This window comes from Siphateles boraxobius, unplaced genomic scaffold (assembly GCF_051911475.1).
Source record: "Siphateles boraxobius isolate OS27281-9 unplaced genomic scaffold, OSU_SipBor_1 65, whole genome shotgun sequence".
Classification (NCBI taxonomy): domain Eukaryota; kingdom Metazoa; phylum Chordata; class Actinopteri; order Cypriniformes; family Leuciscidae; genus Siphateles; species Siphateles boraxobius.
The window spans coordinates 1,797,779-2,050,000 of record NW_027509192.1 but is presented as its reverse complement, the minus strand read 5'-3'; the positions used below and the strand labels follow the sequence as shown (position 1 = coordinate 2,050,000).

At 38.9% G+C, this 252,222-nt stretch overlaps 5 protein-coding genes, 1 non-coding gene and 1 pseudogene across 14 annotated transcripts in view; 4 read left to right on the top strand and 3 right to left on the bottom strand.

Moving 5' to 3' along the window:
• The window catches only part of appl2 (adaptor protein, phosphotyrosine interaction, PH domain and leucine zipper containing 2), a 15,314-nt gene extending 14,706 nt beyond the window's left edge, over nt 1-608 (top strand). The window contains exon 21 of the mRNA XM_077210144.1: nt 1-608. This exon is cut by the window's left edge and continues 1,221 nt beyond it. The gene's annotated coding sequence lies outside the window, so the exon portion shown is untranslated.
• Nucleotides 609-727: 119 nt separating this feature from the next.
• Nucleotides 728-18,397, bottom strand: tubgcp6 (tubulin gamma complex component 6). Of its 6 annotated transcripts, none has more exons than XM_077210142.1 (26): nt 18,236-18,386; nt 17,025-17,812; nt 16,777-16,940; nt 15,013-15,229; nt 14,738-14,899; nt 14,529-14,650; nt 13,828-13,891; nt 13,568-13,677; nt 13,039-13,130; nt 12,703-12,842; nt 11,996-12,145; nt 11,633-11,714; nt 11,031-11,119; nt 10,843-10,958; nt 9,933-10,071; nt 8,845-8,931; nt 7,281-8,762; nt 6,032-7,118; nt 5,622-5,777; nt 5,356-5,524; nt 4,899-5,040; nt 4,006-4,200; nt 3,790-3,922; nt 2,770-2,983; nt 2,501-2,694; nt 728-994 (listed from the first exon to the last, which is right to left on the bottom strand). In XM_077210142.1, the coding sequence occupies exons 2-26, from the start codon at nt 17,775-17,777 to the stop codon at nt 903-905; spliced, it is 6,351 nt and encodes a 2,116-aa protein (XP_077066257.1). In that variant the 5' UTR covers nt 17,778-17,812; nt 18,236-18,386; the 3' UTR covers nt 728-902. The 6 variants fall into 6 exon arrangements, with proteins under 6 accessions (XP_077066257.1, XP_077066258.1, XP_077066254.1 ...); XM_077210143.1 differs by having other exon boundaries at nt 6,032-7,542; nt 7,714-8,762; XM_077210139.1 differs by having other exon boundaries at nt 6,032-8,762; nt 18,031-18,397.
• A 2,565-nt stretch (nt 18,398-20,962) lies between these two features.
• On the bottom strand, nt 20,963-172,918 carry plxnb2b (plexin b2b). Of its 3 annotated transcripts, none has more exons than XM_077210130.1 (37): nt 172,562-172,918; nt 105,867-106,029; nt 64,176-65,275; nt 62,871-63,059; nt 57,856-57,981; nt 57,214-57,314; nt 56,533-56,659; nt 55,771-55,927; nt 54,902-55,013; nt 54,382-54,493; nt 52,322-52,423; nt 51,423-51,515; nt 51,065-51,152; nt 50,500-50,663; nt 50,019-50,167; nt 47,935-48,046; nt 47,084-47,220; nt 46,814-46,996; nt 45,286-45,397; nt 44,570-44,770; nt 40,340-40,519; nt 39,345-39,481; nt 39,151-39,251; nt 37,350-37,579; nt 36,612-36,793; nt 35,977-36,043; nt 34,482-34,628; nt 34,192-34,348; nt 33,969-34,069; nt 33,119-33,203; nt 32,864-33,015; nt 30,553-30,713; nt 26,439-26,586; nt 26,289-26,353; nt 25,697-25,772; nt 25,547-25,621; nt 20,963-25,078 (listed from the first exon to the last, which is right to left on the bottom strand). In XM_077210130.1, exons 3-37 carry the CDS (start codon nt 65,271-65,273, stop codon nt 24,974-24,976), a joined length of 5,532 nt encoding a protein of 1,843 aa, XP_077066245.1. In that variant the 5' UTR covers nt 65,274-65,275; nt 105,867-106,029; nt 172,562-172,918; the 3' UTR covers nt 20,963-24,973. The 3 variants fall into 3 exon arrangements, with proteins under 3 accessions (XP_077066245.1, XP_077066246.1, XP_077066247.1); XM_077210131.1 differs by lacking the exon at nt 172,562-172,918 and adding an exon at nt 84,667-84,739 and having other exon boundaries at nt 105,867-105,999; XM_077210132.1 differs by lacking the exons at nt 105,867-106,029; nt 172,562-172,918 and adding an exon at nt 75,956-76,082.
• A 10,859-nt stretch (nt 172,919-183,777) lies between these two features.
• LOC143721298 (U4 spliceosomal RNA) lies at nt 183,778-183,918 on the top strand. The gene has a single exon (XR_013196704.1). It is a non-coding gene; the product is annotated as a U4 spliceosomal RNA (small nuclear RNA).
• Nucleotides 183,919-199,670: 15,752 nt separating this feature from the next.
• Nucleotides 199,671-220,562, bottom strand: LOC143720581 (beta-1,4 N-acetylgalactosaminyltransferase 2). Its single transcript, XM_077210128.1, has 13 exons — nt 220,480-220,562; nt 220,210-220,327; nt 209,539-209,595; nt 209,283-209,420; nt 208,081-208,187; nt 207,310-207,347; nt 206,917-207,097; nt 206,523-206,609; nt 205,467-205,648; nt 205,239-205,382; nt 204,745-204,970; nt 201,221-201,414; nt 199,671-200,734 (listed from the first exon to the last, which is right to left on the bottom strand). The coding sequence occupies exons 2-12, from the start codon at nt 220,317-220,319 to the stop codon at nt 201,233-201,235; spliced, it is 1,452 nt and encodes a 483-aa protein (XP_077066243.1). The 5' UTR covers nt 220,320-220,327; nt 220,480-220,562; the 3' UTR covers nt 199,671-200,734; nt 201,221-201,232.
• Nucleotides 220,563-236,510: 15,948 nt separating this feature from the next.
• On the top strand, nt 236,511-237,678 carry LOC143720580 (N-acetylneuraminate-9-phosphate synthase-like). Its single transcript, XM_077210127.1, has 2 exons — nt 236,511-236,716; nt 237,363-237,678. The coding sequence occupies exons 1-2, from the start codon at nt 236,585-236,587 to the stop codon at nt 237,588-237,590; spliced, it is 360 nt and encodes a 119-aa protein (XP_077066242.1). The 5' UTR covers nt 236,511-236,584; the 3' UTR covers nt 237,591-237,678.
• A 3,075-nt stretch (nt 237,679-240,753) lies between these two features.
• On the top strand, nt 240,754-242,779 carry LOC143720579 (N-acetylneuraminate-9-phosphate synthase-like; annotated as a pseudogene). Its single transcript, XR_013196597.1, has 3 exons — nt 240,754-240,962; nt 242,239-242,505; nt 242,591-242,779. The product of XR_013196597.1 is annotated as an N-acetylneuraminate-9-phosphate synthase-like (transcript).
• Nucleotides 242,780-252,222: the final 9,443 nt, after the last annotated feature.

Below are 252,222 nucleotides of genomic sequence, written 5' to 3'. Positions count from 1 at the left end.
TTGGGATTCAGCAGAATGCAAAACAAATTTTGTACTTTTTGTTCCTCTATATTTTTAGTTGTCATTTTTATTTGCGTGCAATTTAGGTGCTTTTAAAACACTTTAATTTAAAACACTAACTTCCTGTGGTCTGTTTACATTTAATACCTTTTACAATACTTAAATAGGAAATTCAGACAAATCCTGTAGATGAAAAAAACTGCAGCATATATTTTAACATTCATTCTGTGGAAATATTAATCTCAGGTTGAGTCTGGTAACAAAATGAAATAGTTGTTCCAAACCTTTTAGTTGTTTTTCTCCCTCAGTATTTCCTGTGTGATCAGTTTGGTCTGTGCAGGTGGAGCCGCACATCCACTGCACTTCATTAAGTACATACTCATTTATCTGTAATCGTTTGTTTGTACTGAGGTAACGTGTCGAAATAACGTTCTGAAAATGGTTTGCTAGTGATTTGAATGAAGTTGAACTGTTGTTTACATTTATCACAAACTGATCCTGAAGTGTTCCTCAAACTTTAAATATGCCTCAGTAACAATCTGACATTTAACCTGCGATGAGCTTGAGCATGAAAAATAAATGCTGAAAAATAAAATCATTCATCAACATGATATGCAGCAGTTATTGGACTGTTAGATTCTGGCCATGTATCATCTTTTCAGAATGTAAAACTCTTTAATAAAGCTCTGTGACCATTTCTAACTTAAGAGTCATGAGAAAGCTGAAATTCTGAAAATTAAATATTTTATTTTACACATCACATCGTTCAGCTTTTGTGGATTAAAGCGTCACCGCTCAACATGATTTGAGTTCATCAGACAGCTTCGGCGATAAACACACCACACATTCTGACATGGACACTGAAGCAGGAGGTCTGATTCTCACACACACACACAGGACAATCAAGAGTCTTTGTAGTAGTTGTTGAGGTTGATCCGCAGCAGGAAGTCCTCCAGGTGGGGCTGATAGCCTTTATCCACCAGTTTGGTCACCACTGTAGAAAATCATATACACTGTTATTTAACTCAGGTTAAAAGGAACAATTATCCATTGAAAAAAATTTAATTGAAAATATGATTTTTCTTCTTTTGAAAGTTTATTAAGCATTGAAACACTTTACTAGTGAGCAAAATGATCATGTAAAAGTAAGTTATGGTAATTATTCTGGCACAAGAAATCCTGACATTTAAGGAAAAATAAAACGCTACAAAAGTGTGTGATATGAACCCTAGACTAATATAGCTGTTTTATTACACGTCTGAATGTCCTGCTGGAACATTTGGCTTGTATGGATCTCTGCTCAAGAACAAGCTGTATTTGTGACGACTTTGCTGGCAATAATACAGTATTTATTTAGCCAGTTTAATTTTCTAAAGACTGTGCCATCTGGTTGATTTTACAGCGTCATCTCGTCTCGCAAACTGCGCATATGACAGCAATAATAAAGAGATATTTTTGTGGGATTTGTGGTTTAATTCTCAACAACAACAAAAAAGATGCCAACAGATTCAACATGTCTGATTAATTAACTGAGATGGTCTTCAGCATGGATGAGCTCAACATGATAAATAAATCTGTAATGTCTTGCCAATGTTTTCAAGTGAAAGTATATGAATTTATAACTGTCATGTATTATTGCAAATAATAAATGCTAATAAATTAAGCATTGCCAACAGTTACTTATTGGATAAAATAGAAACTAAGAAAATATATTTTTTTTGATTAGTTGATAAAAATGTTTCTAAAAATGTTTTATTAAAAAATAAATAAATTAAAAAACTTTTTTTAAAAATGTAACAGGTATACTATTGGTATATATATTATTGGGAAAAAATACTGGCCTATTTAAAAATTATGCATAACTTGCGACATCTGTGGCATTGTGCTGTGTGATAAATTTTAGAGTGGCTTTTCATTGTGGCCAGCCTAAGGCACACCTGTGCAATAATCATGTTGTCTAATCAGCATCTTGATATGCCACACCTGTGAGGTGGATGGATTATCTCGGCAAAGGAGAAGTGCTCACTAATACAGATTTCGACAGATTTTTGAACAATATTTGAGAGAAATAGGCCTTTTGTGTACATAAAAAAAGTCTTAGATCTTTGAGTTCAGCCCATGAAAAATGGGGGCAAAAACAAGTGTTGCGTTTATAACTTTGTTAAGTGTATCTCATGATAAAATATCCAACAATTATTTTAAAAATCCTGCATTGATTATTTTCATTTTTTTTAAATTATTTTACTTTTGTATTTTGAATGTACTTGTTTATTGTTGTCCTGTCCAAATGTTCTAAGCTATTTCAAAGCAAGTACACAAATACTGACCATATTGATGAATAGTTGTTTTCAGCTATACCTCATTATTGCATTGTTCTGATGACTGTAAGGCACACACATCTCTCTGTCTGCATCTGAGTTAGCAGGTGTTTCGCTCTAATCTTATCAGCCCATGTCACACCTGTGATCTCTCAGCGTTTACACCTGTTGCAGCAGCTCACCTTTGAACAGGAAGCGGGAGTAATACTTGAAGGTGTTGTATGACTGCTGCATGGCGATGAAGCTGGGGTGCACCGGCTCCCCCTGCTGGAGCTCCCACGGCTGTGCGATCAGCTGACCACGAAACTTCAGGATCAGGCTGAAGATGCTATGGATGATGTTCATGACGGGGGCGGCTTTCTCCGTCAGCAAACCCCTGAGGGAATAAATCACTTCTCTAGATATCTGTATATTAATCACTGGATATGTCATGTGGGACACGAGTCCTCACCTGAAGATGGCTCTGTTGAGGTATTCGGCGTGTGTGCGGTGAATGGCGTCCAGATCGTTGGCACTGCTCAGTTTGTGTGTGAACTCGCTCCAGGACACCTGAAGGATCTGGTTAGCGATGTAGCCCTGGATCACCTTCACAAAGTGCTGCATCTCGTGTCTGTAGAGCTGAAGCTGATGGAACTGAACGGAGCGACCGGCACCTTTCACCAGCGCTGAGAGACAGGAGGAAATGTTAATTTTCATTGCTATTATTAAGAGCAACACCTTGAATTCTTCATCATGTTCCTCAAACCATTCCTGAACAATGTGTGCAGTGTGACAGTGCATTATCCAGCTGAAACTGCCTCTTCTACCTGGAACGTCAGTGTCATGAAGGACTGTACTTGCACTGTAACAATGTTTAGGAGGTGACATGTCAAATTTACATCCACATGAATGACCAGATCCAGGGATTCCCATCAGAACATTGTCCAGAGCGTCACATTCCCTCCATCGGCTTGTTGTCGTCCAACAGTACTCCTGGTGCATCAGTTCGCTAAGTAAACGGTGCATACGTACACTGCAGTCCATGTGATGTAAAAGAAAACGGGACTCGCACATCAATTAGCTTTGGGTGCCCAACACCCTGTTGCCGGTTTGTGGTTTGTCCCTCGTCAGACACTGTTGGTAAACTCTCACCAATGCGGACCAGGAGCGACACAAGCCTTGCCGTTTCAGAGATACTCAGACCCAATCGCTGGCCATAAAAAATTGGCCCGTGTCAAGTCACTCAGATCTTTATTCCTGCCCATTTCTCCTGCATCCAACATTTTGATTACAAGATCTGATTGTTTGCTTACCATCTAATCTACCCAGACTTTAATATGTGGTCTTGATGGCAGCTCACTAAGTTTTGGAACAAAGCTATACAGACTCATTCTGACAGATTTAAATAACAGTAGCTTTGATGAGAACCGAATCGGATGGAAGATTACCTGTGGGAAAAGTTTTTTTAAACTAAGCGGGGCAGAAATCTTACCCGTCCTCTTGAGGTGAAACCAAACGTCTCGGAGCGACCACACCATGTGTTTGAGCTGCAGCAGGAAGGAGAAGAGTCTGTTGTATTTATTCAGACAGCTGTCTGTTATGACGATATTCACTGGCCAGTCCACCTACAGAACCAGAGAAAGATCATGAAAAAATGTCCAGCTCTTCAGAAACTTCAGACTACAGGAAGACAGTGAACGTCTCTGACCTTGTATCGGAGCTCGAGACAGTTCAGTGAGTCTGGAGCGTGAGGGTGGAATATCTCAGGAAGGTATCTCAGAGCAAACGTGAAGTGAGCCGCCAGCTCGCTGTCCCCATGAATGCTGTACTGTAACGACTTATTCAGAATGGAGTTCAACACCAGCGGGGTCAGCAGCTCGCCGGGGGTCTGACCACTGCCCAGCTAAACACACAGTGCACAATAAGAAGCATTTTAAATATCTGTATGCTACACTTATGTGACAATGTTAAATCTAATTTTAAGTAAAAATGTCTTAAAGGGGACCTATAATGCACTTTTTCAAAGTCTTGTTTTTAGGCTCTATATTAGGTTTTCATGATTGAATGTTCAAAACACATTTTTCACAAATTTGACTTTGTTGCAGCTCCTCTCTTCGCAGTCTGCCAGTAACACTTTGTTTAGTTCCTGTCTCTATGTAGCCCCTCCTTCTGAAAAGCACTATGTGCCCTGATTGGTTGGCTGGACTAGTGTGTTGTGATTGGTCAAGCACTTGGTCAAGAGAGTATTTGGGAAATGTTACCATTATCACGAGTTTTAACACACTACTAATGCAACTCAACCAGGCCCTGCCCCTTTATTGGCGTATTAGGCGGGAATTATTTTAATGAGGAATACTGTAATTTGTTCACAAACTCAAGACTACAATGGAGACGTTTCAGGGAGTTCAGAAAAAGTGTTAACTGATATAGAGAATAACTCTCACTGGAGGGACTTTGTAACTTTGCAGAACTTTTTCATGCTCAAACAGCAACATAACACACTAAAGAAAGATGAACATGCATAATAGCATAATGCATAATAGGACCCCTTTAACAAGCCCAGATTTCTGGGCTTAGTGTAAGTGAAAACTGCGCTTAAACCTTCTCGAAGAGCTGATCGCTGAGAGAGAGGGCAAACTCTCCATCCTCCATTAACAGGAAATGCCTGAGAGTCTTAAAATGCTTTTCCACACCCAACTCCACAAAAAAATAATCCACCACGGCCTTATTTACCATGGACACACTAAGAGAAAGAGAGAAAGAGAGTGTTTCAAATGTACAAATTTGGATGTTTAGTGTACAGGGATTTTTGCGTTGTTTATGGTTTACATCAGGGACAAATTTGGCACTGATTTGATTTTGATGTAACATTGATTCAATTGAAAATATATTTTTGTTACAATATAAAAGGCCAAAGTACACAACTGCCTGATTTAATTCATAGACGGATTACAGTTCATAACGTGCTTGATATTTACATATGCTAAATTGTATAGTTCAAATAAAGATTGTGATTAATCAGACAATAAATATATTAACCCAGCCCTAGTTTACATACTGTGTAATCAGTGGTGTTGTAACAGAGTGTTTCATGAGCACAGGAAGTGGCATCATCTCGCTGAGCTGAACAGCAGTGGCATCGGTGGCCCGGTACAGGGAGGGGTCGACAGGAAGGCCGTTCGGGCCCCGTGTGACCTGAAGCAGCAGCTCAGACTCTGGAGCCGCAGCTAGAGCAGGAACGACAACACAAACCTCTCTGTTTCTGATATATGAAGAAAGAAAGCTCTAGTGGTTCAGGATGAAGACAGCTGGTCCGGTACTCACTCAACAGGCCGTATGAGTCCTGGTACTGCTCGACTTGGTACTGTGAGGCCAGGCTGAGAAGATAGCGATCCTCTGGACTCTTTTTAGGGGACAATCCTAGTCCAAGAGCCCAGGCATACAGTCCCTCATCCAGGGAGAACAGCTCACTAGGGGGCGCTGCATTACAACATAACAAATACAAATAAGAAATCATTAACTACAGTGAATTTACTTTGTGTATGACCAACAGACATCAACAACAACAAAAGAAACATAAAATAAATAATTCTTAAAATTAGAAATTTGTACCTATGAGTAAAATGTCACTTCTAATGAAAATGGCAGTTACATTTTTTTTAATCATTTTAAAATTCTGAAGTTTTTCTGAAAGTAGCTGAGGGTGCTAAACATTTGTGCAGTTGTGTTCTCACCCTGGGTGTCTGTGTCAGCTGGTGTCTCTTTGTCTCCTGATGCTCGGTCAAATTTGTTTGGTAGTTTGTCACCGTACAAACTCCCTGGCACCACCCCACCAACCACGCAGCCCATGCCCAGAGTTGAGTCTGATGTGTGCGCAAGGGCTTCGCTGTATAGAGAGCTGGGTCGAACAGCCTCGATCCCACTGACCACACACCCACTACCCAAGGTTGACTGTGAGGAATGTCCGTACTCACTTCCAGGCAATGCAGAGCGCTGAGGGTCTGCGCCCGATACAACACACCCTAATGTTAGCATGGAGTCCGACGCATGTCCGAAAGCGCTGCCAGGCAGAGGGGTGGATGAAGGGGCAGTGTCTGGTATCACACAACCCACTTTAAGAGTGCTGTCAGAAGAGTGACCAAATTTGCCCAAAAGTGGGCGAGAGGCGTCGACATCTGACACAAACTCACCCACCTTTATATGGGCATCAGAGGCGTGGCCATGAATATTAGCGGTAGGGATGTGTGTATTTACCTCAGAAATGTGTTCGCCAATTCTTATATGGGCGTCAGAGGCATGGCCATGAATATTAGCGGTAGGGATGTGTTTATTTACCTCAGAAATGTGTTCACCAATTCTTATATGGGCGTCAGAGGCATGGCCATGAATATTAGCGGTAGGGATATGAGTATTTACCTCAGAAATGTGTTCGCCAACCCTTATATGGGCGTCAGAGGCATGACCATGAATATTAGCGGTAGGGATGTATGTATTCACCTCAGAAATGTGTTCGCCAATTCTTATATGGGCGTCAGAGGCATGGCCATGAATATTAGCGGTAGGGATATGAGTATTTACCTCAGAAATGTGTTCGCCAACCCTTATATGGGCGTCAGAGGCATGGCCATGAATATTAGCAGTAGGGATATGAGTATTTACCTCAGAAATGTGTTCGCCAACCCTTATATGGGCATCAGAGGCATGACCATGGATGTTAGGGGTTGGAAGCGAAGTGGTTACCTCAGAAACATGTTCGCCAACCCTTATATGGGCGTCAGAGGCGTGGCCATGGATGTTAGGGGTTGGAAGGGAAGTGTTTACCTCAGAAACATGTTCGCCAACCCTCATATCGGCGTCAGAGGCGTGGTCATGGATGTTAGGGGTTGGAAGGGAATTGTTTACCTCAGAAACATGTTCGCCAACCCTCATATCGGCGTCAGAGGCGTGGTCATGGATGTTAGGGGTTGGGAGAGAAGTGGTTACCTCAGAAACATGTTCGCCAACCCTAATATGGGCGTCATGGATGTTAGGGGTTGGAAGAGAAGTGGTTACCTCAGAAACATGTTCGTCAACCCTTATATGGGCATCAGAGGCGTGGCCATGGATGATGGGGGTTAGAAGAGAAGTGGTTACATCAGAAACATGTTCGCCAACCCTAATATGGGCGTCAGAGACGTGGCCATGGATGTTAGGGGTTGGAAGAGAAGTTGTTACCTCAGAAACATGTTCGCCAACCCTTATATGGGCGTCAGAGGCGTGGCCATGAATATTCATAGTGGGGATGAGAACGGTCACTTCAGAAACATGTTCGCCGACCCTTATATGAGCATCAGAGGCGTGGCCATAGATGTTAGGGGTTGGAAGAGAAGTGGCTATCTCAGAAACATGTTCGCCAACCCTTATATGAGCGTCAGAGGCGTGGCCATGGATGTTAGGGGTTGGAAGAGAAGTGGTTACCTCAGAAACATGTTCGCCAACCCTTATATGAGCGTCAGAGGCGTGGCCATGGATGTTAGGGGTTGGAAGAGAAGTGGTTATCTCAGAAACATGTTCGCCAACCCTTATATGAGCGTCAGAGGCGTGGCCATGGATGTTAGGGGTTGGAAGAGAAGTGGTTACCTCAGAAACATGTTCGCCAACCCTTATATGGGCGTCAGAGGCGTGGCCACGGATATCAGATGAGGGCTGGGATGAGATCAGTGCTGGATCAGGATCACGGCTGTTATTTCTCGTATCAGACTCTGACTCGTGGAAGCTTATGAGAGGAGACACAGATTGTTCTTCCTCTGGCTGAGAACAGTGAGAGGGCTGGCTGACACTCAAACAGGACTTGGCTTTCTCTGTTGGCTCCTGTGTGTCTTGCTTTGGCTCTGAACCTGTGCTGGTCGCCGAGGGCTCTGTTCCTGTCTCTTCTCCAGTTGGTTGTTTTTCTGCACACTGGCTATCGCGCTCTGCCTCACATGTTCGCTCTTGAGTGGTTTGTGTAGGGGTGTTTGACTCCGAGCGGATTGGACCCTTGTTCCGCCCCGAGGCAGTGGAGTCTCCCAGCTGCACTGAGCTCTGTGAAGGGTGTCCATAAACACTAGCCTTCGGCTGACCTACTGACACCTCTAGAGTGAACTGACCCAATTGGAAGCTGGACTTGGATGCTTGTCCATATGGACAAGGCAAAGGGACTGACTCTAGGACTTCAGAAACATTTTGTCCAAGATGTTTGTGGGAGGTTGTTGAGTGTGGCTTCTGTGGGTGGGGTTTCTGAGGAAACTGCAACAGGTCAGAACCAATGTCCTGGAGGGCCTGGGTCACAGCACCACTGTCAGGGAAGCGTGGAGGCTTGGGGAGGAAGTCAGCAATGTCAATTCCATCTGATATGAGAGCATGCATTTCATCATTGGCATCAGAGCAGAGAGAAGCAGAGGGTTCTGGGATAGGAGGATCTGCTGTTTGCTGTTCCCTAAGATTCTGCTGTAAAATGAAAACAATAACAACAGTTTAAGCTAAATTCATAACGCTATAGATGTGTATATGTAAAGAACAGCACACAGACCTCAGTGTGTAGTTGTGCAGACTGTTGTTTGTAGGCTGTTTCCGGAGGGGGGCCCTCCAGACCTAAAGGAAACTTCTCCAGAAGAGCCTGAACAGAAATCATAACACCCCAGAGATAAAGATGTCCCCTAATCTATCACTTTAAAACAGTACTTTCATGGATGATACTAACATACAGGTGAAACTCGAAAAATTTGAATATCGTGCAAAAGTTATAATTTTGATGATTATGGCTTATGGCCTATGAAAACCCCAAATTCAAAATCTCAGAAAATTAGAATATTACATGAAATCAATAAAATAAAATAAAATGATTTTAAATACAGAAATGCCGGCCCTCTGAAAAGTATAATCATGCATATGTATATAGTTACATATACTAAATATATTAGTTTTACCTTTAATTTGAATTGCTGAAATACACAAACTTTTGCACGATATACTAATTTTTCGAGTTTCACCCGTATACCCTTTGCTAACTGCTGGACATTTGATTACTAATGCAAGTGGTACAACTATCAGACAGTTAAAAGTTTAAGGAACTTAGAAAGGATGGTCCATAAACTGAGAACTGGACACTTTCACATGACACCAACAAAGGTTTGTGTTAGTATAGTTTCTAGCTACAGTACAATTGTAACTGAAAAATTTTATAAAAAATAAAATAAAAAAAATTCTCACAAAAAATAAAATAATGCATTATATACTTCTAAATATAAATTTTAGTCAAATAAGTTACTAAAAAAAATTTTTTACAAAGAAAAAAAAACACTTTTGCATTGATAAACAGGAACTAAAAATTATCTTCAAAGATGCAAAAAAAAAATATTGAACATATTTACAGATATATTTTAGTAAAAATGATTGAAAATGGATAAAATGACAAATAACAACAATATCCACATTGCAATAATCAGAGAAAGATAAAAAACATACTCTTACAATGCAATTTCTTTTTTAAAAATATGTTTAATAAAGTTACAAAATAATAATAAAACTAATACAAATGTAATATCACTAATTAAAACCATTGCAATAATAATGCAATAACACAAACACTACAATAAAAACTGATGAATGATATCAGACCTGTATGTTCTGTTGTTCTTGCTGTAGGAAGTTCATTCTGCACTCGTCGAGTTTCATCCTCTGCACCTTCCACATGGCTCTGAGCTCTCGTCTAGCAGCGGCTTCTGATAACTGACCATACTGAGCGATCAGATCCATCCTTAACACACACAGAAAATATATCATTTCATTCCGAATTTCCTTAATGCCTTTTTGATTTCTCTGGATATTTGAGTCCTCTTATAAAGTGAACCGGAGCAAAAAATACTATTATTATCTTCACAGTGAAAGGTTATCATCTACACTGAACAAAATTATAAACGCAACACTTTTATTTTTGCCCCCATTTTTTATGAGCTGAACTGAAAGATCTAAGACTTTTTCTATGTACACAAAAGGCCTATTTCTCTCAAATATTGTTCACAAATCTGTCGAAATCTGTGTTAGTGAGCACTTCTCCTTTGCCGAGATAATCCATCCACCTCACAGCCACTCTAAAATGTGCAGTTTTACTGTATTGGGGGGGGATTTGTCTTCAGTGTATTTATCTATCAGAAATAGCTTCCCACTTCTCCAGGTGTGTGTTCACGGTGTGTGTGTGTGTGTGTGTTCGATTCTCACTGCTGTGTGTGTGCATTTGGATGGGCGATGATTTATGGGTTGAGTAGTTCATTTCCTCATAAAAGAGGACAATCTTGTACCTTTGTCTTTTTTCCTAAATACTTCTTTGGATTTAATTCAATTTTGTAATGTTATGATTCATCTGAGAGCTGTTTTGGTTCATGGCACATATTACTTTACTGAATAATTTGCTCAAATGCCTGTGGAGAATATGAAAGGGAAATAAAGATCCTGTGGGATGTCACTGCTGCGCTCTACAGCCTCAGCCTCAATCGTTGTTTTTTTCTGAGTGTTACTGTATGCCGCCCACCGTGCCCGGCGCTCCAACTGCTCCTCGAGGGCCTGCAGCCTTTGCTCTCGGTCTCTGAGCTCTCGAGCGTAGCTGAAATCATCCTCCTGCTCCTTCCGTCTCGCAGCACTACGCCACTGAAACCACATCCGCACAAGTTAGAGCCGCTGAAGACGCATTTACTGACTGCTTATTAATATGCTCCTCACCCCCTGGTCGAGTTCCAGCTGCTGTTTCATCTCTTCAAATCGCTCTCTCTTCTGGGCCTCCTCTGCCAGACGCTGCGACACCTGGCGGCCTGCAGGGGGCGAGAGTGAAAACAGCAGGACGTCAGCTTGTAAACTTCATTCATATGACTCTGTGGGGAGGAAATCCCTCTCGCTGATCGTCCTGATAATTAATTCTTGACCTCCATGAGGAGAACAACCGTGTCCTCCTCGCGTAAAAAAACATTGTTTACTTTACACATCAGTGTTATTTTAATAGCATGAGTTTTTTTTATATTTAAAATAAGATTTTATCCATACACTTTGTTTTTATTTAAATTTTTAAACTTAAGCTAAACAAAAAGCTTTTAGTCATGAAAAGCAGACAAGTGTATCTGTCCCAAATGGCTTACTCAGCATGAACTTCCTGGCCCTTAGGGTGTCCCATTTCTCCTTTTATAATTCAGAAGGCTGCTATATGGGACAGGGCCTATGATGAAAGTCAAGTATGGCTACGCAAGACTAATTTTACCCAGACAGAAGCTGCTAACAGCATCAGGTGCATGTGTGTGCGTGCTTGGGTTTTGAAGGGACAGATTTCTGACCTCTGATTCTCTCCAGGGTCTTGGCCGCTGTCTCTCTGACCTGGTTAATGAGCTCCTGTCGAGCCTGTTCAGTCCGCATGGCCTAATGGGGAAAATAAAGGAAGACAGACTTCAACGCAAAACAATGAAGCTGATTTTAGCCCAGGTCACAGTGTCCTGATGAAACTGGGTTAATGGACCAGATTTAAAAATCTCATCTGTTGCCATGCCAACAGTACGGGCACCACACCGTTATTGGGTCTCTAAATTTAGTAAGCATACTTCAGACATATAAACACTTAAGCTGGATAGGCTATTTTGAAAACCTCATAATTACTTTATTATATATCAGTGGCAAGCAGAGCACCATAACAGGTGCAATACCTTCTCCTCCCTGCTGATGGCGCTGTGCCTAGCGATCGTCTCCATTCGCCCTCGGTACACGGCACAGTCTCTCTCAATCTCCTCAACTTCCTGCAGGGAAAACGTCACAGCGATCCTGGGCACTGGTATATCCGACCAGAAGATGTAGTGCTGTTTAATGGACAGATGGAGTTAAATCAGAACTTCCCAAAATCATCTCCAGTAAAAAAAAAAAAAAATTGCATTCAGTACAGAAGCTGAGCACTAAATTAATCAAAAGTGACAGTAAAGACATTTATAATGTTACAAAAGATATAGATTTCAAATAAATACCATTCTTTTGAACTTTCTCTTCATTAAAGATCTACAATCTAAATTTCTAACATTGATAATAATAATGATAATAATAATAATAAGAAGCAGAAAATTAATGTTTTTTGAGCATCAATTCAGCATATTAGAATGATTTCTGAAGGATCATGTGACACTGAAGACTGGAGTAATGATGCTAAAAATTCAGCTTTGATCACAGAAATAAATGATCTATTTTCTATTAAAAAATGTATATTAAATTGTAAAAATATTTCACAATATTACAGTTTTTACTACATTTTGGATCAAACAAATGCAGCCTCGGTGAGTAGAGACTTTTTTCAAAAACATAAAAAACTCTTCCTGACCCCAAACTTCTGAAAGGCAGTAAACATTATAAAGTGTTTGAGGGGGACCTGTGGGCAGCAGATTTTCAGAAGATTGATTGTTTTCCCGCAGACGTAAACATCGTTTGCGATGTGTTTGAGGAACACCGGGACACAGTCCTCTACATCCCGCGAAATGAGAGTGTAGCCCTGCATCCAAAAGTTCTTATCTGAGGGGACAGAGATTCATTCATTTTTGGGCGGTTCTGCATAAATGACATATTGATTTTAAGACTATTATCACTGATTTAACTACACACCATCAGCATTTTATTTTTAATCTAATAATGCAGCAGAAAATCAATGGATTTATCTAGAAATCAAAACATTCAACATAAAATTAAAGCGTGAGATTGAGAAACTCACCTCTGTAGGTCAGATAATCCTCATTGACCTCAATCATAAACTCTTTATAAACGTCACGGAAGACGCCACCGTACACCCAGTCTGAAACAAACCTACACACCAACACATACGTTAAATGTACACTATGTAACTTTTTTGTTCAAAATGAGCTAAATTTAAATTAGTCAATACATTAATTCTTCTCAAAATTCTCTCTCTCTTTTAGTTTCGAGAAAGAACCATATTCATCTGCACAAATTTTTTTCTGCAAAATGCAGCTTGACAGACAATGGCCTTTATGTGGTTGTATGGGAAGGAGCAGTATGAGGATTCATGTTGCACAAGAAAAATAACAGTTGAAGATGAGTAAATAATAGCAGAGAATCTCTGTTGTGCACTTAATGGCAGCCAGACACTACAGAAACCATTTCATAGTATCAGTCACTCGGAAAAATATAGTGTGTCAAAAACCACTCTGCTCTTAAGTGACCTTCTTGAGCTGAATAATAGATAAATAAGTAAAGAGCGATAGAGGAGATGAGTTTCTCACCGTGTGTATGGCTCACAGCTGCTCTTCAGCAGCGACAGCAGCACCGGGTGATTCTCATTACTGCAGTTACTCTGAGCTTCATTATACAGACACGACAGCAGTTTTACACCCTAAACAAAGACATCACACAGCCAATTACACAAACAGCACCGCAGACCTGCAACAGCCACCTGTCTACAACACTTCTGAGCTAAAAAATACATCTTCAAACTCAACCTCAAAGCTATTGTGTCAGTCAGAAGAATGAGAGTGTTTCTTACCATAGGGAATGTTGCTCGTCCCACACCGGCGATTCCATCAACACAACACAGTTCTGACAGATACCTGATAAACACATGGATTAACATTAGCTGAAACTGATTTTCTTCTTTCAGACTACATATTTCTTTGACTTTTTTTTCGCCTGATGTCCACTAATAATGACACTTAGGAATCAGTAATAATTTTTTTTGTGCTCAACCAGTCGGGCCGGTAGTTTAGATTTCTACTTGCCCTGCCGACACTTTCTCTGGCCCCGATAACAAAACATTACACATTTTTTATTAAATAATTTTAGATTTTCACCCCAGACCACTCGGTGAGTTTCACGTCTTTGTAAACTAAAGTTTAATGCGTTTAATGAATGATTGTTCCAGTGCCCCTATGAGACCATTGTGTAGGTGGGGGGGGTGCTACCACAGGAACCGAAAACTCTTGGGACAGCAGCATGTGTCCAAATTTCAATCTTAACCGTTCTATTTCATCAGAAACGATCTTAAAACAGGGCTTTAAGTGTAAAATATCGAACTTGTCCTTTAAAGAGTAATCTCATGGCCCATTTTTACCGCTTAGTATCCAAAAAGGCTCTGACTGGAATGAGGCAAGACGTATGTTTACACTCTTTTATTAAAAAAGAAAATCCTTTATCTGAGCCCTTTAAAACCACAGCTATGTGGATTGCATGACATAAGGGAAGATTTACCTGAGCTGACGCCCCAGTTTTCGGAAATGACAAGCGATAGTTAGAAGACTCAGAGAGGCCGGTGTGCTCAGCACACACGCTCTGTAGTAATGCAGGTAACGCCGCAGCCCACCTGTGAAGGCCTGAGACACACACACAAGCATCTGTGTAGCGTTGTTGTTATGGGGAAAAAATCCTGAAGTACTGTAAGAAACGACAGCATGCGTCACCTGGAAGACGAGTCCCTTCTGACTCCCGCTGCTCAGGGAGAAGCGGCTGAGACGCAGATAATGTGTGCCGTACTGTGCCAGCTCACCCAGCAGACGAGACACACTCTCAGGGGACGTCCCGGACACACATATATCCGGACGGACGTCAAACTGTACACTAGCCTTGAGTGGAGAACGACGCAAAGAGAAAGTCAAGAAAAAAGTTCTTATCAATAAAATGTGATCATTTTTTACATTTACAATTCAATCTATTTTTTTTATGTATATTGAATGACCTCGTTGAGAGGAAACGTGGCCGAGGAGACCCCGATCAGCACGTTGAGCACGTCTTTGACCAGCTGACTCTGGGAGTCCAGTGGCAGAGGCAGGAGTGGTGATGGTGTCTGTGTGGACAGAACGTTCCTCATTTCTCCTTCCCACAGCCGGTACAGCTGATCAAACGCCTCTCTGCCAGCCTCTGTCAGGTACGGGGAGTCCTTCTGACCCGGCGGGCTGAAGCAGAGAAAGAAAAAGGATGACAAATCTGGACCATATTTAAACTTCTTCTTTTAAAGTAGTCGGCAGGGGTGCATTATAATGCATGCATTCATTTGTCCAACTTAATGCATGATTGTGGTATTCATTAAAGGGGTGGTTGATTATCATTTCACTTATTTAACTTTAGTTAGTGTGTAATGTTGCTGTTTGAGCATAAACAACATCTGCAAAGTTACGATGCTTAAAGTTGAAAAATTTCATTTCATTTAGCTGACGCTTTTATCCAAAGTTTAATTATTTTCTTTAACAGAAATCACTTTTTGAGGACTACAACAAACGGCTGGTAGGGACTACATGAGCTTCCTCTCGGGTTAGCGACATCACAAACCACAACATTTACATAAACCCACAACAAAGGGCTCTATATGGCTCTGCTAAGAATGAGCTGTTGAAGCTCCGCCCTCTGTGCCGGGAGCAGCAGCTCGTTTGCATTTAAAGGGACACACACAAAACGACGCATTTTTGCTCATCCTCAAAAAAAGGACAATTTTAACATGCTATAAAAAATTACCTGTGGGGTATTTTGAGCTACCACTTCACATACACACTCTGGGGACATCAGAGACTTATTTTACATCTTGTAAAAAGGGGCATTATATCACCCCTTTAAAGGGATAGTTCACCCAAAACTGAAAATGTTGTCATTAATTGCTCACCCTCATGCCGTGAGACTTTCATTCATCTTCAGAACACAAATGAAGATATTTTTGATGAAATCTAAGATTTCTGTCCCTTCATTGACAGCTACACAACTACCACTTTAACGCTTCAAAAAGTTAATAAAGAGATCGTAAAACTAATCCATATGAATTGTGAGGTTTGGTCCAAATTTTCTGAAGAGACTCGATCACTTTAAATGAACAGAATTTAGTCTTTTATTCACATATTAACATTGATAAGTGAACATAAACAGAAGCTCAACCGAACCGGCTTGACGAGCGAGAACAAACCTCAATGGTTCTCATGCTTGAGCTTCTGTTTACCACAACTGATGTGTGAGTTGATGAATGTTTATATTTGAATAAAAGCCTCATTTCAATCTGTTCATCATATAAAGCGATCAAGTCTCTTCAGAAAATTTCGACTAAACCGCCAAAATTTAGTTTGACGATCTATTTATGAACTTTTTGAAGCGTCAAAGTTGTAGTTGTGTAGCTGTCAATGGAGGGAGAGAAAACTCAGATTTCATCAAAAATATCTTCATTTGTGTTCTGAAGATGAACGAAAGTCGGGTTTGGAACAACATGAGGATGAGTAATTAATTGGCAGAATATTAATTTTTGGGTGAACTATCCCTTTAAGAGTAAACATTTAGATCAGGTTTTTAAAATTACATAATTTGATTGTTCATACATAATTTAAAGTAAAAAATTATCTGAAATTTGGTCAATTAAATTTGATTGCTTTGGTGCAGATTTGAAAAGAATCCTAATCGAATCAAAGCACTGTCAGTCAGAGCAGACATTTACAGTCCGACTCTAGTCTTCTCAACTCTCTCTTACCAGCCAATGTTCTCCCAACAGCGTCGTCTGCCGGGCACGAACGTCCGAAGGGCCTCCCACACGTCGATCTCAGGGCTGGGACTCGCCTCGGACTGGGAATCAGGAGTCAGATTAGAGGAAGACTGGAAGCCTTCATCATCAGACTGATCCAGACACAGAGGAACCTGCAGAAACAACAACATATACGATACCAGGAAGGACTAGACTAAAACATAGTAAAGAAGAATAGATCAATTTAGTATCCTCACCCGTATGCTGAGTCCAGTAATGTCTGCGTTACTGGGAACGGGCGGCAGGTCCAGTCGGATGTCCATATCTGCAGTTTTGGAGTGCTGTAGGGCACCAAACAGTGACAGTCGGGTCTCTCTCTCAAACTTCTCCTCGAAATCCTGTCTGCGCCCCAGTCCGCGCAGCCCGGAGCCTGGTGGCGCGTCCATGATGCTCAGGGTCCTGCAGACACCCCCGAACACACCCCACTCCTCCCCACAGATCAAAGACCACGCCCTCTCCTCCAAGCGCTGCGTTTCCTTGCTCAGGTACCCGCCCAACTGGGGTCTGCGCTGCACGGGACGCTCCCGCCGCATGTAGTCGCGACTGAAAGAGAGAAGGGGCGGAGCCACGGACCCGGCCAGCTGCACTAGGAGCTCCAGGGCGGAATCGAGTTCGGACAGTCCCGCCCCGTCCCTTAGCTGACCCAGGAGCTCCTCCAACCTCTCGGCCTCCTCATCGTGCCCGGACACGCGCAGGTCAAAGGAGATCATTAGTATTTTATTATGGGACGGTGTTTTCGCCAGGGCGTTCGGTGCCGGTTTGAACAACCCGTCCTGGAAGAGTCCCGCGAGCAGCGCCCCGTACGCACGCTTGCGAAGGATCCGACGCGCCGACTCCCGCGACACTGCACCCGGAGCGCAACGTTTCCATGACAACCCGGAGATGCAGCAGTCGCAGAGCGCGCCCAGCAGTCCCGTGATGCTGCTGCTGTTGCCTTGGCAACCGGACATCTCAGCGAGAGCGCGGGATCATGACACAGCGAGATCTGCGCCAAAAACAAAACTACATTTATGGAATTCATTCAATACTAGAGGATATACACAGTTCTTGAAAATGTCAATTGTCACCATGTCCTTAATTACGCTTCTATTTATTTTGTATTAAATGGTAAAGTGTCTTAATACATTTTGTTTATTATTATCTTATTTGTGTAATATGAGTAACGTTACACCTTTCTGTTTCAATGAATGAAGCATAACTTACATGATCCACACCCAATAGCCACAGCAAACAGCTAAATATGTCCTTACATATAATAGTTAAGGTTTATAAGAAGACTCATTATTGTTTTTAAGCAGATAAACGCATTGTATTTGACGTATTTAATACCGAAGGCAGTAAACAAACACAACTGCAGCGTACAAACGCCTGCGCGTTCACAAATGCGTGTCTGAGATAATTTACTCACGTTGAAACTCGAGCTTAAGCTGTCCGAGCTGCAAATGTTTATTCCGCATTAGTGAATAATATTATTGGCAATAAAAAAACAAGCATTTAATGCCTATAAACACACGAGCTAGATTTCCTTAACCGCCGCGCTACACACCCAAGTCCCGCCTGCTCTGTACTCTAATTGGATGAAACGTAAGAGAGTGTACATTCATTGGCTAAACCAGAGACATGTGGGCGCCCACTACCTAATTTCATTGGATCAAACTTGATATGCACTATCTGTATTATGACGTACACACTTCCTGATAGAGCGTCCGCTAGCGGCGTCGCGTTGAATAATAATGCATTTGTTTTGTTATCAAGATGTCCATAAATGTATGAATATTTTTACATTCATACGAAGTTTTATTTTCTATATGCGATACACATTCTCTTAATTATTAATATTTTATTTTTCATCAAAAAAACATTCTTTTAAAATGACTCCAGTCAAGATGCTGCTGAAAGTGCATACTTAAGTATTTATGTGGTCCTGGTTACTGTTAGTGCATAAAACTTTGAGTACACTAAATTTTGTATTCACCCTATAGGCAACAAGTCAGGTTGTTAGTTGTTTATAAATCTTGTATTATTGTTTTGGTTAATGGCTCTGAATGCATTGGTAATAATACGGTTTAATATACAAAATTAACTTTTACATTTCCATGCAGATGTATTTGGTCTCATGTTGCTAGACGAGTCAAAGACACGCTGGTTCATTTCGCCCGAAGGGAAAACAGAGCAAAAAGTGAACTTTCTAACTTTCTAAGGAGAAGAGTAGGGGAAGATGTCCCTGAAGTGTGAGGAACCACAACTCCATTCAGGTTCAAACTCTCCCTCTGGCTCCTCTGAGATATGCAGATGCCTTGAACACGTCCACAGGCTACAGCTGTTTGTGGTCAAGCACTACATTATTAATCATGACAATTCCCTTTTCAGTTTCTGAGGTTTTCTTGGACCGCAGCCAAGGGAGAATCCTTGAGTGTGTGTGAGTTCGAGGGTCCGGGCTTCCCTTTAAGGCAAAGCCGAAGAAATCTCATTAATATCTGAGGGTTAGACACCACTGCAGGTGAATACAAACACAAACACCTGCCAGAGTGGGCTTTCCTTGAGTGATGGCTCTCACAGCGAGAATGAAAGGGCCCGAACTTCTTATTTTCCCAGCTTGTAGGAAATCTGAGCTGTTTTTTTCAAGGCTCAAGCCCAGTTGCATAGAATTGTGACTAAGTTAATTCAGTGCCCATCCAGGGGGGCCGCACGGTCTGATCGGATTAATTCGGTTATAGAATCAAGGGTAGCAGCAGAAGCTCTTATGAAACAGAAAGTCTCACACGCAGATCTGCTCTTCCCTGTGTTTAACTTAGAGACAGAGACTCATATAATGCTTATTACTGAGACTTTATGAATTTACATAAGTCAAGAGGTATAAAAGGTGAAGGTTTTATATTCAAACTGTGTCATCATCGCCTCTAAAAATCTAATAAGGAAGAGGTGTGATTAGATTTTTGTCTGCGGTGTAAATCATGAGGGGATTTCTGATAATCTGATTTGACATATTTGGGTTTGGCACCGACTCTTTAGATCCATTTGGTGGGCTCAAGACTTCAGATGTGTTGGTCCTATTCCTTCGCCGCTCCAAAAACACTTTTGAATGATGTAAAAAAATTTTTGCATATCTCATTTTTCTTCAACAGACCCACTTTCAGCCCTCATTGGGGGTTTTAAAATGACAACACAATCTCAACTGTTTGGGCCTGTCCAAATACCCATACTTGCGGCCTTGGCCACTTAAGAGAACGTGCATGTGACAGGAAGTGCGTGCGCAAGACTGTCCCATGTCTTAAAAATGCCAAAGCACAGTGGCCTGAACGCACACTAAACCCAGGCTGCATCCAAACTCGAATACTTCCCAACTATATAGTAGGTGAAAAACAGTATGTGACAAAAGTAGTATATCCGAATTCACAATTCTCATAAAAGAGTCTGCAAAAAGTACCTGGATGATGATCCTCTACCGGCGAGATTCTGAAGTGTGCATATGATGAACACTTTATCCCATGAGGCTACTGGATAGGATTTGTGAATGGCAGTGAAGCGACTTAACTGAGGCTGGTTGGTCATGTGATAATGACAACATGATGAATGTAGTCCATCCAGATTACTTCCATACTACATAGAAGAATATACTTTTATTGATGTCTCGAAGACATTACGCGTTCAAAATATATGTACGATTTCAGATGCAGCCTCACATTAATTGCTACAAGTCGTTCCCATTGGTTTCCATGAGGACTTATTTGCATAAATTTGAACTCTACTTTGTTACATTTTACAGAGAAGAAAACACTTCCCATATTTTTTGTTATTGCTTGTTAGAGTCTAATCAAACTAAGCAGATGTTCAGGTTGTGTAACACCTTAATGACCAAAACATGTGAAAATAAGATTAACACGGTTTGTGTGGTTAATATTGGCTGCTGAGGGCATGAAATCAATTTAAGATACATTTAAAAAAAAAACAACACAAAATCTGGTTCTCGAAGCTTCTTCCTGGTGCTCCACTCTCCTTTGAAGACATTGACTTCTGTGCTGACACCAAAATGTCATGTAGATCTCATCATTAAAGGTCACATTATGTTTTTACAGCACCTGATTCATTAGAGACCCTCTAGATCAGGGGCCAGAAAAGAGGCGAAACCCAACACTCGAGAAATGGACGTGTATATTTATTCACATAAGGATCAGACCTGTGGCGGCACAGTTCACACATACGAAATCAGTCCTCCGAGAGTCCGAAAGACAATTCGTTGTCCTCCGCAATCCCAGAATACTTTGCTTTCGGCACATTCACAAGAGAAGGGGGGGGGGTGTCGACAACAACAAACAAGTTTTCTCAAGAGCATAACACACAGGAGAACAGTGTAGACAGATTTGCATTTTAATACAAAGGCATATATTTTCTTTAGGACATAAAATAATGATATTAACTGCACAGCAGTAAGAAAAGGTCGTGTACAGATTGTTTGTTCATACACACCATTGAAACACAATTTCATGTCGGTACAATAATAAAAACATTTGTGCTAATCAATAAATCCTTTTGCATAAAGACCAAACGTAATGGCAGCTGTCCGGAGGGAAGGTTTTGACATTCTCCTCCGCACATTTATTCAGCTCGAGCGTTTTTCCCAATGCAGTAAAACTCCTAAAAAGCACACACACACACACTCACCACAAACACCCAAAAGATCTGCACGGTATTAAAAACGGTGCTTTTGCTCTATACATACAGCATGTTCAAATATATTGGCATATTCTGGCTACAGCACACCTCTGAATACTGCACTTACTGATGTCTAACACCACACTTCACGTACGCCACGACCTCTGACCTCTACACGCCCCACGACTGCCGAAACCCCACCCACCCTGCGTCTTCAATACCACCGCACCAGCGCATTTAAACACTTTTAAGGCACGTTTTGGCTACAGAAAGGCGTTAAAAGAAGCGTTTTACACTTGACTACGGAGACTTGCATCTGTGCTTGTGCTTCAAAGGGATAGTTCACCATTAAAAAAAAATGAAAATTCCAGAATTATTTACTCACCGATCATGCTTTTAGTTTTTCAGTGGAACACAAAAGAAGGCATTTTTTAGGTTTAGATGTCTTTTTTGTCTCTTTATGGCAGGAAATGTGTGAAGACTCTTCAGAAATTCCTTCTTTTGTGTTCCATGGAATTTGGAATGACATGCACTGCAAAAATTATTTATTTTCCTTGTATTTTTGGTCATTCTTAAATCAAGATACATTTACTTGAGAAGCAAAATGACTTGAAAATGAATGAGTTTATGCTGAAAACAAGAATATCTGCCAAATTGGGTAAAAATAAAAAAAATCGTAATTCGAAGGGAAAACAAGATTACTTTGAAAAACTCGCTCAATCTTTTCAGTGCGAGTTTACGTAAATGATTAAATTTTGCATTTTTGTGTGAACAATCCCTTTAAGATGAAAGAGAAAGGGGCGAGGGTAGATTGGAAAGCATGGAGTCAGCATCACACATGCAGTTAGGATCAAACGCAGCTCCTGCTGCTGAAGGAAAGGGAAGGGAAGAGAGAGGGAGGGCCGTGCAAAAGAGCTTCACGCCAAGCAGTGCCGCCCAACTCTCAACAGAAACGCAGGAATCTCAACACCCGACATCGCGAGCCATCTGCTATCGTGCTCTTGACAGCGATTTCAGACAGGAGGAGGCTCTGAAACTCCTTGAACCGCTCAAAAACACGAGTTCTGTGGGCCACATTCACCTGTTTAAAGACCCTGTGAAATTAATATCAGAGTTTTGTGGGTTTTTATGTCATGAGGCCTACATCTACATGCGAATGTACTCAGTAGTTTACATGTCAGGGACTATGTTTTCTGGCGGAAACATTAATAAAATAATGCTTTAATGAAAAGTACTTTTTAAATTACGTAGAAACAGTTTAATAAAATGTTATGTAACTCCTAACAATACCCTTAAGCCGTAACTAGAGCTGCGTCCCAATTCAGAAGTTGCATTCTTCGAAGGCCGATTGAGTCACAGCGGCGCAACGAAGGCTGTCCCAATTCGAATATTCTCGTACCTTATTGCTTAATTTTAGCATATACTGTACACTAGCATTCATAAGTTTGGGGTAAGATTTGTTTTTGTTAAAGGAAATGTTTTTATTTAGCAAGGATGCATTTAATTCATCAAAAGTGACAGTAAGGACATGTATAATGTTACAAATGATTTTTCAAATAAATGCTGCTCTTTGGAACTTTATTCATCAGAATTCCATCGGAATCTTGATAAAAATGGTTACACGGTATCACGGTTTCCACAAAAATATGAAGCAGCACGACTGTTTTCAACATTGATAATAATCAGAAATGTTTCTTGAGCAGCAAATCATCATATTAGAATGATTTCTGAAGGATCATGTGACACTGAAGACTGGAGTAATGATGCTGAAAATTGCTTACATTTTAAAATAGAATCAAATAGAAAACAGTTAATAATATTTCACAATTGTATTCGTTTTTACTGTATTTTGATAAAATACCGTAAATGCAGCCTTGGTGAGCAAAGAGAATTCTTTCAAAACATAAAAAAAATCTAAACAACCCCAAATTTTTGAACGGTAGTGTATATGCATGCATTTACATCACCTTTTTTTTATCTGGGCAATCAGACCAAAACTATTGATGACGCTTGTCCTTTAGTCCACAAAGCTCTCTAGAATGAGAGTGTCCCTTCCTCCTAACTTATACTCCGACGAGCATTAGCAATTAGAAGAAAAAAACCCAGCCTGTAACGTAAAACAAAAAGCTTTGAGCTTTTCTTGGTGTCTTTAAGACACAAATTAAATGCAAATGCCACAAATATGTAAAAAATAGTAAGACATTTTTTTTTCCGTACAAAGATAAAAGCGTCTCTCGGAGCAGAAATTTGGCTGAGTTCTTAAGTACCATCTTGTTTAGTGGCAAATAACAAACAAATTAGTGCGTCAATGTCATCTCTGCCAAAATAAAGACATTAACGTTCCAGATTACACTTCTAAACCATTCCAATGGTCCCACAAATAGTTAAATGAGAAGCTTTGAGTCAAACTTCTCAGCTATGCGCAAAAACATCTCGAAGGCCAGACACACTCTGTGCAAGTTGAAATGGAGTTTACGTCGGTTTCAGGCCTCAGACACGATTATATCAGACACTGCCAGAAATCTGTCCTGTGCATCGACTATTTGTGCCGTACGGAAAGAAGTCAGTCAGTAGCGCAGCTTTCACAATAAAATTACTTTCTGAAATGAAACACCTCTGAAATAAAGACCTTTCATAGCTACCATCATACATAAAAATGAAATACCTAATAACATTGTATTTTTTTATTTATTATTGCCTGTGTTGATTATCTGTGTATCTACTAGTGAGTCCATTTGGCTGAACGGAAACAGGTGGTTATGAAATGGACATTTGATCGTCTCTAAATGGATATGTTTGGAATCACATGCTAGCAAACTGCAGTATAACTGTTTATAGTATATAATTATGAAATTGTACAACCAATTTTGTCTAGTAATGTTTCTTTTGGCAGTCAAATAATGAGTTAAAAAGGAGTAATTCAGCTGAAACTTCAATTCACAATCCCATGTATTCCTATTAAAATGACTGGAGTTTGCCAGCAAAAAAATAGCAGAACAACTGTAAATGTGACCGCAGCTTTATGCTGCATGCTTTAGCTAATTTTACTGATAGAGATCATTTGCACACTATACCAATACAGTACATACTGTAGTATGAGTAGTATGCTAGTATGAATTTTCCAAACACATCCCATGCAATCCCTACTGTCACCTTCAGCTGCTTTTGATTGGACGATACCAGATATGACCTCACTGTAGGCGCACCCGCATCGCAGGGTCATGGGCAGCTCCCTTTTGGTCAAAATATAGGCATCTTTTTACACACACTCTTGCACACACACACACACAGAAGCTTTAAAAACAACTGACACAAGGGCGTCTATTTAAAAAGTTATTTTCCTCTTATAAAGCTTTCTGCATAAAGACTGCACATTAAAAAAAATATAGAATACAATTCTTAAAACCCTTTGTCTCTACACAGGAAAAAAATGAACATCTGATTATAGTGATGAGCTAAATACACACTGAGGGTGTTGGTCCAGCTGACGGGGTTAGAGGTCGGTCACTTTGTTCTCCAGCGCTGCGGCGATCTGTTGCAGTCTCAGTGTTAACTGTTTACTCTGAGCGGCAGGGTCTTCATCCAGAGACATGATGATCTGCAGACACAGTGATGGACCATCAGCCTTTAGTTCACAGGCAGTTAAAACTATTCATCCATCCATCTATCCATCCATCCATCCAATCATCACATTGGTATATTCATCCATTCATGTTAAAATATGTAGTGTGTATTTAATGAAAGTGTATACTTTCGGTTCTGTTACTTTGCCACCATTTATTTGAAGATTTCCCCACACCATTTCCAATCATCTTTTATCTATTTATTTAAATGGTCCTGCTGTGTGACAAATTAATTTGAACTGTTCAATTATTCCATATAGTCTGTCAATTCATATAAAACCACATGCATATTAATTATAGAAGAATTAGGAAATGCTGTTAAAAAAGTTTTAGATGAAATCAAGCATGTCACTGTTGTCCCACCATTTTAATATCATGTGTATACAGGTGTGTGTGTGTGTGTTTGTGTATTTGTGCGCGTGTGTATGTGTGTGTGTACTCACCCCATCGTAGTATTTACTGGCGTACCGGTAGAGCTGGTGAAGAGCCACTTGTGTGTTCAATTTATCTGTGTGTGCCTAAAAAACAAACATAAATCAACACCAGTCTCTTAATTTTCCATAAAAATCACAGAAAGCCCACCACACACTCACCCGTGACACTTCAGCCAAATGTGTGTTCATTTCCTGGTCACTGACTGACACCATCTGACGGATTCCTTTATAGTAGCTGTGGAAAAACACACCATACAATTGATGATTATTCTGGAAAAAAACACTTACTTAACGTGAAGTAAAGAAAGAGACCTTCTGACTGACATGTAAAGCCACAAACCATGTTTACTTATCTTATTTGACATTTAGGGGCTGGTAAATCATAAATAACTAAAACAACAATAACAACAAAGCAGAATATAGTGTTGTACTCAAGTATATCTTATTTACTTGCTAAAGTGTCTCAAACATAAGATAATCATGAACAACTTTCAGAGATTTGATGCCTATAGACTTTAGCAGAGCTCAGAATCACTCATCGTAGCCGCCTGGGAACATAATTACAACTTTGATTGCCGGCAGACTTATAAAAACCTGTCGCACCGAATTGCCGAGATATTGCATAAACCCAGTCAATCATCATGTTGAGAAAGTTCTCGCCATTTTTGAGCACAACACGCATCAGACAGTCTGTAAACCATATGTGGGCGTTCGGCTGGAGGCTGAGACTGTGCAATGCTGGAGTACTTACTCGTCTACCATCCTTTTGTAGGTGGAGATCTCCTTTGCATAGAGTAATTTGTTGCTGGGAGAATCCTGGAGGCAAGAGAGAGAGCGAGTGAGTCAATAAATGAAGTATTTCTGGTCTTTATGTGCCTGTAGCTGATTCTCAAACACTTACCCGACTGAGTTTGTGCTCTGTTTTCGTGCAGGCGTCCATGAAGGTCTGAGCGATGACGGACAAAGAGGCGTCCACAACCTCGCTCACGTGCACGTCGAAAATGAAGTGAGGGTTCTTCAGAATGTTCACCCAGAAACGCAGCGGCAAACTGCAGAGAGAAGCGGATTGGGGGCTGTGAAATATCTAAGAAATTCTACACCTTCAATACTCCATATATATATATAAAGATAAAGTCAAGTCAATATTTATATGTATTAAATAGGTTTAAATTATATATATACAGTACCTAGCATAAGTGAACACACCAATGCTAAAGTTGACTAAAAAGAGGAACAAAAAAATCATCTTTTGGAAATTGATCTTAATGCCTTAATTTAAAACATTAGGAAAAATCCAACCTTTAAGGACACCAATTTTCTTTGTGAATGAATAATGTATCGTAAATAAATAAATGTTCTTCCTCAAAATACAGGGTGCGTAAGTCAGGACACCCCTATGTTAAATTCATCATGAAATCAAATTTTACCATTCATATTTTATATGTAATATTGTAGTGTTTATTATAAATGATTTATCTGTGCACTTCATAATTTTTTTTTAAATTCATGTACGCTTATAATCTTTAATCAAATACGTTACCCTTCCCTCCCCCCTCGAAACGACTTCTCTTCTCTTCCGGTCAAAAACTATAACTAGAGGGCGTGGTGTGGTCTGTCTCTTTTGACTTGACTATCAGCCGCCTCATCTTGGTTCGCGAGAGGCTCATATAAATATGGGGTGATTCCTTCCGGAAAATTTGGCTGCTCGTCCTCGTTCTCATTGTCGGGTTCCTCAATTAAAAATGCTTCATGGGAGGGTATTGGTGGTGAGTCCGGTGGAAAGAAATCTGATCCACAACTGATTGTAAACTGGCATTCAAATCGGCCTCCATTTTGTTAGCAACGCCCAACCTCCAACGATCCAATCAATTCCCAAAGGACGAAATCAGGACCCGCCCTACATTTTTTTCTACTTTCAGAAGCCGTTTTACTCGGATATACGTCACAATAAGGAAAAAAAGGACAATCTCAACTTCCGTTTCATGACGACTTTAAATTCCCATAGAGGCAGGCAGATATTTATTTTTAAAGGCCAGTTATTTCATGGATCCAGGATACTATGCATCCGGATGAAGTTCCCTTGGCCTTTGGAATTAAAATATCCCACATCATCACATTCCCTTCACCACACCTAGAGATTGGCATGGGGTACTTTCCATAAGATCATCTCTCAATGCAAATCAAACCAACTATTAGGCTAACTGAAATAAAACCATGCCAATCTCTAGGTATGATGAAGGGAATGTGATGATGTGGGATATTTTAATTCCAAAGGCCAAGGGAACTTCATCAGGATGCATAGTATCCTGGATCCATGAAACAACTGGCATTTAAAAATAAATATCTGCCTGTCTCTATGGGAATTTAACACAGGGGTGTCCTGACTTACGCACCCTGTATTTTGAGGAAGAATATTTATTTAGTTACGATACATTATTCATTCACAAAGAAAATTGTTGTCCTTAAAGGTTGGATTTTTCCTCATTTTTTAAATGAAGGCATTAAAGGTATTGTAGGTAGAAATCCCCAAAAATACTTTTTTCCAATTTTTTTCAAACTGTCTTTATATATCAATGCATAATTAAAATGTAAGTACTCTGGAAAATAAATTATAAAAATCGAGTGTCTGTAGTTCTCTCAGGACTGTAATAAACACAGCTCATTATTCCATTCGGGACGAAAGAAATGATTGGCTGGGGCGACTGTCACTCTCCCTCGCTACCATGGATACCACCTCTGCTGATACAGGAGGAGCCCAAATGCGCGCACCCGTTTGAAAAGGAACGGAAGCTAGTAATAACAAACAATTATGGCAGAGAAAGAACAGTCACAATTCTCAGTAACGTTACCTGCATATAGAGGCAGCGAAGTCAAACGAGTTAAAAAAAGGAAGACAGTATTTGAAAAGGCTATGAACAAAAAGTCTTTGGATAAATAAAGAAATCATAAGAGAGTCGGCGTGGCTTTCCAGCGTCGGCTACTACTGAGTGATCTCAAGGGGCTGAAAAGTGACTCCATGATGGCTTTATTTCTGCTGGACAGGTAATCTTGGTGTTTTCATTTTGATGGCATTTATTTTTTCATGAAGCATGTATCACTAGCACACCTAACTACCTAATATTAGCTACCTAACGTTACGTAGCATAACTAACGGTACTGGCTTAGCTATGACAGTGTAACTTTGGTGTCGACTAGTATAACGTTACTGTTAGTGAGCCAGGGTTGAGACGATAAATAAGCAATAGGCCTATCTGCAGTCGAAAGCTGTTTTATTTAATTTCGCCGAATCTAACTTTAGGTTAAAAAGTTTAGGGGATCTATTTTTATACCTAGCTTTACCCTCTGCCTAAACTGTGTTCCTATTTTCACCGTGAACTCTACCTACTCCGTTTTTTCACGTTTGGTTTGTTGTTATATGCTCTACATATGTTTACATATGTCTTTATGTTGTATCTGTATGTGCTATACAATATATGTTGTGTGTGTGTGTGTTATATTATCTTGGGTCTGCAATGCAGTTGTGAGAAGGTGTTTGAGTGTATGTAATTCAGTTTATCTGTAAACAATCTTATGTTATGAATCTTACAAATTCACCTTCATCACAGTGTAACTGATAGTAACGGCAAACGTGTATCAATGAAGCTATTTATAGCTTTGCCTTATATTAAGTTTGATTCCGTTACGAGCTAGTAAAATATTTTAAACTTTACAAGTATCGTTATGCGAGCTGGATAGTGAGTACTAACAGCCATGTTAATTGTTTATATTCATACTGATAAAGTTAGTTATTTTATTACTTGTGATTCTGACATGATGTCACTACATCTGGTAAAGCTGGTAAACACGTCCGACTCTTCCAGCTGAGCGAATGGCCGGGATCGCGCGTTCATGTGTTTTGGGGGCGTGGCTTTGGAAGGAGCCGAGTAGGAAGGGAGTGGGAGTTAATGGAATAATGAGCTGTGTTTATTGTAGTCCTAAGAGAACTACAGACACTCAATTTTTATAATTTCTTTTCCAGAGTACTTACATTTTAATTATGCATTGATATATAAAGACAGTTTAAACAAATTTTGACAAAAAGTATTTTTGTGGATTTCTACCTACAATACCTTTAAGATCAATTTCCAAAAGATGATTTTTTATTCCTCTTTTTAGTCAACTTTAGCATGGTGTGTTCACTTATGCTAGGCACTGTATATATATATATATATATATATATATATATATATATATATATATAATATTTTCACCATTTTATCATCAGGCTACCTCTTAGTAAAGTAACAGCACACCTCTCTTGAACAAACTGTACGAATTGTGCAATCATTCATATCAAACATGTTTATTAATCACGGTCAGGGGTTTATTTTAAATCTCTAACCCTCAGCAAGCATGAGAAACAGTGATGCTCTCCTTAGCAAACACTACTAATTATGTATTTAATCCATTTGATACTGAGTCTTTCCTGCAATTGGAGCATAAACTCAGAACAGAGCAAATAATTCAGTCAATCCGCCCCTCAATACTCGCGCCGTTGGAGCATGAACACGGACAGACGGCTTTGGAATTTCAAACAGGTTATTAAACAGCTCTGGCTTTTGTTTCCTGAGAGTCGGTTTTAAAAAAAAGCTCATTCAGATGACTGATTTTGGAATATATATTGGCTAGTTGTATCTCCGTGGAGAATAGCAGAGGAAAAAAAACAAAAGGTGTATAATAACCGAACAATTAAATTAACCAGGGACGTAATTAAGGTGTTTGTTTGGCTGTGAGCGGTTTCGTATTTAATAGAATCACTGGTGAAACTGCTGGAGTGATGATATTACTCGTCATATTTATTCACATCTCGGCGGCAGCTGTCAATCACGCCGCATCCGCAGCAGCACATCAGGCGGAATAAATGAACGCGCCGCTGACATTAGCATATGCCGCGCGTCTCCAGAGAGAAGCGGCAATCAGAGAGCAGAGACGCCCGCTGTGACTAGCACACCGCAAACACACACACACTTTCCCACCTGTTGGTCTTCCAGATGTGTATGGTTTCCTCGTCTACGTTCTCGTGTCTCAGGGCTTGCTCATCCAGGAAGTCAAAAAAGTATTTAACCGCCGGCGGGACGGTGGAGCCAGAACAGAGCACACTGCGAAAGAAATCATCCACGAACTGCTGCAGCGTTCCCTGAAAACACACGCAGGCACAAAAACAAGCTAATTATAGTTCAGTGATTAGAAATAAGTGCTGGAAGTGTGTTTTTTAGAGGATCAAGCATAAAAAGTTTCTACTAAATGACAGATTTCACTGAAATTGCCCTTGCAATGCCGGTGGCTCTCTAAAAAGTCAAGATCTAAATTTGATGCCATGAACCATGTAAAAGATTGAACATATGTAGCCTACAGTATATTTCTTATTTATTTATTCTTAATCATTTTTATTGTTATTTCAGACAGATTTTTTTTTTTTTTAATTTAAGTACTTTTATGTATGTTGTATATATGTATAACAGTTTTTTTTAACCCTTTCAATAAGAAACAAAAGAGTTTGGAGATTGCTGCAAGTGTTTTTTTGTTGTTGTTTTTTTACGTCAAGCATAAAAGGTTTCTAAAAAACTGACAGATATCACTAAAATTGTCTCTAAAAAGTCAAAAACCTTGTTTCTATTTCTTATTTTTTTATTCGTATTATTTCCTTATTATTTAATATTTATCTAATATTCTAATTATAGTAATATTTAATAATTATTATTATTTCAGACCGATTCCATTTTTTAAAACTTTTTAAAACTTTTTTATGTACGATGTATATATGTATAAATATATTTAGTACAGGTTTTTTAACCCTTTAAATATTTTAAATATGGAAAAAAAGAGTTCTTTGACAGTCAAACATAAAATATTTCTAAAAACTGACAGATATCACAAAAAATGACTCTAAAAAGTCAAAAATCATTCAAAGATTTGATCCCATGAACCTCATAAAATGTTTAACTTTTTTTTTTATTTAGTTCTTTTTTTTCTTCATTTCACTTTTTATTATTTTATAATTATTAGTATTCCAGAAAGTTTTTGACATTTTCAATTTAAGTACTTTTTATGCACTTTGTACATATGTATAAACCTCCAGAGATATTATACATTTTGTATATTTGGTGTTTCCATGTCATTTAAATGTAAAATGACATGGAACCCCCCCCCCCACACTCTGACAGCCACACATGGCTGTTTCCAGGCTTTGATCGGCCTGACGGGTGAAGTTTCTCATCTCCACTGCGGTTTGTTCCTGTCGGCACTGACAGCTTTACGTGCCGCTGAATTACTTCTGTACAAGGTGAAAGACGTGTGCCGTAATTAGCCTCTATAATCGGCCAATTTACGACCAACGGCCTCCGACACAAGGACATGCGACCCAATCACACAGAATTAGATGAGTTAAGAGAACATGCGAGCACTCAGAATAGTTCCTGGAGGTTTATGGAGGTTATAATAACTGTATGACACGTGTCCCATATTAAATACGGCTGTAGTGTTGGACTGTTCATCACAAACATTAAATCAAAACTGATTATGCACGGTTTTCATTATCTTTACGGCAAAAATCATTTCTTAATCAGTAGATGGCTTTTTTATTGTTTTCCATTGAAAAATATGTATAAGATTAACTTTTCAGAGAATATATCTTGAATCAAGTTTATTTTTTGTCATTTTTCTTTACAAGTTTTTCAAGTTGTAAGCAAAAATCTTGAAATTTTGATGTAAGAATAATAAACGTAATAATAAACAAATTCTTGAAATCTCAGGCGATATGGAGGACTATTATCATTAAAAATACAAAATAAATTAAATCAATTATCAACATATGAATTAAAAACAAATAAATCACTATTAAACTGACAAAAATAAGTCAAGTTTAAACAAAAATTAAATCATTTGAAACAATTTGAAAAGTAATTTATTGACATTTTTCTTTTGAAATAATTTGTCTTATTTAATTAATACATTTGTAATTGATTGCTTCATTTTATTTTTAAGTGGCAGACTCAGTCATCCATGCGGTGTTGATTTTAAAGTAAATTTTCTATATATTTTATTAATTGTTATAAAAAGTTTAAATATTTTTTACCAAACAAACAAGACAAGAATTTTCTATCCAAGTCAACTAAAGCCACCTAGGTGGGATAAAAATGACCCAATAATATCATAGCCTACATTTCACAATCCGATCAGATCCCAATGGATTAAATCAAGTCCCGCCCTGCCCTACATTATTTCCTGAGAATGGAAGTTAAATGTCTTTCAACAACAATTCCTTCAGTAGCAGGAAGCGCTCAGTACCTTGACGGAGAGCAGTCGGGTGAGATATATCTCAGTGATGGCTTTGGTCATGGATTTATCCTTTATACTGCCTCTCTTAGACTTCATCTCATCCAGCTCGTCAGCCGGTCGCACCAGGTGAAACACTTTATCATCATCCAGCAGGGCGTTTCCTGGGAGTTTGGGTGAAGAGAGTGTGTAAGTGATGAACCCATCTGAGCATGTACTGAGCGTGTAGAGATGTCACAGGAAGTTAGAAAGTAGACTTCAACTCACTCTCTTCATGGTTATCGTGATTCTGGTCGTACGACTGTTGTGTGTGCTGAACCCTGGAGAGGACCACTGTTGCGTTATCACGTACCTAAAACAAACACAAACACACACACACACACAAGAAAGCGGCAGCATTTTCAGAATCAAAAAAACATTTAAAAAAAAAATTCACCAAATGAAAAGCATTTGCTTTGTCCAAAACCTAGTATGCATTTTAAATCCTTATAGATGCTTTAAAATATTTTATTTATGAATATAGTAAATAATATACATAATGCAGCATATAAATATAATATATAACAGTATGTATTCACAATATATTTACATAAATTAAGAAAATACAGAGTAAATGAATTTTGGTTGTATATGCAGTAAAAAATTATTTTCATTAAAAAATAAAAATAAATAACTTTTAAACTGACAAATAAATAAGTAAATTTAAAACACAAATTCAATCGTTTAAAAAAATTTGAAAAGTAATTTATAATTTTTATTTTTGAAATAATTTGTCGTATTTAATTAATAAATTGGTAACCGATTCCTTCATTTTATTTTAAATGTAAAATAAAATATTTTTTGTAAAAAAAAATTGTATTTTTGTAAAATATTGTTTTTACAATATTTTTGTAAAATATACTGTTTTACAGTATTTTTGTAAAATATTTTTGTCATATTTTTGTAAAATATACTGATTCAGATTGCTTCAGTTAATTAATTAATAGAGTTGCTTATTCAGATGACCTACTTAATCATGATGATTTTATATTGAATGTACCATAACATCATCATTAACAAGCACATCATCACACTTAGAAACAGGTCAAATAAAACAAAGCATCATGGGCGCGCTCACGTTATAATGCGCCAACGTATTGATGCGTCTCCACCGGCCCTCCTTCTGTGACGTCACGTCTAGATCCGACAGGGTCTGTCCCGTGGAGCCGGGCCGCCATTCTGTGGAAGACACCAGAACACACAACGATAAAGATAGGGTCATGCTAAACCTGTGTGTGAGATCACACACTCACAGGCTCACTCGCTCACACGCTCACACACTCACACACTCACTCGCTCACCCAGGGTGACGCTGTCTACTTTGGGTCTCTGAGAGTGCGGCAGGTTTTTGTAAACCTGCTCGATGATCTTCTCCTTCACCTGAGAGATCGTGTCACAGTTCAACACTTTTACCGGGGTGATGTCAGGCCCCTCGCCCTGAACCAGCACCTGTAGAGTCTGGGGTCAAAGAGCAAACAACTCATATTAGCTTACAGCCATATTAGCTCTAGTTAACAATAACAACACTGTTCAGGAAAGAATGTGTTTGTTTGATTTTCTGAAAACATAACATATGGGCTAAAACACACACCAGCACGATGTACTCCACATCATCTCCGAGAAGGCCCGTGTCGTTCAGTGTGTATTTGGCTTTCTTAACCTGTGCGTCCACCGGCCCCTTTTCAATCTGGTGCTTTATGGCCCTGAAGAGTTTGTACAGCGGTTCTCCGGCAGAGTCCTGAACAAACACAAGCACTTTAACACCGCCTGCTGGGACTGTTTTTATTCATTACCCACAGGCGACAGCGATTTATCGAAACTCGACCTGGAAATCAGCTGTGGCTTTGAAGAATTTACAGTTCAAGTGTGTCACTGACTGAAGTGCTGATTCATGCAGATGAAGAACAAAAACTGCTTCATTATCATCATTCATCATCACACTCATGAATATCAAAGCTTTACTGAAACATCCCGTGATCTGGACACATCCAAACCAGACCGTTTAAGTAATACAACCTGTAAAATAATTATTATTTTATAATAATAATATAAAAGCAATTATTTTTTAGTTTATACCTCACAATTCTGACTTTTTTTCCGCAATAGCAAGTTTATATCTGACAATCTTGACTTTTTCCTACGCAATTGCGAGTTTATCTCTCACAATTCTGATTTTTTTTTTCGTAATTGCGAGCATATATTGCAATTCTGACTTTTTTCCTCGCAGTTGCAAGTTTATATCTCACAATTCTGACTTTTTTGCAATTGTGAGTTTATATCTCACAATTCTGACTTTTTTTTTTATTGTGTGATTTAAACTCGCAATTCATCCTTTGCAGGTGACGTCACAAGTGCTGGCTGGCGGGCAAGAGAGTCGTTCTCTAGCAAGGAAACCCAGTAAACTAATCAAGGATCTTGCCAGGACGTCGCCAGTTTTAATATACAAAAGTCGGTGTTTTGAGGTGTAAACGACATGCCAGATAGTTGTTGTGCGATTGGATCCACTATTATTCAGCATAATCGGATTAAGACCGTGCATGTTTAACGCGCTCATTCCCTGAAAGTGAAAGTAGAAACACACTGAGCTTTCAGCATCTGTCGCTGCATTAACATCGCGTTCTCTCAGAGACGACGATGGATATAACAGTATAGCGAATATCTTAATTTACTGGCTTAATATTTCTCTTGTGGACCTACATTAATGACAGTAAAAAATTAGAAGAATATTTCTTTTTAAACAAGTTTTTGAAGCTGCTTTTTATTTTCACAGATGGCAGAGTTGTGGGCTAGTAGTTGTGGGCTAGGCTAGTATTGGAAATTTGCCGCTTTTTCAGCGTTTGTTGCCTGCCAGGTATCCATGCTAGTCACGTGACTGCAAAGTATGAATAGCGACTTATAAAGTCAGAATGGCAATATATAAACTTGCAATTGCAAGAAAAAAAGTCAGAATTGTGAGATATAAAGTCGTAATTACCTTTTCTACTTTTTTATTCCGTGGTGGAAACAAGGTTCCATAAAATCCTGATGTATTGTGAAATTAAATATGAGCGAATCTTTATGATTGTGCGTCCTGTTTGATATTTTACCTTGAGGTACTGATAGAGACAGATGGACATCCAGTTACTCAGCATCCTTTCCACCACAGTCTCAGACCTGCGACAACACACACACACATTATTTATAATAAAACTGACAGTTCTGGCAGTCACATTTGAAGCCGTTATTCAATCTGACCTGTCAGTTAAACACTTTAATAACAGCAATTTGCTGAACAGCCTTCAGTCAGGCTAAACTAGATTACATGACAGAAGAATTGTATTATGATTACTATGAAGAATTAACATAGTTATTTATTGAACACTTATGTGTTTTTATTATGTTGCGGTTGCTGGCTTTTAATGAAAGCAATAAGCCACTGGAGGCCATACATTACAGAGATTTTAAGTGGTTTCTGCTTCAACAACACTCCTTAACTGTGGTAAGATCACTATAACCCACGGCCTCGAGTGGCTTACTGCTTTAATGAACACTTGTACACTAATTTGAGTCAATAACAAACAACGATAATTAGCATCAGCACCCAACTATGACAATCAAACAAGGCGCTGGTGAGCGTTGCGCATGAAGCCAATCAGATTGCGGATTTGAAAAATTCTTGCCATTTTTATGCAATAAGTATCCATGCGATAAGCCAAGTATCTTGGGTCAGACGTCGTCTCACCTGCGGAGCAGCAGTTTAGGATTCTTGCTGTGAACGTAATCCTCCATGAGCTTCAGCAGAAGCGTCCTCATGATGTCTGTGTAATACTCCAGTTTACCGTGAAGCGCTACGGTCAGCAGAGACGCGAAGTACACTTTGGCCCTGGCGTTAAAATCCGGACGGCCCTCCAGCGTTCTGATAAACTACACACACAAATTATGGTTTACAAGCACTAATTAAATAAAATCAACTTTCCTGTATGATTAAAACTGTGGAGCATTCCGATTTACATCTTAAACTAGCGTCTTGTTATACTCTAATGATTATTATGTTTAATGATGTCTGGTTATGTTTTGGCTTTTGTGTGTCGTGCGTAACCATATAAACACTGGGAAGATAATTACAGGCCAGTCTTAAAACACTGCCGGTGTGGTTGTTTACGTGTATTCATGCGTTTCATTAGATGTAAAAGTTTAATTGTGTTTGGGCCATGAATATAAAAGACCTTAATGAGAGTGCAGGAGCTGATTGAGTCCTCTGGGGCCCTTTTAGTGTCATTCGGTATAATTGAGCGAATGTCTGCTAGATGTCTATAGGGCTCCATCACTGATGCATGTGTTTGTCTGAGAAAACCCCTGACATTTATCGTCAGATATTCATTTACTGACCTTTCCCGCTATTAACTGTTTAAAATGAGCAGGTGAAGTGCTGTAGATGTCTAGAAATTGATCATAATTACAGTGTGTTTGTGTTTCATACATTGATGAGGAAGGTTTTGCTGTTGAGCAGGTTGGAGAACTGGTTCAGCGCCTGGGTGACCGTAGCCCTGCGGGATTCTGGGATATCCAGTTTGCCGGTGATCATGACGTCATTGGCTCCATCTTTAGAGGGCAGGAAGAAGACGCGGTCCGTGTAGGTCTTGTAATCCAGGAACGGGATCCGGCCCTCGCTTATGTCGTTAGTGTGGTCCTCCATTTCGATCATTAGATCTACAAAGGAAATGACATGGTCTACGTCAGCATAGCTTCAAAATCAACACTTTAAATCCAGGTAAACTTATTCAATCAGTTCAAACTCAGAATTAAAGCTCCTATTTTAATTTGTGTGTCAGAATCACACTACAATCTGAAATTATCAATCATTCTGGCCAAAATTTGAGGCAGCGTTGCAAATACCATTTATGGATAAATAAATAAATTGCTGGAGGGATAGATAAACAGTTGATAAATACATAAATATAAAAATAAATAAGTAGGTGAAAGGATAGATAGTTGATTGATACAATTGACAGATAAATTAAATAACAAATAAGTTGATTTATAGATCAGGGTATATGCAGGAATCTTGAAGTTAATTTTAATACCTTTTCAAGACTTTTTCAAGACCTTCTCAATATTTTTTAATACCTCACCGCCACTTCAAGCTGTAACCATTTACATCAGTGATACTTTTAACTTAACAGTTTTAGTTTGTTATAAAGACTACTCTGATAAAAAAAAAATCAAATAGGCTGGGATAGTAAATCAAAGCAAAGTTTATTAAAAAACAAAACAAAACTTTGCTCCACCCTCAACAACAATCATGCAGACATGTGCCTCAGTTCTTCGTTTTTTTAATAAAAATTACCAAATTCACACACTTTTACGACGTTTTTGGGACTCAAACTGTTGGACAGCTAATTCAGAAAAAATACTTTCAAAATGTAAGACTTTATAAAGCCGTGATAAGACTTTTTAATACTTTTTAAGGGTCTTAATTTTCCCAAAATTGATTTATCACCTTTTAATACTTTTCAAGATCCCGCGGATACCCTGTAGATAAACGGCTGAAAGATATATAACATCAATATAAATAAATAAATATGAATGGCCAGATAAACAATTGACAAATAAATAAATAAATAAAATTAGGTGAATGGATAGATAAATAACAGATTAATTGATTCATGAATAAATAGGTGGATGAATAGAAAAACAGTTGATAGACAAATAAATAAATAAAAAATTAGATGGATGAATCAATAATGGATTAATTGAAAAATAAATAAAAGTAAATGGACAGATAAACAATAGATAGGACAAAAGAGATCAATAGATTAATTGAATAAAAAAATTAATTGGTGGACGATAGATAAACTAAATAAAGAAAGAAATAGGTGGATGAATAAATAATTGATTAATAAATAGCTGGAAGTTCAGATAAACAATCAATTATTTAATGAATCAATAAAACAGCTACTCTCTAAATACTGACTAGGAATATTGTCATCCAACAACGAACCAGATAATTAGTGAGGTCAACTAGTTTTAGATTTTTTTATTTATTTACGTTTCGATATTTTTAGCGGCCATGCTTCATTAGCGTGCTTTAGTCACGAGACAGTTTGCAATTCAAAGATGTTACAGAAGCCATTCGCATGGAAACAGATATCTTCAACATATCTTCAATGAATAGTTGATTAAGGTCAGACATATAATATTTCTGTTGCTGTTTTCTAGTTTAAATCATGCTAAAAACACCCCTGCTGCCATGGTAAGGGGATAATGTGTGCATGTGTGACCTGTGAACTCTTTTTTGCAGCGGTCACGAACACTCTCTTCCAGATTCTCCAGCTGATGCTTCACTTTCTCGTACTCTCGTTCTGCCTGCTGGCTCTTCCTCCTACACAGAGATGATCAGATGAATTCATGAATTCATTACATGAAACGTTCATACCTCAAGGGCATTGTGGGAAAAGCAGTTCTTCTTTGAAACCTGTAGCAGACGACAGAGATGGCGATAATCAGCAGCATGGGAACGACCACCGCCGGGATGATGATGGGCAACGGGAGATTGTACCTCCTCTCGTACCGAACAGAGCCGACCATCCACTCCCCATTGCCAAACTTAATCTGAGAGAGAGAGAGAGAGAGAGAGAAAGAGAGAGAAAGAGAGAGAGAGAGAGAGAGAGAGAGAGAGAGACTGTATTACAGATGGATGGATAGATGGATGAATTAACAGATAGATAAATGAATAAATTGAATAAACACCAACAAACTAATAAAATATATACATATATAAACACACAAAAATATACAAAATACAATTAATAATAAAATATAAAATATAATATAAAAATGTATTTATTTTATTTTGTTTAATAACTATTTATAAAAAGTAAAGAATATAAAGAAATGGATAAATAGATAAATAGGTGGATGGATATTTAATTATATATATATATAAACAAAATAGATGAATAAGTGGACAGAGAGATAACTGATAAATGGACTGATGGATATATAAATAAACAAAAACAAATAAATTTTTTAAAATATAAAAAGGATGGATGGATGAATATGTGCCTGGAAGGACGGATGGATGATGGATGGAATGATAGACGGATGGATGGATGAATAAGTGGCTGGAAGGAGGAATGGATGGACGAATGGATGGATGAATAGATGAAATGATAGACGGATGTATGGACGAATATGTGTCTAGAAGGATGAAAGGATGTATGGATGTGTGAATATGTGGCTTGAGGGATGGAAAGTTTGATGGATGGATGATGGAAGGAAGGATGGATGAATATGTGGATGGATGAAGGATGGTTTAAAGATGGATGGACGGATGGATGATGGATGGATAGATGGAAGGACAGATGGATGGATGAAAATCTGGCAAGAGGACAGAATGATGGATGGATGGAAGGACAGAAGGATTGATGGATGGATGGATGTATGGATGCATGGAAGTTGTTTTCTCACCAGTAGGTCCAGCGGGTCAGAGCCAGTATCTCTCCTCAGTCTCTTGGATCGAGCTCTGGGTACAGTGGAGGGCGGGTCCAGGAATAGTTTATCCTCCTGTAGTGTGTTGACGTTACACTGAACATCCCCTACAAACGCCTGCGCCTCCCTCGCTGTCATCGCGCTGGAAAACCCCCGACCCTGAGACACACCAAACACACATTTACAAGCGTGAAAAACCCAGACTCTGAGACACACCAAACACTTGTTTACAAGCGTGAAAAACCCTGACCCTGAGACACACCAAACACTCGTTTACAAGCGTGAAAAACCCCGACCCTGAGACACACCAAACACTCGTTTACAAGCATGAAAACCCAGACCCTGAGACACACCAAACACTCGTTTACAAGCGTGAAAAACCCAGACCCTGAGACACACCAAACACTCATTTACAAGCGTGAAAAACCCTGACCCTGAGACACACCAAACACTCATTTACAACTGTGAAAACCCCTGACCCTGAGACACACCAAACACTCGTTTACAACTGTGAAAACCCCTGACCCTGAGACACACCAAACACTCATTTACAAGCGTGAAAAACTCAGACCCTGAGACACACCAAACACTCGTTTACAAGCGTGAAAAACCCAGACCCTGAGACACACCAAACACTCGTTTACAAGCGTGAAAAACCCTGACCCTGAGACACACCAAACACTCATTTACAACTGTGAAAACCCCTGACCCTGAGACACACCAAACACTCATTTACAAGCGTGAAAAACCCAGACCCTGAGACACACCAAACACTCGTTTACAAGCGTGAAAAACCTAGACCCTGAGACACACCAAACACTTGTTTACAAGCGTGAAAAACCCTGACCCTGAGACACACCAAACACTCGTTTACAAGCGTGAAAAACCCAGACCCTGAGACACACCAAACACTCATTTACAAGCGTGAAAAACCCGACCCTGAGACACACCAAACACTCGTTTACAAGCGTGAAAAACCCGACCCTGAGACACACCAAACACTCATTTACAAGCGTGAAAAACCCAGACTCTGAGACACACCAAACACTCGTTTAAGAGTGTGAAAAACCCTGAGACACACCAAACACTCGTTTACAAGCGGGAAAACCCCAGACTTGGAGACACACCAAACACTCGTTTACAAGCGTGAAAAACCCTGAACCTGAGACACACCAAACCCTCGTTTACAAGTGTGAAAAACCCTGACCCTGAGACACACCAAACACTTGTTTACAAGCGTGAAAAACCCTGACCCTGAGACACACCAAACACTCGTTTACAAGCGTGAAAAACCCAGACCCTGAGACACACCAAACACTCGTTTACAAGCGTGAAAAACCCAGACCCTGAGACACACCAAACACTCGTTTACAAGCGTGAAAAACCCTGACCCTGAGACAAACCAAACACTCGTTTACAAGCGTGAAAAACCGAGACCCTGAGACACACCAAACACTCGTTTACAAGCGTGAAAAACACTGACCCTGAGACACACCAAACACTCGTTTACAAGCGTGAAAAACCCAGACCCTGAGACACACCAAACACTTGTTTACAAGCGTGAAAAACCCAGACCCTGAGACACACCAAACACACGTGTACCAGCGTGAAAAACCCTGAGACACACCAAACACACTTTTATAAGCGTGAAAACCCTGACCCTGAGACACACCAAACACTCGTTTACAAGCGTGAAAAACCCTGACCCTGAGACAAACCAAACACTCGTTTACAAGCGTGAAAAACCGAGACCCTGAGACACACCAAACACACGTTTACAAACGTGAAAACCCCTGACCCTGAGACACACCAAACGCACGTTTACAAGCGTGAAAACCCCGACCCTGAGACACACCAAACACTCGTTTACAAGCGTGAAAAACCCTGACCCTGAGACACACCAAACAATCGTTTACAAGCGTGAAAAACCCAGACCCTAAGACACACCAAACACACGTTTACAAGCGTGAAAACCCTGACCCTGAGACACACCAAACACTCGTTTACAAGCTTGAAAAACCCTGACCCTGAGACACACCAAACACTCATTTACAAGCGTGAAAAACCCTGACACACCAAACACACGTTTACAAGCGTGAAAAACCCAGACCCTGAGACACACCAAAAACACTCCTTTACAAGCGTGAAAAACCCTGACCCTGAGACACACCAAACACTCGTTTCCAAGCGTGAAAAACCCCGACCCTGAGACACACCAAACACACGTTTACAAGCGTGAAACCCTGACCCTGAGACACACCAAACACACGTTTACAAGAGTGAAAACCCTGACCCTGAGACACACCAAACACACGTTTACAAGCGTGAAAACCCTGACCCTGAGACACACCAAACACGTTTACAAGCGTGAAAACCATGACCCTGAGACACACCAAGCACACGTTTACAAGTGTGAAAACCGCTGACCCTGGGACACACCAAACACACATTTACAAGCGTGAAAACCCTGACCCTGAGACACACCAAACACACGTTTACAAGCGTGAAAACCCTGACCCTGAGACACACCAAACACACGTTTACAAGCGTGAAAACCCTGACCCTGAGACACACCAAACACATGTTTACAAGCGTGAAAACCCCGACCCTGAGACACACCAAACACTCATTTACAAGCGTGAAAACCCTGACCCTGATACACACCAAACACTCGTTTACAAGCGTGAAAAACCCTGACCCTGAGACACACCAAACACACGTTTACAAGCGTGAAAACCCTGACCCTGAGACACACCAAACACACGTTTACAAGCGTGAAAACCCTGACCCTGAGACACACCAAACACTCGTTTACAAGCGTGAAAACCCTGACCCTGAGACACACCAAACACATGTCTACAAGCGTGAAAACCCCGACCCTGAGACACACCAAACACTCATTTACAAGCGTGAAAACCCTGACCCTGAGACACACCAAACACACGTTTACAAGCGTGAAAACCCTGACCCTGAGACACACCAAACACACGTTTACAAGCGTGAAAACCCTGACCCTGAGACACACCAAACACACGTTTACAAGCGTGAAAACCCTGACCCTGAGACACACCAAACACTCATTTACAAGCGTGAAAACCCTGACCCTGAGACACACCAAACACACGTTTCCAAGCGTGAAAAACCCTGAGACACACCAAGCACACGTTTACAAGCGTGAAAACCCTGACCCTGAGACACACCAAACAATCGTTTACAAGCGTGAAAACCCTGACCCTGAGACACACCAAACACTCATTTACAAGCGTGAAAACCCTGACCCTGAGACACACCAAACACACGTTTACAAGCGTGAAAACCCTGACCCTGAGACACACCAAACACTCGTTTACAAGCGTGAAAACCCCTGACCCTGAGACACACCAAACACTCGTTTACAAGCGTGAAAACCCTGACCCTGAGACACACCAAACACACGTTTACAAGCGTGAAAACCCTGACCCTGAGACACACCAAACACTCGTTTACAAGCGTGAAAACCCTGACCCTGAGACACACCAAACACATGTCTACAAGCGTGAAAACCCCGACCCTGAGACACACCAAACACTCATTTACAAGCGTGAAAACCCTGACCCTGAGACACACCAAACACACGTTTACAAGCGTGAAAACCCTGACCCTGAGACACACCAAACACACGTTTACAAGCGTGAAAACCCTGATCCTGAGACACACCAAACACACGTTTACAAGTATGAAAATCCATGACCCTGAGACACACCAAACACTCGTTTACAAGCGTGAAAAACCTTGAGACACACCAAACACACGTTTACAAGCGTGAAAACCCTGACCCTGAGACACACCAAACACACGTTTACAAGTATGAAAATCCATGACCCTGAGACACACCAAATGCATGTTTACAAGCGTGAAAAACCCCGACCCTGGGACACACCAAACACACGTTTACAAGTATGAAAATCCCTGACCCTGAGACACACCAAACACACGTTTACAAGTATGAAAATCCCTGACCCTGAGACACACCAAATGCACGTTTACAAGCGTGAAAAAACCTGACCCTGAGACACACCAAATGCACGTTTACAAGCGTGAAAAACCCTGACCCTGAGACACACCAAATGCACGTTTACAAGCGTGAAAAAACCTGACCCTGAGACACACCAAATGCACGTTTACAAGCGTGAAAAACCGTGTCTGATTGACAGGGGAGCGGATACTCACGGTGACGATGATCATGCTGTTTTCAGTGATGACAGTCTTGCTGAGGTGATCAAACGTTGGGTCGGGATAATACTGGAATGGGGTCAGCTCCGTCTGGAGGTTATCCAGCTGCACGTACGTCCTGAACAACTGAGACTCGATCACCGCAGGGGACATGAACATGATCACGCTGTCGTTTTTGTGCGTGAAACCCTCGACAAACTGAGAAAGAGAGAAATTGAGTTTATGTCACTTCTGTAAATGTAACTCTCCTCAGGTTTCTGACTCTTTTCCCAGCAGCCTTTGTGAGCACATGGACCAAAAAGCCCTCAGAATGCAAAACCAAAGAGGAACAGATTTCACTGCTGTTGGGAAATCTATTGATATTCTGAGGGGGAGCAGCAAAAGTCTCTAAAAGTGGGGGCGGAAAAATCTGTTAGATAGACAGATGGAGAAAGAGCGATGGAAGAAGTGAGACCGCTTGAGAAAGGTCTACAGCACAAAAGCTCCTCCTCAGATAAGGGAGATGAAATGAAGCGTTCATCAAGCTTCTCGTTAGATAAACGCTCGTATAATCTCCGTTTCGTTGAGCGCTTCAAATCAGAAAAGCTCTCGTCATTTCAATCAGAACCTGAGCAATGCAAGACGGAAACCCAACAGTGAGAAGAACAGATGAAACAAAAACAAACAGCAAGTGACGTTTCCCTTGAGAGCCCCTGAAGGTTTCTGGTACTCGCCTCTTCTGGGACGCCTTGTTCAGACCATTCTCCAGCGGAAGCCACCACCCTGATAGTAGCTTTCTGGACCAGGTCAAATCCAGAACCGAACACTAGGATTTTTCTGCCACCACTGAAATATACACACAATCATAACACAACAATATATATATATATATATATATATATATATATATTTTTTAACTAAGTTTGAGGTTACACTGCTGAAGGGCAGCAAAATATATACATGTATTAAAATTTAAATAATAAATAGTCATTATTTATATAAAAAGTAATTTATATAAAAATTATTTGTATTAATTATTATTGTAAATAAGTAAATACAATTTTTGTCTTGTTTATATGATGTTGTCTCTAAATAAAATACACAAAACTGTATATAAATAATGTATAACTTATTCTATATATTTTAATACAAAATAATATATATATATAATATATATAATATATATATATTGATGTTCTCTCTATAAAATAAATACACAAAACTGTATATAAATAATGTAAATAATAATGTATAAAATAATGTATTCAATAATATATAAATAATGTATAACTTATTCTATATATATATAAATACAAAATAATATATATATTATATAGATTTAAATATGTATAAAATGATAATATAAAAAGTAATAAATAAAAAAATAAAAAAATAAATTCTTAATTGTTTATTATAAATATAATATAATAATAATAATATAAATTATATAAATGTTATAATAATAAAAAATATATTTAAAATACAATATATATATTACTTATAAACATATAAGTAATATATATAAACCAAAAAATATATAGAAACAGTTAATATATACATTTTATATATATTATTTTGTATTATTAACTTTTTCCATATATTATTATATTATGAATTAAATTTAAAAGTAAAAAATATATAGAAAGAGTTAATATAAAAAATAATAATAAACTGATAAAATATTCATAATATCAACATAATAATCATAATAATAATCTTTTTTTGGTGGTATTTACAAGACACTATATAACGGTACTTTTAATGAAAAGAAAAAAAAATACAGATTGTCCAAATTTAAACCAAGGGGAAGGAAATTAAATAAATAAATAAATACACACATTTTAATTTTAAATATACATACAAACCTATATTTAAATACTTGTAAACATTATCATTGTAAACATTATCATAATACATTTTTATCTCAATAAATAAGATATTTCTCAAAATATTAAATATCCATATCAAAATAATGTCTTAATTCTTTCCCCCTACAGCGTGCATTAGCAATGCAATTTTATCGCTTGTTTTTGCACCTCCTTCACCAGTGTTTTGATCTGGAGATTCAGTACTTTTTCAGAAGTTGCATAATAAAGTTGCCTCTAACGTATAACAGTGAAAACACGGAGAGCTGGAAAATTCCTTCAATGGCGGGGAAAAAGTTAATAATTCATAAGCGTACAAATGGGGTAATGATATAAGAATGGCTTTGTGTGGCAAGGAAAATATTGGATGGCGTATTTTCTGGCAAACAGAACTGACCAGATGAAGCTGCTCCTGGGCTGATGGTCAGACACAGAAGGGTTGCTTGAGAACTGAAAGATCGTCGCAATGCTGGTTGTGGTGTGTTTGCCGTATTGAACTCTGACGTTGAGGTGAGCTGATGGAACCGTATCTCCCAGATACTCAGACAATTTACAGGTGATCTGATCTCCAAAGCTCTCACTAACAGAGAGGAAGATGGAAAAATGAATCCAAAAATGGCAAATCTAATGAAAAAGACAGAAACTACATTTCCCATGATGCACTCACACTCTGCAGGGCACGTCGCCCACGAAGATCTGAAGGTCTTCTTTTGAAGCTGTGTTCAGGCCCATCCCAGTAATAGTCAGGACGGTTCCTCCTGCTTTAGGACCTCGATTAGGAGACACGTGTTGTGCTATGGGGTCCTACAGAAACAAAGATCATATTTAGGGGCGTTTACACTACACTGTTTTCAACTAAAAACGGGAAATGCATTTTGGTCGTTCATTTACATGACAGCGGCGTTTTGTGGGTCTGAAAACTGGTTTTAATGTGCAAGTTTTTGAAACAGTACCATTATCGTCTCTGTTTAAACTACAAAAATGTGAATTTGTACACATGTTCAGTCTATAGGTGTGTGTGTTTCTTTACAAAGTGACATCGCCATCTACTGGCCTGGCATGCATAATTTTGGAGAAACCGTTTGAACGGGGATAATAATGATGTGCACAAGAGCTGCAAATACCCAGGAATGACAGACGTGTTCTAAGCATTACCATTTCATTGTAATGATTACATAATCCCACGAAATGTATCTGCGTGCTGTCCGAGACCCATCAGTTTTCTGAACAAACACACACCCTCAGAGTTTCCCTGTGGGAGCGCCTGAGACAGCCTATCTCCCTGAAAAACTGATGCAATCATTTCTGCTAAAGCCGTCAGCCGCTGATAATTGTAACTCCTGCAGGAGCATGCGACCGGTGACCACACACACCAGCCCATCACTACACACACCAGATGCAGAGAGCTCCCGTTGACTCACGCAAACAGTTGCAGCCCTCCGGATGAGATCTCAAGTGGAGTTTCACAGAATTAGTATGTGTGTAATGCATGCTGGGTAATGGAGAATCGTGACTCACCCTGTAAGTGAAGCGGACCGTTTTTGTAGATACGCCTTTTTTTCCTCTGCCCACCTCTATTTCCACCTCTCCGGTTCTGTACAGTGTCACCGGCCCAATTTCACACACCACACTGCCAGACAAACAAACACAAACAGGCAATTATTTTTTTATAAACACCTTTTGTTATACTGGTTGAAACTCTCTTCACATCCACATCCTGATCCTAAATATTAAAACATGTAGGCCTACATATATCTTGTGTTGAAGTCTCTGGACCAAAAAATATTCGTCCAATCATTGCATTCGGTCCGTGCAATGATAGGATGTCCAACCTGCCAGTCAACATATGTATTTAAGGTAACGCAGCAGAAGGATGAAAGGACAAAAATGGATGCTGCATTAATTGCGTAAAAAAATATGAATAAATAAATAATATATATATATATATATATATATATATATACACACACACACATGTATTTTCTAAATGTATTAATTTACGGTTTTATTTATAGTATTTCTTATATATATAAATATACACACACACACACACACACACACACACACACACACACACACACACACACACACACACACACACACACACACACACACACACACACACACACACACACACATATATATATATATATATATATATATATATATATATATATATATATAAGAAATACTATAAATAAAACAGTAAATTAATACATTTAGAAAATACATGTTCTATGCTAACTAGCTTAATGTTTTTACAAACTGAAGGACGAGGTGGAATCATTTTTATTGTGGAAACCCTTGATGGATTCCAGACAAGGTCAAAATGAGCAGAAGACAAGATAACCCAAAACAACCTAAGGCAATCTAAAAACATGCCGAAAAGATGCTATTAATTAACAACAAACCCACAGATTCCAGATCCATTATGTCTGAAATGTGCCAAATCAGAAAACTTATATTCTGTTGCCCTGAAATCTGGACATCAACCTCCCCAGACAGACTCTTCTGACAGTGATCTCTGCGAGAGCTTATTTACCATTCTGAAGCCAAACTCTCCTGCTCAAAGATCCTTTTCAAACTTGTTAACAGCCAGACAAACACTCAGTCAGGCTGAACGCTCACAACAGAGTTGCTAAACCCTGATGCAGAATCACTGACTCAGCCAAGCCTGACATTGCCTCATCGTTGTCTCTGAATCTACACAACTTGTTCCGTATTTCAAAAACGTACAAATCTAATGTTGTTCTACAAGAGGGAACGCAATGGCAAACTCATGCACATTTAATATTCCATGGATAGACAAACATGATACGAAGCCTTGAGCAGAACATCTAAAAGATTATTTAGATCATACTTGAGGTCATTTTTAAATGTTCGAATTCTGGGTAATTATTGTTTTATTAAGCTTTGAATGAACCAGATTTCTCAAACAGGACGTTTGCTAACAGAAAAAAAAAAAATCAGGCCATTTGGTACCACAGAGATCTGCACACTCAAAGTCCAGCAGGGATTTCATTTTATAGGAGCTCGTTCAATACCGAACACGTTTGTGCAAGAGTTTATGTAAAAGTTTTTACGTTGGCTGGAATATAAGTTTATCAACAAAGACATAAACCAATATATGGTCCCAAACTTACTAACTTACTTTATTTATTTAAACATTACACATACTTTATATAAATTCAAATGTCTGCTCACACACACACACCTTTGCATACATCTTGGCATTTGTATAAATAGTTTGTTTAATTTTGAGGTTTTTTTTTTGGTTTGCAGCTAAAGACAAAAATCAGTGTTTTAACTGCGTTTTTTGTAACAGGATTGCAAAATTTGCAATCCTCAAATAAAAATGACCCTTTCTGCAGATTAAGCATATATATATATATATATATATAATTTTATGTATATATATATATATATAGGTGAGATATAGCTATACAGTATATATACATATATATAGGTGCCTAAACTGCAGAAAGGGTCATTTTATAGGAGGATCATAAAAAAAAAAAATTATATATACACACACACACACACACATCAACCTTTTTCTGAACACTATTCATGGAAAGTGTCTCAGCTTCTGTTGATGTTACCTGGTTGAGACGGAGTAGCGTTCCCGCAGGTGTTTGCACGGCACTCCAGCCACTGTGATGTTTTTAATGTCGTCCTTCTGAACGCCCAGGTTCGAGCCCTTAATCGTGACAGCTATTCCTCCTTTCAGCGGCCCGTATCTCGGCGTGATCTGAAATACATTACAAAAAGATCCTAATCATGGACCGCTCTGAGAAAAGACCACAGAGATGAGCTGAGATAACCAATCTCACTATAACAACAGTAAAAATGATTTCTTTCTATTCCCATCAGTAATTCACTCATATAAATAGAATGTGATCTGAGGTTTATATTGATTTTTACCCTCAACATTTTTAAAAATGGGGAAGGAGAATGAGAGAAGTTATGAATTATTGCTTGAACTTTCGGAGTTGTGTTTTGAGTATTGACGATTGTTAAAAGCACAACACCAACTTGGAAAATGTCTCGTGTGTCCCATAAAATCCATGATTGGGTACTCACGTCAGTGATCTGGGGGTCGGGACACTCCTCCAGCTCTTTAGAGGCACACAGCTGGTCGTACACACACGAGCTGGTCTGCTTGCACCACACACACTGATATTTGGGGTCGGCGTTCTTACACAAGCTGCAGTCTTTACGTCCCAGAGAGCAGTTATACAGAGTGACTGGAAGACAAACAAACACGGCAAAACACCCAAAAAAATCATTATTGTTTTACATGAGAAAATTACAGAAAGTAGCTTTAGAAGGAAATCGTTTTTTTTTTAAATTCAACATATAGTTTATTACACATGAACGTTTAGGCTTCAACTGCCATGATTTTTTGAATTGGTATTCAGATACTGTATATTTACAGACGTTTATTGCAGCTCAGAGGTGGCATGAATGCATTTCCACAGCATTTCCAACATGAAAAACAGACAATATTCTGTCTAAAATATAATACATTAACTTCTTATTTATTGAACTATTGATCAATATCACATTCTTCAAAATATCTTCTTTTGTGTTCCACAGAAGACTGAAAGTCCTATGGGTTTGGAACGAAGCGAGTGTGAGCGATTACCACTTAGACTGCTGTCGATCTTCTTTCCTGTGTGCTTGTCTTTCACATGGAACAGAACGTTGGTCTCGTGAGCTTTATCAAAGGAAAACTGGAAGAGAGATTACAGGGTGAGTCAACACCGACGGCTCTCTCCTCCACATTGAAGATTAGGGATGATTTACAGGCTGGACACTTTCCAACAGGGGGAGCTATAATCTCAAACTCCCACAAGAGCCATTGAAGAAGTGAATCGTTATGTTGGTAATTGGTTGTGTATCATTTAGCAAGAATTTTGAATACAAAAATATTTACAGTACAGGAACAACAGACTACCTTGGGCTACATGAGGAAAAATAAAGAGAGAGAAACTGAAGCTAACCTCATGTCCGCTGAAAGAGTAGAAGGGTCCCGACTCTGTCTTGACATCTTGATCTAAATTCATCAGCTCCGTTCCGATGGTGAAATCACGATCCTAATGAGTCACAGTTCAGAAAACATCAACTGAAAACCCTTTGTTTACATTTATTCACAGGTAAGAGGACAGGAAATGATGGAAGAAGCCGGACTTTGAGACCCGTTTAGAGGAAAACTTTAACCAGATATGAATAGACTGCCAAAAAAAAATTTCTCAATCAGTATTTGTCTCTTGTTGTTCAGAAAACATATAAAGACAACCTTAAAAACAAAAGACAAACTGACTTGAAGCAAAATTTAGAAGCAAAACATAATGACTTTATGACAATACATGTTGAAGTTTATTTTTTATCGCCATTTTTTCATAGTTAAAAAATAAATAAATAAATAAGTATATATAATTATACATATAATAAAAATTATAATAATTATTATTATTATTCTTGTACCTTAAAAAAAATCAAATGGACATATTATCAGAAAACAAGTCTTAATATTAGAGCTGTTAACTAAGCATTTTATTTTGGTGTGATTAATTATATAAATAAAAAGTATTTTTATTATTTCAAAAAATAAAGTCTTTGAATTATCATAATTTGGAGCCTTTTCTAAACAAATGTTAATATATGCTGATTTTATTAATTATTTAATAATACATTTTATTTCATTTATATTCTGTAAGTTTTCCGTAGATATAATGTATTTAATAATTATTTGTGATTATATATAATATTATTTGTAATTAGATTACTTATAATTTAAAATTTTTTTTTTTTTTTTTTTTATTTAATAAAAAAAATTTTATCCCTAGTGACCTTGAAGAAGACATTTACTGTTAAATGGAGGCCAGGAAGTTTACCTCACCTTGTACGGGTCCAGATTGATGCCCTCAAAACTGATCCGGGTTTTGTGTCCGACCGGGATAAGGACGGGATCTGGGTTCTCGAAGCGTGGACAGCTCTTGTTCTAGATCACACAGAAGATTGCCATAAATTAGTACTTTCCTCTACAGCAGAAGAGATTTCTCCATCTTCTGAGCAATTCTTAATTTACACCCAACATAAATTAACGAGCGTACAATGAAACTGAAAAACTCATTAACCATGATGGCGTGCATGAATGAAACCGTTTATTTACAGCTGAAATCTAATATATCCTCACTGACATTGGCGACTCGGTTTAATTGCATATAATCCATTTTTGTCCCCATCCATTTGTTTTTTTCATTTAGCTGATTCAGCTAATACGTTTCACATTAAAACTTTCTGAGTAAAGTCATTTACTTTGTGTCCACATTTCATCAGCCACATGTGACTGTTCCAGGAAACAGCAAATATCAAACAGTGTGGAGGCCATTTCTGAAATTGCTGGCACTGGATATCAATAACTCAGCTTTATGCTCCAAGAAACGGTTTAAATAAATAAATAAATAAAATGTCTGGACCAGTTGGACCCGGTGTTTGAAGATGAGAATCGCATGAATAATCAAAGCGGCCCAATCAATGGTGCTGATAGCACACATACATCACTAAGACGTTTATTCAATGTCTGCTTTTTCATACATGTCATTTTTAGCACGTTTCCTCATCTGCAATACTTTGCTAAAACACTTCCTGTCTAAAGTTAAAATGACATTCAGAAAATGTTTTTAATTTTCTAACACACATTCCTGGTCTTAAAGTTATCAAATACATTAATAAACAACTTTTCATTTGAGATGACATCTTTAAGACAACTTAGGCAGCAAAACTATCCAAACATGTCTACATAAGCGGAGGAGGTGTGCCTTCCCTGTTTTCCTCCTAAACTAACCGAATCCCAACTGATTGAATTTTTGCATTTTGCTTAAAACATTTAGTTCACTGTAAACCCTAATGCTCAAAACATTAATTGATTTGAGTAGGGTCAAACTTAAATTAAACAAATTAGTTCAATCAAATTAACGTTTATGGGTATTTAGAACTTTCTTGTTCTTTTGAGTTCACAGAACTGACACATTTCCAGTAATCTGAATTGTTAGATTGTTTTGAGTTTCATGAACTTGTTTCTTTTAATTTAGACAAACTTCATTTTAACAGGAATTGGACTGGGATTTCTTTTTCCAAGCATGCTTTGCCATGGCAATCGAAAGGGAGAGTAAATGCTAAAATGAAGTGTTACATTAAAAAAAATGTTTGTGCAAGATTAATCTTAAGTGGGAGATTCAGCAGTGTTTCATGTTTTTCTATGCTAATTTAAAAGAGTTTATGTTATGTGTTTTTTTGGGGGGAGTTACCATCGTGGTGATGAGCGGAGCACAAGCTTAGTTTGAGAACAGATATATGTTAAATTATCTAAAATGTCATACTCATTCACTGTGAAAAATTATCAGTTGACTTAACTTAAAGTGAGAAAATCAGTTGCCTCCAAATTATTAAGTAAATAAACTTCATGTGTAAAAAATTAAATTATGTGGAATTGTCAAGTTCACATAACTTAATTTTTTCAACTGTATTCACTTTTTAAATTAAGTCAACTGATCACTTTTTACAGTGTAGCCAAGTTTCCACTACTAAAAATATTTAAGTTGAGATTACATGATCATTTTAAGTTAAATGAATGCACAAGCTTACTCAAATATTTCAAGTTAAAAGTAAATAAACTGTATGAGTACAAAAGAAAAATCTGCCAGTTCTGCTTACTCAAATTTTGAATTTCTTAACTTAAAATTTTTTATTTAACTGATCACGTCAGATTTTGAGTTTTGCTAACTTGTTCGGGTTTACAATTTTTACATCCTTGCTAAATTGAAGTATTAATTTCTTTCTTTCAAAACTAACTTTTGAACGGCAGTGCACGTGTGCTAACTGGGGTAGGAATAGACAGAATTACTGATAAAAAGAAAGAAAATGGTGCATGTGAGCTCGCTTGACTCATCTCAGTACCTGTCTGGGTTTGATTATATTGGCACCGGTTTCTGTGTCGCTCAGATCCGTGCAGGTGTGAGCCGCAATGTTCCACTGACATCCCCAAGCGCTGCTCACACAGGAAGTGCATCTGCGGAGAAACACGCGCAACCATCCAGTTACATTTTTAATCAGCGTGTAAATGTTGGAGTAAAAACATATAGTCCTAGTGCACTTCAAATAATACTCATTCATCAGCAATGTCCCAGAGCTCTTAAAAAAACACAAGGAGAAGGGGAAAAAAGAGATGAGAGATCGACTTTCATGTGTGATGAATGAATGAGAAACGAAAGCAATTTCCTGCTCTTGGAGAAAAAAAAAAACGTAAGCAAGTCTCTATAGAAGCAAATTCAATTCCAGCTTCAGTGATGCATTACAATTTATGAGTAAACCTCATCGTTACAGATGCTCGTATTCATTATACACACAGTGGTGTCAGCACAAAGCGGAGAGACACACACACTCTCGCTGACAATAGAAGGCGAGACAGCAAACGTACGGTGTGTTTTCTGCTTTCCGGACTGCCGCTGCGCAGTTGTAGAACTTGTACTCGCTGGACGCGACCTCCACACTACTGTTCACAAAGATGAGGACCGGAACCGCCACAAAATCTACACAGACACCGGGGGTCAGATTAGCCAATCATAGCAAAGGTCATCTGCACATAGATGTCTTAAAGATACAGTAGCAAAAACAACCTGTGGGTCAGCGAGAGGATAAAAAATGGTCATGAAACATTAAATTATGATCTATCTTTGGTGCAAGAAACCTAAACAGACGTAAAAAAAAAACCTAAAAGGACCATAAAAGTAGTTCATATGTCTACATTAACTAAATTCCAAAGATTTGCATGAGGAACAGGCTGAATTTGAACTGATATGGAGTTCACAAATCAGACAGCTTTAATTTGAGTCCACAGTCATATGGGCTTTTTAATGGTGATTTTTGCTCTTTTTGTAGCTTGACAGATGTGTTGAAAAACAGGAGAGCAACAATATCTTTTTATTTTTCCATAATAAATAACAGAATTTGAGTTTGAAAAAACATGTAAATAATAATAATACACTTAATCATATAATATACAGTATGTAGTAATTAAAAATGCTAATAATAATAATTATATATATATATATATATACACATATATATTATAATTTATCAATTTAAACTACTACTTTAAACTCCCATTCAAACAGGATTGCTACTTTACATATAGCCAAACAATAAATAAAATACATCTTTTTAAATAATTCTTTATAAAATAACTAAATATTATATACCTGTAACTAAAATTATTTATAGAATAACATACTAAAATAAACATTTTAAAGGCCGTTCAGATTTCATGTGTTGTGACGAGTGACGTACCTTGGTGTGCAGGTGTCGAGGGTATAAGAGACTGTTCAGGTAAACGGCAACTGATTCTGCCGTCCACCATCCTGCCGGCGCTGTGATGAGAGCCAAAGACACAGTGAATCCGGTCGGAGTCTCTGAGGATCGGCAGCGATCGGACGTTTATCTCAACCTGAGGGACATTTGACAAACTTTGAACTCATGAGAGAAATAAGCAAAACAATACTTCATTTAAATCTTTGAAATCAATACATAGCATTTCCTTATTTTGCCATTTTAATTTATACATATTATAAGGAGATGACTGGTTAGGTTTGTTCCATGCAATCCGATTAAAAAATTATGGATTTATGAGGAAAATTTAGCTCTTCTCGTGTTTTAGAAAGAAGCTCAATGTGTGCAGGTGGAACTTCTAGGCTATGGCTTCATAAGATAAAATTTCCTCACTTTATTTGAATAATTCTCGCCATTCCATAAGAATTTTCTTTTACAAATAACTTCTAAACATTTCTCTCAATAAAACAGCTGGAATGGTCCAGTTAATACACACAGGCCATAATCAGAGAAAGTATTGCAATGAAGTGCAAAATACAACAGCAGCACCTTTAGAACAGAATTCTAAACGTGCCATCAGCGGCCATTGTGTTTTCACCGTCTGTTCACCAATATGGCCTCATTGTGTGGGAGTCATGCTCAGCTTTTCTCATAATCAGTGCTGAGCAGTCTGGTTTAAAAATAAGACTCTGGTAATTGTGTCCGCGACACTCAGGATAGTACCTGCTGGGATTTCAAGCAGCTGAGATTTGGCGGGTGGAAAGAGATGATTTTCACACATTGTTGGCTTGGACTCCACAGCCACCCGTTCTTTTCCTCCGCACGACTGCACTCCGATCGCCTGGTGCATCTACACAATCAATAACGCATTAAAACAAAAGCTTCTCGTGCAATTAAATACAACCATATTATAATACAACACTTCAGGGAAAACATGATTGTCTTTACAAATAATTTCGCAATCATTAAATATAAGCATTTTTTTTATTTTTGCGTTTCTATCTATCATCCATCCATCCATCCATCCATCCATCTATCTATCTATCTATCTATCTATCTATCTATCTATCTATCTATCTATCTATCTATCTATCTATCTATCTATCTATCTATCTATCTATCTATCTATCTATCTATCTACACACACACACACACACACACACACACACACACACACACACACACACACACACACACACACACACACACACACACACACACACACACACACACACACACACACACACACACTATTTGGCAAGTACAATGGGAATTGACAGGAAAACAGTGAGAGATGGAGGAATAGGAACCCATTGCTGGATTCAAACCTTTATCTTCCATATGAGCACCAGGATGCCAAAGACATAAGCACTGTTTTAAAAATGTAAAACAAAACGTAGGTACCTTCCCTCCAGGACACACCAGCCACAGTATGGATCTCTCTGAGTGATGCAGGTCTGGCAGTCGGTCTTCAGATAGCAGGCCTGTACGGGCACCTTCGTGATCTGCATAACCACAAAATCATAAAATTATTTGAATAAAGCTGGAATGCTGTACTGACCAATCAGCATCTAAGAATGCAATGCAAAACCAATCACAATTCAGTAAGCAAATTATAATGATGCCATCACTGTTTTAAAAAGTCACAGAGAAACTGTTAAAACCATAAAAAGTAAGATAGTTTCTTGAAAAGTATGAAGTTTATACTGAAATTAACGGATCTAGCCAAAGCCTTAATGTGAAGTAGTTCAAGCTGAATAAATTGCAGAAAATTACAGAGAAAACAACAAATAAGAAAGCATGAAAGATTTCAATACATCACCGCCTCATAAACACTGCAATTACATCACTGTATGGTCAGACTCAGCAAGGCGTACACTATACAAATGCCTTCAAATTGCATTAAAAACAATTATCATGTATATTTTGGTAACAATAAAAGGCACTCAAATAGGTGCAATCATGTGTTTCCTGAGGTTGAGGCGGTGATAATCAAAGAGCTACAACTGAGCACACCGTCTGTGATAAATGACTCCAGCCTCGTACCTTTTTCTCAGTGGTGATGTACAAGTGCGCCTTGGTTTTGTCAAAGAAAAGGTTCTTATTTACATAGCCGCTGGTTTTGTAGCCCGGACCGGGGTTGTACGCCTCTGGGTGGCTTGACAAATGTACCTGGGTAAAGAGAGAACAATAGACACAGAGAAACCCACGATTAAGTTGAGCACAGGAAAGAACACATCTGTCATATTTACAGACCACACAAACCCCCCTCAGCGCACCTGAGCCACACCTGACAACATGTCAACCCTCAACTAACAGCCTACAAGCCACATAATGACCATAAAACCACAGCTCCATTCACAGGGAACTCACAAAAACCTGCATCCGGACTAGTTTTTATCCATCTATCGCTCAATTTCACCTGTCTGTCCTGCAAATAATCAGCTCTAACAAAGCTGATTTAACACTCTAACACTCTTTTTATTTGAGTGTAAGAATTGGATTCAAGTTGAGCGAGCTGTTCATTATTTCTAATATAACGTCTAACAGGGTTTAGTTGTGTCTGCGGTAGCGAGGGGTTTCGTCAGTGATATCTTTTTCACTTTCATCCCTCTGTCAGAGATTCGCCATGTTCACCCACCAATTCCCTCACCTGCCAAAGCCTAAACTCCAGCTTTGTGACACGCCTGCTAATTCAGGTGTGTGACATCAGGTAGCGAGCTGCTTGTAGCGGTTCGCTAATTGGTTGTCTCAAATTTCCAGAGATGTTCGTTTCCTCAACATTTCTTTAACAATGCCTAACATTCTACTCTTGGTTCCACGTCCTCCTACGAACTGTCAATTTTTGGTTATTTTTACATTGTGGAAAAGTTAGTTTAAAGGGTTAGTTCACCAAAAAATGAGTATTGGGTCATTTAGTCATCCTCATATTCTCATGTCATTTACTCATCCTCATCTACTCGTCCTCATTGTGTCATTTACTCGTCCTCATGTTGTTCTCGTGTCATTTACTCATCCTCATGTTGTTCTCGTGTCATTTACTCGTCCTCATTGCGCCATTTACTCATCCTCATGATGTTCTTGTGTCATTTACTCATCCTCATGATGTTCTTGTGTCATTTACTCATCCTCATCTACTCATCCTCATTGTGTCATTTACTCATCCTCATGTTGTTCTCTTGTCATTTACTCATCCTCATGTTGTTCTCGTGTCATTTACTCGTCCTCATTGCGCCACTTACTCATCCTCATTATGTTCTTGTGTCATTTACTCATCCTCATGATGTTCTTGTGTCATTTACTCATCCTCATCTACTCATCCTCATTGTGTCATTTACTCATCCTCATCTACTCGTCCTCATTGTGTCATTTACTCGTCCTCATGATGTTCTTGTGTCATTTACTCGTCCTCATGTTGTTCTCGTGTCATTTACTCGTCCTCATTTTGTTCTCATGTCATTTACTCTTCCTCATGTTGTTCTCGTGTCATTTACTCGTCCTCATCTACTCATCCTCATTGTTTCATTTACTCGTCCTCACGGTGTCATTTACTCGTCCTCTATGTTTCATTTACTCGTCCTCACGGTGTCATTTACTCGTCCTCATGTACTCGTCCTCTATGTTTCATTTACTCGTCCTCACGGTCTCATTTACTCATCCTCATGTACTCAACCTCTATGTTTCATTTACTCGTCCTCACATTGTCATTTACTCGTCCTCATGTACTCGTCCTCTATGTTTCATTTACTCGTCCTCACGGTGTCATTTACTCATCCTCATGTACTCGTCCTCTATGTTTCATTTACTCGTCCTCACGGTGTCATTTACTCATCCTCATGTCTCGTCCTCTATGTTTCATTTACTCGTCCTCACGGTGTCATTTACTCGTCCTCATGTACTCGTCCTCTATGTTTCATTTACTCGTCCTCACGGTGTCATTTACTCGTCCTCATGTACTCGTCCTCTATGTTTCATTTACTCGTCCTCACGGTGTCATTTACTCATCCTCATGTACTCAACCTCTATGTTTCATTTACTCGTCCTCACGGTGTCATTTACTCGTCCTCGTGTACTCGTCCTCTATGTTTCATTTACTCGTCCTCATGATGTTCTTGTGTCATTTACTCATCCTCATCTACTCATCCTCATTGTGTCATTTACTCATACTCATGTACTCGTCCTCATGGTGTCATTTACTCGTCCTCATGTACTCGTCCTCATTGTGTCATTTACTCGTCCTCATGTTGTTCTCGTGTCATTTACTCGTCCTCATGTTGTTCTTGTGTCATTTACTCGTCCTCATGTACTCGTCCTCATTGTATCATTTACTCGTCCTCATGTTGTTCTCGTGTCATTTACTCGTCCTCATGTTGTTCTTGTGTTATTTACTCATCCTCATTGTAGGGTATGGACCAATCAGACACATACTAATTATTCATTATATACAAAGGTTTATGAAACTCCTCACACAGCCCAAATGAACAAACACAAGGGCAGAAACAGTGTCATGTTACAGGGCATGATAAGGAGATTTTACGACCTCCGAGGAATGTGGCCACATACTCAAGAGAGAGACTATGAAACAGAAACCCTCTTTAAAACAGACTTTGCTGCATTAATCATAGACTAACTGATCTATAAATGAACATGCATAAAACTGTGAAAGAAACGGTGTAAATGGTTTACTGTCTCGTGTACTATTAGGTATATATTATGGTATGTATCCTGGTATACAACCAACTAACGATCAATGTAACCTCACCTGTATCATGCCTCCTACCTAATTAATCCTCATTTAATGACTCACACTTTGATGTACATCACCTTCTTCTAGAATGCAGTGTGGATGTGTTATAGCTATCTGAGAATTAATGAAGGTATAATCATGCTAGGGACAAAGATCCGTAAATCAACTAAGAGCCACTTTCCCTCTCAGACATGTCACCTTTCTGATTGGTCGAGTTCAACCCTTAGGGGAGGATCTTTTCCAGGCCTTATTAGAGACAGTCCACATGTGACCTCCCTCTCTTAGTTCTTTCATCCAGCCGCAACACTGTTCTGGTGATTCTGGGGAACCCCCTCCCCCTCCACGGGGGCCCCAGGGCCCAGCAGGCCTCGATCCAACCAGATATGGGCTCAGACAGGAGAGAGATGACTCTCTCACAAAGAACCAAGGACAATCTCAAGAGTTTTGGAACAAAGACTCCAACCAGCAACGACTCCAATCACCCATCCTTCCGACTTCCTCACTTCTCCTGGGTGCTCGGCGTGGCCTCAACAGAGTCCCAGGCCTTGACCAAACCAGGCATGCGTTCCTGGAGAAAGAGAACGCTCAACCAACTTCCACTTGACACTGCCGGAACCATCAACGACTTCAATTTTCAACAACTTCAAGAATTGTTCCCATTACAAATGCAAGTATTCAATTCAATGAAATGTGAAAATGAAATTCTGATTGTTCTTCTCATAGACCCTCTTCCGGTTTCCAATTTCATCCTATCACTAACCTATTTATGTATTCATGTTCTCATGTCATTTACTCGTCATCAAGTACTCGTCCTTGTGTCATTTACTAATAATCATGTTGTTCTCGTGTCATTTACTCGTCCTCGTTGTGTCATTTATTCGCCCTCATAAACTCATCCTCATGTTGTTCTTTTGTCATTTACTCGTCCTCATGTACTCGTCCTCATTGTGTCATTTACTCATCCTCATTTTGTTCTCGTGTCATTTATTCATCCTCATGATGTTCTTGTGTCATTTACTTGTCCTCTTTGTTTCATTTACTCGTCCTCACGGTGTCATTTACTCGTCCTCACGGTGTCATTTACTCGTCCTCATGTACTCGTCCTCATTGTGTTATTTACTCGTCCTCATTGTGTTATTTACTCGTCCTCATGTTGTTCTTGTGTCATTTACTCATCCTCATTTACTCTTCCTCTTTGTTTCATTTACTCGTCCTCATGTACTCATCGTGTCATTTACTGGTAATCATGTTGTTCTCGTGTCATTTACCCGTCATCAAGTACTCGTCCTTGTGTCATTTACTCGTAATCATGTTCTCGTGTCATTTACTCGTCATCAGGTACTCGTCCTCATTGTGTCATTTACTCATAATAATGTTGTTCTCGTGTCATTTACTCGTCCTCATTGTGTCATTTACTAGTCCTCAAGTACTTCTCGTGCTATTTACTGTGCAATTATAATTAATGAGGACTGAGGCATTTAATATTCAACATTATTGATCTGAATCTACTGACGCTGTTGTATGAGAATTAAACTGATGAACGGATGATGAAATTTTTTGCAGAACTGCTTTATATATGAAATTAATTTAATAATTGATGATCTTTAGAACGAAACTGAATCACTGAACTGACTTCAGCTGAACAACAGCTCTTCTAGAAGAACAACAAGATCTTTTGAGCTTCAAAAACACTAAAGTGTCATAAAAAGCAAACATGACTTTTGCACCTTATTTCAAGTTTTCTGAAGTCATACAAAGTTTTTTTTTCATTTTTTTTTTCATTTACTAATAACATTCTCCTTACGTGAGCTGCTGCATTTGGTCAATTACAAGAACTGAATCAGATTTTTAATTTGTTTAGATTTCTTAAATTCATTGTGAATCTTGTATTCATTGTAAAGCACTTTGGTCAACCTTGATTGTGTTTAAATGTGGTCTAAAAATAAACACAGACTGATTGATTGATAGTTTTATGATGACTTTTTGTCATTCTAAAGCTTGGCAGCAGCAGGCCTCATTTACTTTCATTATATTGAAAATAACTGAACAGGAACATTAATCATTTGTCTTCCACAGAAAATAAAGCCATACAGGTTCAGAATGACATCAGGGTGAGTAAATGTTCATTCTTGGGTGAACTATCCCTTTAAATTAATAGTTTATAGTTCACATTCAAAAGTCATTTTGCATTGTTATTTTTACATAACAAATGAACATCAAGAGCTCAACTATATGGGTTATAGCACCTCAGATGACTATTTCAGCACCTTGTGTACTTTATGTAGTTTCCTGAATTTAACAGAACTTTCCTCACCTTGATCACCTCACCAGCATTGTGGCCCAGAAAAGCAATGGTGTGATCGTTCTCGACAGCCACAGCCACTGCGGTCAGCAGGTTCTGTCTGATGAAGACTGGATTGGCCTTCAAGGCAAACTCCTGCCGACTGGCCAACGGAGATGGAAGAAAATCAGCTCCGCACTTATACTGGTTCACTATGTCTTTCTGCAAGATAACAAAGAATAAAGGGAAACAGACACTTAAATAAACATGAAATGTACTAAATGTACTTTTTAAATATATGTTCCTGCACTTACGGTCTTGTTTTTTTTTCATCAAAATATGATTTGCTCTGAGTCCAAGATATTTTTTTACAATGTCTAAATGTTTTCTTGTATTTTCTTTCACTACATCACAGAAGTAAAACAGGTTGAAAAAGAGCACATTTTGTACATCTCTACTCTTCGGGTGCTGTATGTTAAGCACAAAAGTAGAAGCAGTTTTCTAAAACACCATTTTCACCGGGATAATTTCAGGACATAAGGAGCGGTGAAATCATTCAAAAAATGTGGGTTCTTTCAAAAGAAAGCATATAAAAAGAAAGTGTAACAAAAAAAAAAACAGATAAGCAAGTTACATATTAGTTTATTACACTAATGTGTTTGATATATTATACAAGTTAGCAAGCAAAACTTATCAAATATAAAGCAAAACACAATCTATTTTCATTCATATGTTTGAGGGAAAATTTCCATTTTCCTTTATTTCCAAATAAATGACAGATGTCGAAACAGAATGATAAAGAATTAACTTCGGACATTTCATGTCCTTTTAAAAACCATTAAAGGAGATTTAAATATTTGGTAAAGGCTCATAATACATACACTGTTGGGTCTACTAAAAAAGCTTAACATTGTAATTTGTTAAAGTGCAAAGAAATACCTATCAGCAGCCAATAAGCTGGGGCTCAACATTCAAACAAATACCGATAGTGTTGCCGAATAGCAGTCTGCAGCACACTTTCAGAAACCCTCCACCTTCCCCAGCTCCACCTGTGTAGATCTGCTACGGGTGTTATTTCATGTATGTTACATGTGCAGCAGCTGCATGTCTTACATGCTCACAGCAATGTTTGTGAATGTATTGGCAGTAGCAAGTCTCTGTACTTGCCCTGCAGCAGCAGCGTAGCAGATCTATTCAAGACCAAATACCTTAACATTGCTATATTCATTACCTATCAGAGCCTATCTCTTAGTGAGAGAGTTGTGTCATGACACAAATAACTTTTCAGCTTTAAAACAGGCATTTGTGTCATTGATGTTAAGAAAAGCTGCTACTTACATCGTGTTTGACACATGGTTCGTCTTTACTGGATGTGTAGGGACTCTCCACAACTAATCTGTCGTCAATCTTGCCGTTGTTTGTGTAGCAAGCGGTAACGATGGCCAACAGTTTCTGGTTGATGTTCTTAAGGGGGTACATACACAGAGCTGATTCAGTAGCCCCTTCCTCTGAGCTAGCCACCACAAACAGGACTTTATCCCATTCCCTGATATTCCCATCAGACATGGCCTGGGCCAGCTCTTTCCCCGGCTCGGTCAAATAAGCGGCCTGGACTTTATTGTAGCGATTCTTCTGGCCGCAACTAAGCTGAAGCTCTGTGTACGAATAGTAGTGATTGTCATTCTCGCAGAGGCGTGAAATGAAAGTAAAGTTTTTGTTGTCTGTTCCACCGAGAGTACGCGAAAAGAGGAAATAGACAAAGTTGTCATTTTTGAAGGCAAAGCGGAAGTCGTGCAGGTACTTGGGCACGAAGGGAACTGCCTGGACCGTAGACGCTTCAATGATGCTCTCGAACACGACCCAGTCGCGATAGTTCTGCACGATTCTGGTGCTGATGAGTTTTGAGCTGTCCATGCTTCCGTAGCCCTTCCCGACCAAAAAGACGTTGAATGGTTTGTCATCCAATTCTAACGTGGCCATGACGCCCACCACCGAAACGTGCTCTTCGGTGCTGGCAGCATAAGTCCGCTCCCCTTTGCTGTCGCTGTAGTAAATCTGCTCTTTGACGTTGGTGAGGTTGAGCAGAGAGCAGATTCCTCGGTGTAAACTCCCACAGACTATCAGCGATCCGTTAGCCGAATGAACCAGCAACAGTTTATTGGTGTTGTTGGTGTCTTTCAGGTCTTGGCAAGTAGACACTGGAGGTGTGCAACCCCTCGCATCTTTCTTGGGCCCCGTTTCAGATCTGGCCTCAATGTTCAATGAAGAGTCCAATTGATAAATAGCATTGACCGCACCGAGGTAAACACGCCCGGTCTGGGAGTCCCGTGCCACGTTATTGATTGGCGTGTCCGTGGAAAACTCGAGTATGGGCTTTTCGGAGGATGCAGCGGTTACTTGTAGCACCAATAGGACCGCTGGTAACCAGGTGGCCATTGCTGTAAAAAGAAAGAGTTTGAATTAGGATAAATGACAAAATGCAAAGTTAAGATGTTGGGGTGTGAGTGAGTATAAAATGTCAAATCTTTCCCCACCAGCGTTTTTGATAATTTTGACAAAAATGTAATGGCCCCCAGAATATTTCGTTGTATGAATATCTGAACATGCAATATATCAAAAGAAAGAACAGTGCCTCTGCTTTTATACCCCATTTTATTCTAGTTTCATGCATTCTTTTTTATCAATACTTGAATAAAAGTTTAATAAAAAAGCAACATTTTGAACATAAAGCTGAGAATTATTTTTTCAAAGACTACAACGCTTTATCACTTGTTTCTGCACATTTTTTGCCTGTGTTTTGATCCGGAGATTCAGTACTCTTTCAAGTCAAGTCAAGACACCTTTATTTATATAGCGCTTTTTACAATACAGATTGTTCCAAAAAGCTTTACAGAGATAACAGGAAAATAATGTTGTAATAATATTGTTAATTATAAAATTAAATATAAAACACATCTTTCAAGAAGATGCGTAATAGCACCCCCTACTATATAACAGTGAAAAAACGGAAAGCCAGAAAATGGCGTCAATGGTGGATAAACCTTGTCTTATAAAATACAGAATATTTCATCAATGGCAGGGAAATAATTAATTAGTATTGTTTGCTAAGTTAGACAGCAATAGTATAATTGTTCATACACTGTAGGAGCCTAGAAACCACCCAGAATTAGGCTTGGGCGGTATCCAAATTTTGATACCGTCAAACCTCCTCCCTATTTTACCGTGACTAATTAAAAATTATGACATAAGGCTCAGACAGCATCACCAAACTGTTGGCTTGTGCCTACACTGTTGAGAAACTGAATACCAGATCGGGCAAAAAAACAAAAACAAAACAAAAATCAAGGCCAACCCGTGCACGTTGTGTCTGATCCCGGCTTTCGGCATTAAATGTAATTATGAGCCTGAGCCCTATTTACACTTGAATATTTTTAATACGTGGGCCGTTATATTATGGTGGCGCCAAATAATTTTTTAACCCAGGTGCTGAGGGGGTGGTAGATATAAATACTATTTATAAGTGAGCAAAAATGGGACACTTAATAATATTTAATTATTTAAATTATGACAATTGTATTCATTTTATTAATTAATTTAAATTAAATTAACAAGCAACAAGCATGAAGTGCATTTGTAAATCCGGTGACACGTGTCATGTCTGTGAGACATACACTGAGTTTCGGTTAATTAATGATGAGATTTCAATGCAAATGACCGTGGCGTGCCAGCGCACGATCATGTCATGATTATGTTGTCTGCTATATTTGATTCTTATTTATTAAATCCAGGCAATTTGATAAAAGAATTATTAAAATTAAGATACAATTTATACAAAACGAAATTCACTTTAAAGAAAGCCCTTTTACAAAATGAAACTTAATTAAGTCAGTGTTTCCCCTACAATGTATTCAGCAGCGGCGCAGCGTCGCCGCTGGATTTTCAGCGCCGCTGCAAAATCTTTCCATGATCAGCAATATCACGACATTCACTTCATTCACTTACACACCTAAAAACACTGTCATGGCGACTGGCGGCGCTGCATGCGGTGGCTCTGAATCACGTTGTTAACAAGGAGGAAAGAGCCACATATGGAAATATTTTCGATTAGACTAATGTCACGTTGCCATAAGGGTCCGTTCACATAGCACGTTTTTTGCGCGTGCAAATTCATTATTTCAAATGCGGCCGGCGCGCTCGTTTTTTCAAGCGCGCCTCTGTTCATGGTTGCATAGCAACCACAGACGCCACGGGAGAGCAAGCGCTTGTGGAAAGGAGAAAGCGGTACGAACTGCGCTCTCCATGATGACGAGGAAGTATCACCTACTGCTCATAGTCCTGATAGTTAACGTTAAATCATATTTAATTTTTCAGATGAGTCTACTAAACTTGTTGGTGTCCTTCAGAAATCATTCTAATATGATGATACGTGATGCTCTTTTTTTTTTTTAAGATTCTTTGATTAATAAAAAGTTAAAAAGAACATCATGTAATAATATTTCACTATATTAGGCTACTGTTTTTTCTGTATTTTGATTAAATAAATGCAGGCTAGATGAGCATAAGACTTCTTGCAAAAACAAAAAATACCCCACAATATCATTCAATTACCAAAGAGCCTTAGAGATCTTCTATAAAAAGCCCAGAAAAATTAAGTGCTCACAGATTGGGTGTGGCCTTTCCCATTAAGATAAAATTTTCAATAAATTGTAAATAATCTTTTTCAAGCTGAAAATGAACACAAAAGAAAACATGAACAATCCTGTCTAAAATTATAAAATGAAGGTTTCTGTTTGTGACTGCAGTTCAAGGTACGTGCTGCAATAATCATGCCTTGAATCAGTTGATGGTATGTCATATTTGTTTTTCTCAAAATGTCCATTTCTATCCACAAAACTTGCCAGAAGTCATGGTTTAAGGGGTTATTTTAAAAAAAAAATCTTCCAGGGTGCATGCCCCTGGACCCCGCCACACGCGGCTTGGTAACAACCTCGGGCACATAACAGCACCGCTGCTGGAAAAATTTCTAGGGGAAACACTGTAAGTGTTCAATGTCTGACTCCCGATGCATCCCATCTTACTTGTGCTGTTCAGTTTTCATTATCAACGTAAAAAAAACAACATTATAATATTTTAACAAATATAAATTAATGCGCTTATTTAATGAACTCGGGGCAAAATGCATCCTCGCAGCAGTGAGTGGGTGGTTGTTTCAGAGATGCGACATTAGGTTAGAGGTGTTTCCATCTCTCGCGGTCACCTTTTTTATTGCAAAATTTATAAATTGCCTCGTCAGTATTTACCGCCTCTCCCTTCTCTCTCTCTCTCTCTCTTTCTCATCCACACTGTCACTTGATGACAACTACATAAGCATGTTTAGGCAATGAATAAATTATATTTATATATTATATATAAGTGCAGGTAATGACGGTATTGAAACTGATACCGTTGCTATTTTAAGACCCCGCGGTATACGATATTACCGAAATACCGCCCAACCCTACCCAGAATACCCCGAAACCCTACTAAAACATCCTAACCTTAACCTAGAACACCCTAGAAATCACCCAGAACATCATAGAAACTCCCTAGAACATCATAGCAACCTCTCAGAACATCCTAGCAACCAGCAAAATAGTCATTAACAGTGTGCACAAAGTTAAGGCACAAACACATTATGGCTACAACAGTTGGTGAAGGTCACTACAGGTTGGCTTGACCAGGGTGCTCAATCTCTCGGCTCATTCACCTCTTTGGAAAAACATTCTTCAGATTAAAAAGCCTAACGAAGCTCAAACCTGGGTGGCTGTTTTATGATGTTAACCTGCCATTCCCTGGAGTTCCATCGACGCTGCAAAGTGATAACGCACTCGCCCTGAGGGTTGAGTTAATTTCAGCTCTCACATTCATTTACATAAAAACTCCTGCCCTTCTATTGGCAGTTTTCATCTTTTTTCCCTTCTCCCTGCTGATCATGAAGCTCATTTATTACAAATTCCATTTCTTCACGTAAATGTATTTGCCCTTTTTAGTTCATACCCTTAAACAATTCTTTTTAATTTGGAATGGTGGCTTAAATTGCTTTGCGTTATTTGCTCTCTTTATGGGAAGTGGTTTGTTATTCTTTTACTTTGTCCTGAGGATGTTTTTGCTCTTGTATGATTTGTTTCAGAACTAGTTTAGGTGGAACTCAGGTGTAGATGGATGCCAAAAAGTGACCAATCACCAATAAATCACCAATGAGATCTCTGCAATGTCTCAATTAATCGTTTTTAATCGATTAATTGATTGATCGTCAATTAATCAATTAATTGTTTCTCCAAGACAGTAAAAGAGACTTTTGAATGTGAAAGCGTGATTGATCCTATAGGGAAGAGTAACACACTTTTTTTAATGTCTCCATTGTTTCAGCTAAACAGCAAAGAGATTAAATGGACTGAAACTTGAGACTTTTGCTTGGTTTGAAAGTGCGACTGACCCTATAGGAGAGAAAAATCACCAATGAGGCTAAATGGAAAGCAAATGGAGATTTTTGCTTCTGTATGAATGCATGAATGACCCTGTTTGTAAAGAAAAGACATCTCTGTAATATCTCAATTGTTTCTTCTAGATGACAAACAGATTAAATTGAGGGCAAATTGAGACTTTTGCTTCTGTTTGAAGAGTGCCTGACTCTGTAGAAGAGAAAAATAACAAATATGATCTCCAACCTCTCAACTGTTTGTCTCAGAAAGTTAAAAGATTAAATGTAGAGATAATCAAGACTATTTTACCATTGTGTCCAAAAGTGTGACTGACACTGTAGAAGAAGAAAAATATCACGAATGAGCGCAAATGGATTTTGATAAAATCTCCTGATTCTGATTATTTCCAAGAGAAAAATACCCTACAAAATCCCATGAGTATCTTCTAAAGTTTTAGACAAGATCAATAACTTCTTTAGACACTGATTTGAGTTTCCCAATCTCCTGATTCTGATTATTTCCAAGAGAAAAATACCCTAAAAAATCCCATGAGTATCTTCTAAAGTTTTAGACGAGATCAATAACTTCTTTAGACACGGATTTGAGTTTCCCAATCAAAAGTCAGCTCAATATAAACTCAAACATGTCTAAAAGTCTCCCAAAACCAAATTATCTGAGCCGTCCTACACATCTTCTCTGTCAACAATTGTTTTGTGCATGTTCGAGGATTTTGAGGAGAAACATCTAAACAAAGTTGATGTTGAAATTATATCTCTCCTTTCCTGAGAACTTTCCTGAGCTGTGAAAGAGCAATCTATGAGCAATCAAATTTTTGCTCAGAAATTTACTATGGGATTGGTTTTAGGAGCACTATAGGAGCAAAGAGCATCTCAATGCATCTGCCTGCAGGTGCTTGAAAGGAATCATATAATATTTAACCTCTAATCTAGGAAGACAAATGACAGCATTTACTGACAGCGCTAGACCTGAAAGGACATTTCAGCAGCTCTAACTCAATACTGAGCTCATGGACACAAAGGAAATGGGACGTGGACGTATAGATCAGCGACAGAGACTTCGCTTAAGAATCACACATATATCTTCAGGGATCCAATTACCCTGACATGTGTGTTCGTAATGCAGGACAGAAGGTCAAGACGCACTGGCCTGGGTCCATTAATTCTGTTATGGTCGTCAGTGCGGAGAGTAGCCTTGGAGAAAACTTAGCCGTCTGTCTCAATTAACGCAAATGACAAAACGCAGAATTCAGATCCTATTTGTTGGGGTGTTGAAGTTCATGGTTAAGCAAGAAAAGGTCAATTAGTAGCGCTTGCAAGGGCAAACACTTTTACTACTATTGCCCATACTTAAGGTGTGCTCTATGAACATGAATGATAGCTCAAGCCATGCAGTTTGTTTAGGAGAAGTTAATTTTTACAAGCAATCAGACTCCAATTTCCACTTGTTGGACAATAAAACGTAAAAAAAAAAAATGTACACTCTGAGTCTGTCCTAACCAGACTTGATGCGACGACGCAATCTTTCATTTTACCAGAGTTTTGTTCTAACCCCTACAACACCTTAACAACCACAAAGCACACACACACAAGAAACCACAAAACACAGCAGAAACCTATAGAAAAACAACATATAAACTACATAGAACATCCTAGAAAACCAATAATACACACTGGCAACCTCACAGAACACCCTAGAAACCACAGAAAGCCCGAGAAACCCCACAGAATACTATAGAAACCACATAAAAAACCTAGAAACCCCCCAGAACGAATTAGCAACCACAAAGAACACACTAGAAACCCCCAAATGAACACCCCTTAGAACACCATATAAACCATGCAGAGCACCCTAGTAGCCCCCTAGAAAACATTAGTAACCACACAGAACACACTAGAAACCACAAAAGTGTTAGACACTCGTTTGAACACCCTAGCATCCACATAGAACACCCTAGAAACCCCCCTCATTCATCATTCAAAAACACCATGTTAACTCCATAGAACAGTAGCAACCATTCAGAACACTCTAGAACCCCCCCATTTTAGACACCACATAGAATGCAATAGAATCCCCCCTATAACATCCAACCAACAATCTAGTGATGACTCAAAACACCCTAGCAATCATCTAGAACACATTGGAAACCCCCTAGAGCACCCTAACAGCCAACCAGAACTCCCTAGACTAATACAAGATACAAGACTAATGTTTTTCACTCATAACAATGCTTATTTCATTCATGCTTAGAAACCCCTTAGAACATGGTGTGAACCACATAGAACACCCTGGAAACCCAATAATACACACTGGTAAGCTCACAGAACACCCTAGAAACCACATAACTCCTTAGAAACCCCCATAATATCTTACCAACACCCTAGTGATGACCTAGAACACTTAGCAATCATAGACAAAAAACAGAACACTACATAAATCCCAGAGAACACCCTAGCAACCACTCAGAACACCATAGAACCCCCCTATAACATCCTAGCAACACCCTAGTGATGACCCGGAACACCCAGCAATCATAAACACCACATAGAACACCATAGAAATCCCAGAGAACACCCAAGCAACCACTCAGAACACCATAGACGACCCCCCCCCCCCCCAATAACATCCTAGCAACACCCTAGTATTGACCTAAAACACCTAGCAAACATAGACACAACATAGAACACCATATAAATCCCAGAGAACACCCTAGCAACCACACAGAACACTATAGAATCCCCATATAACATCCTAGCATCACCATAGTGATGACCCAGACCACACTGTAGAACACCCTGGAAACCCCCCAGAACTAGCAAGACAAGACAAGTTTTCACTAGCCGCGTTTCCACTGCCGTGCCAGGACCGAGCCGTGCAATGGCGTCCCAGGGCCAGTCGCGTTTCCACTGTCACTTCCGGGGCTTGATCGGGGCTTACTCAGGGCCAACGGCCAGGATTTCTGGCCCGTCGAATACCTTGGGCCAAAGCGGGCCAGCTCGGGCTAGAGGCGTGGGCAAGGTAAAAGGCGGATTTTATCGGTGTTAGGGAAAGTTATTGTCTGCGGCAAAGCCGTCAAGATGCACATTTCACTTTTTTATATCGCGCAAAATAATTGCTGCTAGAAATGGAGAATCGCCTGTATTGGTCTGTCGAAGATACCAAAGCTCTTCTGAGCATTTGGGCAGAAGAAAGGGTACAACGTCAATTTGACGGCGTGTGAAGAAACGAGGACGTTATAAAATACATCGTTGCTGAATTTTCTAAGCTAAGCATTCAGCGAGCAACGCTTCAAGTTAGGGAAAAAATAAAAAAGTTGCGGGCGCAGTATTGTACAAGGCTATTAAAACACACAATGGACAAAGCAGAGCTCAGAGAAGAAACTTTCCATGGTTTGACTTGATGGACGGTGTGCTGGGTCACTGTCCCTCTGTTAGTGGCGACTCGCGAGACAAGTCGGACACTATTGCAGCCACGGCCGGTGAGTTAATATACATGCTATCTTCCTAACTTAAAAAGTAAATAAATACATAATACCCGCTGAAATGGGTTGGGTTATATGACGTTTGATCCAGAAAGGCGTGTTGGGGCGGGGTTTAGGGCAGCGTTGCGGGGCTACTGGCCCGGCAGTGGAAACACAAGCCCGGTGCTTAAGGCCTGAGGCCACTGCCTCGGCTCTGCTCGGCCCGCTGTTAGCCCTGGCCCGGACCTGGCTCGACAGTGGAAACGCGGCTACTGATGACAATGCTTTTTCATCCATGCTTAACCATCTAAGGTCAAGCAAATAAATTAGTTGTTTTATCAAGTAAAAGCTGATTTTTGATACTTAGTGTTTTGTTGTAGAAGTAAATTCATGATTGAAGGACACAGGACACAACATAAATTCCCACTGACTAAAGTGCACACAGGTCTTATGAAAGACACTGCAAACGAACAGCTGATAACTGGGGCAAAGCAGTTTCTTGGCTGAAGGGCGGAAAAATAAAAGGCTCTGCGCTCCCTTGTTTAAGCACGATGAAAGACAAAAACCTTTTTATTAAAACATGTAGAGGGAAACTTTTCCCTGACACAAAACTTCGAGAGGCAGAGTCTTTATACTCTGATTAGGGTGACCGAATTCCTGCTCGGTCTCTCTCATTGTACGGCATGTAGCTTCAAAGATTCATTTGCTTATGCATGCAAATCGCTCACATCCAGCCCCAAAAACCGTCTGTTGCCATACAAATTCCCTCAGATGTGCGGTTATAGGTCATCGCGTGTGGATCCGGTCTCCTGTCCCCGTGCGGCGGACTCTTTCATCCATCACACGCGCTGTTAATCTGCCTGCTAATCCTGAAATTTGCGCAGGATCAAAGTGTTGCGGCTCGACATCACGCAATACTGGCGCAGCAGGGCTCAACACCAACCGGCTCAGCACCACTGCGGCCCACTCCATCAGGACATCGAGGCCCGCCGGATAAACTCCTTTGAATTTACCTGACGACAGATACCGAATTAGCCCAGAGCAAACATGCTCTCAAAACGCGTTAATAAATAATAACGAAACAACTAATGCACTAATGAAGCAAAAAAACATCTGGAGGAATCCAAGCGGAGAGCCAGGAGTGTTAAATTATAACTGTACTGAAGAACAGAGGGGTTTACCTCCAGGAGAGAGACAGAGAGAGAGAAAAGACGACTCATTAGCGTAGGTTTATTATTGCCTGAGAGAGATAATCCCGTTTTCTCCTCAGTCAGGCGAAGGAACAAAACCCCTTCAGCTCGGCTCTGCATTACCAAACAGGCCTCTGCAGGAAAAACGGCCTTGTTAGATCTCGCAAGCCTTCAAGGCAAGTCTACACGTGTCTTTCACCTGCGCCACTGAAGATTACAGGACACCGTCGGGTTCAAGCTGTCAAATAAACACGAAACCACGTCTCAAGCAGAAAGTGTGCGCGGACTCGAAAACAGAATGTTATTAGAAGTTATTAGAGGTCTGAACAGGACTTGTGTGTTAATAAAAGATGGATCATTTTTAGCTGTAGACTGATGGGTAGTAAACATGCACCAACATAATCTGAATGAAGGCAAAAAACTTAAAATAAAGATAATAATAAAAAAAACTACAAATGATAAAAATGTATGATAATTTCACAGTCTGATTCACAGTAATCTCCCCAACCCCCAAATAATAATAATAATAAATACATAAAAACACAACAATGATATAATGGTATTTTTCTGGTCTGAAAAAAGGTAAAAGACAACAACAATAATAATAATAATAATAATAATAACAACAATGATATAATGGTAAATACCAGGTTAATACCAAATTTACTCCATAATACTACCAAAAAAAAGAAAGAAAAGTATATTGGTAATTGATTAAAGGCAAAAGCAATTAATAAACAACTAACTAACTAAAAAAAAAAAAAATAAAACACTTTAATTTTTTAATTATTAATTTAAGTCTGAAAAAAAGAAATATATAAAAAATTATATTACATAAACTAATAATAATAATAATTAGATCAATAAGTTTGTCAAGACAAACTTTGAAGTTGGCTTGAGAAAGCCAGATAAGAAAGTTGGAATAAGACTTAAAAGTTTAAAGTTTGAAGGTTTATAAATAATGGTTTATCTAATAAATAAATAAAATAATAATGATCTTCAAAAAATATACTGAAATAATGGTAACTTTCTGTCTAAACAAAAAATGACAAAAGTGAAATTTGATATAAATGTATGCAAATGCTAGTTAGGGTTTAAAACAAGGGGATTTTAGTCAGACAGTTTTAGACAGTATAGAACTAGATAAATAATTAATATTTTATTTGATTTGGTTTTTTTTTCCATTTTCCCAGAGAACGATTGATGACAATGCTCGTTGTTAACATTTAGGATTACACATTAACATTCAGATGTTAGCTTCAAAGCCAACAGGCATGATTCCACGGTGGTTTTACAAAGAGAAAGACAGAATGAACCACAATTCTTTTCAAGAGAAAATGAAGAACACAATAACTAAATGAAATGATGGGGCTGGATGCGGTCCTCAGCACTCCTGTGAGCTGAACAGGTCTGAAAGTGCTCAGTGAAGTTCCTGTCACACTCTCCATTGAATTTCCATATGAGTGATTATCCCGACCAGCTCTTCATTTATTTTCATTTGATGAAGCGCGCAAGCGGTTGGCCATGGCGGCCGGGCCAGCGCTGAGAGCCATTAACAGTCTGGCCTGAGGACTAGAGCGCACCTCTGCTGTGTGAGCGCTGTGCCCGTACACATTTGGGCTCATCTGATGGGTTATTGTTCCTCTCAACGCTGCTGCCAGCTGTTCCCACAAACACACACACACACACACACGTCTGCATGTCAGGATTGGATCCAGCATTTACTGGTCCTCTTTGCACCTTCTGGCGGAGGCGAGTGTCCGCTGGGAACGCAGAGATTGTGTGTGGACGGCGGACACAGCTGGCCCAGGCCAAACAAGATTAAAAATGGAACGGTGGAGAGAAATTCTCCACCAATCCCATTCGATTATCCGTCCATCCTCTCCCTCTGTGCCTTTCTCTCTCCCTCTGATTCCTCATTTCATTTCCCCTCATTTTTCAGTCACACCCTTCGAACTGTTGTGATGCCACAGTGAATCTATTACACACCTTATTGTCTCTAATGAAGTAGCTCTGCATCCATTACGTCGGTTGAAGCATGAAGCTTGAATCTTCTACCACGGCTCCATTTCACAGAGAAGTTGCATTCATTCTTGGCCTTTTAGACTGATTTATTGATGGGGATAATAGTAAGACGGTTATTATGTCTGAATAAAGTCAAAAGAAAAAAGAAAAAATTAAAAAAATTAAAAATAATAATAATAAATGTAGTCTGAATAATGGCTAATAAAAGAATGAATGGATGATGGTAATTTTACAGGTTGAATAAAGGCAAAAGCACACACACAACACAACAGAACACAACACAACAGAACACAACACAACAGAACACAACACAACACAACACAACACAACACAACACAACACAACACAACACAACACAGGTAATTTCCCAGTCTGAAAAAAATTAGAGACATGAGAAAATGAAAGTTTTAAATAAAAAATGTGAAAAAATAAATAATTACATTTACTTTTAAAATAAATGAAATAATAAAACAATAAAAATAATGAAATAATAGTAATTTCCCAGTCTGAAAAAGGCAATATATACACACACACACATATATATATATATATATATATATATATATATATATATATATATATATATGAAATAATAAAATACAAATAATAAAATGCATAAAAGACAATAATGATACATCTATAAGAACAGAAAAATGAATATATAAGAACCATGTGTGTGTGTGCAAAATAACTTATTTTACATGACAAAATTAAAATTCAATGCCACTTATACTGTATAACTGTTAACACATGATTATTATGATGACAATTACACAATTTTCATTGCATATTGCATACTGTAGGCAGCACAGAGAGTGACCGAACACAGTACACACTATTCCATTCCAAATACAGCAGGAGGAGAGAGAGAGAGAGAGAGAGAGAGAGAGAGAGAGAGAGAGAGAGAGAGAGAGAGAGAGAGAGAGAGAGAGAGAGAAAGAGCAAGCGCTATTGTTTGCCTTGTGAAATCAGGGTCAAAGGTCAGAGACAAGAAGTGACTGAGCCCTGAATGTGTGTGTGTGTGTGTGTGTGTGTTTGTAGACTCTTCTGAACATCAGAGCGTGTCTGTAACACTTGTGCGCTTTGAATTGGCCATCAGCATCTTCAGGCAGAATGTCAACACGACGAGAGCAGGAGAAATCAGATTCTCCTCCCGCTGGCTGCTAAATAAATAAAGCCAATAAAAGCTTTGCAGGTCACTGACAGTGATACACAACGCTGCTCTGCTGGGACACGAGCACCATGAGTCTGTGTGTGTTTAGAACAATTACATGCCACAATAACATATCAAACATTCACCGATTTTACCAGGGACGTTCCACTTTAAAAATAATAATAATAGCAGGGGGATTTGCATTTGTATGCTGAGCATGATGCAAAACATGTTTTTCTTTAATCAGTATCTGTGTCTTTTCCATAAAAAAAATATAATTTCGAGGTGTAGAGCTGTTGTAGTGTGTTTTATGCACGTTTAGTGGTTCAGATTTTGGAGTCTCCGAAAGCACAAAACACTCAGCGCTCCTGAGCTGTCAGTCAAAGAGCCGCTGGGTAACTGCAATACAAACACAATTATCAGGCTGTGATGGTTCTGCATTACAGAGCCACCCGAACTCAGCAAATCCCTCTGGTCTCTACGCACTAATGAGAGCCCTTAACCAGCACTGAGACACACACACACACAAAGAGAGAGAGAGAGGCCAGGAAATTTCTGAGGCGTTTGAATTTAAACTACCAGGATTCAACTAAGAAGAGTGTTCAGTATTTTAAGTGTATTGTGAGTGTTTCAACTTCGTGAATGTTAGTCCAAACTACAACTATAACGATAACGGCACAGATAAATGATATCGTTGGAATCACGTTCAGAATGACTTTTCCTAGCTAATGAACGATAAAAACACTGACAGCCAGAATCAAGCCTGATTTAAAGAGTTCGAGCATTTAAAACGACAGACAACAAAACTGCAGCGCGCAGAACAGAACAATATCGTCCGCTGGTGTAAACACTAATATAGTTATCATAATAGTTATCATTCTTGATAGGAACGGGCCTCTGACACGTCTTTGGGATAATATTGTGTTCATTTAAAAAAATATTGTTTTAATAGATAGATAGATAGATAGATAGATAGATAGATAGATAGATAGATAGATAGATAGATAGATAGATAGATAGATAGATAGATAGATAGATAGATAGATAGATAGATAGATAGAGAGACAGACAGAGATAGACAGAGATAGACAGAGATAGACAGAGATAGACAGAGATAGACAGACAGACAGACGAACAGATAGATAGATAGATAGACATATACAGATAGATAGATAGATAGACAGATAGACAGATAGATAGATAGATAGATAGATAGATAGATAGATAGATAGATAGATAGATAGATAGATAGAGAGACAGACAGAGATAGACAGAGATAGACAGACAGACAGACGAACAGATAGATAGATAGATAGACATATACAGATAGATAGATAGATAGATAGATAGATAGATAGATAGATAGACATATACAGATAGATAGATAGATAGACAGATAGATAGATAGATAGATAGATAGATAGATAGATAGATAGATAGATAGATAGATAGATAGATAGATAGATAGATAGATAGATAGAGAGACAGACAGAGATAGACAGAGATAGACAGACAGACAGACGAACAGATAGATAGATAGATAGACATATACAGATAGATAGATAGATAGATAGACAGATAGACAGATAGATAGACAGATAGACAGATAGATAGATAGATCGAGACAGAGAGACAGACAGACAGATAGATAGATAGACAGACAGATAGATAGAGACAGAGAGACAGACAGACAGACAGATAGATAGACAGACAGACAGATAGATAGATAGATAGATAGACAGATAGATAGACAGACAGACAGATAGATAGAGACAGAGAGACAGACAGACAGACAGATAGATAGTAGATAGATAGATAGATACAGATAGATAGTAGATAGATAGATAGATACAGATAGATAGAAGATAGATAGACAGATACAGATAGATAGTAGATAGATAGACAGATACAGATAGATAGTAGATAGATAGACAGATACAGATAGATAGTAGATAGATAGACAGATACAGATAGATAGTAGATAGATAGATACAGACAGACAGATAGAACGACAGAGAGACAGACAAACTAGATATAGACAAACTAAGTATAACTAGATTCAACCAAATTATTTTACCTTTAAAAAATGTATCTCCATTACTGCAAAGTTTTGCAACAAATCATGGTTTGAGTTAAAAGAAAACCTTCCAGCTGCAGGACCGATACACACGACCCCCTTCAGGCCCACAATACCCTTTATCTGAACCAGCCCATGTCCTCATCCCTCACACTCTCTCGTTCTCCGTAATTAATAGCACTACAACTTTGACCAATTAAGTTCATGTGCAGCTCACACACCTAAAGCAAACCCCTCACCACACACACACACACGCATTTACAAATGCATGCAAATGAAGCTTCACGCTGTGGAGCGCGCGGGACCCACAGCGGTTTGGAGAGAGGAGCAGTTGATTAACTCCGTCGAGACAAGCCTGACCTTTCCTTAAGATCAACATACATGCGTCTGCGCTTTCACAACACCCCTCTCCACCAAATGTCACCGCTGTAAACCCTCAGACACACGCCAGTCCCCTCTCTCGCCGCCCGGGCCCTTTCTGTCCCCTCAGCACTTCTGAAAGTCTCCGGCCGAAAAGCACAAACTCCAACAAAAGCGGCTCAACACAAAGAGGTCATCAGATATAACGCGCAGAAGCTGCAACACCGCACGCTTTCCTCCTATACTTAGGTGATTCTCGTGTTTTTTTTTGCAGAGTCCAGCAATTCTCACACACGTTTATCTCTCGCACACCTGGTTCGGGCCAGAGCAGGTGTCGTAAGGACAGTGGCTACCGGTCACGCTTGACCCCTCTTGTCATCCGGTGCTCTAAAAATAGCACTTCTGCTTCCCTCGGCAGTGCTATGAGCAAACACTGACATCTGATCCTTAATTATATTTCTCTCCTGCTTTGCTGCTGGTGGGATTCATATCACATTAGTTATGCTTCAGCTCTCTCTGTCCATCTCTCTGTTGATCTAGCGGGTGATAGTGGCGAGTGACGCGCGGACGTGTCGGATAATTAGGTTCTGAAATCAGGGAGATGATCAGGGAACTGTCACTCACAGCGGGCGGTCAGGAGCGAGCCGGGCCATCCTCCATTCAGAGAGATGATTCCTTCAGTAATGCTTTACAAATGCTTTTAAAAGGGTCGTAATGTACATCAGAGGTTCTTGAATTCAAAAGAATAGATCGATGGCCCAACAGCTGCTTTTATTACTATTTCATGATTCAGGTTTTACCTCTCAAACTCTCACTTTCTTGTAGGATAAATAAAATACTGTCTCAATTTCACTTAATAATGTTATTCATATATCAAAACATTCTATTTACTACATATATAGGCTCTACAGTGGAATTAACAGTGCATATCTATGAAAACAAGATAATAACTTATTAGATTGTTTATGCTTTTTATTCTTGTCTCCTTGGAGTGGTTTTTGGGAAACAGGGCTTGACATTAACACCCACCAACCTGCCAAAAGTGTGTGTATTTCAGCAGTGGTGTGTAACACAGTCACTCCTACTAGCCACTTTGACGGGTTGCATTTTATATATATATATATACATTTTTCAATTGTAGTCTTTTAAAAATGCATTTGAAATTAAGTAAGTGCAATGCAGTGTTGTCAAAAGTGTACTTTTGAACACATAGCAAACTGAAATATCTGAAAAGCTCATTTTCCACAGAATAGATACACGATATCAGTCTCTCTCTCTCTCTCTCTCTCTCACACTCTCACACACTCTCTCTCTCTCTCTCTCTCTCTCTCTCTCTCTCTCTCTCTCACACACACAGCGAATGACACACAAACCCGCCTCTCCTCACTCACTCGTTTCATTTCCTACGGATTAATATTGTTGCTGTTACAGGGCTTGCATTTTGGCGTGGGATTGTTCATAATTTTACTCATTACCGCAGATTTTGGGATTTTCAGATTTTCCCGCCTCTCAGCACTAAATTGAGTTTATTGAAAAGAGCTTATTGCACTTAAACAGTCAAACAAACACAAAATAATGTCAAAATGCCATTGTTGGTGAGTATTCACTTAAACACAGTCCGTTATGTTTTAAGTGAAGGGAAACAGTTGAGAAAGAAAACGCATGTGTAACAGTATAATGGATCAGTGTGTCAGGTCTTAAAGTGACAGCAGCCTAATATACCTCCTCCCAAATTGAGACAATATTAAAAATATCTGTATGGCAGTTTTTCCCCATGGTATAGGTGTCAAAATTGTGGCTAGTAAAAATGCTGAGTGTTTAGTAACTTTGGAAAACCACTAGCCACATAATCAATGAAGCCATCTACACTGCATGCTGGTTATTTAGTCACGCTTTTGGTAATCTTGATTTCTCACAACTTGTGTGCTTTTTCTGGGTGAGACTCAGTGAACTGTGGTTCTAATAGAGTCAGACGAACATGCAGTCAAGCACAGAAGATCAACGGCCAAGGTCAGGATTTTAAATTATATATCGTACACCGCCAGAAAACTGAATATTGACATATCCCGTATGAGATCATTCTGTGATACTTTTGTGTTAAAAAAGTTTGAGGCTGGTCGCTATTCACTACCATTATATAGGCCAGCGAGAGCGGGACATTTTTTTTAAACTCTCCTTTTGTGGTCTATAAAAGAAAGAAGGGCATATGGCATTAGAACAACATCAGGGTGAGTAAATGATTACTTAATTTTCATTTTAACGTGAACTATCCATTTAATGCAATGTGGTTGAACTGAGGAGGTGTTTTGCATTGTAAAAGCTCAAGTTTCAATTGTCTTTCCAATCTCAACTAGCAAAAAAAGTATCCTGTCTTTCATGATTCGTCCCTTTTAAAGGAAAAGGAGACTTAGCGAAGTGATACAAAACAGTTGACTTTCACAACTGAAATAAGGCCATCTGAGACACCTGAGGACTCCCTTTATTGTGCTGGCATTGGTTTAAATAAGTGGTAGAATTTCCCACATGACTGAACAGATATGATCACACACATCCACATTATCCTTTCATATCTCGCCAATAAGGAAATGTTGTAGGGCTCAGGCGGGATTGGGCAACATCAAAGCAAGGCTTTAGCCGACACGCTACAGTTAAAATCTCTCTCGCCGGCTATCGACGCTCAAGCTCGGCTCAGATAACCACCGCCTGCCAGTCGCTTGCTCTCATTTATCTCCACAGCCTTCTGCTGATAATTACAGCCACCCTGAACACACACACACACACACACACGGCGTGATTATCACCTGTGGCATCAGCCGGCTCATCCAAGCTCGGGGTCTGTCCCCAGTCCACTTCCAAAATCATCAGACAAGCACTCTAAGCTTCGGGGTGAGCGCCACCGACGAGGCCAAGCTGCACAAACATTCATTTTCGATTCGCCGGAGAAGGTCCAAATGGAAACTGATGATTCAATCCCTAAATGGAGGTCTAGATGTAGTTGACTCGCGCTATCTGTGTGTCTTGCTCTACTAAGTAAAGCCAATTTCTCCGCTCGTCTGGAGTCGTGAGGAGACGTCTGACTGACGGAGCAAACAAAGAGCACATGCACGCGCGGCTGGCTGGTTCTTCAACTTTGGGTACAGGGGAAAGAGATTTCAGCATTCTTTATATCATGAAGGTGAAAAACTTTCATCCTTTGGTAACGAAGTACTTAGCAAATGTGTCATATGTATAAGTCTTATTATTTTATGTTTTCCAAGTCACAGATAGACAAAACAAAAAAAAACTCCGGACATATTAAATGTAATTTTGTTACAATAAATTAAATATTTTAAATGAAACATAGTAAAACATTTCGAACATTAAAATAAAAAATGATTAAATGAAACATAATATATTTGATATTAAATTAAACAGAAAATCAATATAAAATATATTAAGAGTAAATGAAACGTAATTATATAATATATATATTTAGTCATTATATATGAAAAAAATAAATGTATAAAATGCAATTTTTAAAATGATTTTATAAAATATTAGACTTAATATTTGTTTGACATATGAACAACTATATTTAATTGTTTAATTTAATATAATTAATATATTATAAAAATATTTTATTTAATATAATTAAATATTACATGTAATTATGTGCATTTAGATTACATAAAATGATAGCTATAAAATTAGTCTTAGCTAGACAATATAATCTGACATTTGTTTTAAAAATGTTTAGAATGTCATTTACACTATACATAATTGAAATGTTATAGAAAATAACACTGTTGACATTTCAGAAAATAATAATAATAATAAATGTGTGTAATACATATTGTATGATTCACAAAAGGACAGACTTCTCCTGTGATGCATGCATGTCAACTATTTGACATTGTTAGAAGACTAGTAAACCAGTGAGTATGTGTGCAATAAATGTGTTTTAAGAGAGTTTACTTTCTAAAGGTCCACGGGGACAAAAAGAGCCCATAGTTGAAGAAACACCTGTCTAAGAGTTTCCTCGGAAACTGTTCACATGAGACTCCTCACTGATGCTAAATGAAGCTCTATGCTAATGGATTCTCCCTTGGCGTCTTAGACACTTTTTTAAACGCGACCGATAAATATTCAAACTCATCTTCCCACTGCCATCAATTAAACACAGGACAGTTTTGGGAATAATTTTGGTTTGGATCCAGTGAGATCGTCCTGAAGTTTTCAAGGATGATGCATCATGTGGCAGATAGGGGGCATCGCTCTGACAATGTGATTGATGTTACAGCGACTGCTTGTAAGAGACACACCTTAAAGGAATCAGTCACACAACAATGAGAAGTCTTTCATTTTATCACCCTCTTGTCATTATAGATACATTTGTAGTTATTTTTTTGTCACTGAAAAAAAAAAAAAAATAGAATTTTTGAAGACATTAGATCATTTTTAAAAATGATAATTGAACAGCATAATTGAATGTGTTCATCATGCAAAGATATTTATGCTATATATATATATATATATATATATATATATATATATATATATATATATATATATATATATATATATATTGTTTTACATGTTCATGTACCTGTAAAAATAAAAAGGCAAAAATATTTTAGGAAAATATATAATATATCTAATATATTTTCAATATAATTTTTAAGATATTTATCATTATTTATTCATTTTCTAATATTGTTTTATTATTCATATTATTTATTTATATTATTATTCAGCCATTTTAGTATTAAGCTATTTTTAAATATTTAATAAAATAATATATTATTTATTTATTTTAATATGGGTTACGTATGTGTTTATTTATATATTTATATTTTATTATAGAAATTATATATTTTTTTACCCCACAGTTTTTAATCGTATATTATCAGTACATTTAGATACATGTTAAAATGTCTTCTGCATTGTGCCGCAGACAAGTGTGGAATAACATGAGAACAGGTGTGTAAATAATGACATGAATTTTTAATTTTGGGTGAACTGTTCCTTTAAGCAGGAAAGAAAAAAAATCAACCAAAGCTGTAGTGGAGAAATTAATAATCCCAAACAGAGTAGGAAGACATTTACTTCCAAGGAGTAAATTGCTTTAATTGATGCTTGACATAAGAGTGAGGTGTCTGTCTGTTCAACCTCCACAGCACTGAGAGAGAGAGAGAGAGAGAGAGAGAGAGAGAGAGAGAGAGAGAGAGAGAGAGAGAGAGAGAGCGTGAAAATGAGGTGTGTATAACATTCAGATAAATCACACGGCTCCTATAATCTTCTCTCTCATTCAACTCGTCATTCTCTCTTCCATAGACCTGTTTAATCTGTAATGGAGCCTGGTTAGGGAGAGAATCAATGTAAGTACCCTTTATTAGGGGATTTCACAGGCGTAAATAAGTTAGAGCCTCGCAGTGAGGGAGGGGTGGAGGACATGAAATCTTAATGTGCAGTGTGGAGACCAGACAGTCGACGAGGTTTCTCCAGCAGGGCTTAGCATTATCGAGCATCACACGAACACTTAGACTAGGGTCTTGTCGTGCGCCACAAGACCAGGGAGGGAGTTCTCTGGAAAATCACACAAATGTTCAATTGACAGACTGTAGTATATATCTGTAGTAAAAGCACACAGAGGCTGTGCTTCAAAATCGAATGAGCTGCCCTCCTTCAAACATCGACTAGATTCTGTTTATCAACGCCAATTCTTATCGATTCCTAATTTATTCTAAATCTTATTGCGAAACATAATTGTAGGTGAATACCATTAACAAAAATCAGCAGGCTAAAGAACACTATCACAAGGAAATTCTGCCTATGGTTTAAAAATACCACAGCAAAAACAACTGGCCTAACTAATATAAATGTCAAGCATTATTAAAGACAAGTAAACACAAAGTGATTAAAAAAAGCACAAAAAAAAAATTTGCAATGCTCAAATAAATACAACTGAACAAAGATACGACTGAAAGATTTTCAGGTATTCAGGTACAGAAACAGTAATCATATGTAAAATATAACTTCACTTTATAAATAAAATATACATTACAAATATAGTTACAAAAGTTATTCAGTCAAAAACAGCGAGTGAATTTTCTCTTTGTCTTTTGTTGTTTGATTAACGTTATTATAGAGACGGCAGCAGGAATTTTAGGCTGCTGTCACTTTAAGAGCTGCACAGATCCAATATACTGTTACACATGCGTTTTCTTTCTCAAGTGTTTACGTTCACTTAAGACATAACCGACTGTGATTACGAGGATATTTGTGCCATATTTATGTGTGTATTTGTCCAAGGGCAAAAGACACGGAAAGAAAGAGAGAGAGAGAGTGTGTGTGTGAGAGAGAGAGAGAGAGAGAGAGAGAGAGAGAGAGAGAGAGAGAGACATAGAGAGAGAGAGAGAGAGAGACATAGAGAGAACAGAAATATACTGCAAGTATTGAAAAAAAAATGCTTATGGCTTTTTATTAGAGCATCTCCATATTACCATAGCGAAATGCTAATGCTAACGTCAGTTGTGAGCTATTTCCCTATTTCCATGACAAAACATTTGCTCCCTAGCCTCCAAATTGGCCACTTAAAAGGTACCATTTCACTTATCAGGCATTTGCCTATGTAGCTCACTGGGGTTTGAAACTAAACTACCTAAATAACAAAAATATTAAAAAAGTATAAATGATCTTTGCAGGAACTAAATTCGCTAATTGCTTTTCTCGCTAAACGCACTTGTTAATGCACTTCTGCTGGTCATACTACACCACTTTAATTACTCACACCAAAGCCTAATTAGCAGTATTCATGCAACCAGAGGCGAACACAACCTCTATTAGAGCAAAATCATAGCTCAAAGACTTTGCTAGATGCGGGGGTTCGTCGCTATGTTGAGCAGCTAGCGTCACGCGGCGTTTGCGCGTCAACTTTGTCTGGATGTAATCAGCAGTAGCAGAAAGTTTTAGCTCAAAGCTCCGATAAAATATAAGATCTAATTAAGAAGTGAGCAGAACTGCTGATGCAGGACAAGTTATAACCTTTCATATCCTGATGAATATGGATTTCGGGGCACGGAGGAGGCCAGCGTTGGATCAGCATACTTACGGAGAAGCCTTTATAAATATCAGCCGTGACCAGTGCACACGACCTCAGAGCGAGAACCCCCGGTCCAAGGCTCAATGAAGAAAATGAGGTGCTCGAGACAGTAGAATTTAATAAATGCAAGTGATTTAGTGCACATTCAACATGTGCGCGCCATTCTGTTGCCTATGGAAACACCTGTTCTGAGAGCGCTGACACATTTGAGCCTCATGTATTGGATAACATCTACTCTGATATTCTAGAAGAGTTTGTGTATCCAAACTGATATAATATAATATAATTTAATATAATTAATTATATATGTTAAGACATTACTATTACAAAGATATATAATATATACTGTATGTATACATATATATACATATATACTGTATGTATATATATATATATACATATATACTGTATATATATATATATATATATATATATATATATATATATATACTGTATGTATATATATATATATATATATATATATATATATATACACATACAGTATATATTAGCAAGGAAAAAAAATTATATATAATTTCTAAAAAAATATATAATATTATATTATATATAATAATAGTAATAAAGATAAATCTATAATCTAAAATAGTATAATTTATTATTATTATTATATCTTATTATTATGCAAATGTAATATAACTAATATAATTGAATACATTTTGATTATATATATATATATATATATATATATATATATTCTCTGTATAATATTAATAAATGAATAAATAAATATAATAAATTATAAATTTTATTATTTCATATTATGTAAATCAATTATAACATTAATATAATTTAACACGCATACATATATATGAATCTCTCTCTATATATTTTTTTCTCTATACATTTATAATATTTTCTATACATTTATAAATGCATATACAATCGAAAGAAATTATACAATTTATAATTACACACACACACACACACACACACACACACACACACACACACACACACACACACACACACACACACACACACACACACACACACACACACACACTATATATATATATTAGTATTGCATATTATGTAAATAAAATATTATATATAATTTTACACATATACAAATACACTTTATAGTTTTTATTTTATTCACACACAAGACGCTTTTCAAAACCACAATAATATTAATATTAATCATGATAATAAAAATATATTTTATTATTTCCTATTATATAAACCAGCCACCAGCAACTCCCTGACTCTTATAAAAAATATTGCTATGAATCATGGGTATTGTTCAATCCAGATCATAAGATGCAGATGGATTTAGAGCTCTTTATGAAACTAAATGTTTATCAGGTATTATGATGAGATAAAAAAAGCCCAACAGAATATTTTTCTGTGCATCAAACTGATCTTTTCAGCACAAACCCATACAGAAGAGTAAACTAAACCGTATCTGAGTCGAACACAATGTCCTGACAAAACAAGCCTAAACTGGCACGTCCTGCTGCAAAGTTTCCAATTATGGGGATGAAAAATGGCTGGCGCTGATTGTGCCGTGATCGATCGTAACCTATAAATCTTCTGACCTACATACAGTAATGTAATAGGGTTAAAAGATCCACTTTCCCCCAACTACAATAGATTCAACGCTCAACCATCTCTCGAACCGTGATTGCTTGGGTATAATAAAAAAAGAAAAATATTAAACCTAATTTTTGCTGCAATATAAAAATGTCAAGGTATTAAGCCTTGTTTTTTCTCGTGCTAAGCCTAAACCTAACAAAATTGAATGAGGTTTATACTTGAAACAAGAATCAGGAATGTTGCCTTAAGGGCGAGAAAAGTAAATTTAATTCTAAATATATTTTCAAAAAATTGCTTTTACACCAAACAAACAAACAAAACGGTCTAATGTGAAAGAGCCCTCAGGGAATAAAAGCGTGAAGTATACAGATTTGAGACTTGATGGACGAGCGAGCGACGACACATTCAGTTGACGCACATGTCGACGGTCTCCAGAGCCAGCAAACACCGCACAAACTGAAAACACAGAGGGTGAAGGCAAACAATGTTAGATTTATTATTTATTTGTTGTTAATTCAACCCTGCCAAACCAGATAAGCATGTTCCTCTGTGATCCAGACGCTCTGAGAGCTTATCTCATTAACATTTGGAGTTACGCTTAAACCCTCTCCAGAATTAAACTTCTAAAAACACCTGTTTCTGAGCCTGTGACAAACACATTCCAGTATTTCAAGTTTTCAGGGCAACCGAGACCCCCATGTTCAATCTCTCTCTCTCTCCCTCTCTCCTGCAACAAATACAGCACAGTTCTCTCCTGCTGTGTTTCCTCACAGATAAAACATGTGTTTATACCATCTCTGAATGTCATTATAAAGCCTGCGATACAATGGCAAATGCCGAGGGATTCTGCACAAAGATGTGGAAGTTCTCTCAAAGATTTTCTATTTTCCTCCGTGCTTGGAGAAACCGTGGCATCAGGGACGGGCATCATCTCCTGAGAAACCACTGTAGTCGCGCTGCCATTCAAAATTCATGCGTGCCAAAGTGAATGAATGGCACACAGGGCTCGATTTAAAGATGTTTAACTGCGGTTTTAGCATATGGAAATCAGAAAGATTCACATAAATGCGCAGGACTCCCAAAGGAACGCACCAGTTTTTCCTGTTTACTTTTCTCTAAAGATTCCTGCCTCTGACCCAGATAAACCGGATATCTTGTTCACCTCCCTGGGACAGAGAACGCTGGGAATGGGTGCCAGTGCGGTGAACAAGGAAACGGAGCGAGAGAAGACTGAAATAACTGAAATTTTATTACTTTTTTGGGAACGCATTACAAGTAACGCTTGTAAGTTATGTAATCAGATTACTTTTTTTCCAGTAAGAAGTAACACATGACTTTTAAATTTACAACAAAATATAATAAGTAACGCAAGTTACTTTGTTTAAGTTACTGTATATTGTCTGACAGCTCTTCTGTCCCATGTTGAGAAATCGTGAGTAAGTGCAGAAGTGTTGTGTGCGCTGTGAAAACATGACGATTATTGTCGTTCTAGACTAAATGTGAGCATTTACTCATCTCACTTGCACAAAAAGACACTCAGTGTTCTTCAAAATTAATGAAAACAGTCAAATGCACACTTATTACATTGCATCAAAATTTCACATTTAATTTAATGTTACTAGCAGTAACACAGCAGTGTGTGTGCGTGTGTTTACAAACTTTCATGTTAGATGAGATTATTCGAGATTAATCGATTTGACAACACTAAAATGGTAACAATAATAATTGTAGGTCACACTTTAGTTTAGGGTCCAATTCTCACTATTAACTACAACTCAATAAACTCGTAATTACTGCTTATTAACAGTCAAGTAAGGTCGTTAAGTTTAGGTATTGGTAGGATTAAGGGATGTAGAATATTGTCATGCAGAATAAAGCATTAATATGTGCTTTTAAGTACTAATAAACAGACAATATATGCATGCTAATAACTAACTAGTTGATAGTGAAAATTGGACCCTAAACTGAAGTGTTCCCTAATTGTATATTTCAGCCATTGTAAAGGTTCCCTACAATTCAAGCCAAATCTACAGCAACCCAAAAGTAAAAGTGCGATCCTAAGACATCCACTGTAAAAGTAATGAAGTTGCTTTTTGTAAGATTACCACAACAACACAACGCCCTACTGTTAAAAGTAAAATATATTCACTCTGACAAACACTGTACTCGATCCAAACACTGTACAACATGAAGAAAGGGTCTTTCCCCAGCACTTGATTAAAATAAACCGTGATTACAGTGAAAATGGAAGTGCGTTCACAAGCAGAACACTTGTGCGGTCCACTAGAATGGGCTAAAGAAAAGCAAGCAAACGGCTTAGTGAAATTTTGTCTCAAAGATGCTTATGAAGCGTTCTGAAGGAGGCTGACTGCGGCAGATTTTAAATCCTCATCTCACAGTGAGTGAAAAGGCTACAACTGGAGGGGGGAGCGGTTTATTCCTCCACGTAAAACCCTGGCGAATGAGGAGGATGGGGGTAATCTCTACAACACTGAGTAACACTCATTAAACCAGGAGAATTAGTTCGGAAGGATAGTTTGCGGAGGAGCGGGAGGCTGAACTTTCTGAACCGTGTGTTGCGGGAAGCTCTTTATCTGGGAAAAATGACCGCAGAAACTGTGCCGCCCATCTTCGCGAAAGTTTGAGACGCACACTGTGTTTGTGAGTTCAGCGGGAGTTTTTAATGTTGGCGTGAGCTCTAGGGTTCTGAGACAAACAGAAGGGCATGCAGGAGCTTTGATCATATCACAGCTGCAAAATACACAAACACTAAACAAGAGTCACATCCCATAGAGAGCGCAATGTATTAAAACAAATCTGTGGCCAAAAATGAGAGTATCTGCGCGTTTCGTTCATTTTGAGTATACCTACGGGGGAAACTGGAACTGGGTCAAATGCAAATCCAAAAAACTAAACCAAAAAAAAAACTTGGATTAAAAGAAAGAACTTCTTACAAATATACCACGCACATAAATAATTCTCAAAAATAGAATGCAAGTCAACATGAAAGGGCTTTAACAAGCCATTTTACTTGCCTATTGTCACACATTTTAAGTAACACAGGATTGTCAATAGTTATTAAATGAAAAATAATTTCTAGTGACATCAAAAAAAAAGTCAAAGCTTACAACGACAAACTTCTTTGGAATAATGCACACTGATGAATTATTACCAATAGATCAGAATAAATATTAAGAATTATGAAAAAAGTGTTATATAAAAATATATATAGCTTAAAATAAGATTACATTTTGCTTAAATTTGCTTGATGTTTTTTTAAGTAACTATATATTTATTGAGAAAAAAATATAGCAAAATGTTAAAAATGTTTATATGTATTTTGTTGAGCAAACATGAATTGAAACATGAATTAAATATATTTTATATAGGCCTATATATATCAACAAAAAATATTTTATATATCTCAAGTGTGATATTGTTTTTTTGTAATTTTGAGCAAATATTGCATAAAACGAGAGATTGAAAATACTACAAGCATTGGAAAAAAGTAAATGAGGAAATAGATAGAGTAAAAAAAAGCTTTTACCTTTTGCTGAAATTCGAAAAGAAAGTGAACAGTCAATTTTTATTTCATGTTGACTAAAAAGAAAGCATCACATGAGTCCGTTCAGTCATTCTCATAATCATCAAATAATGTCTTGGTTCCTCTATCATGTGATTCTCATCCCCTCACATTGGCTTTTTCTTAATCCATTATTACACATGCTTTTGCTAATCATAGTTTTATCAAGGTTAGGCATTAAAATACAAACAGAAAAGCTCCTGTCCAATCACGCGCTGCGGAGGAGTGGAGCTCATGCACTTCCTGTCGTTCTGCCGCCCACTAATCTGCTGTCATGTGTGCGACTGCAAAACACGGTACGCTGAATAAATTCACATTATTTCACCAGCGGATTTAGATTTGGAAAGATGCAGTGTTGTGCTTTAATATATTAACCTCTCTTAATATCTCAATTTGTTCTCCGAGACGCCAGTGAGAAAAACAGAGAGCAAACGAGAGCTGCTTTATTTCCTGATGAGCAAATTTTGAATGAGATCATTCAGTGAAGTATTCGTCACACTGATGCAAAGAGACTTTTGAATGATTCATTAAAACGTCCAGCTCAAAAGAGTCATGTGATTCGGACTGTACTACCACGGTTAAGGAGTGCCGTAACTGTAAAATAACTTTAACGCACAGCCTTGACTGGCTTATTTATTTTTAAATGACCACAACTGCAGTATGATAAAAAAAACTCCTTGTGGAATGATTAATTACATTTATTATTAACAAGATTTGTAAGTTTTCATAAGTAGATGTCAAGTGTTTTAGAAGGCAAACTCATTGTTTACCAGCCCGAGTCAAAAGAGCTCATGCCCAGGTATATAAAGCTATTCCAGGTTGTTCATTTCATTTATGCAAAAATCAGGAGGTTTCCAAAAACAAATATGCAAATAAAGCAGCGTTTCCAAACCACATGTTTAAGAAAACAAAATTGGTGCAAAATAGAAAAATTATATTATTTTGGAGATTCAATGTGAAAGAGTTTAGTTAGTTAGTTAGTTAGTTAGTTAGTTAGTTAGTTAGTTAGTTAGTTAGTTAGTTAGTTAGTTAGTTAGTTAGTTAGTTAGTTAGTTAGTTAGTTAGTTAGTTAGTTAGTTAGTTAGTTAGTTAGTTAGTTAGTTACATGCCCTAAAGGCTACATTATTGTAATGCTCTACTGGGTGGTTGCCCTGCACGCTTAATAAACAAAGTCAAGTTGGTCCAAAATGCAGCCGCTAGAGTTCTTACCAGAACCAGGAAGTACGACCATAATAGCACGGTTCTGTCAACACTGCATTGGCTCCCTATTAAACATCGGATACATTTTTAAATATTGCCAAAGCACTAAATGGTTTAGCTCCCCAGTACTTGAGCGAGCTCTTAACGCATTATAGTCCTTCACGTCTATTGCGATCTCAACATACTGGCCAGTTGATAATATCTAGAATATCTAAATCGACTGCTGGCGGTAGATCCTTTTTTCTATTTAGCACCAAAACTTTGGAACAATCTTCCTAACATCGTCCGGGAAGCAGACACACTCTGTCAGTTTAAATGTAGACTAAAAATGCATCTCTTTTACCTGGCATTCACATAGAACATTATACATTTCTATTATTCAAATCAGTTAAATGCTTATTAGGCTGCATAGATTAGGTCAACCGGAATATAACACTCGATGTACTCGTTACATCATAAGAAGAATGGTATCTACGCTAATGTTAGTCTTTGTTTATTCCGATGTTTACTAAAGTCAGCCGGATCCGGGCCGTATCCAGATCAGATTGTGGACCTGCATCTGGACCCATCCACAACACATCCCTGAAGTGCCAGCCTCATCATCCCTGTGAAGGCCTCATCGACACGACAGCCGTCGGCACCGATCCTCAACAAACTCGTCTCCATACCAGAGTGATGACTCTGATCTTAAACCAGAATGAACTGGATAAATATTCTGAATGTTCTGATCCAATCTGACTTCTGACCTGTAATGTTGCCTGAATCATAATCATACACTGTTGGTTCATTGGCCAGAGGAGAACTGACCCCCGACTGAGCCTGGGATCTCCCAAGGTTTTTTTTCTCCATTCTGTCACTGATGGAGTTTTGGTTCCTTGCCTTGCCTTTTGGCTTGCTTAGTTGGGGACATTTAATATTCAATAATATTATTGATCTGCCTTACTTAAGGTGGACGATGACGCAAGTTTATTCTAGAAACAAACTTTGTTGTGTTATATTTTTATGTTATCACCGTGAAGCTGCTTTGATACAATCTGTATTGTAAAAAGCGCTATATAAATAAAAGGTGACTTGACTTGACTATAAAAATATTATAAATTAAAAATGATCAACTTTGACGCTAGGTGCGATTAATCAAGATTAATTACAGAAAAATGTTAGAGAATTAGGTAATTTTTAACACACACACACACACACACACACACACACACACACACACACACACACACACACACACACACACACACACACACACACACTTATTTATATTTTAATCGAGTACTTTAATCAAGGAATCGTGACAGCCCTAATATATATAAACAGTTCTGTTCAATTTAATCTAATAAAATTTATAGAAAAAATGCAACCCAACCTTCACATTATTCTGGATTTTTTTCAGTACAGTTTCAAAGTCTGTACAAAGCCCTGGTTTAGAGTTTCCAAAGATTTTATATATTTTGAGGTATATGCAGTGTAAAAATCAAACCAATCCAACAAGAAATCATTTGAAAGTGACCGAAATGTTTAGAAGAACATCTCTTTAAAGATCTCTGACCCATAAACAGCAAAACTCTCCATCCAGACTCTAAAGTCTTCATAAAACGTTTCAGTGCCTCTGCTATCTGTTCCACTACCCCTGATAAAACCACCATTTTTCCACCCGAGTGATCCGATCTCAGCCTGGTGTAAAAAGCTCTCGCCACCAACCTGCACACCTCCACAGCTTCAGCAGCAACAGAGAAACATTCCCTATTCAGATTCAGCTGGTGCTCCATCACCCTGCTAACATCTGAACTCCCTGTTTTCTCCGCGTGTGTTTCTGACAGCGCAGACGACAGCTCTGCTTCAACAGGGAGCTGAACTCATCCTTTGGAGGGAAGAGCGTGAGTCTCTGGAGGAGCGGAGCATCACTTTCCTGTCAGAGACGCCTGTGGGCCGCCGTCGTGGAGGCGTAGAGACAGATAACGCAAGACAAGCAACTTACAGCGGCCCTCGGAGTCTGCAGCGCACAAACAAGAGATGAGAAGCTGTGCTGAGGGCTCTATCCAGTACGACATCACTTCCTGTGTCTACTCACAGCGGCCACAAAACGTGTGTCCAGCCTGGTGCATGCTGGGAGCAATTCTGTTTTTTTCCACTTATAATGTCAGACAAGGGTTCACTTAATACATGAGCATTTACAGCCCTTCTGAATCAAGAGGCTTTTTTTCTTTGTCAGGGAATGTTTCATTTAACAGAATTTTACAGATAATTAATTTATTCAATGTACTGAATTTCATACCAATGTAACATATATATATATATATACTGTATACACACACACACACACACACATATAATATATACATAATATATGTATATATAGTCACACTATAGATTAGGGTCCAATTCTCACTATACAGTATATGAATAATTATTCATTCATGTTGATGTAACACACACACATATACATATATATATATATATATATATATATATATATATATATATATATATATATATATATATATATATATATATATATATATAACGAATAAAAAAGGTTTTGCTACTGTACCTTTAAGACTTCTATAGTAAATACCTTTTTATACAAGTTAAATGTTTCACCTGGAAAATGTAACTTGCCTACCATAATCCATTTTTTATCAATTAGTATGTCGCCCATTCACTTTCCTTTGAATACCAGCAGAAAATACCATGTAAATACCATGGTATATGAACATGGAAATCATTCAGTAGCACAGAAAACCAAAAGTGTTATCATGGGATACCATCACTGTACCAAGATACTTTTTTTGTAAGTGAATAATAAAATAATCTGATTACCATCACTGCAACATGGTACCACCATGAATATGTTTGTAAAAGAACGCTAACATCCAATCTGATCCGATCTTTCCACAAACAGGATGTTTGTCTGCCAGTTCTTTGGATATGCTGTCACCTATAATGATTCGTTTTCAACCTCTCATTCGGGCGTCTGTGCCTTTTACTGCCCATGTTGAGAAGAACTGTCAAAGTTAGAGAATGACAGGACCATCTCTCCAGCTGTCAATCAAACAGAAACCCATTTCCCCCGCCACGGCTTCCTGCTATTTCACAATGCTGGATTAATCGCACCAAATTGTTCTGCCAAAACAACTGTTGTTCCTCGCTCCTATATACACTCCATACATATATCATATCTTTCAAATTCATCTCCGATTGGGCCTCCTGTCAGGGTCTTTGGCATTTGTGAATTCCTGGTTTGTGCATGTACAAGCCTGCAGATGTTGAAAGACTTCAGAGATGAGATCTCACATCACATCAAACAACACTATGTCTTTCAGTTTCTTGTCTCCAGGTGACTTTATTCAGCAAATGTGAATGGAGAACCACCAAAGTCAACATTAAACGGCATTTATAACCAATTTTACTGATATAATGTGTCATTCAGAGTGAATGTTAAAGAGAATTGTATGTCATTTTTGTGCTAAATAAGAGCACAAATGTGCATTACGAAGGTAAATGGAGTCTGTTTTGATTTCACGTTGACTTTAAAGCTTTCTCAGCCATGACTAGATGAGCAAACAGCACAGAGTCGACTAGAGAGCAATATTAATCTCAGAGCAGTGCTGTCTCTATTAAAGTTAATGTACGTTTAACAGTTTCATATTTCGGTCACAGAAACAGCATCTCTAATGATCCGCGACGCACTACACAAGCAGCTAACAGCGCACAAACCTAAGAGATAGCGAGCGAGAGATGACCAAATGAAAATAAAGAGAGTTTTTTTGCAAAGTCAGAGTGGGATTTATCTAAAAGAGACAGTTCACCCAAAAACATCATCATTTACCAACCCTCATACTCCGTTTCTTTAGTTGAAAACAAAAGGATAATGTTTGAGTCATTTTAAAGGCTTCAAAATTACAATAAAAGTAGTTCATAAGACTTAAAAAGTCTTACTATAATAAAACAAGCTGAAAATTAAGTAGTTATTCAACAAAGGTCTTGACATCTGCCCCAGCTCTCCTACAGAATTTATGAACAAATAAATCCGTTCATTTTTGATCAATTGATTCAGTTCACAATTCCAATCTGAATGACTAATTCATGAACTCAATGATTCATTATCGATTCGTTGACTCACTTTGCTCAGTGGTCTTTTGATCACACATTTAAAGACTTGTTTTCTCCTTTTGTGTTTCACAGAACAGTGATACAGGTAATTGAGTAAATGACGACAGAATCCGCACTATTCAGTGAAGTAAACTCTGTTCCAGATGGCACACATACTCATCGTGTACACCAACAATCATTGCAATAATTCACCGTATCTACCCTGTCATGAGAAATCTGGCATCAGCAGCATAATGATTTTCTCTTTATCTCGCCATCCATTTGAATCATACTGTCATTCTCTCTTTCACCACCCACAGCTGATGGTTTAATCATGAGAGAGAGAGAGAGAGAGAGAGAGAGAGAGAGAGAGAGAGAGAGAGAGAGAGAGAGAGAGAGAGAGAGAGAGAGAGAGAGAGAGAGAGCGAGCTCTTTATCAGGAGCCCGTGTGGATTATGTGAGATCTTTACCTTCAAGTCCCTGGACTTTACATAACGGCTGACATTGTTTGCACAGAAGGGAAGACATCAACGGGATTATCACTAATTCAAGATGCTGAAAATCACCGATAACCCTTGACTAGAGTTGGGGACCGAGAACCGGTTCTGACAGCAGTTGTGCGGATGAATCCAAAATGGCGCTGATGAGTTGCGAGTTTGAATCAAATGTGATGGGAGAGAAATAATGAGCAGCACAAATACAATAGAAGTAAAAATAAATAAACAGGCAAGACATATTTCTATTGCATTGTTCACAACAACAAACTTACAACAAGAACGGTGTAGTCAGATTCACGAATGAACGACTCTTATGAGCCGGATCTTTTTAATTGATCAAGTCACAGACAAACTCACAAGTCAAAAGTGATTCTCTGAATCACTGAATCAGTTTCAGAGGTTATTAAATACTCATCCGACTCACACATCTATCCATTCATCTATCCATCCATCCATCCATCCATCCATCCATCCATCCATCCATCCATCCATCCGTCCATCCGTCTATCTATCTATCCATCTATCCATCTATCCATCAATCTATCTATCTATCTCTGTCTATCTATCTATATATATATATATATATCTGTCTGTCTGTCTGTCTATGAAAAAGTATTGTAATGAAATAAAAATACAAAACAAAAAAATACATGCATACATAAATGTTTATACAATAAAAATGTTTAAAAATTGTAATGAAATAAAAATACAAAACAAAAAAATACATGCATACATAAATGTTTATACAATAAAAATGTTTAAAAATAAAAAAAATTGTGCGCACACACTATATAACTATATATTGATATAGTGTGTGCATATTTTTATACATATTTTTATGCATGTTTTTATTTTTTAAATTTTATTTTATGAATAATTTTTATTTTATTTATTTTTTACTATTTTTAGATTATTCATGTGTTTTATATATATATATATAAAAAAAATCCACATCCACGCTGTAAGTCAGTGCGCTTCTTGTTGAGGGTCCTGGAGCGAGAGACCTCTGCTCTCCTCTGCATCTGTGTTCAATCCCACGGCTGAGAGCAGCAGATGTGTGGCGGCGGGGAGGAGATGCTCGGGTAGTGTTTAAACACAGAAACGTGAGACGCTCCGTCTCGCAAAATCATTGAGCAGACGTCACACACATCTGCCCGTCAGGGCGCAAACACACACGTCTCGACACCACTAAACGAAAGCGTCTCTCCACTTTTACATGCTTGTTTGGCCAACAAGACTCCGCGCCAGCCAAACAAACAGTCAAAAGAGAGTTTGGAGGGTTTCTAAGCCTTCTGGGTGAATAATTCACTACCCTTCAGGGTCACAGAGGAAATAAACTGATGTTCATACAGCTAGAACACTTATGAGGCCACATGCTCGCCGCATACATCGACTGACACGAGTCTCGAAGTAACTTCTGTTCGGTCTCCTGCCAGATGTCATGCAAGTCGATGTTATTTATGTTTTTATTTGCAGGTTTTAACCTATGCAATGCCGCTTTTGAAAGTTTTCTTCATCACCACATCAAGACTACTTGAATGTATTCAGTGTTTTTCCTAATTTAGAATAAGGTATTTTCACCAAATATCCTGTGTTGGAATTGATTTGTTAATAACGTGATGTGATCAAATATCAACCCTCTTGTCTGTCTGTCTTCTGTATTTTGCTTAATGTTTTTCATAATTTGTTTTCTTCTTTTGGGACAGTGAGAAATAAATAAATTGCTACTACAATTTAAAATATTTAATTTGACCAACCACACTGTTTGGTGAAATACATTTTCCATTAGCTCAACATATTATTTCTGACTGTTGCCACAACTGATCAAATTCAATTAACAGAAATTCAATTGGAAAATTTAGATGTGGCCAGTCACTAGAAAATTGTGGGTTGGAGAGGTCTGAAATCATGTTGTTTCAATATGTCAATGCATACTGAACCGTTTCAAATTTTAATATGACGCTGTCCATCCAAGTTTGGTGCAATGTTTTTTTTTTTGTAGTTGCAAGTAAAACAAAGTTTAATCTTGTAAAACAACCTCCATAGTAATCTATTTCAGTCTTTCCATTTCAAAATCTCACATTTAATTAAATGTGTTATACTCTTTGCAATCATGAAAGTTAATATTGTTTCAAAATAAATCCTATACCATTTTCTTCAATGTACATGCAACAAATATAAGTCACATATCTGCTACACCCTGTAAAAACAAATGTGTCATTTACACGTCCTCTGAGAACTCCGTAACATACACAACATGCAATGAAACCGGCACAGTCGCCACACTCATGACAGATGTGATGGTTTTCATGCCTGGAGTCGGTGATCATACACACACATACAGATGTGTCGTGTGAGTGAATCTGAAGTGGGTTGTCATCTCTTCCAGATGGCCGACTCAAAACACTTCATATGACGGACCGGGAAAACAGCACAGAGTCTGTGAACCGCTTAGCAACAGGGTAAATCCTTGACATTTTTAAAAAGCTTTAGTTGAAGAAGAGAGAAATAAAGTGAGAGAGAGAGAGAGACTGTCACAGTCTAATTCTGCACAATACTTGCTGCAACAGACACACGTCCCTTTCAGCCCAGATTTGGGGATAAAACCAGCGTCCTCCACTGAAGCAGCTAAATTATTTTTAGAAGGGAAAGAGGAGAGAGAGAAAGAGAAAAAGAGAGAGAGAGAGAGAGAGAGAGAAAGAAAGAGAAAAAGAAAGAGAGAGAGAGAGTGAGAGAGAGAGAGAGAGAGAGAGAGCGAGAGAGAGAGAGAGAGTGAGAGAGAGAGAGAGAGAGAGAGAGAGGGAATTGTGGGTCGCAGATTCAGCAGCGGTTACGGATTACCGCTTGCTTGTAAATCCCATCAGAATGGATTGAGAGAAAATGAGAGAAAGAGAGAGAGTAAATAAGAGAGTTCCAACCTATCCGCTCACAAATCTGTGCGTTGCTTCAGTTTATGAGTCTCGCTCTCCTGCAAAGGATCAAACTTTGACTTTCAGAGGACAATATTACACTCTCAAAAAGAAAGGTTCTTTATTGGCATCGACGGATCCATGAAAAACCTTTAACAACCATGGAATCTTTCCATTCCACAAATGGTTCTTTATAGTTGTAGGGTATGGACCAATCAACACACACTAATTATTCATTATATACAAAGGTTTATGAAACTCCAAAACTAACAGGCAAATGAACGAACACAAGGGCAGAAACAGTGTCATGTTACAGGGCATGATAAGGAGATTTCACGACCTCCACAGGAATGTGGCCACATACTCAAGAGAGAGACTATGGGGAAGACAGAAACCCTCTTTAAAACAGACTTTGCTGCATTAATCATAGACTAACTGATCTATAAATGAACATGCATTAAACTGTGAAAGAAACGGTGTAAATGGTTTACTGTCTCGTGTACTATTATGTATATATTATGGTATGTACCTTGGTATACAACCAACTAACGATCAATGTAACCTCACCTGTATCATGCCTCCTACCTAATTAATCCTCATTTAATGCCTCACACTTCGATGTACTTCACCGTCTTCTAGAATGCAGTGTGGATGTGTTATAGCTATCTGAACATTAATGAAGGTATAATCATGCTTGGGACAAAGGCTCGTAACTCAACTAAGAGCCACCTTCCCTCTCAGACATGTCACCTTTCTTATTGGTCGAGTTCAACCCTTAGGGGAGGATCTTTTCCAGGCTTTATTAGAGACAGTCCACATGTGACCTTCCTCTCTTAGTTCTTTCATCCAGCTGCAACACTGTTCTGGTGATCCTGGGGAACCCCCTCCCCCTCCACGGGGGCCCCAGGGCCCAGCAGGCCTGGATCCAACCAGATATATGTGCTCATGCAGGAGAGAGAAGACACTCTCACAATGACTCTTATGAGTCATTTCTTTTAACTAAATGGTCAAAATAAATTCAAAATGTCCCAAATGTCTCAAATAAAAAACATGAATTTTAAATATACAAATCATAGAACCTAACAAAAAAAAAAAAAAAATATATATATATATAATATAAATAACTATATAGGACAATTAATAAACATTTCAAATTATTATTATTATTTATACAAAAATATGTACAATTTTAATATTGACCATTTATACATAATAATTTAAAAGTCTTTCTAGTTATTTTCACAAAAATACAATGGGGCCAGTGTAGTTTGTTTCACACAAAAAAATGCTTTTATGAGTAATTTCTTTTAATGAATCCTTCAAAAGACTCAAACTCAGAAATGACTGGTTTGAAACAGCTTGAAATTTAGACCTGTTTAATATACAGTGTTAATTTACAGTGTATACAGTTTGTCTATACTGTATTTAATTATTATTTGAGACATTTAGTGGCATGCAAAGGAGATTTTCACAAGCAAATCGGTTCATTTGGCTCATGTACTGTAACTGAAGTAGTGGTACTTGTTGAATGTCAGTCTATTGTGGAATCATCGATTTTAGACGTACCTGCTCCTGAACAACACATAAGAAAGCAAACCGCTGTCTCTTCCGGAGTAAGTGCCTGAATAAGCTACAGTCCTCAGATGAGCTACCTGGTCTCCCAGTCACAAACTCATTCAGTGCTAATCAAACGTTCTCCTGAGGATTTTACACTGCAGAAACATTTCCAATAAAGCTCCGCCGTCTCTGACAGGCAGCCATTTCCTCTCGTTCGAGTTAGAATCTTAAAGTGACATAGCAGTGTTTTACGAGGTGTAAAGATCGGACTATATTTGATCACACACACACTGAGGCCCAGAAGGACTCTCAGTGTCTCACTCGTCTCTGTATGGGACGGGACAGCAGCATGACAGAACCTACTGAAGCTTTACTTGCTTCATTTTACCAGCACATTAAAGGTTTGTCAGTCCCGTGAACCAGAAACCAATCGCTCTACAGCAAACTGAAGTGTCTCACCGTGATGACTTTTTTCAGATGTTGGACTGTGATTCATGCGCAAGATTCAGTTATCAAACTTATTAAGATCATATCAATTAATCTCCTAGCTTGTTTGAGTACTTTCTTAAAGTTCAGAATGCAGCATCTTTAAGTGAGCCTGATTTGATTCGAACAAAACTTGTTTATTGCTAATCAATGAGGCATGTGTTCATTAACCTGTGCACAGAAGATCAGTGAAAAGAAGGAAAACATTTGTTCAAACACTCACAGCTGTCTGTTCCTCCCAAATGAGTCCATTTATACAACGTGTTCCAGTTAGTGAAGATTCATGAACTCAAAGCGAGTTTTAATGTCTGATGCTGAAGGAGGAAAACTTCTGAAGTTCCTATAGTAACACTAGAGAATGTTCTGAAGTCACTATATGATTCTATAGAAGCTTCTGAAGATGCTAAACATTCCACAGCTCTAGAACTTAAGTTTCATTGAGGTTAGGGAGAAAATACCTAGAAAATGGATTATCAATCGTCTGTCCATCCATCCATCTATCCATCATCCATTCATCAATCCATCAATCATTCATCCATCCATCCATCCATCCATCAATCCATCCATCCATCCATCTTTCATCACCCATCCATCAATCATCCATCCATCCATCAATCCATCCAACCATTCATTCATCAATCCATCATCCATCCATCTGTTCATCATCCATCAATCAATCCATCAATCCATCAAACATCTATTCATCAATCATCATCCATCCATCTATCAATTTATTCATCCATTCATAATTTATTAATCCATCCATCGCTTTTTAAACGTTTCTCCAAATGTTCAAACAAACCTATGTCAAGCCGACAACATTAATAGTTTGTCTCACTAGCTTTCAAATTGCACTTCTGCATCCTGTTTGCTGATTCAAATTCAGGAATTCAACTATAATTTAAAAGGTATTCACAGTGGAATTATATGTGTCTGTAGCACCAACTGAGTTAAATGCCGAATATAAATTGTTAATAGTGTTAGGGATTTGAACAATAACAATGAGCAACAGGGATATTGTTGCTTGGCTCAGCAAGAACCGCTATAAACAGACCAAAAGCACAAACAAGTACAGGATATTGAGAACATCCTATGTATATTTAAAACTTCACGTGAAGATGCTAAAAGCATGTTAATGCTAAATCTCAATAGGTCTGAACTCAGAGCAGGGTGAGGTGAGAGAAGAGAGCAGAAGATGAGAGGAAGGGAGTAAACAAGGACACGATGAATGAGAGGAGAGGTCTAGAATCACTCAGAAACATTGAACTATAAAAAGAAAAAGAAAAAAATCAATCGCTGATACCTGCACTGACCAAACATATTGATGGCTGACAAGATTAGCAGGGATCAAGCTAACCGTGTGTGTGTGTGTGTGTGTGTGTGTGTGTATGCTCTACACATTCAATCAGAAGCCGCGTCCTGAATGCCAGCTGAAGAACTACAGACCTGAATGCCTCCAGCACACAGATAATCATTTACCTTTTTTAAAACAAACGATGCTAATTAAATGTCTGTCCTCTCTGTAGTTGAACGCTTGGTTAAGTGAATACGATGTAAAGGACAGTGGTTTGAAGTGAGTCAGACCACCTCGTTCAAATTACTGCACACTCCGGTAATCAAGAACAAAAAAAAAAGTGTCCTCAGCTGCACTTTCAGCTCCTGAAGCCGGTGGAGAAAGTGTGCAAGATCCTTTAAAACTTTAGTTAGCCAAGCAACTCTTAATCTGAAGTGATCGTCAATTGACATTTGCAACCCATTTAACTTACATTAACAGATGTGTGACTTGATTTTATCAATCTGGATATTCTAGATTGGGTAGTGAAAATAGTGTTTTTAAATGTTTTTTTTTAAATACATACACTTATAAAAATAAAAAACATGGGCAACAAAAGGTTTCGTCTGTAGTTTCGCTGAAGAGACGACCACTGGTTCACGTCTTAAAAGTTTTACTGGCTGCAAATTCACTCCGATGAGGAACGCTCACTTTTCACCATTGAATCAATTCCTGATCAAGTTCTGTCCAACATATTGCATCTGCACATCATATTGCATTACACTGTTGGAATACAAATACATGAACCCAGAGCTCACTGCATTCACTCCAGACTAACAAGCCATCGCCTGAAGACACTGTGTTTCCTGACAGAAACCCTCACTGAGAGAATAACTCCAGACAGCCGACAGGTGCATCACCTTGAGACCCTGAAAAGAAGAGTGTCGGGAGCAAACAGACAGATTTCAGTCTCGCGAGTGTTTTGTCGAAGCTGTGCTCGCTCCTCTCGCTCAAGGTTGCTGGACTGTACCTGGGAAAACAGCTGCGGAGCCTAACCTGAGTCAGCCCTGATTTGTACAAATAAAACACAAACCCAGCACATGCAAGCTTATCAGATATAAAAAAAACAAATGATATGAGCAAGAGCGCCTGCAACGATTTCTCATTTCCTCTCCGAGACCCCAGGAGTTCATCCTGTGACCCTCGCCGAGGTTGTCAGGCGGCACACGCGATCAATAAACTGAATCCCTGCGGACATCTGTTTGGACAGGTGTGCTGATGAAGAGGGGAGCGTCGGTGGGCATCTCCGATACAACACCACGGGGCACGAGCCAGATGGAGACGGGCGCTTCCGAATAAACCAGTAAGCAACCTGAGACTGTGTGTAACTGATTTTACCATGCAAAGCTTTAAATATGCATGAAACCGAAGTTGCAATCGTCTTTTCTTCCCTATTGTGAGAGAAAAGGCTTCTCACTGAACAAATATATGGCGAGACTTTGTTCATGAGGAATTGATTGGATGTTTGTGGTTTGCTATTGGTCAATCTCATGTGAGTGACAGTTTGCCCCTCCCTCATGACAGTAAACGTATCATCAGAGAAGAGATATCTGTAAGAGTTATTTTGATTAAAGATTATGAAGGCAGGACAACCTTGTCACTCACATGACATCACAGCAATAGCATACCACAACAATCCAACAATACAAACAAAATCAAGTCCCGTCCAACATGTTTTCTTGTTCGAGAAGCCGTTTCACAGGCATATACGTCATATACATATATGGGAAAGAATAGTCTATTACAACTTCCTTTTCATGAAGACTTTGAAAATTAATGCTTTTAAAAATAATTTACAATAAATAATGCAACATTTTATATATAAAAAAAAGAATGGTCCATTTTGCCTTTCATGGTGACTTTAACTACGTGATGCACAACCGTAACTGGTTAACTGCATTTATAAGGATAGAAAGACAAAAATATTCAATAAATAATGAAATTAAGAACAGTAAATCGCAATACTAATTCTTGGAAACAGTACCTGCAGGCTGATTGCTGTGTTGTAAAGGATTGAAAGAGTTGGACCATTAATATAGAGCTCAGGTGGAGATGTGACGTGGTGAATTTGAGTCCAGCATGTGTTGTCTTCTGTTCCCGTTCTCTTGTCTTGTCTTCCTATTGTTTGGTCAGCTATCCCAAGATATCTGTGGTTCAAAAAGACAAAAATAAAAAAAAGTCAAATATATTAGAGCTATAAGCTACAGGTCATCAATACCAACCATTTTATTCAAATATACCTCACAAGATTTAAGCTTTATACATTTTTTTTAAAATATCATTTTTTTATTATTTAATTTGATAATAAATGTGCTTAAAATCAGGTTATTTCCAGTGGATCCAAGTCCCTGTTTACATGAACGCGCCCGGAGACGACAGAAAAACACACAGAGCATCAGCTTTAGCTTCTGGTCCGACAGCCGCAAGACCAGCCGAACGCTGTGAGTGTGTGTTAGAAATCAGGAATGAAGAGAGAAGATTGTGCTTGGTACGTTTTCCTCTTCAAACCAAACTTGGGTCTTCAGCAAACAAAGTTTAAATCCCGTCTGGCTAGGGCGCTTCCCATAGTGTTTATCCCTTAAGTCAGTAGGCAGAGAGTAGACGTTTTTTTTGTGGCTGTTCGAACACATTCGACCACAGGAGCGTTTACACTACAAAGCAATCCGGTGTTGTTGACTACCTCTGAAAGTGGACAAGCTCAAAACATTTTAGACCATGTTTTCGCCTGTATTACACCACAAAATCTTAATACCAGGTGTAAACAGGGCCACAAATATACAGTGTGAACAGTATAGTCAATACAAACAAATAAATCTTATGAACCAGTTCTTATAAGTGACTCTGAACCTTATAACACAGTTGTAGTGAATCAAACACAAACTGCAATCAACACAGACTAGATTATTTCCAAACAAATAACTCTTATGAGCCAATCTTTATAGTGAATCAAAATTATACAGCGTGTATTCAAACCAAATGGTTTCCCGCTTACAGCCCATGTGGGAAACAAAACGCTCATTACCATATCTCAATTTCAGCCTAAAGGCTTCCTCAACTCTATTACACACAGTGATACGAACAGTAACAATGGCGTCAGTTTTACCACATCAATCCGAGCACGAGTCCTCATCCTTTGGAAGTGCAGAAAAGTGAATTTGCAGCGACATGTCGACAACACGAACCAAACTCTTCCAGTCTCTACAGAGTATGTGTGTGGGAAAAAGTACACGTTGTTCGTGGGCAGCCAATGAAGACCATAGGCTGCCATTATGCAAATTTGTTACAAACCTACATATGTTCATGCAGGAAGTAAGACTGGAATTACTGACGACTCGTTTCAGGCAGTTCAGAATCGTTCTTTCTTTTCAGGAGACAATAACTCCATTTATCTGCACTTTTGCAGACCTTTTTCATTCACAAAGAGCCATATAACACACTACATGAAAGCTAATACCTGAAAAAGCATAGCTACTAGGGGCAATTACCTATAATAACCCTGCTGTATATAAACTACCAATAGACCAGAGTCAGAGCGAAGCGCTCCATCCGAGGCACTTTCGCAGCCCTCACAGAAGGAACAGGAAGTTGGTGCGCATTGGATCTGGTGGCGGGCCAAGCTCGAAACACCAACGGCGCGAGGAAAGCGCTCCCATGGCAACAAGATGAGATTGGTTTATTTAGCCTCGGTCCGGTCCGCTCACGTCCTAATGTAAAGAGACAACATGCTGGAATTTATCAGAGTGTCAGAGAGGAGGGAAAAGTCAGGAGAATTTCATTTGAAGACAAAAGAAATGAAAGCCATTTCTTTCCCCTCTGCCCTTCAACACAAATATACTCTCATCTCACACGACTCGTGAACGCTTTCCGTCTGGAGTTACACCAGACAGCAGACATTTCTCACTGAGACGACAGCGAGAGATGGAGAGAATGCGGGTGACAGTGAGAGAATGACAGAAGACTAAAGGTGTCTTCTCACGAGATGTTTCCTTTCAGTTCAGCCGTAAAGACGAACGTCAGAATCCATCAAAATCATTCAAACTTTAAAACGATCAAGTTTTCATAAGACAAAACACCAGCTGCCACATGAATAAGCTCTCTGAAGGTCATGAGTAAATCTTACTCTTCTTTTACACAACACAGATCTTATTCAAATCTCAAACTTCCAGGTTAAAGCTCACAAACAGACTGCAACAATTCACATTCATGCTTTTGAGAATTTGATAAAATATTTCAAGCCTGGCCTATAATATTATGCATACTGATGTATTTACAGTATATTGACTATGATGCCGACACCGCAGCAAAGACATTAAAATAACCAGTATTAGACTTCATTTTTGATTGAAATACATTCATTTTAATGTGGGAAGCACAATGAGATATTTAGCATTTGATTGAAGTTGATTTAATATTGTATTTTTGTTTAATCATTGAGGCACCCCTGCGGTACCGCTGAGGACCCCCTGTTGAAAACCCCTGCTGTACGCCAATATTACTACATATTACCAAATCATAATGCATTTTGATTCCTCAGAACCCAACGTATTGTTTGCATGTAGGAATTAGCATCTAGCTACATTCATTACATCCATGCATACCACCGAAAAAAGTCTAACCCAAACAAATGAATCTTCTTGTTAAAAAACAATTTTTGTTAGTGATAATGAACAAAGTCTCTCTTGAACAAAGTGTTGTAAATGAATTAAATGCAGAGTATAAACAGTGCAGACCAAATTGTTGCCAAACAAATTACTCTTTTGAACCAATATTTGTTAGGGTCAGTGAATCAAACACGCGCAGCACAAACAGTGCAGAACAAATAATTGCTGAACAAAAGTCTCTCTTGAACAAATTTTTGTTAATGAATCAAAACACAGCACAAATAGTGCAGACAAAATTATTCCCAAACAAATGACTTTTTAAAACCAATTTTGAACCAATTTTTGTTAGAGAATAGATCAGTTAAGATCAAAATTTTCACGAAAAAATGACTCTTTTCAACCGGTTCTTGTTAGTGAATCAAACAAATACAACACACACGGTGTGAACCAAATGATTCCCAAACAAATGACTCTTTCAAACAAATATTTGTTATTGTCAGTGAATTAAACACACACAGCACAAACAGTGCAGACCAAATGGTTCCCAAAAAAATGACTCTTTTGAACCAATATTTGTTCGTGTCAGTGGATCAGCTCACAACACACACAGGGCAGACCAAATGGTTCAAGAACAAATCACTCTTTTGAACCAGTTCTTGTTAGTGAATCAAAAAAAATAAAAAGCACAAACGGTGCCAACCAAATGAATCACAAAACACATGACTCTTTTAATCAATATTTCTTAGTGTCAGTGAATCAAACACAGCACAAATGATTCACAAACAAAAGACTCTGATTCACTGACGCTAACAAATATTGGTTCAAAAACATATAGAACACAAACAATGTAGACCAAATGATTACCGAACTTATGAACCAGCTCTTCTTAGCGAATCAAAAACATACAGCACATGCAGTGTATTTCAATTCTCAAACAAATGACTTAAAAGCCATTTCTTTTTAGTGAATCAAACACATAAATCTTGTAACTTCCTGTTTTGTAATAGTATATAAACTGGGATGGAGCTGCAGTTGTGCAACTGAGTTGGAGAAGCGTGTTAGTGTTTATGAAAGTAAGACCAGTCAGCAAGACAGACCTTTCCTTCAAACAATGTTCCTGCTCGGTTTGCTCTGAAATTGCCCACATAAAGATAGTTTCGGTCTCAGAAGGAAACACAAGACACATAATTCCAGATTCTGGACAGATATGTTCTTGTTTGTTTGGTTTTACCTGAGGAAACGCTGGCCAGCGATGATGAGGTGATGGGTTCAGACAAGGTTTGGGCACGACTGAGCAGAGAAACATGGAGCTAAAACTGCACTGGCAGAAAGTCTCTACTATATCAGATCAAAATCCCTCTATGAGCAAACTCACGAAATCTTCACCACAACAGAAAACCACACTCTGGAAACACTTCTAATGAAGCGTGTAGACAGTAAACAGTCTAAAATCTAACTTTACAAAAAAGAAAAGAAAAAGGCAGGTGAATTTACTATCCATATTAATTATTACTGATAACAGAAATATGAATCATAATAATAAAAAAATAATAAAATATTATATATGCATTTTACATATTTAAAATATATTTAATATTTCAATATTTACTACGGACCGTAAATTTTCACAGTTCAAATTACCTTGATGTTAATAGCAAGTATTGGAAATATAGCAAAAAAAAGTTTTCATTTTAAAATAAATAAATAAACTGTATTTTCATTTAATTCACTATTTATTTATTTATAAAATAAATATTATTAATACATATTAGGAATACATAAAAATATAATATATAAATATCTTTTAATAAATAAAATAAATAAATGTATATTCATTTAATAACATTTAATATTATCAATAAATATGAGTACATATAAAATATAATTTATATTAATTAATATAATTAATTTATAGATTTTTTATATTTATTCCTTATATTTATAAACAAATAAAATAAATGAATAAATAAATAACATTTAACTATTAATGTAACTAATAAAAAATATAAAGAATAAATATATAATACTAGTTTATTTTTATATGTTTTTATATTTTTGTTTGCTTAATGTGACTTCTGGAGAGAAATGCATCCTGGAATGTACTTTTTTCTTTTTCTTCTAATAAGTAAAAAATGTTACATTTACTAGTAGTTAAACTGCAAACATTATGTTGCAGCTTATAATTAAGTCACCAGCCAAGTGGCATGTAACTGTATTTAATCACCAGGATTACATCATCATAGTTTTAGATCATAGTTTTAGATTAGATCATAGTTTTTCAAATGTAATAATATGATAAACTTTCTTCATTCAAAATTGATAGTCTTGATCTGGAATAAGGGTAAAACTAAAAACAGCAAAAATAAAAGATAAAATTCTGATTAATAAGGTTCACAGACTCATTGAAAAGTTTCTCAAATGCCGTTACAGTGCAAAGATCTTCAATCGTCTTTAACCAGCGACTGCCAAATTGAACGTGGGATCTGAAAGTGCCACATTGTGTATATTTATGGAATAAATGTTCAGCCGTATGTCAGGACAGAAATCCAGCAGATGGTTCATGTTCTTTCACAGTTATACAAGCAGCAGAAAAACTCACTCGCTGCTTTGAAAGTCTGTGTGGGAATGTGTGTGTGCAAAGAAAGAAATCCAAGCGGAATGTTCAGCGAGTGTTTGTGTTTGATTCCAGCCCGTCGGACAGGATATCTCCCGCACCCGAGGAGATGGGCCGGATCTCTGGGACTCGTGAAGTTCTCCAGATGTGGGTCTGGAGGAGGTGACGATCTCCTGGCCTCTCTTACTCCACTACTGAGCAGTCTGAACACTACAGCAGCTCCAGTGCGACACACGTCTGGCTGGAAGTGAACACACTCCGTCAGCTGAGGGTCTCGCGGAGGACAAGAGTTCACTGAGAGTGCAGAGAGAGACTGCAATAATTAACACTGTTTGATACGGCTCATACAAAGAGTTAGTGATCGATCGGAACACACTCCTAACACTAAATATGCTCAGCTGGCCTGTGATTCCTTCAGAGACAATCATTAACATACAAACATTATTATTTATTATTGTTATTTTCATCAACATTAATAATAATAATAGTCATAGTCATTGTGCACATTTTGTATATTTTATGGATAGCTATTTATTATTAGTATTTTTTTATTTTATTTTATTTGTATAAACAATTTTATTATTAGTTGATTTGGGATATTTATTTATTTTTTTATTTTTTTACCATTAACAGTATTTAACAGATAAACACACACACATTTACACACACATTTATACTATTATTTTAGTAGTTACTACTACTATTATTATTATTATTATTATTAATAATAATAATAATAATAGTAACTACTGAAATTAATAAATATATTTATTATTAGTTTACTTTTGGATATTTATCAATATTTATTTGTTTACTTATTTTGTTACATTAACCATTATTTAACAGACACGTACATGCATATTTTATTGTTATAATAATAAATTCCCTGTTACGGGAAACTACAAGAAAAATGTGCCAAATTTAGTTGCATCTTAATTAAAATGCATAATCATGTGCATATATCTCAGCCACATGAGTGAAAAGTATGTTTGTGCTGAATCTGATCCCTATTTAACGGGCACAGACTGGACGCATGAGCTCTTCCTCACCTTGCGGGCGACCCCTGATGAGCGACGGGCACCAGCGCTCTGCCAAACGGGCGTGGCCTTCGTTACCCAGCATCCCTTTCACCACGAAAACAAACCATAGAGGGCAGAGCGAGAGAGATGCAACAGATGCCCACTTCACCAACATCCGTCCTGAACGCAGATGGACAAATAAACAAGCTGAACGCTCGGGCTGTAAGAGCGGGCAGAGAGAAATCATCGCTTGCTGGCACTCCACAGATCAGACAGCTGGCACTGATACCCTCCACAACCCCGAAAATACACCGCCCCCTTCTCAAGAGACCACGGCCGAGAGAGAGAGAGGAAGTAGATAACATTTCTGTGTCTCTCAGCTCCAAGTCTAATTAACACTCAAGCGCACACAAGTCAGGCTAAAAGTGTGTGTGTGTATGTGTAGGAGGTGACTGTCGGATGAGTGCAGCCTCGTCTGGAGGTGAGACAGTCTGGCGAGTGATAAAGATGGATGAGAGGACGGGCAGAGCCAAGAGAACGCAGAGTCGCCCAATCAGGTCGCAGTGCACATGGCCATTTCCATTTCTCACACGCGCTCATTTACTGTTGCACTTTCTGTTGACATATCAAATATTTGTCTTCCCGTTTCGTTTATCCGCCCTGCTAATTATTAACGAACTGCAGGATGCGCTAATTGGTTCATCACTTAAAGAAAATTAACTCTGGATTAATGAGTCTCGTCGCTTTGGGAAATTTATCGCGAAATATGAGCTAGATACAGCTTGAACTCGCAGTGCAAAACAGTTTATGAAATATTAACATGCCCTTTTAACTATCAACATTGGCTCACCTAAAAATTCCAGAATATGTAAACACATGAAAATATGTAAATAGTATAAGAGGTTTCTGGGAAATTATACGAAATATGAACAATATAGAGCTTCAACACGCAGCATTAATCAGTTTTTAAACTAATAAACTATCTGACTCAACTAAAGACTGAAAATATGTAAATACATGAAAATATGTAAATATAAAAGACTTATGGACAAATTGTATGAGAAACAAACTAGCTAGAGCTTTAATGGGCAGGTTTAATTTTTTAATTTCTAAAATATTAACAATGACTGTGTTATTCCCCATATAAAATTTAAGCAAACCAACCCAAATATAAAATGTGACTCAAATGTAAAAAAAATTACTATATAAAATCGAACAACTTTTTTTTAATTGAAATATTACAAAACATTTTAACGATTCCAACTGTGAAGAGAGTCAAATCTATTTTAAAAGCTGTGAAAAATCATTAAAAAACTACTAATTGATTTTTCTGTATACACACACATACATACACAAACAAACACACACACAGCATTTACATCAAAGGTTTTTTAAGATCATGAAAAAGAAAATGAGTCAAATGAGTCCACACATGCCATGTGCACTGAAGGACATTCTGGTCTGGGCATGACGGGACGCAGAAATCTTCCAGACCCCAACATGCCAGGCGATGAGATCACACGGCTTCTGTCATTTCTTTCAAAGCTCTTTTTTTCCCTGGAGGTTTTACACAACGTTGGTGTCTGCAGTGTGATCCGCCGCCTCTATCATTTAGACCCAGGCAGCCTGGAGATCGACCACATCACCATTAGACTGTGAGCCAATTAATTTCATCTCTTCTCCAACATTTAGATATGAAAGCGCTGCCATCAGGAGAAGGGAGCCACGGTTTTTACATCTCGCCCCATTCCAGCGTCTGCCCCCCAAAAAATGCAATTACACGGCTGCGAGCGTGCAAGGAAGTGGAGAGAGAGAGAGAGAGAGAGAGAGAGAGAGAGAGAGAGAGAGAGAGAGAGAGAGAGAGAGAGAGAGAGAGAGAGAGAGAGAGAGAGAGAGAGAGAGAGAGAGAGAGAGAGAGAGAGAGAGAGAGGGGAAGGGCGAGCCAATGGCAGCCTGGTTTCTGCTCTGTTAATGGCTAAGTTGTTTTCAGGCTCTCTCCATCATCCGAGAGGAATAGCCATGCTCTTCTGCAACTTCAAAGCAATGGACATCATCTCTCCATTTCTGCAGCTGATTGCTGAACATCCAAACACACACACACACACACACACACTGCTCTGCAACCTACAATTTTGGAGCACATATACACACAAAAAGGGGCCACATCCTTCATTTCAATTTTATTTTCTTCCCCTCCAGTCAACTTATTTTATTCGAAGTTTCTTGGACCAAACGCTGTCATGATTGAGTTAATTTAGTGGGGTTTGCCAAGTTAAGCATCAATATTGCAATTCCTTTATAGGGTTAAAATCTATATGTATTCATCTATGCCATGTTTCTCATTCTGCACTCGAATCGCATTGCTTGTTGATGAGAAGTGCTTTCACTTTTTTAAAACAGACTTCGCGGTCCATATTGACATGATAGCCATATGAGGTTAGTGAACTCACTGTTATGTTTAAGAAACCAGTGTGAGATGATTTGAGCTTTGTGACATGTGTGTTTTCCTGCTGGAAGTAGATATCCGAATATGAAAACACTGTGGTCATAAAGGGATGGACATTGTCATCAACAATACTCAGGTCGGCTGTAGTGTTTAAACGATGTTTAATTGACGCTAAGTGTGCCAAGAAAATACCATTACAGCACCAGCAGCCTGAACCGCTGATACAAGGCAGGATGGATCATTGCTTTCATATTCGGGTCAAATTCTGACCCGACTATCTGAATGTCTCAACAGACCAGGCAATGTTTCTCCAATCTTCTATTGTTCAGATTTAATGTCCTGTGTGAATTGTAGCCTCAGTTTGCTGTTCTCAGCTGACAGGAGTGTAACCGGTGTGTCTTCTGCTTCAATGTTCGAGGTGTTGTGTGTTCAGAGATGCTCTTCTGCTGTTTTAAAGTTTGAGGTGTTCTGTGTTCAGAGATCCTCTTCTGCTCCAATGTTCGAGGTGTTGTGTGTTCAGAGATGCTCTTCAGTGTTCAGAGATGCGCTTCTGTGTTCAGAGATGCTCTTCAGTGTTCAGAGATGCTCTTCAGTGTTCAGAGATGCTCTTCTGTGTTCAGAGATGCTCTTCAGTGTTCAGAGATGCTCTTCAGTGTTCAGAGATGCTCTTCTGTGTTCAGAGATGCTCTTCTGTGTTCAGAGATGCTCTTCAGTGTTCAGAGATGCTCTTCAGTGTTCAGAGATGCTCTTCTGTGTTCAGAGATGCTCTTCAGTGTTCAGATATGCTCTTCAGTGTTCAGAGATGCTCTTCAGTGTTCAGAGATGCTCTTCAGTGTTCAGAGATGCTCTTCAGTGTTCAGAGATGCTCTTCAGTGTTCAGAGATGCTCTTCTGTGTTCAGAGATGCTCTTCAGTGTTCAGAGATGCTCTTCAGTGTTCAGAGATGCTCTTCAGTGTTCAGAGATGCTCTTCTGTGTTCAGAGATGCTCTTCTGTGTTCAGAGATGCTCTTCAGTGTTCAGAGATGCTCTTCAGTGTTCAGAGATGCTCTTCTGTGTTCAGAGATGCTCTTCAGTGTTCAGAGATGCTCTTCAGTGTTCAGAGATGCTCTTCAGTGTTCAGAGATGCTCTTCAGTGTTCAGAGATGCTCTTCTGTGTTCAGAGATGCTCTTCTGTGTTCAGAGATGCTCTTCAGTGTTCAGAGATGCTCTTCAGTGTTCAGAGATGCTCTTCAGTGTTCAGAGATGCTCTTCAGTGTTCAGAGATGCTCTTCAGTGTTCAGAGATGCTCTTCAGTGTTCAGAGATGCTCTTCAGTGTTCAGAGATGCTCTTCAGTGTTCAGAGATGCTCTTCTGTGTTCAGAGATGCTCTTCTGTGTTCAGAGATGCTCCTCAGTGTTCAGAGATGCTCTTCAGTGTTCAGAGATGCTCTTCAGTGTTCAGAGATGCTCTTCTGTGTTCAGAGACGCTCTTCAGTGTTCAGAGACGCTCTTCAGTGTTCAGAGACGCTCTTCTATTTTCAGAGATGCTCTTCTGTGTTCAGAGATGCTCTTCAGTGTTCAGAGATGCTCTTCAGTGTTCAGATATGCTCTTCAGTGTTCAGAGATGCTCTTCAGTGTTTAGAGATGCTCTTCTGTGTTCAGAGATGCTCTTCAGTGTTCAGAGATGCTCTTCTGTGTTCAGAGATGCTCTTCAGTGTTTAGAGATGCTCTTCTGTGTTCAGAGATGCTCTTCAGTGTTCAGAGATGCTCTTCAGTGTTCAGAGATGCTCTTCAGTGTTCAGAGATGCTCTTCAGTGTTCAGAGATGCTCTTCTGTGTTCAGAGATGCTCTTCAGTGTTCAGAGATGCTCTTCTGTGTTCAGAGATGCTCTTCAGTGTTCAGAGATGCTCTTCAGTGTTCAGAGATGCTCTTCTGTGTTCAGAGACGCTCTTCAGTGTTCAGAGATGCTCTTCTGTGTTCAGAGATGCTCTTCTGTGTTCAGAGATGCTCTTCTGTGTTCAGAGATGCTCTTCAGTGTTCAGAGATGCTCTTCAGTGTTCAGAGATGCTCTTCTGTGTTCAGAGATGCTCTTCTGTGTTCAGAGATGCTCTTCTGTGTTCAGAGATGCTCTTCAGTGTTCAGAGATGCTCTTCAGTGTTCAGAGATGCTCTTCAGTGTTCAGAGATGCTCTTCTGCTTCAATGTTTGAGGTTTTGTGTGTTCAGAGATGCTCTTCTGCAGATCTCGCTTGTATCGAGTGCTTATTTGAGTTACTGTTGCTCAAATATGGTCATTCTCCTCATCAACAAGGCATTTTCCTCCACAGAACTGCCGCTCACTGGATATTTTCTCTTTTTCTGATCATTCTCTGTAAACCCTAGAATTGGTTGTGCGTTAAAATCCCAGACGATCAGAAGTCTCTGAAATACTCAGACCAGCATGTGACGTTAAAAGTCAATTAAATCCCCCTTTCTTCCTCATTCTGATTCTCAGTTTGAACTTCTGCAGTTCGTCTTGACCATGCATGCACTGAGTTGCTGCCATGTGATTGGGTGATCTTTGCATTAAGGAGCAGCTGAACAGGTGTACTAATAAAGTGGCCGATGTATCCATGTGTGCACATAACTGGTGAGCAGAAAACATGGAGCGAAGCGATTTTGAGTATTAATATTTTGGGCATTTTGGGGGACAGGGACATGTTTACTTACTGGAGTCTGTTTTTTCCCAATCTCTGGTAAGATAGCATTCATGATGATAAGTGTGTTTATTAATTATTAGGGGTGCAATGGATTTCAGTTGATCTGTACAGATGAGCCCCACGATTCGGCACTCATGTGATTTGCAAATTAACTGCTAAGTTTAACCATCATAGAGTGAGAGTTTAACACTTGGACGTGTTTTTTCTTGCCAATTTACATATTCAAACTATTTTAAATGCTGAAGAGGCGGAAATTAGCATTCGTACGTTATACACCCGCATACACCCAAGGCGTGTGCACAAGCAGAGAGAGAGAGAGAGAGAGAGAGAGAGAGAGAGAGAGAGAGAGAGAGAGAGAGAGAGAGAGAGAGAGAGAGAGAGAGAGAGAGAGAGAGAGAGAGAGAGAGAGAGAGAGAGAGACGTTTTAGAAAGCGCTCGAACATCGAATTAATTAATCTTTCACGTTTACTTGCGGTTGAGCGGACAGATACACACAAAATTGTGTCAAAATACCCGTCTCAGCAAGTATTCTCTCGGTTATGTAATAATTGAACAGTTGAGAAAGAAACCGGATGTGTATCAGTATATTCGGTCTGTGCATTCGGTTTTAAAGTGACAGCAGCCTAATATTCCTGATGTTGTCTGTGTCAGTTAATGCTAAAAAATAAATAAAAATACAACTCTAACAAAGATGAACCTATATTTAATTTCTACAGTAAACAAATATCGTATTTTACATCTAGGCAGCTTGCAGGATAAGTGTGAGTACCAATCTGGATCTCCAGGTTCTGCCTTGAGTACCAGACCAAAAACGTTTTGTGCAACCCTGGATACATCAATGTTTCTTGATCTAAATAGATGAATACTAAATAGATGAATAAAATGTAAATTGATGGTTTATGATGTGAAAAAAACTCTTATTTCTAGGCCCTAAAAAAACTGATTTCCATGACGCACCCTTTTAAAGCACATCTCTGCTTCATTTCTTCATCTAATCAGGACGCTTGACTGACTCTAATAGGTTTTAAGAGTGAATCTGACGGCACAGCGCACAAAGAAGACTGACCACTGCTGCCTCTTTCCATCCTAAGGAGCTTATCGAAGAAAAACACATTAAAAATGCAAGTTTTAACATGTCTGACATGGGGGTCAGCGAGGCTGAGAGTCACGAACGGTTATCAGGACATGTGTGTCAGGGTGTCAGATTATGGAGATTTTTTTATCCGCTGGCTGATAGAAACACAAACATCACAGCAGTCATCCTCAGGGACTAATCTGCTCTCAGGACAGCACAACAACTGAACAACAACCAGACACTATCAATCTGTAGGACTGGGTATCAATACAGATTTCCTGATTCGGATTCAATTTGATTCCATTCCTATTCATCTGAATACATTTCAGTTGCTTACATATGAAAGAAATCATATCTCATTTAAATGTTGTACATTATAAAGGAAACCTTGGAAATTACAAATATATTAAATAAATAGTATTTATTTGATTACGAATATTATAAATATTTAAATTATAATAATAATAATAATAATGTAAACATGAAATAACTCTGAATGAGTCTAAAGAATGATGCATTAAGGACAAGCTCAAAAGAGTCATTGCTCACGAATTGACTACATTTGTTGTCTTTTAATTAGTTAAAAAATAATCAGTTTATAAGAGTAATTTGTTAATGAATTAGACTACACACACTGTATGGTATGATTTTGATTTATTAAAAAGAAACGGTTAATTTAAGTCCTTTGTTCATTAATCAGACTACACTGGTTGCCTAGTGTTTTTTGACTCACTAAAAAGAATCTGTTCAAAGAGTCATTTGTTCATAATTTGGACAACACACTGGTTGTGTGGCATGTCTTTGATTCACCAAGAATAATCGATTCATAGGCATCAGTTGTTTGTAAATGAGACTACACTGTGTGGTATGTTTTTGATTTACTAAAAATATCTGGTTCATTAATCAGACTATACTGGGTTGTGCTCTGTTTTTGATTCACCAAACAGAACCGGTTCTTAAAGGCCCTGATATACTTCAAGCAAAATCAAAGAGGGAACTGGCATAATTTCGAACAAAATCAGGCCAAAACGAAGTTCATTTTGTGTGCGTTACAGAAGTTTGAAACAGTTTGCTGGTAAACACCATTGAACTACCATTGGTCCGTGGCGATGATGTAATATGTAGGTGTGGCTCTGAGACTCCGCCTTTGACAAGAAAATAATTTCCTCAATTGAGTCCGTTGAGCCAGAAGTCCGCGAGTGAAAAAGAAAAAATGGAGAACTACTTTATATTAGGAATTTAAGTGTAAATCTCATTTAAAAGCAACACTGACACTGTTTTACATGTTTAATATTGCAAAGCTGTTTGGTTTAAAGCAATCTATTGTATAAAGTGCCATTTAAATAAAAGTGGTGTGACTAAACTTGACTGGAGATCCGAATTGCAAACATCCACATCGCTATGATGAAATGTTTTCTTAACTGCTGTTTTCTCACCGCTGTCATTTTGGTTGCATTTATTTTGTTATTGTGAGGAAAGTGTGCAGCACATATTCATATATTCATCTAAACATCTCAACAGCGTCAGGACGACATTAATAATATACTGCTGCAAAGGTATTTCGATCTTCTTTTTACCCCTAAACAAAGAACAAAAATGTACTTCGCTGTGAGTATATCAGGACCTTAAGAGGTGCTGTATGTAACTTTTTCACTCTACTAAAGCATAAAAATACCATAATATGTTTGCAGATATTTAGGAAACATTCTAAGTTCACATACTCGTTTCTCTGAAATACACTTCCTCAGCCAGTTATTTTACTTATTATTTAACACGTTCCGTGTTGTCAGTCGGGTTTTGTTTAGATATGTGTGACTCCGCCCACTACCTGTTCACCCAATAGTATTTCGACACCCCGGGATGCCATTTAGCAGGAAACACAGCGTATCGTAGCCTTGGAAAAGGTCAAAAAACTTGGTCAGAGATTGCAGATTCTACCCAACCTAAAAAGCCTCTGTATCCATCTAAAAATCTCTATGAACAAGAACATATTAAAACGCGGATAAATTAACTCATTAACTTACAGTCAGTAAGTCTCCTCGCTTTTCGTTGACAATTGTGCTCGCTCCTGTTGCGTGTCCTCAATCTGGCAACCCGCGTGAGCGTTGAGTCTGATGAGGGGGCGGGAGAAACAACGGTCTCCGATATTTACCGTCATTCATACAGCACCTTTAAGAGTCACTTGATCGTGAATCGTACAAAAATATGGTTCTTGAGATTTTAAGAATCAATACAGCGATTGTTCAAATGAAGTTTAATCAGAAAAAAACAATATTTTTATCAAACTTTTATTGTTGTCAGCAAAGTTTGATTGCTGTCAGTCTGAATGCACCTTCAGACGGATGTTCATGAACATCTGATGCATTTTGCACACAAAAACGACGAAAGCAAAGTAGACTAGACAAGACTACCTCACTCATATCTGGCCTTCCTTCAGAAGCTGAAATTCATAGTAACCCTCAAGCGTCTCCATGGACGGGTCAGGGAGAAGTTCCGGGGGACGCCTGTGAACAGGAGCGCGTGTCTCTGGGGGGCTTAAACAGGACAGCGAGATAACCAATCCTTTCTTTTGCAGTCTGCAGACAGAATCCTCAAACTGAGATTCGCCTACGGTTCTCTGCTCGCAAAAGAAAGGACAGACGCTCACTAATAAAAGACTGAATTTAACAAACAGATGCAGGAGTTCACCTTCACAGCACTGACACCAGAGGAGACAAAATACTTCAATCAACAGCTCTCTTCCAGTGACCTCCGCGAGCCCCGGTATTATTTCACACTGCCATATCCATTACAGACACGCAGGACGCTGTGAGAGAGAATGTATTTCCCTTTGAGAGCTGACGGATAGTGTTTTTACAGGATTCATATACACAGAAGGCATTTTATGGATGAGGTCTGAGGCCAAAAGACCTTCGGAGGTGGTTTCCGCTGTGCGACCCTCCGCTGGTCCGTAAAAGATCACTTTCCACCCCGTCGCTGCACTTCAAGTTCAATTCTGCACACAGACCTATATAAAAACAGTTTTCTCTTGATTCAGTCACGTAATAAAAATGAAAACATCACAACAACTACTGGAAGAAAATGAATCTTAAAAATCTGTCGACTAAAAAGAGTCCAAAACTTGTTTTTGAAAGAAGTTTCTAATGGTCACTATCAAATTAATTAAATAGCACCTCAATGCCACCTCAAATAAAAACAGATTTTCAGATGTTTTTTTAGCCTGTTACTGCATCTGTTTACCTCTTTATTCATGTGAAAATACTGTCACAAATCATCTTTAAAAACAGACATTTTTCTTATAAATCACTCTACGTACATAGCATGACAGCTATCACCGACACACACACACAAAAAGTAATATTAAAAACCTTCCGTCTGCTCAGGAAGAGAGCAATAGGAGAATATTTGTCTAGTTAGCTTCTGGTTGTTATCTCCACATGCTGGAATCTTTAGTAAAATCTCGTGAATTTAAGCATCAAGTCATTTTTAGTGGTGCTTTCCACTGTGTGGCTCTCTGGTTGTCCGTACAATCTTTTTCAACCCTGTTACTGTGTCCATTTACTGTCATTCAAGCATTAGTCTCACGTAGCCAGAGTGACGGCAGAAGGTCTAGACTTTATGGCAGCTTTCATGTAACGCAACCAATCACAGTTCGTTTTGTTCAGTCATGTTTAGGGGCGTGAAAATATAAATCCGATGTCTCTACAATAACAGACCGGCGTGTAAAACTTGGATATATTTTAAAGAGTCTATGCCCTGAACTTTACAAACTTCACATACTTTTAAAAATCCAGTGTTTAGTTGATCCTCATCAGCGCTCATTGTCAGAGTTGTAAACACGATGGGTTTCTTATTCCATGAGGGGGTTTGGCATCACGGCGGCTTTGTTTCCAGGTGGAACGTTAAAGAACGCGACATGCACGTCTCCTGGACATCCTGTAGAATTTAGTCAATCAGATGATGACTGTGAAACTCCTGAAGTGTTTCTAATTTTGTGTGCCATATGCAATGTTTAACCAACGGTCCGTGGGTGTGATGTCTCAGGATGAGACTTTTCAAGCATATACCACCATAAAAACTAATTTTATTAAGTAACTTTCTGCGCATCAAGACAGCTATCAGCGGCACTTACAGAAAACTAAACGTAAAAAGCCATCATGTGCTTGAGGAGAAAGACTCTTGGCTCCTAGTTGCCATTCACCTCAACACACTGCCAGCTTTATTATAATCAAATGAATACAATAGCATCTCATAAATACCCCACTTAAAAAGTCATTTTCTCCAGCTGCAACGTGTTTCGCTGTCCGTTGCGGTGAGGCGTGAACGAGCAACATGTTTAATTCAGATGCAAAGCAATTTGCAGGCATCTCATTCCCTCACACACTTTGCGAGGACACAAGCGTCTTAAAGTCTTCTGCCAATGGGATTTACACACACTAACCCACACACTTGAGATTTTTTTAAGCAAGGATTCACACACACAGAGAGAGAAAAATCCTAGCAGAGGACACACACCTCCCACTTATGACCTGGAGTTTCATTTGAGTCATTTCTCCATATTTATCCCGATAAATCGTGTAGCATTTATTACCGTTACGCTCACCAGCACTCCATTACAGCAAGGTCCAGATTCAGCTCTGGCGGGAGATCGGTGTGGCGATAGAGAAAGTTATTACAAAGATTTCAGGCGTGGAGGCGGCCAACCCCCGGCGTGGATGGTTACGCCATCGGGAAAAAGTCCGGGGGATTAGAGAGAGCTGCACAAACACAAGGTCAACGATCTGGGCAGGAGACAAATAAGAGGAACTCAAAGCAAGAGGACAGCAACGCAAAAGCCATCATTCTTCACGATTAGCATTCGAGGCACACAGCGGTGCACTAATGGTTCGAAAATATACTACCGCTGCCTTCGCTTTAAAAGGTCAGCAGTTGACCCCTACATAGAGAATATTGAGAGGAGGGCAGGTTAGCATTACCAATGACATATTAACTTGACCACATCCTACATACTACATATAATAAGGGTGCTGCACCATTCAGAATTGAAATAAGAATGGCTTTTAAATCCCGAAGTTAAATCTGTTCCTGAATTTGAACTGAGGTTCCAAACAGAATTCAAAATGTCATTAAGTAGAATTAAGTCAAGACAAACTTTGAATGTCGGTTTGACAGCTTTTTTTTTTAAAGCCTTGAAATGTGAAGGTTTAGGAGATTGACAGACAGATGGATAGATAGACAGAAGGATAGAATGAAGGATAGACGGAAAGAGAGACAGACAGACAGACGGACAGAAAGACAGATGGAAGACGGAAAGACATACAGTCGAAAAGACAGACAGACAGACGGAAAGACAGACAGAAAGACAGACAGACGGAAAGACAGACAGACAGAAAGACAGACAGACGGACAAACGAAAAGACAGACAGACAGAAAGACAGAGACAGAAAGACAGACAGACAAACGGAAAGACAGACAGACAGAAAGACAGAAGGAAAGACAGATGAAAAGACAGACAGACAGACAGTCAAAAAGACAGACAGACAGACAGACAGAAAGACAGACAAACGAAAAGACAGACAGACAGAAAGACAGACAGACAGACAAACGAAAAGACAGACAGACAGAAAGACAGAGACAGAAAGACAGAAGGAAAGACAGAAGGAAAGACAGATGAAAAGACAGACAGACAGACAGTCAAAAAGACAGACAGACAGACACTCAAAAAGACAGACAGACAGACAGAAAGACAGACAGAAAGACAGACAAACGAAAAGACAGACAGACAGAAAGACAGAGACAGAAAGACAGACAGACAAACAAACGGAAAGACAGACAGACAGAAGGAAAGACAGACAGACAGAAAGAAACAAAGACAGAAACAAAGACAGAAGGAAAGACAGAAGGAAAGACAGACAGTCAAACGGAAAGATAGATAGACGTTAAGACAGACAGACAGACAGACAGACAGACAGACAGACAGGTGAATATATTGGACATACAGAATAGATAGACAGTACATTTTGTAAAAAGATTAATTTTTTTATTATTATTTAACATAAATTAAATAAGTACATCAATTCAGTTTTGATTTAGAAAGAGCATCTCCTGCACTATAACACTGGTGAATTTCCACAGAGGGGCGTCAGCGGTGTCAGGATCCTCTGTCTCTCCACAGGTCTAAAGCTCATCCTGTGGGCCTGACCAGTTAAAAGGGTTCACGGCCTCCACGTAATCCTCAGCACAAGCAGGTTCAGTTCAACACGGTCTCTGTTTCACTCCGATAGTGGAGGAGATGAGTAGGTGATCACGATGTGTGTGTGTGTGTGTGTGTGTGTGTGTGTGTGTGTGTGTGTGTGTGTGTGTGTGTGTGTGTGTGTGTGTGTGTGTGTGTGTGTGTGTGTGTGCGAGAGCTGAGGGAATTCAATCTCCCTCGCAGGCACAAGCGGACAGGCGGGCAGATAGAACAGCGGCATCCCAGAATAACCCCGGAGGTATCCATGAATGAAATGACAGGATTACACAAGCATTCGAAATCCCGCTGAGATCCAAGATAATGCTGTTTACCACCGCGTGTCACACCCGTGGCGGGGGGAGGAGTCAAACTGTTCGGCTAATGAAAATATGGAAGAGCTTTTCGGAGTCGCCAAGCAGAAAATTCAAACCTGCGGGTCAAACCCGCCAGCGCGATAGAGTCCGACACCGCGGTTATTAATGCGCTGATTTCCTGGAAACATGCTAAATGAATCCGCCCTCATGACTGCTTTACAAACACCAATAATGTGGTGTCGACAGGCCGTTTGCTGACAGTAATTTGCACTCAGGCAGTGGGACTCTTGTGCTGAGAATGAGACATCGTCAGACCATAATTACTGAAAAATGGCAGTTACAGAAACCGTTCATTTAATGCTATATTTGAACACAGGCAAAAACAAAAACATATGTGAGACAGCGAAGCCAAGAAACAACTGAAGAGAAGACAAAATCTGTGTGGGTGCTTTTACATCAGTTTGCCAACAAACCGAAGCCATTGTGGCTCTATATTTATTCTAAGATGTTTTTGTTGTTGTTTTTGACAACACACTTGTACTGACAAAAAAGAACCATGTATTATGGTAGCACTATTGGAAGTACCATATAAATACCATTCAGTACCATGGTATATAAAGTATAACCTTATCATGGAACAATAATGCATTTGATGGCAATACTACTCTGAAATTCATGGAAGTACCATGGTAAGCCATCTCCAAAATACCATAGTAGTACTTAGTATTTACATAGGCTATGTATTTAATGGTACCTCAAAATATCGTCTCACTTACAAAAAACTATGTTAATCATACAGTACCATAGTATTACCATTGGATACAGTCACTGTACCATGGTACCTCTAGAGTATTGTTTTGCAAGTGTGGATACCACAGAGTAAATCTCCACTGACACCAAGAAAGGCCCTCAAATTCCAGTTTTTCCAAAAAGGAACAAATCAGAAGTCAAACTGAACAGGAAGTTGAGGGAATGTCTTGGTATTACTTTCCCTATAAACAAACTTTTAATGACAAATACACACAGTTTGATGACTTTTGATTGGTCGACTTTTAGGAAGGGACAACTTAGCATTTTTTCTAAAAACATATTTTCCTGAAAGGTGGCAAAACACCATCACTGACCCTCAAAAAATCCCTATACTTCCTTTAGAGTTGGACAAGAGTCACAGTTGAGTTGAACACACAAAAGTTGGATCAAGAAGTGACATGCATGTTTACTTCTACAGTATTTATCAACAAGCTGAGGTCATTGAGTCTTTACTAGAAGGACAAACTGTAGAGGGAGTCTATCATGTTATAAGCAGTGTGTGAATATGTGTGCTAACATTTTCATTGTCAAACCAAGTGCTTATTTGAAACAAGCTTGTTCTGTAGGGTCAATCTCCAGAAAGATTTTCTGTTAGCAGAGATTCATCCGACAAAAAACTTTTCATATTTAGTCTCCAAAAGACTTCAGTTTGTTGACAAACGAAATGCTAACCCACATTCACACACTGCTGAAACTGTGGAAAAATGTGAATCCATCACTTCCTGCCAATGCTAAAATGTAGAAAATATGCAAAATTATCAGCAACAAACTGGAAGTCATCAAACTCAACAGGAAACAGTTGAGAAATTGTTGACATTTTTCTTCATTTTAGCATTATACAGGCATTTACATTGCATTGCCAACAAGCTGAAGTCATGCTAGTATTTATTTTATGGGTATACTTGTAGGGTATATCTCCACTGACTTCAGGAATGCCCCTCAACTTCCTGTTCAGCCTGATGACTTCCGATGGGTCCCGTCAGGAAGTGGTGATAGTATAGTATTTTTCCTGTTTGAAATGATCGTGTTTACATGTGCTAGTTACTCAAGGACTGTATTTGCATTCCCTGCCAATGCTACTGTATATATACATATATATATTGCCGAAGGAATGATTTCTGTACAATAAACCTTACACGCTCTGAATCATTCAGGCATAGAGGTAATAACAGCCTCTCATATCAGCAACTGGAGAAATGTAGTGATGCAAGCGCCCAGACAGCGTCTGCAGTGGACAGACTCGTCATTCAGAGAGAACCAGAACCCGCAGAAAACAGAACCTGGTCCTGATCCAGACGGACTTTATACTCACTCCAGCTGCAGATGTTTCCCATCACAGAGAGAGAGAGAGAGAGAGAGCGAGAGAGAAAGAGAGAGAGAGAGAGCGCGAGAGAGAGAGAGAGAGAGAGAGAGAGAGAGCGAGAGAGAAAGAGAGAGAGAGAGAGCGCGAGAGAGAGAGAGAGAGAGAGAGAGAGAGAGAGAGAGAGAGAGAGAGAATGTAATAAAGTATGTATTAGAAATACATTTAGAAATACAATTAGAAATGCGTGTGTGTGGATGTGTGTTTGCGTGTGTGTGTGTGTTTGCGTGTGTGTGTGTGTTTGCGTGTGTGTTTGCGTTTGTGTGTGTGTGTGTTTGCGTTTGTGTTTGCGTGTGTGTGGATTTGTGTGTGTGTATGTTTGTTTGTGTGTTTGCTTGTGTGCGTGTGTATGTGTGTGTGTGTGTTTGTGTGTGTTTGCGTCTGTGTGTGTGTTTGCGTGTGTGTGGATGTGTGTGTGTGTGTGTGTGTGTGTGTGTGTGTGTGTGTGTGTGTGTGTTTGCGTGTGTGTGTGTTTGCGTGTGTGTTTGCGTGTGTGTTTGCGTGTGTGTTTGCGTGTGTGTTTGCGTGTGTGTGTGTGTGTGTGTGTGCGTGTGTGTTTGTTTGTGTGTGTTTGCGTGCTTGTTTGTGTGTGTTTGCGTGCGTGTTTGCATGTGTGTGTCTTTGCGTGTGTGTGTTTGCGTGTGTGTTTGCGTGTGTGTGTTTGCGTGTGTGTGTGTGTATGCGTGTGTGTGTGTGAGACTTGACTTTGACATGAAAGTTCGGTGCCACTGCTCCAGGCCGGCTACATCTGATTTTGGAACAGCTCAGCAATGTCCTTTTGTTTCAGCGCATAAAAACACAAACCTTTCCATTTTCATGTCCCTGAATATTGCTGATCTGAGAGGAAGTCGTTTACAGCTACAGGATCTGGATTATGTAAAGGATATAGAGTGGTGAAAAAAATCCTCTCAGCTTCCACTGGCAGACTCTGACTTCACAAGCTCAAAAACGCATGGAGCAGGAGATTAACCGTGAACAGACGAGCCTTTTTCAAGCTCTGGCCTCAAAACTCAAAGTCCAAAGCTGTACTTTAGCAGAAAAGCTTGTCCTTGTCTTGAACACTTTCATACTGTACTTACAGTACTTCTGATTCTTACTAATGCCAAAGGACCAGCAGTGACTCGTTAGGGTGCTTTACGATGTAAACAGCTCAAGACACACAGATTGTATTTAGACATAAAATTTACACAAAGATATAACTAAAATAATTTCTCATTTATTCATAATTTTTTTCCCGTAACAAGATAAACTTGACATTTTAAGCTTCTGTTTACAAATTTGGAAGTTTTTTTATGGAAGCCTATTTTCCCCACATAATAAAAAAATAAAGTACTTAGTGCTGTCAAATCGATTAATCACGATTAATCCCATCTAACATAAAAGTTTGTAAATATATAATATATCTTTGTGTATATATATCTGTGTATATATATATATATATATATATATATATATATATATATATATATATATATATAACAAACAATCACACAAACATTTATGTTAGAAGTAATTAATCGTCATTAATCGATTTCACAGCACCAAAAGTCAAGTCACCTTTATTTATTTAGCGCTTTTTATAATACTGATTGTTTCAAAGCAGCTTTACAGAGATAACAGGAAAATAATGTTGTAATAATATTTTTAAATATAAAATTAAATGTCCCCATTTAAATTTCCAAATTAAATTTTCCCAAAAGTAATTGTAACTTTTTATTTCACTTTTTTTTAATCACAATTCTGAGAATAAAGTCAAAATTTGGTGACAAAAATGTAAAATTGCAAGGAAAAATATCAGAATTGCAAGTTGATATCTCAAAGAAAAATGTAATATTATGTGACCTACTACTAAGATTTAATGGTGCAACCGAATTAAATACAAGAAAAAACTAACCAGTAGCTTTACAATCATAAATAAATAAAACCTCTAAAACAGCTAGCCAGAATATCACAGATTCTCTGAAGTGGACCAACTACAAATACCAACTTTTTTACATGGACCAACTACAAATACCCTAGAAACCAAATAGCAACGACCCACACAACACCCTAGCGGTGTCGGTGGTTTTCACAAGCTCACATATTCTTCAAAGAATGCAAAAATACTGTTGTTGTCCTTGTTAAAATCTGTGGACCTAAAACAGTCAGTCCTATAATCAAATTCTACAGCATATTGAATCTCTCCCCCAATTAAATTTTCCATCAGTTGCCGCAGAATCATTTGGTGCGGAGCTAAAAGCTCAGGTCAGGTCTGGATGTGAGCTGTACCATCTGCTGGAAATGTGCTTCCGCAGGATCCCACAACACAGCGCCAAAACTTTCTTAATTCAGACACGTCATTCGTGTGACTTGTTCCTCATGCTTACTAGGTATTACAAGTTAAGCGCTTCACTCTCAAAACGACAAACCTGTCCTCACTCAACCATCCTTCCGGCTAACGGCAAGGCGCTTAGCATAAGAGGCAGCTTGGAGGAGGAGGAGGATGAAGAAGAGCCGGATCCGGTCCTGCCGAGCCCTGGCACAGACGCTCACGGCCCAGCCTGTCGTAACAGCTTGGATACAGGCAGGGGGTGATGGGATACTGGAGGAGTGGACTTGGTGTCGGAGATGGGGGGGAAGGAAAGAGGTGTTTTCATAGAGTCCGCCCTGCAGAGCGCACAGTTGCTGACGGAAAACTACGACAGCGCCTGCGACGACCCTTGCCATCAACATAACCTTACTTTCAGCTAAAGTGTCAGTGCATTTATTACTTTTCTTTATTCATGCTTGTGATTTTTGCCTGGCGGAAATTAAATTGGTGAGGAATCCCAAAGAATTGAGACCCTGTCCTGTCTACATAGAATGGGGGATTCCTGAAATATCAAAGCGCTTGCCGAGCTCACAATTAAATAACACCTCAAATCAGCAACAACATTTTTTATTAACTATAAATGTTGTTTCTTATGCTCCAATAGTGTCTAAAGCGTATTTTTCAGACTAGACCATCCCAAATAAAGTATGTGCAGTCCTATAAGTGTGCGTCTGAACACTGACTGTTTCTATAGAGTTCAACAGTCGGTTCCAGATGTAAATCCTCCATTCATGTTCTCCATAGGAAAATTGATTTCCGCATTATTTAAACTTAGTGTTAAAATCACCGTTTAACAGTGGAATTTGTTGCGAAACTACAGTGGAACTACCAGTGGAAACTACATTGCCCATGATCCTGTACAGCAGTCGAAACAAGAAACCGTGCCAAAAGATCTGTTTAGCTCCGCCTACTTCCCATGAAGCACTGCGAATGATGTAATCCAGCCGGTCTGCCTACACTCTCAAAATACTTAGTATGTACACGCATATTTTGCAGTAAACTTAAAATATATTGTGTCTATAGAAATAATCAACATTTATAAATGAGTAGTATTATATTTTTTTTATTTAATTTTTTTATACATTTTTATACATTATGTTGTTTGCAATGCTTTTTAAGTTCAATTCTTGATTAATTTTTTTTTAAATCCCTACGGGAGAAATTAATAGAAAAAATCCTTCCAGAACCAACACTGCTGAAAAAGTTGGTGGGCACTGTTGCACTCTATAGCAACCGCGATAACTTTATCTATCAGTCTTTATCAAGACTTTATGCAGCGTTTGCAATAACACTACATTATGTTGAGAAATGAAACACTGTTCAAGTTTTAAACAATACAAGTTTAAAAAAACTAAAAACAAATAAAAACTAAAAATTTAAATAAAAATTAACACTATTTTTTTTTACAATTAAATAACCAACAATGATAAACCGATAAAAAAGACTAAATTAATGACAAATTGATAAAAATAGAAATAAAAAAAATTTTGAATCAAAAAATACAATTAAATAATATTTAACAATGATTGACTGAAAACTAAATTAGACAAATTGAAAAAAAAATAGAAATACAATTTAAAAAATGATTATAATTTTGTAAGTTATAATAACCCTGTATTGGTGGCAAGTTTTGGGAAAATTCTATAAATCTAGTTTTTTCCCCCCACAATAAAATGGGAGTCAACTTGATTTTTAGCTAAAACGGTCATCAAAAAAGTGTGCATATCAAATTTCATTTTACAGAATTATAAATAACTGTAGTATTTGAGGGGAAAATATGGTTACCATAGTAAATGGTTTGTAAAAAATTCAATAACGACTGCAATCATGAGTGCATTTAAAATGTTGAACAAAAGCGGTTAAATGAGGTGAGGCCGGCCGACACAGTCACTGCTCAGGGGTCGTGGCACGATAGAAATTGGTTTATAACGCACGACAAAAATTTAATTAATTGCATTCAAAAGGTTTCGTGTCACAATTGCATTACTCAGATCTTCACGGTTACGTTTAAAAGGATATATTATCCATAAACGAGGTCATTGTCACATGGACAATCTTCAAAGTTCGTCTGCACCTACAAACTATGTTTTTCCTGAAGAATATCAGGCACTGGGAAATGAGTCATTTTACAAGCACCGACAATGATTTGGTTCCCTTTCTTGCACTCAAATGAAGTGATAAAAACTGCTCTATTAGGCCCTGAATAAATGAGGTACGGTAATATTCACTCCGGTTCTGCCGGGGGGCGAAGCGTCATTCGCCAATTAGCCGAACAGCGGGACGAGAGGGACCGCCGGGGTGGGGGGGGGGGGGGGGGGGGGTCACCTGTCATGGAAGACGAAAAAACCTGCGAAAGATTTTCGTTCATGCAGGTTCGAGAGCCCGCGACTGGCAGCAAGGTGAAAAGCATGACAGCATCAATCTCCAAGCACAAATGATGGACGCTTCCGGAGAACAAAGAAAGGGGGACAAATAGTACAAGCTTTTAAATCTATGATGGAGATTTCACATGCTTGTGAAAATGAAATGCTTCAGCGTCTGAAGCAAAGCTTATACTGTCATCATCTAGAACATTACGCCTTTAAAACAAGTGCTTCTTTAAGCCTGATTTTGTTTAATCAGTCAGACAGATTCATATATACAGACTTACATGTCCTGACCAGAAACAACACTACTTTTAGAATGACAAGTAGGTTGTATGTTCACATGGAAAGCAAAAATGCAGCACAATTCAACTTATACAGTGTTTACTATATAGTTATGTGGAGTGGAACTCTGGACCAATGAGATTCTGGTGTGGGCGGGGCTACCCAACGAGATGACCTATAGAAATAAAACCCAACTGCTCGATAAAATACCTGCTTGGGGCAAAACAATCTGATAAAAATGGAAGAGATGGCTTTTAAATCGCTTCGTCACAGTGTTGGACTGGTACGACAGGAAAAAATGGGATCCTCTCAAAGAGCTTATGTCAGGAAGACAAGTTTGGACCTGTTCAAGAAAGCCAGAGAGACGCCAGAAAACTTTTGCAACAATTCAAATCAACAAAAGCGAAAAGAAATGGTTGGCATTACACATCCTAACCAGTTGCAGCATGACAAATTTCAGCACTGACAGTGAAAAAGCTGAGAGAAGCAACAAAAATCACAGATTATCAGAAACTATTTGATGTTTTATGTACAGGATAAATTATTAAAGGAAAACCGAGCAAAATTTATACTTGTACTTCAGTGTTTTATTATTGTTAACTAAGACTAAAAATTGATTTCTGTAACTGAAAAAGATTAAATAAAATATAAATATAAGATGAAAAACTTGAAATTAAAAAGGTTAAAAAACAACTAACTGAAATATGTTTTAAGCTATATACAGTAGCGAAATTAAAGAAATGACAAAAGCTCATTAAATTACTAAAATTTTGCAATGAAAACTTAAAATATATACGAGTAAAAACTAATATAAAATATGAATAAATACTTTGATAGGATTTAAACAATACTAAAGTAAAACTGCTTCACTAGTTAGCACTCAACATCAAAATGTATGCCAAGTTACGCCATAATCACAGGAAGTCACAAAGTCTCTTTTAGTATCTGACGCTCATGTTGCCTAAAACCGCATATTCTCATTTGGGGTTGCAAACCACTGCCAGTGTGAAATCCCCTTTACAATAAAAGGTAATTCAAGTTAAAGGGTTAGTTCACCCAAAAATGAAAATGAAGACAATAGAACCGGAAGACAATACAATGCTGAATAAAGTCGTAGTTTTTGTTATTTTTGGACCAAAAAGTATTTCCGATGCTTCAAAAAATTCTAACTAACCCACTGATGTCACATGGACTACTTTGATGATGTCTTTATTTCCTTTCTGGACAAGGACAGTATACCGTTCATACATTTTCAATGGAGGGACAGAAAGCTCTCGGACTAAAGGCCCGTTCACACCAAGCACGATAACTATAAAGATAACGATAAAGATAACTATATATGCGTCCACACCAACGACCGATAACGGTCTTTTTATTCTAAGCACGCGCACGCCCGCGCTGCGGTTTCAAAGTAAGGAAAATGGATGACCTGCTGCTGCTTTACGTTACAAAAAAATATCATAAGAAAAAAGGCGCTTTTGGGTACACGATATCCTTAAAAGACGAGAGGAGTTGGGAGAATCCGTCACTCTGATTTTCGAATGAATCAACAACAGTTTCATTCAGAAAAACGTACTACAATAGCTTTAATGATATTGACTGATGTTATAGATTAGGCCTACATTTTATTATAATTTTTGTTTACAACATGTCATTGAATATGTTTTTGCCAATCTTATTGCCTTTACACGTCTTTGCCTGCAGATGTCCTCAACCAACATGCTATGTCCCAAGCGCATCTAAACAGTGAATCTAGCAAGTCTAGTGTAATCGATCTAATCTAACAGTGAATTTAGCTGACGAAGTCAATGATGGAATAAAAAAATCTGCCATTTTAAATGCGCGAGACCTTTAAATTTGAATGGATTCTGATTGGCTGTCAGTGTTTTATCGTTCGACAGCTGGAAAAAAATAATTCTGAAAGTGATCCCAACGATATCGTTCCTCATATCTTTATCGTTATAGTTGTGGTGTGAACTCTGTTATTCTATAATATGGAGAACGATTTTTAGAATTATATCTTTATCGTTATCTTTATAGTTATCGTGCTTGGTGTGAACGGGCCTTTAATCTAAAATATCTTAAACTGTGTTATGAAGATGAACGGAGGTCTTACGGGCTTGGAGCGACATGAGGGTGAGTCATTAATGACATCATTTTCATTTTTGGGTGAACTAACCCTTTAACATTTTACAGAATATTTAATATTTTAAAAAATAACATGTGGGGTGGGATTAAAGGGCAACTTATACTGGCAAAATGGGCTTTCAATAAAACTTATGAAGTAGAAGTCCTATGAAGTAGAAAGTTGAAAAAAATTTAAATCGGTGCTATTTGACTAGAGAAAACAGAAAAAATGATGTTTTCTTTCCTTTTGCCAAACAGGTAGGAAAACTTTGGCACCCATAATGCACTGGGTATGCTGGCATCCAAGACCACTCCCACCAGTCTCCTATAGATATGCTTACCAGAGTCAAACACTTACAGAGCCTTGCATTACTAGAAAATACTTCTTAGCAAACTTTTAGTCATAAATGGGGTCACTGTCAACTTCGTATTGTTCCCGAGTGCGAGAATTCAAAGAGTAAACGTTCAGCGGGAGTACGTTACTTTCAGTTTCCAGTGAAGGATCATTGTATAAGCGGCTAAAGGATACAAAGAATCATAAATACAGAGAGAACAGCGCAACGAAAAATCTGGAAATCCTCAGTGTTGGTAGACAAAAATTTAAACTCAATGACCACGAACAGCGTTTTAGACCAAAAACTGAAAGAAACGGCCATTCTGTCACCCGCTGAAACCATATGCTGTCGTACGCCGGTAAGAAAGCTGTTTAATGCGGTTTAATGAGTAATAGCTTCATCTGGCAGATTTTAGCTGACAAACACGTAAAAACGGGTAAAACGGAGAACGAGTAAACATTGTTCATTTACATGTACTACCGACATTGGAACAAAAAGTGGGTTGAAAATCAGCGAATTTACACTTTTAGACTAGGAAAATGCGTACCACGTATGACAAAAAGAGAAATACCGGGCACCTTTTCACATCCACCATGTCATGGGTTACAAGGCAGAGCGCACAGCCAGAGGTTTCTGAGATTCATACCCAATGTTTTTTTAGGGACAGCATCCAAGCAGAGATCCAAGCAGTGTACTGATTTTTCTAGGCCATAGGGAAAAATAAAATAATAGAAAACTAAGAGATTGAGTGAAAGATGTGCTCTGAATGAAACAGGTCACTGTTTATCCGGCTCCAAATTTCCACCGTAAATAACTACAGTAAATGTAGCTTTTCAAACAAACTGCTTTTTCAGATGGGTAGCATGAAACGCATGCAATTTTTATGTCATGAAGCAGAATAACCTGAGACTGTAATCAAATGCACTTTTCAAATCTCTTTTAAGAGGCATTGGGAAAACTGATTTTTTTTAGTGAATCTGTTCATTTGGATGGTTCAATAGAAGCTTTTTATATAACGATTTAATGATTTGTTTCAATTACGATAACGGAATTCATAATTGGAAATGCTTATAGAACACAGTTGTCAAAGTTTTCTTTCAGTGTTTCACAGGGAAAAAAAAAAAGAGAGCCATCGGGTTTTTAACAACACAAATACAACATTTTTGGTGAACTATTCTTGTAGTTTGGCAAGCTTCAGTTCCAAACAAGCTTTCCCAACATTGCCAAATCCCACACACCCCAGAATGTGTGCTTCGGGGAAAGAAATGGAAAACAAGAGAGAGAGATAGTGCTAAACATCAAAACAGTAAAACACATAAATGAAGCCAAAGAGAGAGAGATTCTCCAAGCAGAATGTTGGGGTTGGCTTTAGCCGCTTACATTTTCCTCACGATTTGTTGAGTTTGCCAACTGTGAGCGTAAAATTAGCATTTCAATACCTCTAAGGGGATATTCATTACAAAAGGCTGAAACCTACTATCACTTCTCATTTTTATAACCCCCTCTTTCATTCTTCTGTCTCTTTGATAAGCGCGTGGAAATGAGGGGGTGTCTGGAAGAGAAGAGCTGGAAGGGAAATGTTTAGGAGAACAAGCGGCACTTTGTTGAAGGGCTGCTGCAGTTTTGCTGACTCACGTAACAATATCAGCTGACGATCAAACACAAATCGGCTGGAAAATGTCATCACAATGAAACTACTGTGGAAATGAAAGTCTGAAACGCATCGTTTCAATGAGTTTATTCCATTGAAAGCTTTGAGATGAGAGTGATCTCTTGACAGAAGTTCAACAGCTAAATATACACAAACCACAGATTTAAAGAGATGGTTGACCCAAAAAGGAAATTAATTTGCTCACCCTCATATCGTTCCAAACCTCCTTTGACTTTCTTCTGCGGAATAAAAAAAGGAGATGTTTTGAAGAACGTTGAGGTCCAAACAACAATGGACACCATTGACTTTCATTGAATGGACAAATTACACTGAGACTCTGTTTACACCTGCGTTTTGGTCGATCGGATCACAAATAGACGAGGGAGACAAATTCCCGTTTACACCTGGTGTTTTAATCCGTCTCTTTTGTCCACTTTCAATCACTTCTGTCCTGATTTTTTCGAGGGGAGGGTCTATGGGCGGGTAAATGTATGAACTTTTTCAGATCTTTCGATCTAAAGGACGAAATAAGTTTGAGCCATTTTCATATGAACGGCGAACGCTGTGAGTGTGGGTTAGAAATCAGGAATGGAGAGAGAATATTGTGCTTGGTACATTTTTCATCTTCAAACCAAACTTGGGTCTTCAGCTAAAGTTTAAATTCTGTCTGTCTTCCCATAATGTTTATGCATCAGGTCAGTAGACGGAGAGTAGGCGCCTTTTGTGGCTGTTTGAACATATTCAACCACATGACCGTTAACACTACGGAAGCAATCCAGTCGAATGCGTTCACGACCACCTCTGGAAGTGGTCGAGAGTGGACAAGTTCAAAACTTTTTAGACCCTATTTACACCAATATTTATCGTCGACCACTTGTGATCCAATCGACCAAAACGCATCTTAATACCAGGTGTAATCACTACATTTTTTTTTGCGTTCCATAGGAAAAAGTTATACAGGTTGGGTGAATCATCATGAGGGTGAATAAATAATGAAAGTATTTGCCTTTTTGGGTGAACTATTCCAGTGATTTACAGCAACAAAGCAACTAGAATTATACACCATATTAAGCACTATAGTCCCGTTCACTGTCGTGATAAAATTGCTGAAATTGTTAGATATTCCTACTCTGACTGTATGACGTAGCGAATTAAAGTCTGCATTTCCATTGGTTGTAAAGTTGCCAAGTCTCGTTGAACACTAACGACACCTGGTCACTTTTCACTGGTCACACTTCAAAACGCTGTCAGCACAATCACCTCCAAACGGACATAACTGAAACATATTTGTGCTCAAATATATCACATTAACTCAGTTAACTGCCTCAAATGAAGCTTTTGATTCATTCAAAAGATTCAAACCCCAAAATCTTGAAAACTCTTGTAAATCCACCAGCTATTTTTGCTCAGAAGTGCTCACTGTATCAGTCTGGGATTGTACGTTACTTTGTGGAGGGTCAGTGGACTGCAGTCTTTAAGGGTGCTTTCAGACTTGATCCGAATCAGATCTCCTTGGTCCCTGTTCAAATTGTATTTCTGGCACCGATCTGCAGAAGTGCGTAATCAATTTGAGTAACACCAAGTACAAACGACAGCTGTTCGTAACAAGGACTACGTAATGAGTTAGGTTGAAAACATGCCAGTTTCACTGTTTTATTCATGCATTTGTTGTGTCGGATTTACCACCAAAACCTTACATATACACATGGAGAGAAAGAGGGAAGATGGCACTTTTAGTGGATGTATACTCAAAAAGAGCTATTTATTCAGATGAAAACTACTCTTTACTATAATATGACTAGGAGCACAAAACATATACATAACATATTAATTATGATATCATTGGACGGACTGTTTTCAAATCAACCATTTCCAGCAAAACCAATCGAATTGAACTTTGACAAATGGCCTCAAGCCCACTTTAAAATCTCTAGTATGAAAGCACCCTAAATTAAATACATAAACCATGGCAGATCAAAATGTCAAGAGTTTGGGCCTGAGCATGATAAGATGCATATTAAATTAATTGAAGGATGCCATTTAAGACGAACTGTGTTTATATCAATCTTTTCAAAGAAAACCAAATGAACCAAATTTTGAATAATGGAGTTAGGTCAGCTTCAAAACTGCTTTTAACTAGTATAAAATCACCTTAAATAATGTCAGATCAAAATGTCAGGAGTTTTGGCCTGAATCGTGACTCTAGTTGGCTCCTTTTGAATCGTCAACTTCTGGTGAATGCTATTTTGTTCGTCTGAGCAGTTTGAGTGTGTTTGCTGCTTAATAGCTTGTTTCTGTATCTATGTTTCCGTCCACCTATTTTTTTCCGCATTTTGGGATATCGCATAAAAATAAAAACAAAAGCGCTGGATGGAAATGGCAAAATGAACATAAATTCTAAAAAGCGCATTAAAAAAACGTATGCGCTCAATTGATTCCGATAAATTTTTTATCCAATAAGAAAACATTCGCATAAAATACCATGGAAACACATTTACCAAATAAATTCCTCAACGTGCATCAAAAAAAGTCATGTGACTTTGCGATGGGATGGCGTAACTGGACTAACCAGCGGACCGATCTCGTTGCACAGCATCTGAAAGCTGTTGTGGTTGTCCTGAAATGCCTGAGCAATGTCTGTCGTCAAAGTGGTTCGGTAGAATAACCTCCCAGAACTGCCTAACACAACTGCATTCCCAAAACAGCAGGCATCCGCCTACGAAAGCAAGATAACTTTATTGAGTTCCGTCTGCGGGCAAGTCATTTATTTTATACAAAATTATACTGTACTCATACTGCAGCAACTTCCATTTTTCTTAGTGATATTTAACGCCAGTTTATCAGGAAGTGACGATTTTGTTCTCTCCGGCTCCTTGGATGGAAACGGTGGTTTATTCGCAAATGTTTTATGTGATATTCCAATTTTGTGCAAAAGCTAAATTAGCAACTTTGAATAGAAACATAGCTTGTGTGGGTTTTCTCCTTTGAGGTGAAACATGGGAGAGGCTGAAGCTGGCAGCTTAACCAATTAGCATGCTCTCTACCTTTAACACACACAGTCACACGTACAACCTACCTCTTTCTCTCACTCACACACACACACACACACACACACACACACACACACACACACACACGCGCACAAATAACACACATAACACACATAACACACATAACACACACACACACACACACATAACACACACACACACATAACACACACAATCCTGACCCTGCCTTCATTAGAGCAGAGGGTCATTGTGTGTGACAGGTGGGGGCAGACGAGACACAAATACACTCTTCACTAGCAGGTCTGATGTTCTGGCAGAGGTGAGCAGCTCACACAAACACACACACACACACTCTACACTGACAGCAACAGGTGCAGTGGACCACGGCCATACAACAAACACACAGAGGAATGAGAGGGGAGGAGGATGAGAAAAGAATGAGATGGGATGAGACAGCAAAAATGAGAAACACGATAAGTACAATCAAGATAAAATGAGAGGTGAGATGAGATGAGAAAAAAAGAGCCAAGAAGAGACAAGAATGAGACAAAAATAGCAAGAATGCAAGATGAGACAAAAATGAGAAACAAGAGGAGTAAAATCGAGATAAGAGTAGAGATAAGAAAAAAAGGTGAGAAGTGATGAGAACACGAGGTGAGAAGAGATGAGAAAATGAGAGTTAAGAAGAGACAAAAAAACGAGAAATGGGAGGGGTTGACAAAATGAGAGGTGAGAAGAGAAGAGATGAGATGTGATGAGAAAACAAGAGCTGAGATCAGAAACAAAAGAGAAAAAAGAAACAAAAATAAGAAACAAGGCAAATAAAATCGAGACAAGATGAGAGGCGAGATGAGAGATGAGAATTGAATTTGAGAAAATATGAGAAAACGAGAGATGAGAAGAGAAAATGAGAAACGCGAAGGATGACAAAATGAGACGAGAAAACCGAGAGACAATAAAATGACAGAGGAGAAGAGATGAGATGGCAAAACCAGAGATGAGAAAAGGAGAGATGAGAAGAGATGGGAGGAGATGATCAGAAGAGAAGAGATGGGATGGGAGGAGAGAAGAATGAGAGTTGAAATGCAACATGTCCTCTGTAAGCTGGACTGAGAGAGTGAGTGAGAGGGAGGAGAGAGAATGGAGGAGGTTTATTATGGAAGGCTTAATTAGTCCGAGCATTAGAGTATTCACATGCCAGAAATAGACAAAAACATCTGATTAGCATTCACAATTTTCTTTTGAAGATTTCTGAGGGTGTGTGACGCTGTCTGGAGATTTGTGATCACACGTGCTGCTGTGTGTGTGTGTGAGTGTGTGTGAGTGCACATCATACGGCTGGTGTTTGTAACCAAATCTCTGTTCTGTTCCAGTGAGGGTTGGGATGAGAGCTCATCTCCCATTACACTTTCATTCCACGATCAATCCAATACAGCTGGAAACGCTCTCTCTCACACACACCACATCTGAACCATTCGGTGTGCATTTGAGTGTTAGTAATTGAACAATGATGTGCGTGTGTGTGTGTGTGACTGACCAGCAATCACCTGCGCCCCTCAAACAAGACCTACATGACCACGACTGAGATTCATGTGAAGACAGACGATTAGAGAGAAGAGAGGCAAGAAAAGATGAGAGTGGAAAAGAAGAGCTGTGACAAAGCGAACAGAGAATAGATGAAGACATAAAAAAGCAACAAGATGAGAAAAGAGATATAAAAAACAAGAGAAAATCATGATAATTGAGATAAGATATTCTTGGGAGGGGGCTGGGAGAAGAGATGAGACCAGAAAGAAAAGCTGTGACAAAAACGAGATGAGAATAAGGACGTGAGAAAAGCAAAAAGATGAGAAAATAAGAGATGAAATGAGAAAAGACATCAAATCAGAATACCACAAAAGACATGAGAAAAGACTAAAGAAATTATATGAGACTGGAAAAGAAGAGCTGTGATGAGATGGGAAACTAAACAAAACAAAGAGAGACAAGATGAGTTGTGAAAACGGGATACAAGATGAGAAAGACGAGATGATATGAGAAAAGAAGAGCATTCGAAATGAGATTATAAGCCATAAAAGACGAGAAAAGAAACTACACATGAGGAAAAACCCAGAAGAGACGAGACAAGAAAGAAGAGCTGTGACAAAACAAGCAGAGACTGAGTAAGATGAGAAAAGTAGAGATGAGGCTTGAAAAGTGATAAGAGACTAGATGAGATGTGAAAACAAGAAAATAATGAGATGAGTGAGAAAATGAGATGAGACATGAAAAGATTTGAAAAGGAGGAAATAATCAGTGACGAATGAGAAAGGAGATTATAAAGGCCAGATGAGATGGAATCATTTGAGCCTGGAAAAGAAGAGAAGAAGAGATAAGACCAGAAAGAAGACCTGTGACAAGATGATAAGAGACCAGATGAAGACATGAGAAAAGAGACCAGATGAGAAAAGAAGAGTTGAGAAGAGACGAGATGAGATGAGACATGAAAACAAGGGAAAAATTAAAATGAGACAAATGAGAAACAAGATGCGAAAAGAAGTGACAAGAATACATGAGAAAAAGATGAGACGAGAGAATGAGACGAGATGAGAAAAGTAAAAGGCAAGACCAGATGAGATGTAAAAACTGAAAGAGAATAACGAGAGATGAGACGAACAAAAAAATATACATGAGACAAGAAGCTTAGAGAGATGAAGCGGTAAAAAGAAAAGAGACGAGAAAACAAAAGATACGAGACATTATAAGAAAAAATATGATAACATAAGAGATATACTGTAAAAGGTGAAGAGAAAAGAGAAGAAATGAGAAAAAATGAAAGAAGACAAAGGAAAAAAATGAATCAGGAGATAAGAAAAGGAGGAAAAGTAATGGACAAGAAGATTAGAAACGAGACGATAAACAATGTGAAGATAATGAGATGAGATTGGACAACAAGCAAAGTTAAGGAGACAAGAAAAGACCACATAATGAGAGACAAAAGTGAGATAAGAGTTGAGAAAAGTATTGCAGATAATGAGAGACCAGATGGGAAGAGAATGAGAGATGAGACGAGACAAGAGTGACTGAAGGAGCCAAAGCGGAGCAGATGGAGAGAAGTAAAGTAGAAAAGGAGAGCAGCAGCTCAGTCTCACTCATCTGGTGCTAGTGGTTTATTGATCGTAGACAGCGAGTCTCAAAGTCATTTATCACCAGCTCCTCAAGCCCCACGTATGTGTGTGTGAAGGAGATAACTCCTGTGATAGCGGCCATTGCATCCATTATTCCTCACAATGGGCTGTGCCTGGACCTGCCCAACAGCTTGACACAAACACACACACACACACACACACAACCTCGCTCCCCCCGACACACCGACAAACGGCCTCTTTCTGAAAATAATAAATAAATAACAGCACGTATTGTTTCCCAGGCTTGGGCGAACAGCGAGAGCGAAGCTGCTCCGCTGCTGATAGTGAAGCAGAAGCCTGAAATACAGCCAGAACACTGGAAAGTGCAAAAGGCTGTGTGTGTGTGTGTGGCCTTGTAAACCCTACATTATGAGGACAAAATGTCCCCACAAAGATGGCAAAATCCTTGTCCTTGTGGGGACATTCTAGGGTACCCATGAGGAAAACTGCTTATAAATCACACTGAGTGATGTTTTTTGAAAATGTAAAAATGGAGAAAGTTTCTGTGATGGGTAGGTTTAGGGGTAGAGTTGGTGTAAGGGGAGAGAATATACAGTTTGTACAGTATGAAAGGAATTATGTCCATGGAAAGTCCACAAAAACTTGAAAACACAACGTGTGTGTGAGTGTGTGTGTGTGTTTACACGCTTAGGTTATAGTACATCATTGAGCCAAGCTAGCAGAGACAAAAAAGGAGTAAAGTTACAAAGGAAACATGTCAAAAATGCACCTGATATGCTTTCTTAATACATGTTCCCTGGTCAAATAAATACAGCCTTGGTGTGCAAAAGAGTCTTTCAAAAACATTTCTTCCCAAAACAACAAAAATGGAAAGAATGGTTACTTTGTCATTTAGCAAACATGCTCTAATTCTGGCTTAATTCTGGGATGTACTGGCCATTTTTCATGACCCAAAACAATTCACAAATGTTGAAGAAACATTCAGAATATATATATTTATTTAAATATTAAATTAAATACCACATTAAAGAAGTAAAATGGGTTAAAGACATGAAACGGCATTTTGCAAGACATTAAAATTGCGTGTGGCAATGTTCAGAAGTAAATTGTGTGGGCGGGACTTGAACTTATAAAAACTCCACCCACACATGATTTGATTGGATCTTGGAATTTTTGGCTTTAATATTATTGGTTCAAACTATTTTCCCTACCTGTCTTGCCTTAGAATACATCAACAGAAAAAAAAAAAGTTATTTCAGCAGCAGAGATGGTCATTTCTAATTTGTTTTTTAACAGTAACATAATAAATCGTTTACAATAAGACCAAGGACATGAAGTAAAAAGAAAGTAAATAGGGTCAAGTTGCATTTAATGTCATCTTAAGGAAAAAGCCTGATTTCAGTTACTTCAGAAAAACAGTTTAGCATGCTGTCATCCTCCAATAGCCTGACTAATCAAACCCACAGCTGAGAGAGAGAGAGAGAGAGAGAGAGAGAAAGAGAGAAAGAGAGAAAGAGAGAAAGAGAGAGAGAGAGAGAGAGAGAGAGAGAGAGAGAGAGAGAGAAAGAGAGAAAGAGAGAAAGAGAGAAAGAGAGAGAGAGAGAGAGAGCCGGTAAGGATGATTAAATGAGAGGGGGGGAGAACGATAAACATTTTAAGCTATCCGACACATTCTCGTTTCCCTTCCAGCGGCTCTTTCCACTGCGATCCAGAAGCCTGATGTGTGTCAGGATGAATAAAGGTTGTGCGGGAAACTAACCAAGTGCTGCATAGCCATTTCGACAACAACAAAACACTGGACAGGCCGCCAAGCCGTGGCTCGTCTGCCAACAAGATGAAGAGCGCATCTGAAATCAACCATATTTCTACCTTATAGTCTGTCGCCCCAGAGGAGGAGGAGTGAGAAAAGCTGGAAAAAATACATTTCTTTATCAGTATCTGCCTCGCTTTTTCCAGTTCAAATGTTTTTTTTTCTTGTTTTCAGCATAAACGTATTTGCAAAAAGAAGTCTTGAAAGGGATAGTTAACCTAAAAAGGTGAACTATTCCTTCATTATCTGATGCAACTTTTCTTAAAGTAATTGTATCTTGCCAAACAGACAGAAACCAAAAGAAAGAGAGATTTGTGGAAACAGATAAATACAGGGTAAAACAAATCAAGAAAAAAAGTTCTCTCACACCATATGCGCCATTGATTTCCTATTCTCTCGGAAACATTTAATGAGCTTAAGCGAAGAAGGAGAGATTGAGGGAGAGAGAAAGAGACAAGGAAGAAAACAGATAAGGCCTCTCAGAAGATTCCCTGAGAGAGCAAATCATTCAGAAAGACAAGAAGGTGCTTAGCAGAGGAACAGGTGTTGGATGTGATGATTCTCACATTGGTACCTGAGCCAAAACCAGCGGGAGTCCGTCAACAAGGAGCAAAGCTGGACCGCATCTGTCCACAAGTCATTCCCAGAGTGTCAACACATCATGCAATATTAGAGAATGAAAAGAGCAAAAGCAATATAACGCTTTAAATCTTTAGGGGCGAGATTCACTAAAAATGAATTTCACCTGCTAATAACAACATAAACACGTGTTGTTTTTTTGCACCAGATTCACTAAAACGAATTACGCACAACGGTTAAAGTTACAAACAAACACATATGCGCAAAATGCAATATGCATGGTGCAATTTTCCAGGCCAGTTATGACCGAAACTTCATTTAAATATGCATGATCCAGCGGTTTAACCAGCGCTTGGTTTAACTAGAATAAACTTGTTGAACTTCTTGAACTAAACTGCTTAGTGAACTGACCCTTTGCCTCAAAGAGCACGGGCGAGTAAGCATGGTTTTAGATAGCAATGTTTCCATAAAAAAACCAATAACGCAGACATTCATTACACGTCCGCTGATGCCCTAATCGACGAGCTGCTGAGAGCTCGTTTTAGCACTGAAAACGATTTCAAACGATGAAAAGCCATTAGAGAGGCAGATTGTGAGTAATGTGAGATTCGGACATTCTCCCAAACGCCGCCCCATTAGCTTCAGCAGTGCAACAGAAAGAAATCTGTGGTACATGCAGCCATTACGGCGTCCCTCAGGGCTCGGTATTGGGCCCAGTGCTGGATTTCAGTCATGTGCAGTATTGCTTCATCCTTTCATTTGCAGCCCCAGTGGAGCCGCAGCCATGTCACGCTAAACGTTATCAATCAGCTAACAGCAGCCTGTTTAAAATCACTCAAGGCTCACATGGTATTAAAAGCTGCCAATGCAAATGCTAAACAAATACAGTTTCAATCTGTCCCCTTATCTACAAGCGTCAAGCCGTCTAATGAACATCTGAACACAGGGGTGGGCAGTATGAACATAATGTTGGTGTACAAGTAATTCTATACTACATTAAAAATATGCATTCCAATATTAACTACCATTTAAATGTTTAGGGTCAGTAAGTATATAAAAAAAAAAAGTACTGCATTCAGTAAAGTTGCACTAAACTAATCAAACGTAAAAATAACCACATATTACAAAAGATTTCTGTTTAAAATAAATGCTCTTCTTTTGAACTTTCTATTCATTAAATAATCCTGAAGAAAAAAACAGGGTTTCCACACAAACATTATGTAACACAATTGTATTACTGATGATGGTAATAATAATAATACATTTCTTGATCAGCAAATCAGCATATTATGTTCATGTTTTCAGAAGGATCATGTGACACTGAAGACTGGAGTAATGATGCTGGAAATTCAGCTTTGATCACAGGAATAAATTACATTGTAGTAATATTTTAAACATTATTTGTTTTTAATGTATTTTTGATCAAATAAATACAGCAATTGGTAAGCATAAGAGACTTCTTTCAATGACGTTTAAAAAAATCTTATGGACCACAAACTTTTGAGTGGTAGTGTACTTGTTTTCGAAGGAAAAATTCTAATCAGTATTTCATGTTTTCAGAGAACACATATTAGCACACAACATATTTATCAGATTTGTTAATTCTAGTAGGATGAAACAAGTTAAATTAAATTCAATATAAATTATCCAAAAACAAGTCAATTTATCTTCTAAGGATGATTCGATATTTTTACTGAAAAACAAGGCAGATTCGATATTTTTACTGAAAAACAAGGCAAAAATACTGATTAAGAAAATGGTTTTTGCAGTGTAATCTCAACCTTGAGTTTCTCACACAAATGAGATAAATGATGCGAGGAAGACAAAGAGGAGTCTGTAATGATGTGATGAAGAAAATTATACAGAGGGAAAAAACATAATGCAGTCTGCAGGCAAACATTCAGATAGAGTGGAAATCCACAGGAGATTTTATACAAAAAAAAAAAGTCAAGTGAGTGAGAGAGAGAGAGAAATTAGAAGGTGCGAAAGGCAAGTGAAAGAGGGATCAAACCTTACTACTCACTGGAGTGTTGAGTGAATTCGCGGATTCACAGTTTGGGGTCTGTGAATACAAGTGTATGAATATTTATAAAGGACAGTGAAGGAACGAGGCTGAAACGAAACAAGAACATGAACCAAAGAGTTATCGTTTACTTAAATCGAAGATGCGTCTTTCTCTCCTCTCGATTCTGAATTAAATTTCTTCAGTGTGTATGTAGCAGTGAGCCGCTGCCCTCAGAGTAAATCTGAGAGGATTTCTGACGCCGAACTAGTGAGGGGTAGTAAAGGGCATCCGAGAGAGAGAGCAAGAGAATGTTTGAAGGGATATGAAAGCCTTGTGCCAACTAAGTGACTTTTCCGCCCAGACACTATAAAAGCTACAAGTAAATCCACGATCTCAGAGAGTTTCCTGTGGTTTACCAGCCTGCACTCAACAAACCTGAATATTAACCTGTTGTTTTGATTCGCTACACTCACAGAACTCATTCCTCCATCAAGATGCGGGCGACCTGTAGATGTCAGAAGGTTTTGTTCAATAAAAACTTCTATCTGCCTAAATTACTCTGAACATGCCGCAACCTGCAGAAATACAAATCATCACAGACTAAGCATGAAAACATGGACTCGAGAAAGCTTGACAGACACTTCATTGGTCCATGAAGGATAATTCATAAGAGCTGCTGAGACACCTGCTAACTCTATGGTGACATGAACCAACCAAAATCAAAGTCTTCTTCACAGCTGGGGAGAGTATGAAGAGGAAACAGACCATTCAATGAAAAATTAATGAGAAAAACACTCAACATGGTGGATGTAGAAAAGCAGAAGAGCCAATTGGTTTATTAGCCACAAAACATAACCAGACCATTGTTTGGAATGGAATGCAAGCATGCTATCATATATATGATACAACTGAGTATTTAGTAACTAGCATGCTTGCATTCCATTCCAAACAATGGTCTGGTTATGATATTTACCATAAGATAATGGAACATATATACATATATATATGTATATATATATATATAGGCATAATCCTGGTCTTTCCAACGAATACACAAACCTGAGATGGGTATATACTTTAGAGGCCTATATATCCATCTCACGAGGGAAATTACCAAGATGGTTAGCAACTAGCTTACTTTGAAAATGACATAACACCCTCTCAGTCAGTGCAACCACAAAAACACAATCCCCAAGACAAACAAACATCCCAACAGAGTCAACATATCGGCAGCCAAAGAGCTCAATAATGGTTTTGAGGGTTTCTACCACTCATTAGAACTGCGCTACTGGTGGAACGAGAAGATAAGCGTTGGATCGGTGGCCTGTGACACGCTTGTCCTTATCTGACGGACCCATCGATCGTCTATCAATACAGAACCCGGAAAAATCAGCGAGACCAACACCTGTTCGATCAGAACAGCCAAATAGCACCTGATGACCTGCAGGACGGCTAGTTAGACAGCCAATAAATGGACAAAGCAAAGGAAGAGACATGGATGAGCACACAGAGACCTCTGAAGGCAGTTCGATGCCCTGTGACCGAGGCATTACGCTCTGGAGCAGAAGTACACAACCTTTCTGCTGACAAACGCAGGGCAGATGCACTGTAGAGTCCATGCTACGTCACAGAACGCTGTGAATAAACTCTCTCAAAACAAATCCAGCACATCCCTATTTGGACATCCCTGCCTCTAGCATCCTAAAGTTTAGCTCTAGCCCTGTATGAACACACTTTCCTGTCATTTTCAATTAGAAACTGCAAGACCTTGATTAGGACAGGTGTTTGATTAGAGCTGCAACTAAACTCTGCAGGAAAGTAGCGCTGTGGGCCAATTTGCATATTTGCCATAAATAGTATAATAACAATGCTATGTTCATAACAGTACACAGCTCTTACTTTTTCTGCAGTATGTAGTATATACTGTATACTGAGCATAGTATGCAAATTCTCTGGTTTAAATTCAGTTCTAAATTCATTTTATGCTAATGAAGTTAGCTAAACACCAAGGTTGCACATGCAAGTTGTTAATATATACAAACCTAAATCCAAAGTAAATCAGAATTTTATGGTAATTATTTTAACTAATGCAATATGTGAGAAACAATATGTGATAATGTCATTTAACTAATACTAGTAATGTTTCCATGCAAATGGAGACATTATACACAATAAGGTCTTTTAACTAATGCTAACGTTCACATCCAAATGGAAAGGTGCGATAAGGTCATTTAGCTAATGCTACCGTTCAAATGCAACTGGAAACAATATGCAATACAGTTGTTTAGCAAGTGCTAACGTTCACATGCAAACAGAACGAAAATGCAATAAGGTTGTTTCGTTAATGTTAACATTCACATCAAGCAGAAAGAATATGTGATAAGGCCACTGTTTACAACTGGTTTTAAGATACGAAAGATTTGGATACGAAGTAGATACGAAGTAGATACGAAGATCTGGTCTTTGAAGTCCGTGTACCTCAAAGGATACAGCCTCTGAATTAAAACACAGCTCATCATATAAGGTCCTCTAGCTAATGCTAATGTTCACATGCAACCGGAAACAATTTGCGATGAGGCCGTTTAGCTAATACTTATGTTCACATACAAATGGAAACAATAAGATAAATTCTTCTGACACTGTAGCCATATGTACTTGTGTAGCCTACGGTCTTCCAACATACTCAAAAGTATTTACTTACTTTTTGTGCAAGTATGCAAATTGAAACGCCGCCGTTGATTAGCTAGTTCAGGTGTGTTTGATTACAGCCAGATCTGAACTCCGCAGGAAGGTAGATTTCCAGGATCATGTCAGCTCTACAGCATTGTTCAAAAATAGACCATGATTACCGCCAATGGTGAAGCAGATTTGCTGTAGACTACAGTGTTTGTCGAAATATACATCCGCTAGGAGGAATCATGAAGTACAGGCCTGTCTCATGAAAGCTGCTGTATCTAAACAACACACACAATAAATGCCTGCACACTTATGGTGGCACAAATGACTCTGGGTTGTTTTGAATAAATAAGGCTATTGATTTATTGGTTCAAGATTGTTGTAAAAGGATTGCGGCATCACTGATGTATTAAAACGTGGAAATATCCATTACTAGAAATGGATCGCAAGCCACTCGAGTGAAAATAAAGAGGTTGTATGTTTATAGACACACTTAAACCCAAACATCTTGTGCTTTTACTCCTCTTGGCGAGAAACACCTTCTACCCCTCTCTGCGTCAAAGTCTGGCCCCGAAAACTCGCCCGGTTTTCTGCAAGAGCCCACAGCCGGCCAATAATGAGGGAGAGAAAGAGAGCATGTCAAGAAGTGGATTCTTTCTGCTGAGCGCCATCTGGAAAAGGCGAGCAAGATAAACAAAAACGCTGCTCGTATCCCCTCCTCACATACACACACACACGTACACACAAAGCCTTTTGGATTGTCAGGGATTCTGGCTTATCAATTTCCAGCCAGATACAAACCCAAAGATGAGAAAACGCACAATAGCAGGAGCGAGCAAGAAATAAACGAGAAATGTGGGTTTTCAGGCGACAATGGCCGACCTAAAGCGATGGTGACTGGGTGTACTCTTTCCCCACAGACCTTTTTGGATTTCAATCTTGTCAAACTTTGCCCCAAAACCAACACGGTAAATTGGAAAACGGTGAGATCCAACGTACGGTCACAGACAAAAGGAGGTGTAAAAATGAGACCTCAATGACACCGTGCAACTCATGCTGTAGAACGTATCACATGGAAAAAAGGGGATTGTGTGAACCTGAAAATGCCTCCAGGATAAATGTGAAGTGGACAGGAAGTCAAGACGACATGTGACACCTTCAGAATCCTAAAATGAATAACCTATGAAACATTTAAGGGCACTTAAACTTTAAACACTAGAATAGACAACTGGACAAACACAAGTATTTGAACTAAGGAACTGATTGAGACCCACCACCAATTCATTGTATTCCCTCTTGATTTTACAAACTCAACACTATTTCAACACCCTCAAAACGGGGTCTAATGCCCGTACATTTGCATGATTTTGGCCTGTCCCAGAAGAAAGATGATCAATCTTGGAGATTTCTTTGGTCGTAGCAACTTCGTCTACTGACTAGCCAATAAAAATGCAACATGAAATGATGTATTGATCAACGTGACATGCCGCTAAACTATAAAATTACTTCAAGCTCCATTTACAAAATTGTCCTCTTTTCCCTAGCCATGACCGCATCCATATTCTCCTCTTTTGCTTCCTCCTCTTTTTTAGTGCACATAAAAAAACATAATTGCCAAAGTGCGAATCATCTTGCTCTATTTGTTTACCACTAGCACATGCCGATGACATTTTATTCTTCTATACTAACTTGCGTCGTAGCCTATGAATCAATAAGTGTCATCGTCATACAGTCTACATACATTTTATGCACACAAGTTTATTAGATCCATGCCGTACAGTGTGATTTTTAATGATCTAATAAGATTTGCCGAAATCGCAGGCATAACGCTGCTTCGCTTTCTCAATTAAATGTGCAAGAAACTAGATGAAGCACCTTCCCCCAAACACACACTAGCATCAGCTGACCTGTATTGTTCAAGCGTTGAGGGGCTCAGGTGGCAGGTGAGATCTGGGGGCGTTTGACAAATAGAAGTGGTCAGAAAACGGTACGCCAGCATCTCCCAGAAGAGGACGTAGACGGTGAAGAACCAGGCGGCTGTCCGTTCGCATTGAATCACAGCTGAAGAGTCTGACCTGATTACTAACCTGCCTGTTCAGCCAGAGCCCTGAAGATGCTCAAAGATGCCAGAGACTGACGAAGAGAGAGCGAAGGCCAGCGACACAGAGCAGAAACTTTGTTTTGGTATCTTTAATTGAGAAGATTAGAAGCCGATGATAATGTGAAATCACAGCACTTAAGGACACGTCTGTTGTCTACGGACGGCGATTCCATCAATCTCGAAGCAACTAAAAACTAATTACAGCTCAACACACACACACAGTGGTTGAATCCCATTTCGCATAATTCTACCAAGTATGAAAAGTATGTACTGTGCTGGTTGGATTCATATTATTCTTATAAACAAAATTCATTGAAATAAAATTTATATTAGCATGACTATTTCATGATACAGTGCATAAGAGTCTCATTTACTGTGAATCAAGCCGTTCTGAGATGTTGTGAGCTGAATACGTGTAAATGAACATACAGTGAAACCGATATATGAACATCCCAATATTTAAAATATTTCCCAAAATGTTCAGCCCTAAAACGATTTCACATTTAAAATGAATAAAGTTTTCAGAGAAAAGTAATGTTTTGACTTTTTTTATAATTATTTTATGCAGATGCAATCCCCAACAGATATTCAAGTAATCTGGTGTATTTTCTGTATTTTTCCCCCATATTGCAATATATATCGCAGTAAAACAAAATTTCGCATTGTCTGTTTTTTCCTAAATATCATGCAGGCCTAATTTATATACCAAAAACATTAATTCATTTTTATAAAACATGAATGAAAAAAGTCAACAAAATAAAATTAAGAATTAATTTTTTAGGAAAATATTGCCATTTATTACTGTACACCGGCATAAATAAAAAGATTAAATATCACAATATTAATAAATGGGAACTTTGTTCATTTAGGGTAAAATGTGAAAAAATAGTTTTGTTTTACATTTTACTGTTTTAGTTATTGCATGTAACCAAAAACACTCTGTTAAGCATTTTTTCAGAACAAATACAAAAATATTGAGATGAATTGAGGATCATCAAAAGAATGAAAAATATTGAGATTAAATTTAAGCCCTAGTAATTCTAAAGCACAGAAATAGTATGCAGTCTGGCCATGATTGGGGATGGCACTAATCCTAAACTTGCATACTATAAAGTCAACATGAAAATGAAAATATAACGTTGGTTTCAAGCATCTCATTTTTGTATGTTTTTTGTTATTGTTAAGGGAAGGTCCCATAACGACTTCTCTGTGTGGCGTCTGGTTTACACAACATCCTCTCACGGCATGATATTACCAGAGAGATAAAGGGCCGGCATTCATTTTTAATGTCAGAAATGTAATGCATTGTGAAGCGTCCAAACACACGCACACACACACACACATGCAGAAAGGCACACCTCATTAAGCCGTGCAGGAAATACTCTGATATCCCCGAGTCAGTGTAAGATCCGCCGTGCCACGAGACTAATGCGACTAATCGTTTGTCTGGAAAGCTCACGGATACCCTCAGGTAATGGGGCAGCACCTCTAGAGACAGACAGAGGAGGGGGGGTTAGTGGTCCTGCAGTGTGAAGCATCTGTGGAGGTCACGGTTACAATTCGTCTACAATGAGAGCGGATGACGCGACCTAACGCGAGGCGGCAAAACCAGACTGATTACGATACAATCAACGAGAAACAGCAGGCATGTGACACACTTCACAACGGTTTGGGAAAACTGTTTGTAACAGTTATTATTCAAATGAACATTAGTTAAGCCCCGCCCCTTAGCTACTTTAAGTTAGGATTGGACAGTAAAAATTTTAAGGCGGGGCTTAGCAAGGTTTAATTCCATTGGATGCCACTAAAGGTGCAAAATGACAACTTAACCTTGAATTGCCATGTAAATTTAATTTATTTGTGAGAAATTCCTGTCAAAATATGATCAAATTGAGCTTTACCTTCACATACCATTAAATAAATCATTATTTTCATGGTATTTTCAAGTAAAAACCTCTTATTTAAAACAGAAACATCTAAACTTTTTGTTAGATTTAATCTTTAACTAAGTCTTTAATATTTTATGTAATTCCGCTAGTCAAGTTAATTATCTTGCTTTAAGATCTTTACATATTTTTACTTTAAAAACCAAGACAAAAATACTGATTAAAACATCTGTTAAGGAGCTCTGCTCAACATCTGGGAAGCATACATTTCTTTTTAAGCACCATATATGCATTAAAAACATCTGATATCAAAGAATCTGTTGAACGTCATTCTAACATTTCTACAGAGACACTTTTGAGGTGATAATACCGCTAGAAGTCAACTAAGCAGTCTAAACTGGGGCATTGTTAATTAACACGGAAACGCTCGCGTCACAGATGTGGTGCTGCATGCAAGACGCCAGAGAAAACGCAGCACTCTAATCCTGTCGACGGTATTATAAAAACATATAGAAATGTCAGGGCCTGTCGACATGGTTCAGCGCCCAGGCGTCTAGAAAAGTGATTCTTGTCCTGACTGAAATGATTTCTGCACAAGCTAAACACATTGTACTCGTGCTTTTCTTCAGAGGGATTTGGAAGTTTTAACTTTGTGGCAGGTGGCAGCGGCCGTCCCTGGCAGCCTGTCGAAATGTTGCCATGACTGATGGCATGTAATCCCAGTACAGCAAACACGTTCTCCTGCGTCTGGAGACAAACAGCTAAAGATCTGCTCGTCTCGGAGCTGCTTCAGGATTTGCTGCGAAATCATTTGGCAAGTTAAAAGGTGAAGTGTGACATTTTTTTGGATGGCAAAATACTAAAATACCATTTAAATGTGCAGAAACAACTACAAGTAAGTGATTCTTGAAATATTGTGGCGCCGTAAAACATTGCTTCAACATACCCAATCACGTGAATCTGTTTGTCCAACCAATGAGAGAGGTTTGGGAAACCTATTTAGAAACAGGTATTGTTTTTGCAATTGGCACATAAATACACCTTGAAAGACAGAGATACATGACACAGATCTGAAAAAAATAAGCTTCAATCTATCGCAAATGCATCCCAGTAAGTATCAAGTGGTAAAAAAGCATGTCATCCGGAAAGCATCACAATCTATTTTAAAAGTCATATGTGTGAGTACAATCATCAGATCAGCATCATAAAAATCATGGACTGCATAAATTTCAACAACAATTACAAGGAAATAGTAACGCACTGAATTAAACATGACATTTTGGAGTAGAAAAACTGAAACAGTATTTTCTTGTAAAATGTAGTCCAATAATTGGTCTTATTTACAACCCTTTTTACAGTGTAGAAAACTCCTAAATGTGGTGCCAACATCCGAAAGGGAACATTTAGCATTGCATTGTGAATGCAAGCATTTTTTAACTCGTCAAAAACAATGACAAAAGCATGTTTCAACAGGTGCTATAAGAGGTGATTGCTAAAAAAGCAATAGTAGACATGAATAACCTGAGATTTCAGTTAGATGTAATTCAAGAAGCTGTTTGTTTAAGCATATGAGTGAGGCGGATGTTAAACATTGGCGTGAGTTTGAAGCGGGCTTGCTTGTTTGAACAAACGGTAGAAGACTGAGGCTGCGTCCGAAATCACATACTCTCTTGAGTAGGTACTTATTTTGAATAAGTTATTTCTTAACAACTGCTAAAACAGCATGTTCTATAGTATGAATGTAATCGGGATGCACTACAGTTACTTCACTTCACTGCCATTCACAAATCCTCTCCCATTGCCTCATGGGATAGTAAAGTGTCCATCATATGCACACTTCAGAATCTCGCCGGTAGTAGATCATCACCCAGGTCCTTTTTGCAGACTCTTTTAATGAGTACTGTGAATTCAGACATACTCCTTTTGTCACATACTGGTTTTCACCTACTATATAGTAGGTAAGTGGGATTTCGGATGCAGTCTGAGTGTTTAAATCCTTGACGCTTGTTACGTCATTTTCAAGTTCATTTGTTGCTACTAGAAGAAAAAAAAATTAAAAAAAAATAATAATAAATCACACACTTCACCCTGAAATGTAGCTTTTTATACTATTGCCTTTCGCCTGTTTTAAATGACTTTATATTTAAATGCATTTTCCCCTCCTGAGATCTTAGCACAAAGGCCATTATACTATCCGTTTGTAATTTCTGCAGCGGCATCTAACAGCCGGCCATAATTAACTTCAGCGTCCAACTATTTAATTCTCTGAATGAATCAGCATTTGATCATTATGCTCCTTCAGAACACATTCAATTCACAGATGCACAATAATGACTCAGCTTTCTACCGTAATAACATTTATAATGCAAACACAGAAACTTCCTCTCCGCTTTACCTCGGTTTGGGTTGTTTAGGGTGAGTTGGGCCTGTTCGGAGCAGAATTAAAAGAGCAGATTTAAAGGAGAATTCACAAAAAATAAGTGAAAGTGATGGATGTACAATGTAGACATACAACACTGGAAAACGAGAAAGTCGAGAAACTACAAGTTTTACAAAGACAGACAAGAAAAGCATGAAACTTGTGTTTTTTAGTTTTAGGTAAAGGAGCAAATAAGGAACACGGCACATTCAATCGGAGACAAGACGGTGCCATGATAGAAACCTCCTGTTGTCAAACAAGAGCAAATTCCATTTTTAATTGCAACATCGTAATGCTCAAAATGGCGGCTGTAATGGAAGCCCTGCCTTCCAGAGTCAATTGATGGTTTGTTTGTTTACTCTAGAACACGAAACCCTTCCTTTTTTGCGTTTGCAATGAATATGTTTAGATATGGAGACAGAGCTCCTGATAAACAATCAATGACAATACATTCATTGCTAAAAAGTCATTGCTAAAAAGTTTGCATTATAATTTTCAAATTAAGACAATAATGAAAATGATTGATAAAAAATAATTTAAAAAAATCCTATACGAAGCCTTAAATGCGGCATGACTCGGATTAAATTTCCCCCCCCCCTCATTTAAAACGTTTTTTTTTTATGTAATTATGACAAACTTGCCTTACAATGATGCATTATTATTTTATTTTTTATTTTTGCCAATATACTTTCTAAAAACAAAAATATAGTAATCTCAGTTCAAATTAGCACATTTTACTGAATGGAAGGAAATGAAGGAAAATCTGTGGAATTCCATGCAGTGGATTTAAACATGGAAAAATATGTTTCAGCTTTCAGCAAGAAAAAGCACTTGGCTTAACATTTCAAATTATCCAAAAATATTTAATAAGGAAACATGGGAATTGCAGAAATTCTTGAATGACAGCTGTTCCAATTCTCCCAGGTCCAGATTCTGTGTGCGCCTACATACAAGCGACGAAAACAAATGTTTTCCTGAGGAACACTGTCCGGGCATGTGTCATAGCGGTATAGTGTGAAACAGACCTAACATGTACTAAGGATGACAGGAGAGACAGAGATGCCAGACTAGGTTGAGGTGTTTTCATAGAAATGCTTGGCATTCCTACTAGCTCACATCCCTGCGTTCCTCACGGCAGAAATTCATTGCAAATGCAACAAGAGAGAAAACAAGCCGGGATTCAGGCAGACTTTCACCCTCACCTCTCATTAGAGAGGCAATATTGTTGTAAACGAGAGAGGCGTGTTCACTGCATTAATTTGAGAAGAAATAATCTGATTTATTGGCCCACAGCTACAAATTATCACCAGCCATGAACGCAACACAAATCGAAATAGCGGAAGGAGAAGGACACGTACGCTGACAAAAACCAGTCTAATTGATATTCCAAACTGACTTTGTTAATTAAAGCGCTGATTATCGTGCCAAATGGGTCATGACAACTGGAGGCGATGGCTTGTCCTTTAAAAGCAATTGTTAAAATTGTAACAAATTGTCTCTGTTCCCAAGAGTAATTATGACGTGACGAGTAAAGGAAATACTGTGCTTTCAAACGACGACAAAAGAATTCACTCAACACCTCCTAAACATTGTATTATAAACCTGCCAACATCCCTATGAGGTATGCTAAAAGCACCACATCAAATGGCATTGTAGAACAAACTAGGTGGAAAATCCCTGGATTAATATACTGAAATGTGTAGCCTATCCGATGAACACTTTACTACAGGATTCCCAACTCCAAGGTTTTCCCGCGTAACTGGGACTCTTTTAAACTGTCGCCGCGGGTTGATTTTTCCCCACGGGTTTAAGGTTTGACATACTGCATAAAGTATATTTGACTGAAATGCTTGCATTGAAATATTTTATATTCTACCAGTGATAAAATTCGGCTAGATGTTAGGTTTTGTGATCACTACGATATAGGGGTTTTCATTTTGCATAACAGTGACTGTAAAATATATATTTTAGGTACGGGAATGCATTAATTTGAGTTTTGATATTTGGGATATGGTCATTGGGCTAATCAAAAATAACCCAAGTTTTGTTAGGCAGACATTGCAACCCTGCTTTACTATCCCATGAGGCCACATTAGAGGAATCATCATATTTGAGAACGATGGACAAATGTAATGTAATGTAGTATGTTTAAACTGTATTCATACTGCACATCTGTATACTTAAAGAAACGTAATTATTAACAGTGGAAAATATTGTTTTTCATCTACTGCAGTACATACTCTTGACAGTATGCAACTTGTTTTAAAACATTTTATGTAGTATTTAGAGTCTAAAACATTTTATTTAGCATTTTTTGTCAGATAAAAATATCTTTAAACAACTAAACTTTGTTAAATTCAGGGTCGAATCAAAAGTCTGATCGCTAAAATACAATTTAAATTGCATATCAAACTCAAATCAGTTTACACTCTTAAAATTAAAGGTTCTTCATTGATGACTCATGAAAAAAAGACTCTTTATAGTGGAAAAAGGTTCTTTAGCTCATTAAAATAGTCTTCACACTAAAGAAAAAAAAGTTATTTTAAGAAATGTTCACTGAAGGGTTTTTTGGGGAACTAAAAATGGTTCTTCTAACTGTACGTTCACACCGCCGCCGGCGAGAGCGGCAAAATTCGCTCTCGCCGCCCTGCCAACGACGCCGTGGAAAGATTCATGGACGCTCAGATGCTCTGACGTAGATCGAACGCGTGGTCTTTTTTACAACTGTATTTAAAGGGGCCACAAAGCAAACAAGCATGTCGATCGTTATTTTTGCAGAAAGTTGATCGATGGAAAAAACTTAACAATTATAGTGACATGTTTGCTAATGAAATTAACAAATTAAAAGCCATTTGTGTGGTGTGGCTTTTGTGTTCATGGTTAAGTGCTATTATAATTTGCATTCCCGCTGAAAAACAAGCGTTCTAGCGCGAAAATATTGCCTATAAATACTAGTGTTGCGCCCCTTATCAAATTCAAATGATCAACCTCCTCAATTTTGCTTGGGAACTAATGTGGTCGGAACCAAAGTTTACAGGACTGCGTTCTCTGGACTCCTCTCAAACGGAGCACCTCTATATTCCGATTGGTTGCCGCCGTTTGCCGCCGAACCGCGTCATTGCTTATTACCATAAAGTTGACCTGACTTCAACTCTCCTCGCCGCTCTCACCGTCCAAGACGCGCCGCGCCGCTCTCGCCGGAGCTCGCCGCCGGCTCTCATTGACAATGAATGACTTCCGGCCACTTTGACGCTCTCGCCGGCGGCGGTGTGAACGCACAGTATGGCATTGCTGGGGAAAACCCTGTTTTGAATGCGTTTAGATATACTGGCCTCATGATAAACATAATCAATGATGAAACATCTATTGCTAAATTCTCACCCATGTAAAACCTACACAAGTTTGAATCGTGACGACCAATATAAATGTGCTACCAAAAGTGACAAGAGTCAAAAAAAAATTATAACAATTAAGATTTAAGAAAAAAATATATAAAGGAAAATTCAAGAAAAATAATCAGGTAATAAAAGATAGGAAAACTTAGTTTTTCTTAATTATTTGCTAAACATTGAATAATAATAATAATAATTTCAAAAATTGCATTCTAAGACTTGATTTGATTTGCAGCCTGGTTTGAGGTTTCAGTCGTGTCTGTAGCACAAACAGCTTGGAGTCTATTAAATATTCAAATTTGTGATTCTTTTCATAGCAGCACAACTAATACAAATGGATAGAGTTCAAGAGCTTTGTTTTTCTCAATTTTGAGTAAACTAAAAGCAGAGATGGGTTCTCTAATGGAGTCAGTAGGCAGATGTTGTACAAAGAGTGTGTGTAGTTACAGAAAGAGTTAGTATTGGCCGGACCATCTACAGTTAAGTCTCAAGCCTTCCTTTATTGGACTCTAGGAGAGACAGAGAAAGAGGCTTCTGCCTACGATAAGATGAAGTGTACCATTCAGGTGGAGAACATCACTTGTTTTCGAGACTGAATGTCACAGAGGACATTCAGAAAGCTGGACTGGAGTACTTGAAGTAAATAAAAAACAAGCTCGGCTTTTGAGAAAACCAATGGGCACGTGTGGATGCAGATGAGAAGAGAGTGCTGGTTTGATATGAAGCGGGGGTATCCGTGCCCTTGTCCTGCGACCGTGACTCCGCGCGGTCATCACTGGAGGAAACAACTCCCCGCTCAGTCCTGGAAAGAGATGAGACGGTTGCCGTCAGCAGGGGTCCGGACCCCCCTCAACTAATCACAATGGTTAGACTGGCGCCTCCACACGTCTCGTACCTGGTAACGAGATCGCTCCTTTTGATAAACCAGCGAGCCTACGGGGAACGTGAGGCAGACACAAAAACACGCTCGAATGCGCTTGCGCACGTGTCCGGCTCAAGGACGTCTGCCTTGCTGATGCAAGGGCCGCGGAGACACGGGTGAGATTGGATCGAGACTGAATTATTGATCAGTTAACAGATTTAGCGATGAGGAATTCATGGATCCGTCTGCTTCACGCCCCCCTTTGGGCTCGGGAAGAAAAAGCCCTGGATCAGGAAGAGGAGAAGAAAGAATTCACAGGATTTATAAAAGCTAAAAGAAATGTAGGGATTGTGAACGTGTGAGCTAATACTCCAGTAAACAAAATCGATCCGAGTTGTTGTGAATTGAAAACAGCAGGCCGATGTTTGGCTCAAGCTTTCAGTCAGAGCTCTTGTCGGTCGAAATCGAATCCTCAGGTCTTAAAACTTATCAGCAAGAGAAAGGTCTTGCTGCTGGGCTCGACAGGGGGGCTAGCCACACCATTAGCCTCTCCACCGCAATTACGTCTGGAGACGCAGCGTTATTTTTAGTTAGTCACTTAAAGCATGCGCTTATAGAAGCCATTTAACCCAGCAGGAGTTTTGACCCTCGAACTAAAAACATGGGACTTTGCTGTACAAATCAAAAGTGCTTCACAGAGCATCCGTTTGTCTGCGGCTTCACATAGTAATGCCTGAACGAGTCTAAGCTCTGGTCACTCTCTCAGTCAATGACTGCATGTCACACAGTGCCAGCGTTTTGTTTAATGAGCTTAAAGGGAGATTTCTAACGAGATCTGGTGTCATTGAGGGAAGCGGCCACCACAGACCCAATTTGGAGCTTGAATTTGTGCCACAAATCCAGCTGCTTCCCTGTTCGGATGCATTAAATTGGGGGGAAGTTTGTTAAAAGTGCCTTTGGGAAAGAAAAAATGCAAATGAGATTTCCGCAATATCTTAAACGTTTCTCTGAGATTCAATAGAGAGCCAATGGAGACTTTTATTCTGAGAAAAAGATACGAGTAAATGTCAGATCTCAATATGAACTCAAATAATTCCATCAATCCAATACCAATTGATCTCAAACTTCTCCAAGAAGAAAACTTCAGAGATCTCAATATGAACTCAAATAATTCTCATCAATCCAATACCACATTTCCTTAAACCTTTCCGAGAAGCAAACTTCAGAGATAGAAAAATGTACAAATACTTCTCAAATTGAATATCAAATGACCTTCAACTTTTCAAGAGGCAAACATCAGTGATCTCAATATGAACTCAAATAATTCTCATTTATCCAATACCAAATAACCTGAAATCTTATCAATCCAAAACCAAATGATCTAAAACTTTTCCAAGAAGCAATATGAACTCAAATAATTCATCAAATCAATTACCAAATAATCTGGGCTGCTGTTCACATTCATTTTATAGCTCTAAACTCTTACTGTGTGCCATTAATAATCTCATGCCTGTCATGACATGACTGAGAACGCCACTAGAACTCCTCCGGGTACAATGAATACTCATAACACGTATATTTCAAATCCACAGAAGCAGTTCACACACATTTTCAAATCATAAAAGTTTTTTTTTTTTTTTGTCAAATAACCTTGTTTCCAAGAACAGCGGTGAAGAACTTCTCAACTCTGAAAAACCCATAATCACCTCCGCTTCAAACTTCTCACACTGAAACCCCGAGCAGGTCTGAGAGGAAACTGTGAAACACAATATATTGTGGATTAGGGTGAAGTATCATCCACCCCCAGACCAATAAAAGCATCTCCGCAGGAAAACCGAAGAACTTATGGTGAAGATTCTGACTTACAATTTCAGATTTTACTTTTCATAGGAAGATCACAGATTCGCTAAGGAATCTACTGCAAATAACAGTCCCTAAACACAGCGGAAGGACCAACTTTACGTAATTGAAAGAGTAGGCCTAACCAATCCCCCCAAAAAACATCTATAATAAAGTAGAAACAAAGGAGGAAAGCTAGCTGTTCCCTAAATATCCCAACAGATGCAATCATTCAACACAATATGATCAGCATCAGAGTCTACAAATAAACTAGTTTCGAAATCCTGGTAGGCCTTAACATGACAAGTCTGATTTAGCTGATTAGCAGACAAACAAGCTAATCTTGTGCAGACGAGCCTGTTCACATTTCCTGAGGGAGCATCTGGAAAAGCAAAATGCTTATTTCCCATTTAGCCATTGCGTTAGCCAAAAGCTCAGTTGTAATTCTCCCCAACCCACCACAGCCCTTCTAAAGCTAATCATGATAATTAAAGGTCTGAACAGCAACATATTAAAATGATGCTAACCCCAAACACATGCTAACACCTTAACTCCAAAGTAGGAACTGTTTGTGCACAGGTTTGAAAAGTGGGTTTATTCCTTGGTTAGCATGTAAAACCTTTTGGTGTCACAAAAGCAGGGTGGCGTGTCTTTTAGCGTCTGTGAGCTGTTGCTAGCGTGTGTTTAGACATGTTTATGAGGTCTGCGGCACAGACTGTGATGTCATTTGCTTAAAGGCAGCCATTTGTTTGAGTTTAAAGTCAGGAAACTAGTCCACAGAGACTGAAGCTTTGCTAAACGCCAAATTTGAATTCTGGGATACTGCCAAAGGCAAAGGATTCTATAGCATTAGCAAAGACCTAGAATGTGAAATACACAAAAGCAAAGAATAAATCTCATAACATCAAAGTGAGATGAGTATTCAACACACCCTTACACTTACAAAACAGTCCAGAGGTATTAGCAGGTTTTTTGGCCATGTACAAAGGTAAAAGCATTGCATATTGACTTACTCAGCACGTCTTATTCAATCTTTCCATTTTTAAAAGTACTATAATCTGTATATAATCATGTTTTTTGGGACATGTACCATGGTAAAACCATGGTAGACTGTTAGGGTATAAGATGGTAATACTATGGTGCATTGAATTCATGTACCATGTTATTTACCAAAGTTAACTTGGTACTACCACAGTATTTTGGACATAAAACCAGGTAACACTGTAGCATTCTGGCATACTAAGCATGTATCATTCAATACACTTTTGTACTTATTACCATAGTTTTGCCATGTTTTTTGGGGCTTGGTGCCTTGCTTATACCAACATCATGTTTTTTTTACATATACCATGGTAAAACCTGTTTTTTGGACATATACCAAAGTAATGTTGTCCCAATGGGTGGTGGTATCAGATGTTAATATTGTGTTACTTTGAAATATACATGGTACTGAAATTCACACACAATGGTATTTACCAAAAAATACCATGGTACTACTATGTGTTTTTGGTCATTTACCATGTAAAAACCATGTGTTTTTGGACATATTGATATATTACACCAAGATAATGTTGTCTTAACCTGTAGCAGTATCAGATGGTTTTCATCATACTGTGGTACTTTAAATTATGAAATGGTATTAAAAATCAATGTATAATTGGCATTTACCTAAAGGTACTACAATGTTTTTTTCTGGACATGTACCATGGTCCTTCTAAGAACATCATGGTACTTTTTCAAAATACTATGGTAGTACTGTGGTACATAACCAAAAACATGGCAATACCATGGTATCATGTCCAAAAAACATGATCATTTTTTAATTTAAAGTACCATTAATTAAAGTACCTAGTAAACACTATGGTACATGAATCAGTCCCATGGTAAATCATGTGATAACATCACTACTGCTACAGCACTTCAGGTGTATAAAGGAAAGACAAGAGAAATGTGTGTTTACATAAAGAGCTGCGGGTCAATGTGGTGGAGTCTCGACCCAGATGAGTCAGATGGAGTTGGGTCCGTGTCCGATTGGATCAGGCTACACGCACCCGTGCGGCTGGAGTCACACAGCTGTAACGACACCATCAGCCAGCAATGGATCCGAGGACGGATCCTGAGCCCGAGGCACCGCGATAGCCGGATAAGGGAGGGAGAAAAAAAAAATACAAACAGAGAGCATGACAAAAGACTGAAAAAGAGAAGGGAAGCGAAACCATGGGGATGAGAGGAACAAGAAAATTACGCAAAGAATATGAATAAAGCACAAAAGGCCAGAAGGGGCTATTCTTGACTCATTAACATGCTTCTCTTTCATTTAAAGCTGAAGTGTGTAATTTATTTGGATGTTGAAAAGCTTTTTTTCCGTCCCAGTTTAATATGCCGAGATTACTATAAGAAAGACAAAAGGTTTGTTGGTTTGAGCATCCAGACCAAACCAAAACAGCAACATTGACTCGACCAATTGGCTGACCAATGGCAAACAGGGGTCTGTTCACATGTTCATTTTTCAGACCCATTTAGTGATGCTACAATCACTTCTGTCCCAAATGGGACCACACTTTGGTGACGTATTTAATTTATGTATGACTGACAAAGTTTTTTAGTTTGTTTATGTTAAAACTGTATAATCCGAATGGATTGACTTTTTATGTGCAATTCAAATACACAAATATTACATTAAGGCCTAAATATTTTGAGTGTGTGCTAAAAAATGAGAAAAGAACACATGCAGGAAGGAAAAGAACCGTTCAGACGGGCAGTTACAGAGGTCAGGAAGCAAAACAACAAACACGAAAATCAAAGGCCTCGTCATCTCTGCCGGTCTGGTTTCATGCACATAGCTGGAATTCCTGGCTCTGGATCAGCTCTGGAATGTTTCCGCAGAGAGTCCCGGAGCAGCACAAGTCTTCCCCTCCACCTCCACAGGCCCGGCAGGGTCGCCTCCAAACACATGTCTGGGTCCCTGCATGCTCTAGTATAGACACATCTCCACACACGATGCATGACTGATATGAGTGGTATCGAATATAAAGGTCATGACCTCATAAAACAGAGAGATTACAGATCTCATTACAGAACTATGGTTTCAATTACCGATGGATCGCAGCTCTAGGATATAAACTCTAAATGTAAAGCAAGCAACTCACCTTAGATGTCATGAATGCAACATGTGAAGCATTACGACAAATATTCATTTTGAAATATATACACACGAGTGTGTATTTTTGATCATATTATATATATATAATATATTATCCATCTATAAATAATTAAAAAGTACAGGCAGACAAAAAGATAGACAGACAGATTTATAATTTATCTATAAATTATATATATATAAAACATTAAAATGTATTAAAACTGTATTCAAATGGTAAATTGTGTGTGTGTGATAATGTATCTATATTTTATAATTGATCCATCTATAAATACAGACAGACTGATAGACAGATAGATAGATGGATGGATAGATTAATAGATAGATATACAGATAGACAGACAGACAGATGGATGAATAGATAGTATACACACATGTACTTGTAATACAGCTATAACATTTCTAATATTTTTTAATAATTCAATATTCGGCCAGAGCTTGAGGCGAGTTTGGTAACTCACACTTCTGCTATTGCTTATGCATTTACAAAAATGCAATTTTCTTATTCAGCCTATGTCTTGTTAATAATTTACCAGTGGGCCCATGCAGTTCATAATAATATACATAACATATATTTAAAAAGGGCATTTAGGGACATTCATGCTGGTCTGGAAAAACAACAGTTTTCCCATGATACCTCACCATGCTTTTAAGACTGCTGGAAATACTGTGTGAACCAGTTCTGCTTTTCTTTGAGTGTCTTTCACACTTGAGTCCAAGGAAAGCCACCGTAAAGCCTCGGATTAATGTCGAAAATAAAATATTGCAACCACCTCCTCCTTTGGCAACTGCCTCAACTCCTCACAGACTTCTTGGCAGCTTGCCCCTCCTCCTTTCCTTCTTTTTTCGCTCAGGTTGGTGTGACCTTGGTTTCCAGCTGTCTGGCAAATGTCTGACCCTTCACTCATGCGTTTTGGCTCCGCCGGGACTCGTATATTGCTTAATTAACAGCCTAGAGTCTTACCCTTCCTCAACGTGCAAAGAAACCCCACAAACATTACCCACACCACTCCCACATGGAAGCCCACGTTATGAGAACTGTAGTGTCAGTAATTAAAACCAATCTCCATGTGACGCAACTGCTCTGTTTGAACAAGACATTACTCAAATCTGTAGAAATGAATTACACCCTTCAGTGCCCAAGTGAACTCCTCGCTGGAATGGCGGGAAAAAAAACGCAACAAAGGTGAAGGGAACGGCGATGACACGCGCATCAGGGGGATCTATCATTTTGCACTTATCCGTTTGACTGAGGCGGGTTCAACCGTAAAATCTCTCTGCGTGAAAAGATAAATAAGCATGCATCGGTTCACCTGTGCTTCTGAATACCCCAACCCGCAGTTAGTTAAACTGTGCTGGAAACATTTTGCCAGCATTAATATAGCATCAAAAAGTCAAAGATTTTTCCTCTCGTAATATAGGCAGGCCCAGACACAATCGGTAGAAGCATTTTGGTGCGGTTTTCGATTTGAGCCAAATTATGGAATTAGGAGTGTACCGATATGAACATTTTATGTTATAATTGATAAATGCCCCATATTATAAATCTTACTGCTTAAATAAATAAATATTTTGTATGCTACATGTGGATTTAGGCATCATAATAAATGTTACTTTTAAAATCTGCTATAGAAATATTGTTTGATGCCTAATCAAGTAAAAAAAACAAAAAAAAACTGTAAAATTATTAATATAATAATTAAAATACATTATAATATTTAATAATGTAAAAAAATAAATGCAGTTAAACATGCTTTAAAACTAAAACATTTTTACTATTTAAAAAAGGTGAAATTATTAATAATAAATTTAAAACCAAAAATAAAAAATAAATTATTATTATATATTAAAAATACATTTGATGAAAAAAGCCAAAAAATCAATAACCGTTGACAATGAAGTTAAACGTGTATTCAAAACAATAATCATTTAAAATAACAACAACAAAACATACAATAATTAATATTAAAAATACATTTAATTTAAAAAAAAACATCCTAACCAATGTGTTGCTGATATGTGCATCTGTTCTGTACAATGTATAAACAAAGCTGAGCACTTCACTCTTATTGGCAGCTGAAAGTATTATCAAATTAGCCAAAAATATTTAATAAATGAACACCCAGGTGAAAAATATCTAGATCTTTGTGGATGACGCGCGTCAGAGTCTGTAAATCTGCAGGGCTTTCTGCACACTTCTGTGGATGCTGATAATAGGTTAGGTTACAAAAAAAGCGAATTTATGTTTTGTACTCTTGAATTATGCCACTCAACACATGTTTCCAACACAGAAAGAAACCACTCGTGCCTGAAAACTTTCAAGTGGAAGCTGTCTGGATTTTCCACTATATTAGTCAAGGACCTGGCAGTTTCCCAGAATGAGGCAAGTCTTAGACTAATTAAGGCTGTCAATGGAGGCTCTCCTTTTATTCTCGAACTGGGTTTAATCCCCGCTTGCCCCATTTGCTCCATAGGGAGCTCCCGCCTGGGCTAAGTCCAACTCTCTATCCGTACAGTAGAGCGTTTCTGTGGGCTTGAGGCGGCTGTAATGTTACGCCATAGTCTCGGCCTGCGCTGATAGCGTGTTATGCTTGTAACGAGACTCTTTGAAGCAAAAGCTGGAGATCTTGTTCTCCTGCGGGCGAAGGTTTTGTGTGCATGTGCAAAAGTCCCTCCCACACATTCCAGTCTTATTTTCCCTAGAACACTGACTTTTTTTACTCGGTACCATCTGCGTGACCAGAACGAAGCTGAGGAAATGATTTGTGCCCATCAGCAGATGGTATGAAAAGAGAGGGGAAAAGATGGAGGAAATGAAAGAGGAGAAAGCACAACTTTCTTGGTTTGGTCAGTGTACAGCGGTTTATACATGACACTCGAGTGAAGCTGCATGAAGATCCCCGGGCGGCACAGATCTGGGGCCAGCTGTTGATTAGCAAGCGTGAGAATGAATGCGATCTCACCTTGTGCCCGTCATTTCCCATGATGCTGTTGTAATCTGATGTAACTCGGCCCTTAGGGGGCTCAGGGGCCTTAAAACTACCCTCTTGAATTCGCACATCGCCAAGATGCCATAATAACCAGATTAAACCATAGATAAAACCTTATAGGGCAGACACACAAGCCTAAAGACAATGAGCTGACCAGTGTAAAGACAAAATGAAAAAATTAATTTTACATTTATGGCCGATAGGCCAATCAGCATAAAATATTTTCATAATATAAATCCATTCTACTTTGGATTAATAAAAAAAACATATTAACCCTAACATATAGATACTAGTTTTACACACAAAAAAATAATAATAAAAAAGAAATAATGGCTGACGCCAATCAATAAATAAATAAACTAATGTTTAAAAAGCTATGTGAATTCAGGCATAACAACATCAATTTTCCTTAAGAAATGTACAATAGAAATATTAGCTGAAATTTTTTTTTCATGAAATTCAAAATACACAAATTTTCATTCAAATTTGAAACTATTTTGTACAAATAAATTCCAAACAAAACACTATAACTAAGATCAATTGTTTTAATTGCCATAAGTGAATTTAAAGGTATAGCGGAGGATTTTTCCGAATTTTAGAGAAGACCCGCCCTCTCCAATTTTTTTAAAATTGCACATGCGCAACACTCTATTTGCTCCCGAGAGGGAACGCCTATTAAACGTGTTGAGTGAATGAGGACTCAAGACATGATAAGCAATGGAGAAGTAGCTTGTTACATTTGTGTAATAAATACTATGGTGAACACATTGTAATTATCGAAAATGAACACACAAGGTTTTAGAATATTTAAGCGTGAAACCATTTACCATTTGGTCATAAGCCTACTTTAGACAAATATAGATGTTTACCGTGTCTACGCGGTGCATGACTTGTGCCAGGGCTATCATCGCTAATCATAGCTTACATTAACTTTTACTAGCAGTGATTTTAAATGGATTTCTCCAAATAGCATGACAAACTTTACCTGTCTAGTAGAATCTTCGCGACTGCGGCATCAGTGGGAAACTCAACCTGTGCTTTTAGCGCACGCCAGCGTGTGAAATATTCACCCAAAATCACTCTGGTCTTGTTTCTATATTCTGCGGCCTTTCTCTTCTTTTCATACACTTCGTATACATTTTTTCTCTTTCGACCCTCAGCCATTTTCAAAGGAATGGCTGAAACCGTAACTCATCACACATAATACACCTGAAAGTGCGCATGTGCAGAAAGCCATACGGCCTTACGTAAACATATCACCAGAATGATTGACACTAAGGTGGACCAATAGTATAGGCTACCCACCCGGAAAAAGAAAATCCTCCGCTATACCTTTAAGCATCACAACATTATGAAGTATGAAAATTGGATATTCATTTTGAGATTTACTAAATATTAACAATGTTATTAAATGTAAACATTACAATTAAGTGAGCATTAGAAGATGGCAAAGTTTATCTGAACATAAAAATTTAGATAATCATGCGCAATATTATATATATATATATATATATATATATATATATATATATTATAAAAAATATCTACCGATACCGAAATTAAAAAATATCAGCAGATAACCGATATGATACCCATATGTTTTGTGCATTCCTAATCAAACATATTGCATGAATAAAATATATAAAGGGAATTCATGAAAGCAATATATATATATATATATATATATATTCTGCTTCAAGTCAGCCGGCGATCGGTCTGCGCAGCGCTGTATGAAGTCGAACAAGCCTAAACTGAGCATTCAACAATGTGCCTGTCACTTGCTACAGTCGGACAGGACAAAACACAGCCTGGAACCTGGAAGAGAGGCAATTAATTCCATCACATCTACTTTACCTAATTATTAGAGCATGCACTGTTAAATTGAAAGCTATGAGAAGAATCTAAAGTGGAGACTTCAACGTCGCCCTCTGGACTGAATCATCGGGACTGGGTTAAGAAACACTTGCCAAACTATTTCAGAATATCAGTGTGAGAAAGCCATTTTAGAGCAGCCAGACTCAACACACTGTTACAAGGAAAAGCATCCAACGTTTCCAAGAATCTCCAATATCAACATGCCTTACTTTAAGTGCAGAGCAGAGTCTGACATGTTAAAAGACAACAAAAATGACTAATCAAAGACACTCAGACATAAACTGGCAACATGAGAACATGCTTTAAGCCTGTAATGGGCCAAACCACAGGGGAGGGAAAAAAAAGAAGTTCGTCTGTGTCATTTCTTCTTTGGCAAGGTATTCTGAATAAGTCGTTGTTGATGGAAAAACAGGCCCCTTCGAATAAAGGAAGTCGTGGGTGCTGCTACAGAGAAAGGGTGAATGTACAACATTAAACATCACTATCCTCCAGGCAAACACCAGACAAATGCTACTGCTTTATTTAGCTTTTGATAAACCCAAGTGCTCCAGCCAAGTGCTTTCGCTGACAGCCCTGCAGGTGATTGTGGGTAATAGATGATTTCTGAGAGTAAAACACAGGGACATTCGGAAGGTGAATGAAATCATTCAGCTCCGTGCAGAGAGGACATTCATCATGCGTTTCGCAGCTCAGATAAGGGACAGTTGCTCTATTCTAAACGCTTGCAGGACGGAAGATAAGCCTGAGCGCTGTAGGCAGGAGCAGGACCTGATTTCATGCCGAATACGTGGTGTGTGTGCGTGAGCGCAGATGGTGTGTATTTATGAGGACGCTGCCTCTTGCTGCTGGGGTTGTTCGATTCACCACACCCACCCTTGGCTCTGTTGCCCCCACATGGAGAACGATCCCGGCTAATCTGGCTCGTTTGTTTAAAGCCATTTAATGAGGATAATCCCCCAGAGATGTCTCCTCCCTTTCACTGTAGAGCTCCACATAGAAATACAGGAGAGCCCAATAAAGACACAATTTAGAGGCACAACAAGGCGGTACAATGTGAGAGACGCACAACTTCAGAGCTCTGGCTGAAAGGAGCCAGTGTGCCAAGACAAACAGCGGGATTTACACAGTTAAAGACACAAAAAGAGCTTGTCTCCGGACCTGTTGTACTCGCACTGTACTCGAGCACACATGCAAAGTGAACGAACAATGCGAGAAAAGCACAGCTGTTAAACAAGCACAATTTAACCTTTTACCACAGAAACCTGAAACGTAACTAACTAGTGGTTTTAAATCACAATACTGTGAAATGTGAAGAGCAGTGCAAAGACTAAGGAACTATTAACCAGATCCTACCCATTAAAAATGAATCATTCCATTAGCCTAAGACAAATCAAAGTCATAACTAGCAGTCAACCCATAAGGGTTCATAGCATAAATAATTAAATAGCAAATGAGACATAAAATTGCTTGAATTGTCATTTGGCAAGATATTTTATTCAATTTCACTAAAAAATATGTTTTTTGGGGGGGGTGGGGGGGGCACAAGGAGACACACAAGGAGAGGAACAAACTAATTCTTGCCAAATGGGTCTCAAAACGGTAACCAATCAATTGCCATGGTTAACAATAAAAGTCTTCAGGACACTAAAAAATCATTTAAGAATCTGACATACTGGTCAACCATTGAGAAAGAACAGATTTTAAAGCTAACATTCCTTGCTAAAAAAAAACAGCCTAGGCTGGTTGTCTTGTCTTCCAGCCTGGCCGAGCTGGTGTTCAGTTGGTTTTGGCAAGACTATTGTCCAAACCCCTCTAAAACCAGCTAAAACCAATCAGCTTGTGCTGGTTTTAGCTGTTTGTTTGTTTGTTGTTCATCAGGGTAACTAGTAAGATTGAAACAGTGCTTAGTAACAATGTCAAAAACTACCAGCAACAATGAACCACAGTTACTCACCACTGCTGGGATATTGACTAGTAGCAAAGAGACTAACTGATGGTCAATAAGTAGCCTACGCTAGGACTATTTAATGAATAAAAATAGCCGACGAGGCAGGGTGCGAATTATGGGGATTTGGGTTGTCTGAACCCATCAAAATAACTCAAAACAAGGGTTGAGGGTCTTTAAAGTATGTTTTCATTTTAACCACAAGACTATAGCAACAGTAGGCTAGCCTACGACAAACGAGCACTTTCAGTTATCATTATCGACCAACCAACAGTCATTACTAATAATTTTAATATAGATACAAGCAAAATGTCTTCAAGATAGTTTGACGGTTGTCGCTATGGGCGACACTAAACTCAACCGATATCTCGAGAGTGCCCCGAAAATTACAGACAGAAAAGATAGACTCACTGGAAAAGTCATACACTAGTTCGCACACAGCATACAACTACAGTAGGCTATATTGAATACTAAGTAGTGAAAAAAACAACATTACCTATTAATAATTAAATGAAAAGTAGTAAGAACCAAAAAAATGCATTCTAGTTTCAAGGAATGAATGTTGAAAAGGCTATTCACGACACAATCGGTAGTAGTAACATCATCTCACATGCAACATGCGTCTCCGTCAGCCCGGGATGTTCGTCCCGTCTGAAACCAAACACAACTGTGAACCTTGGACCGTGGTCTTTTGGAATGTGCAACGCAAAATGTTTGGTGTCAGAGACACAAACACAGGCTTACCTATCTTGGCAGTTCAGTAGTTGCAGCGTCCAGACCACAGAATCCCTTCAGATTGAGAGAAATAGATTCCCGGTGCACGGAAAGTTCACATGTCACTCACGCGCGGAGAGACAGATCTTCGTTCCGTGATCCCCGTTACTGAATAAAACACTGAACGCTCGCAACACGCCCAGGTATCTGATCACATGATGCATCCAGGTGTGACTGGAACACTCTCTCTCACTCTCTCTCTCTCTCACACACATACACACACACACACACCTGGAGGTCCGATCGCGCTATTCTCCCTCCAGCCCGGTTACTCGCGAACGGAGGAAGGGAGCTGATGTGTGTGTGTGTGTGTGTGTGTGCGTGTGTGTGTGTGTGTGCGTGTGTGTGTGTGTGTGTGTCTCCTCCCCTTCCCCGCGCTGAGAGCTTTAAACCACAGAACAAGCGAAGACCTGATGGAAGAGAGCGCTCGACCTTAAATGCTTTTAATCTAGTGTAGATTAGTGAAAAGAGCATCTCTTCCAAATCAATGATTTATTTTAATGCTCTGGCACTTATTTAAAAAATGAAAAGGGGTAATATGTTGTTTAGGACATGTACCATGTTAATACTATTTTCTTGATGTATACCACACCATAGTATTATTTGAAGTAGGCTATATACACACTACAGTACATAAGCTGAGAGATAAGGCACCATATTACCATACAATATGGTACTTTAATATAGTCCATAGCCTATGGGATTTATTTTTGTACTTTATAAAGTCTGGCATAACCTTCTGATACCATAATTAGCTTTATTCGTGTTTTGCTTTATGCAGCACAGTCAGCATTCGGCTGAAGTCAAAGAACTTTCACTGACAGATCAAACTCTATTGTGTGTATTATCTGTCAGCAGTTCAAGTCACCTGTGAAAGTGTAACACACTCACATCCATCTCCTGCAGTGGGACACAGTGTAGTTTATTCTTGTCAGGGGTCGTACGATAAATTATCCTATTTCTGTAGCTCTGTGTGGGGAAGCAAAATATGAGGTGTTCAATCAAACACGAGGTGTCAAACCCAGATCTCTATATGAGATTCTATTGTATGGGGCTGTAAATTTTAGAGCTGTTTCTAAATGCTTTGCTGGCATTCTTGTGCAGGGCCCAGGAGACTCCGAACAGGTCATTGTACTGGATAACCACCCAGAAGTCATCTCCAGAACATTTTCCATTTGTAACTTATACAGCCATGCACAAAATCATCTTCCACATAGGGCTACCGCCAGGTTTTATAGTTAAAATCTTGCAAAACAGAAAATTATGGATGTTTTATTTTAAGTTTTTATATTTTATTTGTTTAATTTTTTACTATTCAAGCATAAAAATGTATATATTTTACATTAATTATACAATATAATAAAAAAACTAAAAACAAATATAATATATATAATTCATGTCAGAGAATGAAATTTCTTTGCATTACGGTAATGAGAATATAGGATGATATGAGGAAGGATGTGCTTAATTGTCATGAAAATAATATCATAAAGCAAAAAAAAATATTACTTTATATTTTACATTTACATTATAATATTATTTAAACAAATAATATAATTACTTTAACAGATAATAAGATGTATTTGCATTATAGTAATGAAAATGGGAGGAGGGATATGCTTAATTGTAATGAAAATCTTAAAAGGATAATTGAAAATTAATTAAGAATAATTTAATTGAATTAATTGTGGATAATTGAAAAGCCCCAAAATGAAAATTTTGTCATCATTTACTCACCCTCAAGTTGTTCTAAACCTGTATAAATGTATTATTTTTATTTTGAAGAATATGGGTTACCAAACAGTTGATGGGCCCCATTGACTTCCATAGTATTTTTTCCCCTGTATTATGGAAGTTAATGGGGTCCATCAACTGTTTGGTTACCCATATTCATCAAAATATCTTCTTTTGTGTTCAACAGAAGAAATAAATTCATACAGGTTTGGAACAACATGACAGAATTTTCAATTATTTGTGAACAATCCCTTTAATGGTCCTAATATAGGCTTAATTTTCTTTGTGCAAAATATAATTTTAAATGTCTTTCTTTTGATTTTGAGGGTGAAATGAAGTCATGTTTTGCAAAAATTCATTTCTATATTTTAACTGAAACCTGTAGCTGTCCAGAAAGAAAGAGAGAGGCCAAGATCCAGAGCCTCATTGTTTACTGAGTGTCACTTGGGTTGAGTGATTTATGGTTATGCAAATGCACATGTCTGAGAAGAGAGCGGGCACTGCCCCAAAGACTCATGGGATGAATCAAGAGTGGCGGCCCTGTGAGGCTGAGGCAGCTGTACACAAGATGGAAGTGTGTGAGAAAGAGAGGGAGAGACAGGGAGAAGACACACGGATAGCAAAATAAGGAAATGAAAAAGAGAGGGATCGGATAATGAGATCCGTGCAGAGAAACGGCCTTCGCTGGCAACCATGTGAGTGATGAGTTACAGGCCAGAGCAGACAGACACATGTGCGACTGGATTATTTTTAAGTGTGACTGGATTGTTAAACAACACAGTTTTGCAGAACAGCAGATCATGACGCTGTAACAAAAATATTTAAGTCAGAGGTTAAATCCAACAATGCATTTCTAAACTACATCAATCTCCTTCAAAATAAAGCTGCAGTTCACACAAAAAAAAAACCTTTACCTGTATCATGCTAATACTAGGGTATTCTTCCCAGCACCATGCAATAGGCTACCATTTAAATACCATGGCATTTAAACATAACTATTCAGAACCATGTATAGGCCAAAGTAGCCTACCAAAGTATTACCATCCTGTATCAAGGTACTGCTTTGTAAGTGTTGCGCATTGTTGTGCATTGAAGAACTAAGCATTTCATTTGGAAAAATTCAATATAGAATATTTCATAATCATTAATATCAAGCCAAACCCTTCAGCTCAGTTATTTGAGTTTAATTTAGCTGATTTTTAGCCATTTATGACAGCGCTGGATAGTGTGAGACTTCAGTGTGGCCCTTTATGACACGATTGGCTGCACTATCAGTAATGTTTAGTGCTGTTTTCTGAAAGTTGTGTATTTATGCACACTTTATTTGATGTTGCTGCCGTTTTGCACTGAATTTCCCTTCAGGGATCAATAAAGTAGGCTACCGTTTCCATCTGTCGGTTTATGTGCGCGTGCTCGACGCCGTTAGAGAGCCCTCTACTGGCCGAGACGAGCAACAAAAACTCGCTCTGTGTCCTAAACCAGAAAAAAAGGCCTTGGTTAAATTTAACTACCCATAAAAGATCTGAGTTCCTCATCCATCCTCTTTCAGACCTTGAGACAGAAAGTCAATACGGCCTTACTGCCGATTCCGTTTTCATAGCCTGATTCATAATGATTTACTTCCCTGACAGTTGAAATTTCCAGCGTCTTTTTTTCCCTCTCCATGAAGCTTCAAGTGAAGAATCTTGGCGCCTGTAAATCGTCCCAGTCAGTGGCTTCCCGTGGAAGACTGTGAGGCAGATGGAGGCTGTTGCACGAGGAAAGGTGGCATAGCGTGAGATCGCAGAGTTGAGAAAAACTCATCACACATTCTAAGGCGGCTTATTTTAGACACACGTTTTGCTAAAAGCGCTCCGTCTGATTCATCGCACACCTCCGCTGCTCAGAGACTGCAGTCTCGCTGGAAAAGCGGCAGTTCACTTGAGTTGTGTACAAAACGAAATTCTGAATTATACAGGGGTCGTTCACACAGACGTTCTTGCGTCTGTGCTGTTTAAAAAAAAAAGCACCACAGATCTCTATGTCGAGCTAAAATGTTATCTTGTAAGAAAGAAAAAAAACATGTTAAAGAACCTTACTTAAAGAGACTTTAATGAATACCACTGTATTAGGGTATTATAGAAGGTAAATGTAAAAAAATATGATATCCCTGCTAAAGGAAACACTTAATCCAGCCTAAACTGGTTTGCTGGCCATTTAAAGGGTTAGTTCACTCCAAAATAAAAATTCTGTTATTAATTACTCACCGTCATGTCATTCCAAACCCATAAGACTTGCGTTCAGCTTAAAAACATAAATGAAGATATAGGCTATTTGAAGAAATCTGAGAGATTCCTGTACCTTAAACAGCTTTGCAACTAAAGAGATCGTAAAATTAATCCATATTGAGTGGTTTAGTCCTTAGTTAAATCTTCTGAAGAGACTCGATCACTGTATATGATAAACAGATTTAATTTAGGTTTTTGTTCACATATAAACATTCATCAACTCACACATCAGTTGTGCTAAACAGAAGCTCAACTTGTTCGCTTCACGTGCGAGAACCAATGAGGTTCATTCTCCTGTTACGCAGCACGTTTGAGCTTCAGCAAGAACCAATGAGGTTTGTTCTCGTGTTCTCCCAACCTGACAAGCGGCCATAACTGGCTTAAGCTGGTTTAAGAGGGGTTTTCAACAGGGACTGGTACATATCCAAAAACATTTTATTGTCATAGTACCATCCTGAAAATCACTATATACAATGCAAAAAATAGGCTACACTACGTTTATACAGTGTGTCCCATTGTAAAGACTATACATGTATCCCTCGCAGACTCGTTTTCATCCGCGGCAAATTCAATATGGCGCCTATTTACCTGACTAAGGTCTATAGCTGCACAGTGGTTTTTGCTGTATCCCCTAGTTCCACACAGAAGATACACGTGTGTGTGTGTGTGTGTGTGTGTGTGTGTGTGTGTGTGTGTGTGTGTGTGTGTGTGTGTGTGTGTGTGTGTGTGTGTGTGTGTGTGTGTGTGTGTGTGCTTTTGACCAGCTGCATGTGCTAATTGTGTTGCGCAGGTATGCCCACCTGTGTGCTTTCAGATCAGCTCCATTCATGCGTCCACACTTGCATCTGTTGGTTTTGTTCGTCCTGCGTTGTGTTTGAGAGCTGTGTAGCTTTATGACTCAGCGGAGTGAGAGATGATGAGATGATAGTCACTCCTCCACTCAACCTGATTCAATTCTGGTTCCTTATTCACCCAGATCTAATGCAAGACACCGACTCGTACATAAATAACCTGCATTTGGGAAGCCGAAACGGAAATGTCAGTGTTATTTCTTGATAATGACACACGGACTCACAGATAACTAGGTTGTTGTCATCATCACTTTGATCAAAGAGCACAAAAGCATCTTCATATTCATCATTCATAGTCATTTTTAAATCAGTCTAATAGGCTACTGGGGGTTTGCTTTGATCTCCTCTGTGATTTTTTTACAGTTTCTTTCAGTTCTTTCAGTTTCAGTTCAATATTTCAGTTGCTTAAAATAAACTAATAATAATAATAATATTTTATAATAATAATGATAATATTTTATATTTATTTTATAACATCCATAAGTAGCTTATTAATAATAAAAATACTTATTTTACTTATCTAATATTTCTTATATTATATATTTATTTTATCATATCAATAATTTGATTTCCATTACACGAGAGTAGGTGTTAAAACTTCATGCTGATTTGTACTCGGCTTTCGCCAAGATAATCACCAACTAAGACGTAGCTTTACAGTAACCTATACTTCTCCATCCATTTACGCTACTTTCCATCTGGTGACGTGAATCTCCTTCTGTCTGGTGTTAATAGCTGAAGTGTATTGCGCGTCAGCACACACAACTGCTGCAACCACAGTGCGGTCCCCTCATGACAACCGTCTGGATTGAGCTGAGTAGGGAACATCTCTAGGATCTTCAAGTGGGCACCTTCCGTCCTCAGTGTTTCGTCGACTAGCCCACGACACCTCAAGAGGGCTCGACAGTGACTCTGGCGTCCCAGAGTCACCCCCCTCCGTCCCCCACTCAACTCAGCCCAGCTTACTTACCTCTACTTCCCTCTTGCTGCTGAGACCTAACCACAATCTCACAATCTCTCCGCAACCCAACCATACGCGCCAACCCGTTTGACTAAGGCTGTCGAGCCCCACTGGTGCGTTAATATGGAGTTTCAGTGGCAATGGTTCCGTATGGCCTACCACCTACCGCAAAACACAATATCTGCCCAACCACCCGTCATTCACGCAATATACACAGGAACGTAATGACTGTAAATACTATACAACCTATACAAATAAACCAACAGACTCTTCAAGTTTTCAAGAAATCTACGAAACCGTACCATGGCGGCCTGTACACAGCCAGCTAGAATCTTTCCGTCTCAACCACAGCCAGTTGCTGCTCCTTTCTGCTGCTTCAGATAAGTTCTTTACTGTGCGACGCAACTCTTGGCCACTAAATCCGACGTCTCTGAGGAACCAGGTTGTAGAGTGTGCCACAAAACCTCGACAACCCACTTCCACTGAATAAACCTGGACTCTCCATCCTTGCTGTTCTGCCTCAGTGGCCAGATGAGCATACCGCAGTTTCTTCCTCTCATATGCCTCATCTACTGCATCCTCCCATGGCACTGTTAACTCTATCAGTTGAACAATGCGTGCTGATCCAGACCACAAAACAATATCTGGTCGTAGGTTAGTGGTGGCAATCTCAGGTGGAAAAATAAGCCATTGATCAAGATCAGACAGCATCTTCCAGTCCCTAGCAGCTTCCAGTTGTCCTGGGCGAGAATTGGTGTTAGCATCTTTTCTTGGTGGTTGCTCGTCTGGCCGGAGGAATATTGTCTTCTGCGTGTAATGTTTTGCTAGAACAGGCGGCAAGTTATTGGTCATACTACGCTTGCCTTCCAATGCTAATGCCAAACATCGCAATACTTGGTCATGGCGCCAAGTAAACCGACCCTGGCTAAGAGCCACCTTACATCCTGTCAAAATGTGCCTTAATGTGGCAGGTGATGAACACAAAGGACAAGAGGGATCCTCTCCCACCCAGAGGTTTAGGTTCTACGGTGATGGGAGAACATCATATGTTGACCTAATAAGGAAACTGATCCTACTCTCTTCCATTGACCAAAGGTCTTGCCAGCCCATTTTGCGTTGTTCCACACTCTCCCATCTCATCCACTCTCCCTGCTTGGCCTGGGAAATGGCCTTTATACATCTCATCCTCTCCTCCTGCTTTCGCACCTCGTTGACTACCAGCTTCCTCCTTTGAGCTGGGGCTGCCTTGTGCCATTTAGGAGGAGCTAAACTCAGCCCAAAACCCCCTCTTCCATGCTGTACCTGTCCCACGATATCCCCAATTTGAAGGTCAGCCTTTGCCTCTACTACAGATTTCTTTGCTGACCACTTTCTACCAGTTTTTACCACAGGGGCTGCCTCCCTTACACATTTGTCGCGTGACTCTGCTAAAGTCATTTCCAGTCTGACCTTGGCACACTTAAACTCCTCGGTTAAAGCAGAGACTGGCAGCTGCAATACTTCTTTACTATAAAGTCCAACTCTGCTGAGGCAGCGTGGAACTCCCAACCATTTCCTGATGTATGAACTTATTAACGCTTCCAGCTTATCCACTGTTGTCAGAGAAACCTCGTACACAGTCAGTGGCCACAGCAACCTTGGCAGTAGACCAAACTGAAAGCACCAGAGTTTCAGTTTGCCTGGTAGAGCACAGCTGTTTATGCTCTTCAACCCTTCCACTGCTTGTCGTCTAACTTCTCCCACTCGAACTGTGTCCTTTAGATCCCCATCGTACCATCTCCCTAGACTCTTCACTGGCTTCTGAGAAACTGTTGGTATTGCCTCACCATTAATGAAGACTGTTTTATCTACTACCTTGCTTTTAATTATTGAGATGCTCCTTGATTTAGAGGGCTTAAATTGCATTCGTGCCCATTCAATATTATCTGTTAACTTCCCCAATAACCGATTACTGCAGGCCACCGTTGTATTCATGGTTGTCATGTCATCCATGTGTGCTCTGATTGGTGGTAGTCGCATCCCAGAAGCCAAGCGCTCTCCTCCTACTACCCATTATATAATATAATTATGCATAATGTAATATAATTATGCAATATAATTGTTATATAAAATATTTTGTTATATAATATTAATAAAATGAATATTATTAAAAACTTAATAATAATAACAATTAATTATCCAATTATATTTTATATTTATTTTATAAAATAAATAATTGTAACGTATTGATAATACTAATAATAGTTATAATCATAATAATAAGTCTTAATAATTATAAGTTACTTTATTTCTCTAATACTTTGATTTTATATTTATTTAACATTAGTTAGTAAAATTGGTTAGTAATTAACATTTATAATGCAATATTGCTCTCTAAAAGCAGCAGCTAGGGTTCTTATAGAATCAGGAAGTATGACCATATTAGCCCGGTTCTGTCAACACTGCATTGGCCCCCTATTAAACATTGTATAAATTTTCAACTGCAGGTGGAAGATCCTTTTCCTATTTAGGACTTAAAAATAGTCTTCCTAGCCTTGTCCGAGAAGCAGACACACTCTGTCAGTTTAAATCTAGACTAAAAACACATCTCTTTAACCTGCATAGACATAGAACATTATCAATTTCTACTATTCAAATCAGTTAAATGATTGTTATGCTGCATAAATTTGGTCAGCCGGAACCGGAAACACTTCCTATCATAAGAAGAATGCCATCTATGCTAATATTAGTCTCTCTGTTTATCCCGAGGTTACTGAGTCAGCCATATCCGGGCCGTATCCAGATCAGATGGTGGACTTGAGCCTATTCACGACCACAACTCATGATGAAGTCAGCCGTATCCAGGCCGTATCCAGATCAGATGGTGGACCTGAGCCTATACACGACCACAACTCATGATGAAGTCAGCCGTATCCGGGAGTAATCCAGATCAGATGGTGGACCTGAGTCTATACACGACCACAACTAATGATGAAGTCAGCCGTATCCGGGCCGTATCCAGATCAGATGGTGGACCTGAGCCTATACACGACCACAACTCATGACGAAGTCAGACGTATCCGGGCCGTATCCAGATCAGATGGTGTACCTGAGCCTATACACGACCACAACTCATGATGAAGTCAGCCGTATCCGGGCCGTATCCAGATCAGATGGTGGACCTGAGCCTATACACGACCACAACTAATGATGAAGTCAGCCGCAACCGGGCCGTATCCAGATCAGATGGCGGACCTGAGCCTATACACGACCACAACTCATGATGAAGTCAGCCATATCCGGACCGTATTCAGATCAGACGGTGGACCTGAGCCTATACACAACCACAACTCATGATGAAGTCAGCCGTATCCGGGCCGTATCCAGATCAGATGATGGACCTGCGCCTAAACACGGCCACAACACATCCCTGAGGTGTCAGCAGAGATTGTGTCAACTAGACTCCCCCCTGTGAAGGCCTCATTGACACGACAGCCATCGGCACTGGTCCTCAACAAACTCGTCTCCATACTGGCGTGATGATTCCAGATTGAACTGGATAAATATTCTGAATGTTCTGATCCAATCTGACTTCTTACCTATGATGCTGCATGAATCATAATCATACACTGTTCGTTTGTTGGCCAGAGGAGAAGTTAAAATATCAATTAAGTTAAAGTACAAATTACAGTAGAATAATGTTATATTTATTTTATAATATCAATAAGTAACTTGTTGATAATAATAAATTTTGCTCTACAATTCAATGCAATGCTCTAAAAATATTATTTTACTTTTTGTAATATTTATTAGTTAGCCTACTTAATAATAGCCTACTATAAATAACTGTATTGCTTAAAGTAACTACTGCTAAACAATTGCTCTATTATATTTATACATTCATATTTTTATTTTATTTTTTTAGATATATATGTATCTTGATAATAGTTAGTAACTTCATAGCTTAAAGTACTTCAGGATTTGCAGTGGAGCTGTGAAATGGTGAAGATGTTCCTACATGACGTTTTTATCCTTCAGACCAGCATCTCTTTCTCACAGAGAAAGCTAGAGCTCTAGTGTGGGTTTGGTGTAAAACCCCAGTGATTTCACGGTGCAGCGTGTACGGCGTGGGTACGGCGTGGGTGCGGCCCGGCCTGGTCGCTCAGCCTGATCCAATGCCATCACTCTGCCATCTGTTAATCTCTATTTCCAGCTCTGAGATCCAGATCCAAATCAAAGGAGGAATGAAAAGGCCCTCTGGTTGCTTTCATATGCGAAGCTCCATCCTGGACCCATATATATATATATATATATATATATATATATATATATATATATAGAGAGAGAGAGAGAGAGAGAGAGAGAGAGAGAGAGAGAGAGAGAGAGAGAGAGAGAGAGAGATTTCTAGTACAGTAATTGTGCAATGACAAACATTGTGGATAGAGAAACTGTACAACAATTTATCAAAGACAGATGTGTCCTACATTTATCAGCCCTAAAAACTATACAATACTTTTCATAAAATTGGAAAATAGGTTTGAGAAAGTTCTTTATGTGAATGATAAATGTTTAAAGAATCCAAACACAAATCTTTTAGGTTATGTAGGTCAACGTGAGCTGCAGAAATAAAATCCTCCTCATGACTGACCGTTCTGCTGATCATGAAGACTTCATCCTGTCTGTCAAAGTGCTGACATCATCACATCATCACCACAGACTCACTGACCCTGTCAGCATCAGCACAATGAAAAACATCAAACCACAATGAACAACCTGACAATCCATTTTATACACATTAATATAACGGTAGTAAGCTGTACAATAATTATGTATATATTGTTGTAACTTCTTGATTATGCCCTTATTGTGGATTTTTTGTATTTGCTGTTTTAGTATTGATGTTTGTCACATCTCATAATTGAGCTGTTTCTGACATCTAGCGGTGGTTAAATGTACTGCATCAGCGTGACGCTTACGTGGCCGTGATGTCATCACGCTGTTTTGTTTTGCTCTTAAATTAGGATTTATAATTCTCTTCTGTCGTATTTTCGTTTGTGTTCTGGTATTACTTGTATGGATAAGCAGGGCCAATGATATCCTCGAATTCAGGGTTGATTATTATTGCTCTGAAAATGTCCCATCATTTGGCTGTGTTTCACCGACGTCAATGCATTCCCATGATGCAACGCAAAAGTAAGCACAAATATATTTTTAAATGATATTTTTGCTTATTTGCACATTTTGGACACACCACTCGAATGATTTGAACAATCATGTTTACATGAACAGTCATACTCTTTCGCTTGGTTAGCTTGTTGAGAGCGACATTTGGTTGCCGTCTCTGTAAAGGGTTGCATGTTTGATGTGATACTGACCTTGTTACATTATATCTTTAGCTTTGCGCAGTGGCAGTATCGTAGCCTATGAGGTTTATCCGAGGCGCGATTATTGCTAATTGAAAACTTTACCCAATACCCCGCCGAGACGACTTGAAATATAGTCGGCTCTGGCAATTTTTGACGGTCTTTACGAGGACTGAATAAGTGGTGAAAAATAGATGATGGAGCCTATGCTCAGAATACAAACATACTACAAAACTAATAATAACTCAGGACCCTTCTAAATACTATGTGTGGGAGAGTACGGTCCAGTCCCAATTTCTTTTTGTAATGCGACCGATGAGTATGTACCCTTTTAAAGAATAAGGAGTACATACTTTTGAGTGTGTAGCAAAAGAGTAGGCAAACTTCGGGACTTATCACGTCATCTTTAACGGACAGATCTGTTGCGTGCATCTAGTGATGGCTAAATATAGCGTTTCGAAGGATTATTGCTTTCTGATACACTTGTGGTGAAAATGGTTCAGTACTCGAAGCTTCATTCAGATAGAAATTACAGCACCATCTCCTGGTGAAGTAAATGTAATGCAACAAAGCTGACAACCATAAAATGCAAGTAGGCTTATATGTTAACGCCCTGTTTATTACGTGTTTACCGAGGCGATCAAAGCTGAAACAGTATTAGTGCTGTGAAACTCATTTATGTAGGTGAATTTTACAGATACTGATGAATTTCATGCGTTCACCTTGATAATAAAACATTAAGCATGATGTGTGTGTGTAGCCTGATTATTTCTTAAGACAAGGACAGAAGATCAGACCAGCTTAAAAAGAGTTGGAAACCATCACAGAAATTCTAATGGTTTCTATTAAAATATCAATAGGAACCATTGGCTTTTACCATTTAAACCACTACATAATTCTTTTTTTGTAGTGTGTTTGGGACATATTCCATTAGGATTTAATGCCAATTGAACCCAACACATATTAGTAGAGACCCACAGAGACCACTATAATTCCCATTACAACCAATAAAATTCCCATGAAAACCATTAAATCCAATAGAATTTCTGTAACGGTTCTTTAGTTTTTTTAGCAGGGCAGTATCATGTGTGAAAGCTTTATCTTGTTTAGCTGTGGGAAGCACAACTCTATAACTTGTTAACTGGTTGGACTGATATATTTGTATGTTGAAAAGGATGTGCTTGTGTAACTGGTTGTACTTGTATAATGTAGCAGAGGGTTTTTGAAGTTTCTGTCTTCGATGCATGTTTTTATGTAACAATGTTCATATGTTCTCTAATTAATAATAATAATAATAAAACATTTGACAGAGGGTGTGCTTTGGGTACATCATCCAGAAGGCAGTATCATGTGCAGTATCAAAGTGTTCATTAAATGGTATGGTTTTTATTCAGAAATATTATTTTCTCCACAGTCTTTGGTGAAAGGCGATTTCTTTTTTGTATAATAACGCCAATCCAAACACCGACTACAACCCACAGTGTTGTCATGGTTTGGCTTCACTTTTATAAGAAATACAGCCGCCAAGTTTCAAACCTGTCAACACTGGATTGGGCTGTCAAAGCAGTCATGTGGTTCATTACAGGACCAGTATGTTTGCTTCAGACGTCATTTTCACGTGACTAGTGACGTAATGATACAAGCTCCGAAACAGTGGTTCATTGCAAGGACCGTTCGAGTTTGAAGCAAGCTTCGGAGCGTCGGTGTCAGACGTAACATCACTACGTGCATCCTGTGCCCGTAAACTGCCCTGTCAGTTAAAATCCTCCATTCAGTCTAATTTGATTTCCTACCGTTTAGGAGAGCACGTTCATCTGCCAGTCGTGGGTCTTTCATGCGGAGACTCTCCTCGTGTGATTGCAATTTGAATATAATGATGCATTTAAAAGGTAATGGATAAACGTATCTTTACGTTCACAATGCTGCTGCAGATGCAATATAATGTAGACAACGTTGAATAAATACATTTTCGTTCGGTTAGATACTGATAATTAATTACTCAAACACCTTTATCTAAACCTCTCTACATAAGCACCGGACTCGCGCGTCCTCCATATCTGTAGTTTTTTAAAACACTTTTCACTCGAGTTTGTAGTTCTAACCGAATCCTCGTCCAACGCGCGATGGGTTGTGGGCAATATTAGCCGTTAGAGTGTGCATCGAGTGTGCACTTCGGATTCTAACCGGAAATAGTAGACCATCCGGGTATCTTTGGAACACTCATTTCAACATACTACGATTTGGGACGTAGCCTACTAATTCTATTTTCGAACACTATTTAGGACGGATAGTATGCGAATTGGGACTGGGCCTATACACCTTTTATCTGACGCGTTTACTGCGTTTTGAATTATGGATGGCACTTTCGATTTGGGGAACTTCCATTCAAAATGACTGAAACGAATAATTTCAAATCATATGGTTGCCCTCCAAATAAAGCTTATCCGTCAATTAGACTCAATGAGTTACCAGTTTTTTTTTCATGTTTTATTTAAGAATAACATGAGAATCACGTTACACTTGGCATTTTAACGTGACATGTCATAACAATAATATCTATGGCAAGAGCACTGCATTCTTCAGTCACTGCATTCTTTTCCTCATGATTATTTCATTTTTTCGTTTTGCAGTCCGCTGTAATACTATGAAAAAGGTTAACATATACTGCACATATGTGGTCTGTTCTCCAGATTTAATTTACCATATTTCATTAATAATTCACTGGAATGCACGAAGAATCTCTCTTTTTTTTCTCCCCAAATCCTCACGTCTTTTTCCAGGTTTGTTTTCACATGTAAATACAATTTATTATCTGTCAAAATGACTGAACTCAGTTTGAAATAGTATCACGCAATGCTGAAGTAGATTATATATATATATATTAGGGGTGTGCAAAGCAGCCGGTATTTGTATCTGTATTTGTATTTGTTGAGGGGGAAAAAGTATTTGTATTTGTATTCGAGTAAAATCCAAAATAGGCGTAAAAATCTAGTTTTTTTGCGTTACACTTCTAATTTACGTTATAGTGTAAGTATTCTTTAATTATATAAATCCAGCAATGAACATGTAGCCTACCAAGGAACGTCATTGAAAAGAAAATAACATAACAGCCATTACCTCATCCATGGTTAAACCAACAACTAATAAAATACCATTGTGAACATTATGAATCCCACCACCACCCGTCCTTGTTGGAGGACGCTGAACAGACAGAATAAGTAAGGGATAATGTATAGCGAGGCGGTTGATTATGAGCCTGACGCGAAGCGGAGGGGTCTTGAATCAGCCTGAAGGGTTTGTATTCGCTATAACAACCACCTCGCTATACATTATCCCTTTTACTACATGGCTACCTACCAAATAAATCAATAATTTGACTCAAAATATTGATTTAAAAAGGAGTTTATTGATTTAAAAACTATTGTATTGCTTCCGCTAAAAAAAATAGTCCGTTCCGTCTCTACGTTTAGAATCCATGGCAACGCTCTGTTTTTCGTGGCAACGGTGTGTTATACTTAGCAGCGGTCTGTTATTAAGAAATAACCATGGAAATAACAGACCGCATTCTACATTAGAATTCAACCAAGCCATGTAATAAAAACAAATAATTACGGAGCTAACAGAGCTACGTAAACAGAGCGAACATGAGAGCACCCGGCTGCAGACGTCAATAATGCAGCGTAATGAAATAATCTCCCGATCAAACTCCACGTCCCGAAAGGTATAAACTGCCTCCGGAACCCAGTTGAGGTACAAAAATCTATTCAACAAAAATAGTAATGCAGTTAAGTGTTTTTTCGCTCAGCCGAGCCCTCTCTGTTGCTGTGTGGAGCAGCCTGTGTCAGTCACCTCTTCCTGAACGTCACTCACTCACTCGCGCACTGCGGTCTTGTGAGGAAACGCAGCTTTTTGATATAAAGTTTTTCTTGTTCCCGAATACAAATATTTTCTAAAGTATTTGTTCGAAATAAGTATTCGTAAAAAACACGTTATTTGTGCCTTTCCGAATACCGTATTCGTGTTCGGCTCCACCCCTAATATATATATATATATATATAACAAAAAAATATATATATTTTTTATATCACAGAAGCTTGACTCTTTCCACAGCAACATCGGACGGTTAAATGTCACTGTGGTAGGCTAATCTGTATTATACCATGCCTTAACAAAAAAATTAAAAAAATTATATATATATATATATATATATATATATATATATATATATATATATATATATATATATATATATATATATAATTTTTTAAATTTTTTTGTTAAGACATGGTATAATACAGATTAGCCTACCACAGTGACATTTAACCGTCCGATGTTGCTGTGGAAAGAGTCACGCTTCTGGGGTTATTCATGTTCTGTTGAAAGTATTGTTGGTGCTTTTACACTTTTGAATGTTCTTTTAATGTTCAATGGTTGAATGGTGAGTAGAATAATATAATGTAATTTTATTTAATCTCACAGGTTAAAAAAAAAATTATTGCGTGCGTCCATAGAGCTATAGTCTTTCTCTGATTATTTGACCTACAGTTTAACGGAAGTTACACACATGATTCGTGGGGCATAGGACTAATGTGGATACCTCAAGCGTGGGTAGAAGAAAGAAGTCACATCAAAGCAAGCATTATATATGATTATATATAATTATATAAGCATTATATATGACTTACATATGTTGAGCTCACAGATACTGTAACATCATAGATTAGTTTCTGTGAGGATACATGCATTTCTACCAGGACATTCTTATCATTCACTAATGATAAACCATGGTTTACTGGGAAACTCAAACACCTTCGTCATGCCAAAGAGGATGCTTACAGAATTTGGGATAAAATCTTGTATAACCAGGCCAGAAACAGATTGACAAATGAGATCAGAGTTGCTAAAAGAAGCTACTCTGATAAACTGAAAAAACTGTTTTCATCCAACGACCCATCATCAGTCTGGAATGGCCTGAGGAACATCACCAACTACAAGTCACCATCCCCTCGATCTGTGGACAATCAACACCTGGCTGATGATTTAAAATCATTTTACTGCCGGTTTGAAAAGCCCTCATTCACACCACACACCCGGTCTGATCTGCACTTCACACATTCACCATCACCTCCTGCACTCCCACTCCCCCCTCCTGCCATTCAACCTGAGCTTAAGGTCTGTGTGGAGGACGTGAGCCAAGTCTTCAAAAAAACAGAAGACTAGGAAAGCCTCAGGCCCAGACGGCTTCTCATCTGCTTGTTTAAAAGCCTGCGCTGACCAACTGGGCCCGGTCTTCACGCAGATCTTCAATAGATCATTGGAGCAGTGTGAAGTTCCCTGCTGCTTCAAACGCTCCACTATAATTCCTGTCCCCAAAAAAACCCAAAATCCCTGGACTTAATGACTACAGACCTGTCGCTCTCACGTCTGTGGTCATGAAGTTGTTTGAAAGACTGGTGCTGGCCCACCTGAAGGACATCACCGGACCCCTGCTGGATCCCTTTCAGTTTGCTTACAGAGCAAACAGGTCTGTGGATGATGCAGTCAACATGGGACTGCATTATATCCTGCAACATCTCGACAGACCAGGGACTTATGCAAGGATCCTCTTTGTGGACTTCAGTTCGGCCTTCAATACCATCATGCCTGATCTTCTCACAGCCAAACTGACCCAGCTCTCCATGCCATCCTCGATCTGTCAGTGGATCACCAGCTTCCTGACGGACCGGCAGCAGCGAGTGAGACTGGGGAAACACACATCTAAGACACTCACAATCAGCACTGGCGCCCCCCAAGGGTGCGTTCTCTCCCCACTGCTCTTCTCCCTAAGTAGTAATTTCCTACTACTAAATTCTGAAAAAACAGAGATTCTAATTATTGGACAAAAAACTTCCACACGTAATAACCTAGAATACCGTCTAACACTTGAAGGCTGCTCTGTTAAGTCTTCGTCGTCAGTTAGGAACCTGGGTGTGCTCTTTGATACAAATCTTTCATTTGAAAGTCACGTGTCTAGTGTCTGTAAAACCGCATTATTCCATCTTAAAAATATATCTAAATTACGTCATATGCTCTCATTGACAATTGCGAAACAACTAGTTCATGCGTTCATGACATCAAGGCTAGATTATTGTAATGCTCTACTGGGTGGTTGCCCTGCATGCACGCTTAATAAACAAACTACAGCTAGTTCAAAACGCAGCCGCTAGAGTTCTTACCAGAACCAAGAAGTAAGACCATATTAGCCCGGTTCTATCAACACTGCATTGGCTCCCTATTAAACATCGTATAATTTTTTAAATATTGCTGATTACTTACAAAGCACTAAATGGTTTAGCTCCCCAGTACTTGAGCGAGCTCTGAACGCATTATAGTCCTTCACGTCTATTGCGATCTCAAAGTTCTGGCCAGTTGATAATACCTAGAATATCTAAATCGACTGCTGACGGTAGATCCTTTTCCTATTTAGCACCAAAACTTTGGAACAATCTTCCTAACATTGTCCGGGAAGCAGACACAGTCTGTCAGTTCAAAGCTAGACTAAAAACACATCTCTTTGACCTAGCATTCACATTACATTCTATAGACTTCTATAATTCAATATTAGGCTGCTTAGATTAGGTCAGCCGGAACTGGGAACACTTCCCTTAAATCCTGATGTACTCGTTACATCATAAGAAGAATGGCATCTACGCTAATTTTAGTGTCTTTGTTTACCCCGAGGTTTTCACGCAGCCTGCCGGATCCAGGCCGTTTCCAGATCTGACGAAGGACTTTCGCCTGGACCCGATGACAATGCAGTGCTGAAGTGCCAACTAGCCTCTCCCTATGGAGGACCCCTATACCACTCTACAGATAAAGCGTTGTGGAATTTTTCGGTTCGCGTACCTACCCAAAGTGATAAGATAAAATAACATTCTGCATCAAAATTTATCGACAAGACAAGTAGTTTGTTTAGGCATGGTTTGTAAGGAATTACAAACCTGCGCGCATATATTCAAACGCACATAATAATACAATATAATCCACTCACCATCATGAACAGCACTGTGGAAGCAGTGGAGTCATTCAGGTTCCTGGGCACCATCATCTCTCACGACCTGAAGTGGGAAAATCACATTGACTCCACTGTGAAAAAGGCCCAGCAGAGACTGTACTTCCTTCGCCAGCTGAGGAAGTTCAACTTGCCACAGGATCTGCTGATTCAGTTCTACTCAGCCGTCATTGAGTCTGTCTTATGCACTTCCATCACTGTCTGGTTTGGTTCAGCTACCAAATCAGACATCAGGAGACTACATTATATATCGCAAAAATTTACTAATGGCGATTAACCAAATATAATAGTAAAGATGTACGCTCGTATGTGACAGTACATTGTTAGAACAGTAGCTGTTAGTATACTAACGGTAGGTATCTGTCATTAACGTAACAAGCACAAGCCTCGGTCACCGTGTGTAATGGATATCAAAGATACAGCTATTCATTTAGCTGACACTATAAGTGAAAGCGACCAGCTGTATTTTTTAACTTACTCTGAGTCTGCAGTACACGTCCATAACGCTAAAATATGTGATGTGAAAGATTACATGTCATTCTATTATTTTTGGCTGTAGAACTTGCATGATAAACAAGTAGGCTACAAAACGTTCCAAGTGGGACACATCATATTATTCACATCATAGGCAACAATGTGCTTTTCATTGGTGTTCTGGACGTTAGAAAAAGTTATTTTACCGTGGAATTGCGCCTATAGTGCTTCCAATTCGATGACCCACCTCCTCCATATGAGCTAACGTAACGTTACTTTGCACCAACATGCATAACTTTGTTCGACTGTCATGAATATTTGAAATGTCCATTTACATCAAGTACAAGTTAGCCAAACATAGATGAATCTTACCTGTCCGGAAATTCTTCTCCGTTTTCAGCCGTCTCCATCTTTCAAAGGCATTTCCTATACAGATCCTTGTTTTATTTCGGGCTTTGTAACGAAGTATTTCGGATTCATGACGAGTTTATGAGTTTATCAGTTTATCTGATTCGCAACGTTAGACTTTTTTTTTATCCGATTCCGACACGTTTGTAGCTGCAGCTGTGATAGCAGAGCTGGCAACCCGGATGCCGCAACACTACTGACTTTGTGATTGGTAGATAGGTGGAGGGTGACGCATCAGACCAAAACACAACATGACAACATCAACATCAGTTGAGGGCTGCAATTTCACTTTTTAAATGACAATATCCTGGCCGGACTACTGTTGTCAGTGATATAAGTATTTGAAATGAACATGATTTCTTAATGTCTAGTGACATATCAGGGCCATTTTATGATTAATTTAAATAAATTTCTTACACACAGCTCCTTTAAATACTTGTTCGACTAGAACAGGTGTTACACCAGATTCTGTGACCATCATACCGTAGAGGGCGTCACTGTGCTGCGTGATCTACACAAACAGCGTAACTTCTGACTATAAGCCAAAAGTGAAGTCTTTGCGAAACGTTTGTTTTAGAAATGCTGGTTATTCAAACCATAAATTATTATTTGCTTGCCCAGATTAAGCGCAATGTGGTTGTTTTCAGATTAGCCTACTACATGGGTCGTTAATTAAACATTCGCGCGAGAACGACCCTGGTGGCCTCGCACGTTTAACGAGAGCGCGCATTGAAAGTTTTTTTTCTCAGTTTGTTTTGCAAGTCAGAATAATATTTATTTATCGAATAACCAACATAAGGCTAATAAAATGACAGTATATTATTTTTTTGTAAATTATTATATTAATGCATAGAATAATTACAACAATTTCACTCAGAATGGCTGTAACAAAACTGTTTTAAAGGTTACTGAATTATGTTACCCACCTCTATTTCACCCAGAATGTGTTCACTTTGCTTTTTACTCATCTCCCTTTTCATGCCAACAGAGCTTTGAATATTATACAAATGTCTTCCTGTATCATTAATATCCCAATATTCTTGCTATATTTTTTGGAGTTTGATCTTTTATGATTGCTTTTGCCTCAGTTTTACTTAATGCAATCTGCAAATCTACTGTTGGTGATTTAAGAGCTTGTTTAATAGATTGTTTTGTTTAGTGCAGGAATCCAAACAAACCATACACACAAACTTTTATTATGTAATCTGTATATTGTTTGATATATTCCAATTAGCATATCAGGCCTGCATGATTTCCCCGATTTTAAGATTGCGAGTGCAGACAAACTATCAGATGCAACTAAAACATGTTTTGGTTATATTCTTCTCCCCACTGCAATCCCAATATAATGGCTATAAACTATGTATAAGCTGAAAGATTATCTGTTGTTCTTTTCTTGATATATTTTCAACATTGTGGGATGCACACTTCTATGGAGGACCAGCTCTACCATATTTAAAAATAAATACAGAAATAAATAAATGCTCAATAAATAAATAAGCATACAATTAATTGCCCCAAAAAATACAATAAACAAATAAATGTAGGTAGAAATTAAATTATACAGTGAGACATAAATGTATATTTCTCTTTTAATTAGATTCTTTATTTATTCATCTTTGTAATAATTACCTTATTTATTTATTGTTCATTATAATCTTCAACTTTATTTATTAATTACTTTTTTTTTAAAGTATTTATTTATGTGCATGTTATAATATTATTTTATATTTATGTCTGTTTTATTCTTCCAGTGTTTTTTTTACCCTATTTATTTCTTCAATGCTATTTATTTCTGCCTGTCGTTTTTACATTTCTGTATGCATTTCTGCCTCATTATGCAAATGAGGAGGGTGTGTGTCTTAAGGGGTCAACTTCTGTCCATTGGTTGGTTAGCATTTTACTGCATCGGACGAATCTACATGGCTTTTCCCCGCCATAAAGCATTGTTTAGTGGCAGTAATGCAACTCATTGGATGCCAGCTGCCGTAAAAATCCAAAGAAGAAGAAGAAGAAGAAGAAGAAGAAGAAGAAGCAGCATTGTTTTCAAACTCAGCAGGCAGACGTTCAGTGTCCGACCTCTTAAGGGAAGCTGCTAATAGACTGCTAGACCGCTTCCTCCAGATTCTGAAAAACTACATTGTCGACATCTGTGTCCATGTGTGCCGCTAACTGAAACACACGTTCTGTCAGAGCGTCCAAACGAAAAATAATAAAGTCAATACTTATAACGTTAGCATTGTTTTCAAAAACAGTTGCTAAATGCCTCAGCTCACTGACAACTTCATCGTAGGTAGCCATCTTTGTTGTGACTGTGGCCGGTGGTACGTAGATTCGACCGATGCAGAAAAATGCTAACCAACCAATGGACAGAAGTTGACCCCCTAAGACAGCCCCTCCTCATTTGCATAATGAGGCAGAAATGCATACAGAAATGTAAAAACGACAGGCAGAAATAAATAGCATTGAAGAAATAAATAGGGTAAAAAAATACAAAGGAAGAATAAAACAGACAAAAAATATTCTAACATACACATAAATATATAAGGTAATTATTACAAAGGTGAATAAATAAAGACGCTTATTAAGAGATATATACATTTATGTCTCACTATATAATTTAATTTCTACCTACATTTTTACATGTTTATTGTATTTTTTGGGGCAATTAATTGTATGCTTATTTATTTATTGAGCATTTTTTTATTTCTGTATTTATTTTTAAATATGGTAGAGCTGGTCCTCCATACACTTCAGCACCTTTATGTAAATTTTTAGGGTTTTTTGAAGCATATGTGAATATCATTATTTTATTAGTAAAAATATTTTCTAAGTAGCTTTGGACAACAAACCAGACAGGTATTTGCTTTGAATTATCTTTTATTTCCTCATGTATTGGTAAATCAGTCAGTGGGATTATAAACATCCAAGGAGGGATATTTGAATATGGGATAGAAGGAAAATATTCTGCTTTTTGCTGCATATAGTTTAATTTTATCTCAATTTTACATTTTTGATGTTGTATTTGCACTATTTGCGAACCCTCATACTCTGGGAACGCAAGGCCTTAAATATAGCTCTCTGAATAATTGTGTGCACAACATTTTTTAAAAAGTGGCTGAGCTAAAAAGAAAGAAAAAAAGCCTATGGCTACACCCGCTTTTTTTTGTAAATCATATTTTTTTTGTATATAGGTTGATTATATCTGAATTGTACCTGTATATGTTGACATTTACAACTTGTGTTTACATTTTAAACCTTTTAAAATGCTTCATTGAGCATGTTTGTGTTTTTTGTAGTAGAAAAGCTATAATTTTTCTATTCGGATTTTGTGTTTTTTGTGTGATTTTGGGTCCAGTATGTTGATAGAGTACATCAAAGTGAAAAACTAATTGTCTGATCATATAGGTGATGTTGTGCTGAAAAAAAATTATACCAAACATTGGTATGCTAAACATTTGTTTATGTTGCAAAATTAAAAAAAAATAAAAGTACTCAAAAACGGCAAAAATAGCCCAAGACTCCGAAGGGTTAAAAATCCCAGGATTTCCTTCGAAAAAGAGTAGGGGTGTAACCCTGGCTTCCTGACCCAATTTGCCCCTTGGCCTCTGTCCATCATGGCCTCCTAATCATCCCTATATACTGACTGGCTTCATCCACCAGTAAGCTGGTGTGTGGTGGGCGTTCTGGCGCAATAGGGTGCACATTGGTGATGGTTGAGGAGATTCCCTCTTCCACGTAATGCGCTTTGAGTACCCAGAAAAGCGCTATATAAATGTAACAAATTATTATTAGTAGTAAATGATCCTTGTCGTGAAAATGGCAGGTTTCTGGACAAACCTGTAGACAATCCTAGAAGAGCAAGGAGATATTCGCGAGAGCACACTGGATAAAGTTTGAGCACGCATGCATGTGTAAAATCTGAGCGAGAGCAGAGCCATATTTGAAAGCATTTAAGATGTTTATGATTAAGAATGTATGTAAAACTGACATCTATCAGATGTTAGTAAACAGCAGATGCTTTCCAGATGAAGGGATCTTTAACAGACATCTTGCAGATGTGTGTGTGCTATCATAGCGCTTTACAAAAAATACATGTGTCGACATTACAATTTAGAGTGATGTGCTATCAGAGGTGACTCTGTCCAAGTAATGTATTACGGAAATGTATATACAAATCACACAGTTAGCTAATAATGTATTAATTTAAGGCAGAAACAAATAGGTATTTGAAGTAATTAATTATAAGTTGTCAACATATAACGATATATTGAAAATGTTAGTCCTCGCAGAAGTTGGGAGTCATCTCTTCACAGGTGTTGGAGCATCTGAAGTCTTCATAAAATAATTTCATGGAAAATAATTAGCATAGCTGCTGTTCATAAAATTAAGCAATGATAATCTTGTGCATTTGATCTGATATAGTACAAGGTCATGATGTGCATTATGTGAATGCTTGGCTAAAGAGATGTGTCTTTAATCCAGAAAACACTCTACCTCCTTCAGTGGACTTAACCAATGTACAACCAATAGTCCAGTGTTGTTTGTAAAAGAATTAAAAGTACTGTTTTCTATTTGAATATATTTTGAAATGCAATTTATTCCTGTGATCAAAGCTGGATTTTCAGCATCATTACTCCAGTCTTCAGTGTCACATGATCCTTCAGAAATCACTATAATATGAAGATTTGCTTCTAATCAGTCAACAGGATAAACAGGATTTTGCTGATAGTTTTGCCAGAACTAGCAGGCTATGCCCCCAACCCAGCCACTCTTTTCCTGGGAGAGAAGGGGAGAAATCCCAATGCAAAACAACTTGGTCAACACCAACACCAACATTATGAAATGCAGTGATATTATCCATACTACTGTGGATTAATGCTAAAGATATTCTTCTGTTGCCATTTCTAATCTTGGATTGACATTAAAATAGACATGACGAAGCTTTAAATTTTTAACCGTATGATATTTCACTTTGTGTACAAAAAAGTCTTTCTGAAAAACAAGATTACCGAATCTTTTAATGCTTTTATTTCTGACCTTAAGATGTACTTTGATACCCTTTCAAACATGAGAATACAGAACCAGAAACTGATGAATATATTAAAAAAGCATTGTAACTTAGCAATGTAATCGATCATTATGTCGTCATGAGTGCGGTGGCATTGTGTCTGATGACAGCAGGTGAACAACAGAGATCCAACTGTGAAAGAAAGATATCTGATATCTATGTGAATGCGACCGTTTGTTTTTGGACACAACAACAATCATAATGGATCCAATGAAGATGAGTCTGAGTTCGTAACCCAAGTGCAGTATCTTTCCAAAAATACTCATGAACTTGACTTACTTAACATGAAACTCACGACAGCATGACACAGCTAGACTAGGAAACAAATTTACATGAGGCTGTAAGACTGGAAAAAATGGAAGAACTTTAAGAGAGGGCTCTGAGAAAAAAAAAGGAAATTACCATTTGAACTCACTCTTGTGCACCATTCGAGACGCAAGTCTCACTCCAGAATCACTCTAATCTACATCTCTTTCCCTCGACCCCAACTCTCTCTCCCTCGTGGCGAGATCACCTAAATTCATCCAAAATATATATGGTTTCATGTGAATAATTATCATTGAGTATTATACATATTTAGTATCATTTGAAATGTCTCAGTGCGACTGGTACAAGTGTCTCATTCCCAAATAAGTAAAACAAAAATGTAATAAGGTTTTTAAGAGTTTAGAGATAGGCTAACTTGCACACATAGGAGGGTGTGTTTTCCAGGCAAATGGTCTCATGCTCTCAGTAAACTCAATTCAAATTCACATTGTTAGCAAATGTTTCCATGTAAATCAACTTCTGACCCCAGTAAGTCTGGGATGGTGATTAATGTAAATGCCCACTGTGAACTCATGTTTACATTTGAAAACAGGTTTCTGCCTTGGTCTGTTTATATAATAAAATGCATCCGGAGGTTCAGGGGGTTTTGTAACTCAAATTAGCCCGTGATTCTTAGAGTGACCAAGACTCTCAGCTTCATGTATTTTAAAATGTCAGGTTCGCATCTTTTCTCCTTATTCCAGAGCATTTGATATTTTGTATTATCTTTGAAATAATTATGAAATTGGCATGATACATTTACCTGACATAATAAATTGTTACATTTGACATTCTAATCGACTCTGCCATTATTTTCAATAAAGAGTTAAAAACAATAGTCAAATATTCGCTCAGATTTAATGATGCACTTATTTAAAATTAAAACCTTTTTTATTTATGGAGTCAGATGAAATAACGAGTTAAAACAAATGAGAAAATAAATGTATTTCATTTAATCAAATTACTTTGCCACACAGAAAGACAGTAACACGCAGAGACCTTCACCCGTTCTATCGGAAAACCTCCATTGGGCTGATATGGACAGGCTTACCTTGTTGAAACCAAGCTCAGAAAACAATTCATTTTGTATTTTTTCACATGATTACGTCATATTGTGATGAAAGACAGCCTATGCAGAATATTAATGTCTACTTTGCCTCTTTAGCCCCACCCAACAATTCGCATGTCAGTAAACGCAGTAAACACGAGACAGATGCAAACACAGGATTACTCCAGAGACAAATCAATAGAGATTACAAGACTTTTTGAAGTGCCAAGGTATGAAAAAAGTATTTGCAATGCCATCCTTGTGATTCTAATATTAAGAAAGCATGCTGAACTTTACTTTTAACGAAGTTCCAGTCAGATTGCGTCAGTAAGACAGTGTTCGCTTCATTTTACTGTGGATTTGTTTGTAAACAAGACAGCTCGACGCAGGCTTTTCAGAGAGACTGGAAATCAAAGATGATGCGTGCCGACTATATTGAATCCAACAGTAATGTTGCAACTCACAAGTGTCACACAGTATAGCTGCGTTTACATAGCACAGTCAAACTAGTAGCACAGTCGGAATAAAAAAGTCACATGTAACCATGTCACTAGGAATGAATGGGCCAAATCCGATTAAAATTTCATTCGGATTGTACGGGGTGCTTTAAACCTTTTCTAATCCAATCGAGAGGAATGTCGGAAAGAATAAAAGGACAGCAAATCACAACTATACAGTTTTCAACAACATAGTAAGGATCCTACGCACAGTTTTATAAATGAGACCCCAGATCCTGTGTCAGTAAAAACTGTGGTACTTTTTTAAATATGCAAAACTGTTACCCAATCACTGCAGTGGGCGTTAACTTCAAGTCTTGAATGGCATGGCCATCATGCCATTCAAGAGAGGGACAAAAACAGGATAGAAAAATTAGGATGTTTTTTGATGTAAAAAAAAAAACTTGATAACATTATAAGTGGACCTCAGTGAACATTATAAAAAAATGCAGTTTATGACCCCTTTAAGACACAAAATGCAAATGAGCTGTCTTATGCAAACCTTAACAGAAGATGCAAATGAGCTACTAGGGTTGCAAACAGAACTGCCTCCCATAACACGCCGCAGCAGCCGCCTCCTGTTCCTGTCTTCGCTATACTGCGGCTCGTAAAGACAGCCACGAACATTGAAATCCTCTTCTTCCATATCATATTGAGTACCTTCCACCACTGTCGTAACTTCACATCTGGCTCCACTTCGCCTGTTAGCTTAGCTTCCAAACAAGAAGGCTGACATTGCTTTTAGTTTCTGCAAGTGAAGTCCCACCCACTGATCTGTAATAGGTCTGTAGTGTGAGTGGGTCCCACCCCCTGGAAAAGTGTTTGTAGTCTCAACACCTCTACAAAGATATGGGACTTCCTGCTTAGAATGACGCAAAATGACGATTTATACATCATTATAAGCAGGAACTGCAACACTGAAATCCTTATTTCTCCCGTCTCAGGGGAAAATGAGGCAATAATACACGACCATTCAAAAACGATACAGTTTCTAACGATACAAAGCTTAATGCAAATGGGTGAAGTGTCCCTTTAACATATTGACTTCTAAAAAAATAAAATGACAACAGAAAATTAACTTTTTATTGGCACAACAATGTATTTTATGAGCAGTGTGAATCCAGTAAACAGAAACAGCCTATTTGAAGGACTGATAATCCTCTTTTGAGGCATCAGTGACCTTACAGTCATGTAGAATTTAAACAATAAATATATCTGACACTTAAAGGTGCAATCTTTTAGAAACGGATCAGATTGAGCACCACACTCTTGTAGCCAATCAGTAGCAGGGGGAGAGAGAGTGAGCAAGAGGTAGATTTTAAGAGAAATGGCAGAGAGACATTACAAAAGAGGAATTACAAAAGAGGAATATCGCTGGAAAAAGAAGGGTTATGATCAGGCTAGAGATTTAGGACCTACGTTAATATTAGAAAAGCTTTCCAGCGCTTCTCTCGTTGCTTCTGTAATCAAAGTCGTATTTGGGTTTTCTGGGTTTTAGTGTATTTATTTATTTGTGTTTTTAAGTGTTATATTCCCATCTAGAGTTACATGTAATTCCATCTTCCATAAGCAAGATTGGCCAGCTTTCGTGTAAAATCAAATAAGACCAGAATCCATGTATTTAATAAAAGTAAGATTTTGTTTATAGTAATTCTGTATTCATTAAATTGAATGGCTGTACAAGCCCTCAGATGATCTGAAATCTTGTACCAAATAAAATTGGAGCAAAGAACAAGGGTAGTTTAAAAGCGCAACCCCATGACGTCGCCTCCTATTGACCTAGCTACACTTGTTTCAACAACCTTTATTCTTTAATTTTAACATTCTGTAGTGTACACTTAAATACGTTTGTATGCAGTAGATGAATTACATTCCAAGAAGAACAATAAAGATAACACTATAATTTTCATACTCATTATCCTGAGCTCATTACCCGTTACCCTCATATACATTTTAATATGCTCTTAAATTACAAGATCCAACTCATATTATACTTAAAGTAATATTGAAGGAAAAATCAAAGTCAAAACCAGCTGACAATTCTGCAACATACATGTGAACTCCTTCAATAGTGTTTAAAAAACATCCCAGGATGCATGAAGTTGAGTGTATGTTCAGAATCAGAGCTGGAATCTACAAAAAGAACGAGTCTTGATTTAAGTTTAGTTGAACATGTTTTGATCACTACTCACTTCATTATTTTCATTTTGTGTTACTTTGCTATTATTAAAAAATGTAAAACATACAAAAAGGTTCCACTTGTTAACATGAACTAACAATGAAAAATACTTCTAAAGCATTTATTTTTCTGAGATTATATTAAAATCAGAAGTTGTATCTGTTAATATTATTTAATGGACCTGAACTAACAATTAACTAACAAGAACAGTAGTATTTTTACTTACTAACATTAACAAAGATTATTAAATACTGTAACAAATGCATTGCTCAGTGTTAGTTAATATTAGTAAATGCATTAAATAACCTTAACTAATGGAATCTTGTTGTAAAGTGTGACCAAAATAGTCTGAAAAGATGTGTCCATGTCTTTGATTGAAAGAGTAAAAAATAAACAAACAAAAAAATGATTAATAATGTGTAAGGAAAAGCATATTTCACCTGAAGAGTCCCTTAGTATTTCATGCATTTAAGATGGTTCTTGAAAAAATGGTGACTCATTTTTGTCTGTGATTCACTTTTGGGAGGATGTCTGAAAGAACTGTATTTGTCTGTGTGACCGTGTTTTTGGTGACCAATTCTGAGACCTTTGCAGGTGACAATTAATAAATCTCCAAGTCCGTCAACAAAGAATTCTGTATAAAAAAAAAAATATATATATTAAAACAGATTCTTGTTTCTTAAAACTACATTTTCTTTATTGGCATCCATGGTTCCATAAAGGACCTTCAACTTTCATGTAACCTTCACATGCCACAGAAGGTTCATTACAGTGAAAAATGGTTCTTTAGATTATTGAAAAGTTCTTCACATGGAAAAAAAGGTTATTTAAAGAAATGTTCACTGAGAGGTTCTTTGGGGAACCAAAAATGGTTCTCCTGTGGCATCACAGTGAAAACAACATTTATTTTTAGAGATATTGTCGAACACATGCGTATTATCTCAGCTGGTATGTCCATAGTTATGTCCATAAATATACAGTATTTCCATTCTCATTTAACATATACAACATAAGTCATAATCGGGTTTTGTTCTTGGTCAGTAAATCCAGATTACCTGCATTGTTTGTACTATGTCCATGTTTTAAATTACCTGTGACCTAAGCCATGATACCATTAAAGGTATAGTTTACCCAAAAATAAAAATTCTGTCATTAAATACCTTAATGTCGTTCCAAACCCATAAGACTTTCATTCATCTTAGGAACACAAATGAATATCTTTTTGATGAAATCTGAAAGATTTCAATCCCTCCATTGACAGCTGAGCGAACTACCACTTTGAAGCTTCAAAAAGTTCATTAAGAGATTGTAAAAATAATCCAATTGAATTGACCGGTTTAGTCCAAATTTTCTTAAGAGACTCGATCACTTTATTTGAAGAACAGATTTAATTTAGGCTTTTATTCACTTATAAACATTGATCAGCGAACATAAACTGAAGCTCAACCGAACCTGCTTGACTTGTGAGAACAAACCTTATTGGTTCTTGAAGAAGCTCAAACGTGTTGCGTAACAAAAGAATGAAACTCATTGGTTCTTGAAGAAGCTTGAACGTGTTGTGTAACACAAGAATAAAACTCATTGGTTCTTGAAGAAGCTCAAACGTGTTGCGTAACACGAGAATGAAACTCATTGGTTCTTGAAGAAGCTCAAACGTGTTGCGTAACACGTGAATGAAACTCATTGGTTCTTGAAGAAGCTCAAACGTGTTGCGTAACACGAGAATGAAACTCATTGGTTCTGGAAGAAGCTCAAACGTGTTGCGTAACATGAGAATAAAACTCATTGGTTCTTGAAGAAGCTCAAACGTGTTGCGTAACACGTGAATGAAACTCATTGGTTCTTGAAGAAGCTCAAACGTGTTGCGTAACACGAGAATGAAACTCATTGGTTCTGGAAGAAGCTCAAACGTGTTGCGTAACACGAGAATAAAACTCATTGGTTCTGGAAGAAGCTCAAACGTGTTGCGTAACACGAGAATAAAACTCATTGGTTCTCGAAGAAGCTCAAACGTGTTGCGTAACAAAAGAATGAAACTCATTAGTTCTTGAAGAAGCTCAAACGTGTTGCGTAACACGAGAATGGAACTAATTGGTTCTTGAAGAAGCTCAAACGTGTTGCGTAACAAAAGAATGAAACTCATTAGTTCTTGAAGAAGCTCAAACGTGTTACGTAACACGAGAATGAAACTCATTGGTTCTTGAAGAAGCTCAAACGTGTTGCGTAACACGAGAATGACACTCATTGGTTCTTGAAGAAGCTCAAACGTGTTGCGTAACAAAAGAATGAAACTCATTAGTTCTTGAAGAAGCTCAAACGTGTTACGTAACACGAGAATGAAACTCATTGGTTCTTGAAGAAGCTCAAACGTGTTACGTAACACGAGAATGAAACTCATTGGTTCTTGAAGAAGCTCAAACGTGTTGCGTAACAAAAGAATGAAACTCATTGGTTCTTGAAGAAGCTCAAACGTGTTGCGTAACACGAGAATGAAACTCATTGGTTCTTGAAGAAGCTCAAACGTGTTGCGTAACAAAAGAATGAAACTCATTGGTTCTTGAAGAAGCTCAAACGTGTTACGTAACACGAGAATAAAACTCATTGGTTCTTGAAGAAGCTCAAGCGTGTTGCGTCACACGAGAATGAAACTCATTGGTTCTTGAAGAAGCTCAAACGTGTTGCGTAACAAAAGAATGAAACTCATTAGTTCTTGAAGAAGCTCAAACGTGTTGCGTAACACGAGAATGAAACTCATTGGTTCTTGAAGAAGCTCAAACGTGTTGCGTAACAAAAGAATGAAACTCATTGGTTCTTGAAGAAGCTCAAACGTGTTACGTAACACGAGAATAAAACTCATTGGTTCTTGAAGAAGCTCAAGCGTGTTGCGTCACACGAGAATGAAACTCATTGGTTCTTGAAGAAGCTCAAACGTGTTGCGTAACACGAGAATAAAACTCATTAGTTCTTGAAGAAGCTCAAACGTGTTGCGTAACAAAAGAATGAAACTCATTGGTTCTTGAAGAAGCTCAAACGTGTTGCGTAACAAAAGAATGAAACTCATTGGTTCTTGAAGAAGCTCAAACGTGTTGCGTAACACGAGAATGAAACTCATTGGTTCTTGAAGAAGCTCAAGCGCGTTGCGTAACACGAGAATGAAACTCATTGGTTCTTGAAGAAGCTCAAACGTGTTACGTAACACGAGAATGAAACTCATTGGTTCTTGAAGAAGCTCAAATGTGTTGCGTAACACGAGAATGAAACTCATTGGTTCTTGAAGAAGCTCAAACGTGTTGCATAACACGAGAATGAAACTCATTGGTTCTTGAAGAAGCTCAAACGTGTTATGTAACATGAGAATGAAACTCATTGGTTCTTGAAGAAGCTCAAACGTGTTGCGTAACAAAAGAATGAAACTCATTAGTTCTTTTAGAAGCTCAAACGTGTTGCGTAACACGAGAATGAAACTCATTGGTTCTTGAAGAAGCTCAAACGTGTTGCGTAACAAAAGAATGAAACTCATTAGTTCTTTTAGAAGCTCAAACGTGTTGCGTAACACGAGAATGAAACTCAGTGGTTCTTGAAGAAGCTCAAACGTGTTGCGTAACAAAAGAATGAAACTCATTAGTTCTTGAAGAAGCTCAAACCCGTTGCGTAACACGAGAATGAAACTCATTGGTTCTTGAAGAAGCTCAAACGTGTTGTGTAACAAAAGAATGAAACTCATTGGTTCTTGCAGAAGCTCAAACGTGTTGCATAACACACGAGAATCTCCTATTTCCTAGTTCTCACACTTTCATTTTTGGGTGAACTATCCCTTTAATCTCTAAAATATGTTGTAACTTATTGTCGAAACTCACTTTGCAGGTCTATTAGGAAATAATTAAACAACAGACCTCATCCAGAACGCACTGTGTGACTTCATTTGATGTGGATGTTTTCAATCAACAGTTTGAAGTCCACCTACCCGTGTGAGCCACTCTTTTGAGGAACGGGTCAAAGCCGACCCTTCGTACAGCATCCGTCCGGCCCAAGAAGTAGTTAACTACTCCATCCACGAAGAAGCAGCCGTCAAAACCTGGCAGAGGCGCGTGGGTACGACTAACCCGCTTGATACAGCCGCCTTCCTCGCTGCTCCCTTCCTCATATTCCAGCTTAAAGAAGAACTGATTTCTTTCTACCTCACCACCAACCTGATGGAGAGAGACAGAATGAATGAATAATAGCCTAACTACAAAAAAGATGACTGGAGTATTGTTCACAGGAATAAATTACATTTTAAAATATATTTTATTAGAAAACACTTTTTTAAAACTTAAAAAAAATATTCCATAAAATTACTGTTTTTACGGCTGTACTGTTTTTGATCCTATAAATGCAGCCTTGCTGAGCAGAAATCTTACTGACCCCAACTTTTATATTTATTTGAGGTTATCAAGATGATATAATTGACATAATTACCACATCTAGTTCAGGCACGGCTTCCATAATGTCTACAAAGCTCTCAATACGCGTCTCATTAAGGAACAAAAAGTCATCATCCACCCACAGGAAGTACTTAGTGGTGACCTGTGACAATGCCAGATTTCTGCCTGCAAACCAGCCCTGAAAGGCCAAACAATATATATAAACTTTTATACTTCAAGCAAATTACAGTAACATTCAGTTTAAACAACCTGATGTTTGTACCTGTGCAGGGGGCATTACATAGTGTTCTATATTGTCACCGACCACCTTCTCTGGTTTCAGACTGTCATCAGCAATAATGATCTTTATTTTTGGGTAGAGCCGACGAACACTATTGATGAGAACATTTAGTTCCTTATATCTCAAAAATGCCTTAATTAGTACAGTCACTTGGGAGTTTACGTCTACAGAGAGAGAGAGAGAGAGAGAGAGAGAGAGAGAGAGAGAGAGAGAGAGAGAGAATTATGTGCCCATATAAGGTCAGTGTGGTGATTGAGTTCACATAATAAAGAATCTGTAATTAGATCTGTCATTTGTTCAGAAGCATTGTTACAAGCTAGGTTTCCATCCAAAGGTGCAAATTTAACTGTGCAAAATTATTACAAAAATATTGGATAAAACATCTGCGATAAAGCACTGTTTTCATCTCATGCGTTCCAGAGAACAAAATCGTCACTTTCTGTGAAACTGGCACGAAAAAATAAAAATATGGAAGTTGCTGCAATCAGGGTAGCCACTGTATCTAATATTTTGTTCATAATAAATGTATTGCATCTCAGAGTGTAAATCATAGGCCAATAAGAGCTGTGTTGATGAGTTTTTTGTTGAGCATCAAGGGATTTATTCAGCAAATCTGTTTCCATCGTAGTTTATGCGCATGTCTTCTTATCGGACCATTTTTTTTTTAGATTTCTTTATGCAATATTCCAAAAGGTAGATGGAAACATATCTACTGTTAATTAAAACTAAATGTATTCAAAATCATTATTTGAAATAAAGCTGAAGTAAAATAAAATATAAATATTAAATGACAAACAAACTTTAAAAAAACTGAAAAAAATTAGAAATGTTCTTTGGAAACTAACTTAGAATTAAGCTGAAGTACTAAAATGACTAAGACTAGAAACTTAAAATAAATTAAAGCAAAATACAATTATTAAAATACAAATCACAAAAGCTGACAAAATGGCTAAAACTTAAAATAAAATTAAAACAAACTAAAATAAAACTGTTCAGAAGCGTAAGTATATTAAATAATGTGTTAATACTTGAGCTGACCTTTTCCCATGTCAAACAGAACAGGGACTGACAGACGTCTGATCTCAATCGGGAATATGACCTCGTGGTTCCCAAAAGAGAAGTATGCTAAAGACATGAAAACATATGTAAAATTAATATTTGTACATATCAATGGAAATGAGCAAGTCATTCAGATTAGTTTTAAGTTTAAAAAACAAAAAAAGTATCATCAAAGAGGTCCATATGACTCTAGCACTATATTTCATGTCATTTTTGGGGGGTGGGGTTGTTCATACAATAAAAGTTGATGGGGTCTAATGTTGTTTTGGACCCTAATATTCTTTCAAAAGGAAGAAAGTCAAGCAGGTTTAAAATGACATGAGAGTATGATGACTAAATGTAAGTGAACTATCCCTTTAGGTTACGTATATACCGAGGTCTTGGGTCTTGATGTGGTAGACAGTGCTGGTGTAGGTCACTCTGGTCAGAAGATCATTGAGCTGTTGAAGGTTGCTGGATGAGATGCTCAGTTGTTTCTCATTTTGGCCGTCCACCTGCTCACCCTCCTGAACATCCAGCACTGAGAGCAGCCCTTTCTGCACCCTTAGAGACACCTGGAGACGTTTCAGATCGTTTATTCTCTTTAATATCATGACTTCTTTTAAAAAATCAACCCACATTAACAATTGTTTATCAAAAGGACACAAAACATCGGATAAAAGGTAGACGGTAGACCCCTATACAGAGACCATCTGAAACGAACCAATGATTGAGATATAAAAAACCCACCACCTTTGACAAGAAAAGCATTTTCAGCAGAACAAACCTTGTAAACTGCTCTGCTTTGTGTTTGCAGCGCTAGACCTTTAATAATGATACATTTCTTTAATTAATATAGATAGAAATGCATTCATGTCATATTAAATTTGTTTATATTTAACAATAGTAGCAAAGCCTAAATAAACACACATTTTTATTTATATACCGTGTACACTACTGATTACAATTTTTAAATGTTTTTTTTAAATCTCTTCTGCTCACATAGGCTGCAATCATTAGATCAAATTACATAAAAAAGTAATCTTTTTGTAACATTATAAATGTGTTTACTGTCACTTTTGATCAATTTAATGTATCCTTGCTGAATAAAAGTAGCCAACTAATTTCTTCTCATTTCTTTTCAGTTTTTTTAATCTCAATTACTCCAAACTTTGTAATGGTAATGTATCAAGGTTTCCACACAAAAAATGAAGCAGCACGACTGTTTCAAACATTGATAATAAAAAGAAATGTTTCTTGATCAGCAAATCATCATATTAGAATGATTTCTGAAGGATCATGTGACACTGAAGACTGGAGAAATGATGCTGAAAATTCAGCTTTGATCACAGGAATAAATTACATTACATTCAAATAGAAAGAAAAGTGATTTTAAATTGTAATAATATTTCACAATATTTACTGTATTTTTGATCAAATAAATGGAGCCTTTGTGAGCAGAAGAGACAAACTTCAAAAGATCTCCATTATTCCAAACCTTTGACTGGTATGTCTCTCTGTAACCATGTGTTTGAGAAAGCTCAGAAATTAGACTCACCAGGAATGAGTGTTTTATTCATGGGAGTCACTCTGAATCCTCTGATTGGATACTGGAGTGGGCTGTTGGCAGGGGCCAGAATAAGAACATCGTTTTCTTTCCCTGTCCTGGGAGACACATGCCACTATTTTTGTTAACCCTCTCTTTGGGACATTGTCTTTTGTAAATGATGCTAAGATATTAGCGTTTAAATACAATAGGCCTAATAATGTTCAACCAAAAACATTTTAGTTAATAATTTCATATGACATCGCCCTATGGAAGCTTAATAATGTAATTGTTTAATAAAACATTTTAAAAGATAATTGCAAGTTTACATCTTGCAATTCTGACTTTATATATAACTCTCAATTCTGACTTTTGTTCTCAAAATTGCAACTTTATACATTTCACAATTCTGACTTCATAACTCACATTTGGGAGTTTATATCTCACAATTCTGACTTTTTCTCACAATTGCAATTTTATATCTCGCAACTCTGACTTTGTAACTTGCATTTGCGACTTCATATCTAGCAATTCTGCCTTTTTCTCGCAATTGAGATTTTATATCTTGCAATTCTGACTTTAAATCTGACTTTTTCTGCAATTGTGATTTTATAACTCGCAATTCTGCCTTAAGAACTCACAATTGCGACTTTATTATCTCACAATAGACTATAACTGGCAAGTGTGACTTTATATCACGCAATTCTGACTTTATAACTCACAATTGTGCAATTCTGAAAAAAAATGTCAGAATTGCGAGATGTAAACTCGCCATTTTGAGAAAGAAGGTCGAAGATAAAAAGTCTCAATTACCTTTTTTATTTCTTATTCTCTGGTGAAAACAAGCTTCCATACATCGTTTTCAGATAATAAAATTAAAATATTTTTGCCATGTGCTTGAAATTTTTTGAATCAATGAAGTAAATGAGACATTAGGAGTGTTTGAGTTAAACTATCCTATACTTCAACAACCGATGGGTGAGATCTGCCAGTTGCAGGCAGTTCAAAGATGGAGCCGTCAAGCAATTTTCTGCTTCTAGTTTCAGACTAATTTGAATGTGTGTGAAGTTTCAGGCAATTTGCCAAAAATGATTTACCTTAATAGGACAAAGTCATTTATAAATGACGGCACCCTAACCTTAACCCCTGCGTTTTTTTTATATAGGCTACTGATTTTGCTCCACGCTGAAAAGATCAGATACATTGTGAGAAACCTGATCTGGTGTTGTCTGAACTCTTCTTCCCGCCGTTTCTGCAAGTCATCCAGCTCATTTTCCGGCACAAACCGGTTGGCAGGATCAGTATTTTTGCAGGTACAGGGCATTGGATTCTCATTGTGAAAAGGCCCTATGCTGAGACATGCACACACAAACATTTTTTTTTAATTGATAAAAAATAAATAAATTTAAAAAAACAAGGAAGATACAGGTTCTGGGTTGCACCAGAAAAAAGTAAAATTCATCTACTCACTTTATTTTGGGAAAGTCTGGAAGCTCTGTATCCTTGAGACCTTGAAAACTTGAAAAACTTGTACGAGTGGATAAAAAATAAAACCATGTATGTCAGTACACTTTACATATAACCAAATGAAACGGAAGCAGGACTGAATAATATCAAATTTCTTGCGAAACCAACCTGAAGCTGCTTTTAGGGTTGTAAGACATTAAGTGTTACCTATTAGAGATAACTATCATAACATTTTTATTTGTATGGTTGGTTCATTCATTGATTTGTCAGGTAGCCTAATCTCAAGCAGTGGTTTTCGAATTTGCTAGAATAAAAATGACAAAATGGATTTTAACAGTAAGAATTAAAGACTAAATATGCTTATAATTTTTTGTTGAAACAATTATATTTTATTCATTTCAAAATGTTCCTAAAAAACCATTATGCAACAAATAAATAAATAAAATAAATATCACGAAAGGAAGATGCCCCATTGATTCCCGTGAACAAATCTAGGCCTATTAACTTTCAACAGATGGTAAAAATGTAGGTGAATGTAGGCTATATCTTTACCATCTGTTGAAAGTTAATAGATTTGTTCAGGGGAATCAACGGGGCTGTCACAGTCTGTTCTGTTCTGTTTCAGTTATCATAAGCCAGGTTTCCATCCAAGGTTTTTTTTTTGCGAAATAAGGTTTGTCGCATCAAAATGTTTACCGATATAGGTGATGGAAATGCCAATTATTGATATTTTTTTGCAAATGTTGACACAAATCCTTTTCCGTTTAACTTTAGCGCATAAATTCTATACTTAATTGTCGCGAAAAACTAGTTTGGAAACACTTTTGTCGAGAAAAGGGGCTTTAATGCAAATAAATGTGGTGTCACATGATATTTTCATCACGTGCAAGGTGCAGTCGTCACAACAAAAACCATGGCCGGTTGTTTTACTTATAGACATCATATATAGACGCCCTATCAACCGCTACTGACTATTGGCGCGGACGAGCCGTGGGGTCGCCATCTTAAACCGGTCACCCGCTCCGCTCAGTGTAATCTGTTTGCATAGGCGGCCTTACTTATGTTTCACCCGTTTCAATTGAAACGGGCCCCGCCCTCCAAGGGGGCCCCCAAAACACCGGCAAAAATCCCATTCATGGTCTCCATAGGATATTGATTTTCAGCCATAATGTCTAAGTGATCTGAAGCATAATACCGGTAGTTTATTTGTTTATAATTTTGCCTTTTTTGCCGTTAAGTTAAAATGTCCACGGACGCGGAGCCCATAATTGTATTTATGTTCGGTTCAGTGTCAGTCAGACACGTTTTCTTATTTGCTTTTGTTAATAATTTAAGTTAAGGGGATGTTTGAGCTGTTTATTTTATGTCAGCCCAGTCAGCTGTAAATATACTGCACTAATCAAATTAGTTGTCTGTGAAAGGGCGAGGCTTATTCCAACGTAAAACGCTGTGTAATTTTATATATTTTTAATCAAATAAGGTTGGATAACTTCTATGTTGAGCTGCCTGTTCTTGAAGCTGAAAGTGCACGTAATAAAATAATATACTATTGTTGCAAACCAACAGGAATCCTTGCTTTTTCTGCTCTATTATGTTTGTTTTATATGAGTAGAAGGGCCTCATATTAGTTCATATTAGCTCATATTAGTTATTGAAACGGGCGACCGAATAAGGCCGCCACTGTCTGTTTGGCAGGTGCAATGAGCTGCCAGCGCATTTAGTTAATCATATCTCACTGAATACCGAACCGATTTTCACGCGGGTTTTTTTGCTGCAAAGGTCATACACATAGCTACGATACAGGACCCATTGAATATTTTGTTCACAAAATACAACCAATAGTACGGTAATGTTAAATGTTAAATCTTACTTGTGAAAAGTAATCCCCGAGTGATGGTCCATCGATTTGAGCAGTTATATGCTGCACAGTGCTCTGGCATCTACTGCTGCTATGCAACGCAAATAGGAGTATGACCGGTTTAAGATGGCGGCCACATTTCTTGCGCCACAGCGGCCAATAGGGCATCTAGTCTCTATATGATATCTATGGTTCCCTATCAAGGCTACGGAACTTCGACATTACGGATGTCGTATATGGGAACTATAGCTACGTATATAGCCCGAACTCATCCTTCACTTCTGCTGAAATCTTATAGGCTAACGCCAGCAGAGCTGGCCAATTGACGCAAAATATGCAAATACTGACACCTCGTAGCAGTAATAAGCAAGTGCAGCGTCAATTCCTCTTCAGAATCTCTCTCTTCACGCTCAAATCGTGTGCTAGAAAGCTGATACTCCACTAACAACTTATTATTTCGCCGTCATTGAAGTTGCGCCGAGATACTTGCACTGTCTCCTGCATCCGATGGCAACTATCTGCAACCTGTGTTCGGGCCCCATCGTGCCCCCCGACACGCACCTGTTCTGCATCGCGTGTATGGGGCTGGCCCATGCTGAGTTAGCCCTCAGGGACGAAGGGTCCTGCGACCTCTGCGCGGACATGCCTCTTCGAACTCTCAAAGCCAGGAGGGAAGAGGCTCGCGCAGCAGCGGGGATCGGGTCTACCGCCGCCATTGAGCCGCTGGTAGCCCCCCCCAACCGCGGAGTCGAGGTTCGTCCCCCGGTGAGCTTTCCCGACCCCACCTTCCAGCACCCTCGCGAGGTCGCTGACTTCGTTTCCTTCGGGGCGAGTGAGGTGAGTGAGGACGACTCCGTGTCTCTGTCTGCCTCCGAGAACGACTGGGGTGCGGAGCAGGCCGCACCGCGGGCGGCCGCGGAGCAAGAGACCCCAGCGGACCTGCAGGACGAGCTCTTCCGTATCCTCTCGAAGGCCGTCGAGGAACTGGACCGCCTGCCGTCCCGAGCCTGCAGATTTACGGCCCACCAGGCTAACAAGGCCTACGGTGCCGCGGGGGAGGCGGTTTCCGCGGTGCATGCCATGGCCGTTCTCCAAGTGCTGCAGGCTAAGCAGCTCAAGTCTCTGGATGACGCCGCCTCTATTGACGCTGACGCCATCCGAGATCTCCGTTCGGCCACGGACCTTGCACTCCTGGCCACGAAGCGTTCGGCCCAGGAGATTGGACGTTCGATGGGGTTCCTGGTGGTCCTCCACAGACATCTGTGGCTCACCCTGTGGGACGTCCAGGAGGCCGATAGGAAGATGCTGCTGAACGCACCGATCTCCCCTGCAGGCCTGTTCGGAGACGCCGTGGAGAAAGTCACCGAGCGTTACTCCGAGACGCAGAAGAAGGCGAAGGCTATGAGCCACGTGATTCCTCGGAGGGCGCCGCCGCCTCCGCAGCCGCAGCTGCAGCCTCGCTCCCGCTCGTCTTCCGCCTCGGGCCGCCAACCTCAGGCCGCGGCTAGAAGACAGACAGCGCCCCGCCCGGGACCGGATGCTCGTAGAGGCCGTAGCGCCCAGTGGCAGGGAGCGGGTAGCAAGAGGGCGCAGAAAGCCCACCGCGTCCCCTGCGAGGCCCAAGCAGTCGTCCTGACCGCTCGGGCAAGAGGAGAATAGAGCGCCAGGTCGGCCCCGCGACCAAACGGCGCGCTCTAATGCACTTGGTCCCTCAGCGATCCGCGAGCGACGCGTGCAGTAGTTTTGTGAATGTTGTCAATGTTGTTTCTTGTTTAAAAATAAAGCAGATCACTACTTCACAAACAGAGCTTTTTTCTCCTATTGCACCACACAATGTGTTATCCGTCCTGCCTTCGAGCAGCGCAGAGTCACGGTCAATAAATATTCCCAGCCCTCGCATAGCGGCGATGACCGCAGGTTTAGATCAGCCCACGCTCAGTCGCCCTCAGGCAGCGTGGGAAGCTATTCCGGGCATTTCGACGTGGGTGTTGAATATAATTCGGCACGGGTACACACTTCAGTTCAAACGCAGACCACCCCGCTTCCGCGGCGTAATTCAGTCATTAACTTTGCCCCAAAACGCTCATGTGCTGAGGCAAGAAGTGTGCAACTTGCTCGAAAAGAAGGCTATAGAACCGGTTCCCCCGAGGGAGCGGGAGAGCGGATTCTACATCCGCTACTTCGTTGTGCCGAAGAAGGGAGGGGGTCTCCGCCCCATTCTGGATCTGAGACCCGTCAACAGAACGCTTCACAAGCGCGCTTTCAGGATGACTACTCTGAAGCAGATCCTGGCGCATATTCGCCCCGGGGATTGGTTCGCTTCAGTGGATTTAAAGGACGCTTACTTTCATATCCAGATAGTAAAACGTCACAGGCGATTCCTGAGGTTTGTGTTCGAGAATTCGGTGTACCAATATACGGTGCTCCCATTTGGACTAGCCCTAGCTCCCCGAACATTTTCGAAATGCGTGGACGCGGCACTTTCACCCCTCAGATCGAGCGGGATGCACGTCTTGAACTATCTGGACGACTGGCTGGTTCTCGCGCAGTCGAGAGAAATGCTGGTCAGCCATGTGGAAGCCCTCCTTCGACACTTGGAGATGCTCGGTTTGAGGGTGAACGTCCAGAAAAGTGTCCTCACACCGAGCCAGACTACAACATTCCTGGGAGTGTGCTTGGATTCTGTGAGAATGAGAACGCGCCTCTCCCCCGAGCGAGCGGAGGCTCTGAGTTCTTCTCTCGGTCTCTTCAGACCTGGCAGGCTTGTCCCACTGAAAGAGTTTCAGAGGCTACTGGGACGGATGGCAGCGGCTTCTTCGGTGTGTCATCTGGGGCTGCTGCATATGAGACCGTTGCAACACTGGCTGAAAACGCGCGTCCTCCCGAGCGAGTGGTATTCTGGCCACAAGCGCATTATGGTCACCCGCGGATGCGCCCGCTCCCTGGCCCCGTGGAGGAACCCAGATCTCTTCAGCTCAGGCGTCCTTATGGACATAGTGACGCGGCGCGTGGAGGTTCTGACGGACGCTTCGTCCACCGGATGGGGAGCCGTCTGCTTGGGAAAGCCCGCCTCGGGTCGGTGGTCAGGGAAGCAGATGGAGTGGCACATAAATCGTCTGGAACTAGAAGTGGTCTCTCTAGCTCTAAAAGCCTTCCGGTCTCGGCTGGAGCAACAGCATGTGTTGATTCGGACCGACAACACTTCCGTGGTCTCATACATAAATCGCCAAGGCGTTGTACATTCCAGAGCCCTATTCAGGCAGGCGGAATCCCTTCTGCTATGGGCGGACCGGTTTTCCCTCTCGCTGAGAGCGGCTCACATCCCCGGCGTTCTGAATCGCGGGGCGGATATGCTCTCGAGAAGCGGGATTCCCCAAGCGGAGTGGAGGATTCACCCCGGGACGGTTCAGCTGATATGGAATCGTTTCGGCAGAGCGGAGGTCGACCTCTTTGCGACGAGTGAGAACGCGCATTGTCAGATGTTCTTCTCACTGTCTCGTTCCCCCCGGGAGGTGGACGCGCTGACTGCGCGATGGCCGAGAGTCCGTCTCTATGCTTTTCCCCCGGTAAAAATTTTGCCCATGGTGTTGTGCAAAATCAGGGATGAGAAGGCGGCGGTGACTCTGGTAGCCCCGAACTGGCCGAATCAGCCCTGGTTCGCAGATTTGGTAGAGTTACTGGCAGGACAGCCATGGGAGATTCCGCTCAGGACGGACCTTCTGTCTCAGGCGAGCGGAACGATCTGGCATCCCAACCCCGGGCTGTGGAGCCTCCATGTGTGGCCGCTGCAGGGTCGCTGAGCAGGGGGGACGCGCTGCACTCGCGAGTTTTGAATACCATCGCGGAGGCGCGAGCCCCGTCCACCAGGCACCTGTATGCTCTGAAGTGGGGTGTATTCTCAAAATGGTGTCAGGATGTCGGTATAGACCCAGCGAACAGCTCTGTGTCGGATATTCTACGCTTCCTTCGGTACAGGATGGATGAAGGGAGCCTGCCATCCACTCTGAAGGTATATGTGGCCGCTGTTGCCGCGTTTCACCCCCCTATTGACGGACAGTCTATCGGTAGACATGCGTCGGTGACACGGTTCCTCAAGGGAGCTAGGAGATTATGCCCTGCACGGCCGCCTTCAGTGCCGCCGTGGGATTTAACGTTGGTCTTAGAGGCTTTGTCGCGACCGCCTTTCGAGCCCTTAGCTTCGATTGCCATTAAAGAGCTATCAATTTAAACAGCACTGCTTCTCGCTCTCGCTTCAGCGAAGCGGGTTGGGGATTTACAGGCTTTCTCTGTAAGTGAAGATTGTATTCGCTTTGGACCGGGAAACTGTAATGTAATTCTCAGACCGAGGCCGGGTTACGCTCAACACCCCGTTCAGAGCGCAGATTGTTTCTCTCCCTGCCTTGTCCACTGAGCCACCAACCTCTCAGGATTCGGTTGCTCAGAGTGCTGTTTGTCCAGTCAGAGCGCTCAGAGAATACATTTCTCGCTCGGCCGTTTTTCGACAATCGGACCAGCTGTTTGTGTGCTTTGGACGGGGGCTCTCTAAACAGAGGCTTGCTCACTGGATTGTGTACGCTATAGTTTTGGCTTATGATTGTCTGGGGCAAGAATAACCCCTTAACGTCAAGGCCCATTCGACTAGAGCGATTGCCTCCTCGTGGGCTTGGACTAAGTGTATGTCTATTCAGGATTTATGTCTTGCGGCTGGCTGGTCTTCTCAGAACACGTTTGCCAGGTTTTACAAGTTGGATTTGCCCTCTGTAGCGTCTCGAGTGCTTTCGGTGAGTTGATTACACACACAGCATTGTATAGAGCTGTTCTGCGCTTTGCTTATGAGTTGTTCTATGTGGTATATTGTGTGTTTGTACTGTTGTCACCGCTATGCGTTGGCCTTCTCTTACTGTGGTTATTGCCCTGTTTTTCGACAGTGCAAATTTCCCCCGGTTATACTGCTCGGGATATGCAAATGCTGGCAGTGTATTGTGAGCTTGTGATTGGTCCCTTTGGGCCTATCAGAGGTTAGAGGTTCGCTATTGGTCAATCTCGGCCTATCAGATGCTTGCATACTGGGGGGGGGCGGTCTTCGTATTGGGTCTGTTGTCAGTGGTTGTTTGGCTGCCACGGCGGGATTCTACACAGTTCCCATATACGACAGCCGTAATGTCGAAGTTCCGTAGCCTTGATAGGGAACGTCTCCGGTTACTTTCGTAACCTCGGTTCCCTGAAAGGCAAGGAATGAGACATTACGCTCGCCGCCGTGTTCGCTATTGTTTTAACGTTTTTGTTCGATTCTGAAGAGGAATTGACGCTGCACTTACTTATTACTGCTCCGAGGTGTCAGTATCTGCATATTTTGCGTCAATTGGCTAGCTCTGCTGGTATTAGCCTATAAGATTTCAGCAGAAGTGAAGGATGAGAGGAGTTCCCATATACGACATCCGTAATGTCTCGTTCCTTGCCTTTCAGGGAACCGAGGTTACGAAAGTAACCGGAGACGTTTTACTTACCACGAAAGTTTCGCCCATCACTCTATCCACAAGTTTCCTACGTCCCATGAGGCCTTGCGTCAAAAGTGGGCGTAACTTCCGGTTCGAAGTAAACAAGCGAGACACTCGTTCATTCATTCAACAGTTGATAGTAGCGATCCAAACTTGCTAACGATGTGGGAACATAACCTCAACGAAATTAAAAAAGGGTGAAATAACAGTAACTTAGGCTACTAGGGATGGGTATTCGACATATTACTTAGTCGTTCATCGGGAGAGTTAACGATCGACTAATGTTATAGGCTAAACTATTATTTATATTAAAATTTATTATTATTTAACTTTTTATAAATTAAAAATGCAATTAAAAAAACAAAAATAAAGTGTGTTTTTCCACGATGAATTCTTTAATACTAGAAGATCAACTTGTGGCAGTTAAACTGGACGTTCGGTTACTTGAAGATGCGCTGCGGTGCTCTGGAAGCTACCGCTGCAAGCCGGCGTTTCTTAAACAGAGACCGTTTGTTCCTAAATAATAATAAAAAAAGAATCATGTAAAATTTTCTGTAACATACGTGATATAAAACCGAAATCGATCCACGAACCTGTGTCGCGGTGTGGGAAGGCAGAATTTCAACTCCCATAGTTATCCTTCCCGTCCAGATCCGATAGGCTATAGCATATCTTTAAATGACTATTAGTAGCCTATTATTTGAAGTTAACATTATACAATACAATACCACAAAAAATGCATTTAATATATTAAAACTTCTGTTTATATATCATACTTCATTAATAAAGGAGTCCAGACATTAGAAAAATATAACACATACATTTTATATTTAATATGAGGAAAATTCACATGCTGTAAAGTGTCCACAACTTCCTCCCAAAACGCCTTATTGTGTGGTCTCTCCCAGATCCTTCGGCTTCGTGCATTTAAAGGGTAGTTACTTGGAGCCCTATCAGATGAGCAACTGCTTCATTCTGCTTCTGACATTTCGGACACTTGCAATTATTTGTGAAATTGAAATGACAGTAAGCTGGCAAATTTCAATTAACTGCCTGAATCTCTCTACACACAATCTTATCGGTAAAAGACCAATTGAATGGAAACAGTCTGACAAATTTCGTAATGTTTTTTTTTCCCCACATATTCACTTTTTCGATAACATAACAGCGCAAAAGGTGGATGGAAACGAGGCTACTGACATTCAATTTATTTTCACGTCACATGCCTTTGTTTGTATTCCCGCCATTTCTTAGTTACCATGATTACCTCATTATGAGTTAATTCTGTTCAGCTGTGTTGCTCGTTATTTAGTTTGTTTTCCTATATAATTTCTTCCCTTTCCGATATTTCTCGTTTGTTCACCCGTCTTGGTTAGTGTGTGGGGCTACCTGATCGTCTGTTTGCCAGAATAACCATTAAACCTGTCATTTTGGATTTCGTATATCTTATCTGAGTTTGTCTTCCCGCAAACACCGTGACGGGCCTCCTCAGTGATCTTTATTTATGTAGGGGAGCGCGGGGCACAACCTACGCGGGGTTAAATGTAACACAGACCTTTTACAGAGTTAGTCAGGATGAAGCAGGTTGTGTTTTCCATTCTTTTTCTCTCGTTGCCAGAAGACTGTTTCCCGCGAATTTGTGGAAAGTTTTGCTAAGATTTCTTGAAGATACTGGACAAAGAGTGTTTTGACACAATGCAAGTACATTTTTCATTCTTTTTTCCGCTTTCTGGGTTGGGTGTATAGCTACGTCACCAAATCTAACTTTATATAACCCTAATCACTGTCTTGTTGGCTAAAACATATATAGCAACATTTTGAAACATATCAGTAACTCTTAGCAACTCTGTTAGCCAGGCTTTTATGTTTTACACAGCGGGGTAAGTTGTAGCAGTGTTACAACTAAGCCGCCAAGTGTACAATAATGAAATGAAAACAGGGTGCCACAACTTTTCAGGTTTGAGTATTTGTATATTTAACTTTGTTGGACTTCACAATGTTGGAATTTTTTTTACTATGCATTGATAACTTGTTTGTTTAAATATAGCATGTTTTTCATGCAATAAAACCCTTTAAAATGTGATTTTAAGCTCGTTTCTATTATTATTACCGTTATTATTAATAATAATTTTGCATGCAGCTGCTACACAAATATAATTCAATTGCAATTACAATATTTGATGATTTTATGTATTGCAAAACTGTGCAGCCCTTTCCTATATCTCTATCGATATTGATCCATAATAGAAGGATGATTGGATGAGGGATGGGTGTATGGATATCTATACAGATGCACAAACAATATCTAACTATACCGATAAAACAGAACTGAGTTATGTGTAACACAAGTGTTACAATTAATCCCGCATATGGGGAAAATTGTAACATTTGCACTTCAATCACTTTCAGTGCAACAGTACGAAAATGGTAGGTCCTAGAAAAAAACTTTTGTATTCATTTGTAGCAGAGATGTGTATGTTGCTTGTGTAAAAAAAGATGAATCTAACTTTATTTTTTTAATAATTGATCCAAAACCAAAATGTGTAAGGTTGTGCCCCGCTCTCCCCTATTTATTTGTTACATAATGCTTTTTTTGTGTGTTCTTATAATTGCCCACAAAAGAAAGGTTGATAACTGCAAGTGATTAATTAACATAATTCCTTGTTTGTATAGGATACACAGATATGAAGTAGGCTATTTTATATTTAAACATCTCAAACCTTTTCAGTATGACAATTTTCTACATCAAGTGCATTGGGAAGTTTAACTTCAGCTAGATTTTCTTCTACTGATGATTGATATTTGAAAAGCCTGGCCTTTTGATATCCAAAAAAGATTACATAAATCATTAAGCGCCCGATGAAATGAAAGCAATATCTGTTAAGAGCAGGATATAGCCATAGTGATTGTCAAGAAAATGCCTACTCAAAAATTGAGAAATGCATTTAATTTGTTGCATTTTAAGGACTTTTGCATTTTCCTACTTCTGGTATTACATTAGGCTAAATGTTTTATCAGTGTCAACGCAGTTTTTATGGGATGGGGGAGAAACCGAAACACTCTTAAGGATCAGCATGAAAATATTTGTCCAACATTTCAGTAGCCCAAGTGCATTGTCATTATCACATCACGTTCAAAACGTTTTAAGATCCCTGAATTTAAAAATGTGCTTCATGAGGCAAGCTAACGTCAAAACTGAAGTCAAAAATATTATTTCATTTGACTGAATCAAAGCGGAACACATAGGAACGCTACAAAAATAATTTTAAGGGTAATTTCAGGTACAGATTGATGTAGGAAAGACAAAGTGACACATACCTTAAAACCTGTGCTGAAGTTTTACTGCAAAATGTCCAGTCAAAATAAAACGTCAGCAACCCCGTTAAAAGAACGATGACGATGAGTACAGTTTTGTGGACTCCGTGCATGATTAAATCTGTCAAGATTCAATCATGATTAAAACAATATATATATATTATAGCTATATATTTATTCATAAAGATCTACATCAAAATGAATCGTTAAAACCTCAAATTATAGACTAAGCGTCGAAATAAAGCAATGTTTGACTGTCCGAAGTGTTGTTACCTGGTGAAGAGCGGCAGGTGAATAAGGGAGGAGCAGGACTCCAGGGGCAGTGATGTGGTGAGACCGACGGAAATATTCTATAGCAAGCCCTGATGTGCGCAATGTATACCTTTAGCGCAATGAGTTTATTGTTGTTGTGATTCGGACTGGCTAGCGCTTTTAGTATATTTGAGTGTGCTTTAATTTTTATGTAATATGATTTTGGGGTTATTTATGTAATTTATTTTTCCTTTGTTTTGAATTGTTCTGTGTGACAAAGCTGGGATTGTATAGAGGGTTGCCTGGTTATTAATATCCTTTGAGGGGGGTTTAACTTTTGTTCTAAATAATGCGTTTTCTTTTATTACAAATTTTTGTTTTATTGGTTTGTGTCAAAAAACATATAGCCTATATATTTTTTTGTGAGTACATTGTAGTTAATTTTCTTTTTTATCACCCTTGCTTGAAGGAAAAGTTGCTCTTTTTTTTTAAAGGTATCCGCCTGCCAGTCAATTAGGGGCCGCCGGAAATGTAAAAAACATATTTAAAAAAAATTATATTCACAATTTTATCATATGGTATCATTGTTTTTGTTAATTAGCCATTTCCATTGAATCTATTTATTTGGTTTTTATTTGTTCTTACTGCGCATGTTCAGTTTGTAGCGCATGTACAAATTTTGACGCGCATGTTTCACCGGCTGGGGTGGGGACAGAGCCCAGTAGCCCACCACCAATACCAACTACCACTCTGAGGAGCTACACCAAGGGAACACCACGACGCCGGACACAAGATAAGATAAATGAGCTCTCTGCATGACCCGGACGGGCTTGCGCGCCGCCGTCGAAATGTCTCGCCATGTCAGTCCCCTTAGATAAGGCTACTGCAGTGGTGTATTTGGCAGCCATCGAGCCGGTAATGCAACCCGCTCGCCTGCACACATCCGCCGTTCTCGCGGCGACCCAGAGAAATCTCAAGTGAGTATAATCAGTGGCGTATCCAGGACATTTTTACTGGGGTGGCCAAGATAGGACACAGAGCTAGTGTGGGGTGGCCATCGCATAGCGAAGTTTAATGCGTATACGTACGCAGCCGACCGTGGTTCTAATCCCGGACCCCGATCCTTTGCTGCATGTCACATCCCCTCTCATGATTTCCTGTCTCGTAACTGTCAAATAAAGGTGTCTATGCTGTTAAAAATACATATATATCATGAAGTCATTTTTTTTTATTCAATTTCCACCTATCACAGTCCTCAAGTATCTCTGGTTATTTTAACATGTCTATTTTTAATCAGTAGTAATTATGTTCAGGATAGGGTACACATTTTCTAAGAGCTATTTCCCTGTAGTGGATTAAAGACCTTGTCTCTTCACAAGTTAGATAGCAAAATTCAACAACTCTTAACTCATCCAATAGAATATAGGATGCCTTGTGATTTATGAAAATGTGCAAAATGTGATTTTCAACCCAGACAGTATTCATGTCCAAGGCCCTGATGAAGATATAAATTGAAACGTTGGCTTTGATTCAGCATACATTAAATGTATTTAAATCAAACAGTTAAGACTTATACCAGACCAAATATAACTTATTATAATTGTACATAAACAGTTGTAACAAACCTAACAAGCCCTTTAACTAAAAAAAAATACAAGACCATTAAACAAATTCATCCATCTTACATCAGATGAATTCTCCTGTTTTGGTGATTGGTAGCAAAAAGTTTAATAAATCTGTCCATGTCAAGTGCCTTGGCTCTTCTAGACTCAATGCTGAGAACACCCAGGTTGCTCAGTCTGTCATCTGTCATTGCCAATGAGATTTCAGGGGTGGCCCTGGCCACAGGCCACCCCCTAGAATCGCCACTGAGTATAATGTCAGATTAAGAATGTAAGTTACGTGCCCGCTCACGAGCGCTCACGCTTAACTTGCTAACAGACGCATCGCCTCCGAAAAGACGTGCGTGTTTAAGTTTATTCCCTGTCAGTCCCCTTCAAACAGGCTACTGCAGTGGTTCAATTAGCAGCCAACGAGCCGGTTTTTTTACCCTCTCGCCTGCACACAAACGCCGTTTTCACGGCGACCCAGAAAAATCTCAAAAAGAGTATTTAATGTCTGTTCCGGCTCATGCCGTCGGTGTTGTAAGTGTAATGAAAGTGCCCACGCCCCAGTGTTCACCACTACACAAGCACTCCGAACCTCGCAGAGCACACTCTCATGAAGCGCAGAAAAGCCGCTCGAGTGTTGAATGTAAGTCTCGTGCCCGCCAGAGTGCGTTCACGCTTGCTAACACAAACCTCCGCCCGCGCGTTTAAGTGTTATCACAAAACGCAAGGCATTAATAAAACGCTCCCCATCCATTATGATCGGGGCGTCAAATACACTTGTAAGTCTAGTGCCCGCGCTCACGCTTACAGGAAGCTTTTCCGCCCGGAGCGCTGCTCGCGCGTCAAAGAGTGAAAAAAGAATGTTCCCCATCCCTTATGATTGGGACATCTCATATAAATCAGCCGGTCTCGGCTTTCAGCGAGCAGCCATTGCCCAGAACCGAGAGCGCGCGCGCCGCGCTTTCGGCTCCGGGTCAGTTTCACAAAAGAAAGCAGGTTATGAATGTAAGTCTCGTGCCCGCCTGAGTGCGTTCACGCTTGCTAAACACTAACCTCCCCCCGGGCTCCGCCCGCGCGTTTAAGTGTTATCACAAAACGCAGGGCATTAATAAAACGCTACCCATCCATTATGATCGGGGCATCAAATACACGTGTAAGTCTCGTGCCCGCGCACACGCGCTCACGCTTACAGGAAGCTTTCCCGCCCGGAGCGCTGCTTGCGCGTCAAAAAAAAAAAAAAAAAATGACAAATTGGGACATCTCACATAAATCAGCCGGTTTCGGCTTTTCAGCGAGCAGCCATTGCCCAGAACCGAGAGCGCGCGCACCGCGCTTTCGGCTCCGGGTCAGTTTCACAAGCCCGCAAATGGCGGCGGTCTGAACCCGGAGGCCATTCGCCCCCTAGAGGCTCACATAGCTGCGTGGGAAACTATCCCAGGGATTTCAGAATGGGTGTTGGGCACAATAAAGCAGGGCTATACACTTCAATTCATTCGCCGTCCCCCGCGCTTTCAAGCCCGGACCGCGACGATAGTGAATGCGGAAGTAGCACACCTACTTCACGCAGAAATAGCAAAGCTGCTGTGCAAAGGGGCTATAGAAAAGGTACCGCCTTCTCTGAGCGAGTCAGGCTTTTACAGCCGATATTTTCTCGTACCCAAGAAGGACGGAGCCTTCAGACCTATCCTAGATCTGAGACATTTGAACTAAGTGCTTGCGAAAAGACCGTTCAAAATGCTTACGACCAGGAAAATCCTCGCGCACGTTCGCCCGAGGGACTGGTTTATTTCTCTAGATCTGAAGGATGCCTATTTTCAGATTCAGATAGTACCCCGTCACAGGCAATTTTTGAGATTCGCCTTCGATGGTCAGGTATATCATTACACCGTCCTGCCGTTCGGCCTGTCCCTGGCACCCTGTACATTTACAAAGTGCATGGACGCGGCGCTCGCCCCCCTGAGAAGTCAGGGGCTGCGAATAATGAACTATCTGGACGATTGGCTGATATTGGCACAGTCAGAGACAGAACTGCTATCTCACAGAACAGTGCTTCTCAGTCATCTGGAAAGCTTGGGTCTCATGGTCAACTGGACCAAGAGCTCATTACTGCCCAGCCAGTCAATTTCCTTTTTAGGAATAGCACTGGACTCGGTGACCATGACGGCTCGTTTATCGACACAGCGCGCGCGCCGTGTTCACCACCTAGCCGCATCTTTCCAGAAGGGCAGCTTTCTCCCTTTGAAAACAATTCAAAGGATGTTGGGCTGTATGGCATCAGCTGCAGCGGTGCTCCAGCTGGGCCTACTGCGCATGCACCCGCTCCAACGCTGGTTGAATGCTCGCGTGTCCCGCCGGGTGTCTGGCGGCCAGAAAATCAGAGTGACTCAGGCCTGCATAGCAGCTCTGCAGCCCTGGTTAGTGGCCGACTGGTACCAGCAGGGAGTAATGATGGGAACCATCTCTTATCGTAAAGTCATCTCGACAGACGCGTCCAACTCGGGTTGGGGCGCACTGTTCGAGGGCAGACCGGCCTTTGGCCAGTGGTCAGACCAGGAGAACAGTTTTCACATAAACTGTCTGGAAATGATAGCGGTCGAGAACGCGCTGAAGTGCTTCCTCCCGTTCATACAGGACCAGCATGTTCTTGTCCGCTCGGACAACATGTCTGTGGTATCCTATGTAAACCGTCAGGGCGGTGTCAGATCCAGAAATCTCTGCAATCTGACGGAACGCCTTCTTATTTGGTCTCAGATGCACCTGCGCTCGCTGAGGGCGGCGCATGTGCCTGGCCATTTGAACGACGGCCCAGACAAACTGTCCAGGGACAATGTTCCCCCAGGGGAATGGTCCCTGCACCCCAAACGGTCCAGAAACTGTGGCGCCTATTCGGCAGAGCGGAAGTCGACCTATTTGTGTCAAGACAACGCTCAATGCCCAACGGTCTGTTCGAAGGACGAGGACGCGCTGGCCCAGGTTTGGCCCAGCCTCCCGCTATATGCTTTCCCTCCGGTCTCTCTGTTGCCACAGGTGATCAAGAGAATCAGGGAAACGCGCCACTCGGTGCTCCTCATAGCCCTGCGTTGGGAGAATCAGATTTGGTTCCCGGAACTAGCAGGGCTGCACATACAGCTCCGTGGCCGAATCCGGTGAGGGCAGATCTCCTCTCTCAGGCTCGCGGCACGATCTGGCATCCCAATCCAGAGCGCTGGTCTCTGCATGCATGGTTGATCAACGGGTACTCGTTGCCCTGCCAGAAGGAGTGATGAACACGATCACGCAGTCTAGAGCCCCTTCCACGAGAAGGCTCTACGCGTCTAAATGGTCGGTTTTCTCTGGATGGTGCACCGACAGAGGTCTGGACCCGCGGACATGCGGGGTGGCGCATCTGCTCACCTTCCTACAAGAGCTGTTGGATAAGGGAAGGTCCCCATCCACGCTCAATGTATACGTGGCGGCCGTGGCAGCGTTCGCAGAATCGACGCACGGCCAGTCATTGGGAAGACACGAGTTGGCCATCCGCTTCCTTAGAGGAGCTAGAAGGATGAATCCGCCGCGCCCCCCGTCGGTTCCCATGTGGGATCTTTCATTGGTCCCCGAGGCCCTGAAAGCTTTTCCATTTGAACCACTAGACACCGTGGGGTTGAAATATCTATCACTGAAAACCGTCTTTCTGATTGCACTGTCGTCAGTAAAACGTGTAGGGGACCTGCATGTGCTGTCTGTCAGCGCGTCGTGTCTTGAGTTCGGACCGAATGACTCTAAAGTCATCCTCAGACCTAGACATGGCTATGTCCCTAAAGTGATGGGCACTCCATTCAGAGCGCAAGTTATTTCGTTGTCAGCTCTCCCAGCATCTGACAGCGAAGGTGATGTGAATCTCCTCTGCCCTGTCAGAGCGCTGAGGTTTTACATTACGCGCTCCGCCTCCTTCAGGCGTTCGGAACAGCTTTTTTGTTTCGTTTGGGGGCGCACCAAGGGTCTCGCCTCCTCGAAACAGAGCCTGTCCAGATGGATAGTAGACGCTATAGCGGCCGCTTACGCGTCAAAAGGTCTGCAATGCCCTCTGGGCATCAGGGCTCATTCCACGAGAGGCGTGGCCTCTTCGTGGGCATGGTCCAGTGGAATTTCTATCCATGACATATGTGTAGCGGCGGGCTGGAGCTCCCCGTCTACATTTGTCAGGTTTTATAACCTAGAAGTTCCTGCCTTGCAGGCTAAACTGTTGTCAGTCTGAAGGAGAGGTGTATTCTGCCCAGATCTCCTGCTCAGATCACTCTCACATGACTCAGCTCTCCTGGTTGAGCTGCACTAAGTAGGGTATGTGCCATGTGCCTATACAGACCGGCGCGCTGCTCTGTATTCCCTATGTGTGCTTATGTACAAGTGATGGCCCGCGTGGCTGGCCACCTTATTTTTTCCACTTATGGGGTTCCCCTGAAAGCTCGGGGTCTCATGTGGATGCTTGGCGCGCACGGCGTTGACAAAGTGTTCCCGTAGCGTAAGCTAAACTTACGCAATACGAGAGAACCTCTCGTAAGAGAACGATACTCGGTTACTAACGTAACCTCGGTTCTCTCTAGAGAGGGAACGAGTATTGCGTAACCGGCCGTGCTCGCGCCACGAGCGACTTCGCTTCAGTCGACGAAAACCAGGGAAGTCAGCCTACAGCCCCTAGTGTTATACGCTAAGCCATGCCCATTCTGGCGGGCTGTGACGCTATGAAGGCGCGAGCGCCCTTCATTGGGCGTGACGTCACGCCGGGCTCACTGGTAGGCTGCAGCAGTTGCAGCCAATGAGCACGCGAGATGGCCTGCTCTAGGTCTGCTAGCTGCTGCACTGCGTTGACAAGGAATACAAAATTAAGGATAATTTTTTGGCTTCAGTATCTCGAGAAGATGAATCTTTCCCGTAGCGTAAGCTAAACTTACGCAATACTCGTTCCCTCTCTAGAGAGAACCGAGGTTACGTTAGTAACAGAGTATCGTTTTCGAGGTCTGTGAACTCAAGGCGGCGTGAGTGACTGGTTTTCTCTGTTTCTTCAATATGGGAGTTAATGGGCACCTGCACACATCTATACACAGTCAAATTGTAAATAACTCCCCACACCCCACGGGGCTGGATGATCCCAAGGGAAGATTTGGAGCGCCGGAATATTTCAATCTTCCTCACACTTGTGCATACATCAATCCCACACGTGAACACTTCAATTCGTGAGCACTGCAACTCTACAAATACCTCACAGTGCATTTAAGCCTTCACTCCATTTGGCCTGGATCATTCCACCAGCAACTCATATTCAGACAGGAGGAGGGGGGTGTGACATTATTCTGACTGCATGAAACTTTATACGAGAAAATGAACATGTCTTCAAATCACCAACTTCAACCACACAAAAGAGAGAAACAGCAAACAGGTACGAGCCCTCCAATACATCACAATGCCTCCATGAACACAGACGCAGTGCTTCTGGAACAATTAGGAATCATGTACTTAACTACTTTCCAGATAATGGTCTTCACACCCACAATGACAATCTTCTTTCCAGCCAGCTCTGATATTCTCACTCGCTCTCTTCTGCCTTGTACTTCGCGTCCTATTTCTTCCCCGAACTTTTCTCTAGATTCTCAAATCTCTGCTTTTATATCCCCTCTGGAAATGCGCGTCCTAATCGCCACCATAATCAACTCCGATTTGATGCAGCTGCTGCTAATTTCCCCGTTTACCTTTCTGGTCGGCCATGACAGCGAACCGGAACCGGCCTGGTGTTACCCCGGAAGTGCTCCCCAAGGGAATCACGCAGTGATTTTTAGTTCCGCCTTTGTCACCCGGTGACACATGTAATAAAGGTCTCATTATGCTTCTGCGTCAACTCCACGGCGTAGCTACGCCGTCACTCCTACGGCATCGTGGCCGTTTTATGGTTCTGCGTCAGGTTGAGCTGCATCGCGGTGTATCTGACCAATCACAGCCCTTGTGGTCTGCGTCGCCTCGACGCGTAGTTACAATTTTTTGGAGGTGCACGTCGAGCTACGGTGGAGGGGTTCGCGGCGACGCAGAGGGGTCTGCGGGGGTACGCCGTCGATTCGATGCAGAAGCATAAAACAGGCTTAAGTGCAGACGCACCGTGGGAGAACAAAAAGCTGTTGACCGTTTATCATAATATAACTTAAATTGGCTAACAAATATAGTATCTTTACAAATAAGTTGAGAAGACATTGCTGCGCAAGAGGTTTATGCTGCATGTAAGAAATTTGATTCTTTATTGACTTGGGAGAGTTAACAGTGTTAAAGGAACTATGGTTTTCGAGTTGTGAATAGGCCTACAACAAGATACGGTCAACTTGTGGAATAACTAATGGCGCTTTTCCACTGCATGGTTAGGCTTGGCGCGGCACGGTTCGGCGCGCTTCACTTTTCCACTGTGTGGTACGGTTCGGTTCACTTTAGCTCGGTTTGCTTTTCCACCGCAGTTAGTGCTGCTTCAAAGTGGGTGGGATTATAGACTGCTCGTTAGTTTATTCGCTCCTCGGCAACCAACGAGAGGAACGTGTGCACTTCGTCCACTGACCATGATTCAGCCCATGATTCAGCCATTTCTTTTTTTGAAGTTTTTTTTCTTTCTTGTTTCTTCAAGCAAGTCAAGCAAGTAGTTGTAAAACCGGTGCTAAAATGTGATGTGAAAACCAGATCACTGATTGGTCAGACAGAATCGTCACTAACAGCGTCATTGTATTTGCGAGACATCAATCCTGCTAGATTTAAATCATAGACAGTAAAAGAAATGGACACAGCGACCCCCTTGATTTCAATGGATAAAACTGAAGCCTGATTAAAGCACTCACTTCCTGATGGCTGGGCGACTGCGCAGGCTCAAACTGAGCTTGACGACAGTCTGACAGTTGTTAATCTAGTAGCTGTGCCAAGACAAATCTGAATCGCCTAATTCCTCAAAAACATTGTTGAAATATTTTGTCCTGTTGCTTTTATGGACTCTCCATCTATGGGCTTCTCCCTTGACTTTGTCCGTTTTTAAATACCCGGATGACCTACTTTAAATACCTCTATGTTCCCCCCCGATTGCCTCATAGACGGTAAAAGATTGCCTGCGAGCTTCTCCTCCTGTCTATACAGTAATTTCTCTATTGTGCGACAAAGTCGCGTGGTTATGACGCAATCGTTAGCCTATTTTTACAAAAAAGGCTTCTACGGAGCCATAACGTAAGATTTAAAGCAATGGAGCCTTTTATACATTGTCGTGTTTCTTTAGAAACAATGGACAAATGAAGTCTTTGGATGCCGCAGATGTAAAGTTATATGTGTCAAAGTGACGCCAAAATGAACGGGAGTCAATGGAATGCTAAGAGCAGGTGAAGTTCTGCAGCAATGGCGGCCCCCGGGAGGTTTCAGTTTCCGGCTGATAGATTACCCCCTTGATTTAAATAGCCAGTAACATCCACCACTGTAGCACGGTTTTAAAACTACTTGCCTGACTTGCTTGGAAAAAAAAAAGAAAGAAAAAAAACTTCAGAAAAAGGAAATGGCTGAATCGTGGTCGATGGACGAAATTAGTTTCCGAGGAGCGGATAAACTATAAGATCAGTATATAATCCCACCCACTTTGAAGCGGTACTAACTGCAGTGGAAACGCAAACCGTGCTAAAGCAAACCAAACGGAGCCGTGCCGTACCACGCAGTGGAAAAGCGAAGCGAGCCGAACCGTACTGAGCCGTACCATGCAGTGGAAAAGCGCCATTAAAGACATTCACATGTCCCGTACATGCAAGTCTTCAACATGCAAGTAAATGCAAATACATGTTTAAAATGAAGAGGAGATATTATAAGTGCGAACTTCACTGAACGTTAATGAAAGACCTCTCTTGCGAAGTCAGAAGGGCTTGTTGTGGAAACACCAGTGCACCAGTTACCAGTGCTTTCACTAAACCTTGTGCATTCTGTGAGAAAGGCTGACCTTGAAGCAATGTTATCAGTTTGGTGCTAAGCCATATAAAGACAAATTAGACTTTCCGGGATTTTGCTTTGGATGCTTAGTGAAAGGACACTTAAGCAAAGTCTGTAACAGAAGAAGTATATGTCAGCTGTGGTCAAAGAAACATCCTAGCATGTTACATTTAACCACACAAGACAAGATTGCTGAGTAGGAAATGGTTAAAGAAAAAACGGAAGTTACCACTTTACCTGCCACAATAAGTCATGAGACAAGTGCCTGCACCAGGCCGGAGACAACTGTGTTCTTGCCGTCAAGATAAAGTCCAAAAAGAGTGACAAGTGCTTAGAAGTGTATGCCTTTATGGACCAAAGCAGCTCTGCCGAGGCACTAGCAAGATGGTTGAATCTCCAGGGTAAGCACCATGAACTCTGAAACGAGTGGAAAGTTATGTGCTCACTGACTTGGAAGTGAGTGGATTGGAAGAGAACAACTTAATTGAACTTTCCAAAGTGTTTACACAGAAGATCATACCGGTATCAATGGAAATTGTTCCACAACGTTGACAAATGGCCGTAACTCTGAAGTGAAGTTGCCTCACATTGACGCTGGAGTGGAGATCCTCATAGGGAACAACTGCTGCTTCCGAAATCAAATACTTCCCTACTATATAGTATGCAAAAAACAGTAGCCTACGCAAGCATAGTAGTATGTCCGAATTTATAGAATTCGAAAAACAGTAGGCGAAACGTACCCGGATGACCTGCTACTTCCGGCGAGATTTTGAAGTGCGCATACGATGGACACTTTACTATCCCATGATGCCATGGGAGACGAGTTGTCGTAGTTATATTTGAAAATGGCGGGAAAGGCTGTTTTCATGTGTAAGTACTTTATAAAACACTTTTTGGTTCTTTGTGGTTAAATTGTATTTAACACCATATAACTAAACGATTGACTTGTTAAAAGTTTAAATAATGTAAATCGAGGGTAAAGTTTTGTTAATTGGCTGGACAGAAAACAGAATCAAAAACTTGGCTGAACAGAACCGAATCAAAATTACCGAACAGAACAAGCTAATGCCTGTCAGCTAGCTAACACTGTTTTCTTTAAAGAACAACGTTCGTACAAAACTTTTATATTTTATTTTACAACGATTTTATTTCTCCTTTACCAGTGTTGATATGTAATATTTGTTGGCTGCATAAAAAGCGACTGTTTACAAGTGTAACCTCAACTTGTCCATGTAACATTCATATAAATAATATAGATTGACCATGGTTCATCACTAATGTTAAATTCTGTGTGGATTTTGCAGGGGTCTGATGAACACAAGAGCATTTATTTTAAAGGCTTATTTGCATATTTTCTGTTCATTTAACATTGCTTGTCTCTACATTTACATTTTATTTTCATTCCACATTCTTTTCATTTCATATTGCTTTTCTTTTACAGTTTTGTGCAAAAACTGCAACCCCACTTTCGAAATATCCTCAGAAATCGCATACCCAAACTGAAACAGATAGCCTACAGTTCATAAACACTTTGTACTAAAATCACAAGTATGATCTCATTTGAAAGCTGACACCTGGCAGTTTATTGTAAATGTAGAATTATTGTCATAATGAAAAAATAGTTATTAATAGCTACAAAGTTTTGTAAAGTTATTAGAAATTTATTTTGTGTGAAACATCTTCAAAGTTTCTGAGAATACAATAGTGGTCAAATACTGAAACTTGAGTGTTATATCTTTTTAATGATGTATAGACGAGTTTGTCAAGGTAATAACATTAAATCTGATAGTAACTTTGAACTATTTAAACAAACAAAAACGCTTCAGTGCGTCGGCGCACTGGCAACGGTTAACAGGTTTTAAGATGCTAAAGTCGCAGTTACAAAACGCGCGACTGTCCCCTACCCTGCTCCTCTTCAGAAAAGTAAATTAGCTGTCCCATTGATCGCGGTATTTAGATGAGGGTTTTGGTTTTGTGGCAGGAGTGCCTTCCATCTCTGTTGTGTCGATCATCCGTCTCCGATTTTTTTCTTTTTCCCCCCCGCGTTGTCACTCATCATCTGACCTGACACACTAACTTCGCGACAACTGCCACCTACAGTACCCACAGTACCTGTAGTAGGCTACTGCAGGTGGAAGTTATCGCGTGGCTAGTGACAGAGCTCAGATTGGGAATGTTTTTATTTTTTATTTTTATCCGCCCGGACCATTATTATTTTTTAATAGCGCAGGTTAAAATATGGGAGATTTACGGGAAAATACTAATACGGGAGGACGGCGGGAAAGAAGGGTTAAATACGGGACTTTCCCGGCCAAAACGGGATACTTGAAAGGTAAGCTTTAAGTGTCACCCTCCCACAGGTGGGACGTTTGCCACTATATATTGAAAACAATATCTTAGTAAAAACCTAAAGTAATAGTGAGAAACTATATATCATTAGAAAGCTTAAATACTCTAGTTTTCATATTTGGTTTTTGTAGTAATTTATCAATTTGCAACAAGAATATTTAATATTCATTAGGAGTATTTAGGCCTTTATTTTGAAATAGCAATAAACATGAAAAATTATGAAAGATTGGTAGAAACCTCAGCTTGTTTTCATGCCAAGAGTTCAAAAGATAACACCAATTCCATTTTATGAGAAAAAATGGTCTGAAAATGTTTTAAATATAAAGAAAAATATTATGGATTCTCGATTTGTGATGCGGCTGCGAGCTATAACGCACATGTGGTCTTTTTATGCATTTTTTAGAGGTTGAATTCAAATCAAATACTGCCAAACCACCCATACTACTTCTGAATAGGATGTCTACTTCATAAATTGTATGAAAATTATGGAAATGCATGGTTCAGATCACAAAACATATATGAAAATGGAGGCGCCCTTATATGGGCAGTAATGGAGTCTGGTGTTCACCTAGTGAAACGGTTTGGTACTGCGCCTGAATAAAATCTTACTGAAAACTCATTTTTTGAGATATCAACCTAAAATTTGGAACACAACTTGTTCCGATTTTTGGCTTTTATTTTCTTGCAGTTTTAGAGTAAAATATATTGTGTAATATATATAAAATATTAATAATTATATTTTTACATTAAATAATTTCATAAAACTTATAATTTTCAAAAAACTTATATAACTTTTTTTCTGTTTCATTTTTAATAATTTCTACACTTCTACAATAATCTGGAAAATGTCTGGAAAAAACAAGACCAACGATAGATCTATATTGCAAAGCATTCTTGAATTACAACCATTTAAGTTTGGATAATGATTTTTATGTCTATGTGAAAAAAGGGGGGGGTGACAGTTAAAGGGTTAAAATGTATTTGCTTTATTTTTGTGTATTTAACTTTTAAATGTATACAGAATACAAAGCTTAAAAAAAACTCTCAAAACTTTGGCACAAAGTAGTATAATAGAGCTTAAAGCACCACCAAAAGCAAAAGTTTTACATTTTTATCATAGTGTCAGCTTGAGGGAAGAAAATGAACTTCAGCAGCTTCAGTAAGAGAACCTTCACAAGTTTCTAAAAGATCTAAAGGGACTTTTATACTAGAAATCTCATTTGTGGGGCATCACTTTACAAAAATTCTAAATGTGTTTCTTTCAAAGCATGTGTACAAGATGAGGACTTTACATTTGGGTAGGAAAAATTCAAGTGTAAATCCAAAAATTACCCAAAGTGTAAAGTAATACATTTGTAAAAAATTAAGCTCAAATATGTGATATGTAGCTAGAACATCAGCACCGGTTTAACTGGATTAACAATCAGGTTTAACTGCAGTAATCAGGGACTGGATGGACTGCCCGGAAAGTTGAGAGTTGGGGTGGAGGTTAGCTCCATCTTCACAATATAGATGAAGAACTGACACAGCAGCATTGAGGTGGCAGTATAGGTTCTAGGGCTCACAATCTGTAAATGTGTGTATAGTCAATTTTAGAATACAATTTGAATCGACAAGACACTTGTTTCCTGTATTGGTTTGTTTATAAATGTATGTACATGATCAATTTCTTATGATGTATTTGTGTATTTATCTGTGTATAATATATATATATATATATACACAGTATATATTAATTAATGAATGAAGACTTCAGATTTAAAAGACTTTAAGTGCCGTTTGAAGTTTTCTTCTAGAATGATTTATCAAGCTTGTATGTTTATGTTCAGTTATTTATATTTAATTTCAATGAAAAGGACCTAGCCTATTATTTGTTATTAAAGTGAAATGACTGAACATAAATACACAAGCTTGATAAACATGCTCATATAGATTTCAAATGGCACAGAGGCTTTTACATCTAAAGTCTTCATACACATGTATGTGTATTGTATCTGACCTCAGTGTGTTATCCTACTCTCCACCATGGTGACCCTCAGTGTACACATACTCTCTGCATCTGATAATACCATCAATGAATGAATCAACAGAGATACATACGTATTTATGTATCATTGATTCATTCATGTTTATTTATTGATGGTAATATCAAATAAATTACCAAAAATCTGTGTTCATAGATTTGTGTGCGTGTGTGTGGTTTTTTTCGGAGGTAAAATAAATAATTGTATGATACTTACGTTATTTGAGAAATTACACAAAAGCTCTTGACAAAGGCGTGATGTGCGAGCAACCGACGCCTCCTCTGAATTGTAAGCTCGAACGACATAAAAACGCAGATGAAATTGGTTCAGTCAGTGGAATGGTCTCTTTTAATTTCCGCGCTGATGTGACAGTGCATGTCTCGTGACAATACCAACATGGCGCATGTAGCTGCAGCTCCGTCATCTTGGACTGAACGCAACACAGCTGTCATAGAATTGAACGATACCGGTTCCAATTCAAAAGCGGTTAAGGGAACTAAATAGTAGTTACTAGTTTTTAATATCTCTATAGCCTAAACTAAAACGGCGTGTTGAATAATATACAACAAAATAATGCTTATGGATCGGTTTATAATTAAACAATTTCATCATAGAGCATGAAGCTGTCAAATAGGCTATTTATTTACCCCAATAACTTTTGGGGATATCTCCCGTTTTAATACACAGCACAATTTTACAACACCAGTAACAACAGCCCATGTTCCTCATGAAATGATTAACAAATTCATTGAAAAAGCCAAAACACAATGAACAGTGAGTAAGTTAGGTGAAAGGGACAACACATTAAGTCAAGAGATAGGCCTTATATTTAATAGTAAAAGAAGATCATCACAAAATGAACAGTACAATTGGTGATGGTAAGTAGATCACATCATTTCTGCCTGCATTAAACACAACAAATCAAACATTGTGCAAATAAAGTACAGTGCACACATTTACTACAAATAGAATGGCAATGATAAGTATATGAGCTGTTCTATGTTTTAGTCTTTAGTTTTATTATAATTTAATTCATATTGACTGTTGATGTTGTATAAGCAGAATGTGGCGGTTGGTCGGTGTGCTATTAGTCCCGCCCACCTCCATTGTGATTGGACAGCTGGGTAAAAAGTGACAGTGATGAGCGCTGCATTTTACCCAAAGTTGAACATTCTTCAACTCTCGGCGACCGGTAAAAAACGTCGGACGCTCAGCCCTTCAGCGTGAAAAAAAAAGTTCAGTGCCTCATTACGCTCAAGGCGTTTAAAAACGAGCCGCTCCCATTGAAAACAATTGTAAAGATAGGCTAAACCAGCCGCATGAAAAAATGCTTTGGTGTTTGTAATCCTGCCGTACCACGCTCAAGTAGAAACGCAACTGGAACCGTTCCTTACCATTCGCCCGACGGTAAAGGGGTATTTGAGTTATGCTTACGAGGAAAATTTAGTTGGCATTACTTAAGGGTGCATGTTGAAGATGTGAAAAGTCTATTTGCTCGAAACACAAATTACATGAGTTCAAATTACTCAGAAGTCTGATGCAAATAGTGGCCTCGATTTCTTGGAGTAAAACCAAAGCGATATTTTTTAGTGTACATTATTAAAATCAAAAGTTAAATTTGGTAATATTAATGGACTTGAGCTAACACAAACTAACTATGAACAGTTGTATTTTTATTAATTACCGTTAAAGAAACTACCATATCAAATTTGCCCATTGTTAATGTTAAGCTACTTAATGCATTAAATAACGTTAACTAATGGGACCTTATTGTATAGTGTTACCTATTGTTCTTTATAGTTCTTTAATTAGTTAGACACATTTGTTTGCTTTATACATTTTTTGTGTGTGTTGTTTTATTGTACATTTAAAGGATCAGAGATCTTTTTATTTTAAGAAAAAAGTTATTAAACTTGTTTGGAGGACAACACTTTATTCTAACATAATTCGATATGTGATAATACATTATAAATAAATAAATAAAATATATATTATTATATATGTATATATATATATGAGATATGCGTTTTGTGGATGGGGGTTGGCAACGGTTAGGGTGGAGCACTTGAATGTCTTTAAATGGCAGCGTGACCTTCTTTCCAGCCCCTTTGTTTGAAGCCAGAACGCTAGTGATCACATCTCCAGCCTCTTAAGCATAAATCTGTTAAACAATTGGTTTATAAAATGTCTGCGGAGTTTGAACTTTGTCCTGGAAGAAAAATCGGGGGCTCCAACCCCTGTTTTATCATCGCTGAGATTGGACAGAACCATCAGGGAGACATAGAAATCGCCAAAAAAATGATCCGAATGGCCAAGGTAAAGTATAAAGTACTGTTTAATCAGATGTGAAGTCTGATATGTTGATGTCAGTTCTTTTCATGGGATGGGGTGGGGGAGGAGGGGGACAGTCAGGTAGCCTATATAGATATCAACTTTAGCAAGAGAAGGGAAACCCCAAAACCAAAGTTTGCACATAGAAAAAGAAAATACAAATTAATTTAAATTTGAGAAAATAGAGAAAAAAAGTGTTAAGTTTGTTTTCTTTATTAATGACTTTTTTTTCTTAACAGAAGAAATGATCTGAAAACAGGATAGAGAAACATCCTGAGGGCCGTTCCCACAGAACAATTCCATTCCACTGAGCTACTTTCCCTTTTTTTTTCTTTTCTTTAAACACGATGGACGTGTTTGACCATTTGCAGCGTTTTTAACTGCAAAAACGTGTTCTGTGTGAACCGGCCCAAACTTAGAATCCTATCTATTTAGTACCATGGTAATTTCACTCCAGAAATATAATTTTTTCAAATATCAGGTCAACAATTACGAGGGGACGTTTTTGTAATAGAGCTCCCGAGCTATAACATTGTATCACATTTAATTAACTTTTAGATTTCTTATATGGTGAAACTCATTTTTGTTATCAACCAAATCCACTTCTACTTTCTACTTTAACTCCACACAGGACTGTGGAGCTGATTGTGCCAAGTTTCAAAAGAGCGAGATCGAACACAGATTCACCAAGCTCGCTCTGGAGCGTCTCTATACGTCGCCTCATGCCTGGGGCCCGACCTACGGGGCTCATAAACACCATCTGGAGTTCAGTCACCAGCAGTACAGAGAGCTGCAACAGTTCGCCAATGAAGTTGGCATCTTCTTTACTGCATCAGGGATGGATGAGGTGAACAAATGAAAGAGGGTCTCAACGTTTATTATATATACACCCACACACACACTAGTGTTGTCACAATACCAAAATTATTGTTTCGATACCGATACCAAGTCAAGAATTGCGATTTCGATACTAGGATGAGAATGCGTTGTTGTTTGATATTTTTCCTGAAAAGTGAGAAACACTCTCAGATATCATTGCTGTGCTTTATCTTAAAACCTGGACAACATTCTAATCATACAACACACTAGTGTTGTCACGATACCAAAATTATGACTTCGATACGATACCAGACTAAAATGCCTCGATACCATGGGAAAAAACCCGAAAACAGTAAAAGTTACTGAAAAATATGACAGAACTTACAACTAATTGTTTTATAAATTATTTGTGTTTATTTAATTTAAATTTAATTGCAAATCAGGGCAGTTGAATGCTTATCTGATAACCTAGAAGCTGTTGTAATTATTACTTTAACAGTTACCCCACCTCTCCATGCCGGGTGAACACCGGCTGATGCAGTAAACAGCATTTCACAACGATTTCAGTACAGTAATATCAAATATTCTTGCTCCTTCTCGATTATCTGGTAATTCGATTCACAAAATACAACCAATAGTACGGTAATGTTAAGACTTACTTGTGAAAAGCCCTATGTTCGATGGTCCGGCGATTAGAACAGGAAAATGCTCCACAATGCTCTGGTATCTTATCTGCTGCCACGCAACGAAACTAGGAATACGACCGGTTCAAGATGGCGGCCGGATTTCTCGGTTTCCAGCGGCCAATAGGGCATCTAGTCTCTATATGATATCTATGTGTTTGTGTATTTGTGATAATGACTACAGTTTTTCTCAATTGCTAAAACACTAAACCCTATTGTCTGAACCAAATGCTCAGTTGCCTGAACCCACTGATTGAATCAATCACTCTTTTGGCAAAACCATAAGCACTTTTCACCTGTTTAGACACAACTTGTCAACACATTTTCATTGTGATGCACCTGTGCTGCATAATGGTGAGCACAGGTGACAAAAGTCAAACACAATTAAAGCACAGGTGTCACCACTTGAACACAACAACTCAAAATTGATCACACTTGTGGCTAATGATGTGAGGGAACATATACAGTAAGCCAGTTCAGAGAGCACTGGTTTGTGAGGCTCTACAATGGATAGAAATCTGAGAGGAAGAGTTCGTGTGAGAGGTGGTCGAGGTGGTCAAGGTAGTCGAGGCGGTCAGCGAAGACAAAGAACAGTAATATCTGATGAAATCAGAGCTACTGTGATTGACCATGTTCTTGTCCATGGTATGAGCATGAGGGAGGCTGGACAAAGGGTACAACCAAACATCAGTAGATTCACTGTGTCCATCATAATCCGAAGATTTAGAGAAGAGAACAGGTAATTACCTTTTTTTTACATTATAGTACAGTATGTAAATGTTGACAGCAATTACTGTATGACACTATATACTGTACCACAGTATACTGTAAGTAAATGTATGTTTCAGTACATCACTGTACCAATGTACTGTAGTATTGTAATGGAGGGTTGGTCTAACTGTTTGTAGGCCTAGTATTCCATGTATATTTTTTTGTAACTCCATGTTCTCTTTATGTAGGATTGAAAGACTGCCACATGGGGGTGGGAGGACAGGTATGTTCTCCCCACACCAAGAGACCCTAATTGTTGATATGGTCCGTGAGAACAATGCCATTAAACTGAGTGAAATTCAGCAGAAGATCATTGAGGACCATGTAAATTTTGAGGGTATCAACAGTGTCAGCCTCTCTACTGTTGATCGTGTCCTCAAGCGCAACAGACTGCGCATGAAACCGCTATACAGAGTGCCCTTTGATCGCAACTCAGACCGAGTCAAAGAGCAAAGGTTCCAGTATGTACAGGTTGGCATATATCCAGACACATTCAATGTTGATTACTCTAGGTAGTGATTTACTGTAGTGGCCTAAATCACTTTTTCTGTATCACTTACAAAACTATATCTATTTCTACAGAGGGTTTTTCAACTGGATGCAATGGAAAGACCCCATGAATATATCTACATGGATGAAGCTGGGTTTAATCTCACCAAAAGGAGAAGGAGGCCGTAATGTGATTGGCCATCGGGCCATTGTTGGTGTTCCTGGGCAGCGTGGTGGCAATGTCACATTATGTGCTGCCATCAGCAATCATGGGGTTGTCCACCATCATGCCAACCTGGGGCCCTACAACACTCACCAGCTCCTCATTTTCCTCAATCACATGCGAGATGCTCTGTTAGGGCAGCAGGATGAGCATCCCATCTATGTTGTTGTTTGGGACAATGTGAGTTTTCACAGAGCCCTCCAGGTTAGAGAGTGGTTCAATATGAACCAAGGATTTATCAATCTTTGCCTTCCACCGTACTCCCCTTTCCTAAACCCCATTGAGGAATTCTTCTCCTCATGGCGGTGGAAGGTATATGAACGCCAACCTTACACCAGGGTAAATCTCCTGCAAGCCATGGGACTTGCCTGTGGTGACATAGGTGTGGAGGCATGCCAAGCCTGGATACGGCATGCCAGGGGTTTTTCCCCCGTTGGCTGGCCAGACAAAATGTGGCCTGTGATGTGGATGAAGTCCTGTGGCCTGACCCAGTACGGAGACATGATGCTGTGGCTGAGTAATGCACTTATTTGTATATTTTTGTACTTTATTTTTACATGGGCTTACTGTACACAAGTGGCAAACGCATACTGTAAGATTTCTGTTTGTTTTTACAAGTGCTACATGTAAATGCACAAGATTTCTGTTTTGTCTTTTTGTACAAGTGCTCCAGTAAATGCACAGATTTTTTGTTTTGTTTTGGAACATGCATTTAGCCTACAGTGAACAATAAACATTTATTTCCCCAGCCTCATGTCCTGAGCATTGTGTTTTCTATTTTTCTACGTAGTATTTAGTGACTGTTCAGTAGTGTTTTTAATTTTGATTGACTCGGGGCACGATTTGACAACATAGTTCAGTTTTGAGCACAGATTGAACTGTTTAGAGGTGAAAGTTTGGGTTTTGCATGAAGAGTCTGAGGTTTTGTGAATGTAGCTTGAAAAATGGGCTTTGTGTTCACAGTTTAGAGAAAAGGAGAGCAGCTTTCAAGAAATGTGTCTTAGCAATTGAGAAAAACTGTAAAACGTTGACCTGATTTTCTCCCAGAAGCAGCCATGTCTTGAAGCTGATGTTTTGGTGTATTTGTGTAGGTCGTCCCATGGTGATTTCGAGTGGAATGCAGTCTATGGAGACCATGCGCTGTGTTTACCAAACCGTCAAGCAGCACAATCCCAATTTCACGTTCCTGCAGTGCACCAGCGCTTATCCGCTGCCAATCGAGCACGTCAACCTCAGCCTGATCCCTGTAACACACAACTCACTTTATCCAGAGGTCTTCAATCCTGCTCCTGGATTGCACTGTCCTGCAGAGTTTAGTTCCAACCCTAATCAAACACACCTGAATCAGCTCATCAAGCTCTTCAGGATCGTTTGAATGTACAAAGGCAGGTGTGCTGAAGCAGGTTGGAACTAAACTCTGCAGGACAGTGGCCCTCCAGGAGCAGGATTGAAGACCTCTTCATAAATTACTGAAGAAAATATTTTGATTTCACCATGGATAGAAGACAAGACAAATGTGCATGATGACGATTAATTAAATTATTTAAGTTTTATCATTGAGTTTACTAACTTGTTTGTTTTTAATTTTATTAAGACGTCCAGTTGTCACAACGATTTTTCAACAATTTTGATATTCTGAATTCACAAAGAAAGTGGTTGGACATTTGTTATATCATTTAAGCATGAGGTTTTCACACCAAGGACAGTTTTCGTTGTTCTATCTGCCAAATTTCGAAATGCTAAATTAATATTATTTTTAAATTTTATGTCTTAAAATTAATGTCTTAAATTTTACATTTAAGACATTAATGAAAAACCATAAATAAACATTTAAGACTGATGAAAAACCATTAAAAAAACATTTAAGACATTTTCATTATTTGAAATAAAATAAACTCACTGAAATGTAACCGTAAACAATTTCAGCTATTTGCTAAAGGCAACATTTCTTGTTTTTGATTAGTTTGTAGCTGAAGTAGCTACTAAAATAACTAAAACTACATATTTAGCAAATAAAAGAAAGATAAAGAATTAGTAAAACTGACAAAAACAGCAAGACTACTAAAACTAACTTAAATTGAAATGAAAACAGAAAATAGGCCTATAGGCTATATTAAAAAAAATAATTCAAAAATTTTACAAAAACCATAATAGTATAATGACACTAAAACAAAACTGGTTCATTCATTGTTATATTTTGTTTAATTTAGCAAAAAAAGATTTCATTTGTAATATTATGTCAGGACATTTTTTGTTACATTTGTATAATAGAACCATATATAGTGTTTGAACATTTGGTTAATTTTGCATTTCTCATCTAAATTGTTATTATGATATAAAAAAATTAGATGCCATTTCAGTCAGTGAATTATTGACTGAAATTAATTAATATGAGATTAACTAAATTTAGAGGACACTGATCAAAAACACTGTTCTAGAGTTTACACTCGTTCAACATTAAGATTTTTAAGGATTTAGTGAGTAGTTTGAAGTTTTTTTTTCTACAACCTTTTCCTACACAGGAGTTCCAGAGGTAGTTTCCGGACATTCCCATCGGCTACTCTGGACATGAGGCGGGCATCCATGTGTCTGTGGCCGCTGTGGCACTCGGGGCAAAGGTCCTGGAGCGTCATGTGACCCTGGATAAGAGCTGGAAAGGCAGTGACCACGCAGCATCACTGGAGCCGGCGGAGCTGGCGGAGCTGGTGAAAGCCATCAGGACGGTTGAGATGGCAATGGGTTCGCCGGTGAAACAGATGCTGCCCTGTGAGGCTTCCTGTCACAGCAAGGTCAGATAAAACGCTCATTCTGACAGATTATAAAACCGAAAAATGATCAAACGTCATTCAATCAACGGTATTTTCTTTCTTGCAGTTGGGTAAGTCAGTGGTGGCCCGGAAACCATTGAAGAAGGGTGAGACGTTAACTCTCGACATGCTGACAGTAAAAGTGTCCGAACCGCACGGCATGAGACCAGAGAACATCTTCAAACTGGTTGGCAAGAAAATCACTGTGGACCTGGAGGAAGATGCCATCATTACTGATGCCATGATAAAAGACTGATGATATCTATCTATGCAAGTATATATATTATTGCATTCTTATTGTTTTGACATCAGAAATGTGTAAATATGACATATTGTATTGATTTTGCATATGCCTAGACAAGTCCTGTCTAGGTTTGCTCTGTTGTAACCTGTGTCACAGACTATTGCTTTTGTCATTGTTGTGAACAAACACTTTGTCCGATAAAATGTCTCTCTCTCAATTGATTTCAGCTCAACTTTGACTCTGTGTCTTTGATCATATTGGTCATATGTTTCCCAAAAGCAAGATGTTTTGTCCTATAATTAGTTCAAACCACATAATGCCTGTTAAATCATTGTTTATTTAACAATAGCCTTCCGCAATGCCCTCCGGATTCATATGCCGCGTTCCAGGCAACCTGTAACGTGTGTTTTTCCAACCTTATACCCGTGAAAGTGCACTGGAACGCCAAAAAAAAACAATTTTTGCTCAAAATTGCAAACATGGATTCAAAGCTCCAGTATGCCAGCGGGTAAATCATCATATAGCCTAAAATATTTAACTTTAACTCCTGTAAAGGCTATATTTCCCATTATAATCAATAGACTTAGATTATAGTATCTATAACATACATCATATTTATAATGTTTTATTAAGACATGAATAGCTATACATAATAATAAAAAAGGTAATATAAATGTTCTAAATGAGTTGTATCTTAGCATAGAATAGGGTAGGCAAAGGGGCTAAAGGCACATCCTAAGAAAAAACTACTTTTTACTCCCATGATTGCAGAAAAAAAAAAATATATATATATATATATATATGTTTTTTATTGAACATTGATGGAGCAACAGATTTTGTGTGAGAAAAATAATTGTTTAAATTATACATTTTTTTTTTAAAACCCAGACCCACTGGGCAAGACAAATACTTCAGCTAAAATAATGTTTTTAATAATGTCTAAGCTAATGCTTCAAAACAATCTGTCACACTCTCAGAACCCACAACATCCCTCACTGGCCACCAGAGGACACCATCACCCGAGTATTGACTTAACTCACACAGCTGCCACCACTGATCACTCACGCACCTGCACCCTGTTATCTACCTGCATATAAGCCCCATTCACTTCTCAAACAGTGCGAAGGCCATTTTCAAACAGTGTTACCGCCACCGGAAGACCGTTCACCGTGGGGAGGGGAGGAAATCTGCAGTAGGCACTGATGATTAGCTAACTTCAAACAGCTTTACAAAATGAAATCGCTGAGGCGAAATACCCAAACGAGAAGGGGGTGGTGGCAGTGAGGAGGAAGTGTTGTAGGCCTTGACACGCAGAAATCGAGACAAACAAACAGACTTTCTAGAAAATTCTCGTGTTAAGCCCGCGTTTTCTGGGATCAGAAACGTGTGGGACTGGGCGGTTGGCATAAACTGGTTTGTGACTGGACTAGAATGGCAAATCAGGAAGAAGAGGCAGATTGGGAAATGGAAAATGGCAATCGGACACAAGTTGCTAACAGGAGAAGACAAGGAACGGGGATATACAGGAGAGGAGAGGTAACGTTGGGGGGGATGTCGAGTCAAGGAAGTAAACGTAGTTTGGAAGAGAACAGTTCAGATGAAGGAAATTAGTTTGTGCGGAAAAGGGTTGTGAGAGAGGATTTTAAAATAATCCTCAAATTTAGAAAGGAAGGCGAGAATGTTGATTTAAGTCCGATAGCGGTGTCTAGGGAAATAAAAAAGAAAATAGGAGATGTGGAAATGGCAAAGATTTTGAGAGATGGAAGCTTGTTGATCATAAGTAAAACGGAGGAACAGAAAAATAGAGCCTTGCAAATTGAAAGTGTTTGCAAGAAAATTATTAGTGAGAGAAAGGTGTTGGGTGAGACTAGAGTAACAAGGGGAGTGATAACAGGGATTCCTGTAGATGAGGACTTGGAGAAACTCAAACGCAGTATTAGTGGAGGCGAGGTGAGTAGAATAAAGAGACTGTTGAGAACAATAAATGGTGAAAGGGTAGATAGCTTATCTGTTCTTCTGGAATTTCAGGAGTCTTCACTTCCAGAAAGGGTAAGAATAGGATGTGTGAGCTTTCAAGTTAGGCCGTATATTCCTCCACCGCTACGATGCTACAAATGTCAGAGGTATGGGCATATAGCAGAGGTGTCCCAAATGTGGAGGTGAGCATAGAGTGGAAGAATGTAAGGAAAATGTGCAGGATAAATGTTGTAATTGTGGTGGCCAACACAGAGTAACATATGGTGGATGTGAAGTCAGGAAAAGGGCTGTGGAAATACAGCAGATCAAAACAGTAAACGACATAAGTTATTCAGAGGCAGTGAAGAAAGTACAAGGACAAAGGGAAAGGGTTGATATTGACATTGCTGCCCAGGTGTCAAGAATAGATGCAGGTCAAACAGAGAAAACAAAAACAGAATTGACAGTTGAGAAGATTATTTTGTTTGTGGCCTATGTGATCAATTGTACTGATCAGGTTAAACACAAAACAGAGAAAATTAAAATAATAGTTAAGGGGGCTGAGAAGTTTCTGGGTATAAAAGAAGTATCTAGGGAGCAGATCAAAACAAGACTTGAAGCGGATGGGAAAGTGGGAGGCCCAGGTGATAAGACAAGCTGATTATTGTACAATGGAATGCAAGAAGCTTAATAGCGAATGGTCAGGAATTTAAGGGATTTATTAAAGATTTAAAAAATAAACCAGAAATTATGTGTTCAAGAGACATGGCTTAAATTAGAATTGGAGTTTGTTATTAAAGGATATGATATGCTATCATATCCTTTAATAACAAACTCCGTAGAGACAGAGGGGAGGGTAGTGGAGGAGGATGTATAATATTTATAAAACAAGGAATGCAATATAGAGTTTTGGGGAAAGGAAAAGAGTTGGAATACTTAATTGAAGTATGGACCAGAGAAGGAAATATCAAAGTTGTTAACTTTTATAATCCATGTAATAAATTGTCATTAGAATTGCTGGATGAAATGATGATACAGTTAGTAGGGAAGGTGATTTGTTGTGGAGATTTTAATGCCCATAGCACGTTATGGGATAACTATAATGATACTAATGGATTGGTGATTGAAGAGATAATGGAGATGACAAATTTAGTGTGTTTAAATGATGGAAGTGGTACAAGAATTAATATCAGAACTGTAACAGAATCAGCAATAGATCTTACATTAGTGTCAGATTCATTAGCAGGCATTTGCACATGGGAAGTGGTTAGAGGAACGACAGTAGGAAGTGACCATTATCCTATTACAATAGTAGTAGGATTGAGTCTAGAGGAATTTGATTACGGTAGGATTGCAGAAATGGTCTTTCAATAGTGCTGAGTGGGATACATTTAGGAATATTAGTGATCAAGAAATGGGAAAAATTGATAGAAATAAAGATGTTGATAATTTAAATGTTTCTTTTTGTACAGTTGTTGTAGAGGCTGCAGAGAAATCAATAAAGAAGAGGGCAGGTAAGTGCAGAAGTAAGATTGTACCATGGTGGACAAAGGAATGTAAAAGAGCGATACAATTTCGAAATAAAAATTTTAAAGTGTTAAAAAGGAATCATTGTTTTAAGAATCTTATTGAGTATAAAAAGTCACAAGCAAATGTAAGGAGAGTCATAAAAAGTGCAAAGAAAGAATATTGGAGGAAATTTTGTTCCTCAGTAGGAAGGGAGAAGGAAATTGGTAAAGTTTGGGGGATGATGAAAAGAATGAATGGGATAAAAAGAGAATATGGATACCCAGTTTTAAATGATGGAGGAAAAATAGGAGTGAGAGATGAGGAGAAAGCAGAGATGCTGGCTAAAGCATTTGTAACAGTTCACAGTTCAAATAATATTAGTGAAGAAGGGAAAAGAGGGAGGGAAACTACAGTAAGGGAGAATGAAGAATTACAGCAAGAAGAAAATTTTAATGACCTACTAAACGAACCATTTACAATGATAGAACTAAACCGGCTCTCCAGAAAAATAAGATGTCAGAACCAGGAATTGATCAGATTTGTTACATAATGATAAACCAGCTCAGTGAAAATTCAAAGGAGGTATTACTAGAACTATATAATAAAGCCACAGAGCTGAAGGAGGCTGTGGTAGTGCCAATACGCAAACCAGGAAAAGATTGTACAAACCCGGGGAATTAGCCAAATATCAAAGTGGATTTAGGAAAGGAAGAAATACAATGGATCCAGCTGTCTGTTTAGAGCATGAAATTAGAAAAGCACAAGTAAACAAAGAAAGTGTAGTGGCTGTCTTCTTTGACATAGAGAAGGCCTACGATATGATGTGGAGAGAAGGTTTGTTAATTAGAATATGTAAATTAGGTATCAAAGGAAGAATGTATAGATGGATTAAGGACTTTTTACAAGGAAGATTGATACAAGTTAGAATAGGGGAGAGTTATTCAAGGAAATATATTGTTGAAAACGGAACACCTCAAGGGAGTATAATAAGTCCTTTATTGTTCTCCATATTAATAAATGATGTGTACAGGGAAATAGAGAATGGGATGGGATTTTCACTTTTTGCGGATGATGGGGCGATTTGGAAGAGGGGAAGAAATCTGAAATTTATTATTAAAAAGCTACAGGAAGCTATTATGAAAATAGAAGAGTGGTCATATAAATGGGGGTTTAAGTTTTCAGTCGATAAGACAAAGATAATGTTATTTACAAAGAAAAGAATATGTACTGAGGTAAAACTAAAGTTATATAATCAAGAATTGGAAAGAGTGAAGTGCTTTAAGTTTTTGGGGATATGGTTTGATGAGGGAATAACATGGGATGTACATATCCAGAAAGTAATTGAAAAGTGTAGGAAGGTGTTAAATGTTATGAGGTGTTTGGTGGGAAGTGATTGGGGAGCTGACAGAACAGCACTGGAGGCAATTTATTATGGATTAATTAGATCAGTATTAGATTATGGATGTGTGGTATATGGATCGGCATCAAGCACATCTCTTAAAAAATTAGATACCATTCAGTTTCAGGCTTTGAGATTATGTACAGGGGCATTTAAAACAACTCCAACGGCAGCACTGCAGGTGGAAATGGGGTTGCAACCAATTTCATATCACAATCTTATAAGAAACAATCACGATCCATGATCATAATCGTGATCTTCCCAATTTTGAGATGCACTATCAAGAAAATTAAGACTGGCATCGAACTGATTTACTAAAATATGAATTAATATTTAAATAAATAATCTGCAAATGAATTAAATAACATATATCTATAAATTAAACAGCCTTATTTTAGATTGTAACTTCTTGATTCTGTAATTATAGGCTGTGGCGAGGGGGGCGTGGTTTTGCGAAGTCTGTAGCGAGAGACGAGTCAGCGAGCTGTGCGGTGAGTAAGTGGGTCAAGTGCAGATGATGAACACCTGTGTCTGATTGCAGTGATTGGCGTGGAGACCGCATATAAGCTGCCGGGAATGAGAGAGGAGTGAGAGAGGCCTGGGACTCGCACGCGACTGCAACAGAGCACACTGGCAAATGGACTGAGTTGTTTCAAATAGAAAGAGTGTTTTGGATATTGCTGTAGTGTTTCACTACGGTGAAGGCACACAAGCGCACCTTTTTGTTTACTTTATTTTTGTTGCTAAATGAAGTGCGAGTCGCAATTCCGCCGACCCTGTCTTCTTCCTACACCCACGCTGAGTTTCATTACATAGGCTATTACAGTATTACAATACAGTTTGTCGATCATGTGTCCCCAGTGAAGCTGAACTAATTCACACGGACTGACCGGGATTGAACGTCTATGCACACTTCAGAATATCTGACAGCTGGATTCGACTAAGTCTGCAAAGATTGTGAAATTAAATGTTTTTTTTTTTTTAAATATTCAAAGATTTGTTTAAATTATATAAATGCGTATATTTGCTGAATATGAGAAAGTATTAATAGTGTTTGCCTTTTTTTACTAATAATATAAAAGCAAAAACTATAATACTTTTTCTTATACAGTTTACTTTCTTTGTTCTATCCCACAACAGGTTATATCCAGTGACGTATTAGACAAAACTGTTAAACAGAGAGCATAAACTAATGAAGACGAAGAATAGGAGTGCTGTGTGCTCAGGGCCGCCCGTAAAAATAAAAGTCAGCTTCACTGGGGACACATGATCGTCAAAATAATATATATATTTTTTTTTTTTACCAGTCACAACATTGTAAAGATGTTCGTCTCCCGCCCTTCATATTGAAACTGGCCATTACCTCATTTGTCATCAACCTGTGGATACAAAAGGAAGAGGATTTAAATGTCCAAATAATGAATTATAAACAATACATTATATAACGGTTGTTACAGTTTAGTAGGTTTGTCATATCTAGATGTCACACTGGTTCTACTGTTGGCCTGGTGTTGATTCCAAAGGTCAGGAAGGATTTGAACATGTAGAAAAATCTAAATATTTAAAATCATATTTGGATATTGCATATTGGAATAGTAAATTGAGTGTTTTAATTGAATAAAATGTACACAGTGTTCCTATTTTAACTGCAGGGGTTTGTTAATTTTAGACAAGTCGGTTATAGGGATGTGACGTGAGGATATTTTCCCACCGGTTAATGGACGTGTGGACAACACCGGTAATAACGGTATCACCGGCGGGGCTTTTAAATAGCTAATTTTAAAGGCAAACGTAAAATTCGCGCGTTTGCACGGGCATTCATAATGGTGCGGAGAAGCACTGTTTTGTTGTTGTGCCCCGAATTGGTGCAAATTTGAAAACGAAACAAACATGTGCACGGCCGCACTGTGACACATTATTCCGCAGTCACCTTGTCAGTCAGCTCCTCACTCTTGTGATGAATGAAACTGACTCATGTTGCTGATCTGTGCGGCGACTCTCGTTCGGCTCAAGATGTATTAAGCAGACATGTTCAGTTTAATAGTGTCTGTTCTCTAACTGAACTTAATGATTGTATATCTTTTTTTTTTTTTTTTGCTGTTTTACGAGCTCGCAGATGGTCGCAACGTGTGAGAGGAATTACGAGCACCTCCCGATAATTTTTAAACATGTTAAAAAAATTCGGGGAGTCTGCCTGTTTTTCACCAACGTATAGCAGAGTTTCTGCACACTTTTTAAATTCAAATTTAAGGATTTTTAAGACCCGAAGAAATCAAAATAAATACCTTACATTAGGGGTGCGCAATATTGACAAAAATATGTCTCGATATTTTTCAACGTTTTGTTGATAATAATTATGATATTTTACTGATTGTGTTTTTGTGCTGGTACCATGGCTGGTTTAGGCCTGTTGTTGACAGCTGACTCACGAAGATATTCATATGTTTCATATTCTATGCAGTGGTCAGTTCACAGCAGTGACAGAAATTAATATTAGATAAAATCCGTGCAGGACAGTCGTGCCATGTACCGGCTGCTTTGACGCGATTATCAAGTTAACTGACTCTTGCCATGCAATATCTCACGACCTCCATCACAAGTGTCCGAACTCGCACCGTGTACGCCCGCCGTCATTGCACAGGATAGCCTACGCTGAGAGACGCGCGCTTTCTTTGATGTTACACTTGAAGTGTGCTGTCTCGCCCGTCGGTATTTTCCTTACAAATGCTCTACGAAGTCATCATTTATGTGGTTTGGAATGCAGTGGACTTATATATTTAAAATATGAACCTCACTAACAGAAGGATGCTTTCAATTTCAAATGCTGACGCGCGCTTTGTTTGTGAGACTGCTCGCGCATGCGGCTGTGCGACTCCGTGTGGTGGTTTAATGTACTTGTCCAAAATTAACGTAAACACAGCCAGTTATGTCTTAAGGGATTAAACGGACAAGACTCACCTCATTACTTCTTTTATTTCAAAAGAGATGCGTGCGTGAATGCAGCTTAATAGATCTCCCGCAGTCTATGATGTCATAGTAAAAAACAACAGTAAAGATGTAGAAAAATCACTCACAGTTCTTGAATGGAAAACGTTCAGATAATCTATATAGGCTATTTAAAGCACTTTTTGTTTGTTGTTATATTTTCCTATGCTCCTCTTTTTTAATTTTTATATTAGTTTAAAATTCTTAACACACAACTGTTTTAATAAAAAAAAATTAATTTGTAATTATTTTTTAAAAAGTACTTAATTACTTATGTAAACTAATGAATTAATAACGGAGAGAAAGGTAGATAAAGAATCGTTCTGGAATCGGATCGTGACTCCCAGAATCGGAATCGGATCGGATCGTGAGGTGACCAAAGATTCCCACCCCTATTTTAAATGAGAAAGTGCCCAAGCAACAATCGCTCTGCAAGATTGCCCAGCAACATTGCTCAAAAGCTGCCCTGTGTATCATCACCTTAAGACACAGAAAGAAATTTCTGAACAAATAGGCTGTTCCCAGAGTGCTGTATCAAGGCACCTCAGTGGGAAGTCTGTGGGAAGGAAAAAGTGTGGCAAAAAACGCTGCACAACGAGAAGAGGTGACCGGACCCTGAGGAAGATTGTTGAGAAGGACCGATTCCAGACCTTGGGGGACCTGCGGAAGCAGTGGACTGAGTCTGGAGTAGAAACATCCAGAGCCACCGTGCACAGGCGTGTGCAGGAAATGGGCTACAGGTGCCGCATTCCCCAGGTCAAGCCACTTTTGAACCAGAAACAGCGGCAGAAGCGCCTGACCTGGGCTACAGAGAAGCAGCACTGGACTGTTGCTCAGTGGTCCAAAGTACTTTTTTCGGATGAAAGCAAATTTTGCATGTCATTCGGAAATCAAGGTGCCAGAGTCTGGAGGAAGACTGGGGAGAAGGAAATGCCAAAATGCCTGAAGTCCAGTGTCAAGTACCCACAGTCAGTGATGGTCTGGGGTGCCATGCCAGCTGCTGGTGTTGGTCCACTGTGTTTACAAGGACAGGGTCAATGCAGCTAGCTATCTGGAGATTTTGGAGCACTTCATGCTTCCATCTGCTGAAAAGCTTTATGGAGATGATTTCATTTTTCAGCACGACCTGGCACCTGCTCACAGTGCCAAAACCACTGGTAAATGGTTTACTGACCATGGTATTACTGTCCTCAATTGGCCTGCCAACTCTCCTGACCTGAACCCCATAGAGAATCTGTGGGATATTGTGAAGAGAAAGTTGAGAGACGCAAGACCCAACACTCTGGATGAGCTTAAGGCCGCTATCGAAGCATCCTGGGCCTCCATAACACCTCAGCAGTGCCACAGGCTGATTGCCTCCATGCCACGCCGCATTGAAGCAGTCATTTCTACAAAAGGATTCCCGACCAAGTATTGAGTGCATAACTGAACATAATTATTTGAAGGTTGACTTTTTTTGTATTAAAAACACTTCTTTTATTGGTCGGATGAAATATGCTAATTTTTTGAGATAGGAATTTTGGGTTTTCATGAGCTGTATGCCAAAATCATTAGTATTAAAACAATAAAAGACCTGAAATATTTCAGTTGGTGTGCAATGAATCTA

Bases quoted from the DNA above. Each gene is read 5' to 3' on its own strand.
- tubgcp6 (XM_077210139.1), bottom strand. From the start codon at position 17,777: ATGTCCGGTTGCCAAGGCAACAGCAGCAGCATCACGGGACTGCTGGGC. The intron at 12,146-12,702 runs GTCCCCCTCAAA...TCCATTAAACAG, and splicing joins TGAAAATCTGCTGCCCACAG to CACTACATCTTCTGGTCGGA. The intron at 4,201-4,898 runs GTTTAAGCGCAG...CTGTGTGTTTAG, and splicing joins GCGATCAGCTCTTCGAGAAG to CTGGGCAGTGGTCAGACCCC.
- plxnb2b (XM_077210130.1), bottom strand. From the start codon at position 65,273: ATGGCCACCTGGTTACCAGCGGTCCTATTGGTGCTACAAGTAACCGCT. The intron at 36,044-36,611 runs GTGAGACGACGT...GTGTTGTCGCAG, and splicing joins CCTAAACTGCTGCTCCGCAG to GTCTGAGACTGTGGTGGAAA. The intron at 33,204-33,968 runs GTGAGCGCGCCC...TGTTTGTTTTAG, and splicing joins ATACGTTGGCGCATTATAAC to GTACGTGATAACGCAACAGT.
- LOC143720581 (XM_077210128.1), bottom strand. From the start codon at position 220,319: ATGCACGGAGTCCACAAAACTGTACTCATCGTCATCGTTCTTTTAACG. The intron at 209,421-209,538 runs GTGAGTAGATGA...TGCATGTCTCAG, and splicing joins CCAGACTTTCCCAAAATAAA to CATAGGGCCTTTTCACAATG. The intron at 207,098-207,309 runs GTTTGTTCTGCT...AAACGTCTCCAG, and splicing joins AAAGCAGAGCAGTTTACAAG to GTGTCTCTAAGGGTGCAGAA.
- LOC143720580 (XM_077210127.1), top strand. From the start codon at position 236,585: ATGTCTGCGGAGTTTGAACTTTGTCCTGGAAGAAAAATCGGGGGCTCC. The intron at 236,717-237,362 runs GTAAAGTATAAA...AACTCCACACAG, and splicing joins AAATGATCCGAATGGCCAAG to GACTGTGGAGCTGATTGTGC.